At 46.2% G+C, this 288358-nt stretch overlaps 1 protein-coding gene, 2 long non-coding RNA genes and 1 pseudogene across 3 annotated transcripts; 3 read left to right on the top strand and 1 right to left on the bottom strand.

The window, feature by feature from the left end:
- Positions 1-3822: 3822 nt before the first annotated feature.
- On the top strand, positions 3823-7181 carry LOC123064957 (uncharacterized). Its single transcript, XR_006430854.1, has 5 exons — positions 3823-3984; positions 4065-5153; positions 5303-5757; positions 5851-6138; positions 6261-7181. It is a non-coding gene; the product is annotated as an uncharacterized lncRNA (long non-coding RNA).
- Positions 7182-69595: 62414 nt separating this feature from the next.
- On the top strand, positions 69596-205688 carry LOC123067368 (uncharacterized; annotated as a pseudogene).
- Positions 147173-148028, bottom strand: LOC123064956 (uncharacterized). The gene is made up of 2 exons (XR_006430853.1): positions 147954-148028; positions 147173-147553 (listed from the first exon to the last, which is right to left on the bottom strand). It is a non-coding gene; the product is annotated as an uncharacterized lncRNA (long non-coding RNA).
- A 132-nt stretch (positions 205689-205820) lies between the features above and the next one.
- LOC123064955 (uncharacterized) lies at positions 205821-206713 on the top strand. Its single transcript, XM_044488341.1, has one exon. It carries the CDS (start codon positions 205861-205863, stop codon positions 206455-206457), a length of 597 nt encoding a protein of 198 aa, XP_044344276.1. The 5' UTR covers positions 205821-205860; the 3' UTR covers positions 206458-206713.
- Positions 206714-288358: the final 81645 nt, after the last annotated feature.

Here is a 288358-nt window from a genome sequence, read left to right as displayed (position 1 = left end):
ACAGGAGAGAGCTGGCCACCTGCGCGATCACAATTCACGTACGGTTTTCTCTCCTCCCGATATTCTGACCCCATCCGATCAGGGGGGGCGCTGCAGTGACGGGAAGACCAAAGCCAGCCGCCGCCGCCGTCCCCGGCCAGTCCCAGTGGCGTCCTGAAGGAATCAGGACGTCGAGGAGAACATCTACTTCGACTACATCACCCCTGCATCACGCCTGCACCGAGCAGGCGATCATGTCCACTCCCGTGACATGTAAAGAAACCCTAAACCCTTCTCTGTTCATGTTGTGAGGTGATCTAGGTGCAATTAGATTCTGCTAATGGCATCTCATAGATGCATAATTAATCCAACACAGGAAGCAAGCCAGGTGAGAGGACGAGTTGATCGCAGCCAGCGATGTCCAGTTCATGGTGGCGGTGTGCTAGCTAGGAAAATGGAAACCCAAAGTCTGCCTTCGTTGGTTGTACTTGGCAATGACCTTGTTGAAGGGACTGTTTTGAAAACTTGGACTTTTTCAGGGTGAAAACTCAGGATCTTCGATCGGCGACGACAACGTTTGTGCATTGTTTCCTTTTTGGAGGCGTTGCTTTTGAAGAATCACTTTTGTAGTCCAGGTGTTGTCTTCGATGGTGGTTAGAATGCTGCTGTTGCGAGTTTTTCATCATCGCGACGGGGTCTTTGTTTTCTTTTTCTTTTTTTTTCTATTTTCTTCTTGGTTGTGTGCATCCTTGATGTCTTTTTCGATATTTTGTTGGTGCAGAGGCTGGGTGTAATTGGTATCTCGCGATATTAATATATTCCCTTTATCGAAAAACCTAGGAAATGGAAGTGAAACTGCATCGGTATTCTTGTACTGGTGCATCAGACTAGTATGAACCATCCATTTTATCCATCCGACGGACTAGATTAACCCATACTAATATGAGCTAAAACTATGTACTCTCTCTGTAAACAAATATAAGAACGTTTAGATCACTATTTTAGTAATCTAAACGCTCTTATATTTCTGTGCAGAGGGAGTAGTATATTAGTAGTACTTTTCATTGGAGGTGTAAAATCGTAATATTGACATCACACAGCAATTCATAGGGGCGAAAGCAGATCCCAACATGGTGGATCCGGTGCAGAATCGACTCAGATCAAAGAAAGGAAAAAGGGAAAAGATAGAAGTGACACGGTCCTTCAGCCTGTGTTCGCATGCATGCGTGTGTGCGTACTTATGTGTTTTGTCACTAGAATTTAAACTAAAACCACGACAAGAATTATGGAAATAAAGTAGTAATCATCATGGTATACTTGCGTCTGCCAGTGGAACAGATCTAATTGCTAATTTTGTACGTGAGTTTGTCGTCAAATCAATCATGCTATGAGCTGATTGTTTGGAAGTGACCTTGGACGTGTGCGTGTGAGTCTCGGCCAAAAGTATCAAAAAGTTACCTATTGGACCACATTCCATCAAACTAATGTTTACTTTATGGTGGCTTTAAATATGTTTCCATTGGCGACCTTTGAAGAGCCAAGAGCAAGAAGCAAGTTAAATAATCCCTCTATCCATATATACTAGACCATGAAGACGCGCGTTGTTGCGCCCGTTCATCTTAAACGAAAAGCTATGATATATTTGAAACAGTTGAATAATATAAATATTTGATGAAATTTGAATCCCTTGAAGCTAGAATGACATGGCAGCAATAACTGGGCATATTTATTTGAAGTTTGAACCAATCCGTTAGCATATTTTTTTGATCTGGTATTCCACATATTTGAAATAGTTAGCATATTTGAACTTAAAACCGATCCATTGGCATATCAGGATTGGCAGTTGTATTTGCTTAGAACCTAGTAGTAGTCACAACAGGTGTGTCTCCTCCTAAATTAATCATCAATGGAGCTAGTGCTTTTCTACTTATGCTAAACAGGAGCACCAAATATGTGTCTAAATATGCATCTCCATGCGGCATCGAGATCAAGATGGTTCTGCTATTATTCCTATATAAAGTTATTAACGGGAACATTGAGAAAACACAAACATGAACAATAACTGATCTCAATTTAGAAATTAACTACTAAATTTATATAGATTGTGAGAGGGCGAGCCAAAAATGGGAGTACATGCAAGGGAAGAGGAAGAAGTCTATGGTACTTGATGAGAAATGTTCCCGTTGCTGGATTCAAGTACAGCCTTGTACTATGACTTTACAGGCAGTAAGAAAAGAAAAAAAGCATTACTGACGAACGGCCGGAGGTCTGAGAGCACAAAGAAGGGAGAAAGAAAAATATCCTGCACATCATAACATAATCTGTGGGCAATGCGAGGATGTAGTAAGGCATCAAGAAATGGTAGGACGTAGTATGATGGCGGAAATTGTTTCTCCATAGAGAGACGTCAACCTTTATGGCTTTATCTATATGATTTTGATGGTGGATGCGAAAGCCCACAACAAACAGTGGATGATGAAGAAATCAACTTCCTAAACGTATGAACTGATGAACATACTTGGGCGAACCTGGATCTGGATACAGACTAAAGGTGCAGAACCGGAAGGTACTACCTCGACAGCACGTGCCGCTGGCGCTAAAGCGAACTACCGCATCTTCGCACATTGTGGGTACTGGGGAAAAAAATTGACGGCCAGGTACTGGGAAAGATGGGCAAAGAGAAAAAAAATCTAGCGGTTGGAGGAAGATCGGGATGGACTGGGGACACACACGGAACGGGTGGAAAAACAATCACGTTGTTGGGCCTATATGGGCTTTTGGCCAGCGATCAGGGGGTTCCTAGCTCGACCTGTGGAGCAGCAGCCCGAGTACGTGCGCTAGTTGACCTTTCGGTGCTGGGTGAGATGACCGAACGATCTGGGTCGTTCCAGTGCCTGATCCGACGGTTGATGACGTTAAAACGCTGTGGTGGCTCGTAGGTAGCTAAGTCTTACTTTTTAGTAATATATAGAGCCTAATGAATTTTCCGAGACTAATTTTGATTACATGTTAAAGCAATAATATATGACATGCAAGTTACACTCAAATTCATACCTAAAAAGCGCTTTCCATGATATAATTTTCACATTATATATTGCCTATACTATTAATGTTATCAATAGTCATAGGTAGTTTCAAAAAACTCATTAGGCCCTATATATATTTTTCATCCGAGGTAATCTTACGATCGTTTCAGATATAAATTACATTTGGAATACATATAGTTACATTCACATTTATTCACTACGTAAAATCTGGCGTAAGAAAACAAATATATAGGTCATAAGAATAGAAAATTTGCATTTTATGTCTGTTTTATACTCTGTTTTTATGTTTGTAAATTTACGTAACATAAAATAATTTTACGGCGATTATACATTTTTTTACGTTCTCTTTTTACGTATAAAATAAGACAAAATTTACGGAACGTAAAATTACGATGCATTGATGTTAAAATAAAGGTGAAGAATAACTATTCCTCGTCTAGGGTGACAAATAGTCAATCCCTATATATATGGATGGAGGGTGTAGAGAGTGGATGTCCTGCAAACAGCGGCATCTGCACGCAGTTATCCGGCCGCCCGCGCGTCGCGTGGTGTTGCGTGCAGTTTGATGTGCAAAAGGGGTAAAGCGGAGATACATCGTGTAATACAGACAGATGCACTGCCTCACATCCGTCCAGTTGGCTCGGTCCGTGGTACTTGTCTGATGCGGAGAAGGGACGTGCCACGCGTGGCGTGTAGAGTGGGACATTGTTTTTCTACTCCGCTGGCCCGGTGGTCTGCCCGTTAAGCTTTGTACGGACTGGACCTGGTGGTTAGTCGCATTTGGTGCCTGGTGGGTAGTCGCATTGGGTGCGTCTCGCACGAATTCCTTTCCCGTCTTGGTGGGCGAAGAGTAAGCCGAGCCGCGAGAATAGCACCGATGCCCGGGCTGCTTCCTCTTCCGTCTGGCTCTGCTCATGCCGATTCCCGGAGCGACGACGAGGGCGGCGTTGGACTCTGGGTGAGTGAACCCCCTTCTCTTCAGTTGGTCTTGGTTGAAATATAGATCTAACAAGATCGCTCCGGTCGCCGGTGCTGCAGATCGATCTCAGCGGCAAGGGATCCAGAGGCGTGTGAGGCGCTGTCCGTTTTGGGCGAGGGCGGTAACGCTTTGCCTGATTAGGCCGTAGGCTCGCCGGATTCGACCGTCGGAGCGGCCTCGCCGGACATTCGTCGGTTGGATCAAGGGGGGGCCTTGACTGATGTCTAGTCCTCCGAGGCTTCCTGCAAGACCTTCAGTTCTGGGGGTGGAGATGTGTCATCCGCAAACCCCGGGTGCGCGACTCCTGCCATAGTCTCGCACAACTCCGTCAAGTCCAGCCGCCGCAGTGCCGCGTCGGATTCCTGCATGACATTCAGTTCTGGGGGCGTGGTCCTGCCGTCGGCGCGAGTCTGCGATGAGACGTCAGCCATAGTCTCGAGCTGCGCCGTGTAGTCCTTATGCCAAAACGGGTCGGCTTTGGGAAACACCATCATCCGCGTTGGCTGGAAGCGCAAGTAGCTACTGATTTTCTGTCGCTTAGGCCAATGGTGGGTGGTATGTACCTGAAAATCGTGCCTCCAACAACCATGAAATGCTCCGGACCTATGCTGAGAAGCTGCACTAGCCATCACACCGGCACATTGACACGTACACAAGGGATCTCGTGAAATAGTTGCGCCAGAACAACGTTAACCTGGGGAAGGTCTACAACATCATTGGAAGCCTATTTGGTCGGATGGAGAACGTCTCGTTCACAAAGAGGTGCCTTAGAACTTTCTGTGGAAAGCTTATTAAGGAGCAGGCGGATGATGATGTGCGGAAGACTATGAATGCCTTCTCTGAGCTGGGATCAAATGATCCCGAGTTTCCGTATGTTAAAGAAACCAAGATAAAGACCCTGTTGTGGACTAATGGTAGAAGTAAGATGCAATACCACTATTTCGGGAATGTGATAACGTTCGACACTACTTACAAGACAAATCTGTACGACATGCCTTTCGGGCTATTCATGGGGGTGAACAATCACTTCCAGAGTATAATCATGGGCGGAGTCATGATGAGAGAAGAAACGATTGAGAGTTTCAAATGGGTATTTACCGAGTTCATTAGGATGATGCGGGGCTAGCCTCCGAAAACAATACTTACAGGTTGTTTGTTGCCCTCCGATGTCCTATTTTTGCCACCTCTGTATCACACCTGATACCAAGAATGAATGCACATCGCGACTGTGTGTGTGGAGCGGGTTCTCCTATTTTGATTACAAGTTACATCCCTGATTATCGTTTTCTGCCTACAGATCATGCGCGCGCAATGGAGGTGGCTATACAACAAATGATGCCGGATACCACACACCGGTGGTGCAAGTGGCATGTGCTATGAAGGTGAAGGAGCACCTCCGCCGCATTACACAAAACGGAATGATTTTAGGGCTGCATTGCACAAGGTGGTCAAGGAAATGCTCACTATGGACGAGTTTGAAGCAGCTTGGCTGAAATGCTGGACAAATACAAACTTCACAACAACACGTTCCTCATCCAAATTTTTGAGGTTCGGCACAAGTGAGCGAAGCCTTATTTTAGTGGCAAGTTCTGTGCGAAGCTAACCAGTACGCAAAAAAGCGAGAGTGCAAACCATTTGTTGAAGGGCTACATCCCGCCTGCATGCCCCATGAACCTTTTTGTGAAGCAATATAGCTAATTGCAGTTCGACTGGGAAGCTGAAGAAGGATTCCAAGAGAAGAGAACAAGGCTGGTGGGTGTTAAACAAAAACTTTCTGCAACCAGATAAATCATCTATTTTCTGTTTTTCATCCTTGCTAACAAATTTGTTTGTGTATTTTAACAGGGCGGGATAGTTCTCCGATACAATTACCCTTTGGAGGAGCATGCAAGTAAAGTGTATACCTGGACAATGTATGAGACGTTTGGGCTGGCTTTGTATCGCTCTGGTAAGTATGAGGTTGAGGGTGTTGAGTGGGGCATCAGCTACCACGTGCGGCACGTTGAAGCTGAGAAGCGAGAGAAGTGGTACGGCAAAATGCATGTGGTCAGTGTCCATGATGGCGGTGCTAGGTACACATGCGAATGTGGGCTCTTCGAGCACATGGGGATGCTTTGTTGCCATGCTATCAAGGTTATTACTAACCAACCCCTACCTACTAGAGCGCCTTCGCTAGAAACAATTTCTTCACAAAGGTTTATCCAGTTTTCCATCTTCAGGTTGTAATGTTCTTTCTCCCCCTTCCTTACAAGCAGGTTTTAATTCATTTGGGAGTGAGAAAGATACCCAGATTCCATGTCCTGAAGAGGTGGACAGTAGATGCCCGCGACTGTTTGCTACTTCACCTTCTCCATTACCAAAAAGATCAAGGGCCTCCGCGGTTATCCTCCTAAAGGCATACATCACTACACCTGACCACGCTCGAGTTTGTGCAGCTTGGTGATAGCAATGTCGATGCCCTCGATAGAGCAATGGACATCTTGATTGCAGGCAAGGCAGAGCTGACTGTTTTGGCAGCGGTAAGGATGGCAAAAGTTTGGTGGACTAAACTCAAATTGGGGAGCCAGCCAATCCCACTCAGGATATGGGCGCAGGTTCCTCGCAACTATATGACATGTGTTCTCAGATGTTCATCTCCACCGAGTGTGGACTTAGTTCTATTTCAGGGGAAGCTGGCTCCAGTCTCTCACTGTCGACGTTCCTGCCGCCTGATAGGAAGAAGCAGAAAGGTAGGCCAACCAAAGCGAGGGATAAACCTGGATATGAGGTCAAGGACACGCGATCAAGGTTTTGTACGGTTTGTAGGGAGAAAGGGCACAAGAGCACGACATGCCCCCGCAGGCTGACCTTCCGAAGAAACCTCAGAAAATCCCTACATGCGGCAATTGCGGTGTAGCTGGGCACAAAAAAACAAGTTGTTTCAACCTAGTCTTGCCGTTTGTGAATCGGCCTTGCGACGGGCCAGTCGAGTGATGTTCGGTTCAGCGCTTGAAGCAGGTTGTTGAATCCAAAAACCAATCCAGAGTTTGAGTAGTTCGATTTCCTGCAGTTAGGCTTAATTTGGGACTGTGATTTATTTTTCCAATAAGCTTTGTGCCTGGCTGGATGGTACTGTAATTTGATTTCATGCTGTTAGGCTTCGTTTTGGCATGTGATTTTGATTTTCCAATAAGGGATGTCGCAACTTGATTGGACTGTAAAAATGACTTAGTGCTGTTATGCTTAGATTTCCTTCTTTGACGTGCCTCATGTGGTTTTGAAAACAAGTTGATATGTCGGCTCGCTATGTGGTGGCATCTCTTTTATATTGGTGGAACCTTTTCTGTCAGTCAAAATTATGATACGTGCCTACTTTCCTGAGCAAGTGGCATTGGGAGCAGGTCGTATGTCGTATGGGCCTATCAGACTAATTGATGAGTCCGTGATGTGCAACTCCTGTACTATGAGTTTGGATTGGATTGCCTTCCGGTTTTTCAACATTTGAATTATTGTGGTCCTATGGTGGTTGGGGGAGGGGGAAATATCCCATGGGCTATTTAAACACTTGCTTGCTGATGCTTGTAGGCAACACGCTGGACGACCTCTCCCTCTCGTTTCATCGTTGCCAGACCAGCCCTGCATGGCGTTGATGTCTACTACACAACCTTCTTCTTATAGACGTTGTTGGGCCTTCAAGTGCAGAGGTTTGTTGGACAGTAGCAAATTTCCCTCAAGTGGATGACCTAAGGTTTATCAATCTGTGGGAGGCGTAGGATGAAGATGATCTCTCTCAAACAACCCTGCAACCAAATAACAAAAAGTCTCTTGTGTCCCCAACACACCCAATACAATGGTAAATTGTATAGGTGCACTAGTTCGGCGAAGAGATGGTGATACAAGTGAAATATGGATGGTAGATATAGGTATTCGTAATCTGAAAATATAAAAACAACAAGGTAGCAAGCGATAAAAGTGAGCGTAAACGGTATTGAAATGGTAGGAAACAAGGCCTAGGGTTCATACTTTCACTGGTGCAAGTTCTCTCAACAATAATAACATAATTGGATCATATAACTATCCCTCAACATGCAACAAAGAGTCACTCCAAAGTCACTAATAGCGGAGAACAAACGAAGAGATTATTGTAGGGTACAAAACCACCTCAAAGTTATTCTTTCCGATCAATCTATTGGGCTATTCCTATAAGTGTCACAAACAGCCCTAAAGTTCGTAGTAAAATAACACCTTAAGACACAAATCAACCAAAACCCTAATGTCACTTAGATACTCCAATGTCACCACAAGTATCCGTGGGTTTGACTATACGATATGCATCACACAATCTTAGATCATCTATTCAAACCAACACAAAGAACTTCAAAGACTGCCCCAAAGTTTCTACCGGAAAGTTAAGACGAAAACTTGTGCCAACCCCTATGCATAAGTTCACAAGGTCACTGAACCCGCAAGTTGTTCACCAAAACATACATCAAGTAGATCACGTGATTATCCCATTGTCACCACAGATAAGCACATGGAAGACATACATCAAGTGTTCTCAAATACTTAAAGACTCAATCCGATACGATAACTACAAAGGGAAAACTCAATTCATTACAAGAGAGTAGAGGGGGAGAAACATCATAAGATCCAACTATAATAGCAAAGCTCGCGATACATCAAGATCGGCCATATCAAGAACACGAGAGACAGAGAGAGATCGAACACATTGCTACTGGTACATACGCTCAGCCCCGAGGGTCAACTACTCCCTCCATGGAGAGTGCCGCGATGATGAAGATGGCCATCGGTGATGGATTACCCCTATGGCAGGGTGCCGGAACGGGCTCCCGAGAGTTTTTTAGTGACTACAAAGGCTGAACTCCCGATCTAGGTTATGTTTCGGGGGTTTCTGTATTTATAGGAGAGATTAGGCGTTGAGAACAAGTCAGGAGGACCCACGGGGTGTCCACGAGGCACAGGGGCGCGCCCTAGGGGGGCGCCCTCCACCCTCGTGGGCCCCACGGGACTCCTCTCCAATAACTATTTGTTCCAGTATTTTTAATATTTTCCTAAAAAATCTCTGTTAATTTTCAGTGCATTCCGAGAACTTTTATTTCTGCACAAAAACAACACAACGGTAGTTCTGCTGAAAACAACATCAGTCCGGGTTAGTTCTACTCAAATCATACCAAAATCATGTAGAAATATTATAAACATGGCAAGGATACATAAAAAATTATAGATACGTTGGAGACGTATCAAACATCCCCAAGCTTAATTCCTTCTCGTCCTCGAGTAGGTAAATGACAAAAACAGAATTTTTGATGTGGAATGCTACCTAGCATATTTCTCAATGTAATCTTCTTTATTGTGGGAAGAATATTCAGATCCATAAGATTTAAAACAAATGTTTAATATTGACATAAAAATAAAAATACTTCAAGCATACTAACAAAGCAATTATGTCTTCTCAAAATAACATTACCAAAGAAAGTTATCCCTACAAAATCATATAGCCTGACTATGCTCTATCTTCATCACACAAAGTATTTAATCATGCACAACCCCGGTTTCAGCCAAGCAATTGTTTCATACTTTAGTATTTTCAAACTTTCTCAATCTTGACGCAATGTATGAGCGTGAGCCATGGACATAGCACTATAGGTGGAATAGAATGGTGGTTGTGGAGAAGACAAAAAGGAGAAGATAGTCTCACATCAACTAGGCGTATCAACGGGCTATGAAGCTTCCCATCAATAGATATCAATGTGAGTGAGTAGGGATTGCCATGCAACGGATGCACTAGAGCTATAAGTGTATGAAAGCTCAAAAAGAAACTAAGTGGGTGTGCATCCAACTAGCTTGCTCACAAAGACCTAGGACATTTTGAGGAAGCCCATCATTGGAATATATAAGCCAAGTTCTATAATGAAAATTTCCACTAGTATATGAAAGTGACAACATAGGTGACTCTCTATCATGAAGATCATAGTGCTACTTTGAAGCACAAGTGTGGTAAAAGGATTGTAGCATGGCCCCTTATCTCTTTTTCTCTCATTTTTTTGTTTTTTTTGGCCTTCTCTTTTTTTGGCCTCTTTTTTTTTCGTCCGGAGTCTCATCCCGACTTGTGGGCGAATCATAGTCTCCATCGTCCTTTCCTCACCAAGACAATGCTATAATAATGATGATCATCACACTTTTATTTACTTACAACTAATGAATTAAAACTCGATACTTAGAACAAGATATGACTCTATATGAATGCCTCCAGCGGTATACCGGGATGTGCAATGAATCAAGAGTGACATGTATGAAAAAATTATGAACGGTGGCTTTGCCACAAATACGATGTCAACTACAAGATCATGCAAAGTAATATTACAATGATGAAGCGTGTCATTATAAATGGAACAATGGAAAGTTGCATGAAAATATATCTCGGAATGGCTATGGAAATGCCATAATAGGTAGGTATGTTGGCTGTTTTGAGGAAGGTAATGGTGGGTGTTATGGTATAGGCAAAAGTTGCGCGGCACTAGAGAGGCTAGCAATGGTGGTAGGGTGAGAGTGCGTATAATCCATGGACTCAACATTAGTCATAAAGAACTCACATACTTATTGCAAAAATCTATAAGTCAGCAAAACCAAGTACTACACGCATGCTCCTAGGGGTAGGGTTGGTAGGAGTTAACCATCGCGCGATCCCGACCTCCACTCATAAGGAAGACAATCAATAAATAAATCATGTTCCAACTTCATCACATAACCGTTCACCATACGTGCCTGCTACGGAAATCACAAACCTCAACACAAGCATTTCTCAAATTAACAATAAGTCCACTAGTATGACTCTAATATCACTATCCTCATATCTCAAAACAATCATAAAGAATCAAACTTCTCATAGTATTCAATGCACTTCATATGAAAGTTTTTATTATATCCCTCTTGGATGCCCATCATATTAGGACTAGTTTTATAACCCAAGCATATTACCATACTGTTCTAAGAGTATCAAAATAATATAAGTGAAGCATGAGAGTTCATATATTTCTTAAAAATAAAACCGCCGTCATGCTCTAAAAGATTTAAGTGAGACACTAGAGCAAACGACAAACTACTCCAAAAGATATAAGTGAAGATCAATGAGTAGTCAAATAATTATGCAACTATGTGAAGACTGTCTAACATTTAAGAATTTCAGATCTTGGAATATTATTCAAACAACTAGCAAAAAAAATGACGCTCCATGCAAAACACATATCATGTGGAGAATAAAAATATAGCTCCAAGTAAAGTTACCCCTGAACGAAGACGAAAGAGGGGATGCCTATTGGGGCATCCCCAAGCTTAGGCTTTTGGTTTTCCTTGAATATTACCTTGGGGTGCCTTGGTCCTCCCCAAGCTTAGGCTCTTGCCACTCCTTATTTCGTAGTCTATCGAATCTTTACCCAAAACTTGAAAACTTCACAACACAAAATAAGCTAAACAACACATAGAAACCAGAATCTGTCAAAAACAGAACAGTCAGTAGTAATCTATAACTCTCGAATACATCTGTAACTCCAAAAATTCATAAATAAATTGGTGGACGTGAGGAATTTGTCTATTAATCTTCTGAAAAAATAATAAACTTAAAAGCACTCTTCTGTTAAAAAATGACAGCTAATCTCGTGAGCGCAAAGGTTTTGTTTTTAAAGCAAGATCACATTAACTTTCACCCAAGTCTTCTCAAAGGTTCTACTTGGCACTTTATTGAAACAAAAACTATAAAATATTATTACTACAGTAGCATAATCATGTGAACACACAAAAATAGTAGGGGTAAATATTAGGTTGCCTCCCAACAAGCGCTTTTATTTAATGCCTTTTTAGCTAGGCATGATGATGACAATGATACTCATATAAAAGATAAGAATGGAAACATAATGGGAGCATCATGAAGAATATGACTAACACACTTATGTCTAACCCACTTCCTATGCATAGGGATTTTGTGAGCAAACAACTTATGGGAACAAGAATCAACTAGCATAGGAAAGCAAAACAAGCATAACTTCAAGATTTTAAGCACATAGAGAGGAAACTTGATATTATTGCAATTCCTACAAGCATATATTCCTCCCTCATAATAATTTTCAGTAGCATCATGAGTGAATTCAACAATATAACCATCACATAAAGCATTCTTTTCATGATCCCCGAGCATAAATTTTTTATTACTCTCCACATAAGCAAATTTCCTCTCATGAATAGTAGTGGGAGCAAACTCAAAGAAATAACTATCATGTGATACTTTATTCACATAATCAATTTGAGCATTAAAACATTGATGACAAGTTTCATTTTTATCATTCTTCTTTATAGCATACATGTCATCACAATAATCATCATAGATAGGAGGCATGCTTTCATCAAAATAAATTACCGCATTCCCCAACAGTAGTATTAGAGCCAGGTCTATGCGTAGATGTTATATGCACGAGTAGAACACAAAGTGTTGTGGGTGATAATAGTCATACTGCTTACCAGCATGTCATACTTTGATTCGGCGGTATTGTTGGATGAAGCGGCTCAGACCGACATTACGCGTACGCTTACGCGAGACTAGTTCTACCAACGTGCTTTGCACAAAGGTGGCTGGTGAGTGTCTATTTCTCCAACTTTGGTTGGATCGAGTGTGGCTACGCCCGGTCCTTGTTGAAGGTTAAAACAACACAATTGATGAAAAATCGTTGTGGCTTTGATGCGTAGGTAAAAACGGTTCTTTCTAGAAGCCAGTAGCAGCGACGTAAAGCTTGCAACAACACAGTAGAGGACATCTAACTTGTTTTTGCAGGGCTTGCTGTGATGTGATATGGTCAAGCATGATGTGATATAAATTGTTCTATGAGATGATCATGTTTTGTAACAAAGTTATCGGCAACTGGCAGGAGCCATATGGTTGTCGCTTTATTGTATGCAATGTAATCGCCATGTAATTGTTTTACTTTATCACTAAGCGGTAGCGATAGTCGTAGTAACAATAGGTGGCGAAACGACAACCATGCTATGATGGAGATCAAGGTGTCGCGCCGGTGGCGTTGGAGATCATGACGATGCTTCGGTGATGGAGATCATGAGCACAAGATGATGATGGCCATATCATGTGTCACATCCCTAGTTCTGGTATGCTCAAGGCTAGCTAGTCATTTGTGCATCATGTTTAAATTCCATTTAATTTTGAAATGGGGATTTGTGAAACCCTCAGAATCATTTTTGGAAATGACCCAAATAAAAATTGCTCCAAAAGGGTCCAAGAAAATGTTCATGTTGCTCTCTGAAAATATTGGTCAGAGGTAAAATTCAAACAAATATTTTAGGAGCTCATGGATATTTATTTTGGCCATTTGGTTTAATCCGATAATTATTTGCATTGGATATATATATGTCATATATATATTATATGTCCAAAAATTATGCCATTTGCTTAGGAGCTCTCGAATAATATAGTTAGCTCATGCAAAAATTGGCATAAGGTAATAAAATGATTTAATATTTTAATTAAATCAAAACAAATGTCAGAAAAATAGAAACAGAATGGAAAAACCTTACCTGGGCTTCTTACCTGGCGCCTCTGGCCGGCCCGTTATTGTTCTGGCCCAGCCCACCAGGGGCATAGCCGTCTTCCTCCTCTTGCCACTAGGCAGAGGGGAAGCAGTGCCCGACGCCGCGCGCGCCGGCACGCAGCTGCTTGCCTGGCCGCTCCAGGCCCTTCTCCTCACGCTTCGACGCCACGCGCCCCCCCGGACCCTCTCACTCTCCCCAGTCCTCTCCTCTCCTCTCCCTCGCTCTCTCTCTCTCGCGACCGAGCGCCACCGCCGCCACCGGCCACTACTGTCGCGCCCTCGACCACTGCCGCACCTCCCCGACACGCTTCCCAGCTCCGCCGCGACCCCCTCTACCTCCTCGTCGAGCCACGCACCTCCGGACGACCTCCATCATTGTCACCGTCGTCTTCTTCACCGCCGGCCGCCGTGGATCTCCACCGCCCGCACATTGCCGTCTGGTCGTCCCCGAGCCCGCTTCGACGCCCGCTGCAACCGCTGTGAGCTGCCGCTCCTCCTCCCTCTCTCCGTTCTCTCCCCCGCACACCGCAGCCGCATCCCCGCTCGAGCCCGAGCTCCAGCCGCCGCCATGAGCTTCGCTCCGGCGAGCTCCGGCCCCCCAGCTCCACCCACCTGCTCCACCAGATGCGCGAGAGCCCGGGCTACGCCCCGGTGCTCTCAGACGCCGTCCCCGTGGCCTGTAACGCGGACACCGCCGTGTCCCGTGGTCGCCGGCGATGACCTCGCCGGCCTAACAGGTGTACCCCGCCATCAGGTGATTAGCTTAAGCTAATCACCACCTAATCTAACCCCCTGACACTGACATGTGGGCCCCAGTGCCCCTAATCTTTAATTAAACTAAACTAACCCTCCTGTCTAACCCTTGTCACTGACGTGTGGACCCCACACGTCAGGTTTGACCCTAGCCAGCCGCAGTTGACCTACTGACGTCATGCTTACTCAATGCTGACGCAATATTGATTTCTGGATTTAAATTAAATCAGGAAATTCCAGAAATTGATTTAAACTTCAAAAATTCATAGAAATTCAAAAGTAGCTCAGATTGAAATAAATTATATACGAAAAATTATCAGAAAAATGCAATCTTTCCATATGTACCAGTTTCATGCATGACAAACCAACTTATACCTACTGTATAAGTGAAACACTAAAATGGCTTATATAAAGAGCTTATTTGGAGATGCATTTGAACCTTTGGTTCAAATGGACTTCAAACCAAATGAATACTAGTTGCATTAGCTCAAACAGCATCACATCTTCATGCCGTGTTCATGCATCATATTGTTGCATATGCTTGTTTATTGATTGTTGGCACCGTTCCTTCTCGATAGGTCCTGCTCCGGAGACCGTTCCAGAGTACCTGTCTGAGGAGCAGTGCCCCCTTGTTGATCTACCAGGCAAGCAAACCCCCTTGTTCATTCTGATACAATCCTACTCTCTCACTCCTGCTCTCAGTTATTGCATGAGGACAACAACGATTCATCTGCTACTTTGTGCTGCGGTAGTTGAACCCATTCCTCTGCATGACCTGTCATTGCCACAGTAAATAGTTGAAACCCACTAGCATGTGTAGGAGTTGATTGAGCCATGTTGTGCTCCTACCATACTATGCCTGCTATTGCTTAGAGTTGTGTCAGGTCTGGTTCATTGGGAATGAATTGGAGTGTTACGATATGTTCTGATGCTGAGAGTTAAGTGTGTCAACACGATTTGGTAAAGGTAGTGGTGAGAGGCCATGTAGGAGTACATGGTGGGTTGTCTCACTGGAACCATCCTTAAGCACTGAGTTCTATGTATGTTGTCCAATGACTCGATACTACCACACATTGGGCTCCGGGCGCTCCAAGCCCTCTCGACTTATTAACCAACTTGTTCTCTGTCCAGGAGTCGCAACTAGTTTCTGGTGTTTGTAGGTAGTGTTAGTAGTCTACCAAGTGGCACCCGGCCAGCTGGGCTTGGGACAGACTAGGCACAAGTGGCACGGTGTACCAAGCGTAGATCCATCCGGCGAGGTGGGCTTGGGAACCCTGCACGCATCGTTTGGGGCCGTGAGTGAAACCCCGGCCGGATCTCCTTGCGGATGGAACCCGAATAGGCGATAAACCTGGATTAGAGTCTTGTGTGGTTAGTCAGGTCGTGGCCGACACCCTCACCAGGCTTCCGCTTGAAGGTTGCCGAGATACATGACGTGTACATGGCGGTAAGTGGCGAGAGCGTGTGTGAAGAAGTACACCCCTGCAGGGTTAACATGATCTATTCGAATAGCCGGGTCCGTGGTTATGGACTTCTTGGATGCTTACATGGTACATAGAAAACTTGAAGTGGATACTATAAAATGCTCAAGACAAGTGTGAGTGTTATGGATGGCTTTCCCGTAGGGAGACGGGGATGAATCCATAGTAGTGTATTGTGTGGTGATTAGTGGACTCATGTACGTTGTCTCACCTCAAGAAGTTCTGGTAGTCGTAGAACAGGATAGCCACAGAGTCAAAGCTGGCTTGCTGCAACTAAACCCCACATTACCCTCTTGATACAAATGCATGTATGATAGGATCTGATGTAAGTCTTGCTGAGTACCTTTGTACTCATGTTGCTTTATTTATGTTTTTGCAGCGGAGACTTCGGTCTTACTAGTGTCTTGTGGACTTCGACGAGTAGCTTGTACCTCAGCTATGATCTTGATCGGATATTGTAGTTAGTCAGGCTCTTCAGCCTTTTTCATTTGTAGATGTCTGTACCCAAACATGTAATGCTTCCGCTTGTTGCTTGTATGCTCTGTATGATGGGTCTTGTGACCCCTGTTTGCAATAAATGCTATGATGGCTCTTCTGAGCTTTTATCTATATGAGTTGTTGAGTTATGCTGTGATGCCATGTTGTACAGCACATACTTGCATGTTATGCGTACGTGTAATGTGTATTGCTATGTGTAGGATCTGACTATCTAGTTGTTTATTCTTAGTAGCCTCTCTTACCGGGAAATGTCTCCTAGTGTTTCCACTGAGCCTTGGTAGCTTGCTACTGCTCCGGAACACTTAGGCTGGCTGGCATGTGTCCTTCTTTGTTCCTGTGTCTGTCCTTGCGGGGAAATGTCACGCGATGGATACCGGAGCCCTATTAGCCCGCTACAGCCCGGTTTACCGAAGTCCTGCTAGCCCAGTGCTACAGCCCGGATTCACTTGCTGATGACCGACACATTCGATGCTGGGTCATGGATGCCTGTCCCTGTAAGTCTGTGCCACTTTGGGTTTACGACTAGCCATGTCAGCCCGGGCTCTTTACCATATGGATGCTAGCGACACTATCATATACGTGTGCCAAAAGGCGCAAACGGTCCCGGGCAAAGGTAAGACGACACCCGTGGGAATACCGTGCGTGAGACCGCAAAGTGATATGAGGTGTTACATGCTAGATCGATGTGGCATCGAGTCGGGGTCCTGACAGCATTGGTATCAGAGCCTGACTGCCTGTAGGATTACCTAGCCAAACTGGTCGAAGTTGAGTCTAGAAATTCTTTAGTTATGTAAGGGAATTGATTGTGGGAAGGAACGTAAGGATCTTTTTACTCCTTTTACCTCATGGCCTTCTGATCTGAGTCATCCTACCTTTCCTACGGGGTTAAGGAACTAGGCTTCTCTTCCGTCTATCAGGATCACGTGTTACTACTCCGTAGTCCCATAGGATTGGTTGATCACAGTCATATCCCAGTTTCGAGTACTTCCGATGTAGTCTGTTTAGTACTATCCCAGAACCTTGAGTGGTGATGTTGAGTTGTTGCACTGCCCCATCGTTGGCAGGATGTCTCATTCTGAGCATTTTACTGCCGTTATTCTACCGGAATTGCCCTAGGAGTTTGAGAGTTACTAATTTCCTTATCCTACATTCTATAGCCTATAATTAATGTTGATTCCGTCCCTGGTTTTCGTTCCTCGGGATGTCATCAAGTTTTGTTGCTCTTAGCCAGAACCACAGAGATGGTAGGGATGAGGATCCTCCCGACCAGCCTTCGTTGGCAGAGTTCATGTTAGAAATGGAGAGGAGCAAGTGTGAGTCCAACCGCTTATTGGCACGTATCGAGGAGAATACCGCACATCGGTTCAAAGGGTCTGCAACCATTCATGACTTCATTCGCTTGCACCCACCCACCTTTCATCATTCCATCTAGCCACTCGATGCAGATGACTGGCTCCGTAGCATCACTCATAAGCTGCGTTCCGCGAACGTAGTTGAAGATGACAAGGTCACCTATGCCACATACCACCCGGAAGGTCCTGCTAGTCTTTGGTGGCAGAACTATGAGGCTATGCTTCCAGCTGGCCAGATTCCTACCTGGAGGGATTTCACTAAGGCTTTTCGCGAGCATCACATTCCTGAGGCCCTCATCGATCGCAAGAGAGAAGAGTTTTGTAGTTTCACCCAGAGTAAGATGGCTGTTGATGCTTATAGTAGAGAGTTTGAGAACCTCGCCCGTTATGCCATAGAAGAGGTGTCCACGGACGCCAAGAAGCAGGCGAGGTTCCGGAAGGGTCTCAACCCCAAGTTGCGTCGTGATCTCCACTTGCACCATTGCAATACATTCCAAGCTCTTGTGAACAAGGCCATCAATGCAGAGACAGCTCAGCTCACTTACGAGGAGTCCCGTAAGCACACCCGAGATTTGGGATCTTCCTCCGGTTCTAGTTCTCATAAGCGCCGGATTTGGGTTCCAAACTCCGCTCTTCCACCCGGATATACCCCGAGGCCATCTTATGTGGCACCTCATCCAGTTCAGCAGTATGCTCCACCCAGGCCTATTGGTGGACCGCCTTCCAATGCGGGTCCACATCCTACCTCAAGATTTGTTACAAGTGCGGAGAGCCAGGCCACATTGCCCGTATTTGCACTCAGACCAGAGTTGCTCCACCCCAGCCCGAGAAGTCTATTGGCCATGGTAAGCCATCACGCAAGATGATCAGTGCCAAGTCAGCTCCCACTGAACATGGACGTGTGCATCACGTCTCAGCTAAAGACGCTCATGATGATCTAGATGTCGTTCTTGGTACACTCCTTGTCAACTGTCATCCAGCATCAGTTTTGTTCGATACTGGAGCATCTCATTCCTTCATTTCTGAAAGCTATGCCCGCTTGCACGACATGTCATTTTGTGATATGCCCTCCCCATTACTTATTCAAACTCCTGGATCCAAATGGCAAACTTCTAGGATAAGTTATGGCAATGAAATCCATGTTGACAGACTTGTATTCCTTGCTTCCTTGATATCTCTCAAGTCTTCGGATATTAACATCATCTTGGGTATGGACTGGATGACAGCTCATCATGCCAAGATTGATTGTTTCACCAGGTCTGTTCAGCTCACACACCCATCTGGCAAGATAGTCACTGTCTCCACTAGAGTTGCAAAGCGTCAGCTCTATTTTCTTAATGCCAGCCCTCTTCCAGACCTTGAAGATATCCCGGTAGTCCGTGACTTTCTGGATGTCTTTCCAGAGGAACTGCCAGGTGTTCCACCTGACCGAGATGTAGAGTTCGTCATAGATCTTATCCCTGGAACCGCTCCAATCTCTAGGAGACCCTACAAGATGGCACCCTTAGAACTAGTCGAGCTTAAGAAACAACTTGATGAGTCCTTGCAAAAGGGTTTCATCCGTCCTAGTTCTTCTCCTTGGGCTTTCCCCATCCTCTTTGTCAAGAAGAAAGACGTTACGGACCGGATGGTTGTAGATTATCGTCCCGTTAATTTGGTCACGATAAAGAACAAGTATCCGCTCCCCAGGATGAACGACCTGTATGATCAGCTCGCTGGATCCTCAGTCTTCTCCAAGTTGGATTTGAGGTTAGGCTACCACCAAATCAAGATCAGAAACGGGGACATCCCCAAGACAGCCTTTGTCACTCGTTATGGCCAGTACGAGTACACCGTCATGTCCTTCGGTCTAACCAACGCCCCAGCCACTTTCTCCTGCTTGATTAACTCGATCGTCATGGAGTACCTAGATAAATTTGTCGTGGTTTACCTCGATGATATTCTTATTTACTCTAAGAACGAGGAAGAGCATGCCGAACATCTTAGACTTGTGTTAGAAAAACTCAGAGAGCACCGTCTTTATGCCAAGTTCTCCAAGTGCGAATTTTGGTTGCCAGAAGTGACCTACCTAGGCCACGTAATCTCTGGTAAGGGCATTGTTGTTAATCCCGAGAGAGTTAAGGCCGTTCTTGATTGGACTCCACCTGAATCCGTTAAACAAGTTAGGAGTTTCCTTGGTCTAGCCAGCTATTGTCGCCGCTTTGTTGAAAACTTCTCCAAAGTAGCCAAACCCCTCACGGAACTTCTCAAGAAAGATAAAAAGTTTGAGTGGTCCTTACAGTGTGAGTACAGTTTTCAGGAACTGAAAAGGTGACTGACCTCTGCTCCCATACTTGTGCCACCGGATTTCACAAAGGACTTTGTTATCTACTGCGGTGCCTCACGACAGGGACTAGGTTGCATTCTTATGCAGGATCGTCATGTGATTGCCTATGCATCTCGACAGTTGCATCCACATGAGGAGAATTATCCTACACATGATCTAGAGCTTGCAGCCGTAGTCTATGCACTCTAGACCTTGCGACATTACCTTCTTGGTAAACGTTGCGAGATCTACACCGATCACCAGAGTCTCAAGTATATCTTCACCCAACCAGATTTGAACCTTAGGCAAAGACGTTGGTTGGAGTTGATCACAGATTATGATCTAGGGATTACCTACACCCCAGGCAAAGCCAATGTCATGGCTGATGCGCTAAGTCGTAAATCCTATTGCAATAATCTCATGTTGCAGCAAGGCCAACCACTTCTCCATGAGGAATTCTGTAAGCTTAACCTTCACATAGCTCCTCGCGGATTCCTTTCTACCCTGGTGGCGAAACCTGATGTTGAGGATCAGATTATCGCAGCTCAAAAGCAGGACACGGGAATTTCCCGAATCAAGAGAAACAGTAAGAAGGGAGTTGGTGGATGTTTCTCTATGGATGATCGTGGTGTTGTTTTCTTTGAGAATCGCTTGGTGATTCCCAAGAATCAACATCTTCGACAACTGATTCTTAAGGAGGCGCATGAATCTCGTCTCACGATTCATCCCTGTAGCACTAAGATGTATCAGGACCTACGCCAGAGGTTCTGGTGGACTAGGATGAAGAGAGAGATTGCTCAGTTCATTGCTAACTGTGACGTTTGTCGTCGCGTTAAGGCAGAGCATCAGAGACCTGCTGGAACCCTTCAGCCTTTAGCTATTCCTGAATGGAAATGGGATAAAGTTGGTATGGACTTCATCACCGGCTTTCCCAGGACCAAGAAAGGGAATAACGCTATCTTCGTAGTCGTTGATCGTCTTTCCAAAGTGGCTCACTTCCTTCCTGTTCGAGAGAGTATCACTGCTAGTCAGCTCGCTGACTTATATATTTCTTGAATAGTGTCACTCCACGGTGTTCCACTAGAGAACAATTCAGACCGTGGCAGTCTTTTCACTTCTCATTTCTGGGAGAGTTTTCAAATTGCCATGGGAACCCATCTTTCCTTCAGTACCGCTTTCCACCCTCAGTCAAGTGGTCAGGTGGAAAGGGTCAACCAAATTCTCGAAGACATGCTTAGAGCTTGCGTTATCTCATTCGGTATGGATTGGGAGAAATGTCTTCCTTTCGCCGAGTTTGCTTATAACAATAGCTATCAATCCAGTCTCAAGAAAGCTCCTTTTGAGATTCTCTATGGACGAAGATGTCGAACACCTTTGAACTGGTCAGAAACCAGTGAAAGACAATTCTTTGGACCGGACATGATCCAGGAGGCAGAAGAGCAAGTTCGCATCATTTGTGAGAATTTGAAAATAGCCCAATCTTGTCAAAAGAGCCAGTATGACCGTCGTCATAAGGAAGTGGCTTATGAAGTTGGCGACAAGGCTTACCTTCGGGTTACTCCCATGAAGGGTACCCATCGTTTTGGTATCAAGGGCAAGTTGGCTCCTCATTACATTGGTCCTTTTCGCATTCTCGCTAAACGAGGAGAGGTTGCCTACCAATTGGAACTACCCCCACATCTTTCCAGAGTTCATGATGTCTTCCACGTCTCTCAACTCAGGTGTTGCTTCTCGGATCCCACCCGCGGAGTGGACCACGAAACGCTTGATCTCCAAGATAACCTCACATACCGAGAGTACCCGGTTCGCATTCTTGATCAAGCAGAGCGTGTCACTCGACGTCAGAACATCAAGTTTCTCAAGGTTCAGTGGTCTCATCATTCTGAGAGAGAAGCTACTTGGGAGCGAGAACATCGTCTTCGACTGGAGTACCCTGCTTTCTTTCCGTCGACCCCTGAATCTTGGGACGAGATTCTTTCAAGTGGGGGCGAGTTGTCACATCCCTAGTTCTAGTATGCTCAGGGCTAGCTAGTCATTTGTGCATCATGTTTAAATTCCATTTAATTTTGAAATGGGGATTTGTGAAACCCTCAGAATCATTTTTGGAAATGACCGAAATAAAAATTGCTCCAAAAGGGTCCAAGAAAATGTTCATGTTGCTCTCTGAAAATATTGGTCAGAGGTAAAATTCAAACAAATATTTTAGGAGCTCATGGATATTTATTTTGGCCATTTGGCTTAATTCGATAATTATTTGCATTGGATATATATATGTCATATATATATTATATGTCCAAAAATTATGCCATTTGCTTAGGAGCTCTGGAATAATATAGTTAGCTCCTGCAAAAATTGGCAAAAGGTAATAAAATGATTTAATATTTTAATTAAATCAAAACAAATGTCAGAAAAATAGAAAAAGAATGGAAAAACCTTACCTGGGCTTCTTACCTGGCGCCTCTGGCCGGCCCGTTCCTGTTCTGGCCCAGCCCACCAGGGGCATAGCCGTCTTCCTCCTCTTGCCAGTAGGCAGAGGGGAAGCGGTGCCCGACGCCGCGCGCGCCGGCACGCAGCTGCTTGCCTGGCCGCTCCAGGCCCTTCTCCTCACGCTTCGACGCCACGCGCCCCCCCGGACCCTCTCACTCTCCCCAGTCCTCTCCTCTCGTCTCCCTCGCTCTCTCTCTCTCACGGCCGAGCGCCACCGCCGCCACCGGCCACTGCTACCGCACCCTCGACCACTGACGCACCTCCCCGACACGCTCCCCAGCTCCGCCGCGACACCCTCTACCTTCTCGTCGAGCCACGCACCTCCGGACGGCCTCCATCATCGTCACCGTCGTCTTCTTCACCGCCGGCCGTCGTGGATCTCCACCGCCCGCACGTCGCCGTCCGGTCGTCCCCGAGCCCGCTTCGACGCCCGCTGCAACCGCTGTGAGCTGCCGCTCCTCCTCCCCCTCTCCGTTCTCTCCCCCGCACACCGCAGCCGCATCCCCGCTCGAGCCCGAGCTCCGGCCGCCGCCGTGAGCTTCGCTCCGGGCCCCCCAGCTCCTCCCACCTGCTCCACCAGATGCGCGAGTGCCCGGGCTACGCCCCGGTGCTCTCAGACGCCGTCCCCGTGGCCTGTAACGCGGACACCGCCGTGTCCCGTGGTCGCCGCCGACGACCTCGTCGGCCTGACAGGTGGACCCCGCCATCAGGTGATTAGCTTAAGCTAATCACCACCTAATCTAACCCCCTGACACTGACATGTGGGCCCCAGTGCCCCTAATCTTTAATTAAACTAAACTAACCCCCCTGTCTAACCCGTGTCACTGACGTGTGAACCCCACACATCAGGTTTGACCCTAGCCAGCCGCAGTTGACCTGCTGACGTCATGCTTACTCAATGCTGATGCAATAATGATTTCTGGATTTAAATTAAGTCAGGAAATTCCAGAAATTGATTTAAACTTCAAAAATTCATAGAAATTCAACCGTAGCTCAGATTGAAATAAATTATATATGAAAAATTATCAGAAAAATGCAATCTTTCCATCTGTACCAGTTTCATGCATGACAAACCAACTTATACCTACTGTATAAGTGAAACACTAAAATGGCTTATATAAAGAGCTTATTTGGAGATGCATTTGAACCTTTGGTTCAAATGGACTTCAAACCAAATGAATACTAGTTGCATTAGCTCAAACAGCATCACATCTTCATGCCATGTTCATGCATCATATTGTTGCATATGCTTGTGTATTGATTGTTGGCACCGTTCCTTCTCGATAGGTCCTGCTCCGGAGACCGTTCCAGAGTACCTGTCTGAGGAGCAGTGCCCCCTTGTTGATCTACCAGGCAAGCAAACCCCCTTGTTCATTCCGATACAATCCTACTCTCTCGCTCCTGCTCTTAGTTATTGCATTAGGACAACAACGATTCATCTGCTACTTTGTGCTGCGGTAGTTGAACCCATTCCTCTGCATGACCTGTCCTTGCCACAGTAAATAGTTGAAACCCACTAGCATGTGTAGGAGTTGATTGAGCCATGTTGTGTTCCTACCATACTATGCCTGCTATTGCATAGAGTTGTGTCAGGTCTGGTTCATTGGGAATGAATTGGAGTGTTACGATATGTTCTGATGCTGAGAGTTAAGTGTGTCAACACGATTTGGTAAAGGTAGCGGTGAGAGGCCATGTAGGAGTACATGGTGGGTTGTCTCACTGGAACCGTCCTTAAGCACTGAGTTCTATGTATGTTGTCCAATGACTCGATACTACCACACATTGGGCTCCGGGCGCTCCAAGCCCTCTCGACTTATTAACCAACTTGATCTCTGTCCAGGAGTCGCAACTAGTTTCTGGTGTTTGTAGGTAGTGTTAGTAGTCTACCAAGTGGCACCCAGCCAGGTGGGCTTGGGACAAACTAGGCACAAGTGGCACGGTGTACCAAGCGTAGATCCATCCGGCGAGGTGGGCTTGGGAACCCTGCACGCATCGTTTGGGGCCGTGAGTGAAACCCCGGCCGGATCTCCTTGCGGATGGAACCCGAATAGGCGATAAACCTGGATTAGAATCTTGTGTGGTTAGTCAGGTCGTGGCCGACACCCTCGCCAGGCTTCCGCTTGAAGGTTGCCGAGATACATGACGTGTACATGGCGTAAGTGGCGAGAGCGTGTGTGAAGAAGTACACCCCTGCAGGGTTAACATGATCTATTCGAATAGCCGGGTCCGCGGTTATGGACTTCTTGGATGCTTACATGGTACATAGACAACTTGAAGTGGATACTATAAAATGCTCAAGACAAGTGTGAGTGCTATGGATGGCCTTCTCGTAAGGAGACGGGGATGAATCCATAGTAGTGTATTGTGTGGTGATTAGTGGACTCGTGTGCGCCATCTCACCTCAAGAAGTTCTGGTAGTCGTAGAACAGGATAGCCACAGAGTCAAAGCTGGCTTGCTGCAACTAAACCCCACATTACCCTCTTGATACAAATGCATGTATGATAGGATCTGATGTAAGTCTTGCTGAGTACCTTTGTACTCATGTTGCTTTATTTATGTTTTTGTAGCGGAGACTTCGGTCTTACTAGTGTCTTGTGGACTTCGACGAGTAGCTTGTACCTCAGCTACGATCTTGATCGGATATTGTAGGTAGTCAGGCTCTTCAGCCTTTTTCATTTGTAGATGTCTGTACCCAGACATGTAATGCTTCCGCTTGTTGCTTGTATGCTCTGTATGATGGGTCTTGTGACCCCTGTTTGCAATAAATGCTATGATGGCTCTTCTGAGCCTTTATCTATATGAGTTGTTGAGTTATGCTGTGATGCCATGTTGTACAGCACATACTTGCATGTTATGCGTACGTGTAATGTGTATTGCTATGTGTGGGATCTGACTATCTAGTTGTTTATCCTTAGTAGCCTCTCTTACCGGGAAATGTATCCTAGTGCTTCCACTGAGCCCTGGTAGCTTGCTACTGCTCCGGAACACTTAGGCTGGCCGGCATGTGTCCTTCTTCGTTCCTGTGTCTGTCCCTTCGGGGAAATGTCACGCGGTGTCTACCGGAGTCCTGTTAGCCTGCTACAGCCCGGTTTACCGGAGTCCTGCTAGCCCAGTTGCTACAGCCCGGATTCACTCGCTGATGACCGACACGTTCGATGCTGGGTCATGGATGCCTGTCCCTGTAAGTTAGTGCCACTTTGGGTTTACGACTAGCCATGTCAGCCCGGGCTCTTTACCATATGGATGCTAGCGACACTATAATATACGTGTACCAAAAGGCGCAAAGGGTCCCGGGCAAAGGTAAGATGACACCCGTGGGAATACCATGCGTGAGGCCGCAAAGTGATATGAGGTGTTACATGCTAGATCGATGTGGCATCGAGTCGGGGTCCTGACATCATGTCACATATTTTGATTGCATTTGATGTTTATCTTTTATGCATCTTATTTGGCTTAGAATGTCGGTAGCATTATAAGATGATCCCTTACTAAATTTGAAGGTATAAGTGTTCTCCCTGAGCATGCACCGTTGTTACAATTCTTCGTGCTGAGACACCACGTGATGATCGGGTGTGATAATCTCTACGTTCACATACAACGGGCGCAAGCCAGTTTTGCACACACAGAATACTCGGGCTAAACTTGACGAAAGGTCAAGCGTGAATCATATAGTAGATATGATCAACATAGTGATGTTCACCATTGAAAACTACTCCATCTCACGTGATGATCGGACATGGTTTAGTTGATTTGGATTATGTGGTCACTTAGATGATTAGAGGGATATCTATCTAAGTGGGAATTCTTAAGTAATATGATTAATTCAACTTTAATTTATCATGAATTTAGTCCTAATAGAATTTTGCAAATTATGTTGTAGATCAATAGCTCGCATTGTAGCTTCCCTATGTTTTTATATGTTCCTAGAGAAAACTAAGTTGAAAGATGATACTAGCAATGATGCGGACTGGGTCCGTGATCTGAAGTTTATCCTCATTGCTCCACAGAAGAATTATGTCGTTGATGCACCGCTAGGTGACAGACGTGTTGCAGGAGCAGATGCAGACGTTATGAACGTTTGGCTAGCTCAATATGATGACTACTTGATAGATTAGTGCACCATGCTTTACGGCTTAGAATCGGGACTTCAAAGACGTTTTGAACGTCATGGACCATATGAGATGTTCCAGGAGTTGAAGTTAATATTTCAAGCAAATACCCGAGTTGAGAGATATTAAGTCTCCAACAAGTTCTATAGCTAAAAGATGGAGGAGAATAGCTCAAGCAGTGTGCATGTGCTCAGATTGTCTGGGTACTACAACCACTTGAATGACGTGGTAGTTAATCTTCCAGATAAGATAGTGATTGATAGAGTTCTCTAGTCACCATCACCAAGTTACCGGAACTTTGTGATGAACTATAGTATGCAAGGGATGACGAAAATAATTCCTGAGCTCTTCGTGATGCTGAAATTGATGAAGGTAGAAATCAAGAAAGAACATCAAGTGTTGATGATTGATAAGACCACTAGTTTCAAGAAAAGGGCAAAGGGAAAGGGAACTTCAAATAGAATGGCAAGCAAGTTGTCACTCCCGTGAAGAAGCCCAAAGCTGGACCAAAGCCTGAAACTGAGTGCTTCTACTGCAAAGGAAATGGTCACTGGAAACGGAAATGCCTTGAATATTTGGTGGATAAGAAGGATGGCAAAGTGAAAAAGGGTATATTTGATATAAAGGTTATCGATGTGTACCTTACTAGTGTTTATAGTAGCCCCTGGGTATTTGATACTTGTTCGGTTGCTAAGGTTAGTAACTCGAAACAGGAGTTACAGAATAAACAGAGACTAGTTGAGGGTGAAGTCATGATGTGTGTTGGAAGTGGTGCCAAGATTGATATGATCATCATCGCACACTCCCTATACTTTCGAGATTAGTGTTGAACCTAAATAAATGTTATTTGGTGTTTGTGTTGAGCATAAATATGATTAGATCATGTTTATTGCGATACGATTATTCATCTACGACAAGGAATAAATTGTTATTCTGTTTAGATGAATAAAACCTTCCATGGTCATACACCCAATGTTGATGGTTTATTGAATCTTGATCGTAGTGATACACATATTGATAATATTGCCAAAAGATGCAATGATAATGATAGTGCAACATATTTGTGGCACTACCGTTTGGGTCATATCGGTGTAAAGCGCATGAAGAAACTCCATAAAGATGGACTTTTGGTATCACTTGATTATGAATCATTTGATGCTTGAGAACCGTGCCTTATGGGAAAGATGACTAAAACTCCATTCTCTGGAACAATGGAACGAGCTACTAAATTATTGGAAATAATACATACCGATGTGTGCGGTCCAATGAGTATTGATGCTCGTGGCATGTATAGTTATTTTCTTACCTTCATAGATGATTTGAGCAGATATGTTTATATCTACTTAATGAAGCATAAGTCTGAAACATTTGAAAATTTCAAAGAATTTCAGAGTGAAGTGGAAAATCACCATAACAAGAAAATTAAGTTTCTACGATCTGATCATGGAGGAGAATACTTGAATTACGAGTTTGGTCTTCAATTGAAATAACATGGGATAGTTTCACAATTAACGCCACCTAGAACACCACAGCGAAATGGTGTGTCCGAACGTCGTAACCGCACTTTATTCGATATGGTGCAATCTAGGATGTCTCTTACCCGGTTACCACTATCGTTTTGGGGTTATGCATTAGATACAACTGCATTCACTTTAAATAGGACGCCTTATGAACTGTGGTTTGGCAAGAAACCAAAGTTGTCGTTTCTTAAAGTTTGGGGCCGCGATGCTTATGTGAAAAAACTTCAACCTGATAAGCTCGAACCCAAATCGGAAAATTGCGTCTTCATAGGATACCCAAAGGAAACTGTTGGGTACACCTTCTATCACAGATTCGAAGGAAAAATCTTTGTTGCTAAGAATGAATCCTTTCTAGAGAAGGAGTTTCTCTCGAAAGAAGTGAATGGGAGGAAAGTAGAACTTGATGAGATAACTGTACTTGCTCTTTTATTGGAAAGTAGTTCATCGCCGAAATTAGTTCCTGTGATTCCTACACCAATTAGTGAGGAAGCTAATGATGATGATCATGAAGCTTCAGATCAATTTACTACCGAACCTTGTCGGTCTTCCAGAGTAAGACCCGCACCAAAGTGGTACGGTAATCCTATTCTAGAAGTCATGTTACTAGACCATGATGAACCTACGAACTATGAAGAAGCGATGATGAACCAGATTCCGCGAAATGGCCCGAGGCCATGAAATCTGAGATGGGATCCATGTATGAGAACAAAGTCTGGACTTTGGTGGACTTGCCCGATGATCGATAAGCCATAGAAAATAAATGGATCTTTAAGAAGAAGACCGACGCAGATGGTAATGTTACTGTTTACAAAGCTCGACTTGTTGCAAAAGGTTTTCCACAAGTTCAAGGAGTTAACTACGATGAGACTTTCTCACCCGTAGCTATGTTGAAGTCTGTCTGAATCATGTTAGCAATTGCTGCATTTTATGATTATGAAATTTGGCAAATGGATGTCAAAACTGGATTCCTGAATGGATTTCTGGAAGAAGAGTTGTATACACTACAAAAAATACACCTCCGTGATCATACGAGTTTGTCACAGTAGGTCGTGTTTTTTGTCATGCATGTACATCCATGATGATTTTATGACAGAATCAAGATAGTCATACCTGTGCTATCGTAGAAGTGTTCCATGACATTACCAAAATTATCATCACAGAAGTGTCCACTTCCATGACAATAAATCGCGCGTCACAGAAATGCTTTCGTCAAGGGTGACCGACACGTGGCATCCACCGTAACGGAACGCAGTTAAGCTATCGGGTCCGGTTTTGGATCCGATAACCCGTTAACAGCCTCGACCAATGGGGATTTTCCACGTGTAAAATTATCATTGCACTACTAGGAAAAGACCTATAGATATTATGGACATTAATGGCGCACCACATATGTGGTGTGCCACTGCTATATTGCAGTGGCGCACCATGTGTTGGTGCGCCATTAGTGTCCAAATACTAATGGCGCACCACATCCATGGTGCGCCACTACTAACAAATTTTTTATTTTTTTTTCAAAACAAGTATTGGCGCACCAGGGTAACTAGTAATGGCGCACCACATCCTCGGTGCGCCACTACTAACAATTTTTTATATTTTTTTTCAAAACTAGTAATGGCGCACCAGGGGATAGTGCGCCATTACTAGTCACCCTCGGTGCGCCACTACTCATTTTTTTATTTTTTTTCAAAACTAGTAATGGCGCACCGTGGGTGTGGTGCGCCATTACTAACTTTGCCCAAAAATTCCACCGAATGCACCCCCTGTGTGGACCGCCTTTTCAGTTTTAAAAAATAATAGAAAATGATGGAAATGTAAAAAAAGTAAAATAAAATAAGTTTCCCATGTGATATGTAGTCTAGTTGTTGGGAAAATTTACAAATATGATTTTCGTTGTTATTTGCAAAATCTCTCTGGAATTTGTAAAATGGGCATAACTTTTGGATACGAACTCGGACTAAAAAGTTTTTTATATGAAAAATCATCTACTCGAAAAGTTACATCCGAATTCGGGGGAAAAACTAACAGAATCCCCAAACACCTAACAGAAAAAAGATACGGGGCTTTTAAGATCCAGAGGGGGAAGAATGGAAAAAATTTCAAACTTAGTAGAGGTGCGCCACTAGTAACAGAAAAAAAATAGTTTCAATTATTTTTTGAAGAAATGTTCAAAATATGATACATAATATGAACAGAAGTTTGAAATATTTTTTCAAAATGCATCACACTCATGAACATGAACAAAGTCCTAGACATCAACAAGGTTTAATAGGATTGATATGCTAGATATATCAACAAGTGCCTGTTAAGTGAGCTGGTGCTGGGCTTGGATAGAACTCTGAAGTTAAGCGTGCTTGGGCTGGAGTAGTGTGAGGATGGGTGAACTTTCGGGAAGTTTGACCACGGAGTGTGATTTGACTTGAGATTAAGCATATTACCTGAGATTAAGCCATTGTGACCCGAGATTAAGAAAAAAACCACCACTTGACATACTAATGGCGCACTCCCTAGTGCACACTCCCTGGTGCGCCACTATTGTTTAGTATTAATTACTAATGGCATGATGCTAGTGGCGCACCTGTAGTGCACCATTAATGGCCAAAATATGTGTGCCACTAGCAAGCCTTTTTCCTAGTAGTGTTGGCTGGAGGAAACACATGTCGGCTCACCGTTGGGACAGATGTCATCCACTCATTGGACCCAAGGCGCCTATGATACGTCGACATGTGGCACGACCCAATAGAGGCCCATTCGTGTGAAAAGGCTGGCCCGTTTGACTTCGTCAAAAGGTGGTGGGCCGACCCACAGAAAGCCTGTTAACGGCATGTTTGCATATAGCCCATTTACAGCCCGCTAACTCACGACCTGTTATGGCCTACCGGAATTAGGCCTAGTAGCGTCATCTGGGCCGTCCAATATGATTCCAGCCCATTGTAACTTCCGGACCATGTATGGCCCATGACGTCTTTCGGCCCATATGAGTCCCTTTGTAACTCTTGGCCCATTAACGGCCCGTGGTGAAACCGGCCCATAATGAACAGTGTATCGCTTTATACCCATTAGCGGCCCATTATTCCATTGAGTCGTTTCCAGCCCATGTTACCTTTCAGCCTTCTCAGGGCCCATTTATTCTTGGGCTCATTTCCAGCATTCGGTTACTTACGGCCCATTACTGGTCTTTTCTGCTTGTGGGCCAAATTCAGCCCAAGGATATAGTTGGCCCGTTTGTGGCCCGTTAATCTGTTGGGCCATTTTCATAGCATCATCAAATATGGCCTATTAACGTCCCGTTATGGTCAGCCCATAAACCGTACGATTTCCACTCTAGCCCATTTATGGCCCATTATACGGCTCGTACAAGGCCCATAGATGAGACGGCCCGTAGAAGGCTCATGGATCCTACGGGACGTAGAAGGCCCATTGATCTGACAACCCATAGAAGGCCCATGGATCCGACAGCCCATAGAATGCCCATGGATCTGACGGCCCATAGAAGACCCATGGATCCGACGACCCATAGAAGGCCCACAGATCCGACGGCCATAAAAGGCCATGGATCGTCTGTCTCGTAGATGGCCCATGGACTGTATGGCCCGTGGAGGGCCATGTTCACTACAACGTTTGGGCGAGTTGGCCCCCGTTTGAATGATATAGCATATTCAAAGAATTATCCTACTCTATACTATCACCTCTAAAAAACATACACTATACAATAAAGAGACTAAGGCATAGAAACATACAATAATCCTACACTATACAATAAATAAATTACAGCCGATTATACCCACTGGGCATTATGGTTCGGCACCAGTGATAATAAAGCATACACAAACAGAAAATTACATACACTGGGCAAATACAACTCATACATCATGGACGTGCATCAACATAACTTACCATTTGAACTATAATCTCTTCAGAAAATAGGATTGGCCGGATTCAGATAGCACAAATTTCGGTATGCAAAATCTCTAATTGCTTCGTGGTTACCTCAGTGTCTTGTTTCATTTTTTTGACTCCTGCATCTAATACCTGCATGTCCAGTCACAACTTGTTGATTGTACGTTGAGAATCATGTACACGCTGTCTTGCCACCTCCAGTTGATGCTCGAGAACATCAGCGCATTCCAATTCTAATACATAATCATTCGGTAACGGCCATGCCGCACTGCTCGCAGATCTTTGTGTTGATGTCACTTCGTCCTGAAATGTTTCTATAAGTACACATGACTAGGTCAAAAATATAGTTACAACAGTGAAGAAAGCAATACAGACTATTTTGTACATGGCAAAATAGGACTAACAATAATGTGACACGTCATGAAACATAAGCAGGTGATATTTTAAAAATTATAAAAAAGGTAGTCTGTGCAGCCTGCATACAGAAATCTCTCTTAGCTCACTAGAGGAGCATGATGTTGGGGCCCAATCCAAAACACAGACAAGTTACAAATTTAGACAACATGTTGCGTACAAGTAAGCAAGCAGTTGGACATTCTATAGCTCAATTAAAGTCTTAGGGATGATAATGAACAACAGAGGGTTTCAGACAAACATACTACATCAAGCAAAACTATGAAATCATCAGCCTGGTATAAACTAGATTGTGAGCCTCATGCAATAATAGTTGGTTAATAGACTTCAAAGCTTCAGGCACACTTCGACAGAGTAATTAAATGGTAAGGCCTTTAATTATGTCAACTAATAGTTATACAAGTACCCAACATCAGGCATCATTCTTTGGGCATCTCATTAACTAAGGACAAATAAAACAATTGAAAAGAGCAAATTAACTATGCCTGAAACAAACAAAGAGTTGAACTATTGAGTTGGAAATAGTGACTTACCTTAACAGGTTGAAGAGGCTCAGCGCAACTCCTACTTCTCTTGCAAGGCTCCTTTCTAACATCTTGTACTTGGAAATCCTCAATCTTATCTTCATTGCACCCCCTCTACAAGGTGAAACAAACTAGTTACTCGTCTCCTTGGAACATAAATATGCATACTTTCCAGTCTGTGAACACAAAAGGATGAGATTATAACAAAACAACACCACATAATGAAACATGCCGCATCTGTTGCACTTGCACATAATGAAATGAGCATTTACTATGTCTGCACTATGTAAAACTAGGTATACCTTCGAACTGGATCTCTAGGTACTCTTGGAGAGCCTACTTTAGTGTACAACCAAACCTTTATGTCACCTATGAGTTAGACAAGGCCCCACTACAGCAGCCCTTAGTGTTTAAATTGTTGACAAGATCTGTTAGAGTGTTAGGTCAAGAACAACAAGTAATCAAAGCGAACAGTCCTAGTATGGTTGGCTGATGCAAACAAGCAATTGAACAATTGTGTGAGCAAATCTTACATATCAAGAAAAGAAGCAAAGAAGGAGGCTGAAAGACCATCACTTGACTGACCAGATTTAAGGGGCATTTAAACATCATGTGCAACGTATGAAATAACATAAACATTGCATATTCCAGATTCTACAATGGAATGCACATGTATTAGGTTATGCGATGTATGATGATGCCTAAATGTACACTATAGCATGCAAGAGTGATTCATCATTGCATGCTGATGACCCACAAGTGTAGGGGATCTATCGTAGTCCTTTCGATAAGTAAGAGTGTCGAACCCAACGAGGAGCAGAAGGAAATGATAAGCGGTTTTCAGTAAGGTTTCCTCTGCAAGCACTGAAATTGTAGGTTATAGATACTTTTGTGATAAGATAAATAGTAACAAGCAACAAGTAAGTAAAGGAAGTAAAGTGCAGCAAGGTGGCCAAATCCTTTGTGTAGCAAAGGATAAGCCTGGAAAATTTCTAATAATGAGGAAGGAGCTCCCAAGGACACATTGGGAATTATCGTCTAGCTAGTTTTCATCATGTTCATATGATTCGCGTTCGGTACTTTGATAATTTGATATGTGGGTGGACCGGTACTAGGGTACTGCCCTAACTTGGACAAGCATCCCACTTATGATTAACCCCTATTGCAAGCATCCGCAACTACAAAAAGGAGTATTAAGGTAAACCTAACCACAAGATTAAGCGTATGGATCCATATCAGCCCCTAACGAAGCAACGTATAAACTAGGGTTTAAGCTTTTGACACTCTAGCAACCCATCATCTACTTATTACTTCCACATGCCTTCCTCTAGGCCCAAATAATGGTGAAGTGTCATGTAGTCGACGTTCGCATAACACCACTAGAGGAAAAGACAACATAGATCTCATCAAAATATCAAACGAATACCAAATTCACATGAATACTAATAGCAAGACTTCACCCATGTGCTCAGGAACAAACGTAACTACTCACAAAGCATATTCATGTTCATAATCAGAGGAGTAATAATATGCATAAAGGATCTGAACATATGATCTTCCACCAAGTAAACCAAATAACATCAACCACAAGGAGTAATCAACACTACTAGCAACCCACACGTACCAATTTGTGGTTTTGATACAAGATTGGATACAGGAGATGAACTAGGGTTTTGAGTGGAGATGGTGCTGGTGAAGATGTTGATGGAGATTGACACCCTCCCGATGAGAGGATCGTTGGTGATGACGTTGGTGATGATTTCCCCCTCCCGGAGGGAAGTGTCCCCGGCAGAACAGCTTCGCTAGAGCCCTAGATTGATTCCGCCAAGGTTCCGCCTCGTGGCGGCGGAGTTTCGTCCCGTAAGCTTGCCCATGATTTTTTCCAGGGTAAAAGTGATGATATAGCAGAAGATGGACACTGAAGGCCCACCAGGGGGCCCAGGAGATAGGGGGCGCCCTATAGGGGGGGGGGGTGCCCCCTGTCTCCTGGACAGGGTGTGAGCCCCCTGGCCTATTTCTTTCACTCATAAATTCTTATTAAATCCAAAAAGTTGTTTCGTGGAGTCTCAGGACTTTTGGAGATGTGCAGAATAGGTTTCCAACGTTTGCTCCTTTTCCAGCCAGAATTGTAGCTGCCGGCATTCCCCCACTTCATGGTAAACCTTGTAAAAATAAGAGAGAATAGCCATAAGTATTGAGATATAATGTTTAATAACAGCCCATAATGCAATAAATATTGATATAAAAGCTTGATGCAAAATGGATGTATCAACTCCCCCAAGCTTAGACCTCACTTGTCCTCAAGCGGAAGCCGAAATCAAAAAAAATGTCCACATGTTTAGAGATGGAGGTGTTGATAAAAATAAAATACGGACATGAGCGCATCATGATCATTCTAATAACAACAACATATATAGATTTTGTCTTATGATTTCCTATGCTCAAGTAACATGCAATTCACAATGTCAAGTATGGTTCAAAACCTTCATTGGGAACTAACAAACTATAATCTCAGTCATTGAAGCAATTGCAATTTATCGTAACATCAGAAAGAGTCAATAATAGAGCTTTTCAACAAGCTCACATACTCAATTATCTCGTAGTCTCCTATAATTGCTAACACTCACGCAATACTTGTGGTTATAGAGTTTCAGCCGGACACTGAGAAAGATAGGGGCTTATTGTGTTGCCTCCCAACGTGCTCACCTTTAGGTGATGTCAACAATAATAGCCTATGCCAACTTACATCCAATTGGATATATATATCATGATCTTTCAAACACGAGGAGCTTGCCAAAGGATAAAAATAAAAAGGGAAAGGTGAGGATCACCTTGACTCAACCATAAAGTAAAAAACATAAAGTAAAAGATAGGCCCTTTGCAGAGGGAAGCAGAGGCTGTCATGCGCATTTAGGGTTGATGCACGAAATCTTAATGCGAAAGAAAGTCACTTTATATTGCCCCTTGTATGTGGACCTTTATTATGCAGTCCGTCGCTTTTATTACTTCGACAACAAGTTCGTACAAAGCTTATTTTCTCTGCACTAATAAGTCATACATATTTAGAGAGCAATTTTTATTTCTTGCACCGATGACAACTTACTTGAAGGATCTTACTCAATCCATAGGTAGGTATGGTGGACTCTCATGGCAAAACTGGGTTTAAGGATATTTGGAAGCACAAGTAGTATCCCTACTTAGTGCAAGGAATTTGGCTAGCATGAGGGGAAAGGCAAGCTCAACATGTTTGGAAGGTCAATGATAGTATACTTTAACTGAGATGTTGGAAAACATAAACCATTACGTTTTCTTCCTTGTCCAACATCAACTCTTTTAGCATGTCATACTTAATGAGCGCTTCACAATCATAACAGATGTCCAAGATAATATATTTATATGTGAACCCCTCTTTCCTTATCACTTCCTATTAATTGCAACGATGACCAGGGCTACGTTCATCAACTCGCAACAATTTTTATGCCTCATACTTTCTATGTGTGAAGTTATCACTATCCTAAGATCAATATGAACTCTTTTATTCTTTCTACTTTCTCAAGATCATAGCAACATAGCTAAGCCCTTGACTCAACACTAATCCTTATTATAGATAGCACACAGACTCGATTACATAAAGAGATCACAAAGCAAAACTCAAAACTACTTGATATCTAAGTTTCAATCTACTAGAAAAGGATCGAACTAAATAAAGCGGTAAAGATAGGAGTGTGATGGCGATACGATACCGGGGCACCTCCCCCAAGATTGGGAGTTGCCAAGGGGAGTTCCCATACCCATGTGATTATGTCCTCCGAGCTGGTGAAGTAGGAGTTGTTGATGATGTAGGCTTGTCGTCTGTCTTCCAAGGCATATGCTCTCCATCATAGAAGGATGATCGAGTCTCTGGGATCCTTAAATCTACAGCCAAACTCATTCGCTTGAATCTATATATTCATACTCACAGTTCTGGTTTTGTAGGTCATAGATCTGGGTTTGGAGGTGCTCGATTTTCTCTTAAAGCTTGGAGATGGTCTCCCCAATGACGTTAGCATCTAGCTTGTGGTTGTTGGTGAACTCCGTGATCATCATCTGGTTGGCGTTGTGTCCACGCTCCACCATCCCTTGGCACTTGAAAATTCCTGTTCCACGGCTTCAAGCTTTGTCTCCATGCTCCCGGTATGCCTTGGTCCCTCCACATCGCGGATGTGCAGCACCCCCTCACGCATATCAATGGTTTGAGGATGATGCAGCACCTCCGCGAGATAGGGGTGGATAACCCTCTCGAAAAACTTGTCCTTGGGAGCGCTTGGAGATGCCATGATGCTCTAGATCTGAAACAGGAACACCTCGAAACGAAAACAGAGGATATTTGCGTGATACGGTGGTCAAAACCTTCGGGAGTATATATAATGAATTTTTAACGACCAAAATATGTAACGTGCAAGAAAACGGAGTCCGGGAGGCACATGAGGTGCCCACGAGACAGGGGGGCGCGCCCTACGGGGGGGGGGGGGGGGCGCCCTCCTCTCTCGTGGGAGCCTCGTGTCCCTTTCGGACTACTTCTTTCTTCCTAAAATTCTTAAATAATCCAAAACTGATAAAAATTGCCATTGGAGTTGTTTTGGAGTCGGTTTACTTACCGTACCACGTACCCATGCATTTTCGGAGCCTGGAACGTTCTGGAAAGTGTCCCTTATGTATTCCTCAGGGGTTATGGTTTCAATAATATTAGTTTCAACATAGATAGGATTACCTGAAATATAATGTTTAATTCTTTGACCGTTTACCACCCTCGGATTTGTGCCTTCGAAGTTGTTGACTTTTATAGCACCAGAACGATAGACCTCCTCGATAATGTAGGGACCTTCCCATTTTGAGAGAAGTTTTCCTGCAAAAAATCTTCAACGAGAGTTGAATAATAACACATAATCTCCTACGTTAGACTCACGCTTCTGTATCCTCTTATCGTGCCAGCGTTTGACTTTTTCTGTGAAAAGCTTGGCATTCTCATAGGCTTGGGTTCTCCATTCATCAAGTGAGCTAATATCAAACAACCTCTTCTCACCGGCAAGTTTGAAGTCATAATTGAGCTCTTTAATAGCCCAATATGCTTTATGTTCAAGTTCAAGAGGTAAATGACACGCTTTTCCATAAACCATCTTCTATGGAGACATACCCATAGGATTTTTGTATGCAGTTCTATAGGCCCATAATGCATCATCAAGTTTTTTGGACCAATTCTTTCTAGATCTATTCGCAGTGTTTTGCAAAATTAATTTGAGCTCTCTATTTCTCAACTCTACATGACCACTAGACTTTGGGTGATAAGTAGATGCTATTCTATGATTGACATCATACTTAGCAAGCATCTTACGGAAAGCACCATGAATAAAATGTGAACCACCATCAGTCATAAGATATCTAGGGACTCCAAACCTCGGAAAAATAACTTCTTTAAGCATTTTAATAGAAGTGTTATGATCAGCACTACTAGTCGGAATAGCTTCTACCCACTTAGTAACGTAATCAACAGCAACTAAAATATGTGTATAACCATTAGAGGAAGGAAAAGGTCCCATATAATCAAAGCCCCAAACATCAACCGGTTCAACAACAAGAGAATAATTCATAGGCATTTCTTGACGTCTACTAATGTTACCTACTCTTTGACATTCATCACAGGATAAGATAAACTTACGAGCATCTTTGAAGAGAGTAGGCGAATAAAAAGAAGATTGTAGTACCTTGTGTGCAGTTCTATCTCCAGCGTGGTTTCCTCCATAGGATTCAGAGTGACACTTGCGTAGGATCTGTTCCTGTTCATGCTCAGGCACACAACGTCTAATAACACCATCTACTCCTTCTTTATAAAGATGTGGATCATCCCAGAAGTAATGTCTTAAATCATAAAAGAACTTTTTCTTTTGCTGGTATGTGAAACTAGGCGGTATATATTTAGCAACAATTTAATTAGCATAATCAGTATACCAAGGAGCAATACGAGAAGCATTGACGAACGCTAATTGTTCATCAGGAAAGCTATCATTAATAGGCAGTGGGTCATCAAGAACATTCTCTAACCTAGACAACTTATCTGCAACGGGGTTCTCAGCTCCCTTTCTATCAATAATATGCAAGTCAAATTCTTGGAGCAAGAGAACTTAGCATCTTTCTTTTCCATAAGATATTTAATAGCAGCATGATTAGTGTGAATAGTAACTTTGGAATCAACAATATAAGGTTTAAACTTATCACATGCAAACACAACTGCTAAGAACTCTTTTTCAGTAGTAGCATAATTTCTCTGGGCAGTATCAAGAGTCTTACTAGCATACTAGATAACATTCAATTTCTTATCGACTCTTTGCCCTAAAACAACACCTACAGCATAATCACTAGCATCGCACATAATTTCAAAAGTTAAATTCCAATCAGGCGTCTGATGAATATGTGCAGTGATCAAAGCTTTCTTAAGTGTTTCAAGCGCTTCTACACAATCATCATCAAAGACAAAAGGAATATCTTTTTGCAATAAATTATTCAGAGGCCTAGAGATTTTAGAAAAGTACTTAATTAACCTCCTATAAAAACCGGCGTGACCAAGGAAACTTCTTATACCTTTTATGTCCTTGGGACATGGCATCTTTTCAATAGCATCAACTTTGGCTTTATCAACTTCAATACCTCTGTCGAGATCTTGTGCCCCAAGACAATGCCTTCATTAACCATAAAGTGACACTTTTCCCAATTTAGGATGAGATTAGTGTCTTCGCATCTCTTCAAAACTCGATCAAGGTTGCTCAAACAATCATCAATATAGGATCCATAGACGGAGAAGTCATCCATGAATACCTCACAAATCTTTTCACAAAAATCAGAAAATATAGCCATCATGCATCTTTGAAAGGTAGCAGGTGCATTACATAAACAAAAAGGCATACGTCTATAAGCAAAAGTACCAAAAGGGCAAGTAAAAGTAGTTTTAGATTGATCCTTCGCTGACACAGGTATCTAAGAGAAGCCAGAATAACCATCTAGAAAGGAAAAATGTGTGTGTTTGGATAGCCTTTCTAGCATTTGATCAATAAAAGGTAAATGGTAATGATCTTTCTTAGTAGCTTTATTTAACTTACGGAAATCAATTACCATCCTATAACATGTAATAATTCTTTCCGGGATCAATTCATCTTTATTATTAGGATCAACGGTAATACCTCCCTTTTTAGGAACACAATGAACAGGGCTTACCGATTCACTATCAGCAACGTGATAAATAATACCTACCTCGAGGAGCTTTAGTATCTCCTTTCTTACCACTTCCTTCATCTTGGAATTTAATCGTCTTTGAGGATCTCTAACTGGTTTGGCATCTTTCTCCACTGAAATTTTGTGTTAACATAATGTGGGGCTAATGCCCTTAAGATCATCCAGAGTATATCCAATAGCAGCTCGGTGCTTCTTTAGAGTTTTCAATAATCTTTCTTCTCCTTTCTCTGAAAGGTTAGCACTAATAATAACAGGATATATTTCTTTTTCATCAAGATGAGCATACTTAAGATTATAAGGTAATGGTTTGAGTTCAAACACGGGATCACCCTTGGGTGGAGGGGGATCCTCAAGAATTTCAATGGGAAGGTTATGTTCCAGCATAGGTTCCTGTTTAAAGAACACTTCATCTATTTCTTCCCTTTCCTTCATAAACATATTGTTTTCATGGTCTAGCAAATATTGTTCTAACGAATCAGTTGGAGGAACAGCAATGGAAGCAAGACCAATAATCTCATCCTTACTAGGTGGTTCCCTTTCACGAGGTTGTCTACTAAACTTAGCAAAATTAAACTCATGAGACATACCATCTATGCCAACGGTAACAATATTCTTTTCACAATTAATTTTAGCACTAGCAGTATTCAAGAAGGGTGTACCAAAAATAATGGGACAAAAATCATCTTGTGGGGAACCAAGAACAAGAAAATCAGCAGGGTATTTAACCTTCCCACACAAAACATCAACATATCTAACAAACCCAATAGGTTTAATGCTATCCCTATTAGCAAGCTTAATAGTAACATCAATGTATTCTAATTCAACGGGTGCAATGTCGTGCATAATTTCTTTATAAAGATCATAAGGTATCGCACTAGCACTACTACAACATGTCTACGTGTCTTAGTATCAGGTCTAGCAATATTAGCAGTTTCACCCTAGAAAGAAATAACATGCCCATCTAAGTCCTCATCCAAGAGATCTTTAACCATAGCAATACTAGGTTCAACATTAATTTGCTCAGGAGGTATATAAGTCCTAGTATTACTCTTACGAACAACAGTCGAAGCTTTAGCATGATCTTTTATCCTAACAGGAAAAGGAGGTTTTTCAACATAAGCAGTAGGAACAATAGGATCACTATAGGTAATAGTCTTTTCTTTGACTGTAATAGGTGCAACTACTTTTACTTCAATAGGAGGATTATATTTAAACCACTTCTCTTTAGGGAGATCAACGTGAGTAGCAAAATATTCACAAAAAGTAGCTACTATCTCAGAGTCAAGTCCATACTTAGAGCTAAATCCATGGAAAGCATCGGTATCCATAAAAGATTTAACACAATCGAACTTAGGTGTCATACCTGACTCCTTACCATCGTCGGAACCCCAATCTTTAGAGTTGCGTTTAACTCTTTCCAATAAGTCCCATTTGAAATCAATAATCTTCAGCATATAAGAACCAGCACAGGAAGTATCGAGCTGGTTGCGATTATCAAGAGAAAGCCGAGCATAAAAATTCTAAATAATCACTTCTCGATAGAGCTCATGATTGGGGCATGAATATAACATTCACTGAAGCCTCCCCCAAGCTTGAGCGATGCTTTATCCTTCGCGAGGCCAAAAATTATATATACGATCACGGTGAACAAGATGCATAGGATAGAACTTCTGGTGAAATTCCAACTTCAATCGCTTATAATTCCAAGATCCCGTATCATCACATAGCCTATACCATATCAATGCATCTCCCTTCAAAAATAAAGGGAAGACCTTCCTTTTGACAACATTATCGGGAATACCTGCAAGCTTAAGTAATCCACAAACTTCATCCATAAAGATAAGGTGTAAATCGGGATGCAATGTTCCATCTCCTGCAAATGGATTAGCTAGCAGTTTTTCTATCATACCCGAACAAATATCAAAGTGAATATTCTCATATAGTTCAGTAGGTTGAGGAGCAACTCTTTGCTCTTCTGGTTGGGGTGAAGATACCCCAAACAAGCCCCTCAAAGGATTAGTTTCCATAGTGACACGTAACAGAAAATTTCAGCACACTATATAAATGTTTCCTTACCAAGTTCCACTCACCAAAAGCGCTACACTCCTCGGCAACGGCACCAGAAAAGAGTCTTGATGACCCACAAGTGTAGGGGATCTATCATAGTCCTTTCGATAAGTAAGAGTGTCGAACCCAATGAGGAGAAGAAGGAAATGATAAGTGGTTTTTAGTAAGGTTTTCTCTGCAAGCACTGAAATTGTAGGTTATAGATACTTTTGTGATAAGATAAATAGTAACGAGCAACAAGTAAGTAATGTAAGTAAAGTTCAGCAAGGTGGCCCAATCCTTTATGTAGCAAAGGATAAGCCTGGACAATTTCTAATAATGAGGAAGGAGCTCCCGAGGACACATTGGGAATTATCGTCAAGCTAGTTTTCATCACGTTCATATGATTCACGTTCGGTACTTTCATAATTTGATATGTGGGTGGACCGGTACTAGGGTACTGCACTAACTTGGACGAGCATCCCACTTATGATTAACCCCTATTGCAAGCATCCGCAACTACAAAAAAGAGTATTAAGGTAAACCTAACCACAAGATTAAGCGTATGGATACATATCAGCCCCTAACGAAGCAACACATAAACTAGGGTTTAAGCTTCTGACACTCTAGAAACCCATCATCTACTTATTACTTCCACATGCCTTCCTCTAGGCCCAAATAATGGTGAAGTGTCATGTAGTCGACGTTCGCATAACACCACTAGAGGAAAAGACAACATAGATCTCATCAAAATATCGAACGAATACCAAATTCATATGAATACTAATAGCAAGACTTCACCCATGTGCTCAAGAACAAACGTAACTACTCACATAGCATATTCATGTTCATAATCAGAGGAGTAATAATATGCATAAAGGATCTGAACATATGATCTTCCACCATGTAAACCAAATAGCATCAACTACAAGGATTAATCAACACTACTAGCAACCCACACGTACCAATTTGTGGTTTTGATACAAGATTGGATACAGGAGATGAACTAGGGTTTTGAGAGGAGATGGTGCTGGTGAAGATGTTGATGGAGATTGACACCCTCCCGATGAGAGGATCATTGGTGATGACGTTGGTGATGATTTCCCCCTCCCGGAGGGAAGTGTCCCCGGCAGAACAGCTTCACCAGAGCCCTAGATTGATTCCGCCAAGGTTCCACCTCGTGGCGGCGGAGTTTCGTCCCGTAAGCTTGCCCACGATTGTTTCTAGGGTAAAAGTGATGATATAGAAGAAGATGGATGCCGGAGGCCCACCAGGGGGCCCAGGAGATTGGGGGCGCACCCTATAGGGGGTGGGGCGCCCCCTGTCTCCTGGACAGTGTGCAGGGTGTGGGCCCCCTGGCCTATTTCTTTCACTCATAAATTCTTATTAAATCCAAAAAGTTGTTTCGTAGAGTCTCAGGACTTTTGGAGATGTGCAGAATAGGTTCCCAATGTTTGCTCCTTTTCCAGCCAGAATTGTAGCTGCCGGCATTCCCCCACTTCATGGTAAACCTTGTAAAATAAGAGAGAATAGCCATAAGTATTGAGATATAATGTGTCGTAACAGCCCATAATGCAATAAATATTGATATAAAAGCATGATGCAAAATGGACGTATCACACGCACTATTGAATTGCAGGTTAAGGGCGAGTTCGATTCCGCCTTTTCAGGGATTATTGTCAAAATAAGCCATAAAAGATGTAAAGAAGTCGTTTTTGAGTTATGGGCTTGGGCTTAACTAATTTTGCTTTAGAGGGGGGTGTTTCGGGTAGAACCTCACTAAAAATTGAAGGGAAGGGGAATAGTGAAATTACTCTGTTGTCTGCATATATTACACTCAAAATGCAACTACTGACACCCGCGTCACACCTGACCCTCAAGTAAAAACAAATATGCAAGCGTTCATTGCCCTGCCCGCTTGCATCTATTCTCCTCTTTCCCTCTACCTCGATCCCCTGCCTGCAGCACTAGGGTTCCTCCAGCGAGCCGTCGCCACTGGTCCCATCTGGCCTGGTCCTCGACGATGCTCTGTCCAGCTAGCCTACATGGATGACGGGTAGGGGGAAATCTCCTTGGCTGCTCCTCCCTCTGGAGACGCCCCTCATTCTCATGGTCTCCAGCAGCTGCTCCACTGTGGTTCGTCCAATGCACTACTCCGGCGGACGCTGCACAACTAAGGCTGGTGCCACACTGCGGCAGAAGGCACCTTATCCCCCCTCCCCTCCTCCTAGGCCGTGGCCTTAAGGTGCTGTTGAATGATGAGCTCATCCAACAAGGTGAGGATCTCCTTTGATTTATTGCCAAATTTTCATTCTGACACTACTAGGAAAAGGCCTTCTAGTGGTGCACCAGTTTTGCCTACTAATGGCGCACTACTGGTGCACCGCTAGCACCAAGCCACTAGTATTAAATACTAATGGCGCACCACTAGTGCGCCATTACTATAGCCCAACATGCGCCATTAGTATGCCTCCTAGGGGGCCATATTTACCTATGTGCTTTGGCATACTAATTGCACCCTTTTGGGTGATGCGCCATTAGTATCCTTTCTACAGTGCGCCATTAGAGTGCTGAGTGGTGGCCATTAGTATGAATATTAGGGATTTTTTTTTCTTTTCTGATTTTTGCACAGGTTACAAAATATATTATTGGACAGAATATAGACAGCACCACACAGCAACAATAGATTCATCGAATACAATAGAAGATTAGTCTCTGAATACAATTCATCATATTAGTCTTCGAATTCAAAAGACCGACCAAAGATAGAACATTACAAGTCTCGAGACTGCGAGTAGCGAGTTTGTCTTCACATTACATGTTCCTCCAATGATCATCTAAACTACCATCACATAGAAGAGAGCTGCGGTCATCACGATGAGCATCATCGCGATGAAACTGGTCTTCATCCGATTCCTCCAACGCTCCCTCCCCTCTCCCGCTAGATAGTGCGCATATCTAGATTCCCCCTCCTCCCTAGTGGTGTACCCTTTGTACCTGTTACCGCTGAAACGGTGAACCTGTCTCTGACACTCCTCCCAGTCGTCGTAGACTCCGGGAACCTTACCCTTGTACACGACATACGACGGCATCTCTATGCACAAGCTAAACAACAGACAATACATAAGCAATATATAAGTATGCAACAAAAGGATCGGAAGAGAAAAACAAGACATTAATAGCACGATTCATGGTCCTACTAATAAATAGCATCCATTACATCTAAGTTGAACGACTGTCCAAACCAAAGAGACATACAAGTTCATTAAAGTTTAATTACAACATGAGCTAATTGATGTTTCAGAACTACAAATAGCATCACTACTTTTGACTCGACTCATGGGACCGGAGTGTGGATGAAGCCGCCGTCTTTCGTGATGGTCATGAAGTCGCGGTCGTTGTTAGCCTGCATTTGTAGCGTTGTGTCCATCTCATTGTTGGATAGTTGATATCTGAGGTAGAACTGCCCCGAGGTATGAAGGACATCTTGATGGATGATTTCTACAAACTCCGACTGGATGCAAAAGAATTCTTATCGGAGGTCCGCGTCCTGGATTGCCGCCAAGCTTGTGGCCCAATCTTTGAGATTATTTGGTAGCAGAAGGTGATTATGGTCCCGTACGATCGCCCGCATGTGATGGAGGGCGTAGTAGGCATCCTTCTGACCGCCAGGCGGCTGCTTGACGTAGGGGAACATCGTATTGTGGGTGAACACGTGCCTACTGTACCTACGAACTAGCCTCTTAAAGGTGCCTCCAGATGTGGCGTAGCCGGGGAGAGCATCATCAAGAACTTTCTTGATATTTGTGTAGTCTATCTTGGAGTCACGGTCCGGGTCGAAATATGTGGCCATGGAATATTTCAGACTTAAGAGGATGAGTGTGCAATGTGTGTCACTGCACAGAACACGGAATGATAGAAAAAAAGAACGATCAAAATATAAGAAATCATATGTTACTGGGCGGTTAGGGGATGACTTACTCGAGAAAGTAAGGCACAAGGAAGTTATCCTTATCTGGGTTTGCCAGAATGACACCTTCGAGGTGTGAACTCGCGACTTGCCGGTCCCCAGCGCTGCCAGAGATCTTCGCACGCATGTAGAAGGGGTCGACTATCCCGATGTCCGGGGTTGTGTCTCTAATGATTTGGATCTCCATGCTCAGCGAAAACAGACAAACGAAGGTGTAGTGCAGCAGATGAAGGTTAAACATAGCAAAGATGTCATCAAACCACAGGACGATCATACCCCCGATGGCGCTATCCACAAAGTCCTTGCCCTTTGGCACCTTGGCCATGAAAACCAGGTATGCCACATCATTCTAGGAGACACGCCACTTCTCCAAAGAAAGAACACTGTCATGCAGACTCCGGATAGCACTGGTTGCAGCATTGAGCATATTTGTCGGTAGCATCACCCTACCCGCCACATGCACCCTCCTCGAGATATCCTTAGGTGAAGGTGGCCCGTCCTAAGCACGGATCATACTCGGTGCCGGCTGGCTCGCACCGGCGCCCTTGTTAGTATTTCTTTTCCGTCCCTGCTTCTTGATCTGCTGTAATGGGATCGAGTTCTGCTCACAGACCGCCTTCTTGAGCGTGTTGGGGCTGATAATATTTCGCACCTCAGCTATCTGAGGCTCGGTGAAGGCGGCAGATGGAGGCGTCTCCTGAGAATTGAATGCAAGATGACGCCTGTTGCAATTGGGTTTCTCCGTCGTACCAACTAGATCGCGGTCATCTTGGTTGGGTTTTTGAGAAGGAGGCCCGCAGAACTCGTCACCGTACCCATGTTCGGCAAACTACTTATCGACGTTGGTAAATGTACCGTTGTCATTGTCGTCGTCGTCCGGATCCTGTGCCATATGCATGTCCGGATCCTATGCCATAGGGATGTCCGGCATGTCCGGTAGCATTGCGGCGTTCTCGCCTTGGCTTGGCGCCGGCATGACTGGCGGTCTTATCTGTGGGGTAGTGTCCCCCGCCCCCAAACGAATTTGGCTTTTCGGACAAAGCAGGGGCCAGCTTACGCAGGCGGTGAGGGTCATCACATCATCTTCATCGGGCCCAGCGGGTCGAATCGGAGGTAACAACTCGTCGCAGCCTGGCAACACCCAAACCAGTTCAACCCTATACAAGGTGGGTGGCATCAGATTACTGTGGAACACGCAGTTGCCCGGTTGAACAATTATGCCCTTGGCAACATCGACCAACTCGCCGCCCACGAAGTGCAGGAGAGTGCAAGGGACGTCGGCGGCGCCCTGCGAAAACATGTAGGGCGTCAGGGATGCCCGGTCAAAGGCAAGGAGATGAAGTCATCAGACGAGAGGCTTAGTTACCGTGATGCCGTCGAGCTCGGCTAATGTCGAGGCACCGCCAACAGCGGGCGTGCAACTAACGGGAGGGGGGGCGCTTGCTAGCGAGGTGCCGGCCGGCGTACAACCGGGTGCATTAAGCTCCAATGCCCGTGCCGGCGCCGGAGACACGAATACCGCCTCCTCCGGAGACACCAATGGTGCCGCCTACACATTTTGCGAGTTGCTGGCTGTGGAGCTGGGAACCAGGGGAGGCCCCTGTTGGCCGCCTGCAATCCACGTCATCATCCCACGAATCAACGTAGAAACCATGGCGGTGAACGTCGTTCCCAGTTATTGTTGCACTTGCTCTTGGACAATCTCCGGAATCTGCGCCACTTGTGCCTTGAGTGCTTCAACCTCGCGCAACTGGCTTTCTGAGCTGGTCTTTTTCTACTTTCGCCCACCAGTGGTATAGTATGACGATCATTTTGTGGACAAGCCTTTGCCGGCCACACGACCAGCTAACGACGGCTTACTGAGCTTATCCTTGTTTTTCATTATGTTCAATGCCCTATTTAAAGGGGTGTCGAAAGGGAAGCTCTGAGACGACCCTGCGCTACTGCTTTCAGTGTACTGCGGAAGGAACGTGAACCATTTAGAAATATTGGGGATTAATTAGAATGCAACCATATGGAGCTAATTACGCGGGGATGTATTCCTTACCAGAACAAGCTCAAGCGCCCTGGTCTTCGGATCCGTGGTAAGCTCCTTTGTTACCGGGTCCTCCTTGTACTGGGCCCTGACAAAGTTAAGGTTTGCTTGTCATGGTATTTCTTGAAGCGGGGCGGTAGGCCTTGCTCGGCACGCTCCGCGTCCTCCTTGTCCCATATAGCTCCGCCACTCTGTAACCGCTGGGATGAGTTGGTGGACCCCTAAGTTCAACTTCCGCATTTCTTTCCCCCACTGACTTGATTCTGAGGTTGCACTGCTCTCGCACTTGATCTTGAACTCCTTGTAGTCATCTTCGCTGATCAAAGTATATTTCGCCTTGATCTTCTCATAACTATCACCTTTTTCAATCATTGCCTTCACCGTGCTTCTCCAAGTAGACAAGGTCGTGCTCATCCTCGTGAGGGCGGCACTGTTCACTTTATTCCCTTAGAGGTGTGTGTTTGCAAAGTCAGCGGGGAACTTGTATCATTCGTGCAGCTTCGTGAAGAGGAGGCTGCGCAAATTCCCTCGGTCCTTATGCCTTAGGTTCTCGGTGTTGATCGAGATGGTGCTCCGCAGAATGCACCTGAGCTGAACAGAGTACCCCTTGACTAATTCTTTGGGCACCATTGGATGCCCGTCGGAGTTCACTTCAGTAAATTACTCCTTGACGGTGCTGAGCACGTTCGGGCGCCGGTCCTTCCGTTGCCTCTTTGGTTGGCTGCCATCTGTGCGTACGCCGCCATCATCAGTGGCGGCATCCTCGGCGGCACCATTAGTGGTGTCATCCCCGACGCCACTAGGGGTTGTGTAGTCAGGATCGGTGTCTTCCGCGGCATCCTCATAGCGGTGAGGTTCTTCCTCCATCTCCTGGGACAGCTCCCAGAATTGCTTGCCACCCGAACCGCTGGCCTCATCGTTGTGTGCCATGTTTCGCTCTAAATAGGAAAAAAGTTTGGTCAAAAAGTTGGTTACTGTTAAGGAACAAGATCATGATCTCATCATTTAGGGTTTGTCGACACCGAGGCATCCTAAAAGCTAAGCTTTTATCATTTAGGGTTTCTTGACACCGAGGCACCATAAAAGCCTAAGCGTACATCATTTAGGTTCTCATCGACACCGAGGCACCCTAAAAGCCAAGGTTTTATCATTTAGGGTTTGTCGACGCTGAGGCACCCTAAATGCTAAGTTAAGTTTTCATCATTTAGGGTTTATCGATGCCAAGGCACCCTAGGTTGACTGATATATATGGGTATCTTCTAATAATATACCCTATCAAGAAAAGGGAAGGAGAATTCTAAGTTGGGCCTAATCACTTGGCTCTATTGCCACATATGGTTTAAAGCAACAAGAATGGTGGGGCAGTTGATCCTACTTAATGAAGAATTAAGATACCCCAGCCCATGCATTAGTCGCAAGTACCCCATATGTCCTATTTTTAGCAAATCATGTTAAAATTCACAGAAAATTTCAGCATGACCTTTGCTAAAAATAGGACATATGGAGTACCCGAATTTGCTAGAACGGAAGTTAATCGACATTCTGGCAATCTCAAGGGCCTCTCGGGGTACCTGCAAAATCATTATCCCTGCGTAATGAAGTCGCCAATGGGTCATTTCAGAAGATCACAAGTAGCATCATCATAAGTACAACATCATCTATAGCTTTATATTAACAAAGCATCAGCACATATACAAAAGACCACTTATGCCAACAGTATGGTTTATATCAGATTCAGAGTTAGAAACAGGAAAAATTGGTGCTTCAAAGCCAACTGGACACAATTTACATCTATCAGTACATGATGTCCTGACTAATTTCATGTGTTCACAGGTGAACTGGTACCATGGATGAGCCTAGTGCTTCATTAGTCAACTGAACAGAGATAACAGGGCATAACACCAGACTTTAAAGTGATGAGCATACATACTATTGTCCAAGCAATATTGCCACTGATATAAACATTTTATTGTTCAAAACTTCAACTGAAAGCAGCTAACAAGGTAACAGATGCAATATTGCCACTGATATAAACACTTAATTGTTCAAGACTTCACACAACTTAATAGGACAACCCAGAAGCATTGTTTTGATTCCTACAGCTGTTGTAAAATACATCTAGCAAAGGTGCTCCAAAATCAGAAATACTACCCCCCAAATCTTTAGCTCAATTCTGAAAATACATGGTCTTCTAGTTACAATACTACCCCCCAACAGTTAAGATCCCAGGTGAGTAAGACACTTTGGTGTTCTAGTTACAAAACAAAACTGACATAATTCTAGATGCCACTTTGGTCTTCTAGCTAAACAAGTGAAGTTTCACCCACATAAGAACAAGTGAATTCTAGTCACATTGACACTCCTGGTTTTCTACAAACACCAAGTACTAGGGCACACAAAAGTTCTGAAATTTGTGTGCCTAACTGAATTAACTGAATTTTCAGTAACCGAATAAACTGAATTTTCAAAACTGCAAGAAGCCATTTCTATAACCAGTAAGAACAAGGGGATGATTTTAGCAAGCTAAGCGCAGCTCTAGCACCCTGTGCATGAAATGTAACATGTATCAAACCATCAAATAGCTGCTGAAAAACAAAAACCTTCAGGACAGAGTGAAAATAGTTACCGAACTCAAGGACTAAAGATATGTAAAATGTATGACACAGAAAATAAAGAAATCATGTTGATGAACAAATTTATAGAGTATATAACCACAATTACTAAAACCCATCAAAATAGTATTGTGTCAAGTTTAGTTTGAAAATTCAGTTACTGCTTGAGTGATTTGACACCAAAAATTACTCCCAAAAATTACAATGTCTGTATATTGACTGCATATATTCACTGTACAGGACTGAATTCAGTCAAGAAAACCTGTCAATTTCTATTCACTGCATATATTCACTGTACAGGCTGTCAAGTTCTATTTCAGCTCAAGTTCCATTTCTTTTGTTTTGAAACTGCTTGGTAAATTAACAAGGAGTACATGAGTATACATGATCAAGCTAAACGAAAATCCTTGATATTCCCCTTCCGTAACTTGCAATGATTATTTTGTTTCTCTTCTCTTAAGATGTACTAGATGGATGACCCTGTGATGATTTCCTCTACTGTTTCTTTGTGCATACTTCTGTTAGTTATCATCACCGTTGTGAACATGATTGATCAACTTCATATGCTTGTTTTGATTGTAACTTGGTGAAGAAGTCACTACTGTACTAGTTGTAACTTGGTGCACTTGCATTCAGTCACCACCACCAAATCATAGTGCAGCTGTGGTTCTAACATGGTGCACTTGCTGTGAGGACAACATACGATCTGCAGGGGAGAGCAGAGCAGGGGAGGGAACAGAGGCATACCTGCCCACGCCATGAGGATGGAGGCGATGGAGGTGCCGACGGTGAAGACGACGCCGTGGCTCTTAAACACTTCCTGCACGAACCATGTCGGGGGATCAAAACCAGATCACGAGAGGCATGCTGGTCGGGGGCGCATCCGGGATGGGGCGCGGCGGGGGGAGCTGACCTTGGTGGAGAAGAAGGTGTCGCGGACGGCGGCCCAGGAGTTGGTCGCCCGCCGCAGCATGCTGGGCCTCCTCCTCCTCGTCCCTCTCCTGGTCCTCCTCCTCCGGCTCGGGGCGCGTGGCACGGGGGCTGTGGCACAGGGGAGCTCCAGTGGTGGAGGCGCGGGGGCGGCGGCGCCGTGGGTCGGGGCAGCGGGTGGATCTGGTGAGGGAGAGGGACGAAGGTATCTGGCAAGGGAGAGGGAGGAATTAGCTAGGGGGGGGGGGGAGATTACTAATGGCGCACCCCGCAGCGGTGCGCAGTTAGTATGTTTTTTTAGATAGCAATGGCACACCCCCGATCAGTACACCATTAGTAATCTTTTTTTAGATAGCAATGGCGCACCAGCCAGAGGTGCAACATAAGTAATTTTTTTAGATAGCAATGGCGCACCAGCCAAAGGTGCGCCATAAGTGATTTTTTTATTATTTTTTGTTGCATCTAATATTTTTTTAGAAAATGAATATGAATATGAAACAATAATATTTTTTTATAAAAACAATAATATTTTTTTATAAATATCATCAAATTTGTTATTTGAAAATATTTATGAATATGAAAAAATATCATCAAATTTATTATTTGAAAATATCATCAAATTTTTTATTTGAAAATATAATCAAATTTGTTTTTTTGGAATTTTAGTTGCATTCATTTGTGACGGTGGAGCGGGCCAGGGAGGGTGCGGGGGGTCGGCGGCGATGGTGGAGCGGGGGAGGGTGCGGTGGGTAGTCGGCGGCGGGTGAGCGGGGGAGGGTGCGGTGGGTCGTCGGCGGCGGTGGAGCGGGGGAGGGTGCCGGGGGTCGGCGGCGGCGGTGGAGCGGGGGAGGGTGCGGTGGGTCGTCGGTGGTGGTGGAGCGGGGAAGGGTGCGGGGGTCGGCGGCGGCGGCGGAGCGGGGGAGGGTCCGGGGGGTCATCGGCGGTGGTGGAGCGGGGGAGGGTGCGGTGGGTCGGCGGTGGCAGTGGAGCGGGGGAGGGTGCGGGGGGTCGGCGGCGGCGGCCGGTGGAGCGGGGGAGAGGGTGTAGGGGGTGCTCGGCGGCGAGGGGCACCGGATCTGGCGAGGTGGGATAGCGATCGAGATGGAGGGGGATCGAGATCGAGTGTCCATGAAATTTAAAAATATTCATGAGTTCAAAAAGTGCCCATGAAATACAATCGAGAAATGAAGGCTACAATTTAAATACAATCAATCTTAGCTAGCTATCTGTTCAAAATCTTTCTGCCCTTATTTTTCGTAAATGGAGTTCTTCTCTTGAACGTACGTCCTTTAGGTAGGGTGGTCCTGCTTCTTCTTGTGGTGTATGCTGATACTTCATCGTCGTCGTCATGTTCCATCTTCGGGTCGCCGTACTTGTCGAAGTCTTGCTCATTGGCGACTCCATCCATTCCGGTGATCTTCCTTTTGCCTCTCCTCACGACAACATGACTGGGCTTTGGCGGGTCGGTAATGAAGAAGCATTGGTCCACTTGGGAAGCTGGTACCCATGGCTCATTTTTCGCAGTGACGTTTTCACCCGCGGTCTTGGATTTGGCTTCGGGTATAACCATGGTGGTGAAATACCGGTCTTCTTTTATGACACTCTTGGCCCATCTGACACGGAACATCGGGACCTTCTCTCCAGCGTAGCTCAGCTCTCAAATCTCCTTGATCCTTCCGTAGTATCTGTCCTTGTCGTTACCGGTGTAGGATTCCATCGTTACCCTGGAGTTCTAATAACCATTGCTCTTCATATCCTTTCCCTCAGTGTAGAATGTGTAGCCGTTGATATCATACGCCTCATACGTCATCAGGTAGTGCTCGGCGCCCTGTGACAAGGCGAATATGAGTTGTTCTTCCACGGAAGAATCCTCATGTAAAGGGTACAACATAAGCTTCTTCTTGAACCAACGCGTGAAACATGAGTTGTGCTCTTTGATTATATCTCCGTCCGTCCTCTGTTGGCCTCGGTCATTGTACGTCTTCTCAATAAAGGTTTTGTGCTCTACCACCCAAGGATCGACCACATCTATGTGTTGTAGCGCGACTAGGTTTGCTCTTTCAAAGTCGGCGAGTCGACCCTCGAAGTCGACATGCATTTCGCGGCGACCCTCACGGTTACCCCATCCAGCGAGCCTCCCGAGGTGCCTGTTGACGGGCAGACCAATGGGGTTCTCGATGCCTAGATAATTCGTGCAGTAGGAGATGCACTCTTCGGTCAGAAAGCCCCTGGCTATGCTTCCCTCTGGACGTGACATGTTGCAAACGTAACCTTTGATGACACCATTCATCCTTTCGAACGGCATCATGCTGTGCAGGAACGTCGGCCCGAGTTGGATGATATCCTCCACGATATGGACCAGCAAATGCACCATAACATTGAAGAATGCGGGCAGGAAGTACATCTCAAGCTCGCATAGTATCACCACGATCTCTTCATGTAGCCTTCTAAGTTGCCTCACGCCAACAGACTTCCGAGAGATGACGTCGAAAAAGTTGCATAGGCCAAATAGCGTTTCACGGATGTGCGCATCCATGATCCCACAGATTGCAACTCAAAGTATCTGCGTCATCAGCACGTGACAGTCGTGAGACTTCATCCTGCTGAACTTTTGCTTTGCTGGGTCTAGGTATCTGCTTATCTTTTTTTTGAAACCTGTGACAGTGGGAGAGTCTCCCACTGTGATATATTACTTTCAAAAACTTACACTGTACAATGTACAAGAGCTGCACATAGAGCACCCCTTACCACTTTGTGGTTTTGGGGGGAGGCAAGACTAGAAAGTAAAACTAGTCAGAAGGTAGGGAGTGTAAGAGAAGGAAGATAAAATCTTTCATGCTATCTTTCACCCTATATTGTAGTAAGGCAAAGTCTGTTTCAAATCTAGCTAGCCAAGAATTGTAGGAGGGGCTGATATTCCTGAAAAGCTTGTCATTCCTCTCCTTCCAAATACTCCAAGATGCTTCCAGAAAGGCCTCCATGAACATAGGTTTGTTCCAATTGCGCTTGGCCGTTTCCAACCAAGTCAACCGCGTAGTATGATGTTCAGGGTTCATCCCAAGTTTTGACCAACAGTACTTGCTGAATGGGCAGTTCAGGATCATGTGGTCCACATCTTCTTGTGTTTGACCACAAAGGAGGCAGTTTAGGTCATCTCCCACATTATAGTGCCTTCTCTTGAGCATTTCTCTTGTATTTAGGCGATTAGAAAGGAGGAGCCAACCAAAAACTTTTATCTTGATTGTAACCTTGGACTTCCATAGCCATTGGTATGTTTTATGAGCTTTGACATCCCTGAAGCAGAATTTATAAAATCTTCGCACAGTGTATTATGTGGATCCCCATGAGTAAGACCACAAGTCTTTAGTGATCAAATCGTCGTGTAAAACAATATGGGCTACAAGGTGTTGTATGTCCCAAACTTCTGCATGTGCCTCAATGGAGAGGGGTAGATGGAACTCCTCATCTAAGTAAGAGACATGAAGAAAACTTTGGACTGAGACATCTTCATTCTTGGCAAATGAAAAGGCCCTTCGGTGTGAGTCAGCTAGAGTCTGATCATGCCAGAGGTCTTTCCACATGAGCACGTTATCACCACGTTTAACTTCAACTTTGGAGATGCCACGATAGGTTGGAGTTAGTTTGAGAACCTCTCTCCACCAGAACGAGCCACATGGATCAAAAGCATGTGGTATCTTGTCTGTGTAGTATGTAGACCAGATGAGATCAACCCAAGGGAGGTCGTGATGGTTATAGAATTTGTGCAAATATTTGAGGAGAAGAGCATCACTTTGAATTTTTAAATTGATGATCCCGAGGCCTCCACTTTCCTTTGGGCGAAAAATCCTATACCAGGCAACCAAACAATTGCATTTCTCCCCCTCCTCAGTCTTTTTTGTCCAGAGACATTTCCGACGAATCTTGTCCAATAATTCCAATATTTTTGGTGGGAATTTGAGTGTGCATAGAGCAAAAATTATGAGTGAAGTGATGACAGTGTTTAGCAAGGAGAGCTTGGCCCCATATGACATCATAGACAGAGTAGAAGATAATCTTTGTTCCACAGAGCATACCATCGGCATAAGGTCTTGGATAGATGGTTTACCAGTCCCCAGGGGAAGGCCTAGGTAAGTGAACAACATATTTCCAACTTTGCATTCAAAGATGTTGGCAAGCTCATTTATAAGGTCATCATCACAATTCATCGGAATGAGTGTGGACTTATGAAAATTTATCTTGAGACCAATGGACATGGCAAAATCATTAAGGATTCCTTTCATAGTATGTGCTTGAGCTGGACATGCTAGCATGATGATTATTGTGTCATCCGCATATTGAATAGCATGGTATTCAAGTTGTTGCTGTCTTTCAAATGGCAGGTGGATCTTCCCCTGTCGGAAAGCGTCATTACTGGCAGCTTGGAGGAGATCAGTTGCAATAACAAAGAGGAGTGGGACACCGTTGAGAAGCACTGAAGATTTACCACAAGAAAAAATGGATTTGATCCAGGAAAGCCACTTGTCATTGAAGCCCATATGTTGCATAATCTCAAGCATAGCACCATGTTCAATTGTGTCGAAAGCTTTGGCGAAGTCATGTTTTAGAAGAACTATTTTCTTTTTGGAAACTTGGCGCTGATGGATGTACTCGAAGGACCAAGCAAGGAAGTCTTGTATAGTTCTTCGTTTAATGAAACCGTATTGATTTCGGTGAACCAGCTTGAGAATGATCTTTTGGAGACGGTTGGCCAAAAGCTTAGTGATTATTTTGAGGCAGCAATTTAGTAATGTGATAGGGAGAAAATCGTTAACTGTCTCAGGCGAAGGGACTTTTGGAATTAGTGTGATGAATCCCTCATTGATGCTTTCTAGGTTTAGGGTCCCGTCATGAAACTGTTCACAAAGTCTGTATAAGTCTTCTTTGATTGTGTGCCAGCAAGATTTAATGAAGTGACCCGTAAAACCATCGGGGCCTGGAGCCCTATCAGCCGGCATTTCTTTGACAACATCATCGATTTCTTGTTTGGAGAAAGGGGCAGTAAGTAGGTCCAAGTCATCTCTTTTTTGATGATATTAGGAAGATCAAATTTCATATTATGACCACGAGAAGAACCCAGCCTGTCCTTGTAGGTATGGTAGATGAGAGCCTCTTTTCCAGCATGGTCTTCCATAGATGTGCCATTATCATGCCGAAGATTGGTTATGTTGTTTCTTCTGTATCTTTCTGAAGCAAGGGCTTTAAGAAATTTTGGGTCTTCATCTCCAAACTAAACCCAACGAATTGTGCATCTTTTTTTCCAGTATTGCTTTTGATAGTTTAACAGGCAAAGAATGTGCTTTTTTAGGATTGCCCTAAAGTTGTGTTCTGGGATTGACAAAACCCTCTTATTTCCACGAGCATCAAGATCTGCCAGAGTGGAGTTTGAATTTTCAATTGCAATGCTAAGTTTAGATATCCTTTTACTCCAGTGCTTGAGTTCATATCTTAACATTTTAAACTTGCGGCATAGCACAGTGGTAGCATTACTAGAATTGACTGATCTATTCCAAACCTCTGAGACAAGCTCCATAAACCCTGGATGCTGCACCTAGAAGGATTCAAACCTGAATATGTTACTTTTTGGAATTGTGGTTTCAATGGTAACAACACAAGGAATGTGATCAAAGACTGGCTTCCCAAGGGGTTTTACCAAAGTATTTGGATATGTGACAGTCCAATTAGTGGTGGTTAGAAACCAATCCAGTTGTTCCAGCAAAGGTTGTTGTTGCATGTTACTCCATGTATATGCCCTGCCTTTAACTGGAAGCTCAATGAGCCACTGAGATCAGATAAAATCATTAAATGTGATCATGTCATTAATGTTACCACCTGGTTTATTGCGATTAGAGGAACTTCGATTGTAGTTAAAATCACCCATTATTAACCAATCTTCAGTAGTAGGGATGTTTAAGTTGAGGAGCCAATTTGTGTAATCCACTCTGAGATCACCTTGACAGGGTCCATATATGTTTATAAGCATCCATTCTTGAGCCGATTGTGTGGATTTGAATTTTATTACAAGCGCGAATTCTTTTCCCATAAGAATCGTACCAGTGAAAATAGAGCTATTCCAAATTGTTGCAATGCCTCCAGAGGCTCCTTGAGAGGGAATATAAGCATATTTATCAAATCTTTTAGGACAGCAAGACCTAATGAAAATATTATCAAAAGAGGGCTTTTTGGTTTCTTGCAGGAAAATCACAGCACAACCACTAGAGGAAATAGCATTCGATAGAGCCAAAAGCTTAGGGTCTGAGTTCAGGCCCAGGATGTTCCAACAAAGTACATTCCAGTTCGAAAGAAGTACCATTTAAAAGCCAAGTAAAGAACAAACAAAATTAAGCATTTGATGAGCCCCCCTCCTGATCAGCAAGAAGCACATCTTCAGTGAGTTCTTCAGGAGGAATGGCACACATGGTGGATCCAATCTGCTGTATCTCAGTGATTGACAGTGGTGGGGGCACTGTAGCAGCTTGTTCTTCAGATAAATCAGTTATGACAACTGCAAATGCCATATTTGGGATTACTCTTGGTTTAACTTTGGAGGTTTTGGCCTTGCTGTCAGTGATGAGAGGCACTTTGCAGCCATCATACTTGTTGGAGCGATTGCTGCGGCGAACCTGCATGACAGAGATTGGAGCTTTGTTTTTACCACGTTTGCCCTGAGACACTCCAACCGAGGAGTCCCCAAGCACAGAATCTGGACCAGTCATTGTTACACCATCAGAAGGTGCCACAAGATCGTCATTGAGCTCAGTTATAGTGACAGTGCTGGCCTGAACAGTGGGTGATTCACTAGCAACAATAGTCCAAAGCTGCTTGGAAGAGTTGTAAGTACCTGTAGCATCAAGAGAGGTGACAGTAGCAGAAGCATCCAACTGTCCATCGTCAGTATTGGTCACAACTAACTGTATATTCATACTTGCATGTTTAATACCATAAGCATGTGCCCAGGGCCCAAAGGTGGCCAAAGTAGGCATGATCTTGCTAGACAAAAAGTTGGTAACATGCACATATGACAGAGGCTCATTCAAAAGCATGGAGCTAATCATCTCGGAATCTGCAGAGAAGCTGATGTTTATACCAGCATTTGAAACCTGAATATTGAATTGGCATTGCTGCAAAGTCATAGGAGGGCCAGAGACAGACTCAGCAGAGTTGTTACTGATCACCAATTCTTGAGAGGGAGCAGGACTAAAGACCAAAGAACTGCCACGCTGCAAGGCTTGTAAAATGTTAACTGGGACAAGAACCAAAGCCTCAGAATCAGAGCTAGTGGCAGAGCTGCTCTGAAGGGAAATGGAGTCATTCCATGCTGCAGCAGGGCTGTCCTGAAGATTGTTAGGTGGATGGATACCATCATGAACCAGTAGTCCTTCATTGGCTAGCAACTCTTGGAAGTTGTACAAAGCCGGAGGTGTCTGTGGAGGAGAAGGTGGCCATTCACCCCAGTTTGGTTGGAATTCCACTTCAACATTCTGCAAACCCTCAGCATTGTTTGCAGCAGTAGCATTGTTGGCACCCCCCTGCTGAGCCATCCAGTTATTAAGTTGCAGCTGATAGAGCTGCTCAGCAGTAAGCTCATCACCGTACAGAGGATGTGGAATACCATTGTAAGGTGGATGATCTTCTCCCGCAGGTGGAACTTCAGGCAGATGCGCGTTCCAGTTAGAACTACGCAACATGGTGACACAAACAGTCCAACAGTGCCTATCTCCACCGAGCTGTCGGATCAAAAGACTCTTTGGAACAAGGCGGAGACTGATGACTTTTACAGGATCAAAACAAGTTTTCTGTCACCCCTTGGATTATGCCAATGCATGAGACTACCAAAGCTGTCCACAGATCTATGCAAGTAATGGTAAGTCTGATAATCATACGGGAAGCCCACATATAGGATCCAAACCGCAGGGCCGTAGGTGGTGAGCCTCATATTCAGAGCTTCATCGTGCGTCACAAAAGAGATAATAGCATTCATATCCCCTTCAACCTCGACACGAATCTCAAAGGTTGTTCCCACAACATTATCACGCACTAAAGGATTGGCAAACCCAAAGATAGCAATTCCCAGGGGATGATCATCAACTTCAGACGGGAAAAAATGGGATTCATGCAGCAAGCCAGTGATTATCTCCCTTAGAGCAGCTTTCTAATGATGTGGAACGTGTCTGTTAACCTCAGCAATGGCGAGAAAATCATGGTTGAGGGGGGGGGGGGATAGGATGCACCGCCATGTCACCACGAACCAATCTGTTCTCCGGCCCCAGCTCGATCATCATCCCCGTGGGGTTGTAGGGGACGACATTCACAGGGTAGTTGGCCATTGTAGCAGGTGGAGGAGAGCTCGAGGAGGAAGAAACAGGGGAGATGGAATGCGGAGCGGCAGGCTGGGTCGATTTGGGTTGCCAAACTAGTAGCCCCGCCCCCCTCTTCCTCCAACAGGAAATTGCCAGGTGTCCAGTCAGACCGCAGGCGGCACAATTAAGGGAGTGTGTTGATTTTCTTACTAGTTTTTGGTGCATCCTCGGTTGGTCATTGAACGTAGCAGGGCAAGTGGGGATATGATTCCAACTGACCGGCGATTTGACATGGCCTTGGGGAGCAGCATCAGTAATGACCAAAGCGGAATTTAGAATATGAGTAGCCTGGGCGGATATGTTGGGAATATTTGCCTGGCAGGAATGAACAGTAGAGGGGCCCATCTTAGGCTACCACCAAAGATATGCACAATCTAAATTGCCACAATCAGAGAAAGAGTGGCCCAACAGGTTGCAGTGCGTGCAAAATAGCTTCGAGGGACACAAAGAGGGCACATGCCCATCAGAGAGGCACACTACACATGATGGGCCAAAAGAAGCTGGGGGCCCAAATCCTTTTGAAATCTTGTCGGCGGGCTCCTAAAGTTGTCCATGATCCATGTTGCCAAAAGACTCAGGACATTCCCATCCCAGATGGCCCATAGAATTGCATTTAAAGCAAATATTCAATTTGTCGCAGATAAATGTGGAAGGTGGGACCGAGTCAATATCCCAAGTTTTGGCAATCTCCAAGTCATTATAGCCAGCCTGTCTATAGTCCAAAATATACAGCAGAATGAAATTTGGGATAGAATTCCAGCATTCATTTTTGTAATTAGAACCAATAAATGTTGTTTCCTTGCGCGGCTTGTCGAAAATAATGACAGATTCAAATTTACCAAAACGAATGCCACTGACTAAGGCCGGATCACTTACAGGTCTTGAATGAAAAATTCCAAAAATAATATTGGGTTGCGATTGGGGAATGTGTGATGTGTTGGGAATGATCATAGTATCATCAAGAACATCACCATGACTAGGTTTGTTGAGATCAATAGTGGGTTGAAAACCGAATTTCACTAACTCATTTGAAGAACAGTCATCCTCCGAAAGATTAGCTTGCAAAAAAGCAAGATTAGATTTGATAGCCATAGGGGAGCGTAAAGATATCTCATTGAGCTCCTAGTCTGAATGCCATGTAGAGTTCTCCAAAGAGAAATGCCAAGAGTTGTGACAATAAAGATTGAAATGACAAATGAAATCTGGCCAAATGCGATCCTTAAGCCCATATATGAAATGCCCCACTTTATTGGAAGCGAGAGAGAATCGAAAGTGTCTGCCAGCCAAATGTTTAACACGAAAACCAATGAATGATCCACCAATACAACATTGTAGAGCAAGTTCCACTGATTCTTCAGAGAGAGAAAATGAGGCAGAAGAGAAAGCCACAACCAGAAAGAATTCCTTGGCCGAAGCAGAGGGTGAAAAATGGACTGTGGATCCAAACCTTGCACGCACCTGCGTTTCCACCGCTTGCCCGGGAGAGAAATCCCAGTGTAGAAGTCCCTCCATGGATCCCAGTTAGAGATCGCCATACGTGTGGGTGGAGGTGGTGGGAGGAGAGGTGGGAGGAGAGGTGGGAGGAGCCCCCGCGTAACCGTAAGGAAGTTTTACTCCTACGAGGCAGGTGAAAAACTGATCGATCTCCTCCTGACTTAGAGTGAAGCACGCAGGAGGGAAGTCATTTCCGGTCTTCTTGTCCTTTTTTCCTTTGCGACGACTTTCCGTGTCCTGCTCCACCTCATCATAATCATCATTAGTGTGAAGCTCCTCCCTAATGCCCATTGATGTCATGTCTGCCCTTGCTTTCGGCCCATCTTTGGTCCTCTCTGGCATGTTGAGCATGGTACGAAGCAGACTCTCGCACACGTTCTTCGTGATATGCATGACATCAAGGCTGTGATGCACACGGTGGATCTTCCAATATGGCAAGTCCCAGAAAATAGACCTCGTTTTCCATACCTTTAGCAGCGGCTCTGGCGCCTTTCGCTTCTTTCACGGCTCTGGTGCCTTTTGCTTCTTTCCCGGCAGTGGGCAATCTTTCCAATTTTTCAACAGCTCAAATATTTCCTCGCCGCTCCTTGTACGTGGGCGTCTTCGGGGTTCAGTTTCACCATCGAATAGATCCTTGCGTTTCCTCCACGGGTCATCGTCGCGAAGCCACCTTCTATGTCCCATGAACATGGTTTTTGAAGACCCGGGATCTCTATCTAGCTAGCAATACGTTGTGTCATCCATGCACCTGACGCATCCAGAAAATCCGTGGACCACCTGCCCCGTGAGATATCCGTAACCGAGATAGTTGTGCACTGTCGTGAGCAGTGCGACTCTCATAGGGAAATATTCTTTCTCTGTGGCGTCCCACATATTGGCTGGCGTTTTCCACAGTGTGTCTAGCTCCTCTTTCAGCAGCCCTAGATACAGATTGATGTCGTTCCCTGGTTGTTTCGGCCCTTCAATTAGCATACTCATGTGAATGTACTTCCTCTTCATGCACAACAAGGGGGGAAGGTTGTACATCCACACAAACACAGGCCAGGTGCTATGTGTGCTTTTATGGCTGCCAAACGGATTGACTTCATCGGTGCTCGCGCCCAGCATGATGTTCCTTGGATCCTTCCCAAATTATGGGTGTTCGAAGTTCAACGCTTGCCACTACCTCCCATCCTTAGGGTGACTCAGCATCTTGTCTTTTTTATTAATCTCCAGATCATTTGCGTCATCTTCTCGCTTCTTCTCCTCCCTATCCGCGTGCCATTGCAGGAGCTTTGCTACCTTAGGGTCCGCAAAATACTGCTGCAGACGAGGAGTGATCGGAAAGAACCACACCACTTTTTGAGGAGCTTTCTTCCTCTTCTTGTATCGAGTGACGCTGCGCACCGGATATATGGTAGACTCTGCATGCTCGTCCCGATAAATGATGCAATTGTTCATGCACACATGGTATTTCATGTGCGGTAAATCTAGAGGAAACATGATTTTCTTCGCCTCCTCTAAACTGGTCGGGCACTTGTTCCCCTTGGGAAGACGTTCGTGCCAGAATGACAAGTTCTCGTCGAAGCATGTGTTTGTCATTTTGTGTTTTACCTTCATCTCAAGAGCCATGAGCGTTACTTTCTGGCGGGTATCCTCGGGCCTACATCCTTCATACAATGGAGTAACCGCGTCTATCTCCAGTTGATCCAGCTTGGCTTTCTCTCGGACGGAAGCTCTTGCGTTATCCGTCTTCTTGAGAAGCAACTCTTGAATATGAGGATCGTGCACCCAGCCCATCGATGGTCCATCACCGTCTGCTCCGCCGGCATCTTCATCTTCATGATCATGCCCTTCGTCTGCTCCAGCATCTTCCTCATCATCATGTCCTGCATCTTCTACATGATGACTATGTACAGCATCACCGTCGTGATCATGTCCTGGAGATTCTTCGTCTTCTCGCCCGCCCTAGACACAGTGGTTGTCTTGCTTCCCTTCCTCATTTCTTGTCTGTCCCCCATGGACGACTTCATAATCATCTTCATCACCTTGCCACCGATAGCCATCCATGAAACCATGCAAGAGCAGGTGGTCCCGCACCTGCCCGGAATCCGGGTCCGCAATAAGGCTCTTCAGCTTGCATCTTTGACACGGACATCTTATCTCCGTCTCGTTCTTTTGAAGCATCTCGGCCTTCGCGGAGCTCAAAAACCTATTCACGATGCCTTCGGTCATCGTGCGGATCATGGTCGCCTGCGGGGTAGAGCAAAATGATATTTTAGAACCAATAAAAAATTTGGCATGACTTTCCGTAAAAATAGGACCAAAAAGAATGCATAGTGCTAAAATTCTCGCGGAAACGTAAATCAATCAAAATTGCGGCAAAATATTGGCAACTATCGCATTTCAAATACCAGTACCTGCAAACACAAACATATATGCAACACCACAAACATATGGAACACCACAAACATACATAGATCTTGCTAGGCCATAAAAAGTGCATGTGCACGTTGTTGGAGGGAGAACAACATAAAGATAGCTTCCCCCTTACTTACCTATCAAAAATGAGGAAATTTAACCACTTAATTTGGATGAATCTATGGTGCAAACGAGGTGAGGAGGAGGAGGCAGCCGAGACAAGCTTGGAGGAGGAGGTGGAGAGAATGAAGTGGGCAAAGTGAGTGGGTAGGTGTGGCTGTCCAAAATATCTAGTTGGTACCAGGTTACTAATGGCGCACCACCTACAAATGCGCCATTAATTAGTAACCCTGGTTACTAATGGCGCACCTGCCGCTGATGCGCCATTAGTAGTTTTGCAAATACACACACACACACACACACACACTAATGGTGCACCAGGGCACAGTGCGCCATTACTAGTTTAAACTAGTAATGGCACACTATTCCCCGGTGCGCCATTAGTAGTTTTGCAAAAAAAAAGAACTAAAAAATAATATAGTAGTGGCACACTCTGTGGCTGGTGCACCACTACTAGTTAGAACAAGTAAGGGCGCACTGTGCCCTGGTGCGCCATTAGTACGTTTCGAAAAATAAAAAAAATGTTACAAGTGGCGCACCATGTGTCTGGTGCGCCATTAGTGTCTTTCACACTAATGGCGCACCAGCACATGGTACGCCACTGCTATATAGTAGTGGCGCACCACATGTCTGGTGCGCCATTAGTGGCCATTTCATCTATAGCCCTTTTCCACTATACGATGAATTGCTATGAGCTACTTCTGCTGCAGCTATATGATGGATTGCTATGAGCTGCTCCTGCTGCTGCTATATGATGAATTGCTATGAGCTCCTGCTGCTATATGATGAATTGCTATGAGCTGCTGCTACTGCTATATGATGAGTTGCTATAAGCTGCTCCTGCTGCTGCTGTATGATGAATTTCTATGAGCTGCTCCTGCTAACGCTATATGATGAATTGCTATGAGCTGCTCCTGCTGCTGATATATGATGAATTGCTATGAGCTGCTCCAGCTGCTGCTATATGATGAATTGCTATGAGCTGCTCCTGTTGCTGCTATATGATGAATTGCTATGAGCTGTTGCTGATATATGATGAATTGCACACTGTTGCTGCTGTATGATGAGTTGCTATGAGCTGCAGCTGCTGCTATATGATGCTTTCAGGTGGTGCTGCAATATGATACTAACCAACCACTTGGACCATCGAATTTCAATAAATAATTGTTCTTCATTTAAACGTGGGTCATGCATTCTTCGTTTAAATTAGGCAACGGGATCTCTATGGAAAAAATTGACCAAAGTAGATTGTGCCAAGTAGATGGTATCTTTGTATTTGCATTTTGAGAAAATAGTGATGGTCTATTTTCCTATCATATTAATTACTGCCCTGGGTTCAATTTGTGAAGTTTGCAAGTCAAATTAATTTTCATATGGCCAACAAAATGACAAAAATATAATGCAATCTAGACTTTTCACTGATCATACCAAAGATAAGATGAAAATGCAATGAAAAGAACTGGTTGGCTTATTACATGGAGCTTATATTCACATGTGCTAATTTTCTTAGGATAACTCGTAATAACTGTCCCTAAGAAACTTGGCCAATAGAACTGACATACATATAGCATGTCACGATGATTGCAATGGAGGAGTGACGTACCATAGCACACTGTATAAGCTCACTGTTGCCTCTCCTTTTTTGCGATGTTCCACGAAATTGCCACATACATCTTGTACTTTTTCATTCTGTAACCCTATCTACAAGTTGACACGGCTAATTTCAGACATCTCTACATGATAATACATTGCATATCCCTTGCGCATATTTAAACCACCAATTAATGATTGTGTGCGTAGCATAAACTAGCCATGACTCTGTGTGCTGGACTAGCAGGCACTCTAAGGGATCCTAATGTAGTGCACTAGAATTCCTACATGCCACCTACGATTTTGTGTAATGTACTGCCTCTGTTCCTAAATATATGTCTTTGTAGAGAGTCAAGTATGGACCACATACAGATGTATATAGATGCATTTTCGAGTGTAAATTCACTCATCTTTTTCCGTATGTAGTCTATAGTGGAATCTCTAGAAAGACTTATATTTAGGAACGAAGGTACGAAGTAGTATCATGTATGACATATACATATCTAATTTAGTAGCCAGTAGTAGAAATCATTGTCTGCACAAAGGGATTACTGGTCGAAAATCCTAGGAAAGCACGCTGGCAGGCACAGAACAATACAAGAGAGAGAGACACACTTACAAGGTCATAGCAATGCCTCAGTCCAGGATCTTGGTTGGCCAAGCTATTAGATGCAGATGGAACATCGTCCTTGTAGTTTTTGCCAGCTGCATAACAGGTAACATTGACCTGTTAGTATATTTGGAGTACATCAGGCAAGTGATGCTTGACGGGTTTAATGGTGACAAGTACCTGGGCCGTGGCGGGTGCTTGGCATCTTGCCAGACGGTGGGAATCAGGTTAGAAACATCAAGGGTGATGATGCTACGCTGGCTATCAGGGTCCGGTAAGGAGATCTAGAACCATCGAGTAGGGTGTTTGTGGAGCGGCTTCGGTAGGGTGGAATATGGTGTGGGCGAAGCGGTTCTATGACCGTGGACGAGGGCATAGGTGAAGCTGCTCTGGTGGTTGGGTTAAGGATGGTGTCGATGATGCGGATATGCGGCCGTGGACGGGGCATCATAAGCTGCTCCGGTAGGTTGGATTAGGGTGTGAGGAAGTGGATCTGAGGCCATGGACTGGTGAGTTGGCAAAGCATCCCCGGTAGGATTGAGAATGGTATAGGCGAAGCTACTCTAGTAGGGTTGACGATGCTGTCGGTGAAGCGCCTTCGGTAGGGTTGAGGAAGGTGTCGGGGAATAGGATCAGAGGCCGTTTACCGGGGCGTCGATGGGCCGGCTCCGGGGGGGGGGGGTGCATGAAACGTCTCCGGTGGGGAGTACGAATGAGCCGCTGCAGATGCGCTACGGTTGACGAGAGTACCGATGAAGTAGATCCGGCGCCGTGGATAAGGCCGACACTTAATGGGCTGTGGTACAGTGGTGGATGAGGAGTCTACTTGTTTCTAGGGAAGGTGGGAGGGGTAGATGCGTTCGCAGAAGCAGATCCGGCGAGGTGGAAGCCACTGGTCATGAATGGGCTCTGGTACGCCGAGGGGAGAAAGCCCGATGAAGTATGGACGGCATGCTGTAAGATGCTTTGGTGCTGTGGAGTTAGTCATTTTTGTGGGAGGTGGAGAGGAAATGGGGGTGCCGTGTAGTGGGGTGAACCGGAAGTTACCAAAGCAGCCCCGACCTATTATGTAGATGAGGGCAGTATTGTTACTGTTGGTCTCTGTGCACCAAGGACAAAAGGGGAATTTCGCATGCTAAAGACTAAGGTGGCGGAAATTTTAGACGGAGGCGGGAGATTTTGCCGCCCGCGGGATCATTCGTATCCAGTTTCAACTAATTTTGGACCGTCCTAGCGGGAAGGTCATACGAGACTGTGTACACGGGGCACGCGTCAGCAGTTAATAACTGGTGTGAAGTCCACCCCAGAAAAAAAATACAATAACTCGGGATGATGCGTCGATAACTTGGATGTTCACATGGGCGCGGCCAGTTGTACGGGTGTAGTGGCGCGTTCACAAAAAAAGGGATCAAATGCTCAGCCTATGTATTTCTCGTGTACATAGATAATTTAGTGACATTGGTTATTTACTTTAAACATAATGCATTGACGTGTTAGTGTAGAGGCGCACAAAAAGAAATGGATATTGTAGTCCTCTACTTAAAAGTGTTACCTTATATGATTACATAGCCTCCATTTCATAAATTTCGTACCCGTTGAATTCATATATGAATATTACATATAATACTTCATAATAGAACCTTAAATCATCCAAGATTAATGAATTTTAATGCAAGAGTAAGAATGGTGCATGTACATGATAGCTACATTGGTTGTTTGAAGAAACATCACTGTAACTTTGGCATGCACCACTGAAAAGGTTTATTTAAATATAAAAAAATGTGATATGTGAATGTCCAATCTTTATAGTGTTGAATCGATATTGTACATTTTCCCAAGATACGAAGTAGATATTTATTTATGTTCAAGCGATGCACGTCCATGATCGCTAGATAGTGATACGTGAATGAATTGTGCAACGTCTCTCACACACATACATATCTCATTTCCCTGTGGGCATCGGAATCACACACGCGCACTTCGTGTATTTCTCTCCCTCCGTTAAGGTTAAAATTCGTCTTTTTACCCCGTCCTACAAGTCTCTCACACAGAAACACACACGCTCTCTGTGTCGAACACGCCCACCCCTTTAATTCCTCCCACCCACCCACACACACATATTTCTCAAAGTATAATAATGTCTCGGACACATATGCCTAAGGTTAACTCGAGTTCCCGAACCATATGAATACATACAATGGGATTCCAGTAGAGCACCTTTTGTTTTGAGATTTCGCTCTCTCTGTGTGTGTATATCTATCTCTCTCTCTCTCTCTCTCACACACACACACACAAACACACACACATGCGTGCGCGCGCGCACATTGTTCCTTGATTCATTTTTTCCGGCACTTGCATGCACACCGTTTGTTTATCTTCGTGATGCTTTAAGTATGCCTCGCACAAATGCTATCTACCTATCGATTCCTCTCTGACATTTGCGACCGTCGGTGATGGTAGCTCCTCCTTTCGTTCCCGAGTGCATTACACCAAATTGTGTCTAGCACATGGGAACGAAGGAGAAGCTACCCCCACGACAATAGTCGGGATTCTTCATCCTCTCATATATGGTGGAGACTCGACAGACTTAAAGTCAACCCGAGGACTCATATTCTAGGACTCATATTGATATGGAGACTTAAATTCAACATGACGACTCATATTAAAGTCAACCCCTGTCCCGGACATGGCCCCTCTGATCAAGTCGGCCTCCTCCGCCGAGTCGATGACGAGGATGCGGGATAGGCATTGTCGACGTCGATGCGGGGAATAATTGCTTGAACTAAAAAAATAAAGTAGTTCTATTAATTTTCTTGCTAAAAATAAACTACTTCTATACATAGTAAAATAAAGTAGTATTATTAAATCAACTAGTTCAACTACTAAGCACTTACAATAAATAAAATAAAGTAGTACTTACGAAAAATAAACTACTTCTACATATAGTAAAATAAAGTAGTTTTATTAAATCAACTAGTTCAACTACTAAGCACTTACTATAAATAAAATAAAGTAGTACTTACTAAAAATACATGGAAAAACATCTAATTCAACTAATCTAAAATACATGGAAAAACATATAATTCAACTAATCTAACTAATTTTATTAAACACTTACTAGTATATATACATGGAAAAAATACATATACGAAAAAAAAGGAAAAAAAGAGAGCCGGGGCGGCGGCGGCTCACAATGGGGCCGGCCGGCGAGGGCGGTGGCGGGGGCAGCAACAGCGTCGACGACGGCGACGGTGGGGGTGGCGGACGGTGTCGGCGTGCAGAGGATCCGGGCGGGCGCACGGAGCAAGGCACGGGCGATGGCGACGGCGTTGGCGGCGGACGGCGACAGCGTGGGCGGCGGACGGCGTGGGCGGCGGACAGCGTTGGCATGGGATACGGGCGCACGGCAACGGCGTGGGCGGCGGAAGGCGACTACGTCGGCGGGGGCTCCAGGGCGGGGGCGAAGGCGACGACGTCCGGCAGCCTGGTGGCCTCCTCTCCGCGCGTGTCGTCGGGGGCGAATTGCAAGATGCAAACCAAAATTTTCACAAGTGTGCCTTATATACATGAAGCTTTAGTCCCAGTTCTTCTCTCGGACCGGGACCAATGCCCCTCTTTGGTCCCGGTTGGTTCCACCAACCGGAACCAAATGCCTCTTTTCAGCAGCCCAAAGGGCGGGAAACAGAGACCTTTGGTCCCGGTTGGTGGCAACAACCGGGAAAAAGAGGGGCATTGGTCCTGGTTGGTGCAAATAACCGGTACCAATTCCGCCCATTAGTCCTGGTTGGTGGCACCAACCGGGACCAAAGGTCGTGTGCTGGAACTGGCGCGGTGCGGTGCCATGTTTAGTCCGACCTCGCTAGCCGAGAGGGGCTCGGAATGGTTTATAAGCCCTGCCGAACCAACCACTTCGAGCTCCTCCCTACTGCAGGCTTACGGGCCTAAATTCACTCTCTATGCTTGTGGGCCTATTGGATCTACCACGGGCCATCATCCTGGCCCTAGTAGTGGGTTTCTAGTCGTATGCAGGCCATGGTGGCCCTATAGGTGGCACTTTTTAAAAAAAAATCTAGTTTTTTTTGAGTTTTTTGTTTCTAATTACTTATTTATTTTCTTTTATGATAATTCTTTTTGCTATTAAAGTTTGTAACAAAATTCTAATTAGTTATTTATTTTCTTTCATGATAATTCTTTTTGCTATTAAAGTTTGTAACAAAAAAGTTCTTTATGAAAATTCTTTTTGCATTTAATGATTTTGAATAGAAAATGAACTCTGAAAAGGTTTAAAGTTGGCATGGTATCATCATTTCATCCACATAGCATGTGCAGGAAAGTTGAGAGGGTTACGGCAAAAACTGGATGCACTTCGTGTACAAAATGGACAATCTCTTTCGAAGTATCAGGATTTCATACGGAAACTTGTCTGTTACAATAGGCATTTGAAATGAACTACGAAAAGGTTGAAAGTTGGCATGGTATCATCATATTAGTTGTGGAGAAAGTCTTTTCTTTTTCTTCGCTTGTGTCCATTCCTTATTGCGCCGTAACCATGGATAATCTTCATGATCTATGAGGATGCTTGGGTCAGCCTTGACTTTGAAGGGAGGAATTTCATGAAACTTTTCATAATCTTCGGACATGTCTGTCTTGCCCTCCACTCCCATGATGTCCCTTTTTCCTGAAAGAACTATGTGGAGCTTTGGCTCATTGTATGATGTATTCGCTTCCTTATCTTTTCTTTTTCTAGGTTTGGTAGACATGTCCTTCACATAGATAACCTGTGCCACATCATTGGCTAGGACGAACGGTTCGTCAGTGTACCCAAGATTGTTCAGATCCACTGTTGTCATTCCGTACTGTGGTTCTACCGGTACCCCTCCTCCTGACAGATTGACCCATTTGCATGTAAACAAAGGGACCTTAAAATATACTCCATAGTCAAGTTCCCATATGTCCCCTATGTAACCATAATATGTGTCCTTTCCCCTCTCGGTTGCTGCATCAAAGCGGACACCGCTGTTTTTGCTTGGTGCTCTTTTGATATTGGTCGATCGTGTAATATGTATTCCCATTTATCTCGTATCCTTTGTAAGTCAATATAGTCGAAGATGGTCCCCTGGACAACGAGTACATCTCATCACAAATAGTGTTGTCACCTCTAAGACGTGTTTCCAACCAACTGCTGAAAGTCCTGATGTGTTCACATGTGATCCAGTCGTCGCACTGCTCCGAGTGTTTGGAGCGCAGACTGTTCTTGTGTTCATCGACATACGACGTCACCAAGTAGAGTTCTGTAGAACTGTGTAGTGTGCTTGAGACCAAGAATATCCGTCCCTGCATATTATTGATTCCCCTCCAAGCGTGCCTTTTCCAGTCAGTCTCCCCTCATACCACGATTCAGGGAGACCTATCTTCTTAAGGCCAGGAATGAAGTCAACACAAAACCAATGACATCCTATGTTTCATAGCCCATGGAGATGCTTCCTTCTGGCCTAGCACGGTTACGGACATATTTCTTTAGGACTCCCACGAACCTCTCAAAGGGGTACATATTGTATAGAAATACGGGGCCTAGAATTACAATCTCGTCAACTAGATGAACTAGGACGTGCATCATGATATTGAAGAAGGATGGTGGGAACACTAGCTTGAAACTGACAAGACATTGCACCACATCACTCAGCCTTGGTATGATTTCTGGATTGATCTCCTTTTGAGAGATTGCATTGAGGAATGCACATAGCTTCACAATGGCTAATCAAACATTTTTCGGTAGAAGCCCCCTCAATGCAACCGGAAGCAGTTGCGCCATAATCATGTGGCAGTCATGAGACTTTAGGTTTTGGAACTTTTTCTTTGGCATATTTATTATTCCCTTTATATTCGACGAGAAGCTAGTCGGGATCTTCATACTAAGCAGGCATTCAAAGAAGATTTCCTTCTCTTCTTTGGTAAGAGTGTAGCTGGCAGGACCTTCATACTACTTTGGAGGCATATCGTCTTTTTCGTGCAAAAGTTGCAGGTCCTCCCATGCCTCAGCTATATCTTTTGTCTTCCCAGACACGCGCAAGAAGCCTAGCAGGTTCACGTAAAGGTTCTTCGTCATGTACATCACGTCGATCGAAGAGCAGAGCTCTAGTTCTTTCCAGTAGGGTAGGTCCCAAAATATAGATTACTTCTTCCACATGGGTGCGTGTCCCTTAGCGTCCCTCGGAACAGCTAGTCCTCCGGAACCCTTTCCAAAGATTACGTGTAAATCATTGACCATAGCAAGTACGTGATCACTGGCACGCATGGCGGGCTTCTTCCGATGATCTGTGTCGCCTTTGAAATGCTTGCCTTTCTTTCGACATTGATGGTTGGTCGGAAGAAATCGATGATGGCCCAGGTACACATTCTTCCTGCATTTTTCCAGGTATATACTTTCGGTGTCAGCTAAACAATGCGTGCATGCGTGGTATCCCTTGTTTGTCTGTCCTGAAAGGTTACTGAGAGCAGGCCAATCGTTGATGGTTACAAACAGCAACACGTGCAGGTTAAATTCCTCCTGTCTGTGCTCATCCCACGCATGTACACCGCTTCCATTCCACAGTTGTAAAATTTCTTCAACTAATGGCCTTAGGTACACATCAATGTCGTTGCAGGGTTGCTTAGGGCCTTGGATGAGAACTGGCATCATAATGAACTTCTGCTTCATGCACATCCAAGGAGGAAGGTTATACATACATAGAGCACGGGCCAGGTGCTGTGATTGATGCTCTGCTCCCCTAAAGGATGAATGCCATCCGTGCTTAAACCAAACCATACATTCCTTGGGTCATGTGCAAACTCAGCCCACTACTTTCTCTCGATTTTTCTCCACTCTGACCCGTTAGTGGGTGCTCACAACTTCCCGTCTTTCTTACGGTCCTCACTGTGCCATCACATCAACTTGGCATGCTCTTTGTTTCTGAAAAGTCATTTCAACCGTGGTATTATAGGAGCATACCACATCATCTTCGCAGGAACCCTCTTGCTGCGGGGCTCGCCGTCAACATCACCAGGGTCATATCGTCTGATCTTATACCGCAATGCACTGCATACCAGGCATGCGTTCAAATCCTCGTATGCACCGCGGTAGAGGATGCAGTCATGAGGGCATGCATGTATCTTCTGCACCTCCAATCCTAGAGGGCATATGACCTTCTTTGCTGCGTACGTACTGTCGGGAAATTCGTTATCCTTGGGAAGCTTCTTCTTCAATATTTTCAGTAGCTTCTCAAATCCTTTGTCAGGCACAACATTATCTGCCTTCCACTGCAGCAATTCCAGTATGGTACCCAGCTTTGTGTTTCCATCTTCGCAATTGGGGCATAACCCTTTTTTCTAATCCTCTAACATGCAATCGAACTTCAGCTTCTCCTTTTGACTTTCACATTGCATCCTTGCATCGACAATGACCCGGCGGAGATCTTCATCATCAGGCACATCGTTTGGTTCCTCTTGATCTTTAGCAGCTTCCCCCGTTGCAGCATCATCGGGCACATCGTCTGGTTCCTCTTGATCTTCAGCATCTCCCCCCGTTGCAGCATCACCGTATTCAGGGGGCACATAGTTGTCATTGTCCTCTTCTTCTTCGTCGTCTTCCATCATAACCCCTATTTCTCCGTGCCTCGTCCAAACATTATAGTGTGGCATGAAACCCTTGTAAAGCAGGTGGGTGTTAAGGATTTTCCGGTCAGAGTAAGACTTTGTATTCCCACATTTAGGGCATGGACAACACATAAAACCATTCTGCTTGTTTGCCTCAGCCACTTCGAGAAAATTTTGCGTGGCCTTAATGTACTCGGAGGTGTGTCTGTCACCATACATCCATTGTCGGTTCATCTGCGTGCATTATATATAAATATGTGTGTCGAAAGTAAGAAACTCAGACAAGTATCTATCTAAAGTAAGAAAATCAGACAAGTATATATCTAAAGTAAGAAAATTAGATAGAAGATAAGAACAAGAGGCTCACCACGATGCTGCCGGCGACGAGATCGGCGCGGGCGATCAACGGTGGTGAAAACGGGGACGGGGCGTGACGGACCGCTAAATCTAGACAAATCTCGGGAAAAATGGAGCTCCGAGGTTGACCTTCGAGAGGAGAAAGCTTAACTAGTGTGGCTCGGACATTTCATCGAATACCTCATGTGCATAGGAGGTGAGCTAGAGCACCCAAATGCCCTCCCCTCGCCAGCCAGAAAAAACATAGCACTGTGGAGTGCTCTGCCGCGGTGATGGGTATATATAGGCAAATTATTTGTCCCGGTTCGTGGCATGAACCAGGACTAAATTCACCCTTCTATACCAGTTCAAGGCACGAACCGGTACCAACGGCTGTGGGCCAGGAGCGCTGCCCATTGGTCCCGGTTTGTTCCTAGAACCGGGACAAATGGATCCAGATGAACCGGGACCAATGCCCACGAGGCCCCGGCCAGCCCCCTAGGCTCATTAAATGGGTCTAATGCCCCCATGGGTCCTGGCTCGTGAAGAACCGGGACTAATGGGCTGGCCAGGCCCGAATGAAAGCCCTGTTTTCTACTAGTGTCCTCTTTCAAACACACACACATACACACAGACTCGCTAGTTGTGCCTATGTGCCTACCGCGCACACTCTCGATACGTCTTTCTCTCCCTCCCCCTCCCCAACTCGATCTGATCGTAATCTGTCAATTGGTTTCTCTCTCAAACATTGTGTCTCTGTGCCTCCTCAGTAGCCCCCTCGATATGTAGACTTCTCATGTGCGCACAACTGTATTGACGATGACGTTGAACCCAGTGTGCCTCGTTTTTACCGGCCTCATGTCATTGTTTTCACACTGTTTTCTGTTAATTAACAAGGCAACCTTTTCTTTGTTACTACTAGTGAATTTGAAATCATTCGGGGCAGACATGAAATATATCACTTCAACCCAATTATCGCAGTAACTATTTTAAAAGAAACTAGCTAGATGCCCTTGTGTTGCACGGAACATCAAGATGAATTTGTATGAGTAGTTTATCTTGTCAGAGAAAAGGATGAACGAGGGAAGGCCTTATTTGCGAACGTGGAGAGGGGTGTGGGTATATTTTTGCACAATTGCCATAGTTTCCTTCCTCTCCGTTAGATATAAATCCGATGGCCTATATTGCAGGATGGCACACACACCATCATCACCAACTCTATTTTCTAGTCCCTCCGTTCCTAAATATTTGTCTTTTTAGAGATTTCAACAAGTGACTACATACGGAGCAAAATGAGTGAATCTACACTCTAAAATATGTCTACATACACATCCGTATGTGGTAGTTCATTTGAAATGTGAAAAAGACAAATATTTAGTAATGGATGGAGTATAAGAGTAGACATGGAGATATATCTCCATCATGGTCTACAACAAAAATGTGCTGGACTGGTTAGTGTTGGATGCTTGCAACGCAATGACATGAGTTCGAATTCTGTCTTTAACTTTAGATTTTTATATTATATATTACTTATTTAATATATACATCTTTTGCTACTGTACTGACAGTGGAACCCACAGAGTACTTAGAATACATGATTAAGGATGGACTTGTTTCTTTTTAACTTTCTGTACGAAGCTGTAGCCACCCTGCATGTCACGTGTACACTGTACATGCAATTAACTTTTTATAGAGGGACAATCATACACGCAATTAACTCAATTGGATTGGATGTCACTCTATTCTTTCCAGCATAAGAGCATGTCCAACGGCAGCCGGCAAATTTCCTCCCGCTTCCTTCCACGGAGGACGACATCAAACACCGGCGGCATACATCTTCACAACTCCAACCAACCAGATGAAATTCGTGCAAACACAGACTGATTTCATGTAAGCATCAAGGATTTCGTATAAAAAAGCCGGATCTTCATATAAACATGATGGATTTCATTACATTTACATGAACTAAGCGGTGCCAATCCGGCTCTCTTGGTACAATTAATACTCCCTCCATCGGAAATTATTGTTGTAGAAATGGATGTATTTGGACTTATTTTAGTTATAGATACATACAATTTATCCATTCATAGAACAAATATTTCCCGCCAGCTGGAGAGGGAGTACATACTCTAAATGGCCGCCCGTGGATCCTTTTGTCCTTCTTATGTCCGGTAGACACTTGCGGGGTCGACGAAGGTCCTCTGAAGATACGAAGCAGCAAAGAAACCACCTAAATGCGCAGTCGTCGCCTTGGCGGTGGCCTTCTTGCGACCCAAGTGGTGGCGACCTCCTGTGTTCTACTTCTCCTCGATGATGGTGGCAGACACGGAGAAGCTGGCCACTGACTCGTCGCTCTCCATGCACCCGGCTTCTGTCTCTGCCTGCATGGCTCTGCCGCAGGCACGGGAGGTGCGCCCAAAGGTACGGGAGGCGCGGCCACCACAGACACTGGTGGCGCGGTATGACGTGGTAGCGACGATGCCCATATCAGCGTGCTCGCCGTCGTGCTGGTGTGGAGCAACTCGCCACTCCTCATCGAGCCGAACTAGAGCGGCGAGTTGCTGAACAACGCGCCTGCTTGGGGCGGCAACTGGCTCCATCGGGCCAAGCAAGGTTGGTGAAGCACCGAGCGACCTCCTTTGCATCCGAGGGGCTCGGTGGGCCACCCAGCCGGGTAATATGTCAGACAACGGCTTCTCGGAAGCCATCCAAAGAGTGGAGAAAATGGTGAAGGATGAGATGGGGGAGCGGTGGAGGGGTGTGATTCTTGCCTGCTGTCTGTCTGGCCTTGTGTAAATAGAGGGTGGACGGTAGGAGCTTGGCCGGTGTCTGGCCTCATTTAAACTGAGGACAGATGGGAGGAGCTCGTCCGGTGTTGCATTTAATTCCGGCCCACTCATGAACGGACGTGTGGCCGGAGTAGGTTTCTCGGTTTTCAAGCGGGTTTAATGGAGGGGTTTGATGGAGGTGAGGAGCCGTGTTCAGTCGGGCGTGCAGTGGGCGGCGCAGTACTATTCGATTTGACAGCGGGCGGCGCAGTTCCCGATACGACTTTAATGCAGACGAGGCAGGGAGTAGCGGTTACCAAAATGTTGAACGGCCAATGCATCCTCGTTCAATTAATGCATGAGGGAAGTAATGGGAGTAGGACCGGGAAAAGAGGCTGCACGATGTGAATGCAACACAATTTTCCCTCATATAAAGGTGCCTGAGGGAGTCCCGGATTAGGGGGTGTCCGTATAGCCGAACTATCATCTTTGGTCAGACTCCTAGACTATGAAGATACAAGATTGAAGACTTCGTCTCGTGTCCGGATGGGACTTTCCTTGGCGTGGAAGGCAAGCTTGGTGATATGGATATGTAGATCTCCTACCATTGTAACCGACTTTATGTAACCCTAACCCTCTTCGGTGCCTATATAAACCGGAGGGTTTTAGTCCGTAGGACGAACAACAATCATACCATAGGCTAGCTTCAAGGGTTTAGCCTCTCTGATCTCGTGGTAGATCTAATCTTGTACTACCCATATCATCAATATAAATCAAGCAGGAGTAGGGTTTTACCTCCATCAAGAGGGCCTGAACCTGGGTAAAAACATAGTGTCCCTTGTCTCCTGTTACCCCGCCTAGACGCACAGTTTGGGACCCCCTACCCGAGATCCGCTGGTTTTGACACCGACAGTGCCCCTCCATTCCAATGCATCTAGCACATCGTACGCACCTAAGCATTTCCCTAAGCACGTACACTAAGTGCAAAAGAGCTCATTCAAGACCCAAGGCAGTGATGCACGCGTGCGGCCAGCGGCTGTGCTAGATGGTCCACGACGCCGGCCTGCGGCATAGCGCCGAGGATCGTCTCCAGACGGTGTTGGCGACCGGCTAGTGGATGGCCACTATCGACGCCAACTACGACTCTCAGTTGGACCAGATGATCGTTGCCACAACCAACATGTTCACCGTCCTCAAGAAGCTCACGGACGACATCGTCGTACTCCTCTAGCCCGCGCGCCTGGGCTCCTCATTGCCTGCCACCCTAATCGACCTCCATAGCCGGAATCCCTTTCAAGCACTTGTGGCCCTGCGAGTGCTCGCTGACGCCATGAAGAATGTCCACCTGGAGGTCGCGCTCGCTGCGAGGCGCCTCACCCTGCAAGAATTCATCGACCTACAAATCCACATGTACGAGCAAATCGTGTACATAGGTATTTACAAGGCCAGTGAGGACGCTACGATGTTGGCCTTCCTCAACCGTCTAGAAGCCTTGGATGCCTTTGCTGAGAAGCACCTCGACCTCGCCACAAAAGCCGCCGCTCCTTAGCCGCCGGTCGGTGGCCCAACACACTAAGTTGAGGAGGAGGAGGTCGTACGTTGATGGATGCATCTTTCTTCTTGCCTTCTGTAACCACCACCGCGATTGCATCATCGTGGCTTAATTCTCATTGTGTTGTTGCATTCTCGTTCCAGTCAATACCGACATGTGTGATCCCTTTGCTTAATTATATGCATCACTATAACTAGTACTCCATCCGTCAATTTATAAGTTGTGCTTACCTTTTCCATCAACTTCGTGCAATACGCGGGCATCTTGCTCGAAACACTAGAACATGTCGGACCGCTTTGTGACCAAACCGATGATGCGCCAACCTAGCTACTACGTACCCTGCTTATCTGGTGGAAATAGCCCCACCCTAGCATTTCCAATCGTTATTTCTATTTATCGATCGTGCCAAGGAGAAGAACCAAATGTTACAATTTATACATGTTTCTATACTCCTACTCCTATAAAAGATTCAATTGGTGATGGTGGTGTGTCTGCCATCCGTCGTTTCTGACCATTAGATCTGCATCTAACGGTTGTGAGGTAAGTTATGGCAGTTTTGCAACAATAGCCCACTTGTCTGCTCCAATTTGCAGAACCCCCCTTATTATCTTGAAAGCAACCACATCCCTCCCTCACCTTGTCAAAACAGTCTGAGAAATATATTTTCAGTGAAAAGTACTCCCTCCATTCCTAAATATTTGTCTTTCTAGAGATTTTAATAAGTAACTACATACGAAGTAAAATGAGTGAATCTACACTTCAAAATTTGTTTATAAAATCCGTATGTGGCAGTCCATTTGAAATCTCTAAAAAGACAAATATTTAGGAACATAGGGAGTAATATATTAGGAGTATATCAAAACAAGAGTGATTTCTTTCAAGTTTGTGATCAAGTACTACTATTCTACTACTTTGGATCCAGCGCAACGCATAGGCACATTCCTAGTAAAAGGAAAAAGCCTGCCACGTTCGCGTCGCACCCCCACACGCCCGGAATCGGGAGAACTCCATGGCCCGTCTAACACGACACATAGCTTAGGGAAGGCGTGTTGCCTAGCATTTTCACTTTCATGTGGGACCGCCGTTGAGCAAACCTACTATTGGCAAACCGCACCCCGCCCGCTGCCGGGTTGGAAAACAAAAACGAGGGGAAGCCAAGAAATTTGGTGTCAGATGGGGCTCGTTGATAGAGTAGGAGCATTCCGTACTAGTACTACTCCTACTAGTACCAAGTTTGTACTATACAACTAGTACTACCACTATACAACTAGTAGGTACGTGCACGACACAACATCGTAGCAACTAAAATGGGAAGATCTTGTTTTGGGTGATTTATCTTTTTTTCAGTCGACGTAGTATGAATAGTATGATGTGGGTGGCACCCATGAAGCTTATGTGGCTTGGTTGCATGGCTATGAAAGGTTAGAGAAAAGTAAATAGATAATATGTTTAGAGTGCACTCCACTAAATAGATATGCTTTGGATCCATTGCAACCGGACGACACATCTATATCTATACCCCCTATATAGTGTGTGAATAACTTTGAAAGTTGTTCATTGGATGAAGCCAATCCGATGGTACAAAGATGGAAATCCGAGCACTACTGGCCGTTGGATATCATCTACATTCCACCGGATTCTGCCACATGTAGAATTTAGAAGGCTCCATGGTTGAACTTAATTCATGACTAACTTTGCCACAACTTCTTCTTCTTCTTCTTCTTCTTCTTCTTCCAAAATGACATAAGTTAGCTCTAATATGCTTAGTTCACTCAAAGATGGCATAATTAGCTAGGTTGGCTCCATTTTACCTAAGTTGGCTCTAATATGCTAAGTCATCTCTAATATGCTTAGTTTCCTATAGGTTAGCTCCAAAATTACTTATGTTAGCACAAAATGACCAAGTTTACATATTAAGCTTATAGTCTTTTTCTTCTTCTTCTTCTTCTTCTTCTTCTTCTTATTATTATTATTATTATTATTATTATTATTATTATTATTACTATTATTATTATTATTATTATTATTATTATTATTATTATTATTATTATTATTATTATTATTCTCCAAAATGACATAAGTTAGCTCTAAGTTAGCTCTAATATACTGAGTTTCCTATAGGTTAGCTCCAAAATTACTGATGTTAGCACAAAATGACCAAGTTTACATAATAAGCTTATAGTCTTCTTCTTCTTCTTCTTCTTCTTCTTCTTCTTCTTCTTCTTCTTATTCTTGTCCAAAATGACATAACTTAGCTCTAAGTTAGCTATAATATACTTAGTTTCCTATAGGTTAACTCCAAAATTACTTATGTTAGCACAAAATGACCAAGTTTACATAATAAGCTTATAGTCTTCTTCTTCTTCTTCTTCTTCTTCTTCTTCTTCTTCTTTTCTTCCTTTTATTCTTCTAGTATTCTTCTAGTCTTCTTCTTCTTATTCTTCATTTTGTTCTAGGTTAGCTCCATTTTACTTAAGTATGCTTAATTCTTATAGTCTTTTTCTTGTTGTTCTTCATTTTCTTCTTCTTCTTCTAACATCTTGTTTATCATTTTGCAGATTTGATTTAATTCACGGAAGCTTGCATGGATGGAGTGCTTCTTTTCCATTTGTTCTTTTATTTTGTACTAATGAACTTGCATGGTTGGAACTTGTTATATATGGATGGATGGATAACGGTGTTGGATGAACAATGTGAAACTTTTGTAATATGTAAGGATGCATGGAACTATATATGTGTTGGTTATGTATGTATACATATGATGAAACTTGTGTGTTGGATATGCTTGTTGTGTATATATGTATATCTGTATATATCTGCGAATTGCTGTCAAATTGAATGAATTAAATTAAAAATGGGGCTGCACTAGTAGAAAAGGGGGCAATGGTCCATGCCGGTCCAGCCCATTAGTCCCGGTTCAATCCAGAACCGGGACCAATGGGGGCATTGGACCCGGTTCTTGAGCCCCGGGGGCCGGCCGGGCCACGTGGGCCATTGGTCCCGGTTCGGCTGGACCTATTGGTCTTGGTTCGTGGGACGAACCGGGACCAATGCGCCCCGCTCCTGGACGACCATCATTGGTCCCGGTTGGTGGGACGAACCTTGACCAAAGGGTTGGTCCTCGTTGCGGCCAGAGTTTAGTCCCACCTCGCCAACCGAAGGGGAATCGGACCGGTTTATAAGCCCCTCCCTCTCTGCCATATTGAGCTCCTCTGAAAATGAAAATAGATGCCCTTATATAGGCAAATTCGCCTAAATTCATACGGATTTCGTTTGAAATTCGTTATGAATTTAAGTTAATTTTCCTCTATAAGCGCATCTATGCTCATTTCTGAGTAGTTTTTTATATTTTTTTTCTTTTCTGCTATATTTATTTTTTTCTTTTTATTTCTGAGTTGTAATAAGCCATTAAAAATAAGGATATACGCTCCTTTTTTAGTATAGTTAACCACAACTATTTTTGCTTCTATTCATTTCTGAGTAGTTTTCTATATAGTCTCTTTTTTCTTTTCTGTTATATTTATTCTTTTGTTTTTATTTCTGAGTTGTAATAAGTCATTAGAAATAAGCATCTATCCTATTTTTTAGTAAAGTTAATCAAAATTATTTTTTCTTCTATTTATTTCTGAGTGGTTTTTATATACTTTTTTTCTTTTCTGCTACATTTATTTTTTTCTTTTTATTTCTGAGTTGTAATAAGTCATTAAAAATAAAAAAGAGGCGCAATGCTCGTTAAGACGAAGCCGCTCCCCCGGAGCAATACGAGTGGGTCAACGGTAGTCACACGACGATGCCTTCATCATGGTAACGACATGGAACGCCGCCATCGCCCGCCGTCAGCTCGGTTTTCACCGGCAACTACGTCTCCCCGACTTGCAGCTGGTGCCAGATGACGGATCCCGAGATCCGAACACCCAGCCTCAGGCCGACCACCTCTGACTGAAGAGATGACCACCATCTATGCTCATTTTTTAGTAAAGTTAATCATAACTATTTTTTCTTCTATTTATTTTTGAATTGTAATAAGTCATTAAAAATAAGCATCTACGCTCATATTTTAGTAAAGTTAATCACAACTACTTTCTTTTCTTTTTATTTCTGAGTTGTAATAAGTCATTACAAATAAGCATCTATGCTCCTTTTTTAGTACAGTTAATCACAACTATTTTTTGCTTCAATTCATTTCTGAGTAACTTTTTATATAGTTTTTTCTTTTTATTTCTGAGTTGTAATAAGTCATTAAAAATAAGCATCTATGCTCATTTTTTAGTACAGTTAATCACAACTATTTTTTGGTTCAATTCATTTATGAGTAGTTTTCTATATAGTTTTTTTTCTTTTTAGTTATTTTTTTCTTTTTATTTCTCAGTTGTAATAAGTCATTAAAAATAAAAAAGAGGCGCAATGCTTATTAATTTGCTTCAAGCCTTTCGGAATAGTGTCAACTGCACTTCACATAGCTCTGTGCAGTCTACCGTATTCCTCAAGGCTTGAAGCTAACCAACGTGCAGGAGCATTGAGCCTCTTCGTCATCGTCTCTGCACTCAGGGCTTATAAACAGCTGCGAGTGCCTCTCGCTTGGCGAGGTGGGACTAAAAAAACAGCTGCAGGAAGAATCAAAATGAAATAAATAAAATAAAAAAAGTGCCACCTAAAGGGCTACCACGGCCTGAATACGACTAGAAACCCAACAATGGTCCAGGATTCAGGCCCGCAATAGGCTCAATAGGCCCACAGGCACATATAGTGCGTTTAGGCCCATAAGCCTGCATTTGAGAGGAGCTCGAGAGGGCAACGGGACTGGTGCTTATAAACCACTCTCGAGCTCCCTCAGGTTGCGAGGTGGGACTAAACTTTCGTGCCGCAACACGGGCAGCACATGGCCTTTAGTCCCGGTTGGTACCACCAACCGGAACTAAAGGGGTGCATTGGTACCGGTTCGTGGCACCAACCGGTACCAATGCCTCCCCTTTAGTCCCAGTTGGTGCCAACAACCGGGACCAAAGGTCTTCGTTTCCCGCCCTTTAGGCTGCTGAAAAGAGGCCTTTGGTCCCGGTTGGTGGCTCCAACCGGGACTAAAGGGTGCATTAGTCCCGGTTGGAGCCTCCAACCGGGACCAATGCTCTTGCTATATATACTGGACTTAGCAGTTTTCGCCAAATCCCATCTCTTTCTCGCCCCTGCCCCGAGCCTCTGCTCCTCGTCGCCGTTGCCGCCGAGCCCGCCCCACGCCGCCCCGAGCCCGCCGTCCCCGTCGCCGCCCCGAGCCCGCCGTCGTCCCCGCCCCCATCGCGGCCCGCGTCCCGCGCCACCCCGTCATTGCCGCCCGCGTCCCGCACCACCGCGCCCCGACGTCGCCAGTCATCGCCCCTGCCCCGAGCCCGCCGCCCCCGAGCCTGCTGTCCTCATCGCCCCTGCCCCGCGCCGCCCCGAGCCCGTCGTCGCCCCTGCACCACGCCGCCTCGACGCCGACGTGAGCGTTTTTTTATTTTTGTTAGATTTTTTTAGATTCTTTTTGTAGTTCATAGATTTTTTTGTTAGGTTAGATGTGTAGTAATTTAGATATGTAGTTCATAGATTTTTTTTGTTAGATTAGATTTTTTTATTAGATTACATGTGTAGTATAATTAATTTGTTCATATTATGTTAGATTTTTTTGTTAGATTAATTAGATTTTTTTTGTTAGACTAGATATGTGTAGTAATTAATTTGTTCATATTATGTTAGATTTTTTTCCTGTTAATAGATTTTTTTGGTGATATTATTATTGAATATGCATGTTTGGTGATATTATTGTTAATAGATTTTTTTTGGTGATATTTAGATTGTGTAATTAATTTTGTTCATAGAATTTTAATTATTTTACTAGATATAGAAGTAGTTTGTTTTAGTAAGTACTACTAATTTATTTATAGTAAGTGCTTAGTAGTTGAACTACATAGTTGATTTTATTAATAAAACTACTTTTATTTAACTATATATAGAAGTAGATCCCGCGTTGACGTCGGCGATGCCTATCCCGCATCCTCATCGTCGTCGACTCGGCGGTGGAGGCCTGCTTGATCAGGGCCATGTTCGGGACTGGGCTCCGCCGGGTTGGTATTGGGAGGTGCTACCTTCCGGGGGACGTAGGTTGGTGAGGAGGCAGCCCGTTGTTGACCCGATCCTTGTTTGGTGGCGGTCGCGTGGGCCAGTGACGCTGGTGAGGCATCCGGACACCGCGGAGGTGGTACGTCACCGTGTCAGCGAGGAGGACGAGCACGTCCATCGCTACATGGTTTCATTGGAGGGGAGGTTCGACAATACCTGGCAGGTTCTTCAGGGATCTCACTGGAGCTATGATCCTGTGATGGTTCCTTATCTTTGGGTGTCCACCGCTCGCGTCGATACCCGTCGGGAGCTACGGTTCTAGTTGTATTAGTGATAATATTCGACGATGTACGGACAACAAGAGATGATGTACTTTTGCTTATAATTATTGAATGCATGCTAATTTGAATACTATACTTTATTTTATGATTTGGTTTTGCTTATTTTATGATTTGGTTTTGCTTATTGAATGCTCATGTTGGATAATTTCTCCTTCATTCCCGTGTGCTAGACAATTTGATACAATTAATAATGCATTCGGGAATAAAAAGGAGGAGCTACGTACATCGATCATCGATACTCAATCCGTGATTAATAATAATGATCTAGTTTAATATTTGAATTATGAACGTATAGGGCGGAAATGTCGTACTCATCGGACGACGAAAACCGCCCGGGGGAGTGCGACTGGTGCCACGACGATTGAGGTATCTGCGACAGGTTCATTGTGCTGGACGAAGATCGGCGCTTCAGCATTAAGCTCGAGGAGACCTTTGATGTTCATACGGTACGCAACCGACGATAATAGTTTTTTATCGTAATTACTCATGACTTCAACTATTTTAATCATGATAATATTTTTCATCTTTTCCAATTCGACTAGCTTATCCCATGCTTTGCAAGACGCTATGTCTTGGAGAGGATGGGTTTTGAAGACCATGAAAGTTTCGAAACCAAAAAAATTATCCTAAGTACTTTGGTGGCAAAAAAGTTGGGAAGCACTTTGCAAGATGTATGGTTTTGATGAGGGTATGCTTGTTACCATGGATCTTGGTGATCCTACAATCGAGCAAGAGAGACCTACGATTTTCGTCCTTGTGGATACACCTCCAATTCTTCCCCCATGTGAGCTTAACATAGTTATTAAGTAATTTATATTTTTTATTTGAAAATAGTTGACAACTTATTCTCCATTGACAGCTTATTTTCATTCTTCAAAGAATGTGCGGAAGATGGTAGACAGAACCTACTACACCGAAGGCTCCGAACTAACTTATCAGGAGAAAAATCATCTGGTCGGATTTTGTACTGATCTTGAGAATTACAATGTCTACAATCGAACTCCTCAACATTATGGTCAATACGTGCCACTAGTGCACGTGTTGAACTACGGTAACTACCATGGAGATACCCTGGTATGATTTTTTACTATTACAACATTCGTGCATCTTTTTGCACACTTCTAAAACTAGTACATCATATCATTGCTAACTACGAAGTTATTACTATGTTTTTCAACAGATAATCCCAAATGATTGTGTGCCTCATCTGATGTATACACGGGGTAGCCTTCGTGTTTTGAACATACACCCAGGTCGTCCTACGAATCTCAACTTTCCATACCGGGTTTCTAAAAGAAGTGGAGACATGATAATCAAAGAATGGAAAAAATGGATGGACAGTCGTACGGAGCTTCTTGGAAGCAACATTCAGTGAAGGGCAAACATTGGAGATAGGATGATCGCCATTCTTCATAATGGAGAGTCAGGGTCTATATTGTTTTATGCTATTTTACCTTAAGGGTGTTTAGGTCCTACCTGATACTGATGATCATGTGCTAAGAACAATTATGTAGGGTTGGGTTCGATGACTATGAAGATGATGATCGTATGACTTATTATTAATAATGAGTAGAAGTTGTATATGATGATGCATGATTAGTAGGACTTGTTATTATATATATATATATATATATATATATATATATATATATATATATATATATATGATGTATGATGCAAGCATGCATGAGCATTTTATATCTGTGGGGGTGCAATTAACATAGCAGCAGCGTTGATAAACCAAGGACAAGGATATAAGAGAGGACACTTCTCTCTGTTAGCTAGCTATAATAACAACCTAAAAATAACCCCTAAAGCAGCCACTTTTTAAAAAAAAATTGACTTTTGGTCCCGGTTGGAGCCACCAACCGGGACCAAAGGCCCCCTGACTGGGGTGGGTGCACAGGGCCACGTGGAGGCACATTGGTCCCGGTTCTGGTTTGAACCGGGACTAATGGGTGGAGGTATTAGTAACGACCCATTAGTCCCGGTTCATGAACCGGGACTAAAGGCCCTTACGAACCGGGACTAATGGATGGTTTTCTACTAGTGCTGTACAGGCTCTTTGCCGTCAGCTAGCTGACGGCAAACATGCCATGTGGCAGATACCTGTGATTCCTGGGGCTGGCCTGTTTGAGCACTTTGCCGTCCGCAAGCGGACGACAAAGACCTTAGCCTCTTTGCCCTCTGCTGGGTGACAGCAAAGCACGCCGTTAACCCCTAACGGCTCTCACCCCACCTCACTGCCATCCACGATCATTGCCGTCTGCTAGTCACCAACGGCAGACGGCACAATCCTTTGCCGTCCGTTTCCAAGAAGCGGAAGACAAAGAAGGCCCACTACTAGGAAAAGGGCTATAGATGATATGGACGCTAATGGCGCACCAGACATGTGGTGGCGCACCACATGTTTGGTGCGCCATTAGTGTCCAAATAGTAATGGCGCACCACATCCCCGGTGCGCCACTAGTAAGAATTTTTTTTATTTCTTTTTCAAACCTAGTAATGGCGCACCAGGGGATAGTGCGCCATTACTAGTTAAAGTAGCAATGGCGCACCACATCCACGGTGCGCCACTAGTATTTTTTTTCGAAGTTTTTTCAATATTTTTATTTTCTTTTTCAAAACTAGTAATGGCGCACCAGGGGATAGTGCGCCATTACTAGTTAAACTAGTAATGGCGCACCATATTCACGGTGCGCCACTAGTAATTTTTTTTCAAAACTAGTAATGGCGCACCGTGTGTGTGGTGCGGGCGCACCACTCCCACGGTGCGTCACTAGTACATGTTTTTAATTTTTTTTCAATTTTTTTTTCAAAACTAGTAATGGCGCACCGTGCGTGTGGTGCACCATTACTAGTTGAACTAGTAATGGTGCACCACTCCCATGGTGCGCCATTACTAACTTGGCCCAAAAATTCCACCGAATGCACCCCCGCTAGTGGACCGCACTTTTAGTTTTTTTTTTAAAAATGATGCAAATGTCAAAAAAATAAAAGAAAATAAGTTTCCCATGTGATATGTGGTCTAGTTGTTGGGAAAGTTTACAAATATGAATTTCGACTTTATTTGCAAAATCTCTCTGGAATTTGTAAAACGGGCATAACTTTTGCATATGAACTCGGATTAAAAAGTTTTTTATATGAAAAATCATCTACTCGAAAAGTTATATCCGAATTTAACGGGGGGAACCCCGATAAACATTTTCAAAATCCTCAAACACCTAACAGAAAAAAGTTACGGGGCTTTCAAGATCTAGAGGCAAAAAAATTCAAAAAATTTCAAACTTACTAGTGGCGCACCATTTGCTAGGTGTGCCACTAGTAACAGAAAAAAAATTGGTTTCGAATTTTTTTTGGAATTTTTCTTTCAAAAAATGATACGTAATATGACCGGGAAGTTTGAAATATTTTTCAAAATTTCATCATACTCATGAACATGAACAAAGTCCTAGACATGAACAAGGTATAATAGGATTGATATGATAGATATATCAACAAATGCCTATTAAGTGAGGTGGTGCTGGGGTTGGATAGAACTGCGAAGTTAAGCGTGCTCGGGCTGGAGTAGTGTGAGGATGGGTGACCTTCCGGGGCATTTGACCACTTAGTGCGATTTGACTTGAGATTAAGCATATTGACCCGAGATTAAGCCATAGTGACCCGAGATTAAGAAAAAAACGAAAAAAAATTGAATTTTTTTTGAAAAAATATTTGAAACAAAATTATTAGTAATGGCACACTGCTATGTGGTGCGCCATTACTAAGTCAGATAGTAATGGCGCATCGTGGGCTATACTAATGGTGCACTGCTGGTGCGCCATTAGTATCTGGTATACTAATGGCGCACTTGTGGTGCGCCATTAGTAAAAAAAAATAATGGCGTGGTGCTATTGGCGCACCTGTAGTGCGCCCTTAGTAGACAAAACAGGTGCGCCACTAGAAGGCCTTTTCCTAGTAGTGGCCTTTGGTGGCACGTGTTCAGACGGACGGTTTGCCGTCTGCTGGCGGACAGCAAAGGAGTTTGCCGTTCATGATCCATGCCTTTGCCGTTCGCCATGGAGGACGCCGAAGAAGTGGATTCCAGTAGTGCTAGAGCAATTCCATGGCTCTAAAAATTAAGTGAAGCATAGGAGCAAGCATGCCATAAATTTTGGCTCTCTCAAAAAGGTGTGTGCAGAAAGGCTTCAAGACTTAAAACACAAAGCAAAACAAGCAAAGACTCATATCATACAAGACGCTCCAAGCAAAACATGTAATATGTGACGAATAAAAATATAGCTCCAAGTAAAATACCGATGGTCGTTAGAAGAAAGAGGGGATGCCACTCGGTGTATCTTGGGGGGCCTCGGGATCCCCAAGCTTAGCCTTTCCATAATCCTTATTCCTTCATCCATCGTAATATGACCCAAAAGTTGAAAGCTTCAATCACACAAAACTCAACAAAACCTTCGTGAGATCCGTTAGTATAAGAGAGCAAACCACTACTGTAAGTATTTTTGCAAACCCATTCACATTTTATTTTTGCATTATATCTTCTGTATTCCAACTTTTCTATGGCAAAAAATCTTCAAATAAAACCATCGATTCATCAAAACAATCACACAACGCAAAGAAAACAGAATCTGTCAAAAACAGAACTATCTGTAGCAATCTGACTACTTCTAATACTTTTGTAACTACATAAATTATGCAAAATTAGGATGACGTGAATAATTTATTTATTAATCTTACTCAAAAAGAATAAACTCAAAATCACTCTTCTCTTAAAAACTAAAAATATTTTCATGAGCGCAAAAGTTTCTGTTTTTCAGCAAGATCAAATCAACCCTCACCCAAATCATCCCAAAGGCCTTGCTTGGTAAAAACACTAATTTATACACCACAAAAACACATCTAATCAGAGGCATAATTGGGTATTTTATTGAAAAAAGCAAGAAAACAAAAAGCAAAAAGATACAAGTTGGGTTTCCTCCCAATGAGCGCTATGGTTTTACGCCCTAACTAGGCATAACGCGAAGGATGTACGTATTGGCATTCTTATCTCTGCATCCATACGATGCCCTCATAATTGATTCATATGCTGGCCTAATTCTTGTTCTAGGGAAGCGTTCCATACCCTTCTGTCGGGGAAACTGATCCACGAACACCTATGGGACCAGCGGACCGAGCCCCTTTCGGTTCGGCGAGGGGCGGAGATCGCACGAAGAGCAGATCGAGGCGAAGCACATGAGCGGTTTACCCAGCTTCGGAGCTCTCCGGAGAGATAATACTCCTACTGCTGCTTGTCTGATTGTATTGAGTTCTTGCTCGGGAGCGCTGAGTGCTACAGTACACTCTAGCTGCTAACGAGACCGAGCGTGAGTATTTTCTGGCTTCGAACCTTCCCAACCCCCCTCTTCGTTGCGCATGGGCCTCCTTTTATATGCTCAAGGGGTCACCGACAGGTGGCAACGTAGACAAGGGTAAAAAAGGAAAAGGACTTGCGGTTGGTATAGCTACTTGTACAGTGTATCATACCTAACCCTGACGGCAGGGGACAAGGACATTAAATGCCCGTCTACGTCGCCCAAACAGTGCAAACAGGCACCGTCAGGGACGACACCGCTCGCCACGATGGCAATCTTGTCAGCGCCACTTGCCACCGCGCATCGCTGGCTGCACAGCCTCTCGCCACGCGCGCCTGGAAAGGCCCTAGGGCGACACGTTGATGGATGCACTGGAGCGTAGGTACAACAGGGTGGTAGCATGCCGTGGCAAGTGCCTTGCCGCGGTCGTTGTCTTGTCGCGTCCGGAGACTTGTCGCTCCCCGGGCCTTGCCGGGACGCGTGGCGCGTCGCGGCAAACTCCTTGAGATGCCTTGGTGGGCCTTCCCGGCAAGCTCCTCTTGCCAGGGCCTTGTCTCCTTGGCTTGGATACTTTGCTCTTATGCCTTGGTTGGCCTTCCCGGCAAGCTCCTCTTGCCGGGCCTTGTCTCCTTGGCTCCACAGGAACCGCGGAGGACCTTGGCGGTCACCTGGCAAGCCCTGCCGCGTGTGGCTGCAATTTCCCATGCACAAGTTCGGGATACTAGGGTACCCCTACTCTAGTACACCGACAGGAGCCCCCGGGCCTGGGCCACATACGGTGCCGAGCGCTGTTGGGCCAGGCCCAAAACAAGGCATGGGCACGCGCAGCCTGGGTTACGCCATATCTTTCTCCGTATCCACCGCGCCCTCCCCCAACGGCATGCGTCGAATGCGGCGTCGTGGGAGAGATCGTGGGTGGTTTCTGTACTCGGAAGGGCGAAACGTCCGCCCCCTCCCTCTTTATAAGCAGGGGAAACAGGGACAGTTCGCCCATCCTGCCGATTGTTACTCCATTTCCCAAATCTCTGCTGCTCCCCCCTTCTTCCTGAAGCTGAGAGAGAGAGCAGCGCTCCGCCCCCCGTTGCCAGCAGCACCACCAACACCGTCGATCTCCCCCACCGCCTCCGCCATGGCTCCGAAAGCCGACAAGGGGAAGGGCGTGAAGTCGGTCGAGGCGCAGTGGCTCGCGGCGCTATGAAAGGAGCGGGCCCTCTTCCCCCCTCAGCTTGTCGCGAAGGAGCTGAGGGAGTACTACTACCTCTTCTGGTCGACGGAGACGCGAGCGCATCCGCGTACGAGGGTACTCCCGGCTGCCGCATCGGAACTGGCTCCAAACGGGTACCCCTTCTTCGCGCTGTTCTTCTACTGTGGGCTCTGCCCGCCCTTATCGGAATTCTTCTGTGACATCATGAACACCTACGGGTACCGCCTCCTTGATTTCACCCCCAACGCCGTTCTGACCATGCCAGTTTTCGCACACCTCTGCGAAAACTTTGTCGGAGTCCATCCAAATGTAGCCCTCTTCCGCCACTTCTTTATGCCCCGGGTTGAGAGAGGAGAGGCTCTTGCCGGCGGGATCGCTTGGATCTCAAGAGTCGGCAAGAAGGAAGCTTATCTGGAGGGAGAGCTCCGCAGAAAGTGGGAGGAATGGAGAGCAGAGTGGTGCTGGATCGTCGAGGAGAACCCGCAGCCATTTACTACCGTGCGCCAAGCCCCAATAGTGCGCGGCAATGATTGGAGCAACCTGGCCCCGGAAGACGACAGGCTGAAGATTGTCGTCACCCGGATCCTTCGCCTCATGCTTGCCAGGCTCACCGTGGGCGCCATTGGCGCAGACTTTCTCCGCCGCCGCATCGCCCCTTGCAGGAGAGGAGGAGACCCGCCTGGGAGTTCCAGAACTCGACGGATATCATGAGGCTGCGCCCGGGCCTCAACTTCAACTTCACCGTCCTGGAGCTGTTCAAGCGCGATCCTCAACATCCATTCGTGTTGCCGAGGGGTGTGGTTCCACTGTGCAACAACTCTTCGCTCCACCGCATCCGCGCAATGATGCCGCTGTGCGACTCGCACGGAATCGTCCCGACTTGGCAAGAGCCTGCAGACGCTGTCGTGCAGGAGTTCTTCGACAGCCTGGTAGAAGTGGCCGTCCGCTCCGATGAACAGAAAAGCCTCACCCACGACACCACCGATAATGAGATGCAGCGCATCGCCACCAGGCTAGAAGAGGTGGCAGCAGCCGTTGCCGCGGGTGAGTTCGGATTCACCATGGAGGAGGCAGAGGCAGCAGAGGCGGCAAGCCTTGCCGAGCGCGAGGAGTTTGTCGGCGAGGAAGAGCTTGCCGGGCCCGAAGATGAGCCGAGCGAGCCCGGCGAAGGAGAGCTTGTCGGGCTCGAGCCTTCAGGCAGCTCGTCGCAAGTAGAGCCCCCAGCTCCACCAAGAAGGCATCTCCGCAAGGCCCGGGACGTAGCGGAGCGGCAGACGAGCCAACAGCCGCCGAGCCGTGTGACACGCTCTACCACGGCAAGCAGTGTTGCCGCGGGAGCGCCTCACGCCGCTGCGGCAACTGAGGCGGGGTCTTCCCGGTCCACCGCTACTGCCCCTGCCAAGCGGGCAAGGGAACCTACTCCTCCGCCTCCGGACTTCGATCTCTCCGCGCTCAGCTCCGACGAGGAAGAAGAAGAGTAAGATTCTTTGCTGTTCTTGCAACTCTTCAATTTTGTTGATTTGTCTTGTATCTTACTTGCTTTTACTCTGAACCTATTCCTTTTCAGGACGCTGGCCCAGAGAGCGGCGAAGAGAGCCAAGGCCCCGGTGATTGTCATCGAGGACGATCCCACCGCGACGGCAGAGGACATGTCCGAGACCACCTTGTCGGACCCGACAGCCATTCCCCAAAGCAGCCCCCAGCGCAGCCCCCAGCGTAAGTGTATTGTTGATTTCCTGCTTTCGGACGCGCATGGGTGCTCCTTCTTTGCTGATATCTGATTGCTGGTTTGTGCAGGAGCAGAGTAGCCTCACCAGGAGGGCCCGGAGGCCGCTCCCGAAATGCCATCTGCTTCCACTACACCACCAAGGGAGGACTCCCTGGCAAGGGAGCGTTCTCCGGCAAGGGAAAACTCTCCGGCAAGGGGTAGTTCTCCGGCAAGGGACTGCACCAACGATCCTCCGGTGATTGAGACCACGACCGCAGATCCTAGCACAGGTAATCCTTTTGCCTGAGAACTTCCCTTGGGTTCTTCTTCTGATTTCCTTTTTTGAATGTTCGCTGGATTTCTCTCCCTTTTTCCGTTCGCCAGATCCATCTGCCACGGAGCCGATGGAAACCGAGGTCGCCGGCGAGGAGAACGCGCGCAGCAGCGTTGACGAAGCCGTCACCACCGAAGGAGAGGCCGGCGCTGATGATCTTGCCGGCAAAGAGGCCGCCAAGGCTGCCGCCGCAGAAGCCGGCGAGGGATCTGGCGATCGCACTTACGGCCCTGAGGCCGCAGGAGCGCCAGGCGCTACGCCGACCGCCGATCCCTCCGCCGCTGCTGCAGCGCCAGGCTCCGAAGAGCCCCAGCCCGGCGCCTATCTAAAGGCCGGCGATGGCATCTTCATCAAGCTCCCCTGGGCTTCGAGCTCCAGGGCACCGGTCGAAGGAGAGATGCTGGACGGAGAAGTACTTGCCTCTGCTGGGCTGAAGCTGGTTGACGCGCCAAGCAGCAGCAGCGACCAGCCTGAGGAGGAGCGGCTGCTGCGGAAGCTACTGTCACTCTACCGCGCCCGACAAGCCAAGCTGGTGTCCCGCGAAGCACTTGTCGCGAGGGCGGGAGTTGACATTGAGAAGCGCACGGAGGAGCTTCGGGGCCTCAGGCAGGAAGCTCTCCGGTCCTTGGCGGAGGAGCGGGAGCAACTTCTCGAGGAGCGGAAAGCCTTCCTCCTCGAGAAGGCTGAAGCTGAAGAGAAGCAACGGCTTGTCGCCGAAAACCTATTTGCGTAGGAAGGAGAGTTGGCGCAGCGCAAGGTCAATCTTGACAGCCACGAGGAGGAGCTTGCCGCGCGCGAGCAAGCAATTGGCGGGGCTCTCAAGGAGGCAAAGGATGCTGCCGCAGCTGCCGAGGCCGCCAAGAAGGAGCTGGAGACGAAGGTGGCGCAGCTGGAAGCCGATCTCAGGGCGAGCGGCGAGGAGCTTGCCGCGCTCAAGCGTGAGCGCGAGAAGGACGCTGCCGCTCATGGTGAGCTGCAGGGTCTTCTCGCTGAGAGGAGCAAGGAGCTCAGCGCCGCCAAGGATTCCAATGCAGATCTCGAGTTGAAGCTGGCCACGTTGACTCAGACGCTGGACGGCACCAGGGAGCGGGAAGCGGCCTTGTCGGAGAAAATCAAGGCCAACGAGGTGCTGTTGGCGAATGCTGCTGCCGCCCAGGACACTCTCAGGGAGACCATGGAGCATTGGACCGAGGGTCTTGTGGATGCTGCTGCAGCCATCGACAAGGAGCTGGCGCAGCTGGGGATGGAGGATTTCGGGTACTCCTCCGATGAGCACCTCCAACCCAGCGCCAAGCTCAGCTTGTTCTTCGAAGGCGTGGCGACGGCCCTCCAGCGACTCCGGGAGAAGATACCAAAGCAGCTGGCCGACGAGTCACACAAGATCTGCGCAGGGGCTCTTCAGAAGGTGTTGGTGAAGGTGGCCTTTCGCAATCCAGGCCTCAACCTCACCAACGTCCTCAGGTCCTTGCCGCCGGACGCCGATCTGGAAGCGCTCAAGGCCCTTGTCGCACCCATTGTGGACAAGGTGAGCGGGATCAAGAGGGTTGAGGGCGATCGCGTATATTAGGCTGCCCATTTTCTCTTTTCCTTGTCGCTGCTGGTCATGTTACGAGACAAAACTGTTAGAGCTGCGACAAGCTATCTTGTAATATGACTCTATTTTGGATTGCAATTTTCTATGTTATCTCCTTTACTTGATTCCTTCCTTTGTATGTTTTTTCCCTATGCTTTTAGGGAACTTGTCGGCGCAGGCACCTTAGCCGCGAGCGCTGAGTGCGGAACATCAGCAGCCTGCTGGCGGTGCCGCTGCCGACAAGAAACCTTATCGCAACTAGTCGCAGCTCACTTAAGTTGTTGAGTGGACTCGAAACAAAGTAAGGGCGCAACTAGCTACGAGTTGGTTCCTCCGCGCACAGGTTTTCCATACAAAGCAAGGTCGTTCGAGGAAGATAACTTAATTTTTTTTAAATAATTGCTCAAACTTTGGCAACTTAGCTTTTGTGTCGTTTTCTTTCCGGTAAGGCGAACACTTCCTTGAACGACGCCTGGTCCACACCATTATCTCCTTTCCCCCCCGGCAAACTTGTGCGCGAGGGAACTTCCTTCCTTTGAGAAAGAGAAAGCAGAGAAAATAATGATATGAAGCCTTACGGCTCGTTATTGCTTACCGGGGGTATGTGCTGCACAAAGTGTCAGATACATGCATGCAAAGAATTATAGAAAGCATGAAATTGACAAGATGTGCAGAGCACATGCGCTTTACTTATGCACGGGATCTGCGCCCGGCTTTGTACAAAGGATTACATGCAACATCGGCAAGACTTGTACAAAAGGTGGTTGCCGGAACAGGTTCCGGCAACCGCGCCTTACGGGTAAAACTTACGAAGATGCTCAATGTTCCAGGAGTTGCTCACCGGATTGCCATCTTCGGTCTCAAGGCGGACAGCGCCAGGCCTAGTGACTCGTTTCACCCGGTAAGGGCCTTCCCACTTCGGCGTCAACTTGTTGGAATTCTTGGCGGACTGAACGCGCCGAAGAACAAGGTCGCCTTCCTCGAGACTTCTGGCATTAACTTTGCGGCTATGGTAGCGGCGCAAAGCTTGCTGGTATCGAGCAGCTCGTACAGCAGCCTGAAGACGGTCCTCCTCAAGGAGCAGCGCGTCGTCTTGTCGCAGCTGCTCTTGCTCAAGCTCATCATAAGCGAGCACTCGAGGTGACCCGTATACGAGTTCCGTGGGGAGAACTGCCTCTGCTCCATAGACTAGAGCGAAAGGTGTCTGGCCAGTGGCTCGATTTGGCGTCGTTCTGACCGACCAAAGAACCACCGGCAGCTCGTCAATCCAGTTCTTTCCGCACTTGCGCAGCCTGTCGAAAGTCCTGGTCTTGAGCCCGCGCAGCACTTCAGCATTTGCCCTCTCCGCTTGACCGTTGCTTCTCGGATGAGCAACAGAAGCGAAGCAGACCTTGGCGCCAAGATCTTGGACGTACTGCATGAAGGTGCGACTCGTGAATTGTGTGCCGTTGTCGGTAATGATCCTGTTAGGGATCCCGAAACGGCAAACAATCGACCTGAAGAACTTGACTGCTGACTGTGCTGTCACCTTCCTCACTGGTTCCACTTCCGGCCACTTTGTGAACTTGTCGATTGCAACATACAAGTACTCAAAGCCCCCGACAGCTCGGGGAAAGGGGCCGAGGATATCGAGCCCCCAGACCGAAAATGGCCAGGATAAAGGGATCGTCTGGAGAGCTTGAGCTGGCTGGTGTATCTGCTTGGAATGGAACTGGCACGCTTCACACTTGGTTACTTGTGCAGTTGCATCCTGGAGGGCTGTCGGCCAAAAGAAACCTTGCCGGAACGCTTTGCCGGCAAGTGCTCTTGCGCCAATGTGGTGACCACATATGCCTCCATGTATCTCTGCCAACAGCTTTTGTCCATCTTCCCGGTGAATACACTTCAATTTCACACCGTTGAGTCTTCTTCTGTACAGTGTGCTGTCGACAAACTGGTACATACTTGACTGCCGGGCTACTTTTTCCGCTTCTTCTTGCTCTTCGGGAAGTTCTCCTGTCTGAAGGAAATGGACAATCTGCTGTGCCCATGCTGGAGCTTGCGGCTCGACAACAAGGACTAAAGGCACATCTGCTGCTGCGGGAACATCCGCTTCTACGGCGAGAACCTGCGGCTCAGCCGGAGCTTGACGTTCCCCGGCAAGCTTGCCGGAGCAAAACTTGTCGGAAGCGTCTGCTTCAACGGAACAAACCCTAGGGCTCACCGGAGCAGACTGCTTCTCAGCATACTTGGCGTCGATCTTGGTGACTTTCTTGACGGTGGCTTCGGGGAGCTCTGCCGGAAGATAGTCGCCAAAAATCATCTTCCTCTTCTTGCTCTGTCCAGTTGACGGTGTTACAGATGGTTGAGTCAGCTTGAGCACAAAGATCCCTGGTTCCACAGGTAATTTAAGTGTGGCGCACTTCGACAGACCATCAGCAATGTCATTCTGAGCTCTTGGAACATGTTCCATCTGTAGGCCGTCAAAGTGTTCTTCTAGCTTTTTCACTTAATTAACGTAAGCTTCCATCAACGGACTCTGATAATTCTTGTTCACTTGGCGGACGACAAGCTGTGAGTCACCCCTGACAATGAGCTTCTTAATCCCAAGGTCTGCCGCGATCCTGAGACCGGCAAGCAAGCCTTCATACTCTGCAGTATTGTTCGTTGCTTGCTCCTTGGGAAAGTGCATCTGGACTACGTACTTGAGCTGCTCTCCGGTGGGTGCGACAAGCAGCACACCCGCACCGGTGCCTTGCAGCGAGAAGGCACCATCAAAGTACATCAGCCACTCTTTGTTTGCTTCCTTGACGGGGATGCTCGTTTCTGGAATTTCTTCATCTTGTGTTGGCGTCCATTTTGCTATGAACTCTGCCAATGCCCTGCTTTGGATAGTTGAAGTGCTCTCAAACTTGAGGCCAAAGCTTGACAGTTCCAGTGCCCACTCGACAATCCTTCCTGTTGCTTCTGGATTTTGCAGTATCCTCTTCAGCAGAAAACAAGTGACGACTGTCATCTCATGTGCTTGGAAGTAATGGCACAGCTTTCTCGAGGTCATGAGAAGGCCGAAAAGCAATTTCTGCACAATAGAGTACCTTGACCTAGCCCCCTGCAAAAGGGAACTGACAAAGTAAACTGGGCGCTGCACCATCCTTTTCTGCATCTTCCCATGCGCCTGCGCAGATCCATCTTTGTCGGGATCAGAGCTTGCCGGTGAAGCCCCCTGCTTGTCGCTGGATGCATCTGCCGTGGTTGCTGGATCATCATCTGCCTCCCTCTCCGCTACTAACGCAGCACTAACCACTTGATTGGTTGCCGCTATATATAGCAGCAACTTCTCTTGTGGTTTAGGTGCGACAAGTGTTGGAGTGGAGGACAGGTATCTCTTTAAGTCCTGCAGCGCAGCCTCCACTTCCGGAGTCCATTTCATTGGGCCTGCCTTTTTCAATATTTTGAAAAATGGCAGGGCGCGCTCAGCAGACCTAGAGATTAACCTGCTGAGAGTAGCTATGCAACCTGCAAGTCTTCGTACATCTTTGACGCGCTTTGGTGCTTCTATCTGCTCAATGGCCTTGATCTTGTCGGGATTGGCTTCAATTCCCCGCTGAGACACGAACAACCTGAGAAGCTTGCCGGAGGGGACCCCAAACACACACTTCTCAGGGTTAAGCTTGAGGTTGATCTTGCGCAGATTTGCAAAGGTTTCATCTAAATCTTGAATCAGAGTCGCCTTGTCCTTGCTCTTGACCACTATGTCATCCATGTAGGCTTCCACATTTCTGTGCATTTACAAAACAGTATGTGCCACATGGGGTGATGAATGCGGTTTTCTCCTCATCCCCTTCTGCCATGAAGATCTGATGGTATCCTGAGTATGCATCAAGAAATGAAAGCAAGTCACATCCGGCCGTGGAGTCAACAATCTGGTCGATGCACGGCAAGGGAAATGGGTCTTTGGGACAAGCTTTATTGACATCGGTAAAGTCGATACAAAGCCTCCATTTCCCGTTTGCCTTGCGCACGACTACAAGATTGGCCAACCATGTAGGATGGAGCACTCCTCTGACAAGGCCTGCTGCTTGCAATTTCTTGATTTCTTCTGCGATGAATTCTTGGCGCTCCACTGCCTGTTTCCTGACTTTCTGCTTGATGGGCCGCGCATGCGGACAGACGGCCAGGTTGTGCTCAATTACTTTCCTAGGAACACCGGGGATGTCAGACGGTTGCCACGCAAACACGTCGACGTTCGCCCGCAGGAAAGCAACGAGCGCGCTTTCCTATTTAGGGTCGAGAGTGGCACAGATGGTGAAGGTACCACCAGTGCCGTCCTCCTTGGCAGACACCTTCTTGGTCTCCGGTGGAGCTGCCATTGCCTTCTTACACTTGCTGGTGGAGCTCGATGGTGCGTCCTCGACGGTAGCGCAGCACCCCGAAGAGGTGCGCTTGTCGGAGTGGGCATCAGAACTCTTATCGGACTTGGTTTTGTTTGCCCCGGGAGCTTCAGCGGCAAGTGACTTGCGATCTGTTGTGGCTGCCGCTTCCCGGTAGATCTTGTCGGCGCAGATAAGGGCATCCTTCTTGTTGCCAGGGACAGAGATGACACTTATCGGGCCTGGCATCTTCAGCTTGTTGTATGCATAGTGAGAGGCTGCCATGAACTTGGCGAGTGCTAGATGGCCGAGTATCCCATTGTAAGGCAATGGAAAGTCAGCGACGTCAAAAGTGACCCTCTCAGTTCTGAAGTTCAACTCGCTGCCAAATGTCACCGGCAATGTGATATTCCCCTTCGGCTTGCTCCTTCCCGGATTGATTCCTTGGAACGTGCCGGTCTCTTCGAGCTCGCTATCAGGGACCTGGAGTTTCTGGAGTACCGCGGAGGAGATCAAGTTCAAGCCGGCCCCGCCGTCAACTAGCATCTTAGTGACCTTGAGGTTGCGGATAGTTGGTGAAACCAACATCAGCAAGCACCCGACCGCAGTTATGCGATCAGGGTGGTCCTCAATATCAAAGATGATAGGCGTGCTGGACCATTTCAGAGGCTTGCGTGACTCGACGGGTGGTTCCACCGCATTGACTTCCCGCATCCACTGCTTGAGCTGACGGTGGGAAGTATGCAGAAAAGCACCGCCATCAACGCACAGGACCTCCGTGGCTTTCTGGAACTCCTGGTCATCGGTCTAGTCATCATCCATATCTTCATCGTCGTCGTCATCTTCATCCTTGTCGCGGCCGCGGGGAGGTCTGTCTCCTTGCCGCTGCTTGGCCTTGCCGCGGCGTCCCCCTCGGCCGGGACGCTTCTGGCTGGCTCCTCCAGCACCTTCCTGGGCTTTCTCCTTGTCGCGCCGCTCGTATTCAGCCTTTTGTTGTTCCACAAGCTGCTCGACCTTCTTGCAGCTCTGGAGGTCATGGCTCTTGGTGCGGTGGATCTTGCAGTACTGCTTGTTGGTGCCGTCCTGCTTGTCGGCGACCGCCATAGCCTGGCAGTTGTTACTGCCAGAGCTACCAGCTTTGGCTTTCTTGGTGCCACCTCCGTTGCCGAACTGCTCAACGACTAGCACATCTTTGCCTTTCTTCTTCCTGTTGTTCCGCCGCCGGTTTTTCTTTGCCGGAGCGGTCCCCTCACTATCTGATCCTGCTGCTTCTGTATTCTCTCCGGGGAGTTTCCTCCCCTCCTCAGCACGCGCACACTTGTCTGCCAGGGCATATAGCTCGCTGACGTCTCTGATCTTGCACATCGCCATCTCCTCCTACATCCTGCGGTTCCGCATGTTCTGATGAAACGCGTTGATTACTGCGGCAGGGTGGACATCTGGGATGTTGTGCTGTACGCGGCTGAATCTTTGAATGTACTTGCGCAGGGGCTCTCCTTCCTTCTGGGCGAGCAGATGAAGGTCGCTTTCTTGGCCAGGAGGCTTGTGGCCGCTTATAAAGGCGCCGACAAACTGATGGCATAGATCGGCCCAAGAGGATATGGAGTTGTCCGGCAAATGCATGAGCCAGGATCTGTCATTGGGCTTGAGCACCAGTGGGAAGTAGTTGGCAAGGAACTTGTCGTCCCGTCCCCCGGCAGCTTGCACCGCGATGCTGTAGATGCTGAGGAACTCCGACGGATGCGTCTTGCCGTCATACTTCTCTGGTACGTCTGGCTTGAAATTCTTCTTGCTGGGCCACTGGACTTGCCGCAGCTCACGAGTGAACGCAGGGCAACCTACGGCGTACGGCAAGTCGCCTGGTTCCACTGGCGCATGCATATCGACAGAGGGCCCAGCGCACTGGTCAGATTGACGCCGTGCTTCTCTTTGGCGCTCGATGCGAGTACGAGCGTCTTCTTGCTGTCGTTCGCGAAGAACTTGGCGTTGATCGCGACGAGCTCGTGGATCCGATGATGCGGTGGAGTCGCTATCGAGGTGGACCCGGCGAGTCGGCGATCTTGGCCTTCTGGGTGGAGAGTGCACGGTGGTTGCACCCCCACCGGTTCCGTCCCCATCGGCTCGTGCCTGGCGGTCCTGCCGCTGCAGCGACGTACTCGGCGGTCGCGGAGTGTCGCCGTTGGCGAAGCCAATGATACTCTGAATGGTGGCCCTCCATTGATCGGTCTTGTCCGCCGTTGGAGGGTAATCCAGGAGCAGTTGAGCTCACGCCAAAGCTTCTGCTGGAGTGGTGGGCGGTAGTGGCGAACGGTGCGAGGAGAGGGATGTGCTCGGACTTCTAACTATGTTAGAAGGAGCAGTATCCTGTCCAGGCGACCGTGTCTCGCTCGTGCCAGCACGTTGGCGTGCATGCTGATCTTGAGCACCCAGAGATCCACCAGCTCGATCTTGGTCCAACAAACGTATGGTACTGCGAATACCATGATGCTGTCGGTCATGCGCCTCCTGAGATGGGCGCGAAACATGTACGGACGTCGAGGTCTGCGCAGCCTTGTCCTTGGACCTGGCATCACCGTGCGCTCCCTCGTCGGCGTCCGTTCTTCCGCCGGTGTCTACCCCACCACCCGCTTGCTCCGGTGGCGGTGGGATCGACACGGATGGAACAGCTGCCTCCGAAGCCTTCTTCTTCGGTGGCATGTCGATGAAGAAGATGAAGATCTAGCTCGCGTGAACGCCGGATCAGGTTCACACAATCTCGACGCCCCCTACCTGGCGCACCAAAGATGTCGGGGAAACTGATCCACGAACACCTATGGGACCGGCGGACCGAGCCCCTTTTGGTTCGGCGGGGGTCGGAGATCGCACGAAGAGCAGATCGAGGCGAAGCACGCGAGCGGTTTACCCAGCTTCGGAGCTCTCCAGAGAGATAATACTCCTACTACTGCTTGTCTAATTGTATTGAGTTCTTGCTCGGGAGCGCTGAGTGCTACAGTACACTCTAGCTGCTAACGAGACCGAGCGTGAGTGTTTTCTGGCTTCAAACCTTCCCAACCCCCCTCTTCGTTGCGCATGGGCCTCCTTTTATATGCTCAAGGGGTCACCGACAGGTGGCAACATAGACAAGGGTAAAAATGGAAAAGGACTTGCGGTTGGTACAGCTACCTGTACAGTGTATCATACCTAACCCTGATGGCAGGGGACAAGGACATTAAATGCCCGTCTACGTCGCCCAAATAGTGCAAACAGGGACCGTCAGGCACGCCACCGCTCGCCACGATGGCAATCTTGTCAGCGCCGCTTGCCACCGTGCACCGATGGCTGCACAGCCTCTCGCCACGCGCGCCTGGAAAGGCCCTAGGGCGACATGTTGGTGGATGCGCTGGAGCGTAGGTACAGGGTGGTAGCATGCCGCGGCAAGTGCCTTGCCGCGGTCGTTGTCTTGTCGCGTTCGGAGGCTTGTCGCTCCCCGGGCCTTGCCGGGACGCGTGGCGCGTCGCGGCAAACTCCTTGAGATGCCTTGGTAGGCCTTCCCGGCAAGCTCCTCTTGCCGGGGCCTTGTCTCCTTGGCTTGGATACTTTGCTCTTATGCCTTGGTTGGCCTTCCCGGCAAGCTCCTCTTGCCGGGGCCTTGTCTCCTTGGCTCCACAGGAACCGTGGAGGACCTTGGCGGTCACCCGGCAAGCCCTGCCACGGGTGGCTGCAACTGCCCGTGCACAAGTTCGGGATACTAGGGTACCCCTACTCTAGTACACTGACACCTTCCTTAGTGGAAATTTGTCGGTGTACTAGAGTAGGGGTACCCTAGTATCCCGAACTTGTGCACGGGCAGTTGCAGCACCCCGCGGCAAGGCTTGCCGCGGTAACCGCCAAGGTCCTCCGTGGTTCCTGTGGAGCCATTCAAGAACAAAGTTTTCACGACAAGGAGACAAGGCCCCGGCAAGAAGAGCTTGCCGGGAAGGCCGACCAAGGCACAAGGAGCTTGCCGGGAAGGCAAACCAAGGCATCTCAAGGAACTTGCCGCGACACGCCACGCGTCCCGGCAAGGCCCGGTGAGCGACAAGCTTCCGGATGCGACAAGACAACAACCACGGCAAGGCACTTGCCACGGCACGCTACCACCCTGTACCTACGCTCCAGCGCATCTAACAACGTGTCGCCCTGGGGCCTTTCCACGCGCGCGTGGCGAGAGGCTGTGCAGCCAGCGGTACGCGGTGGCAAGCGGCGATGACAAGATTGCCATCGTGGCGAGCGGTGGCGCCCCTGACGGTCCTTTTCTACACTGTTTTGGGCGACATAGACGGGCATTTAATGCCTTTGTCCCTTGCCGTCAGGGTTAGGTAGGATACACTGTACAGGTTGTTGTACCAACCGCAATCTCCTTTTCCATTTTTACCCTTGTCTACGTTACCACCTATCGGTGACCCCTTTAGCATATAAAAGGAGGCCCATGCGCAACGTAGTGGGGGGTTCGGAAGGTTCGAAGCCAGAAAACACTCACACTCGGTCTCGTTAGCAGCTAGAGTGTACTATCGCACTCAGCGCTCCCGAGCAAGAACTCAATACAATCAGACAAGCAGCAGTAGGAGTATTATCTCTCCGAAGAGCTCCGAAGCTGGGTAAAACCGCTCGTGCGCTTCGCCTTCTTCTTCGGTGGCATGTCGCCAAAGTCTATCTGCTTCGGTGGTGGTGGGATTGACGTGGATGGAACAGCAGCCGCCAAAGTCTTCTTCTTCGGTGGCATGTCGATGGAGAAGATGAAGATCTAGCTCGTGTGAACGCCGGATCAGGTTCACACAACCTCGACGCCCCCTACCTGGCACGCCAAAGATGTCGGGGAAGGCTGATCCACGGACACCTATGGGGACCGGCGGGCCGGGCCCCTTTCGGTTCGGTGGGGGGCGGAGATCGAGGTGAAGCATACGAGCGGTTTTACCTAGCTTCGGAGCTCTCCGGAGAGATAATACTCCTACTGCTGCTTGTCTGATTGTATTGAGTTCTTGCTCGGGAGCGCTGACTGCTATAGTACACTCTAGCTGCTAACGAGACCGAATGTGAGTGTTTTCTGGCTTCGAACCTTCCGAACCCCCCACTACGTTGTGCACGGGACTCCTTTTATATGCTAAAGGGGTCACCGACAGGTGGCAACGTAGACAAGGGTAAAAATGGAAAAGGAGATTGCGGTTGGTACAACAACCTGTACAGCGTATCCTACCTAACCCTGACGGCAGGGGACAAAGGCATTAAATGCCCGTCTATGTCGCCCAAAACAGTGCAGAAAGGGACCGTCAGGGGCGCCACCGCTCGCCACGATGGCAATCTTGTCAGCGCTGCTTGCCACCGCGAACCGCTGGCTGCACAGCCTCTCGCCACGCGCGCGTGGAAAGGCCCCAGGGCGACACGTTGGTAGATGCGCTGGAGCGTAGGTACAGGGTGGTAGCGTGCCACGGCAAGTGCCTTGCCGCGGTTGTTGTCTTGTCGCATCCGGAAGCTTGTCACTCACCAGGCCTTGCCGGGACGCGTGGCGCGTCACGGCAAGTTCCTTGAGATGCCTTGGTTTGCCTTCCCGGCAAGCTCCTTGTGCCTTGGTCGGCCTTCCCGGCAAGCTCTTCTTGCCGGGGCCTTGTCTCCTTGTCGTGAATACTTTGTTCTTGAATGGCTCCACAGGTACCACGGAGGACCTTGGCGGCTACCGCGGCAAGCCTTGCCGTGGGGTGCTGCAACTGCCCGTGCACAAGTTCGGGATACTAGGGTACCCCTACTCTAGTACACCGATAGGAGCCCTCGGGCCTGGGCCACACACGGTGCCGTGCGCTGTTGGGTCAGGCCCAAAACAGGGCACGGGCACGCGCGGCCTGGGTTACGCCGTATCTTACTCCGTATCCACCGCGCCCACCCCGAACGGCACGCGTTGAATGCGGCGTCGTGGGAGAGATCGTGGGTGGTTTCTTTATTCGGAAAGACGGAACGTTCGCCCCCTCCCCCTTTATAAGCAGGGGAAACAGGGGCAGTTCGCCCATCTCGCCGGTTGCTACTCAGAATTCTCCACCGCTCCTCCCTCCTTCCCAAAGCTGAAAGAGAGAGCAGCGCTCCGCCCCCCATCGCCACCAGCATCACCAACACCGCCGATCTCCCTCACCACCTCCGCCATGGCTCCGAAAGCCGACAAGGGGAAGGTCGTGAAGTCGGCCGAGGCGCAGCGGCTCACGGCGCCGCGGAAGGAGCGGGCAATCTTCCCCCCTTAGCTCGGCGCGAAGGAGCTGAGGGAATATTACTACCTCTTCTAGTCGACGGAGATGCGAGCGCATCCGCGCACGAAGGTACTCCCCGCTGCCGCTTCGGAACTGGCTCCGAATGGGTACCCCTTCTTCGCGCTGTTCTTCTACTGCGGGCTCTGCCCGCCCTTTTCTGAATTCTTCTGCGACATCATGAACACCTACGGGTTCCGCCTCCTTGACTTCACCCCCAACGCTCTACTGCGGCAAGCAGTGTTACCGCGGGAGCGCCTCACACTGCTGCGGCAACTGGAGCGGGGTCTTCCCGGTCCGCCGCCACTGCCCCCGGCAAGAGGACAAGGGAACCTACTCCTCCGCCTCGTCGCACTGGAGGCGAGCCGGACTTCGATCTCTCCGCGCTCAGCTCCTACTACTACGAGGAAGAAGAAGAGTAAGATTCTTTGCTGTACTTGTAGTTCTTCAATTTTGTTGCTTTGTCTTGTATCTAATTTGCTTCACGCTGAATCCATTCCTTTTCAGGACGCTGGCCCAGAGAGCATCGAAGAGAGCCAAGGCCCCAGTGATCGTCATCGAGGACGATCCCGCTGTGACGGTAGGGGACATGTCCGAGACCACCTTGCCGGACCCGGCAACCCTTCCTCCTAGCAGCCCCCAGCGCAGCCCCCAAAGTAAGTATATGTTTTACTTCCTGCTGTTAGGCGCGCATGGGTGCTTTTTCTTTGCTAATATTTGACTTGGGTTTGTGTAGGAGCATAGCAGCCTCTCCAGGAGTGCTCGGAAGCCGCTCCCAAAGTGCCATCTGCTTCAACTACACCGCCAAGGGAGAATTCCCCGGCACGGGAGCGTTCTCCGGCAAGGGAGAATTCTCCGGCAAAGGACCATTCTTCGGCAAGGGAGAATTCTCCGGCAAGGGGCAGTTCTCCGGCAAGGGACAGGACCAGCGGCCCTCCAGCGGTTGAGACCACGACTGCAGGCCCTAGTATAGGTAATCCTCTTGCCTGAAAACTTCCCTTGGGTTCTACTTCTTCTGGTTTTCTTTTTGGATGTTTTCTTGACTTCTCTCCCTCTTTCCGTTCGTCAGATCCATCTGCCACGGAGCCGATGGAAACCGAGGCCGCCTGCGAGGAGAACGCGTGCAGCAATGCCGACGACGCCGTTGCCAACGAAGGAGGAGCCGGCGCTGATGATCCTGCCGGCGTAGAGGCTGCCAAGGCTGCCGCCGCAGAAGCCGGCGAGGGATTTGGCGATCGCACTGACGACCCCGAGGCCGCAGGAGCGCCAGGCGCTACGCCAACCACCGATCCCTCCGCCGCTGCTACAGAGCCAGGCTCTGAAGAGCCCCAGCCCGGCGCCTACTTGAAGGCCGGCGACGGCATCTTGATCAGGCTCCCCTGGGCGTCAATCTCCAGGGCGCCGGTTGAAGGAGAGATGCTGGATGGAGAGGTGCTTGCCTCCGCTGGGCTGACGCTGGTCGACGCGCCAAGCAGCAGCAGCGACGAGCCTGAGGAGGAGCGGCTGTTGTGGAAGCTTCTGTCACTCTACCGCGCCCGACAAGCCAAGCTGGTGTCCCGAGAAGCACTTGTCACGAAGGTGGGAGTGGACATCGAGAAGCGCGCGGAGGAGCTCCGGGTTTTCAGGCAGGAAGCTCTCCGGGCTCTGGCGGAGGAGCGGGAACAAGTTGACGAGGAGCGGAAGGCCTTCCTCCTCGAGAAGGCTGAAACTGAAGAGCGACATCGGCTAGTTGCTGAGAAGCTGTCTGCGCAGGAAGGTGAGCTGGCGCAGCGCAAGGTCAACCTTGACAGCCACGAGGAGGAGCTTGCCACGCGCGAGCAGACACTCGGCGGGGCCCTCAAGGAGGCAAAAGACGCTGCCGCAGCTGCCGAGGCCGCCAAGAAGGAGCAGGAGATGAAGATGGCGCAGCTGGAAGCCGATCTCAAGGCGAGCGGCGAGGAGCTTGTTGCGCTCAAGCGCGAGCGCAAGAAGGACGCCGCTGCTCATGGCGAGCTGCGAGGTTGTCTCGCTGAGAGGAGCAAGGAACTCATTGTTGCCAAGGACTCCAACGCAGATCTCGAGTTGAAGCTGGCCACTTTGACTCACACGCTGGACGGCGCCAGGGAGCGTGAAGCGGCCTTGTCGGAGAAGATCAAGGCCGACGAGGCGCTGCTGGCGAATGCTGCTGCCGCCCAGGACACTTTTAGGGAGACCGTGGAGCATTGGACCGAGGGTCTTGTGGATGCTGCCACGGCCATCGACAAGGAGCTGACGCAGCTGGGGATGGAGGATTTCGGGTACTCCTCCGATGAGCACCTCCAGCCCAGCGCCAAGCTCAGCTTGTTCTTCGAAGGCGTGGCGACGGCCCTCCAGCGACTCCGGGAGAAGATCCCAAAGCAGCTGGCCGACGAGTCACGCAAGATCTGCGCAGGGGCTCTCCAGAAGGTGCTGGTGAAGGTGGCCTTCCGCAACCCAGGCCTCAACCTCACCAACGTCCTCAGGTCCTTGCCGCCGGATGCTGACCTGGAAGCGCTCAAGGCCCTTGTCGCACCCATTGTGGACAAGGTGAGCGGGATCAAGAGGGTTGAGGGCGATCACGTAGATTAGGCCGCCCATTTTCTCTTTTCCTTGTCGCTGCTGGTCATGTTACGAGACAAACTGTTAGAGCTGCGACAAGCTATCTTGTGATACGACTCTATTTTGGATAGCAATTTTCTATGTTATCTCCTTTACTTGATTCCTTCCTTTGTATGTTTTTGCCCTAAGCTTTTAGGGAACTTGTCGGCGCAGGCACCTTAGCCGCGAGCGCTGAGTGCAGAACGTCAGCAGCCTGCTGGCGGTGCCGCTGCCGACAAGAAACCTTGTCGCAACTAGTCGCAGCTCACTTAAGTTGTTGAGCGGACTCGAAACAAAGTAAGGGCGCAACTAGCTACGAGTTGGTTCCTCCGCGCACAGGTTTTCCATACAAAGCAGGGTCATTCGAGGAAGATAACTCAAAAATCAAAAATGATTGCTCAAACTTTGGCAGCTTAGCTTTTCTGTCGTTTTATTTCCGGTAAGGCGAACACTTCCTTGAACGACGCCTGGTCCACACCATTATCTCCTTTCCCCCCGGCAAACTTGTGCGCGAGGGGACTTCCTTCCTTTGAGAAAGAGAAAGCAGAGAAAATAATGATATGAAGCCTTACGGCTCGTTATTGCTTAGTGGGGGTATGTGCTGCACAATGTGTCAGATACATGCATGCAAAGAAATATAGAAAGCATGAAATTGACAAGATGTGCAGAGCACATGAGCTATACTTATGCACGGGATCTGCACCCGGCTTTGTACAAAGGATTACATGCAACAACGGCAAGACTTGTACAAAAGGTGGTTGCCGGAACAGGTTCTGGCAACCGCGCCTTACGGGTAAAACTTACGAAGATGCTCAATGTTCCAGGAGTTGCTCACCGGAATGCCATCTTTGGTCTCAAGGCGGACAGTGCCAGGCCCGATAAGTGTCATCTCTGTCCCTGGCGACAAGAAGATGCCCTTATCTGCACCGACAAGATCTACCGGGAAGCAGCAGCCGCAACAGATCGCAAATCACTTGCCGCTGAAGCTCCCGGGGCGAAGAAGAAGACCGAGTCCGGCAAGAGTTCTGATGCCCACTCCGGCAAGCGCACCTCTTCGGAGTGCTGCGCTACCATCGAGGATGCACCATCAAGCTCCACCGGCAAGTGTAAGAAGACAATGGCAGCTCCACCAGAGACCAATAAGGTGTCCGCCAAGGAGGATGGCACTGGTGGTACCTACACCATCAGTGCCATTCTCGACCCTAAATAGGAAAGCGCGCTCGTTGCTTTCCTGCGGGCGAACGTCGACGTGTTTGCGTGGCAACCGTCTGACATCCCCGGTGTTCCCAGGAAAGTAATCGAGCACCATCTTGCCGTCTGCCCTCATGCGCGGCCCGTCAAGCAGAAAGTTAGGAAGCAGGCAGTGGAGCGCGAAGAATTCATCGCAGAAGAAATCAAGAAATTGGAGGCAGCAGGCCCTGTCAGAGGAGTGCTCCATCCTACGTGGTTGGCCAATCCTGTAGTCGTGCGCAAAGCCAACGGGAAATGGAGGCTTTGTATCGACTTTACCGATGTCAATAAAGCTTGTCCCAAAGACCCATTTCCCTTGCTGCGCATCGACCAGATTGTTGACTCCACGGCCGGATGTGACTTGCTGTCATTTCTTGATGCATACTCAGGGTACCATCAGATCTTCATGGTAGAAGAGGATGAGGAGAAGACCGCATTCATCACCCCATGTGGCACATACTGTTTCGTACGGATGCCTTTCATTTCAAAGAATGCTGGTTCAACATTTGCAAGGGTAGTCCATTATGCTTTTGAGCCGCAAATGCACAGAAATGTGGAAGCCTACATGGATGATATAGTGGTCAAGAGCAAGGACAAGGCGACTCTGATTCAAGATTTAGACGAAACCTTTGCAAATCTGCGCAAGATCAACCTCAAGCTTAACCCTGAGAAGTGTGTGTTTGGAGTCCCCTCCGGCAATCTTCTCGGGTTCTTCGTATCTCAGCGGGGAATTGAAGCCAATCCCGACAAGATCAAGGCCATTGAGCAGATTGAAGCCCCAAAGCGCGTCAAGGATGTACGAAGACTTGCCGGCTGCGTAGCTGCTCTCAGCAGGTTTATCTCTAGGTCTGCTGAGCGTGCCCTGCCATTTTTCAAAATATTGAAAAAGGCAGGTCCAATGAAATGGACTCCGGAAGCGGAGGCAGCGCTGCAGGACTTAAAGAGATACATGTCCTCCACTCCAATACTTGTCGCACCTAAGCCACAAGAGAAGTTGCTGCTATATATAGCGGCAACCAATCAACTGGTTAGTGCTGCGTTAGTAGCGGAGAGGGAGGTAGATGATGAGCTAGCAACCACGGCAGATGCATCCAGCGACAAGCAGAGGACTTCACCGGCAAGCTCTGGTACCGACAAAGATGGATCTGCGTAGCCGCTTGAGAAGATGCAGAAAAGAATGGTGCAGCGCCCAGTTTACTTTGTCAGTTCCCTTCTGCAGGGGGCTAGGTCAAGGTACTCTGGTGTGCAGAAATTGCTTTTCAGCCTTCTCATGGCCTCGAGAAAGCTGCGCCATTACTTTCAAGCACATGAGATCAGAGTCGTCACTCATTTTCCGCTGAAGAGGATACTCCAAAATCCAGAAGCGACAGGCAGGATTGTCGAGTGGGCACTGGAACTGTCAAGCTTTGGCCTCAAGTTTGAGAGCACCTCAACTATCCAAAGCAGAGCCTTGGCAGAGTTCATAGCAGAATGGACGCCAACACAAGATGAAGAAATTCCGGAGACAAGCATCCCCGTCAAGGAAGTAAGCAAAGAGTGGCTGATGTACTTCGGCGGTGCCTTTTCGCTGCAAGGCACCGGTGCGGGCGTGCTACTTGTCGCACCCACCGGAGAGCACCTCAAGTACGTAGTCCAGATGCACTTTCCCAAGGAGCAAGCAACGAACAATACCGCAGAGTATGAAGGTTTGCTTGCCGGTCTCAGGATCGCAGCAGACCTTGGGATCAAGAAGCTCATTGTCAGGGGTGACTCACAGCTTGTCGTCCGCCAAGTGAACAAGAATTATCAGAGTCCGTTGATGGAAGCTTATGTTGATGAAGTGAGAAAGCTAGAAGAGCACTTTGACGGCCTACAAATGGAACATGTTCCAAGAGCTCAGAATGACATTGCCGATGGCCTGTCAAAGTGCGCCGCACTTAAGTTACCTGTGGAACCAGGGGTCTTTGTGCTCAAGCTGACTCAACCGTCTGTGACGCCATCAACTGGACAGAGCAAGAAGAGGAAGTTGATTTCTGGTGACTATTTGCCGGCAGAGCTCCCCGAAGCTGCCGCCAAGAAGGTCCCCAAGATCAACGCCAAGGGTGCTGAGGAGCAGTCTGCTCCGGCAAGCCTTAAGGTTTGCTCCGTCGAAGCGGACGCTCCAGACAAGCTTTGCTCCGGCAAGCTTGCCGGGGAACATCAAGCTCCGGCTGAGCCTCAGGTTCTCGCCGTAGAAGCGGATGTTCCCGTAGCAGCAGATGTGCCTTTAGTCCTTGTTGTCGAGCCACAAGCTCCAGCATGGGCACAGCAGATTGTCCGTTTCCTTCAGATAGGAGAACTTCCCGAAGAACAAGAAGAAGCGGAAAGAGTAGCCCGGCAGTCAAGTATGTAGCAGTTGTCGACAACACACTGTACAGAAGAAGACTCAACGGCGTGAAATTGAAGTGTATTCACCGGGAAGACGGACAAAAGCTGTTGGCAGAGATACATGGAGGCATATGTGGTCACCACATTGGCGCAAGAGCACTTGCCGGCAAAGCGTTCCGGCAAGGTTTCTTTTGGCCAATAGCCCTCCAGGATGCAACTGCACAAGTAACCATGTGTGAAGCGTGCCAGTTCCATTCCAAGAAGATACACCAGCCAGCTCAAGCTCTCCAAAGTCCAAACGATCCCTTTATCCTAGCCATTTTCGGTCTGGGGGCTCGACAACCTCGGCCCCTTTCCCCGAGCTGTCAGGGGATTTGAGTACTTGTACGTTGCAATCGACAAGTTCACAAAGTGGCCGGAAGTGGAAGCAGTGAGGAAGGTGAGAGCACAGTCAGCAGTCAAGTTCTTTAGGTCGATTGTTTGCCGCTTCGGGATCCCTAACAGGATCATCACCGACAACGGCACACAATTCACGAGTCACACCTTCATGCAGTATGTCCAAGATCTTGGCGCCAAGGTCTGCTTCACTTTTGTTGCTCATCCAAGAAGCAACGGTCAAGCGGAGAGGGCAAATGCTGAAGTGCTGCGCGGGCTCAAGACCAGGACTTTCGACAGGCTGCGCAAGTGCGGAAAGAACTGGATTGAGGAGCTGCCGGTGGTTCTTTGGTCGGTCAGGACGACGCCAAATTGAGCCACCGGGCAGACGCCTTTTGCTCTAGTCTATGGAGTAGAGGCAGTTCTCCCCACGGAACTCGTATACGGGTCACCTCGAGTGCTCGCTTATGATGAGCTTGAGCAAGAGCAGCTGCGACAAGATGACGCGCTGCTCCTTGAGGAGGACCGTCTTCAGGCTGCTGTACGAGCTGCTCGATACTAGCAAGCTTTGCGCCGCTACCATAGCCGCAAAGTTAATGCCAGAAGCCTCGAGGAAGGCGACCTTGTTCTTCGGCGCGTTCAGTCCGCCAAGAATTCCAACAAGTTGACGCCTAAGTGGGAAGGCCCTTACCGGGTGAAACGAGTCACTAGGCCTGGCGTTGTCCGCCTTGAGAACGAAGATGGCATTCCGGTGAGCAACTCCTGGAACATTGAGCATCTTCGTAAGTTTTACCCGTAAGGCGCGGTTGCCGGAACCTGTTCCGGCAACCACCTTTTGTACAAGTCTTGCCGATGTTGCATGTAATCCTTTGTACATAGCCGGGCGCAGATCCCGTGCATAAGTAAAGCTCATGTGCTCTGCACATCTTGTCAATTTCATGCTTTCTATATTTCTTTGCATGCATGTATCTGACACTTTGTGCAGCACATACCCCCGGTAAGCAATAACGAGCCGTAAGGCTTCATATCATTATTTTCTCTGCTTTCTCTTTCTCAAAGGAAGGAAGTCCCCTCGCGCACAAGTTTGCCGGGGGGAAAGGAGATAATGGTGTGGACCAGGTGTCGTTCAAGGAAGTGTTCGCCTTACCGGAAAGAAAACGACAGAAAAGCTAAGTTGCCAAAGTTTGAGCAATCAGTTTTAATTTTTGAATTATCTTCCTCGAACGACCCTGCTTTGTATGGAAAACCTGTGCACGGAGGAACCAACTCGTAGCTAGTTCCGCCATTACTTTGTTTCGAGTCCGCTCAACAACTTAAGTGAGCTGCGACTAGTTGCGACAAGGTTTCTTGTCGGCAGCGGCACCGCCAGCAGGCTGCTGACGTTCCGCACTCAGCGCTCGTGGCTAAGGTGCCTGCGCCGACAAGTTCCCTAAAAATGCAGGGCAAAAACATACAAAGGAAGGAATCAAGTAAAGGAGATAACATAGAAAATTGCTATCCAAAATAGAGTCGTATTACAAGATAGCTTGTCGCAGCTCTAATAGTTTGTCTTGTAACATGACCAGCAGCGACAAGGAAAAGAGAAAATGGGCGGCCTAATCTACGCGATCACCCTCAACCCTCTTGATCCCGCTCACCTTGTCCACAATGGGTGCGACAAGGGCCTTGAGCGCTTCCAGGTCAGCATCCGGCGGCAAGGACCTGAGGACGTTGGTGAGGTTGAGGCCTGGGTTGTGGAAGGACACCTTCACCAGCACCTTCTGGAGAGCCCCTACGCAGATCTTGCGCGACTCGTCGGCCAGCTGCTTTGGGATCTTCTCCCGGAGTCGCTAGAGGGCCGTCGCCACGCCTTCGAAGAACAAGCTGAGCTTGGCGCTGGGTTGGAGGTGCTCATCGGAGGAGTACCCGAAATCCTCCATCCCCAGCCGCGCCAGCTCCTTGTCGATGGCCGCGACAGCATCCACAAGACCCTCGATCCAATGCTCCACGGTCTCCCTAAAAGTGTCCCGGGCGGTAGCAGCATTCGCCAGCAGCGCCTCGTCAGCCTTGATCTTCTCCGACAAGGCCGCTTCCCGCTCCCTGGCGCCGTCCAGCGTCTGAGTCAAAGTGGCCAGCTTCAACTCGAGATCTACGTTGGAGTCCTTGGCAGCGCTGAGTTCCTTGCTCCTCTTAGCGAGACGACCTTGCAGCTCGCCATGAGCAGCGGCGTCCTTCTCGCACTCGCGCTTGAGCGCAACAAGCTCCTCGCCGCTCGCCTTGAGATCGGCTTCCAGTTGCGCCATCTTCGTCTCCACCTCCTTCTTGGTGGCCTCGGCAGCTGCGGCAGCGTCTTTTGCCTCCTTGAGGGCCCCGCCGAGTGTCTGCTCGCGCGCGGCAAGCTCCTCCTCGTGGCTGTCAAGGTTGACCTTGCGCTGCGCCAGCTCACCTTCCTGCGCAGACAGCTTCTCGGCAACAAGCCGATGTTGCTCTTCAATTTCAGCCTTCTCGAGGAGGAAGGCCTTCCGCTCCTCGTCAACTTGTTCCCGCTCCTCCGCCAGAGCCCGGAGAGCTTCCTGCCTGAAAATCTGGAGCTCCTCCGCGCGCTTCTCGATGTCCACTCCTGCCTTCGCGACAAGTGCTTCTCGGGACACCAGTTGGCTTGTCGGGCGCGGTAGATCGACAGCAGCTTCCGCAGCAGCCGCTCCTCCTTAGGCTCGTCGCTGCTGCTGCTTGGCGCGTCGACCAGCGTCAGCCCAGCGGAGGCAAGCACCTCTCCATCCAGCATCTCTCCTTCAACCGACGCCCTGGAGCTTGACGCCCAGGGGAGCCTGATGAAGATGCCGTCGCCGGCCTTCAAGTAGGCGTCGGGCTGGGGCTCTTCGGAGCCTGGCGCTGTAGCAGTGGCGGAGGGATCGGCCGTCGGCGTAGCGCCTGGCGCTCCTGCGGCCTCGGGGTCGTCAGTGCGATCGCCGGATCCCTCGCCGGCTTCTGCGGCGGCAGCCTTGGCATCCTCTTCGCCGGCAGGATCATCAGTGTCGGCTCCTCCTTCGTTGGCAACAGCGTCGTCGGCATTGCTGCACGCGTTCTCCTTGCCGGCGGCCTCGGTTTCCATCGGCTCCGTGGCAGATGGTTCTGACGAACGGAAAGAGGGAGAGAAGTCAAGCAAACATCCAAAAATAAAACTAGAAGAAGAAGAACCCAAGGGAAGTTTTTAGGCAAGAGGATTACATGTACTAGGGCCTCCAGTCGTGGTCTCAACCGCTGGAGGGCCGCTGGTGCTGTCCCTTGCTGGAGAATTGCCCCTTGCCGGAGAATTCTGCCTTGCCGGAGAATGGTCCTTTGCCGGAGAATTCTCCCTTGCCGGAGAACGCTCCTGTGCCGGAGAATTCTCCCTTGCCGGAGAACGCTCCCTTGGCGGTGTAGTTGAAGCAGATGGCACTTCGGGAGCGGCTTCCGAGCAATCCTAGAGAGGCTGCTCTGCTCCTACACAAACCCAAGTCAGATATCAGCAAAGAAAAAGCACCCATGCGCTCCTAACAGCAGGAAGTAAAACATATACTTACTTTGGGGGCTGCAGCTGGGGGCTGCCTGGAGGAAGGGTTGCCGGGTCCGGCAAGGTGGTCTCGGACATGTCCCCTGCCATCGCAGCGAGATCGTCCTCGATGACGATCACCGGGGCCTTGGCTCTCTTCGCCGCTCTCTGGGCCAGCGTCCTGAAAAGGAATGGATTCAGGGTGAAGCAAATCAGATACAAGACAAAGCAACAAAATTGCAGAACTACAAGTACAACAAAGAATCTTACTCTTCTTCTTCCTCGTTGGAGCTGAGCGCGGAGAGATCGAAGTCCGGCTCGCCTCCGGTGCGACGAGGCGGAGGAGTAGGTTCCCTTGTCCGCTTGGCGGGGGCTGTGGCGGCGGACCGGGAAGACCCCGCTCCAGTTGCCGCAGCAGCGTGAGGCACTCCCGCGGCAACACTGCTTGCTGCAGTAGAGCGTGTCGCATGGCTCGGCGGCTGTTGGCTCGTCTGCCGCTCCGCTACGTCCCCGGCCCTGCGGAGATGCCTTCTCGGTGGAGCTGGGGGCTCCGCTTCGACGAGCTGCCCGAAGGTTCGAGCCCGACAAGCTCTCCCTCGCAGGGCTCGCTCGACTCAGCTTCAGGCCCGACAAGTTCTTCCTCGCCGGCAAACTCCTCTCGCTCGGCAAGGCTTGCCGCCTCTACTGCCTCTGCCTCCTCCAAAGTAAATCCAAACTCGCCCGCGGCAGCTGCTGCCGCCGCCTCTTCCAGCCTGGTGGCGATGCGCTGCATCTCCACGTCAGTGGTGTCGCGAGTAAGGCTCTTCTGTTCGTCGGAGCGGATCGCCACTTCTACCAGGCTGTCGAAGAACTCCTGCACGATAGCGTCTGCCGGCTCTTGCCAAGTTGGGACAATTCCATGCGAGTCGCACAGAGGCAGCATTTCATGGATGCGGTCGAGCGAGGAGTTGTTGCACAGCGGAATCACACCCCTCGGCAACATGAATGGATGTTGAGGATCGCGCTTGAACAGTTCTAGGAGCATCGCGTCCAGCTTCAGGACAGTGAAGTTGAAGTTGAGGCCCAGGCGCAGCCTCATGATATCTGCCGAGTTCTGGAACTCCCAGGCGGGTCTCCTCCTCTCCTGCAGGGGGGCGATGCAGCGACGAAGGAAATCTGCGCCAACGGCGCCTACGGTGAGCCCGGCAAGCCTAAGGCGTAGGATCCGGGTGACGGCAATCCTCAGCCTATCGTCTTCCGGGGCCACGTTGCTCCAATCGTTGCCGTGCATTATTGGGACTTGGCGCTGGGCGGTGAAGGGCTGCGGGTTCTCCTCGACGATCCAACACCATTCTGCCCTCCATTCCGGCCACTTGCTGCGGAGCTCTCCCTCCAGATAGGCCTCCTTCTTGCCGGTCCTCGAGATCCAGGCGATTCCGCCGGATAAGGGCTCTCCTCTCTCTACTCGGGGCATGAAGAAATGGCGAAAAAGAGCTACGTTGGGATGGACTCCGACAAAGTTTTCACAGAGATGTGCGAAAACTGCCATGGTTAGGACAGCATTGGGGGTGAAGTCAAGGAGGCGGAACCCGTAGGTGTTCATGATGTCGCAGAAGAATTCAGAAAAGGGCGGCCAGAGCCCGCAGTAGAAGAACAGCACGAAGAAGGGGTACCCATTCGGAGCCAGTTCCGAAGCGGCAGCGGGGAGTACCTTCGTGCGCGGATGCGCTCGCGTCTCCGTCGACCAGAAGAGGTAGTAATATTCCCTCAGCTCCTTCGCGTCGAGCTGAGGGGGGAAGATTGCCCGCTCCTTCCGCAGCGCCGCGAGCCGCTGCGCCTCGGCCGACTTCACGACCTTCCCCTTGTCGGCTCTCGGAGCCATGGAGGAGGTGGTGAGGGAGATCGACGGCGTTGGTGATGCTGGTGGTGATGGGGGGCGGAGTGCTGCTCTCTCTTTCAGCTTTGGGAAGGATGGAGGAGCGGCAGAGATTTCTGAGTAGGAACCGGCGAGATGGGCGAACTGCCCCTGTTTACCCTGCTTATAAAGGGGGAGGGGCGGACGTTCCGTATTTCCGAATAAAGAAACCACCCACGATCTCTCCCACGACACCGCATTCAACGCATGCCGTTCGGGGAGGGCGCGGTGGATACGGAGTAACATATGGCGTAACCCAGGCCGCGCGTGCCCGTGCCCTGTTTTGGGCCTGACCCAACAGCGCTCGGCACCGTGTGTGGCCCAGTCCTGGGGGCTCCTGTCGGTGTACTAGAGTAGGGGTACCCTAGTATCCCGAACTTGTGCACGGGCAGTTGCAGCACCCCGCGGCAAGGCTTGCCGCGATAACCGCCAAGGTCCTCCGTGGTTCCTGTGGAGCCATTCAAGAACAAAGTATTCACGACAAGGTGACAAGGCCCCGGCAAGAAGAGCTTGCCAGGAAGGCTGACCAAGGCACAAGGAGCTTGCCGAGAAGGCAAACCAAGGCATCTCAAGGAACTTACCGCGACGCGCCACGCATCCCGGCAAGGCCCGGTGAGCGACAAGCTTCCGGATGCGACAAGACAAACAACCGTGGCAAGGCACTTGCCGCGGCACGCTACCACCCTGTACCTATGCTCCAGCGCATCTACCAACGTGTCGCCCTGGGGCCTTTCCAGGCGCGCGTGGCGAGAGGCTGTGCAGCCAGCGGTACGCGGTGGCAAGCGGCGCTGACAAGATTGCCATCGTGGCGAGCGGTGGCGCCCCTGACGGTTCCTTTCTACACTGTTTTGGGCGACATAGATGGGCATTTAATGCCTTTGTCCCCTGCCGTCAGGGTTAGGTAGGGTACACTGTACAGGTTGTTGTACCAACCGCAATCTCCTTTTCCATTTTTACCCTTGTCTACATTGCCACCTGTCGGTGACCCCTTTAGCATATAAAAGGAGGCCCATGCGCAACGTAGTGGGGGGTTCGGAAGATTCGAAGCCAGAAAACACTCACACTCGGTCTCGTTAGCAGCTAGAGTGTACTATAGCACTCAGCGCTCCCGAGCAAGAACTCAATACAATCAGACAAGCAGCAGTAGGAGTATTATCTCTCCGGAGAGCTCCGAAGCTGGGTAAAACCGCTCGTGTGCTTCGCCTTGATCTCCTCTTCGTGCGATCTCCGCCCCCCGCCGAACCGAAAGGGGCTCGGCCCGCCGCTCCCCATAGGTGTCCGTGGATCAGCCTTCCCCGACAAAATTGAAATTTAATATTGCTATATTTCATATCAATCACGACACCAATAGTACGTAAAAATGGTCTACCAAGTATAATTGGACAAGACGGACTACAATCAATATCAAGAACAATAAAATCTATGGGAATATAATTCCTATTTTGCAAGAATAAGAACATCATTAATTCTTCCCATCGGTTTTTTAATAGTAGAATCTGCCAACTACAAATTTAAAGAGCATTCTTCAATATCGGTAACCAAGCACATCACATAAAGATTTTGGAATTGTGGAAACACTAGCACCCAAGTCACATAAAGGAAAACACTCATAATTTTTAATCTTGACTTGGATGGTAGGTTCCCATTCATCATGTAATTTCTAGGAATTGAAACTTCTTATTCCAACTTTTCTTCAAAGGCTTTCATCATAGCATCAACAATATGTTTACTAAAAGCTTTATTTTGTTCATAAGCACGGGGTGAATTTATCATGGATTGCAACAAGGAAATACAATCAACCAAAGAGAAACTATCATTATTACAGTCTTTTTCATCCAAAATAGTGGGCAGATCACTAGTTAAAGTCTTGACCTCTTCAAACCCACTTTTATCAATTTTCTCAACAAGATTTTCACCCTTCGAATTATCGGGACGCCTTCTAGATAAATTGACTCTTCTCCAGTCCCTTTTTCATCAATCTTAATTTTACTAAACAAAGAATCAATAGAAGAAATACCAATCATTTTAAGATCTTCATCACTTTTATGAAATTAATCACTAGAAAACACTTTTTCCAAAAATTATCTTTTAGCTCTAAGCATAGCGGTTCTTTTCTTACCTTCATCCATAGAAACATAAAGAGATTTACTCAAGTCTTCAACTTTAGGAAAAAAATCATCTTGAGAGTTTCTACATCATGAGAAATTCTATCAATACTTCTAGACATATCATCAACTTTATTCAGCTTTTCCTCTATCGTAGCAATGAAAACTTTTTGAGTAATGATGAATTCTTTAATATTATTCTCAAGATCATAGGTGTTCCTATTATTATTATAAGAAAGATTACCATAGGAATTAGCATAATTATTAGAGGAATTACTAGGAAAAGGCCTAGAATTAAAATTACCTCTATATGCATTGTTATTGAAATGGTTTCGCGAGATAAAATTCACATCTATGGCATCACTATTTTGCTAAATCAAAGTAGACAAAGGATCATCATTAAAATCAACAGCAACACTTTTATTAGCAACCAACTTCATAAGAGCATCAACTTTTTCACTCAAAGAATTTATTTCCTCTACCGAATTGACCTTTTTACTAGTAGGCGCTCTTTCGGTATGCCATTGTGAATAATTTTCCATAATATTCTCTAGCAATTTAGTAGCTTCACCCAAAGTAATTTCTATGAAAGTACCCCTAGCGGTGGAATCTAAAAGATTACGAGAAACAAAATTCAACCCCGCATAAAAATTTTGTATGAACATCCAAAGATTTAACCGATGAGTTGGGCAATTCCTTAGCATCAATTCCATCCTTTCCCAAGATTGTGCAACATGCTCATGTTCAAGTTGCTTGAAATTCATGATCTGGTTTCTAAGGGAAATAATTTTTGCGGGTATAAAATACTTAGTAATAAAAGCATCCTTGCACTTGTTCCAAGAATCGATACTATTTCAAGGCAAAGAAGAAAGCCAATTTTTTGCGCGATCTCGCAAAGAAAACGGAAATAATTTCAACTTCACAACATCATTGTCCACATCTTTTTTGTTTTGCATATCGCATAATTCCACAAATGTGTTAAGATGGGACACGGCATCCTCATTAGGAGTACCGAAAAATTGATCTTTCATAGCATGATTCAGCAAAGAAGTATTAATATCACAACACTCCACACTAGTGGCGAGAGGAGCAATTGGAGTGCTAATAAAATCATTGTTGTTGGTATCTGAGGAATCACACAGCTTGGTGTTCTTTTGAGTCATGGTGACTTCACCACAAGATTGCAGTCAAAAACGGGTCGGACGAGAAAATGGCAAACGAAAAAGAGGGCGAATAAAATGGCAAATTTTTGTGAAGTGGGGGAGAGGAAAATGAGAGGCAAATGGCAAATAATGTAAATTGCAAGGAGATGAGATCTGTGATTAGGAACCTGGTTGACGTTGATGATGTATCCCCAGAAATGGCACCAGAAAGTCCTTTTGATGTTTGCTTGAACTACGTCGGTATTTCCCCGAAGAGGAAGGGATGATGCAGCCCAACAACGGTAGGTATTTCCCTCGGTAATGAGACCAAGGTTATCGAACCAGTAGGAGAAACACGCAACACAATGTAAACAACCCCTACACACAAATAACAAATACTCGCAACCCACGTGTTAAAGGGGTTGTCAATCCCTTTCGGGCAACGGCGCCAGAAATTGGCACGGAGACGAGATAAAGTTGCAACGACGCTAGAAATTGGCACGGAGACGGGGTAAAGTTACAATAGATTGGATAAATAGATCGCAAATAAAATAAAGTGCAGCAAGGTATTTTTTATTTTTGGTATAATAGAACTGAAAATAAAAGAAAAGGAAAATAGACCGCAAAGGCAAAATATGATAAAGAAGAGACCCGGGGGCCGTAGGTTTCACTAGTGGCTTCTCTCAAAAAAATAGCAAATGGTGGGAAAACAATTACTGTTGGGCAATTGATAGAACTTCAAATAATCATGATGATATCCAGGCAATGATCATTATATAGGCATCACGTCCAAGATTAGTAGACCGGCTCCTGCCTGCATCTACTACTATTACTCCACACATCGACCACTATCCAGCATGCATCTAGTGTATTAAGTTCAAGAAAAAATGGAGTAATGCAATAAGAATGATGGCATGATGTAGAAAAGATCTATTTATATAGAAATAGACCCCATCTTGTTATCCGGGATCAGGCACCATAAGATCGAACCATCACAAAGCACCTCTTTCCATTGCAAGATAAATAGATCAAGTTGGCCAAACAAAACTCAAATATAGGGGAAGAAATACGAGGTTGTAATCAATCATTCATATAAGAGATCAAAGAAGACTCAAATAGCTTTTATGGATAGAAAGATAGATCTCATCATAAACTCAAAGTTCATCGGGTCCCAACAAACACAACGCAAAAAGACTTACATCATATGGATCTCCACGAGACCATTGTATTGAGAATCAATAGAGAGAGAGAGAGGAAACCATCTAACTACTAACTATGGACCAGTAGGTCTAGAAAGAACTACTCACGCATCATTGGAGAGGCACCAATGGACATGATGAACCCCTCTGTGATGGTGTCTAGATTGGATCTGGTGTTTCTGGAACTTGTGGAGGCTGGAATAGATTTTCGTCGACTCCGCTAGTGTTTCTAGAATATTGGGGTATTTATACAGCATAGAGGCGGTTCGGGAGGCCACCGAGGTGGGCACAACCCACATGGGCGCGCCTGGGCCCCCAGGCGCACCCTGGTTGGTTGTGCTCCCCTCGAAGCACCCCTCTGGTACTTCTTTGCTCCAATAGGTGTCTTTTGGTCCAGAAAAAGTTTCGTTGTGTTTGGACTCCATTTGGTATTGATTTCCTACGATTGAAAAAACAAGCAGAAAACAGCAACTGGCACTAGGCACTATGTCAATACGTTAGTACCAAAAAATGATATAAAATGACTATAAAATGATTGTAAAACATCGAAAAATGATAATATAACAACATGGAATAATCAAAAATTATAAATACAATTGAGACGTATCAGTCATCTTGTCGAGCAAGTGTTCTGTGAGCAGCCCACTGGTTTTGTCGACGCCGAGCACCCGGACTTCGTGTGCTTGCTCTCCCGTTCTCTTTACGGGTTGAAGCAGGCGCCACGGGCTTGGTACCAATGTATCGCAGCCTTCCTGCAATCTCTAGGCATTTGGTCCACTCTCTCCAATGTCTCACTCTTTTTGTATCATCAGGGAGCTGACACTGCATATCTGCTGCTCTATGTCGATGACATCATCCTCACGGCGTTCGCACCCGAGCTCCTTCAGCGGCTGACGGCTCGTCTATCATGATAAGTTCGCCCTCAAGGACTTGGGGCCTCTGTACTACTTCCTCGGCATCGAGGTGGTCCTACGGGCTGACGACTTCTTTATGCATCAGCAGAAGTACACCCACGAGCTTCTGGAGCGCGCGAGTATGCTTAACTGCAAGCCGGTGCCCACCCACCTCGACATGAAGGTGAAGATCTCTGATATGGAGGGGTCTCTCATGTCCGATGTAGCATTCTATCACTCCATTGTTGATGCTTTATAGTACGTGACGCTGACCCGACCAGACCTGCAGTACGCTGTTCAGTACGTGTTTCTCCACATGCACTCACCGTGTGACTCTCATTGGACCTTGGTGAAGCGCATTCTCCATTACATACGTGGCACTATGTCCTTCGGACTCACCTTGACGGCCTCCGCCTCCACCGAACTCGTCGCCTACTTGGACGCCGACTGCGCAGGCTTCCCCAACACCCGGCGCTCTACATCCAGCTATTGCATCGACATTGAGCCCTTGTTGATCTCTTGGTCATCGAAGCGACAACCCATGGTCTCCCGCTCCAGCGCCGAGGATGAGTATGGGGCCGTGGCTAACGCCATGGCTGAATACTCTTGGATCCGTCAGCTACTCCAGGAGTGATCTTCACAAGGCCACTCTTGTCTACTGTGATAATGTCAGCGTGGTCTACCTCTCCGCCAATCGGGTGCACCATTGATGTACAAAGCATATTGAGCTCGATATTCACTTCGTGCGTGAGGAGGTTACCCTTGGCCGTGTTCGATTTCTCCTTGTTCCGATGATGCAACAATTTGCTAATGTGATGACTAAGGGATTTCCTGCTCCCGTCTTCGAGGAGATTCGGTCCAGTCTCTATGTCTCCAGCAATGCTTCGACTGCGAGGGGGGTGTTGAGTATATATGTGTTGCATGTATTACGTATATTGTGGCCCACCTCCTAGTTGTGTATAGTTGAGCTCAAGGACTACCTGTACTTATATATACGTGCACCAGCACCCAATCAATAGAACGAATATTGTATTGCCAAACCATCTTTATACATTAACGCACTATTAGATTTGCAGGAAGGACTAAAGCTATCATCAAGGCCATTAAAGAGTAGCAAGATGCAGTTCACACTAGTAGAAAAAGGCCATTTGTCCCAGTTCGTAAGGGCCTTCTGTCCTGGTTTAAGAACCGGGACTAAAAGGTCGGTACTAATTCCCTTGGCCTTTAGTCCCGGTTCTTGCACGAACCGGGACAGATGGGCCTCCACATGGCCACAGCGGCCAGCCCAGGCAGGGGGGCCTTTGGTCCCGGTTGGTGACATAAACCGGGACCAAAAGGCATCCACGGGTCAGCAGCTGGTTGGAGCTGAGGTTTTTTTAAAGGGGCTGGTTTAGGGGTTTTGGGGGTTAATTTAGGTTGTTATTAGCTAGCTAATAGAGGGAAGTGTCCTCTCTTATATCTTCGTGCTTGGTTTACCAACGCTACTGCTATGTTCATTTCACCCACTGATATATAATAACTCTTCCTGCTCGCGTCATACATCATCATATATAATAACAAATCCTACTAAGCACGCATCATCATACAACTTCTACTTGTTATTAATAACAAGTCATACGATCATCATCCTCATAGTCATCGAACCAACCCTACTTAATTGTTCTTAGCACATGATCATCAATATCAGGTAGGACCTAAATACCCTTAAGGTAAAATAGCATAAAATAATATAGACCCTGACTCTCCATTATGATGAATGGAGATCATCCTGTCTCCAATTCTTGCGCTTCGCTTCCTTTTGCTTCCAAGAACCTCGTTACGACTGTCCATACATTTTTTCCATTCCTTGATTGTCATGTCTCTACTTCTTTTAGAAATCCGTTATGGACAATGGAGATTAGTAGGATGACCTGGTTGTATGTTCAAAACATCAAGGCGACCATGCGTATACATCAAATGAGGCACACAATCATTCGGGATTATCTGTTGAAAAACATAGTAATAACTTCGTAGTTAGCAATGATGTACTAGTTTTACAAGTATGCAAAAGATGCACGGATGTCGTAATAGTAAAAAAAACTTACCAGGGTATCTCCATGGTAGTTACCATAGCTCAACACGTGCACTAGTGGCACTTATTGACCATAATGTTGAGGACATGGATTGTAGATATTGTAATTCTCAAGATCAGTACGAAATGTGATCAGATGATTTTTCTCCTTATAAGTTAATTCAGAGCCATCGGTGTAGTGGGTTTTGTCTACCATCTTCCGCATATTCTTTGAAGAATGAAAATAAGCTGTCAATGGAAATAGGCTGTCAACTATTTTGAAATAAACAATATAAATTACTTAATAACTATGTTTGAGAAGCTCACATAGGGGAGAATTGGAAGTGTATCAACAAGGACCCAAATGTCCATATTGTCCTGCTCGATTTTAGGATCACCAAGATCCATGGTGACAAGCATACCCTCATCAAAACCATACATCTTGCAAAGTGCTTCCCAATTTTTGCAACCAAACTGGGTTACACTCTCAGAATTGTACAACTTTACTTCAAAATCCACACCATGATGGGTCCTTAGGTGATTTTTTTTGTTTTCATACTTTCATGGTCTTCAAAACCCATCCTCTCCAAGACATAGCGTCTTGCATAGCATGGAATAAGCTAGTCGAATTGGAAAAGATGAAAAATACACGTTAAAATAGTTGAACTCATGCTTAATTACGGAAAAAACTATTGTCGTCGTTGCGTACCATTTCAACATCGAAGGTCTCCTTGAGCTTAATGCTGAAGTGCCGATCTTCGTCCAGCTCAAGGAACTTGACGCACATATATCGGTCGTCGTGGCACCAGTCGCACTCCCCCGGGCAGTTTTCGTCGTTCGAGTACGACATTTCCTATGTTCATAATTCAAATATTAAACTTGTATAATTAAATATATGTACTAAAAACGTAAGTTAGATCATTATTATTCATCACGGGTTGACTATCGGTCTGTCGAGCCTTTTCTTGAAAACTCTCTGCTCATGTGGTGTACATATTTGACCGTCGGTGATGGTAGCTCCTCCTTTCATTCCCGAGTGCATTATTACACCAAATTGTCTAGCACACGGGAATGAAGGAGAAGCTACCCCCACGACAACAGTCGGGATTCTTTGTCCTCTCACAATATATGGTTGGAGACTCTCCCTCACTGATTCCTCTCTAACATTTGCAACCGTCGGTGATGGTAGCTCCTCCTTTCGTTCCCGAGTGCATTACACCAAATTGTGTCTAGCACACGGGAACGAAGGAGAAGCTACCCCCACGACAACTGTCGGGATTCTTTGTCCTCTCATATAGGTGGAGACTCGGCAAACTTAAAGTCCAACCGAGGACTCATATTATAGGACTCATATTGACATGGAGATTTGGCCGGTCTCACCTCGAGGTCGGAGGGGGGTCGGTGACGGGGACGACGGCGTGGATGATGGAGGGGGCTCCTAGATTTCTGCATAGTGCTCTCCAATTTTAGCATTCAAGGTAGGAGTACTTTTCCAATATGAGCGTTCAATAAGCAAAACCAAATCGTAAAATAAAGTAGTATTCAAATTAGCATGCATTCAATTATAAGAAAAAGTACATCATCTCTTGTGTCCGTACATCGTCAAATATTATCACTAATACTCCTCGAATACTATCATACATATAGCATCGCTAATAGAGCTAGAACCGTAGCACCCGATGGGTATCGTCACGGGCGGTGGACACCCAAAGAGAAGGAACCATCACATGATCATATCTCTAGTGAGATCCCTGAAGAACCTGCTAGGTATTGTCGAACTTGCCCTCCAACGCAACCATGTAGCGACGGACGTGCTCATCCTCCTCGCTGACACAGTGACGTACCACCTCCGTGGTGTCCGGAAGACTCAGCATCGTCACTGTCACACGCGACCGACACCAAACAAGGATCGGGTCAACAACGGGCTGGCTCCTCACCAACCTACGCCCCCCCCGGAAGGTAGCACCTCCCAATACCAGCCCGGTGGAGCCCAGTCCTGGACATGGCCCCTCTGCTCAAGAAGGCCTCCTCCGCTGAGTCGACGACGAGGATGCAGGATAGGCATCGTCAACATTGATGCAGGATTAATTGCTTGAACTAAAAAAATAAAGTAGTTCTATTAAATTTTTTTGCTAAAAATAAACTACTTCTATATATAGTAAAATAAAGTAGTTTCATTAAATCAACTAGTTCAACTACTAAGCACTTACTATAAATAAATAAAGTAGTACTTACTAAAAATAAACTACTTCTATAGTAAAATAAAGTAGTTTTATTAAATCAACTAGTCAACTATTTATTAAGCACTTACTATAAATAAAATAAAGTAGTACTTACTAAAAATAAACTTGTTTAACTAGTTCTATTATTTTTCTAACTAAATATGAATATATACATAAATGAATTTGATCATACACAATTTTCCTACACATACACAATATGAACATACACATAAATTGACAAAGAAAATTCTATGAACAAAAAAATCATTAAAATTCTATGAACAAAATTACAATAGAAAAAAATCATAAAAATTCTATGAACGGAAAAAAATCATAAAAAATTGACATATTCGATCTTTGCATATATATGAACATACAAGCATGCATATTCAACAATAATATCACCAAAAAAATATAGGACAGAAAAAAATCTAACACAATATGAACAAATTACAACAACTAAGTTAACTACACATCTAAATTAACTACACATCTAATTAAGTCAGAAAAATTCATATATATGAGCTCACGGGGATGGAGACGGTGAGGGGCGCGGCGAGGGCGACGGGCAGGGGACGGCGACGGCGATGGTGAGGGGCGGCGCAGCAACGGGAGACGGTGAGGGGTGGCACGGCGACGGGCAACGAGGAGGCAAGGCTAGCGGCGTCGCGGGGCACGGGGCACGGGGCGGCAACGGCGTCGGGGCGGTGCGGGACGGTGTCGGGGCGGCGCGGGACAGCGTGGGAGCCAGGGGCGACGACGGCGACGGTGAGGCGCAGAGGGGCAGCCTGGTGGCGTCATCGGGGCGGGGAAGGACGAACTGAATGAATATTTCATGAGTGCTAGTTATATAGACAAAGCATTGGTCCCGGTTCGTGACACAAACCGGGACGAATGCCACCTTTAGTCCCGGTTGGTGCCACCAACCGGCACCAAAGCCCTGACACCAACCGGGACTAAAGGGGGATCATAGGTCCCTGTTGGTGCCACCAACCGGTACCAATGCACCCCTTTAGTCCCTGTTGGTGGCACCAACCAGGACTAAACGCCTTGTGCTAGCGCGTTGCGGTGTGAAGTTTAGTCCCACCTCGCTAGCTGAGAGAGCTTGGCACCTGTTTATAAGCTGCGTTGCAGCTCAGGTGCTGAGCTCCTCTCTAATATGAAGGCATTACTTGCCTACCCTTGTCACTACCATGTTGGGCCTATTGGGCCTGCGGGCCTGCATCCTGGCCCATGTACAGATGGGTTTCTAGTCGTACGCAGGCCATGTGGCCCATTAGGCAACATTTTTTTCCAGTATTTTTTTGTTTTTGAAATATTTATTTTCTTTTGATTTTTGCTTTATTTTTTTATTCTTTTTGCTTTTAGCTCAGAATAGTTATAAACTTTCTGTTACTCCATTAGTTTCCAAATTTGAATACTTTAAATTTTAATTCTTTGAAATTTGTGTGGATCACTAGTTATTGAATAACTTCACTATAAAAATATTTTTTGAGTGATTCTTTTTCCTGCTATTTAATATTATTGCGTTTTATCATTATATACAAAAACAGATTTTGTTATTTAGTTTCTATCAAAAAAATCTTTATGAAAATTCTTTTTGCTACTAAAGTTTCTAACAAAACATTCTTTATGATAATTCTTTCTGCTTTTCATGTTTTGAAAACAAAAAACTTTGATAATTTTAGTTGCACAAATTTTGTATAATTTTAGTTTAAAAAATACTAGAGGTTTATAAAAGCTTTTTAGTTGATTCCTTTTGCTATTAGAGTTTTATAAAAGCATTTACTTGTTTTTTTGAGCTATAAGACCATGAAATTGAAAAGCCTTTCAAATGAACTCTGAAAAGGTTGAAAGTTGGCATGGTATCATCATTGCACCCACATAACATGTGCTAAAAAGTTGAGTGGGTTATGGGAAAAACTGGATACACTTCGTGTACAAAATGGACAATCTCTTTTGAAGTATCATGGTTTCATACGGAAACTCATCTGTTACACAGGGATTTCATTTTTTAAAACTTATTTGAACTCCTGAATTTTTATGTGTTCAAAATGCACCATTCAAAGCAACATCATCAATTTTCAACCCTTTCTGACTTCATTTGTTATTTTTCATGCATTTACTGATTAGTTTGAGCTATAAGACCCTGAAATTGAAAAGCATTTCAAATGAACTCTGAAAAGGTTGGAAGTTGGCATGGTATCATCATTTCATCCACATAGAATATGCAAGAAAGTTGAGAGGGTTATGGCAAAAACTGGATGCACCTCATGTACACAACGGACAATCTCTTTCCAAGTATCAGGATTTCATACGGAAACTTGTCTGTTACAACAGGCATTTCAAATGAACTACGAAAAGGTTGAAAGTTGGCATGGTATCATCGTAATAGTTGTGGACAAAGTCTTCACTTTTTCTTCACTTGTGTCCTTTATAATCTTCATCATTTATCAGGATGCTTGGGTCAGCCTTGACTTTGAAGGGAGGAATTTCATGAAACTTTTCATAATCTTCGGACATGTCTGTCTTGCCCTCCACTCTTGATGTCCCTTTTTCCTGAAAGAACTATGTGGCGCTTTGGCTCATCATATGATGTATTCGCTTCCTTATTTTTTCTTTTTCTCAGTTTGGTAGACATTTCCTTCACATAGATAACCTATGCCACATCATTGGCTAGGACAAACGGTTCGTCGGTGTACTCAAGATTGTTCAGATCCACTATTGTCATTCCGTACTGTGGGTATACCTGTACCCCGCCTCCTGGCAGATTGACCAATTTGCATTTAAACAAAGGGACCTTAAAATCTACTCCGTAGTCAAGTTCGCATATGTCCACTATGTAACCATAATATGTGTCCTTTCCCCTCTCGGTTGCTGCATCAAAGTGGACACTCCTCTTTTGGTTGGTGCTCTTTTGATCTTGGGCGATCATGTAAAATGTATTCCCGTTTATCTCGTATCCTTTCCAAATCATTACAGTCGAAGATGTTCCCCTGGACAACGAGTACAACTAATCACAAATAGTGTTTTCACCTCTGAGACGTGTTTCCAACCAACTGCTGAAAGTCCTGATGTGTTCACATGTAATCCAGTCGTCGCACTGCTCCGGGTGTTTGGAGCGCAGACTGTTCTTGTGTTCATTGACATACGGGGTCACCAAGGTAGAGTTCTGTAGAACTATGTAGTCTCCTTGAGACCAAGAATATCCGTCCCTGCATATTATTGAGTCCCCTCCAAGCGTGCCTTTTCCGGTCAGTCACCCCTCATACCGCGATTTAGGAGACCTGTCTTCTTAAGGCCAGGAATGAAGTCAACACAAAACCCAATGACATCCTCTGTTTGATGGCCCATGGAGATGCTTCCTTCTGGCCTAGCACGGTTACAGACATATTTCTTTAGGACTCCCATGAACCTCTCAAAGGGGTACATATTGTGTGGAAATACGGGGCCCAGAATGACAATCTCGTCAACTAGATGAACTAGGACGTGCGTCATGATATTGAAGAAGGATGGCGGGAACACCAGCTCGAAACTGACAAGACATTGCACCACATCACTCCTTAGCCTTGGTATGATTTCTGGATCGATCACCTTCGAGAGATTGCATTGAGGATTGCACATCGCTTCGCAATGGCTAATCGGACGTTTTTGGGTAGAAGCCCCCTCAATGCAACCGGAAGCAGTTGTGTCATAATCACGTGGCAGTCATGAGACTTTAGGTTCGGAAACTTTTTATCTGCCATATTTATTATTCCCTTTATATTCGACAAGAAGCCAGTCAGGACCTTCATACTAAGCAGGCATTCAAAGAAGATCTCCTTCTCTTCTTTGGTAAGAGCGTAGCTGGCAGGACCTTCATACTGCTTTGGAGGCATGCCGTTTTTTTCGTGCAAACGTTGCAGGTCATCTCGTGCCTCAGCTCTATCTTTTGTCTTCCCATACAAGCCCAAGAAGCCTAGCAGGTTCACGCAAAGGTCCTTCGTCACGTGCATCACATCGATCGGAGAGCGGACCTCTAGGTCTTCCCAGTAGGGTAGGTCCCAAAATATAGATTTCTTATTCCACATGGGTGCGTGTCCCTCAGCATCACTCGGAATAGCTAGTCCGCCGGGACCCTTTCCAAAGATTACGTGTAAATCATTGACCATAGCAAGTACGCGATCACCAGTAAGCATGGCGGGCTTCTTCCGGTGATCTGCCACGCCTTCGAAATGCTTGACTTTCTTTCGACATTGATGGTTGGTCGGAAGAAATCGACGATGCCCCAGGTACCCATTCTTCATGCAGCTTGCCAGGTATATACTTTCGGCGTCAGCTAAATAGTGCGTGCATGCGTGGTATCCCTTGTTTGTTTGTCCTGAAAGGTTACTAAGAGCGGGCCAGTCGTTGATGGTTACAAACAGCAAGGCGTGTAGGTTAAATTCCTCTTGTCTGTGCTCGTCCCACGCACGTACACCGTTTCCAATCCACAGCTTTAAAAGTTCTTCAACTAATGGCCTTAGGTACACATCAATGTCCTTGCCGGGTTGCTTAGGGCCTTGGATGAGAACTGGCATCATAATGAACTTCCGCTTCATGCACATCCAAGGAGGAAGGTTATACATACATAGAGTCACGAGCCAGGTGCTGTTATTGCTGCTCTGCTCCCCGAAAGGATTAATACCATCGTGCTTAAACCAAATCATATGTTCCTAGGGTCACGTGCAAACTCAGCCAAGTACTCTCTCTCGATTTTTCTCCACTTCGACCCCTCAACGGGTTCTCTCAACTTTCCGTATTTCTTATGGTCCTCACTGTGCCATCACATCAACTTGGCATGCTCTTTGTTTCTGAATAGTCGTTTCAACCGTGGTATTATAGGAGCATACCACATCACCATCATAGGAACTCTCTTCCTGCGGGGCTCACCGTCAACATCACCATGGTCATCTTGTCTGATCTTATACTGCAATGCACCGCATACCTGGCATGCGTTCAAGTCCTCGTACGCACCGCGGTAGAGGATGCAGTCATTAGGTCATGCATGTATCTTCTGCACCTCCAATCCTAGAGGGCATACGACCTTCTTTGCTGCGTACGTACTGTCGGGCAATTCGTTATCCTTTGGAAGCTTCTTCTTCAATATTTCAGTAGCTTCTCAAATCCTTTGTCAGGCACAGCATTCTCTGCCTTCCACTGTAGCAATTCCAGTACGGTACCCAGCTTTGTGTTGCCCTCTTCGCAATTGGGGTACAATCCTTTTTTTGATCCTCTAACATGCGATCGAACTTCATCTTCTCTTTTTGACTTTCGCATTGCGTCCTTGCATCTACAATGACCCGACGGAGATCATCATCATCGGGCACATCGTCTGGTTCCTCTTGATCTTCAGCAGCTTACCTATTACAGCATCATCGGGCACATCGTCTGGTTCCTCTTGATCTTCAGCAGCCCCGCCCCCCCCCCCGCCCCGTCGCAGCATCACCGTATTCAGGGGGCACATAGTTGTCATCGTCCTCTTCTTCTTCGTAGTCTTCCATCATAACCCCTATTTCTCCGTGCCTCGTCCAAACATTATAGTGTGGCATGAAACCCTTGTAAAGCAGGTGGGTGTGAAGGATTTTCCGGTCAGAGTAAGACTTCATATTCCCACATTTAGTGCATGGACAACACATAAAACCATTCTGCTTGTTTGCCTCAGCCACTTCGAGAAAATTATGAACGCCCTTAATATACTCAGAGGTGTGTCTGTCACCATACATCCATTGCCGGTTCATCTGCGTGCATTATATATAATTATGTGTGTCAAAAGTAAGCAAACCAGACAAATATCTATCTAAAGTAAGAAAATCAGAAAAAGTATCGGAACGAAGATAAAAACAAGGAGCTCACGACGGTGGTGCCCACGACGTGATCAGCGTGGGCGATCAACGGCGGTGAAAACGGGGACGGGGCGTGACGGACCGCTAAATCTAGACAAATCTCAGGAAAATAGGAGCTCTGAGGTCGAGCTTCGAGAGGAGAAAACTTAACTAGTGTGGCTCGGGCATTTCATCAAACACCTCATGTGCATAAGATGTGAACTGGAGCACCCAACTGCCCTCCCCTCGCCGGCTTGAAAAAACAGAGCACTTTGGAGTGCTCTGTCGCAGCGATGGGTATATATAGGCAATTTATTTGTCCCGGTTCGTGGCACGTACCGGGACTAAAGCCCCCCCTTCTACGCCGGTTCAAGGAATGAACCGGTACCAATGGCTATGGGCCAGGAGCAAGGTCTATTGGTCCTAGTCCGTGCCTAGAACCGAGACAAATGGGTCCAGACGAACTAGGACCAATGCCCACGAGGCTCCGGGCCGGCCCCCTGGGCTCATGAACCGGGTCTAATCCCCCCATGGGTCCCAGTTCACGAAGAACCGGGACTAATTGGCTGGCCAGGCCCGAACAATAGCCATGTTTTCTACTAGTGTGAAGCTGACAAGTGACCTATTTTGTTGTGCAATAACTTGTCTCGTGGTTTTTAATTGTAATGTCGCCAATTATGAATCAAAATTGTGAGAGAAAATAGTGAAATTTATTCTAATTTGCTGCAAGTATATTTTATTTATTTATTCTGAATTTACAATTGTTGCTACATATGTGAGTACAGACCTGAGCTTGAATTTACTAGGTCAATTTGGCAAGATACACCTAAAATCAATTTGAACTGAATTGTGTGATCAAAAATAGGGGGAAATGAGGGGCAACATCTATTATTGACTATATAAATTAGACGGCACTGGTTCAAACATTGGAGTAACAAGTAAGAATAAGTTCATTTTTATAGAAAGTGGAAGGTTCCAGAATCCGAAAAGGAGAAAAAGACCTCACTCATCCGATTCCATGGTGGACCATTGCCGTCGGCTCAACTGACAAGAGGACGACGGTGACGTACGTCGTGGAGCACCGTATAGGGTTTGGTCCCCATGCATGGCCGTGCATCACGACCTCTTCATGCCCTTTCCTCATGTGTCCTCACGTGTAGTGTTTGGATCAGCTAATAACAAACAACATTACTTCATACATTTCATGAATAATCACATACGGATTCACCAAGAAACACATCACAACATCTTTACTAGATGTGTCACCTGTCCCAGTCATCTTCGACATGCCGCTGCTGGAGGCCCGACAAGATCCTCCTCAGTCCTCACAGCATCCGAGTCGTCCGAGGTCATCCTCACCGCCGCGACAGCTCATGCTCTCACCGCCGGATCAATTAATATCGCAATCACCCATGATGAGGTTGACTTCACCGTAGTCCCTCGCTACCCCGTTCCGTCAATGTGTTTCCCAACACTCTTACGGAACAGCGTGGTGGGCTGTCCTCGAGGCGCCGCCTCCCAAGGAAAAAATCCAGCAGCCCAGCTATGTCACCGACCTCAGGATCTGGCGCCCACCATGGCCTCGTTCACCAGTGTCCACCGGGGTCTTCGTTCGGGCGGCGCGAATGCCCCACACTCATGGGTGCTAGACGATCTTGACCTCAGTAACATTCCCGTACTCTCTCTCATGAGTTGAACGGTACAATCTACAGCGCCGTGGTAAACCGGTGAGTGAAGGTAATTTTGCATTTGACAAAACCAGACACCGTAGCGGGAGGGCGCACAAAGAAGTGGTAACCATTTACGACGGCAGACTAGACAGAGAGAGATGGCTCAGCCACCGCAATGACGACTGCGCCCGCATCGAGGAAAGTGTCACCGCTGCGCGTAGGGTGGTGGCGTCCCCATTGGTACTGGATACCCGCAACGCTGCGGGGCGGTACACCATATAATGTTGTTTGGGAACATGGTTCGGTCACACCTATACTCTCACTAGTAGAAAAAGCCCCATTTGTCCAAGTTCATGTGGCCCATTTGTCCCGGTTGCCGAACCGGGACCAAAGGGTCAGTACTAAAGCCCAATACCTTTAGTACCGGTTCGCCCAGGAACTGGGACAGATGGGGCTCCACCTGGCCGCTGTCATTTGCCTAGGCAAGCGGGCCTTTTGTCCCGGTTCGTGCCACAAACCGGAACCAAAAGGCTTCCATGCGTCAGCAGTTCAGGGGCTGGGGCTTTTGTTTTTTTTCTGAAGGGGGGAGGGTGATACGTCTCCAACGTATCTACTTTTCCAAACACTTTTGTCCTTGTTTTGGACTCTAACTTGCATGATTTGAATGAAACTAACCCGGACTGACGTTGTTTTTAGCAGAACTGCCATGGTGTTATTTATTATGCAGAAAACAAAAGTTCTCGGAATGACCTGAAAATCCACGGAGATGACTTTTGGAAAATATAAAAAATACTGGCGAAGGAATCAAGGCCAGGGGGCCCACACCTTGTCCAGGAGGGCGGAGGGCGCGCCCCCTCCCCCTGGGCGTGCCCCCTGTCTCGTGGCCCCCTGGAGCTCCACCGACCTCAACTCCAACTCTATTTATTCTGTTTCATGGAGAAAAAAACCAGAGAGAAAGTTTCATCGTGTTTTACGATACGGAGCCGCCGCCAAGCCCTAATCTCTCTCGGGAGGGCTGATCTGGAGTCCGTTTGGGGCTCCGAAGAGGGGGATTCGTCACCGTCGTCATCAGCAACCATCCTCCATCACCAATTCCATGATGCTCACCGTCGTGCGTGAGTAATTCCATCGTAGGCTTGCTGGACGGTGATGGGTTGGATGAGATTTACCATGTAATCAAGTTAGTTTTGCTAGGGTTTGATCCCTAGTATCCACTATGTTCTGAGATTGATGTTGCTATGACTTTGCTATGCTTAATGCTTGTCACTAGGGCCCGAGTGCCATGACTTCAGATCTGAACCTAATATGTTTTCATGAATATATGTGAGTTCTTGATCCTATCTTGCAAGTCTATAGTCGCCTATTATGTGTTATGATCCGACAACCCTGAAGTGACAATAATCGGGATACTTCTCGGTGATGACCGTAGTTTGAGGAGTTCATGTATTCACTAAGTGCTAGTGCTTTGGTCTGGTTCTCTATTAAAAGGAGGCCTTAATATCCCTTAGTTTCCTCTAGGACCCCGCTGCCACGGGAGGGTAGGACAAAAGATGTCATGCAAGTTCTTTTCTATAAGCACGTATGACTATATTCGGAATACATGCCTACATTACGTTGATGAATTTGAGCTAGTTCTGTGTCACCCTATGTTATAGCTATTACATGAGGAATCGCATCCGACATATTTATCCATCACTGATCCAATGCCTACGAGCTTTTCACATATTGCGCTTCGCTTATTTACTTTTTCGTTGCTACTGTTACAACTACTACAAAACTGTTATCTTTACTTTTTGCCACTATTACCATTACTATCATACTACTTTGCTACTAAATACTTTGCTGCAGATACTAAGTTATCCAAGTATGGTTGAATTGACAACTCAACTGCTAATACTTGAGAATATTCTTTGGCTCCCCTTGTGTCGAATCAATAAATTTGAGTTGAATACTCTACCCTCGAAAGTTGTTGCGATCCCCTACACTTGTGGGTTATCAATACTAATTTCTGGCACTGTTGCCGGGGAGCATAGCTTTACTCTTTGAGTTACTTGCGATTTATATCTGCTGATCACTATGAAGAACTTGAAAGACACAAGAACTAAGATTTTCCCCTCAACTACGAGAGGAGGTAAGGAACTGCCATCTAGCTCTGCACTAGATTCTCCTTCTGTTTTGAGTAAGCTTGCGACACCTAAACCTGCTACTACTATGAATTCTGATATCTCGCATGTTATTGATGATGCCACTTCTGCTATGCATGATACTTATGATGAAACTACTTCTATGCTTGATACTACTGTGCCATTAGGTGAATATCTTGATGAACAACTTGCTAGGGTTAGAGAGAATGAAATTATTGATGATAGTGATGATGAAGGTTCTCCCCCTAATTATGAATTGCATGTTGTTCCTGAGGGTTATGTTATGAATGAAGAAGTGCTAGAGCTATTTTTGCTTGCAATGATAGATATGATCTTAAGAAGTTATTAGCTAAATGGAAGCAACAATCTCTTAATGCTAGAATGAAACGTGCCCCGCTTTTGCTACTTCACCTATCTGTGTTACTGATAAGGATTATGAATTAAATGTTGATCCTGAGATAATTACTTTGGTTGAATCTGATCCTTTTTATGGCTATGAATCTAAAACTGTTGTGGCGCATCTTACCAAGTTGAATGATATAACCATCCTATTTACTAATGATGAGAAGTCTCGCTATTATTATATCCTTAAGATATTTCCATTCTCATTAAAGGGTGATGCTAAAACTTGGTTTAATTCTCTTGATCTTGGTTGTGTGCGTAGTCCCCAGGATATGATTTATTACTTTGCTGCCAAATATTTCCCTGCTCATAAGAAACAAGCTGCCTTGCGGGAAATATATAATTTTGTGCAAATCGAAGAAGAGAGTCTCCCAAAAGCTTGGGAGAGGCTTCTTCGATTACTTAATGCTTTGCCTGATCATCCTCTTAAGAAAAATGAAATACTTGATATCTTTTATAATGGACTAACCGATGCTTCCAAGAACTACTTGGATAGTTGTGCTGGTTGTGTTTTCAGGGAAAGAACAGTCGACCAAGCTGAACTACTATTGAATAATATGTTGACTAATGAAAATAATTGCACTCTTCCTGAGCCAATTCCTGAGCCAATTGAGCCAACGCCTGAGCCTACTCCTAAACCAACTCCGAAGAAGAGGAGTTTTCTATTTCTCAGTCCTGAAGATATGCAAGAGGCAAAGAAATCAATGAAAGAAAAAGGTATAAAAGCTAAAGATGTTAGGAATTTACCTCCAGTTGAATAAACACATTGTCTTGATAACCCAACACACGTAGTAAAGGTAAATTCTCTCTATAGATATCATAAAGTTGAAATCCCGTCTACTAAATTTCATAGACAATGTTTAGATGAATTTGATGATTTTATGGCTAGACAAGAAAGTTTTAATGCTTATGTTGGTAGAGAATTAAAGAATAATGCTTTCGAGATAGGACGCTTGAGTGATTATATAGCTAGAGTTAAAGGTGAACTTAAACTCATTAGCAAATATGCTTCTATGGTTACCACTCAAGCAGAACAAGTACTTAAATCTCAAAGTGATTTGCTCGGTGAATTAAATAATAAACATGATTTTGTTGTTAGAGTGGCTACTAGAACTGGTAGAATGACTCAGGAACCTTTGTGTCCTGACGGCCACCCTAAGAGAATCGAGCAGGATTCTCAGAGAAATAATTTAGATGCACCTAGTCCTTCTAAAAAGAAGAAAAGGAAAAATGATAGGACTTTGCATGCTTCTAGTGAACCAGTTGTAGACACACCTGAGAATCCCAATGATATTTATATTTCTGATGCAGAAACACAATCAGGTGATGAACATGAACCTAATGATAATGTTCATGTTGATGCTCAACCTAGCAATAATAATGACGTAGAGATTGAACCTGTTGTTGATCTTGATAACCCACAATCAAAGAATCAATGTTATGATAAAAAAGATTTTGTTGCTAGGAAGCACTGTAAAGAAAGAGAACCATGGGCTCAGAAACCCATGACTTTTCCTCCTAAACCATCCAAGACAAAGGATGATGATGATTTTGAGCGCTTTGCTGAAATGATTAGACCTATCTTCTTACGTATGCGCCTAACTGATATGCTTAAATTAAATCCTTATGCTAAATATATGAAGAATATCATTACAAATAAAAGAAAGATATCGGAAGCTGAAATTTCCACCATGCTTGCTAATTACACTTTTAAGGGTGGAATACCAAAGAAACTTGGAGATCCAGGGGTAACAACTATACCATGCTCCATTAAAAGAAACTATGTTAAAACTGCTTTATGTGATCTTGGAGTCGGTGTTAGTGTTATGCCTCTCTCTTTTATATTTTAGACTTGAATTGAATAAGTTGACACATACTGAAATATCTTTGCAAATGGCTGATAAATCAACTGCTATACTTGTCGGTACTTGTGAGGATGTGCCTGTTGTGGTTGCAAATGTCACTATCTTAACAGACTTTGTTATTCTTGATATTCTTGAGGACGATAGTATGTCGATTATCCTTGGTAGAACCTTTTTGAATACTGCAGGGGCTGTTATTGATTGCAACAAAGGCAATTTCACTTTTCATGTTAATGGTAATGAGCATACGGCACACTTTCCGAGGAAACAACCTCAAGTTCATAGAATCAATTCTATTGGAAAAGTTCCAACTATCAATATTGGAGGTTTTGAATTTCCTCTTCCTACTGTCAAGAAAAAATATGATATTCTTATTGTTGGGGATGTTCATATCCCCGTTGAGGTAACCTAGTGTTATTCGGAATTTCTCCGGTTCCGTGTTATTCGGAATGAGTTTGTTAACAAGACTTGATCAACCTTGTTAGTGGATTCATTTTGATCATCATGGGATGGATGAAACTAGAAGGCACAACCTTTTGTACCCTCTTTTTATTTTCTGTTATTTAGAATAAATAAAGCAAAAATAGTATTATCTGTCTGTTTTCTGAATTATCCGTGCAATAAAAAAATATCTCGAAAATAAAAGTTCTCCAAATACCCTGCAAATTTAGTATGATTTTTTATGGAATATTTGAGGATTTTAGGCACTTAGAACACAGCAGGGGGGGCAAGAACCTGGCCACGAGGGCGGAGGGCGCGCCCACACCCCCTGGGCGCGCCCCCTGTCTCGTGGGCCCACGGTGGCCCCCCTACACTTATTCCTGCACCCACACACTCCATCTTCCTCCCAAAAAAAATCCCCATCCAGGTCAAGCATGAGTTCTAGCTCATTTTGCTGCGATTTTTTATCTCCTTGCCCAAAGCTCCCTTCACAAAACTTCTTTGGGAGAATGTTTCTTGGTATGTGACTCCTCCATTGGTCCAATTAGTTTTTCTTCTAGTGCTTTATTCATTGTAAATTTTTGCTGCATAGGTGACCCTATTCTTGAGCTTGCATGTCAAATTTATGAGGTCCCAAGTAATTCTAGTGCATGATATAGGCTCTAGGCACTTGTGGGAGCAGTTGCTATCAATGTTGTTTAGTTTGATTCACTTTTATTTTGAAGTTACTAAAAATTGCAGAAATTTTTCACAGGAGAGAAATATGTCCAGGAGAATGTACCAAGGAGGTTCCTCAACTCAAAGAGGACCTAGGCGTGCTATGCGTGAGCAAGACAATGACCCACCAAGGGAAGCCGAAGTGCGGGCTTGTGAGTGGCCATCAGAAGAGTTTTTGGTTAATGCAGGCATCAAGAATGAATTTGACGCATATGTGCATAATGCCGATCTTGAGGACTTCAAACAAGATAAGTGTCCTCAATACTACCTATTGACTGATTCATTCATGGGAAGATTTAAATTTACATCTTCGCGTAATTCTCAGAATGTCCTGTTTGATGTTGATGATGAATCTTACACCATGGACCTAGAAGATTTTACTACTGCTTGCAAACTCCCGCAGTGGGGCATTGTTCATGAACCCCACAAATCTGAATATAAAGACTTCCTTGCTAATATCACTGCGGGAGAATCTAGGGATATAGCACAAGCTACCAAAGGGAGCATCATTTTCCTGCTATACATTATTTTGCTCTCTTCATTGGTAGATGCATTAATGGTAAAGATGAAGCATGTCACATGTGTGTCCCTGATCTTTGCGTCCTCAAGAGTGCTGTATTAGGTAATAAAGATTACAACTTGGGGGAATAGTTGCACGTAGGTTGCATAATAATGGTATGTCTAGAGATTTATTTGGAAGAATTTATGCGACCCGTGTTGCTAATTTTCTTGTTATATCTCCACATGACGGTGATATTGAGTTGCCTCCCACTTATTTAGATTATGACGCGATGGTCAGACATCGTTTTCTTTTGAGGAATGAACAATTCCTCCAGTATCGACTAATCTTTGATAGACGTCGCGCTGTCCATGTTACTCTCCCTGCTCCTTCCCTTTTTTAGTACCAGGCAAAATGAAGATATGTTGTTACCAGGGAGGAGGCAGCTGAACACGAGGGGAGAGCGGGGGCGGCTCGCCAACATGCCCATCTCAGGATGCATTGGCTGCTGCATCTCAGTATGACCCCAGTTATAACTTCGGATATCAGCCAGGCTATCCTTGGCATTAGACCAACTTAGGCCAAAAGCCTAAGTTTGGGGGAGTACGTATTTCTCACTGACTTTACATTCATGTTCACACACTATTCTAGTTGTCGGCGCTCATACTCTTTCATTGTATTATCCATGTTAGTTTAATTTATTTTTTTCTAGATTTCTTCTTGTGTGTTTGTTAAACATTAAGAAAAACCAAAAAAATTAGTTAGTTTAATTTACATGCTTGTAGTAGTAATTAAAATGAAAACCCAAAAAGATTTCTCGTTCTTCTTTTACTTGTTGGGAGCCTTCCCCTGTAAATAGTTTTCTTTTCTTTTCTTTCCTTTGGGGGTCAAGAGTAGAAGACCTTATTGAAAATGCTTAGTCACTACTAGGGAAAAGGCTACTAGCAGTGCGGGTAAAATGGATACTAGTAGCACGGGTACTCGCGCTACTAGTATCGCGCTACAGCTAAAAGTTAGTAGTACCGTGGGTCGAACCTGCACTACTACTAACTTTGTTAGTAACAGTGAGGGTTCAATCCGTGCTACTGCTATTATGAACCGCGCTACTACTAATGAAATAGTAGTAGCGTGTATATAGTCCCAACGCTACTAGTATCATAAATACTAGTAGCGCGCCATTTTATCCCCACGCCACTACTAACTTATTAGGAATTAAAAAAAATAAAATCAACCAAATTCATTCTATCACACAGTTATCGTGTCTTCTCCAGTTCCTCATTGTAGCGGCAACTCATGTATAATTTCATTCTATCGCACAGTTACATAAGCAACTACGTTCCTCCTTATAGCAGCAACTCATGTATAATTCCATTCTATCACACAGTTACATAAGCAACTACCTACGTAAGTTGTTATGGCCCGATCCGAAAATTGGACCACTCGTCAATGTGCGGCGCCTGCCCGGCCTAATCTCGCGGCTTGCATCTGCGAAGAAACACATTGGATAGCCTCGAAGAGCCACACCTGACTGACGGAAGCCGCCGCCTTGAGTTGCGATGCAGTCACGTCCCTCGCTCTGGCCCTTAGCTCCAACTGGAGCGGTCGATGTCGTCCTTGTGCCTCGCCACCATCGGACAGAGGTAGAGAATGAGAAGCAGCTTCGCTTCTCTGTACATCGGCAGCCACGACACTGTCCAGTCCACGAACCTCTCGACGGCCGTCATCGTCGCTACGAGAACCCTGCAGCATTACAAACAAAGGTACAGAAACTTTAGATTCTTTAGAAGAATGGCACGAAAAAAATGCGGTACATGTAGATGCGAGTGTGCAACATTTTTTTCCAGAGATTCTTATTTAAGCCGTAATGCACAATTGAAGCTATAAGCTATTTCCTAGTAGTGAAAAGTGCAGAGAATAGTTATATAAGAACGCATATAGATTTGACAAGTGCACAGAAAAACATAGGGCCCAAAGAAACACACAATCAGGCAAATAATGCAACCACATAATCACACTACTAGGGAAAAGGCTAGCAACAGTGCGTGTTTTTAGGCTAGCAGCAGCGCGGGTGGCCGCACTACTAATAAGGCGCTACAGCTAAATCATAGTAGTAGCGCGGCCCTAACCCGCTACTACTGTTGACGATATCAGCAGCACTTTTTGTGAACGTGCTACTATTAACTAGCTGTAGCGATTTCGCCATCCCTCGCTACTGCTATATCTTCCATCATTTTCCCATTACCCCTTTCCCTTCCAGTTCTCCTTTCAGATACTAGATACTAGGTACTGCTAGTAGATATCAAATTCATAAACCATTACTAGGTACGGTAGTACTCCCTTCGTTCCAAATTACTCGTAGTGGTTTTAGTTCAAACCACGACGAGTAATTTGGAACGAGGGGAGTACTAGATAACAATTTCATGCATAGCCAACATATATGCATCCTCAAGCAGTACAAGGTCATATCAACGGCCATCATCATATGTAGTTCTAGATGACATCAACGACGATCATCATATGTAGTTCTAGATGATATAGCCACACACACATGTAGTTCTAGATGATATAGCCACACACACATATGTAGTTCTAGATGATATAGCCACACGCACATATGTAGTTCTAGATGATATCGAAGACAATCATCATCCTCAAGCCTGGGCGGTTGGTGTTCCTGATAGTAATTAGGATGGCCTGTCCAACACGAAGATTCTTGCCATCGAGGAATTTCTTCCACCCAACCGAGTTTAAGTGTGTGCGACCGTCCGTGTCCACGCAGTAAGTACAGGTTGTGACGGAGCCCCTTGCAGTAAGGTGTAGTCCAGCTGAGCCTTCTTCATCAGGCTCGATACCATAACTCACAGATATGCTCTTTGCCAATTTCTGAATAAGAAAAACATATCAATTAATAAGCATGTGATCGAACTCTACACAAAAACATATCATCGACTAGATTCCACACAACATACCTTATCATTGGACTATACACTAAGTAATTCACACTATTAATTTGCATTTGTAAGTATAACATACCATATCATGTCGATCAACCATGGTATTTGTCAAGCGGGTCACGAATGGCACCCCGACAAAGTCAGCACGTGGCGGAATTATGTCCCACAGGTTGGACACCTCCTCCTCACTCAGCCTTGTTCTTTGAGCTACGATGGCTTCATGAAGTGGGTCCTCATCATCTTCATCGAGTGGGTCCTCATTATCTTCATCATCTTCATCATCTTCGTCATCTTCATCATCTTCCACCAGGTTGAGATAAATGACAGCTAGCTTGGGTCTTTCTGCTCGGAAGTTGAAGCTGATCAACTCACCACCAGTAAGATGCATGCGAGCGATGAAACAGGCCCATACATCTCCTCCAGTCTGCGACATATTGCGTCCTTTCTCGACCTCCATAGTGTACGCCCCCCAGGAGCCTCAAATGTCACCGTGTCTCCTGTCAGCTTGTTGAATTTCAACCTCACATTGCATGGAACGATCTGTGTAAAATAAGCAAAATGACACAATGCAGTAATGCCAACACTAAAAATAAAATAGTTATTACATTTCATCTAATTTCTTACGCCGCATGACGAAAACTCGGCTGGAAGTAGATGCCGAACAGCTTGCCAGTTGCAAGGCTGCTGGCGCATCTTGACTTGCACAGTCAACATAGTGGTGGTGGTGGTGGCGCCATTCTTCTAAAGCAATATGAGCAAAGGATTAACAATCAACTAAATCAAAATGTTCTAAGTGAACTAAATCAACTATCCTACTAAATCAACTAAATCATATCAACTAAATCAAAATGTTGCATATGAACTAGCCTACTAAATCAACTAAATCAAAATGTTCTAAGTCAACTAAATTAACTAAATCATATCAACTAAATCAAAATGTTCTAAGTGAACTAAATCAACTAGCCTACTAAATCAACTAAATCATATAAACTAAATCAAAATGTTGCATATGAACTAGCCTACTAAATCAACTAAATCAAAATGTTCCAAGTCAACTAAATTAACTAAATGAATTAGCCTACTAAATCAACTAAATCAAAATGTTCTAAGTCAACTAAATCAACTAGTCTACTAAATCAACAAATTATATCAACTAAATCAAAATGTTGCATATGAGTAGGAGGGAGGAGGAAGGCGGAGAGAGGAGGGGCCGGCCGGCGCGGCCAGTTGAGGGAGGACGGAGGAGGAAGGCAGAGCGAGGAGGGGCTGGCCGGCGCGGCCAGTTGAGCGATCACGGAGGAGGAAGGCGGAGCGAGGAGGGGCCGGCCAGCGGCGAGTGGAGAGGGAGGACAGAGGAGGAGGCCGGTACCGAGCCCAGCAAGGAGGAGGAGGTGACGACGCGCGGCGCAGACGGAGGAGGGGCGACGGGGGCGCGCGGCGCAGACAGAGGAGGGGCGACGGGGGCGCGCGGCGCAGACGGATCGGAGAGGATTGAGTGGCTGTGTGTGTGAGTGGATCTGAATGGAGGAGATGGGGAGGATGAATGGCTTAGCAGTAGCGCTCTTTAGGAAAAGACGCTACTGCTAACCTATCTAGCAGCAGCGCCTTTCAAAATAAAGCGCTACTGCTACGTGTCAGCATGTAAAAATAGACTTTGTTCAATATATCAAAAATACATTGATCATCAATGATCTTTTTGTGTACAATCTGATTTGTCAATATGAGTCCTCACCTGTTTAGGAACAGGTGAAGACTCATATTGCAGCCACAAATTCTACACATAGAGTTTCTTGTCAAAGTTTGAGAAGTAACATATTTAAGGTGGTAGAAACTCTCTTCACGGAGCGAGGTGGGACTAAATCTTTTAGGAAACTTAGCAGTAGCGCTTATCTAAGAAATGCGCTGCTACTATGCTACATAGCAGTAGCGCGCGTCGCTATAACGCGTTGCTGCTATAACTAGCCTCACGGCGGCCTCGTAGGAATTATAGCAGCAGCGCGTCTTTGGGAGGACGCGCTACTGCTATATTTGTCTTAGCAGCGAGTTTTGTCTGTGCGCGCTACTACTAGTTAGCAGCAGCGAGTTATTTTGAAGCGCGCTGCTGATAAGATTCTATGTATAGGCTTTTCCCTAGTAGTGTCAGGTTAACTTATATTTACTCACAAATCAAATGACATCAAAATCAACATACTGGCATTATTCCTCGACACAATGGGTGCGAAAGAGGCTGACTGAGATCATAAGAATATAATATAAGGAGGACCAAGACACTCATATTTCAGTCCAGACATATACGAGGACATATCATAAGGCACATACAAAGTAGCAATGAATAGATAAGACATGCTGGATCGGTTTTCCTCAGTTAAATATAGTAACTGTTATGGAAGCAGTCGTAGTGTACATTTTACACTAAGAAATCATTTCTTTCAGCTTGAAACATAGGCACCAAAAAGGAGGAAGTATCAGGCACACATTTACCTTGTCAGAAATCAGATACTCGGCATGCAAGCAATCTGAACAATTTCCTTATAAATGCCAAGTTCTTGCCCACCAAACTGGTTGCATGGGAAAGCAAAGATCTCAAAACCGCGAAGTGCCGGCTCCAGCGGGTCCACCTCTGCGAAGCTCTCGGCCTGGTCCACCAAAGGGTCACTACTAGGGAAAACCCTAGCAGTAGCGCTGGTTTTGTGCTCACTAGTAGCGCGGGTAGGCGCGCAACTAATAAGGCGCTACAGCTATTGCTTAGCAGTAACGCGTGCCCGCACGCGCTACTACTAGGACAAATAGCTACAGCATTTGTTCGGTACCACGCTACTGCTAAGGTAACTACTTGCAGCGTGTTTTGTGTCCATCGCTACTAGTATTCTTTTTTATTTTTAGTGTATTTATGCGCCATCGTACAAATATTGGTACAATACCAGTTATGAGGTTTATATAATTATGTCCATAACATTGTGTCAAATGAAGGTGGATTAGGTTCAAGTGGAGGCAATATGTGGTGCATGTCAAAAGTATACTACTAATCCAAACTTGATCTAGTTTGGACTAGTAGTACTTTCGATGTGCACCACATGTTACCTCCACTTGAATCTAATCCACCAGCACAAGCTATTTAATCATCATCATAGTCATTACCACCAACAGTATTTATTTAATCACCACTAACACTAGCTAATAATAATCATCATAGGCATTACCACCAACACTAGCTATTTTATCATCATAGTAATAGTGTAGCACATCCTCATCCTCAAACTCATTTCTAGCTAGCTAATCACTCCTGCTTCTCTCTATTAGGTAAAATAACATAAAACATGTATAGCTCTCCTCCTTGATCAAGCCGGAGCATGCAGATGAACCTGTCTCCTAATCGTGAGTAGCACATCTGTTTGCTGCCCCTTAGTACTTCTCTGTGCTCCCTCATCACATATTTGGTCCAGTCTTGCACTATTAAGCATCTGTCGCTAATCTTGAATGCACTAAAGTAATCTGTAAGATATCTTGCCCGTAAGCTGATAATACTCATGGTACCTTTAGTGTCGATCCCATAAGGCACAACATTCATCGGGAGTCCCTGTTGAAGAACATCGTATGGTAACATACTTAGCAATGAACTTTAGCTTCAAAAATAATGTATAGAAAAGATGCACTGAGGACAAATAGTAAAAATCTTATCATCCTTCCTGAATAGAGGTGACCGTAGTTCATTACGAACACTATTGGTCGCACATTTTCAGTACTAACATTTCTAAATGCAGGAAGGAAATTTGTCTTGACAGTATCAAGATCCTCAAGCCATGAAACATAATGATTGAGCTCCCCGCAGTTGAGTTCAGCCCCAGGACAGTATACGGTCCTGCCTACCAAGCGCTGGACATGTTTGCTTGCACCGAAATAAGCTAACAATACAAATTAGTTGTCAACTACTTTTGAATAAACAATATCAAAGACATAAATATGGTTGAGAAACTTACATAATGGTATAACTGGAGGCGTCTGCCATCGACCCAGATGTCGGTATTACCTTCAATATCATCTTCCGGACGAATATCAAAGGTGATAACCATATCAGGTTCAAATGCATAAGTCTTGCATAGTGCTTGCCATGTTTTGCATCCAAAATAGGTGTAGTCGTCTAAATTGTAAAATTTTGCATGGAAAATATAACCATGTTCGATCTTCAAGTAAACTTTCTTTTCCTCCGTATTATGACTGAAACCTATCTTATCCAATACAAAAACTCTTGCATGGCAGGGGATACACTAGTAGAATAGTAAAAAAATATAAGTTGAAGCAAATGAAGCAGATGTCATGCTTATTTACGAAAAAAGACTTGTCATTGTGACTTACTTTATCCACTTCGAAGTTCTCATCTAGCTTGATGCTGAAGCGCCTATCATCATCTAGGAAGATTCCGTCGCACAGGCCGCGCTCGTCTTCGCAATATTTGCAAATACCGAAATCATTTTCGTCGTCAGACATTTCCTATGTTCATAGTTAAAACATTAATTGAAAATTGATCAAAGACAACTACCAGGATACTCAACACACAAATCCGGGGCACTCGATATTTCCTACATATTCTGGCTCAAGTCATGCCAAAATTCACAGAAAAATCTGGCATGACCTTTGCTAAAATAGGACATATCGAGCGCCTGAAATTTGCTGGGAATGGAAATGAATCAACACTCCGGCAAAACATAGGCCACTCGGAGGTGTAACCTGCAAACATGACCGGCCACTTGGATATTGAGCAACACAAGATATACATTTCAAAATATCTTATAGGACTCAAATTAGCATGCATTCAATAAGCAAAAGTAAATCATCTCATGCGTTCGTACATCGTAGAATATTATCACTAATACATCACAAATAGTGTCATACATATAACATCACTAATACAACTAAAACCCTAGCACACGATGGGTATCGGCGCGGGTGGTGGACACCCATAGAGAAGGAACCATCACGGGATCATAGCTCCAGTGAGATCCCCGGAGAACCTGCCAGGTATTGGATAACGACCTATGCTCCAACGCAAACAAGTAGCGACGGACGTGTGCGTCCTCCTCACTGACACGGTGACGCACCACCTCCGCGGAGTCCTCGAGCCTTTGGATCATCACTGGCCCACGCGACCGCCACCAAAGAAGGTTCGGGTCAACGACAGGCTGGCTCCTCACCAACCTGCGCCCCCCGGTAGGTAGCGCCTCCCAGTACCACCCCGGCGGAGCCCAGTCCCAGACATGGACGATATGGTCAAGCAGGTGTCGTCCTCCGCCGACTCGACGACGAGGATGCGGGATAGGCATCGTCCACGTCGAGGCAGGAAAAATTGCTTTAACTAAGAAATAGCAACAAGTTCTTACTAACTAGTTCTATTAATTCAACTAGTTCTTACTAAAAATAAACTTACTATAAATAAAAATATTCTAGTACCTAATTAGTACCTAGTTCTTACTAACTAATTAGTACCTAGGAACTACTGCCCTAATTACCATCTAATTTGATGAACATATAGGGGTGGAAAGTGGTAGCGGATATTTCAATTATCCAACTATAAAGTGAAATAAGTGGTCAAATTTTACTCGTTTTATGATTCATCTTAGAAATTTAAATCTTTTTCACCCTTACATGAACCCTAACTCATTTGAGCCGCATCCGCATCCAATTTTTTTCCACTCTTACATGAACCCTAGCTAATTTGATGCAACTAAAATATAAAGAAACCCAAGACAGAGGTAGGGGAGAGGGAGGAGCGGTCGTGCTCACCTCGGGTGGCTGCGACGAGGGAGGGGCAGGGCGGCGTCGAGGTCAGGGTCGGGGCTCGGGCACGCGGCGGATGGCGGCCGACGTCGAGGTCGGGGTCGGGGGCGGCGTTCGGGGTGGCGTTGAGGTCGGGGGCGGGGGCGGCGTTGAATCTGGGGTTGGGGCGGCGTAGAGGGTGCGGAGAGCGCGTGGCGGCCGACTGGCGACGGCGGCGGCCGATGGGCGACGGCGGCGGCGAGAGTGAAGAGAGTTGGATTTAGGGGAAGTGGCCGCATGGGGAAGGACAAACCCCGTGGTTAAGTCAGAAGTAGCAGTAGCGCATTCCAGGAAAAGCGCTGCTGCTATCTTAGCTACAACGCGTTCTGTGATACACGCTACTGCTACTCCTTTCTCTTTTTTCCCCTTTTTCATTTAGTTTTCTTCACATTTTATTTTTTTTCCATTCACCTTATTCTATTTCTTTCATTTTAAATTACCTTTCTATTTTCTTTACATTTAATTTTATAACCTTTAGCAGTAGTGAGTTTATATAAAAACACGCTGCTACAAATAAAGTAGCGGTAGCGCGGTTCGTCATAGGTCGCTACTACTATGTGTAGCCTATCGGCCAAGCCGTGGGAATTTTAGTAGTAACATGTTTACACCCAGACGCGCTACTGGTAGATCTTTATCTGCAACGCGGTTTCCTCAGGCGCGCTACTGCTACTTAGCACCAGCGTGCTTTTTTGACCCACGCTACTGCTAAAGTTCTGTGTATAAGGTTTTCCCTAGCAGTGGGTGACCAGATTATTATCCACAATCTGCTAATCACTGCATTTGAGTCCAGTAGTCCACTATATGTATATATACTGCTTGTAGCTGAGTTTGTATGTAGCCGATCACTGGCCATGCTACTTACTTGTTGAGGTCATCAAAACCTCGGTAAAAATCAATTCTGGCCTAATTCATAGGTTCGGATGAGAGACACAGATGTTGAAGTGCTACTCACAACATAACCATCTGGAGTCCACGACATAATATCCCATTTTATGGTGATGTTCCCGTTCGGATCTAGCGAATTGTACGCCTCTGCGAGAACAAGAACGAAGTAAGAAGGTTAATTGGCACGCCAGATGCACAACAAACACATACTTGTTCCAATCTGCAGGATGTATCCTGCAAATTAGGTTCTTTTACCAGCATAACAGACACAGTTGACTGAGACGTTCTAGCTAACTAACTGTAATTCACTTCAGTTGTGAACAGATCGGCACGAGGATGTTTCAACTAACTAATTCGCTTAAGAATCAGCTTGAAGATCAAGATAGTAGCAGGAACAGCACAGCAAACACACTTGACTGAGATGTTTTCACTAACTACAGTACTGTATTTCGCTTCAGTTGTGACAGAGCAGATCAGAGCTCGGCGCAAGGATGTTTTAGCTAACTATAACTAATCCGCTTGAGAATCAGCTCAAAGCTTGAAGCTCAAGAGAGCAGCAGCGTGGAAGGACGCTTGAAGCTGAAGAAAGCAGCAGCGTGGAGGAAACGAGCTGAACTAGTAACCCAGCGGGACAGACACCGACAGGACCAACGAGACGGGAGCGGCAGGCATACACCCGCCCGCACACGCGCGAGCAGAACCGAATCAGAGGACAGAGGAGGGGAGCCACACCTGTGGCGGCCGGCGCGGAGAGGAGCAGCGCCGCCGCGAGCAGCAGGGCGCAGACATCGACTGCCGCCATTTCGTCCCCGGCCGACACTCTCTCTGCTCCACAGGCAGCTACACCTACCAGGGGACCTCTGCTCCAGTCGGGACGGACAGAGGTGGGGGGAGCTGGAGATCTAGGGCGGGAGGCGGACAGCGGGCAGAGGACAGTTGGTGGACTGGGATGAGACACGGAGGCGCGCCGGCTCCAGCGGGTCCAGTCCCACGCCGACGCCGATGCCGCGGGGCCGGATCATTGAAGACGCCGATGCCGCGGGGCACAGAGTGGCGCCGGATCGTTGAAGACGGCAGGATTTATTACACATATTTGGCTATTATTTTGGCAGATTACATTATATCAAAATATACAAATAAGATCAACCTGGGCAGTTTACTTACATACTGGTTGATCACTCCCTTTTGTAGGACTCCTTAAGTTGATAGTGAAAAGACAAAGATTTATGGCTCATCAAGCATATACAATCCATGTGAAGAAACAATAGATATGCATATTATTATCATTTTCAGGCCATGAAAAATGGTACACCTGCATGATCATCCAAACCCAAAATTTATTTATACTAAAATCTTATGAGATAGAAATTCTGACTCCCGTAAAAACGAATAGTTGCACCACACTAATTAAATTAAAGTCAGATTCAGGCTTTGTTTACGACCACGTACAAGCTTGTAATACGAACCCTTGCACTTGCTACGTAGTACAGATTTGTTTTACTGAAGATTTTTTTTTCTGATCCCCAATTTTGGTCAAGTGCATAGATCAGCTAGCTATCAAGAGCAGACGCTAGCTACAGATTAATTAATATGCACATGGCCTAAGCAGTTCATGCAAAGCAAGTGATCCTAACCATGGGTCATCACGCGTCACAGCCGCCGGCATGGACGAACGTACCTAGCAACAGAGCAACTCCCAGGACCCCGGCGACAATCCAGGCACAAACAGATGAACTTGTGACCCAGCGATTATGGCGAGCAAGATGAAGTGCAGGCGGCGTGCTAAGGGAACGACGACGGTGGACCAAGATCCACGGACAACCGGACATGATTGGGATCCCGTGCTGCAGGCCACGGAGGCAAAGGAGGATTGGGAAGCAGCTCGTGAAGGGGATGTGGGGCGCCCGTCCTTGTTACCGCCCTGAATCTGTGCCACCTCCATCCGCACGCCCTTGGCGCCCGCCCGCCCTGAATGTGCAGCGGCATGCTGTAGCGGAGGAGGAGCTGGTGCCGCGGCAGGCGGGCACGTGCGCAGCGGAGGGGGGCTGGGTGGGCAGCAGCGCGAGACGGGGAGCGGCGGGCGCGCGGCCGCCGGCGTGGTGCACGTGACGGGGGGCATGGGGGCGGGCGGACGAAGGAGAGGAGGTGGAAGGGAGGCCGGCGGCGAGTGGGTTGGGAGAGGAGAGGAGGTTGGGGATCTGGATCGGCTGCGTGGTCTTCTTTTAATGGACGGGGGGTGGGTGGTGTGGCACGGTTGGTGGGGTGGTGGAGTGTGGATCGGGCTGGGGTGGAGACGCTTAGTAGTAGTGTGGGGGTGAGGGAGTCCTGGATTAGGGGGTGTCCGGATGGACGGACTATAGCCTTTGGCCGGACTCCAGGACTATCAAGATACAAGATTGAAGACTTCGTCCCGTCTCCGGATGGGACTTTCCTTGGCGTGGAAGGCAAGCTTGGTGATACGGATATGTAGATCTCCTACCATTGTAACCGACACTGTGTAACCTTAACCCTCTTCAGTGCCTATATAAACCGGAGGGTTTTAGTTAGTAGGACAGAACAACAATCGTACCATAGGCTAGCTTCTAGGATTTAGCCTCTCTGATCTCGTGGTAGATCTACTCTTTTACTACCCATATCATGAATATCAATCAAGTAGGAGTAGGGTTTTACCTCCATCCAGAGGGCCTGAACCTGGGTAAAAACATCGTGTCCCTTGTCTCCTGTTACCATCCGCCTAGACGCACAGTTTGGGACCCCCTACCCGAGATCCGCCGGTTTTGACACCGACATTGGTGCTTTCATTGAGAGTTCCTCTGTGTCGTCATGTTTAGGTCCGATGGCTCCTCCGATCATCAACAACGATGCGGTCCAGGGTGAGACTTTTCTCCCCGGACAGATCTTCGTATTCGGCGGCTTTGCACTGCGGGCCAATTCACTTGGCCACCTGAGCAGATTGAAAGCTACGGCCCTGACCATCAGGTCAGGTTTGGAAGTTTGAACTACATGGCTGACGTCCGCGGAGACTTGATCTTCGACGGGTTCGAGCCATAGCCAAGCGCGCCGCACAGTCACGATGGGCATGATCTAGCTCTGTCGCCGAACAGTGCCCTAGAGGCTGCACCAGTGTCCGCTCCGACCCTTAGCTTGGAGCCGACTGCGCCGATCGAGGACGGGTGGCTGGACACCGCCTCGGGGGCTGCGATCTCTACGGCGATTGAGCCAAACATCATCCCTGTCCTTTGCAAGGCTCGTAACTCCAAGGTGCCGGACTCCTCTCTGGACTCCGAACCTTCCGCACCCCTGCCAATAGAATCCGATTGGGCGTCGGTCATGGAATTCACCGCCGCGGACATCTTTTAGCACTCGCCCTTTGGCGACATCCTGAATTCAGTAAAGTCTCTCTCTTTATCAGGAGAGCCCTGGCCGGACTATGGTCAGGAAGGTTGGTGAGGGAGTCCTGGATTAGGGGGTCTCCGGATGGCCAGACTATCACCGTTGGCCGGACTCCTAGACTATGAAGATACAAGATTGAAGACTTCGTCCCGTGTCCGGATGGGACTTTCCTTGGCGTGGAAGGCAAGCTTGGCGATACGGATATGTAGATCTCCTACCATTGTAACCGACTCTGTGTAACCCTAGCCCTCTCAGATGTCTATATAAACCGTAGGGTTTTAGTCCATAGGACGACCAACAATCATACCATAGGCTAGCTTCTAGGGTTTAGCCTCTTTGATCTCGTGGTAGATCTACTCTTGTACTACCCATATCATCAATATTAATCAAGCAGGAGTAGGGTTTTACCTCCACCGAGACGGCCCGAACCTGGGTAAAAACATCGTGTCCCTTGTCTCCTGTTACCATCCGCCTAGACGCACAGTTCGGGACCCCTACCCGAGATCCCCCGGTTTTGACACCGACATTGGTGCTTTCATTGAGAGTTCCTCTGTGTCGTCACCTTTAGGCCCGATGGCTCCTTCGATCAACAACAACGACGCGGTCCAGGGTGAGACTTTTCTCCCCGGACAGATCTTTGTATTCGGCGGCTTTGCACTGCGGGCCAATTCGCTAGGCCATCTGGAGCAGATCGAAAGCTACGCCCCTGGCCATCAGGTCAGATTTGGGAGTTTGAACTACACGGTCGATATCCACGGAGATTTGATCTTCGACGGATTCGAGCCGCAGCCAAGCGCGTCGCACTGTCTCAATGGGCACGATCTAGCTCTGCCGCCGAACAGTGCCCTGGAGGCTGCATTAGTGTCTGCTCCGACCCTTAGCTCGGAGCCGACTTTGCCGATCGAGGACGAGTGGCTAGACGCCGCCTTGAGGGCTGCGATCTCTACGGTGATGGAGCTGAACACCATCCCTGTCCTTTGCGAAGCTCGTGACTCCAAAGTGCCGGACTCCTCTCCGGACTCCGAACCTTCCGCGCCCCTGCCAATCGAATCCGATTGGGCACCGGTTATGGAGTTCACCGCCGCGGACATCTTTCAGCACTCGCCCCCTGGCGACGTCCTGAACTCGCTGAAGTCTCTCTCCTTATCAGGAGAGCCCTGGCCGGACTATGGTCAGGAAGGTTGGGACACGGATGAGGAAGAAATTCAATGCCCACCCACCACCCACTTTGTAGCCACTGTCGATGATCTAACCGACATGCTCGACTTTGACTCCGAAGACATCGACGGTATAGACGACGATGTCGGAGACGACCAAGAACCAGTGCCTACAGGGCATTGGAAGGCCACCTCAACTCACGATGTATTTATGGTGGATACACCTAAAGGAAGCGATAACGAGGAACAACGGGACGCTGCGAAGGATAATTCCCTCGAAAAGCAACCAAAACGGCGACGTAAGCGCCGCTCAAAGTCCCACCTCGACAAAGACGGCGGCCATACAGACCCAGCCATAGAGCAAGTCACACCAGTGCACGACGAACATGCCATCGAACAACCGTCCAAACAGGACAACTTGGATAAACAACCCGCCCCCGGCGAAGATGATAGTCCGGACGATCTCACACCGGACAAGTTGTTGGAGCAGAAGAACCTCCACAAAAGGCTCGTCACAACTGCGCGTAGCCTGAAAAGGTAGAAGCAGAAGCTCAAAACAGCAGAAGATGCACTCAGAATCAGATGGAGCAAAGTATTCAACACCGCAGACATATACGGCGATAGTCGCCAAACAAAGAGCTACCCGAAGCGCAAACTACTGCCCAAATTCGACGAGGCCGTAGAGCCCCCACAATCAAAGAACAAATAGGCCGCCCGGTTGGATAGACGACCACATGGCAAACATAGAGTGGAAAGCAGCGCCGCACACAAGCCGGCACGCGATCCGCATAAGGATTCGTACCAAAAGGATGGCCCAGTCAAGTCTATCTATGGGCCAAGAAAGCAAGCTCTAGAAAGCAATGCAACACGTCGAGTATTCGAACATCACTGCACACCCAAATACAGGGGCGCCGCACACCCCCTATGTTTCACCGATGAGGTGCTAGATCATGAATTTCGAGCGGGATTTAAACCCATAAACATAGAGGCACACGACGGAACAACAGACCCGGGACTCTGGGTTGAGGATTACATCCTTCACATACACATGGCTAGAGGAGATGATCTCCACGCCATAAAATACTTACCCCTCAAGCTCAAAGGGCCAGCATGACACTGGCTTAAAAGCCTCCCTGAAAACACCGTTGGAAGTTGGGAAGAGTTCGAGGATGCTTTTTGGGCAAATTTTCAACGGACTTATGTCCGCCCTCCGGAAAGAGACGATTTAAGTCACATAACTCAACAACCCGGAGAGTCAGCCCGCAAATTCTGGAATAGGTTCCTCACCAAAAAGAACCAAATAGTCGACTGTCCGGACGCCGAAGCCTTAGCAGCTTTCAAACACAACGTCCGGGACGAATGGCTCGCCAGGCACCTTGGCCAGGAAAAGCCAAGAACAATGGCTGCACTAACAAGCCTCATGACCCGCTTTTGCGCGGGAGAGGATAGTTGGCTAGCAAGATGTAGTACCGGTGACCCAAGTACATCCGAAGTCAGAGATGGAAACGGGAAAACACGATGTAGCAAGGACCAGTGCCGGACAAGGGGAAACAGCCCGAAGAGCACGGCGGTCAACGCCGGATTCAAAAGCTCTCGGCAGAATCATAAAAAACTACCCCTGAGGGATAACAGCCACGAGCTATCCAACCTAAACAAAATCTTTGAAAAAATATGCCAAATCCATAATACCCCCGGGAAGCTTGGAAACCATACCCACAGAGATTCTTTGGTCTTCAAGCAGTCCGGCAAACTCAATGCCGAACACAAGGGGCTCGACACACCAAGCGAGGACGATGATGAACCCCACAAGCAGAGCACCGAAAAACAAAAGAATTTCCCACAAGAAGTCAAAACAGTAAACTCACTTCAAGTGACAAAAGGGAAAATCAGAGCGACGCCCATTGAAATACGCACCGCACGGCCTATCCCGGTGGAGTCCCAACATTGGTTGTCAAAACCAATCACCTTTGATCATCATGATTACTCCGGAAGTATCCGGAACGCAGGATGGACTGCCCTGATATTAGATCCTATAATCGACGGACTCCAATTCAGAGAAGTCCTAATGGACGGCGGTAGTGATCTAAACCTGCTATATCAGGACACAATCCGCAAAATGGGAATAGACCCAACCAAAATTCGCCACAGCAACACCTCCTTCAAGGGGGTAATGCTAGGCCTATATGCCCATTGTACGGGCTCCCTACTTCTTGAAGTTGTGTTCGGCTCATCCTACAACTTCCGCCATGAAAAGTTAACATTCCACATTGCCCCATTCAAAAGTAGCTATCAAGCACTATTGGGATGTGAAGCTTTCGCCCGCTTTAACGCAATACCGCATTATGCATCTCTTACACTCAAAATGCCCAGTCCACGCGGCATCATCTCATTAAAGGGAAATATCAAGTGTTACTCAAGCACAGAAGAACGTGAGACTACCTGGACAGTCACACACTAATCCGGCTCCGCTAAACCAAGCACCCGAACAGGTCATTCAAACCCCGGACACGGCTAGACGAGTCTGGCGTAAACATATAAAGGCCTGCTAGCCGCACACCCTCGTACAAGGGGCTGAATGCATGTACAACAAGAGACAATAAAGCTCAATTTTATTCGCTTTTCGAATTGTACTCTGCTTATTTAATATAAAGTACATTTTTCGCACGATCTTTCTTCAACCAAGTTCTTCTCTTTTACCGATGAACACCGTGCTACACCCGTCCAGGATACGGCACAATGGAGACACGGGCGCAGACGTGCAGCAGGGACCCGTTGCAAGGATTCTTTTTAGATTAAGACCCTGTGTAAACCTTTTTTACTGTCTCTTGTTGATACACATCCCCCGGTTTCTTGCTATAACCGAGGAGGAGGCTGGCGTTTTGGCATCGACCGCGTCAGAAATTTTGGCGCATACCTGGACACCAGGGGCTTAGGGCATTGTTCTACCCGTTTTCATAAAGACCGAATACCTTAGGGAGTGTTCGGCATCTCGAGTTAGGACTTATATGCATCAGCTCCGAATCATGTCTTTGGTCAAATGTTGGGTTTGCCCGGCTCCTGTGTTTTGCTGCCTTACGTTCCGCTCCATCGGTTAACGCGGCACCAGGAGAACTACTGCGATTGTGTCCCGGTTTGGCCTGGTGATCACCTTAGTAGAGAAAGCCGAAAACTGACTGTCATGATATAGCGTGAGACTGGGCAACCACTTGTGTTGGGGAACGTTGCAGAAAATTAAAATTTTTCCTACGGTTTCACCAAGATCCATCTATGAGTTCATCTAAGCAACGAGTCATGGGAGAGAGAATGCATCTACATACCACTTTGTAGATCGCGCGGAAGCGTTCAAAAGAATGGGGTTGAAGTAGTCGTTCTCGTCGTGATCCTATCACCGGAGATCCTAGCGCCGAACGGATGGCACCTCCGCATTCAACACACGTACGGTCAGCGTAACGTCTCCTCCGTCTTGATCCAGCAAGGGGGAAGGAGAGGATGATGATGATGGCTCCAGCAGCAGCACAACGGCGTTGTGGTGGTGGAACAGCAGCACTCCGGCAGGGCTTCGCCAAGCACGTGACGGAGGAGGAAGAGGTGTAGCAGGGGGAGGGGGCGCCAGGACTTCAGGGTGCGGCTGCCCCCCTCCCCCTCCCCCCTCCCCCCTCCCTTTATATAGGCCCCCAGGGGGGGCGCCGGCCCTGGGAGATCCAATCTCCCAAGGGGGCGGCGGCCAAGGGGGGTGGAGTACCCCACAAGGCAAGTGGGGCGCCCCCCCCCCCACCCTAGGGTTTCAACCCTAGGCGCAGAGGGTGGGCCTAGGGGGGAGCACCAGCCCACTAAGGGCTGGTTCCCCTCCCCACTTCGGCCCTTGGGACCCTCCGGGATGGGTGGCCCCACCCGGTGGACCCCCGGGACCCATCCGGTGGTCCCGGTACAATACCGGGTGACCCCGAAACTTTCCCGATGGCCGAAATACCACTTCCTATATAGTTTTCTTTACCTCCGGACCATTCCGGAACTCCTCGTGACGTCCGGGATCTCATCCGGGACTCCGAACAACATTCGGTATGCTGCATACTCATATTCATACAACCCTAGCGTTACCGAACCTTAAGTGTGTAGACCCTACGGGTTCGGGAGACACGTAGACATGACCGAGACGGCTCTCGGGCAATAACCAACAGCGGGATCTGGATACCCATGTTGGTTCCCACATGCTCCTTGATGATATCATCGGATGAACCACGATGTCGAGGATTCTAACAACCCCGTATACAATTCCCTTTGTCAATCGGTACGTTACTTGCCCGAGACTCGATCGTCGGTATCCCAATACCTCGTTTAGTCCCGTTACCGGCAAGTCACTTTACTCTTACCGTAATGCATGATCCCGTGACCAAACACTTGGTCACTTTGAGCTCATTATGATGATGCATTACCGAGTGGGCCTAGAGATACCTCTCCATCATACAGAGTGACAAATCCCAGTCTAGATCCGTGTCAACCCAACAGACACTTTCGGAGATACCTGTAGTGCACCTTTATAGTCACCCAGTTACGTTGTGACGTTTGGTACACCCAAAGCACTCTTATAGTATCCGGGAGTTACACGATCTCATGGTCTAAGGAAGAGATACTTGACATTGAAAAAGCTCTAGCAAAACGAACTACATGATCTTGTGCTATGCTTAGGATTGGGTCTTGTCCATCACATCATTCTCCTAATGACGTGATCCTGTTGTCAATGACATCTAATGTCCATAGTCAGGAAACCATGACTATCTGTTGACCAACAATCTAGTCAACTAGAGGCTCACTAGGGACATGTTATGGTCTATGTATTCACACGTGTATTACGATTTCCGGACAATACAGTTATAGCATGAATAAAAGACAATTATCATGAATAAGGAAATATAATAATAACCCTTTTATTATTCCCTCTAGGGCATATTTCCAACAGTCTCCCACTTGCACTAGAGTCAATAATCTAGTTACATTGTGATGAATCGAACGCCCATAGAGTTCTGGTGATGATCATGTTTTGCTCGCGAGAGAGGTTTAGTCAACGGATCTGCGACATTCAGATCCGTATGTACTTTGCAAATATCTATGTCTCCATCTTGAACATTTTCACGGATGGAGTTGAAGCGACGCTTGATGTGCCTGGTCTTCTTGTGAAACCTGGGCTCCTTGGCAAGGGCAATAGCTCCAGTGTTGTCACAGAAGAGTTTGATCGGCCCCGACGCATTGGGTATGACTCCTAGGTCGGTGATGAACTCCTTCACCCATATTGCTTCATGCGCTGCCTCTGAGGCTGCCATGTACTCTGCTTCACATGTAGATCCCGCCACGACGCTCTGCTTGCAGCTGCACCAGCTTACTGCTCCACCATTCAACATATACACGTATCCGGTTTGTGACTTAGAGTCATCCAGATCTGTGTTGAAGCTAGCGTCGACGTAACCCTTTACGACAAGCTCTTCGTCACCTCCATAAACGAGAAACATGTCCTTTGTCCTTTTCAGGTACTTCAGGATATTCTTGACCGCTGTCCAGTGTTCCTTGCCGGGATTACTTTGGTACCTTCCTACCAAACTTACGGCAAGGTTTACATCAGGTCTGGTACACAGCATGGCATACATAATAGATCCTATGGTTGAGGCATAGGGGATGACGCTCATCTCTTCTTTATCTTTTGCCGTGGTCGGGCATTGAGCCGAGCTCAATCTCACACCTTGCAGTATAGGCAAGAACCCTTTTTGGACTGATCCATTTTGAACTTCTTCAAAATCTTATCAAGGTATGTGCTTTGTGAAAGACCTATGAGGCGTCTCGATCTATCCCTATAGATCTTGATGCCTAATATATAAGCAGCTTCTCCAAGGTCCTTCATTGAAAAACACTTATTCAAGTAGGCCTTAATGCTGTCCAAGAATTCTATATCATTTCCCATCAAAAGTATGTCATCTACATATAATATGAGAAATGCTACAGAGCTCCCACTCACTTTCTTGTAAACGCAGGCTTCTCCATAAGTCTGCGTAAACCCAAACGCTTTGATCATCTCATCAAAGCGAATGTTCCAACTCCGAGATGCTTGCACCAGCCCATAAATGGATCGCTGGAGCTTGCATACTTTGTTAGCATTCTTAGGATCGACAAAACCCTCCGGCTGCAGCATATACAGTTCTTCCTTAAGATGCCCGTTAAGGAATGCCGTTTTGACGTCCATCTGCCATATCTCATAATCATAGTATGCGGCAATTGCTAACATGATTCGTACGGACTTAAGCTTTGCTACGAGAGAGAAAGTCTCATCATAGTCAATCCCTTGAACTTGCCGATAACCCTTAGCGACAAGTCAAGCTTTATAGAGGGTGACATTACCATCCGCGTCCGTGTTCTTCTTAAAGATCCATTTGTTTTCTATCGCTCGCCGATCATCGGGCAAGTCAGCCAAAGTCCATACTTTGTTTTCATACATGGATTCTATCTCGGATTTCATGGCTTCTAGAGAGTTGTTGGAATCTGGGCCTGCCATTGCTTCTTCATAGTTCGAAGGTTCACCGTTGTCTAACAACATGATTTCTAGGACAGGGTTGCCGTACCACTCTGGTGCGGAACGTGTCCTTGTGGACCTACGAAGTTCAGTAGCAACTTGATCCGATGTACCTTGATCATCATCATTGTTTTCCTCTTTAGTTGGTGTAGGCATCACAGGAACATTTTCCTGAGCTGCACTACTATCCCGTTCAAGAGGTAGTACTTCATCGAGTTCTACTTTCCTCCCACTTACTTCTTTCGAGAGAAACTCTTTTTCCAGAAAGGATCCGTTCTTGGCAACAAAGATCTTGCCCTCGGATCTTAAGTAGAAGGTATACCCAATGGTTTCTTTAGGGTATCCTATGAAGACGCATTTTTCCGACTTGGGTTCGAGCTTTTCAGGTTGAAGTTTCTTGACATAAGCATCGCATCCCCAAACTTTTAGAAACGACAGCTTAGGTTTCTTCCCAAACCATAATTCATACGGTGTCGTCTCAATGGATTTAGACGGTGCCCAATTTAAAGTGAATGTAGCTGTCTCTAGAGCGTATTCCCAAAATGATAGCGGTAAATTGGTAAGAGACATCATAGATCGCACCATATCCAATAGAGTGTGATTACGACGTTCAGACACACCGTTACGCTGAGGTGTTCCAGGCGGCATGAGTTGTGAAACGATTCCACATTTTCTTAAGTGTGTACCAAATTCGTGACTTAAATATTCTCCTCCACGATCCGATCGTAAGAACTTTATCTTTCGGTCACGTTGATTCTCTACTTCATTCTGAAATTCCTTGAACTTTTCAAAGGTCTCAGACTTGTGTTTCATCAAGTAGACATATCCATATCTACTCAAGTCATCAGTGAGAGTGAGAACATAACGATATCCTCCGCGAGCCTCAACGCTCATTGGACCGCACACATTGGTATGTATGATTTCCAACAAGTTGGTTGCTCGCTCCATTGTTCCGGAGAACGGGGTCTTGGTCATTTTTCCCATGAAGCATGGTTCGCATGAGTCAAATGATTCATAATCGAGAGACTCTAAAAGTCCATCAGCATGGAGCTTCTTCATGCGCTTGACACCAATGTGACCAAGGCGGCAGTGCCACAAGTATGTGGGACTATCGTTATCAACTTTACATCTTTTGGTATTCACGCTATGAATATGTGTAATATTACGTTCGAGATTCATTAAGAATAAACCATTGACCATTGGGGCATGAACATAAAACATATGTCTCATATAAATAGAACAACCATTATTCTCGAATTTAAATGAGTAGCCATCTCGTATTAAACGAGATCCTGATACAATGTTCATGCTCAAACTTGGCACAAAATAACAATTATTGAGGTTTAAAACTAATCCCGTGGGTAAATGTAGAGGTAGCGTGCCGACGGCGATCACATCGACCTTGGAACCATTCCCGACACGCATCGTCACCTCGTCCTTCGCCAGTCTCCGCTTATTCCGCAGCTCTTGTTGTGAGTTACAAATGTGAGCAACGGCACCGGTATCAAATATCCAGGAGTTACTACGAGTACTATTAAGGTACACATCAATTACATGTATATCAAATATAACTTTAGTGTTGCCGGCCTTCTTATCCGCTAAGTATTTGGGGCAGTTCCGCTTCCAGTGACCCTTCCCCTTGCAATAAAAGCACTCAGTTTCAGGCTTGGGTCCATTCTTTGACTTCTTCCCGGCAACTGGCTTACCGGGCGCGGCAACATCTTTGCCGTCCTTCTTGAAGTTCTTCTTACCCTTGCCCTTCTTGAACTTAGTGGTCTTATTGACCATCAACACTTGATGTTCTTTCTTGATTTCAACCTCTGCTGACTTCAGCATTGAAAATACTTTGGTCTTTACCATCCCCTGCATATTGTAGTTCATCACAAAGCTCTTGTAGCTTGGTGGGAGCGACTGAAGGATTCTGTCAATGACCGCCTCATCCGGGAGGTTAATGTCCACCTGGGACAGGCGGTTGTGCAACCCAGACATTTTAAGTATGTGCTCACTGACAGAACTATTTTCCTCCATCTTACAACTATAGAACTTGTCAGAGACTTCATATCTCTCGACCCGGGCATGAGCTTGGAAAACTAGTTTCAGCTCCTCGAACATCTCATATGCTCCGTGTTGCTCAAAACGCTTTTGGAGCCCCGGTTCTAAGCTGTAAAGTATGCCGCACTAAACGAGGGAGTAACCATCAGCGCGAGACTGCCAAGCATTCATAATGTCTTGGTTCTCTGGAACGGGTGCATCATGTAGCGGTCCTTCTAGGACATATTGTTTCCTGGCTGCTATGAGGATGAGCCTCAGGTTCCGGACCCAGTCCGTATAGTTGCTACCATCATCTTTCAGTTTTGTTTTCTCTAGGAACGCGTTGAAGTTCATGTTGACATGAGCGTTGGCCATTTGATCTACAAGAAATATTTTGCAAAAGTTTTAGACTAAGTTCATGATAATTAAGTTCATCTAATCAAATTATTTAATGAACTCCCACTCAGATTAGACATCCCTCTAGTCATCTAAGTGTTACACGATCCGAGTCGACTAGGCCGTGTCCGATCATCACGTGAGACGGACTAGTCATCATCGATGAACATCTCCATGTTGATCGTATCTTCTATACGACTCATGTTCGACCTTTCGGTCTCTTGTGTCCCGAGGCCATGTCTGTACATGCTAGGCTCGTCAAGTTAACCCTAAGTGTTCTGCATGTGTAAATCTGTCTTACACCCGTTGTATGTGAACGTAAGGATCTATCACACCCGATCATCACGTGGTGCTTCGAAACGACGAACTTTAGCAACGGTGCATAGTTAGGGGGAACACTTTCTTGAAATTATTTTAAGGGATCATCTTATTTACTACCGTCGTTCTAAGTAAACAAGATGCATAAAACATAATAAACATCACATGCAATTATATAGTAGTGACATGATATGGCCAATATCATATAGCTCCTTCGATCTCCATCTTCGGGGCTCAATGATCATCTTCGTCACCGGCATGACACCATGATCTCCATCATTGTGTCTTCATGAAGTTGTCACGCCAACGACTACTTCTACTTATATGGCTAACGCATTTAGCAATAAAGTAAAGTAATTTACATGGCGTTCTTCAATGACACGCAGGTCATACAAAAAATAAAGACAACTCCTATGGCTCCTGCCGGTTGTCATACTCATCGACATGCAAGTCGTGATTCCTATTACAAAAACATGATCTCATACATCACAATATATCATTCATCATTCATCACAACTTCTGGCCATATCACATCACATGATAATTGCTGCAAAAACAAGTTAGACGTCCTCTGATTGTTGTTGCATCTTTTACGTGGCTACAATTGGGTTCTAGCAAGAACGTTTTCTTACCTACGAATAACCACAACGTGATCTTGTCAACTTCTATTTGCCCTTCATAAGGACCCTTTTGATCGAATCCGCTCCAACTAAAGTGGGAGAGATAGACACCCGCCAGCCACCTTATGCAACTAGTGCATGTCAGTCGGTGGAACCGGTCTCACGTAAGCGTACGTGTAAGGTTGGTCTGGGCCGCTTCATCCCACAATACCGCTGAAGCAAGATAAGACTAGTAGCAGCAAGCAAGTTGATAAGATCTACGCGCACAACAAAATTGTGTTCTACTCGTGCAATAGAGAACTGCGCATAGACCTAGCTCATGATGCCACTGTTGGGGAACGTTGCAGAAAATTAAATTTTTTCCTACGGTTTCACCAAGATCCATCTATGAGTTCATCTAAGCAACGAGTCATGGGAGAGAGATTGCATCTACATACCACTTTGTAGATCGCGCGGAAGCGTTCAAAAGAATGGGGTTGAAGTAGTCGTTCTCGCCGTGATCCTATCACCGGAGATCCTAGTGCCGAACGGACGGCACCTCCGCGTTCAACACACGTACGGTCAGCGTAACGTCTCCTCCGTCTTGATCCAGCAAGGGGGAAGGAGAGGTTGATGATGATGGCTCCAGCAACAGCACAACGGCGTGGTGGTGGTGGAACACCAGCACTCCGGCAGGGCTTCGCCAAGCACGTGACGGAGGAGGAAGAGGTGTAGCAGGGGGAGGGGGCGCCAGGACTTCAGGGTGCGGCTGCCCCCCTCGCCCCTACCTTTATATAGGCCCCCAGGGGGGGCGCCGGCCCTGGGAGATCCAGTCTCCCAAGGGGGCGGCGGCCAAGGGGGGTGGAGTACCCCCCAAGGCAAGTGGGGCGCCCCCCCCCCACCCTAGGGTTTCAACCCTAGGCGCAGGGGGTGGGCCTAGGGGGGCGCACCAGCCCACTAAGGGCTGGTTCCCCTCCCCACTTCGGCCCTTGGGGCCCTCCGGGTTGGGTGGCCCCACCCGATGGACCCCCGGGACCCTTCCGGTGGTCCCTGTACAATACCGGGTGACCCCGAAACTTTCCCGATGGCCGAAATACCACTTCCTATATAGTTTTCTTTACCTCCGGACCATTCCGAAACTCCTCGTGACGTCCGGGATCTCATCCGAGACTCCGAACAACATTCGGTATGCTGCATACTCATATTCATACAACCCTAGCGTTACCGAACCTTAAGTGTGTAGACCCTACGGGTTCGGGAGACACGTAGACATGACCGAGACGGCTCTCGGGCAATAACCAACAGCAGGATCTGGATACCCATGTTGGTTCCCACATGCTCCTCGATGATCTCATTGGATGAACCATGATGTCGAGGATTCGAACAACCCCGTATACAATTCCCTTTGTCAATAGGTACGTTACTTGCCCGAGACTCGATCGTCGGTATCCCAATACCTCGTTCAGTCCCGTTACCGGCAAGTCACTTTACTCGTACCATAATGCATGATCCCATGACCAAACACTTGGTCACTTTGAGTTCATTATGATGATGCATTACCGAGTGGGCCCAGAGATACCTCTCCGTCATACGGAGTGACAAATCCCAGTCTCGATCCGTGTCAACCCAACAGACACTTTCGGAGATACCTGTAGTGCACCTTTTAGTCACCCAGTTACGTTGTGACGTTTGGTACACCCAAACCACTCTTACGGTATCCGGGAGTTACATGATCTCATGGTCTAAGGAAGAGATACTTGACATTGAAAAAGCTCTAGCAAAACGAACTACACGATCTTGTGCTATGCTTAGGATTGGGTCTTGTCCATCACATCATTCTCCTAATGATGTGATCCTGTTGTCAATGACATCTAATGTCCATAGTCAGGAAACCATGACTATCTGTTGACCAACGAGCTAGTCAACTAGAGGCTCACTAGGGACATGTTATGGTCTATGTATTCACACGTGTATTACGATTTCCATACAATACAGTTATAGCATGAATAGAAGACTATTATCATGAATAAGGAAATACAATAATAACCCTTTTATTATTGCCTCTAGGGCATATTTCCAACAACTTGATGACCCACCGGAATGTTTAGAATTCCTCCGCATTAACGAAGGACCGATTCCTGGTCAGGCACATATGCGCCCCGAGTTCGGGAGAGCGTGGTGCCCCTAGGGGCTATATAGTAGCCCCACCATCGAACCCCTATGGCTAAGTGAAAGTGATAAAGCATTATAGTCCGGTTTCCTAGTTTGCTACGCTATCACCTCCTTCACAGGACCAAGACGTTCGATTAAGTGTGAAAATGCGCCTTTTTGCAAACACCCCCGCACTATGTGCGTGGGGGCTGAAGCCAAAGACTGCCATCTTTCAGGTTATATACACATATACATTAACGGCCGCACATGAGGCGTTTTAATACTTGAACGCACAAGTATAAAAAGCCCTTATATTATATTGAAACATTGTTTCACAAATCATACATGTCATTAGAACATAATATCCTTTGAGCATTGCGTCTCTATTAAATGAGCGCCCTGCAGGACTTCCTCAAAATAGTGCTCGGCAGGTACTCGGCTTCTGTCCAAATACTGGGATGCAACGTCAGTGGCCTTCATCTCCGCCCAGTATGTCTTGACACGGGCAAGATCCATCCGCGCACCCTCTATGCATGCTGACCGCTTTATTGCAGCAATATGCGGCACCGCACCAAGGAACTGCTGCACCAATCCAAAATAACTCTTCGGCTCGGGCCTGCTCGGCCACAAATGAGTCACGACATCCTTCAAGGCAAGTCCAGACAACCTATTTAGCTCAGCCCATTCGGCCAAACGATCGGTTAATGAAAGCGGACGCCCTGGACTATGGAACTGCGACCAAAAAAGCTCTTCCATTCCGTGATCCTTTTGGCCTGGGAAGTGTGCGACCGCGTCTGCGGCACTCGCCGCCAAATCCAGATAAGCATCCTCCGCACCCCACAGCTGGCCCAACTGAGCATACTTAGGATCCGTAAATTTCCTCCGCAGCAGAAAAGGCTTTCCAGCCGTAATATCTTCGGCCTGACGCAGCTCCTCTTTCATAGCTCTCATTGCAGAGCGAGCATCCTTGGCCTCAATAGTGGCGTTTTTCAGGTCCTCTTGTTCTGCTTGCCCTTCTTTTTCAAGAAGATCGCAATGGTCGTTACCATTCTTCAACTTTACGGCCATCTCGGCCATTTCTTTCTTGCTTCGGCAGTGAGCAGCCTGTTCGGCTCTCAGCTCTTCGTCCGCTTTTAAGGTAGCCACATCACTTTTTCGGGCTTGCTCCTTGGCTCGGGCGAGCTTCGCCCGAAGGTTCTCCATGGCAGCGACACCATCTGCATCAAGCATACATGTTGTAAGGCACAGACATTAAGCTACCTTACCGGGTGTCCGCATAGAAGTTGCATACCTTGTGACTCGTCAAGCCGCTTATTGACAAGCGCGATGTCAGAATCTGCCATGTCAAGTTGCCGCTTTAATTCGGCAAATTCATCAGTCCGGCTTGCCACCGGATGCTTCGCCACCTACATAGGAAGAGCGCATATTATACCTGGGATTATGATCCTTGGCGCGTTGTCATTTTTGACAGCACACCGAGTCTCAGGGGCTACTATCTATACAGGGCGCATTCTATATGCAAAACTGTCAGAAGGTGCATCATTTTGCGTACCTCAAAACCCGTCAGTAAACTTATGACGGCTTCATGCAATCCAATTTCAGCGGATAAAATCCTTTCAATCACCGTACCCATTAGCGCACGGTGATCTTCCGAGATAAATGCTCGCCCGAGCAGATCTTTCAACTCCTCCGACCGTACACCGGTCGGAGCCGGACTCGTCCGATGGCCTTTTTTGAAGGCCGGACGCGGAAGGCTTTGAGGGGACCTACGACTGCCTTCGGGCCCCACTGGATTCGGAGAAACCCTCCGCGTCGACACCTCAGGGTCGTCCGCCTCGCATGACAGTTCGGCAGGCGGAGGCGTTTCGCTCTCCATCATCTCCAGATCAAGATCCCCCGAAGACGAGCTCTGCTGAGAAGGGCTGAGATACGAACTACAAGAAAAAAATTTGGTTATCTTCAGAAATAAAACTGGGATGTCTCTCATTCTAGGAAAACGCCCCTCTTTACTTACGGCTCGCTGGAGGGCTAATCTCCTTGGGGAAATTGTGCAGCCGGGGCATCTCCCGGCGCAGGACCCTCTGGCGAAGATTTCTTCCCCTACTTCAAGGCCTTGGTCTCCGGATCTTCAGAACCGATCCTCTTCTCCCCTTGGAGGGAGGGATTATCGATCCCTCCTTTCTTGATAAACTCCTTCGCATAGGTAGTAGCTCCCTTGTTCCCCCCTTCGCCTTCTTCAAAAGGTGCAACCTCTAGCATCCTGGTTAACACAGGATCCGGCGTGGTCTCTGGGAGGGGGGCCGGACACCGGATCAGTTTTGCTTTCGCTGTCCACTCCTGTTCAAGGGATGGCTCTTTTAAAGGCAAGCTTATGATAGATATACGGATGGCATGTTCGGGTACAGGACTACTTACTTGAGTATCCGGGCGATTGCAGCTCAGACCTGCGTCCTCGGTCAAGTCTGGACACTTCTCTTGTGACCCGAAGAACAATTTATACATCTCCACGGGTGTCGCACCCATAAAATGTTTGAGAGCTCGTGGTCCCTCCGGATTAAATTCCCATAGGCGGAGCAGGCGACGTTTGCAGGGCAGAAGGCGCCGAATCAGGATGACCTGCGCCACTACGACCAGATTGATCTCCCTCTCTTGGAGGTCTCGAATACGGCCCTGCAACAGAGGTACGTCCTTGGACGGCCCCCAGTCAAGCCCTTTGTTGACCCATGACGCCAGCCGTGGTGGAGGACCCAGGCAGAATGCAGGTGGCGCCACCCATTTGGTGCCTCTGGGAGTGGTGATGTAAAACCACTTCTGTTGCCATAAACCGAGCTCCTCTTGAAAAGAGCCCTCGGGCCATGGAGCGTCAACACTTTTGCTTATAACCGCCCCTCCGCACTCTGCCTGCTGCCCCTCGGTCATCTTTGTCTCCACTTTGAAGGTCTTGAGCCACAATCCGAACTGAGGGGTAATGCGGAGGAAGGCCTCGCATACGACAATGAACGATGAGATGTGGAGGGTCGATTCCGGATCCAAGTCGTGGAATTCCAGCCCATAATAAAACATGAGCTCCCTCATGAAGGGGTCCGTCGGGAAGCCTAAACCCCGAAGGAAGTGAGACACGAACACCACACTCTCACCAGGATCGGGAGTAGGAATAACCTGCCCTGGGGCAGGCAACCTATGCGAAATTTCGCAGGTTAGATACCTGGCATCGCGCAGCTTTAGCACATATTCTTCTGTGACGGAGGAAGGCATCCACCGGCCATGCAGGTCAGAGCCGTACATCGTCGAAGGTCCCAAGCGCCTGAATCTGGAGCTTTGGGTGTTGGAACTCGAGGCGAGAGGCGGATCCGATTGAGATTGAAAGAAAGGAGCGGGCCTTAGTCTCGTTATAAAGAGGTTGAATACCAAGAGCCCTCCCCGTGACCGTTTGGGACATGCCTTCGATAGAGGCGGCGTGCCAACGGGCACGACCGGGTTACCCACGCTCGTATTGATGAGAATCCCGGAATAAGGGGGCACGATCTCCGCTTTGATAAGACGTGCAAAGGAAACCGCCTCGCTAAACGCGCTGAGGTGGGACGGTAAAAAGTGATTCGAATAAAGGCCTGGCCGTGGTGTGATGTCACGCCGCGGAATACGTCAGAAGATTTGTAAAAAGATTATTCTCTCTATGGTGGTATGTGGAACTTATTTTGCAGAGCCGGACACTATCCTTGTGTTCAAAATCTTCTATGAAGTATTCGGAGGAGGAACCCGCCTTGCAATGCGGAAGACAATATGCGCGCCGGACTCGTCGTCATTGAAGCCTGGTTCAGGGGCTACTAAGGGAGTCCTGGATTAGGGGGTGTCCGGATGGCCGGACTATCACCGTTGGCCGGACTCCTAGACTATGAAGATACAAGATTGAAGACTTTGTCCCGTGTCCGGATGGGACTTTCCTTGGCGTGGAAGGCAAGCTTGGCGATACGGATATGTAGATCTCCTACCATTGTAACCAACTCTGTGTAACCCTAGCCCTCTCCGGTGTCGATATAAACCGGACGGTTTTAGTCCGTAGGACGAACAACAATCATACCATAGGCTAGCTTCTAGGGTTTAGCCTCTTTGATCTCGTGGTAGATCTACTCTTGTACTACCCATATCATCAATATAAATCAAGCAAGAGTAGGGTTATACCTCCACCGAGAGGGCACGAACCTTGGTAAAAACATCGTGTCCGTTGTCTCGTGTTACCATCCGCCTAGACGCACAGTTTGGGACCCCCTACCCGAGATCTGCCGGTTTTGACACCGACAGTTGGGATGCGGACGACGAAGAAATTCAAAGCCAACCCACCACCCGCTTCATAGCCATTGTCGATGATTTAACCGACATGGTCGACTTCGACTCCGAAGACATCGACGGTATGGACGACGATGCAGGAGACGACCAATAACCAGCACCTACAGGGCACTGGAAGGCCACCTCGTCATACGACATTCACATGGTGGACATCCCAAAAGATGGGAATGGCGATGGAACAATGGAGGATGACCCCTCCAAGAAACAGCCTAAGCGCCGGCATCAGCAGTGCCGCTTTAAATACCGCCATAGCAAAAATGGTGATTCCGGCACGGGAGACAATAACACCCCGGACAGTGCCGAAGACAACCCCCTCCAGAAAGATTCAGTGCAGGAGGATGGAGATGCCAGCCGTCATAAGAGAGCGGCAGGCAGAGAGGTAGAGGACGATAATTACATGCCTCCCTCCGAAGACAAGGCAAGCCTCGAAGATGACGAATTTGTCATGCCTGAGGATCCCGTCGAACAAGAGCGTTTCAAACACAGGCTTATGGCCACAGCAAGCAGCCTCAAGAAAAAGCAGCAACAGCTTAGAGCTGACCAAGACTTGCTAGCCGACAGATGGACTGAAGTCATTCCGGCCGAAGAGTATGAACTCGAACGTCCCTCCAAGAGCTACCCAAAATGCAGGCTACTACCCCGATTAGGGGAGGAAGCACCTAAACCTACATCACCAGTGCATGATACGACCGACCGGCCACCTCGTGGCCGCGACAGAGAGGCCTCTCGGCCCTCCACTCAAGCCGCACCCCGGCGCCGCTCCAAAAATACCAAGGCACGGGAAAATGCGCCAGACCTGCGGGATATACTGGAGGAGAAGGAAAGGCAAACAAAATCGATCTACGGATCGCGTGGGCGCCCCACGATACATGATGATAACCGTCATGCCAGATATGGCAATTCCGGCTGGACCGAACACAATAGACAAAGCTCATTTGAGCTGCGTCATGATATAGCCCAATACAGAGGCGCCGCACACCCACTATGCTTCACAGACGAAGTGATGGATCATCAAATCCCTGAGGGTTTCAAACCCGTAAACATTGAATCATACGATGGCACAACAGATCCTACGGTCTGGATCGAGGACTATCTCCTTCATATCCACATGGCCCGCGGTGATGATCTACACGCCATCAAATACCTCCCACTCAAGCTTAAAGTACCAGCTCGGCATTGGCTTAACAGCTTGCCAGCGGAGTCAATTGGTTGTTGGGAAGACCTGGAAGCCGCATTCCTCGACAACTTCCAGGGCACCTATGTGCGACCACTAGACGCCGATGACCTAAGCCACATAATTCAGCACCCAGAGGAATCAGCCAGACAATTCTGGACACGGTTCGTAACCAAGAAAAATCAAATCGTCGACTGTTCGGATGCAGAGGCCCTTGTAGCCTTCTAACATAACACCTGCGACGAGTGGCTTGCCCAGCACCTAGGGCAGGAAAAGCCGAAATCCATGGCAGCCCTCACAGCACTCATGACCCACTTTTGCGCGGGAGAGGACAACTGGCTAGCTCGTAGTAACAACATGACCAAGAGCCTTGGTAATTCGGATACCAAGGACAGCAACGGCGGGTCGCGTCGCAACAAGCACAAGCACCGCATTAATGGCGATAATGCTGAGGATACGGATGTCAATGCTGAATTCAGAGGCTCTAAACCCGGTCATCCCTTGCCATTCAAAAAGCCATTCAAAAGAAATACTCCGGGCCCGTCCAATTTGGACCGAATAGTCGACCGCTCGTGCCAGATACACGACACCCTTGGAAAACCAGCCAACCACACCAACAGGGATTGTTGGGTGTTCAAGCAGGCAGGCAAGTTAAATGCCGAAAACAATGACAAGGGGTTGTATAGTGACGACGAGGAGGAGCCCCGGCCGCCGAACAATAGAGGGACAGAAGGGCTTCCCCCTACAAGTGCGGACGGTGAACATGATATACGCAACCCATATACCCAAAAGGGAGCGGAAGCGTGCACTAAGGGACGTACATGCGATGGAGCCAGTCGCCCCAAAGTTCAATCCGTTGACGGATTTCAGCTCACTAGAGTCCTGATGGACGGCGGCAGCAGCCTGAACCTGCTTTATCAGGATACATGCACAAAATGGGCATAGACCCCTCAAGGATTAAACCCAGAAAGACGACCTATAAAGGCGTCATACCAGGTGTAGAGGCCAACTATACAGGCTTAGTTATACTTGTAGAGGAGTTAATCTTCGACATAGTCCCGTTCCGCAGCGGCTATCACGCATTGCTCGGACGAACCGCATTTGCAAAGTTCGATGCGTTGCCGCACTACGCATACCTCAAACTCAAGATGCCAGGCCCTCGAGGAGTCATTACAGTCAACAGAAACACCGAACGCTCTCTCCGAACGGAGGAGCATACGGCGGCTCTCGCAGCGGAAGTACAAAGCAGCCTCTCAAGGAAATTCTCAAGTCCGGCTATTAAACGGCCGGACACCGTTAAGCGCGCCCGGAGTAATCTACAACAAGACCGCCTGGCACGTCCCGAGCACGCATAGCAATGCGGCCCCAACCCCAACCCTCGTGAAATTGCGAAACCAGTACTACGCATACATAATTACGCTCTGGAAATACCATGGGCATAGGGGGAGGGGCACGACCACGGCAGGCCGAGAATGCGACTCAACCGCACCAGGGGCTCCCGATTGTGCAATTCCTTTTTCTTATTTTCAGGACTCCTTTATCAAGAAGCCCTGTCCAGCAGTAGAATCGCCGAACATATGATGCAACAGCCAGGGAAGCAGAAAGCTACGTCGAGTATCCAGGTTGTCTCTATAACGAGCAGTATACTTGTTTTACATATCATCCCGCAGCTCGCTGCTGGAGGGGGACATGTCAAATAGTCCCGTCCCTTGCTTATCGCACTATTTGTATCGTTCTGCTTTTACCGCAGCTTTTTTAATAAACAATGCACAACCTTTTCCTATTATTGCATTCCTTTTTCTTATCTATATATGTTCACTTATGACATGTTGCATCCGTACGCTTTGGTACGACCAAATACACCAGGGGCTTAAGTACCCCAAAATATGGTGTGATAAGTCCGAACACTTCCACAAGTGCGGCACCCTGAACTTATAGCATTATATGCATCAGATCCGAATCATGTCTTGGGTCAATAGTTGGGTTTGCCCGGCTCCCATGTTTTGGTACCTTACGTTCCATTATATCGGCTAAGGTAGCGCTGGGAGAACCACTGCGATTGTGCCCTGGTTGAGCTGGGTTAAGCACCTCAGTGGAGAAAGGTAAAAATGACCGTCATGATAGGGTGAGAGCCGGTCGCTGTTCGAGTGGTTTTCATGTCCCTAAAGACTTATGCCGCTTAGAGCGAGGAGTCGGCTTTGTCCGGCCTAGGCGTGGATAGCGCCCCGAACTCGGTCTTCCGAATACTAGGGGCTTCGCCGAAATTTAAAATTATAGAATTCTATGGCTAAGTAAGAGTGTTCAAGCATTATAGTCCGGTTGCCTCGTTCGTTGCGTTGAGCGCCTCCCTCGAAGGACCCAAGAATGGGAAAAAGAGCGCTCAAGTTTATCCCGAACACCCCAGCACTCGAGGCATGTGGGCAGAAGCCGACGACTCGCCATCTCTCAAATTTAATAAACGGCCGCACAGAAGGTAATATTTTAAATCCACAAGCGTTGCTTAGTGCATATGAACAAGTTTTCAGCGTACAGGATAACAAAGGCGAGTTTACTCAAAAATTACATCTTTGGAGCATTCAGCCGCTATAAGGCGGGCACCCTTCAGAACGCTCTCATAATACATCTCGGGCTTGCGATACTCCCTGCCCGGCGATGGTCTATCCGTCACAAGCTTCTCAGCGTCCATCTTGCCCCAGTGCACTTTAGCACGGGCAAGAGCCCTACGGGCACCTTCGATGCAGACGGAGCGCTTGACGACTTCAATCCATGGACAGGCGTCCACCAGCCGCCTCACCAGCCCGAAGTAGCTCCCAGGTATGGCTTCCTCAGGCCACAGCCGAACTATGAGGCCCTTCATGGCCTGTTCGGCCACCTTATGGAGCTCGACCAACTGTTTCGGCTGGTCGCTCAAGGGCACCGGGTGTCCGGCCTCAGCATACTGAGACCAGAACACCCTCTCCGTCGAGCTCCCCTCCTCGGCCCGGTAGAACGCGGCAGCATCGGACACACTGCGGGGCAAATCTGCGAATGCTCCTGGAGAGCTCCGGATTCGGGTAAGTAACAAGTAATTCACTTTCACGTGCCTGCTTTGCATAAAGAATGCCTTACCCGCCGCTATCTTCTTCATCGCTTCAATCTCCTGGAGGGATTTTTGGGCTTCGGCCTTAGCGGCTTTGGCGCTCTCAAGGGCCGAGGCAAGCTCGGACTCTCGAGTCTTTGAGTCACGCTCCAAACCCTCGTGTTTTTCCACGAGAGCCTGGAGCTCTTGCCGCACCTCCGCCACCCGTGCCTCCTGTTTGTCTCACTCGGTGCGCTCCGCGGCCGCATTGCTTTCGACCTTGGACACCACTTCCTTCAGGGTCGCCACCTCGTTTGTGGCCCCTGCAATACTCACGTTATTCTTTTCATGTTTGCAACCACATCTTTTATATACTTCCATAAGGTATTACTTACCTTCCTCGTCCTCGAGCTGCTTCTTGGCAAGGCCGAGCTTGTTCTCGGACCGCTCGAGGCTCTGCTTCAATGCATTGACCTTTGCAGTCAGTGCGGCAGAGGTCAGCAACGCAGCCTGCATTCCCCATATTGACATACTTATGTTAGACTCATGCGTACATCTTATTAGATCCTCAGTTCGGTTTTTCTTTCGAACACCAAACTGAGCATCAGGGGCTACTGTCTATGCGGTAATATTTTTACATATCTTAAATACATACCTCGAAGCCTGTTAGAAGGTTGGCACATGCTTCAGTCAGCCCGCTCTTGGCGGACTGAACTTTTTGAATCACCACACTCATAACAGTGCGGTGCTCCTCGTCGATGGAGGCGCTGTTAAGCGCCTCCAGCAAATTATCCGGTGCCTCCGGTTGGACGGAGGTCACCAGTGTCGCAGTCTCGCCCTTCTTACGAAGGGGCCGCCTGCCGGACTCTGAAACCACTGAAGGTTCCGGTGCGGAGTTCGGCCCAGGGCCGGACTTAGAGCCCTTTGGGGTTTATCCCCCTAGCGCCTGGAGTCCGGGAGGTCGCCTTGCGGCGCCTCCTGGACCACCTCCTCCTGGCTGGGCCCCTTTTGGGACCCCACCTCGGCATCATCCGCAGTGTGAGGAGAGGAAGCAGCCAGAAGTGAGGTGTTGCTCACGTCTGACGAATCCAGGGAGCCGCTCGTTGCAGCGTCGAGCTCGTCCTTGGGCGGGCTGCAGGGTTATATTCGGCGTTAGGAGATAGTGTGCGGCAAATGAAACGCCATGAGTTATTTTGGTATCCGGACACTTACGATTTCGCCAGGGGCTTAGCCCTCGGTGGCCACTCCTCTTCGCCGTCGTCGGCGTTGGTGGAGTAGTCTGGAGGAAGGGTCATTCCCTTTTTGGACCCTCCGGCCTCCCCAGTTGGGCGGCCTTCCTTTTCTTCTCATCCCCCGCTAGGGGAGAGGCCTCTTTTTCCTCCTCCTCATCTTCACGGGAGGAATCCGCCTCGGAGTCATTGGACGATGAGTCCGATAACACCTGGCGCCGGGAACTCTTTCGGGTTCCCGTGGCCTTCTTCTTGGCCTTCTTCTTGGCCTTCTTCTCCGGCACCACATGAGGTGCCCGAACCAGCAGCCCTATCAATCGGGCATCCGCTGGGTCTTCTGGCAAGGGAGCCAGACAGTCAACCTTCTCGGACGTCTTTTGCCAGGCCTGTCAAAGGTAAGGGAGTTTAGATCCCGCATAGAGTCAAACTATGGAAAACAAGTGTCCTGTAAAGGGTAAAACAGCTTACCTCGCTGGCTTGACGCTGCGAGCTGAATCCGCGATCTTCGGTAGCGGATGCAGGAGCCTCAGTGCCCTTGAACAGCACCTTCCAGGCATCTTTGTACATAGTGTCAAAGAGCCTGCTCAAAGTTTGGTGCTGCGCCGGATCAAACTCCCACAAACCGAAGGCCCGTTGTTGGCACGGGAGGATCCGGCGGATGAGCATGACGTGGACTACGTTGACGAGCTTGAGCTTCTTGCTCACCAGGTTTTTGACGAGGATTGGAGTCCGGTCAGCTCTTCCGAATTACCCCATGTTAGGCCCGTCTCTTTCCAAGAGGTGAGCCGTGTAGGGAAGCCATATCAGAATTCGGGGGCCGCTGCCCATTTAGGGTCATGCGGCTCGGTGATGTAAAACCAGCCCAATTGCCACCCCTTTATGGACTCCACGAAGGAGCCCTCGAGCCATAGGACGTTGGGCATCTTGCCCACCATGGCTCCTCCGCACTCCGCTTGGCGGCCGCCCACTACCTTCGGCTTGACATTAAAGGTCTTCAGCCATAAGCGGAAGTGGGGCTGGATGCAGAGGAAGGCCTCGCACACGACGATGAACGCCGAGATGTTGAGGATAAAATTCGGGGCCAGATCGTGGAAATCCAGGCCATAGTAGAACATGAGCCCCCAGACAAATGGGTGAAGTGGAAAACCTAGTCCGTGGAGGAAGTGGGTGAGGAACACCACCCTCTCATGGGTCCCGGGGCTGGGGATGAGCTGCCCCTTGTCGGGGAGCCAATGCGCGATGTCGCTGGACAAGTATCCGGCCTTCCGCAGCCTCTTGATGTGCCCCTCCATGCCGAAGGAGGCCATCCACTTGCCTCCCGCTCCAGACATGGCTGGGGAAGGTTGAGGCGAGATGTGCGGACTTGGGCGCTGGAGCTCGAGTGCGCGGAGATGGATAAGCAAAGGAGGAAGAAGGCATAGGTAAAAAGGTGGATCCTTATCCCCTTATATGGACGGACGAAGCTATGCGTCCCCACCAGCCTGGTAAAACTCGCTTATCTCCCAAGCGTCGTAATCAATGGCGCGGTTGGGTTACCCACGCCGTATTGATGAGAATCCCGGAATAAGGAGACACGATCTCTGCTTTGACAAGACGTGTCAAGGAAACCGCCTCACTAAACGCGCTGAGGTGGGACAGTAAAAACGATTCGAATAAAGGCTTGGCCGTGGTGTGATGTCACGCCACAGAATACGTCAGCAGATTGAATTTGTGTAAATATTATTCTCTCTACGGTGGTATGTGGAACTTATTTTGCAGAGCCGGACACTATCCTTGTGTTCAAAATCTTCTATGAAATATTCGGAGGAGGAACCCGCCTTGCAATGCCGAAGAAAATATGCGCACCGGACTCGTGGTCATTGAAGCCTGGTTCAGGGGCTACTGAGGGAGTCCTGGATTAGGGGGTGTCCGGATGGCCGGACTATAGCCTTTGGCCGGACTCCTGGACCATGAAGATACAAGATTGAAGACTTCGTCCCATGTCCGGATGGGACTTTCCTTGGCGTGGAAGGCAAGCTTGGTGATACGGATATGTAGATCTCCTACCATTGTAACCAACTCTGTGTAACCCTAACCCTCTTCGGTGCCTATATAAACCGGAGGGTTTTAGTCCGTAGGATAGAACAACAATCATACCATAGGCTAGCTTCTAGGGTTTAGCCTCTCTGATCTCGTGGTAGATCTACTCTTGTACTACCCATATCATCAATATCAATCAAGCAGGAGTAGGGTTTTACCTCCATCGAGAGGTCCCAAACCTGGGTAAAAATATCGTGTCCCTTGTCTCCTTTTACGATCCGCCTAGACGCACAGTTCGGGACCCCCTACCCGAGATCCGCCGGTTTTGACACTAACAGGGGGTCTTACCTGCGCTACAACTACTTACTTAGTACTAGCGCCGGTTTTACACCACTCGCTACTACTATGGCCTATCCCGGGGGCATTGTTGGGGACCATTTAGTAGCAGCACGAGTTTATACCCCTCGCTACTACTATCAACTTAGTAGTAGCGCGGTTTTTATACCCCTCGCAACTACTAATTAGCAGTAGCGCCCATTTTTAAACCGCGCTACTGATAAACTTCTGTGTATAAGGTTTTTCCTAGTAGTGAGTGGCTCTCATATGCATGATTGTTGATTTAACTTAGAGCCCATATTACTTTGTCTTCTCTCTTTAATTGAATGCTTGCAGATTCCAGCTTAGTCCAATGCACGTGCACTATTATTATTATACACACCGTTCATTCGTGCAAGTGAAAGGCAATAATGACGATATATGATGGACTGATTGAGATGAGAGAAGATGGTATGAACTCGACCTTTCTTGTTTTTGTCAATATGATGAGTTCATTGTTCCTGATTCAGCCTATTATGAAGTAAACATATTTGCAATGACATTTAGAGATTATTGTTGTGTATGCCATGCTTAATTAGCTATGAGTTTATAATGATTTACCTTGCTTGCCAACATGCTATTAAAATGATTATGATGTGGTATGATGGGATGGTATCCTCCTTTGAATGAATTGAGTCACTCGACTGGGCACATGTTCACGCATGTAGTTGAAAACAAATCAACATAGCCTTGACGATATTTATGTTCATGGTGGATTATATCCTACTCATGCTTGCACTCGGTACAAATTAATTTTAATGCATGTTCATGACTGTTGTCGCTCTCTCAGTTGGTCGCTTCCCAGTCTTTTGCTAGCCTTCACCTGTACTAAGCGGGAATACTGCTTGTGCATCCAAACTCCATAAACCCCAAAGGTATTCCATATGAGTCAACCATACCTTCCTATATGCGGTATCTACCTGCCGTTCCAAGTAAATTTGTATGTGCCAAACTCAAAACCTTCAAATGAAATTCTGTTTTGTATGCTCGAACAACTCGTGTTTCAACTAGGGTTGTCTGTATCTTCCATGCTAGGTGGGTTATTCTCAAGGGGAGTGGACTCTGCTCCTCATTCACTAGAAAATGGCTGGTAACCGGGATGCCCAGTCCCATGATCAAAAAGATCAAAGCAAATCAAAATAATTAAACAAAACTCCCCAAGGGCTTTTGCTAGTTGGAGGCATTCATTGTTTTGAGCAAGCCATGGATTGATGCTTGTTGGTGGTGGGGGAGTATAAACTTTTACCAATCTGTTTGGGAACCGCCTATAATGTATGTAGCATGGAAGATATCGCCATCTCATAGTTGTTGCACTGACAATGAAAGTATACCACTCAAAATGCTATTCATCTCTATTTTAAAATCGAGCTCTGGCACCTCTACAAATCCCTGCTTCCCTCTGTGAAGGGACTATCTATTTACTTTTATGTTGAGTCATTTGCATCCATTACTTTTAGTTTATATTGGGTATGACTTGACTGGATCTCTTTTACCATGAATTACAATGTTTAGTCGGTCCTTGATCTTTAAAGGTCCTCTGCATTTATGTTTTACGGTCTCAGAAAGGGCTAGCGAGCTACCATCTTCTTATATCATATTATGATTGTTTTGAGAAAGTGCTGTCATCTGAGTTTTATTATTATTGCTGGCTAGCTGATTATGCCATTGACACGAGTAAATATGAGACGTAAGTGTTATTGTGAATATGGTTAGTGCATAATCTTTGCTGAAAACTTGAATGCTGGCTTTACATATTTACAACAACAAGAGCAAACAAAGTTTGTAAAAGTTTTTCTTTATAACTTTCAGTTTATCAACTGAATTGCTTGAGGACAAGCAAAGGTTTAAGCTTGGGGGAGTAGATACGTCTGCAACATATCTACTTTTCCAGACACTTTTGCCCTTATTTTGGACTCTAATTTGCATGATTTGAATGAAACTAACCCAGACTGACGTTGTTTTCAACAGAACTACCATGGTGTTATTTATTGTGCAGAAAACAAAAGTTCTCGGAATGAACTGAAAATCCACGGAGATAACTTTTGGAAAATATAAAAAATACTGGCGGAAGAATCAAGGCCAGGGGGCCCACACCCTGTCCACAAGGGTGGGGGGCGCGCCCCCTCCCCCTGGGCGCGCCCCTGTCTCGTGGGCCCCCTGGAGCTCCACCGACCACAACTCCAACTCTATATATTCCATTTCGCGCAGAAAAAAACCAGATAGAAAGTTTCATCACGTTTTACGATACGGAGCCGCCGGCAAGCCCTAATCTCTCTCGGGAGGGCTGATCTAGAGTCCGTTCGGGGCTCCGAAGAGGGGTATTCGTCGCTGTCATCATCATCAACCATCCTCCATCACGAATTTCATGATGCTCACCGCGTGAGTAATTCCATCGTAGGCTTGCTGGACGGTGATGGGTTGGATGAGATTTACCATGTAATCAAGTTAGTTTTGCTAGTGTTTGATCCCTAGTATCCACTATGTTCTGAGATTGATGTTGCTATGACTTTGCTCTGCTTAATGCTTGTCACTAGGGCCCGAGTGCCATGATTTCAGATCTGAACCTATTATGTTTTCATGAATATATGTGAGTTCTTGATCCTATCTTGCAAGTCTATAGTCACCTATTATGTGTTATGATCCGACAATCCCAAAGTGACAATAATCGGGATACTTCTCAGTGATGACCATAGTTTGAGGAGTTGATGTATTCACTAAGTGCTAATGCTTTGGTCCGGTTCTATATTAAAAGGAGGCCTTAATATCCCTTAGTTTCCTCTAGGACCCCGCTGCCACGGGAGGGTAGGACAGAAGATTTCATGCAAGTTCTTTTCCATAAGCACGTATGACTATATTCGGAATACATGACTACATTACATTGATGAATTGGAGCTAGTTCTGTGTCACCCTATATTATAGCTATTACATGAGGAATCGCATCCGACATAATTATCCATCACTGATCCAATGCCTACGAGCTTTTCACATATTGCGCTTCGCTTATTTACTTTTCCGTTGCTACTGTTACAACTACTACAAAACTGCTATCTTTACTTTTCGCCACTGTTACCATTACTATCATTCTACTTTGCTACTAAATACTTTGCTGCAGATACTATGTTATCCAGGTGTGGTTGAATTGACAACTCAACTGCTGATACTTGAAAATATTCTTTGGCTCCCCTTGTGTCGAATCAATAAATTTGGGTTGAATACTCTACCCTCGAAAGCTCTTGTGATCCCCTACACTTGTGGGTTATCAGGGGGTTGGGGGTTTTGTAGGGTTAATTTAGGAGTTTCATATATTGTGTTAGCCAGCTAATAAAGAGCATTCTCCTCTCTTATCTCAGTGCTTGGTCGATGCTACGTACTATACATATAGAGAGGACTCGACACGCTAGGTAGCTAGTAAGCAAATTAAGGAAACCATTAAGTATAGAAGATCGTCATGAACATATACACAAATAGAAGTGATTGACCTCTCCTTCTTTGATAGATTGGTCGAACAACAAGTTTTCGTATATCTATCCGATGCTATTGGCTTCATATATATATACATATATATATATATATATATACAAGATCTCTTACAAAATCCCCTAACATCTGAACTCAATTTCCACATGGTATTCTCCGTGTTTGTCGATGACGTGGTCAAGAAAGAATCCCTCCAATTTCTCTTGAATTGCACATATGCGATCTTGTGGTAGGAGTTCATCCCGCATCTGAAACATATAATTTGAAGAAGGGGGTCAATACATATATATGAATGAAACTCAACACAAATGATGGTAATAAAATAAAATTGTGAATATTATTGCTTATGCACTTCATATTGTTGTTTAGAGTAGCCCCACTCACAGGTCGTGTGGTGGATGAACTCGCAAATGTAGTATCCAAAGAAATCATTCTCGGGTTCATGCCACAACTACTTTACAAGAAATAGAGGTCAATCAAACTGATAAGCAAACATGCTAAATGGTATTGATGAAACTAGCTAGAATCAATCGGAGATGCGCGGAACTAGCTAGTAGCTAGTACTTACTTTCGGGTGGTTAAATCACAGCTGCGCCGGCAGTCCCGGAGCTTGTGTGCTGAACTTTTTCCAAACCCTGCCAGACAAAGACAACAATTACTTGATATCAGGAAATGAACAAAATTGCCGATATGGTGCGATAATGATTGATTGAACTTACTTCTCGAGCATTTTAGTCATGGTCGCATACTCCTCCGAATTTTTTCGTTGGAGTCTATGATGGTTACTAGTCCCTGCTCAATCTTAATCTCTAGCAGAATAAAGTGGAAGCTGTGCACGCATGCATAACTCATCAATTACATTTTACTATAACCTCGAGTAATAAGGGAAACCGAATACGCACAAGATATTAACACTCACTTGTATTCATAAGGAAAGTGTATCGTATCTTTGTTTTGATTTTGAAGTAACGGTCGTAGCAAGTTGGCCTCGGTATCTTTGGGATCATGTTTAACATTCCATTCATCCATGAGATTTGTGTTAATGAACCCAATAGCACCTACTTGTCTTTTTTTCAACTCTACGATCTTCAATCTATGTATACATGCAATGAAAGAGCTGAGAGATAGATATATTAATAGTGGAAAATATAGACCCCTCGGCAACCCTCGACCCTCTACCCTAGTTCCTGACACACTAGTTCCCGACACCCACTTTCCCAATAAAAAATAAGAAGAGGAAGAGAATAAAAAATAGAAGAAAAAAAGAAGAAAAAAAGAGGAGAAGAAGAAGGAATAGAGGAGAAGAAGAAAAAATATTTTTTTTCTAGTTCTTCTTTTTCCTCTATTCCTTCTTCTTCTAATCTTTTTTCTTCTTCTTCGTCTTCTTATATTTTTTCTCCTCTTCTTCCTCTCCACTTCTTCTCCTTCTTCTACTCCTCATGCGAAGTTATTGAGGAGGGGGTATATCGACAACGACGACAAATACATAGAAAAAAATGTTATAGGGGAGGGGGTATATTGACCACCCCCTCATGTCGAAGTTATCGGGGAGGGGGTATATCGACAACGACGACATATATATAGAAAAAATGTTATTTGGGAGGGGGTATATCGACCCCCCCCCCCATGTCGAAGTTATCGAGGAGGGGGTATATCGACAACGACGACATATACATAGAAAAAAAGTTACCAGGGAGGAGGTATATCGACCCCCCCTCATGTCAAAGTTATCGGAGAGGGGGTATATCGACAACAACGACATATACATAGAAAAAAATGTTATCGGGGAGGGGGTATATCGACCCCCCCTCATGTCGAAGTTATCGGGGAGGGGGTATATCGACCCCCCTCATGTCGAAGTTACCGAGGAGGGGGTATATATATCGACAAAATTACATCATCATATATCATCGAACAAAATTACATTATCATCATCATATATATACATCTAAAAAAGTTTTCATATATCATCATATATATATATCATCATCATCATCAACTAGTACAAAAAATTGACAAAGCTAGTTTTCATAAATCATCATCATTATCATCATCATCTAATACAGAAATAAATTGACAAAGTTTTCATATATATACGAAAGCATCTAACAACATCTACATATAATATAAAAATAACATCTATATATAACAGAAAAATAATGGAAAAATAACAGAAAAATAACATCTATAGCAGGGGCACAGCGGAGGGGCACGGCGGAGTGGCACGGCGGCGGTGCTGGCGCCGGCGGCGGCGGGGCAGGGAAGGGTTGCAGGGCGCACGGGGGATAGGGGAGGGGCGCGGGAGCAAGCTTGCTCACAGTGGGCGGTGGGGCACGGTGGGCATTGCGTCGGGGCGGGAAGGGGCGTCGGTGGCTGCGGCGACGGCGACAGCGAGCAGGCTGGCGGCATCGGTGGTGGCGGCGAGCAGCTTGAAGGTGTCGGTGGCGGCGGCGATGGCAAGGTGGAGCAGGGGCGTCGGGTGGCGACGGCGACGAGGATGAGAAGGGGGTAGTCGCGTCAGTGGTGGCGGCAACGACGACGGCGAGTAGCCTGACGGCGTCGTTGGCAACGGCGACGGCAAGGTGGAGCAAGGGCGTCGGGCAGCGGCGGTGACGAGGAGGAGCAGGGGGCGTTGGGGGATAAGGAGTGGGGAATTTCGTCGAAACTGCTAACTGCTGCTTATATACCCAGGGCATTGGTACTGGTTCATGGCACCTACCGGTACCAATGCCCACCTTTGGTACCGGTTGGTGCCACCAACCGGTACCAAAGGTCTCTTTTCAGCTGCCCAAATGGCCGGAAACCGAGGCCTTTGGTATCGGTTGGTGGCATCAACCGGTACCAAAGGGGGCACTGTTACCGGTTGGTGGCACGAACCGGTACCAATGCCCCCCTTTGGTACCGGTTGGTGCCACCAACCGGGACCAAAGGCCTCGTGCTGCCTGTGGCCAAAACTTTAGTCCCACGTCGCTAGTTGAGAGGGGCGCGTAGTGGTTTATAAGCCCCACAGTCGCACCCCTCTCGAGCTCCTCTCCATTGCAGGCTTACGAGCCTAATTGTCAATGCTATGCCTGATGGGCCTACTGGGCCTTCTGCGGGCCTGAATCCTGGCCCATGGTAGGGTTTCTAGTCGTATCCAGGCCATGGTGGCCCAGTAGGTGGAGTTTTTTTATTTTTCCCAGTTTTTTTTCTGTTTTTTGCATTATTTATTTTCTTTTGTTTTTTGCTTTATTTTTTAGTTCTTTTGCTTTTAGGTAATAAAAATTATAAACTTTCTGTTAGTGTCATTTGTTTTCCAATTTGAATAGTTTAAATTTATTTTTTTTTGATTTTTTGTGAATCACTAGTTTTTGAATAACTTTACTGTAAAAATAAATTTTTTGAGTGATTCTTTTTCCTGCTATTTAATATTACTGTGTTTTATCATTATATTCAAAAACGAATTTTGTTATTTTAGTTTCTAACACAATTTTTTTTATGATAATTCTTTTTGCTATTAAAGTTTCTAACAAAAATTTTCTTTATGAAAATTCTTTTTGCTTTGAATGTTTTGAACAGAAAATACTTTGATAATTTTGGTTACATAAAATTTATATAATTTTAGTTTCAATAATACTCGAGGTTTATAAAATCTTTTTGAGTTGATTCATTTTGCTATTGGAGTTTTATAAAAGCTTTTTAGTTGATTCTTTTCGCTATTGAAGGATATTATAGTTTTGTTTTAGTTGATCATAACAGAATATTTTAATTCATTATTTCACCCACATAGTATGTGCTAAAAAGTTGAGAGGGTTACGGCAAAAACTCGATGCACTTCGTGTGCAAAATGGACAATCTCTTTCGAAGTACCACGGTTTTGGACTCCAGACTTTTTGTGTGTTCAAAATGCACCATTCAAAGGGATTCCATTTTTTTGAACTTATTTGAACTCCAGACTTTTTGTGTGTTCAAAATGTAGCATTCAAAGCCACATCATCAATTTTCAACCCTCTCTGACTTCATTTGGTATTTGTCATGCCTGTACTGATTTTTTATAGCTAAATGACCCTTAAATTGAAAAGCACTACAAATTAACTATGAAAAGGTTTTAAGTTGGCATGGTATCATCATTTCACCCACATAGCATGTGCTAAAAAGTTGAGAGGGTTAGAACAAAAATTGGATGCACACTAGTAGAAAACAAGGCTATCGTTTGGGCCTGGCCAGCCCATTAGTCCCGGTTCTTCATGAACCGGGACCCATGGGGGGTATTAGACCCGGCTCATGAGCCCAGGGGGCCAGCCCGGGACTCGTGGGCATTGGTCCCGGTTCGTCTAGACCCATTTGTCCCGGTTCTAGCCACGAACCGGGACTAATGGACCTTGCTCCTGGCCCATAGCCATTCGTACCGGTTCATGCCTTGAACCGGCTTAGAAGGGGGGGCTTTAGTCCCGGTTCATGCCACGAACCAGGAAAAACAATTTGCCTGTATATACCCATCGTCGTGGCAGAGCACTCCACAGTGCTCTGTTTTTTCAATCTAGCAAGGAGAGGGCATTTGAGTGCTCTAGTTCACCTCCAATGCACATGAGGTGTTCGATGAAATGCCCGAGCCACACTAGTTAAGCTTTCTCCTCTCGAAGCATGACCTCGGAGCTCCATTTTTTCTGATATTTGTCTAGATTTAGCGGTCCGTCACGCCCCGTCCCCGTTTTCACCGCCGTTGATCGCCCACGCCGATCTCGTCGCCGGCACCACCGTGGTGAGCCTCTTCTTCTTATCTTCTTTCTGATACTTGTCTGATTTTCTTACTTTAGATAGATATTTGTCTAATTTTCTTACTTTTGACACACATAATTATATATAATGCACACAGATGAACCGGCAATGGATGTATGGTGACAGACACACCTCCGAGTACATTAAGGGCGTGCATAATTTTCTCAAAGTGGCTGAGGCAAACAAGCAGAATGGTTTTATGTGTTGTCCATGCACTAAATGTGGGAATACAAAGTCTTACTCTAATCGGAAAATCCTTCACACCAACCTGCTTTACAAGGGTTTCATGCCACACTATAATGTTTGGACGAGGCACGAAGAAATAGGGTTTATGATGGAAGATGGCAAAGAAGAAGAGGACGATGACAACTATGTACCCCCTGAATACAGTGATGCTGCAACGGGGGAGCTGCTGAAGATCAAGAGGAACCAGACGATGTGCCCGATGATGCTGCTACGGGGGAAGCTGTTGAAGATCAAGAGGAACCAGATGATGTGCCCCATGATCATCTCCGCCGGGTCATTGTCGATGCAAGGACGCAATGCGAAAGTTAAAAGGAGAAGCTGAAGTTCGATCGCATGTTAGAGGATCACAAAAAAGGATTGTACCCCAAATGCGAAGATGGCAACAGAAAGCTGGGTACCGTACTGGAATTGCTGCAGTGGAAGGCAGAGAATGTTGTGCCTGACAAAGGATTTGAGAAGCTACTGAAAATATTGAAGAAGAAGCTTCCAAAGGATAATGAATTAACCGACAGTACATACGCAGCAAAGAAGGTCGTATGCCCTCTAGGATTGGAGGTGCAGAAGATACATGCATGCCTAAATGATTGCATCCTCTACCGCGGTGCGTACGAGGATTTGAATGCATGCCCGGTATGCGGCGCATTACGATATAAGATCAGATGAGATGACCCTGGTGATGTTGACGGTGAGCCCCGCAGGAAGAGAGTTCCTACGAAGGTGATGTGGTATGCTTCTATAATACCACGGTTGAAAAGACTGTTCAGAAACAAAGAGCATGCCAAGTTGATGCGATGGCACAGTGAGGACGGTAAGAAATACGGGAAGTTGAGAGCACCCGCTGACGGGTCGCAATGGAGAAAAATTGAGAGAGAGTACTGAGTTTGCACGTGACCCAAGGAACGTATGGTTTGGTTTAAGCACGGATGGCATTGATCCTTTCGGGGAGTAGAGCAGCAATCATAGCACCTGTCCCATTACTCTATGTATGTATAACCTTCCTCCTTGGATGTGCATGAAGCGGAACTTTATTATGATGCCAGTTCTCATCCAAGGCCCTAAGCAACCCGGCAACGACATTGATGTGTACCTAAGGCCATTAGTTGAAGAACTTTCACAACTGTGGAATGGAAATGGTGTACGTGCGTGGGATAAGCACAGACAGGAGGAATTTAACCTGCACGCGTTGCTGTTTATAACCATCAACGATTGGCCCGCTCTCAGTAACCTTTCAGGACAAACAAACAAGGGATACCACGCATGCACGCACTGTTTAGCTGACACCAAAAGTATATACCTGGGAAGCTGCAGGAAGAATGTGTACCTGGGCCATCGTCGATTTCTTCTGACCAACCATCAATGTCGCAAGAAAGGCAAGCATTTCAAAGGCGAGGCAGATCACTGGAAGAATCCCGCCATGTGTACCAGTGATCACGTACTTGCTATGGTCAATGATTTACACGTAATCTTTGGAAAGGATCCCGGCGGACTAGCTGTTTTGAGTGACGCCGAGGGACACGCACCCATGTGGAAGAAGAAATCTATATTTTGGGACCTACCCTACTGGAAAGACCTGGAGGTCCGCTCTTCGATCGATGTGATGCACGTCACGAAGAACCTTTGCGTGAACCTGCTAGGCTTCTTGGGCTTGTATGGGACGACAAAAGATACAGCTGAGGCACGGGAGGACCTGCAACGTTTGCACGAAAAAGACGGCATGCCTCCAAAGCAGTATGAAGGTCCTGCCAGCTACGCTCTTACCAAAGAAGAGAAGGAAATCTTCTTTGAATGCCTACTTAGTATGAAGGTCCTGACTGGCTTCTCGTCGAATATAAAGGGAATAATAAATATGGCAGAGAAAAATTTTCAGAACCTAAAGTCTCATGACTACCACGTGATTATGAAGCAACTGCTTCCGGTTGCATTGAGGGGGCTTCTACTGGAAAACGGCCGATTAGCCATTGTGAAGCTATGTGCATTCCTCAATGCAATCTCTCAGATGGTGATCGATCCAGAAATCATACCAAGGCTAAGGAGTGATGTGGTGCAATGCCTTGTCAGTTTCGAGTTGGTGTTCCCACCATCCTTCTTCAATATCATGACCCACGTCCTAGTTCATCTAGTTGATGAGATTGTCATTCTGGGTGCCGTATTTCTACACATTATGTACCCCTTTGAGAGGTTCACAGGAGTCCTATATAAATATGTCCGTAACCGCGCTAGGCCAGAAGGAAGCATGTCCATGGGCCATCAAACAGAGAATGTCATTGGGTTTTGTGTTGACCTCATTCCTGGCCTTAAGAAGATAGGTCTCCCTAAATCGCGGTATGAGGGGAGACTGACTGGAAAAGGCACGCTTGGAGGGGAGACAATAATATGCAAAGACAGATATTCTTGGTCTCAAGCACACTACACAGTTCTACAGAACTCTACCTTGGTGACCACTTATGTCGATCAACACGAGAACAGTCTGCGCTCCAAACACCCGGAGTAGTGCGACGACAGGATTACATGTGAACACATCAAGACTTTCAGCAGTTGGTTGGAAACATGTCTCAGAGGTGAAAACACTGTTTGTGATGAGTTGTACTCATTTTCCAGGGGACCATCTTCGACTGTAATGATTTGGAAGGGATACGAGATAAATGGGAATAAATTTTACGCGATCGCCCAAGATCAAAAGAGCACCAACCAAAACAACAGTGTCTTCTTTGATGCAGCAACCGAGAGGGGAAAGGACACATATTATGGTTACATAGTGGACATATGGGAATTTGAATACGGAGTAGATTTTAAGGTCCCTTTGTTTAAATGCAAACGGGTCAATCTGTCAGGAGGCGGGGTACAGGTAGACTCACAGTATGGAATGACAACAGTGGATCTGAACAACCTTGGGTACACTGACGAACCGTTCGTCCTAGCCAATGATGTGGCACGGGTTATCTATGTGAAGGATGTGTCTACCAAACCGAGAAAAAGAAAAAATAAGGAAGCAAATACATCATACGATGAGCCAAAGTGCCACATAGTTCTTTCAGGAAAAACGGACATCGTGGGAGTGGAGGGCAAGACAGACATGTCCGAAGATTATGAAAAGTTTCATGAAATTGCTCCCTTCAAAGTCAAGGCTAACCCAAGCATCCTGATAAATGATGGAGATTATCCATGGTTACGGCGCAATAAGGAAAGGACACAAGCGAAGAAAAAGTGAAGACTTTGTCCACGACTATTATGATGATACCATGCCAACTTTCAACCTTTTCGTAGTTCATTTGAAATGCCTATTGTAACAGACAAGTTTCCGTATGAAATCCTGATACTTCGAAAGATATTGTCCGTTTTGTACATGAACTGCATCCAGTTTTTCCCGTAACCCACTCAACTTTCTTGCACATGCTATGTGGATGAAATGATGATACCATGCCAACTTCCAACCTTTTCAGAGTTCATTTGAAATGCTTTTCAATTTTAGGGTCTTATAGCTCAAAATAATCAGTAAATGCATGAAAAATAACAAATGAAGTCAGAAAGGGTTGAAAATTGATGATGTGTCTTTGAATGGTGCATTTTGAACACACAAAAAGTCAGGAGTTCAAATAAGTTTTAAAAAAATGAAATCCCTGTGTAACAAACGAGTTTCCGTATGAAACCCCGATACTTCGAAAGAGATTGTCCATTTTGTACAAGAAGTGTATCCAGTTTTCCCATAACCCTCTCAACTTTTTAGCGCATGCTATGTGCGTGAAATGATGATACCATGCAAACTTTCAACCTTTTCAGAGTTCATTTGAAATGCTTTTCAATTTCAAGGTCTAATAGCTAAAAAAACCCAGTAAATGCTTTTATAAAACTCTAATAGCAAAAGTAATCAACTAAAAAGCTTTTATAAACCTCTAGTATTTTTTAAACTAAAATTATAGAAAACTTATGCAACTGAAATGATCAAAGTATTTTCTGTTCAAAACATGAAAAGCAGAAAGAATTATCATAAAGAATTTTTTGTTAGAAACTTTAGTAGAAAAAAGAATTTTCATAAAGATTTTTTTGATAGAAACTAAAATAACAAAATCTGTTTTTGAATATAATGATAAAATGCAGTAATATTAAATAGCAGGAAAAAGAATCACTCAAAATATATATTTATAGTGAAGTTATTCACAAACTAGTGATTCACAAAAATTTCAAAGAATTAAAATTTAAACTATTTAAATTTGGAAACTAATGGAGTAACAGAAAGATTATAATTATTCTGAGCTAAAAGCAAAAATAATAAAAAAATAAAGCAAAAATCAAAAGAAAATAAATAATTCAAAAAACAAAAAAAAATACTAAAAAAAAATAAAAAAAATGCCGCCTAATGTGCCACACGGCCTGCATACGACTAGAAACCCATGTGTACATGGGCCAGGATGCAGGCCCGTAGGCCCAATAGGCCCAACACAATAGGGACAAGGGTAGGCAACTAATGCCTGCATATTAGAGAGGAGCTCAGCACTTGAGCTGCACTGCAGCTTATAAACAGGTGGTGAGCTCTCTCAGCTAGCAAGGTGGGACTAAACTTCTCACTACACAGTGCCAGCACAAGGCCTTTGGTCCCGGTTCACTAGTAGAAAACGGAGCTTTAAAACCGGTTTGTAAGGGCCTTTAGTGCCGGTTATGGAACCGGCACTAAAGTGTGGGCACTAAGGCCCCCCCTAGTACCGGTTCGGCACGAACCGACGCTAAAGTGCCACCACATGGCGTGAGCTCGCGCCCTAGTATGGGGGACCTTTAGTACCGGTTGGTGTTACCAACCGGTACTAAAGGTTTTTTTCTGAATATTTTTTTGAAAATTTTTGAAAAAAAATTTGATTTTTTTTCGATTTTTATTTTTTCTGAATTATTTGATGATTTAGTCTCTAATCACCTCTCTTAACTGCTCAAGTGTGGATCACTCATTCCAAATCATCTAACTTCCCGACCGGTCACCCATCCCTCTCACTACTCCAGCCCGAGCACACTTAACTTTTGGGTTCTATTCTCCTCCGTTTCCTAGTCTGCACTTGTTGTTTTCCTGACAATAGTAAGATGTCAATCCTATTAACCCTCAGGAGTTTAGCTTGAGCATGAAGTCACACATTTCACCGTTTGAGTTTGAAAAATATTATTCTAAAAAAACAGTAATTATTTAGTAACGCTAATATTTCTTGAATAAGTTTGACCATAGTTTGACCATAGTTTGACCAAAATTCAAAAAATTGAAATAATTATTTAGTAACACTAATATTCTTGAATAATTATGTAGTAACATTAATACTTCTTGAATAACTAGTTTGACCAAATTTAACCAAATTTTTCTAAAAAAACTGAAATTTGACCATATCTTTTTTTCCTTTTCGAATTTGAGGATTCTAAAAAATTCTAAACAGACCGTAGGCGGTCTCCATCGGATGCGGATTTTCGTGCTGAATTTTTTGATATATTATACGTTTTTTTCCGACATCTTATGCAAAAGTTATAGCCGTTTTACATTTTTCCCTACACTTTTTGCAAAACATGTCCAAATTGAAGTTTTCAAATTTTCCTAACTAGTAGATATAGTAATATAACTACCTCTCGAAGGATTTTATTTTTTGAAGTTTTTATCATTTTCTTTTGATTTTTTCAAAACTGAAATGGCGATACACGGGGGGGGGGGGGGGTAGAGTTTGAAAATTGGCCCCTTTAGTACCGGTTCGTGGCACGAACTGGTACTATAGGTTAGACCTTTAGTACCGGTTGGTAACACAAACCGGTACTAAAGGGGCTCGTGGGGACCCGGCCTGACGCCAGCCTGCCACTACCCCTTTAGTACCGGTTCGTGGCACGAACCGGTACTAAAGGCTCAACACGAACCGGTACTATTGATCGCAGCCACGAATCGGCACTATTGATCACATTAGTGCCGGTTTTTTTACAAACCGGCACTAATGTGCTTCACATTTGACCCTTTTTCTACTAGTGGTTGGTGCCACCAACCGGGACTAAAGGGGTGCATTGGTCCCGGTTCATGGCACCAACCGGTACCAATGCCCCCCTTTAGTCCCGGTTGGTGCCACCAACCGGGACCAAAGCCCTCTGCTTCCTGCCCTTTGGGCTGCTGAAAAGAGGCCTTTGGTCCCGGTTGGTGGCACCAACCGGGACTAAAGGTCGCATTCGTCCCGGTTTGTCTCACGAACCGGGACTAATGCTTCGTCTATTTAACTAGCCCTCATGAAAATTTCATTCAGTTCATTCTTCCCCGCCCCGACGCCGCCAGGCTGCCCCTCTCCGCCTCGCCGTCGCCATCATCGCCTCGCGCCGTCCCGCGCCGCCCCGATGTCGTTCGGCGCCACCCCGACCCCGTCGCCGCCCCGCGCCCCGTGCCTCGCGACGCCGCCGGCCCTGCCTCGCTCGTCGCCTATTGCCGCGCCGCCCCTCACCGTCGCCCGTCGCCGCGCCGCCCCTCACGTACCATCGTCGTCGCCGTCCCCTGCCCGTCTCCCTTGCCGCGCCCCTCACGCTGTCGCCATCCCCCTGAGCTTATATGAATTTTGCTAATTTAATTAGATGTGTAGTTAATTTAGATGTGTAGTTAATTGAGTTAGATTTTCTTCATATATTGTTTTTCTTAGATTTTTTTTTCATATTGTATAATTTGTTCATATTATGTTAGATTTTTTTCTATTCATAGATTTTTTGGGTGATATTATTGTTGAATATGCATGTTTGTATGTTCATATATATGCAAAGATCGAATATGTCAATATTTTATGATTTTTTTCTATTCATAGAATTTTTATGATTTTTTTCTGTTGTAATTTTGTTCTTAGAATTTTAATGATTTTTTTGTTCATAGAATTTTCTTTGTCAATTTATGTGTATGTATAGGAAAATTGTGTATGATCAAAGTCATTAATGTATATGTTCATATTTAGAAGAAAAAGCAGGAGAGGAAAAAGAAAAATAAGAAGAGAAAGTGTTTAATATAATTAGTTAGAAAAATAATAGAACTAGTTAAACTAGTTTATTTTTAGTAAGTACTACTTTATTTTATTTATACTAAGTGCTTAATATATAGTTGAACTAGTTGATTTAATAAACTACTTTATTTTACTATAGAAGTAATTTATTTTTAGTAAGTACTAATTTATTTATTTATAGTAAGTGGTTAGTAGTTGAACTAGTTGATTTAATAAAACTACTTTATTTTACTATATATAGAAGTCGTTTATTTTTAGCAAGAAAATTAATAGAACTAGTTTATTTTTTTAGTTCAAGCAATTAATCCCGCATCGACGTCGACGATGCCTATCCCGCATCCTCATCGTCGACTCGGCGGTGGAGGCCTGCTTGATCAAGGCCATGTCCGGGACTGGGCTCCGCCGGGCTGGCATTGGGAGGTGCTACCTTCCGGGGGGCGTAGGTTGGTGAGGAGCCAACCCGTTGTTGACCCGATCCTTGTTTGGTGGCGGTAATGTGGGCCAGTGAAAGTGCCGAGGCTTTCGGACACCACGGAGGTGGTACGTCACCGTGCCACCGAGGAGGACGAGCACGTCCATCGCTACATGGTTGCGTTGGAGGGCAGGTTCGACAATACCTGGCAGGTTCTTCAGGGATCTCACTCTAGCTATGATCCTGTGATGGTTCCTTATCTTTGGGTGTCCACCGCCCGCTACGATACCCGTCGGGCGCTACGGTTCTAGCTGTATTAGCGATGCTATATGTATGATAGTATTCGAGGAGTATTAGTGATAATATTCGACGATGTACGGACACAAGAGATGATGTACTTTTGCTTATAATTGAATGCATGCTAATTTGAATACTACTTTATTTTACGATTTGGTTTTGCTTATTGAATGCTCATATTGGAAAAGTACTCCTACTTTGAATGCTAAAATTGGAGAGCACTATGCAGAAATCTAGGAGCCCCCTCCATGATCCACGTCGTCATCCACGTCACCGACCCCCCTCCGACCTCGAGGTGAGACCAGCCAAATCTCCATGTCAATATGAGTCCTATAATATGAGTCCTCGGTTTGACTTTAAGTTTGCCGAGTCTCCACCTATATGAGAGGACGAAGAATCCCGAAAGTTGTCGTGGGGGTAGCTTCTCCTTCGTTCCCGTGTGCTAGACACAATTTGGTGTAATGCACTCGGGAACGAAAGGAGGAGCTACCATCACCAACGATCGCAAATGTCAGAGAGGAATCAGTGAGGGAGAGTCTCCAACCATGTATATATGAGAGGACGAAGAATCCCGACTGTTGTCGTGGGGGTAGCTTGTCCTTCATTCCCGTGTGCTAGAAAATTTGGTGTAATAATGTACTCGTTAATGAAAGGAGGAGCTACCATCACCGACGGTCGAATATGTACACCACATGAGCAGAGAGTTTTCAGGAAAAGGCTCGACAGACCGATAGTCAACCCGTGATGAATAATAATGATCTAATTTAGGTTTTTTAGTACATATATTTAATTGTACAAGTTTAATATTTGAATTATGAACATAAGCCAGAAATGTCGTACTCGGACGACAAAAATCGCCCGGGGGAATGCGACTGGTGCCAAGACGACCGAGGTATGTGCGACATGTTCCTTGAGCTGGACGAAGAGCTATGTCTTGGAGATGATGGGTTTTGAAGACCATGAAAGTATGGAAACCAAAAAAATTCACCTAAGGACCCATCATGGTGTGGATTTTGAAGTAAAGCTGTACAATTCCGAGAGTGTAACACATTTTGGTTGCAAAAATTGGGAAGCACTTTGCAAGATGTATGGTTTTGATGAGGGTATGCTTGTGACCATGGATCTTGGTGATCCTAAAATCGAGCAAGACAATATGGACATTTGGGTCCTTGTTGATACACTTCCTATTCTTCCCCCATGTGAGCTTCTCAAACATAGTTATTAAGTAATTTATATTGTTTATTTCAAAATAGTTGACAACTTATTTCCATTGACATCTTATTTTCATTCTTCAAAGAATGTGCGAAAGATGGTAGACAAAACCCACTACACCGATGGCTCCGAATTAACTTATAAGGAGAAAAATCATCTGATCGCATTTTGTACTGATCTTGAGAATTACAATATCTACAATCGAACTCCTCAACATTATGGTCAATACGTGCCACTAGTTCACGTGTTGAACTACGGTAACTACCATGGAGATACCCTGGTAAGATTTTTTTACTATTATGACATCAATGCATCTTTTGCATACTTCTAAAACTAATACATCATTGCTAACTATGAAGTTATTACTATGTTTCTCAACAGATAATCCCGAATGATTGTGTGCCTCATTTGATGTATACGCATGGTCACCTTGATGTTTTGAACATACAACCAGGTTATCCTACGAATCTCAACTGTCCATACCGGATTTCTAAAAGAAGTGGAGACATGACAATCAAAGAATGGAAAAAATTTATGGACAGTCGTAAGGAGGTTCTTGGAAGCAAAATGAAGCGAAGCGCAAGAATTGGAGACAGGATGATCTCCATTCTTCATAATGGAGAGTCAGGGTCTATATTGTTTTACGCTATTTTACCTTAAGGGTGTTTAGGTCCTACCTGATACTGATGATCATGTGCTAAGAACAATTAAGTAGGGTTGGGTTCGATGACTATGAGGATGATGATCGTATGACTTGTTATTAATAACGTGTAGAAGTTGTATGATGATGCATGATTAGTAGGACTTGTTATTATATATGATGATGTATGATGCGAGCATGAAGAGTTATTATATATCAGTGGGTGAAATGAACATAGCAGTAGCATTGGTAACCAAGCACGAAGATATAAGAGAGGCCACTTCTCTCTATTATCTAGCTAATAACAACCTAAATTAACCCCCAAACCCCCTAAACCAGCCCCTTTCAAAAAAAACCTCAGCTCCAGCCAGCTGCTGATGCGTGGATGCCTTTTGGTCCCGGTTTATGTCACCAACCGGGACCAACGGCCCACCTGCCTAGGCTGCCCGCGGTGGCCACGTGGAGGCCCATCTGTCCCGGTTCGTGTAAGAACTGGTACTAAAGGCCAAGGGCATTAGTACCGACCTTTTAGTCCCGGTTCTTAAACCGAGACAAAAGGCCCTTACGAAACGGACAAATGGTCCTTTTTCTACTAGTGGCACTTCGTGTGCAAAATGGGCAATCTCTTTCGAAATATCAAGGTTTTGGACGAAAACTCATCTATTACAAAGGGATTCCTTTTTTTGAACTTATTTGAACTCCAGACTTTTTGTGTGTTCAAAATGCACCATTCAAAACCACATCATCAATTTTCAATCCTCTCTGACTTCATTTGGTATTTTTCATGCATGTACTGATTATTTTTGAGCTAAATGACCCTTAAATTGAAAAGCACTACAAATGAACTCTGAAAATGTTGAAAGTTGGCAAGGTATCATCATTTCACCCACATAGCATGTGCTAAACAGTTGAGAGGGTTACGACAAAAACTAGATGCACTTCGTGTAGAAAACAGACAATCTCTTTGGAAGTATCAGGGTTTCGGACGAAAACTCATGTGTTACAAAGGCATTTCATTTGTTCACATGTAACTGCAGTGATATTCAAGATCAAAGGCATCATCATAATAGTTGTTGATAGAAAATCTTAACTTTTTCTTTGCTTGTGCCTGTGCTTATTGCGCCGTAACCATGAATAATCTTCATCGTTTAACAAGGTGCTTGGGTCAGCCTTGGCTTTGAAGGAGGAATTTCATGAAACTTTTCATAATCTTCAGACATGTCTGTCTTGCCCTCCAATCCCATGATGTCTCTTTTTCCTGAAAGAACTATGTGGCGGTTTGGCCCATCGTATGATGTATCCGCTTCCTTATCTTTTCTTTTTCTCCGTTTGGTAGACATGTCCTTCACATAGAAAACCTGCGCCACATCATTGGCTAGGACGAATGGTTCATCTGTGTACCCCAGATTGTTCAGATCCACTGTTGTCATTCCGTACTATGGGTCTACCTGTAACCCGCCTCCTGACAGATTGACCCATTTGCATTTAAACAAAGGGACCTTAAAATCTACTCCGTAGTCAAGTTCCCATATGTCCACTATGTAACCATAACATGTGTCCTTTCCCCTCTCGGTTTCTGCATCAAAGTAGACACTTCTGTTTTGGTTGGTGCTCTTTTGATATTGGGTGATCGTGTAAATTGTATTCCCATTTATCTCGTACCCTTTGTAAGTCATTACGGTCGAAGATCGTTCCCTCGCCAACGAGTACAAGTCATTAGAAACAGTGTTGTCACACCTGAGACGTGTTTGAAACCAACTGCCAAAACTCCTGATGTGTTCACATGTAATCCAGTCTTCACACTGGTCTGGGTGTTTGGAGCGCAGAATGTTCTTGTGTTCATCGACATACGGGGTCACCAAGGTAGAATTCAGTAGAACCGTGTAGTGTGCTTGAGACCAAGAATGCCCGTCCCTACATATTATTGAGTCCCCTCCTAGCGTGCCTTTTCCAACCAGTCTCCCCTCATACCGCGATTGAGGGAGACCTATCTTCTTCGGGTCAGGAATGAAGTCAACACAAAACCCAGTGACATCCTTTGTTTGATGGCCCATGGAGACGCTTCCTTCTGGCCTAGCGCGGTTATGGACATATTTCTTTAGGACTCCCATGAACCTCTCAAAGGGGAACATATTGTGTAGAAATACAGGGCCCAGAACGACAATCTCGTTGAGTAGATGAACTAGGACGTGCGTCATGATATTGAAGAAGGATGGTGGGAACACCAGCTCGAAATTGACAAGACATTGCGCCACATAACTCCTTAACCTTGGTAGGATTTCTGGATTGATCACCTTCTTAGAGATTGCATTGAGGAATGAACATAGATTCACAATGGCTAATCGAATGTTTTCTGGTAGAAGCCCCCTCAATGCAACCGGAAGCAGTTGCATCATAATCACGTGGCAGTCATGAGACTTTAGGTTCTGGAACTTTTTCTCTACCATATTTATTATTCCCTTTATATTCGACGAGTAGCCAAACGGGACCTTCATATTGAGCATGCATTTAAAGAAGATTTCTTTCTCTTATTTGGTAAGAGCGTAGCTGGCAGGACCTTCATACTGCTTTGGAGGCATGCCGTCTTTTTTGTGCAAAAGTTGCAGGTCTTCTCGTGCCTCCGGTGTATCTTTTGTCTTCCCATACATGCCCAAGAATCTTAGCAGGTTCACGCAAAGGTTCCTCGTCACGTGCATCACGTCGATTGAAGAGGGGACCTCTAGGACTTTCCAGTAGGGTAGATCCCAAAATATAGATTTCTTCTTACATGGGTGCGCGTCCCTCAACGTCATTCGGAACAGATAGTCCGCCGGGACCCTTCCCGAAGATTACTTTTAAATCATTGACCATAGAAAGTACATGATCACCGGTACGCATGGCGGGCTTCTTCCGGTGATCTGCCTCGCCTTTGAAATGCTTACCTTTCTTTCGACATTGATGGTTGGTCGGAAGGAATCGACGATGCCACAGGTACACATTCTTCCTGCATTTGGCCAGGTATATACTTTCGATGCCATCTAAATAGTGCGCGCATGCGTGGTATCCCTTGTTTGTCTGTCCTGAAAGGTTACTGAGAGTAGGCCAATCATTGATGGTGACAAATAGCAATGCATGCAGGTCAAATTTCTCATGTTTGTGCTCATCCCACACACGTACACCGTTTCCAATCCATGGTTGTAGAAGTTCTTCAACTAATGGCCTTAGGTACACATCAATGTCGTTACGGGGTTGCTTAGGGACTTGGATGAGAACTGGCATCATAATGAACTTCTGCTTCATGCACAGCCAAGAAGGAAGGTTATAGATACATCGAGTCACGGGCCAGGTGCTGCGTTTGCTACTCTGCTCCCCAAAAGGATTAATGCCATCCGCGCTTAAACAAAACCATACGTTCCTTGTGTCACCTCAAACTCCTCCCAGTACTTTCTCTTGATTTTTCGCCACTTTGACCCGTCAACGGGTGCTCTCAACTTCCCATCTTTCTCATGGTCCTCTCTATGCCATCGCATCAACTTGGCATGCTCTTTGTTTGTGAACAGGCGTTTCAACCGTGGTATTATAGGAGCATACCACATCACCTTGGCAGGAACCCTCTTCCCGGGGCGCTCGCCGTCAACATCACCAGGGTCATCTCGTCTGATTATATACTGGAATGCACCACATACCGGGCGTGCATTCAAATCCTCGTACACACCATGGTACAAGATGCAATCATTAGGGCATGCATGTATCTTCTGCACCTCCAATCCTAGAGGGCATACAACCTTCTTTGTTGCATACGTACTGTCGGGAAATTCATTAACCTTTGGAAGCTTCTTCTTCGATATTTTCAGTAGCTTCTCAAATCCTTTGTCAGGTACACCATTCTCTCCCTTCCACTGCATCAATTCTAGTAGGGTACCGAGATTTGTGTTGCCATCTTCGCAATTGGGGTACAACCCTTTTTTGTGATCCTCTAACATGTGATCGAATTTCAGCTTCTCCTTTTGACTTTCGCACTGTCTCCTTGCATCAACAATGGCCCGGCGAAGATCATCATCGGGCACATCGTGTGGTTCCTCTTGATCTTCAACAGCTTCCCATGTTGCAGCATAACTGTATTCAGGGGGCACATAGTTGTCATCGTCCTCTTCTTCTTTGTTGTCTTCCATCATAACCCCTGTTTCTCCGTGCTTGGTCCAAACATTATAGTGTGGCATGAAACCCTTATAAAGAAGGTGGGTATGAATGGTTTTCGAGTCAGAGTAAGACTTCGTATTGCCACATATAGGGCATGGACAACACATAAAACCATTCTTCTTGTTTGCCTCAGCCACTTCGAGAAAATTATGCACGCCCTTAATGTACTCGGAGATGTGTCTGTCACCGTACATCCATTGTCGGTTCATCTGCGTGCATTATATATAATTAAGTGTGTCAAAAACCATTACAGAACATCATGAATAGATAATCAAGTGACCAAATTAATAGAAGTTCATCATCACATTAAAACCAAAGTAGATACATCATTCTCATTGCACAACATATAGCTCTTCAGAGCATCTAATTAATTAAACCATACATTGAAACTATGTAAAACTTTTCAATGCAAAAACAAATGCGATCATAATCGCAACCAAGGTAACAATTGATCCAACGGCATAATGATACCAAGCCTCGGTATGAATGGCATATTTTCTAACCATTCTAATCATCAAGCGCAATGCATCCATCTTGATCTTGTGATCATCGACGACATCCGCAACATGCAACTCCAATATCATCTTCTCCTCCTTATTTTTTTATTATTTCCTTCAAGAAATTGTTTTCTTCTTCAACTAAATTTAACCTCTCGACAATAGGGTCGGTTGGAATTTCTGGTTCACATACCTCCTAGATGAATAAAATCTATGTCATGTTGGTTGGCATAATTGTCATAAACAATAAATGAACCAAATAGTTATAAAAGATAATATATACCACATCCGAATCATAGACAGGACGAGGGCCGATGGGGGCGGATACCAAAACCATCGCACTATATAATAGGAAGCAATAATAAAAGTAAGAAAGTTATACAAGTATCTATCTAAACATACAAGCAAGATTTTTTTCCCTTTCAGTAAGAAGATAAGAACAAGAGGCTCACCACGGTGGTGCCGGCGATGAGATCGGCGCGGGCGATCGACGACGGTGAAGACGGGGACGGGACGCGACGGACCGCTAAACCTAGACAAATATTGAGGAGAATGGAGCTTGGAGGTCGAGCTTGGAGAGGAGAAGGCTTAAGTAATGTGGCTCGGGCATTAAATCGAACACCTCATGTGCATAGGAGGTGAGCTAGAGCACCACAGAGCCCTCCCCTCGCCGGCCAGAAAAAACAGAGCAATGTGGAGTGCTCTGCTCGCCGGCGAGGGGGTATATATAGGATCACCATTGATCCCGGTCATGGCTTGAACCGGGACTAAAGGTCACCCTTTGGTCCCGGTTCAAGCCACCAACCGGGACCAATGGTGGTGTGCCAGGAGTGAGGCCCATTGGTTCCGGTTCGTCACACCAACCGGGACCAAAGGGGCCAGACGAACAGGGACCAATGCCCCCACGAGGCCCGGCAGGCCCCCTGGCCTCACAAACCGGGACCAATGCCCCCATGGGTCCCGGTTCGTGACAGAACCGGGACTAATGGGCTTATCTGGCCTGAACGAAAGGCCCTGTTTTCTACTAGTGTCTGGTGTCGTACATCATCTAACATCATATTTGGGGATTTGAGCCTAATGTCTATCATATTTGTATGGCAAGAATAGTCAACCACGGTTTAACAGCCCTAGTGTTGCTAATAAACCTACTGCATGGCAAGTGCCATAGGGAATAAAATAGGAACTTGCATCGGTGCATGTACTAGTTTTTTCACTGTTCAAGATTTTGTATTGCCTCGTTATGCGCAATAGCATTGTTATTCATTTTTTAGGTGTTTATACATCAACATGGTTATTTGGGTCATCTATATCTTTTGAGTAATTTCTTGAAAAATAAAATCATAGCAACAACAGGATAGAGATAGTTATGTGAAAGCGCGTGAAATCTTTCTTTTTTTTAGAGCACAAGAGTTTTTTCTTCTAAGAATACAAAGTATCCTTTTTGCATGAAAAAAATAACATGAACACACATACAAAACATCGATGTACTATGCATGCAATGTAGCCATTATATAAATAAATATCCAAAAATAAACTAATTGGTTTATTTGCTTGGGACAACCAGGAGGGGAATTAGCATTGGGGCGCTGCTTGGGCCCATGTAGATTCAGAAAAGAAAAGGCATAGCCCTGTTCCCCGATACCATTCTAGAATTAGCTTAATCTTTGAAGTTTGAGTGATAAGCTGGCTCGTATCCCCATGGGAGTAGTATTAATCGGATGGCACCGAGCGTGGGTGCGGGTGGACCATATCCAGAATCACACGTCTCGCGGTACACCTTGTTGCATTCCACGATGATCCACGTCGAGCACGCATCCGTCTACCTCTCCGGTGTCATATTCAGCACGGTGGTGGCCGAGCTCCTGGCGCTCCATGGCTGCGGGCCCGTCCGTCGAGGCCGGTAGCTGGCATTGGTGACGTCCGCCGTGGCCGGGCGACCACGACGATTGGCTCACTCTGAGCAGGCTCGAGGCCGCAAGGGAGCATGCCTAGGACGTGCTCCGCGGGGTGGAGAGTGCCTTCACCCTCCTAGCCACTGTCTGGTTCATGCTTCACGGCCGGAACCCCGACGCTGTCGATCGGGCCGGCAAGCCATGGAAGAGCAACTCCACGCCGCCGCCGTCGAACTCCAGGTCGTGGTGGGCAGCGTGGCAAACATGTCCGCGCTGGCCTTCTTGGCCACCCAACTTGCCATCCGCACCCGCATCCACTTCATAATTATTTTTTCAGAGTATAGAAGAGTGCAAATTTTGTATATTTTGTGTACAAGTTTGCAATAAATTCTAATTCCCGCATGAAAGGGAAGACTTTAATACATGTCTTTATGGTTTGATCATGTTAGGTACAGTTGTACAATATTTAAAAAATTATTTGTTGTTGTTTATTTAAGGGGTAAACTATTTCCACAATTCATTCTTGATGAGAAGAAAGCTTTCCTTTGTTTATGTTGTTTTGTAACATGGCTTCTTTGTTTATGTTGTTTTGTAACATGGCATTTTACTGTCAATTTTTAAACCATTTTATGTTTAATATTTAAAAAATAGTTTCCTTAGAAAGAACGCTGCAGACAAATTCTCCCCGGACAACAGAAAATATATTACGTGCTTACATATATATTCCAGATGATTTCTATTGGAATTATAAAAACATGTTATTTTCTGGTAGGGGACAGAAAATACTGTTATACTCCCGCCGTTCCTAAATACTTGTCTTTCTAGACATTTCAAATGACTACTACATACGGATGTATGTAGACATATTTTAAAGTGTAGATTCACTCATTTTGCTTCGTATGTAGTCATTTGTTGAAATGCTTAGAAAGACAAGTATTTAGGAACGGAGGAAGAGGAAGTACATTTTATGTTAGGTCGAAAAGGGAGACGGAGATTTTGTACCGGCAGCCAGTGTCAATATTTGTGATTATCTATCGCGTTTACAAATTCATTACTAATTAAGTCGAAGTAGTACAATTATGAAGTCAGGGCAAAATAGGTGTAGGCTTGCACATGAATGTAATCACCACCGAGCGTGCGGGTGCATGGCTTCTGCCAAGTGGTGGGCCAGTCACGAGGCTTTGTCAGTGGATGGGTCACACGAGCCCTATCAGTCAGCCCAGTACAGCGGGGCCCTGGTGTTGGGTTGAATTTTCTATGCACTTGAGCAGCACATGTACGAGGAAAATAATTTAGGCAAACTGACCTATAGACGCCCCCTTGTTTCCACTCTCCGTCCTGGAGGCCCTTCTCGCTGAAATAGCCAGCCTGGTTAGACAGGCCCCTAACTTGGCAACCTACCAGGGCCATGACACAATATGTTCACAGACAAGCGGGTCCGTTGTAGATGGGACCAGAGGTTCAGTCGGTCAGAAGCTACTTTAGCTCGCTATATACCCGCGATGGATTCTGCGTGACAACGACAGTTTCACTTGCACGCGTGCTCCATCCTGCAGGGGCCACCACACCGTAAACCCCACCGTCTCCAGAAACTACCTCGCCGGCCGGCGGGTGGTGCTGTACAAATAGCCTCAGCTGACCACGAGAAGCACAAGTAACAAATAGCTCCACGTCTCCTCCTATTAACGGCGTCAGAGAGAGAGAGAGAGAGAGAGAGAGGGAGGGAGAGAGAGAGAGAGAGAGAGAGAGAGAGAGAGAGAGAGAGAGAGAGAGAAGGAGAGAGAGAGAGCCGACGCCGGCAATGGAACAGTGGAGGAACACGGCGGCGCAGGTGTCGGCTCGCAGCATCACCTACATCAACGGGACGAATGCAGTAGTCGAGGCAATCATTCGCGCCCGCCAGCAGTACCGCCTGGCCTTAGTGGACTGCCGCAGATTCCGCCCGGGCGTGCATCCCCTGCCCAACGCCGGCCAGGGCGCTTCAGCAGGCGGCCCCATCATCGACCTCGCCATCGGCCGGATCAAGCGCATCAGCAGGTTCCACGCCGTACTGGGCAACGTCTTCTCCCTCTGCGTTGCGCACATCGGGCTCCAGGTCAACACGCCATGGTGGCGGGACAGGTCGCAACTCCACCACGCCGACGCTGCCCGCCACGCGGAGACAGCGCTGCTGTGCCTACACTCCGCCAAGTCGCACGGCCATGCGGCCCTCGGCGTCTTCCACGTCATGCTCAGGCCGCCATCGCCGCGAGCAGTCGCCCACGTCTGGGCACCTGCGGCCGAGCAGCTCCTGCGCTGCGCGATCGACGATCTGGCCATGGCGGAGGCCGCGGTGGAGCGGATGCGCCCGGCCATTGTCGCCCAGTTCTTCGACGCCTCGATGCTTCTGCATGGCTGATCGCGCGTGCGGCATCGCAATCACCAATCTCTCTTGTGTTTTGTTCATCGATACATGCATGCACGAATGTACTTCTTTCCAGCCTCGGCTTTCCGTGGATCAAGAGGTTCAGGTGCTATATTTGTCGATCTGTGATTACGGTGTGGACGAATGTGATCAAAGATTCGGCGATGGCAGAACCGCACTGCACGTACGTACATCGGTCTGTAGCTTGTAGCTACTAGCCACTTATTTTTACAACCTTCTTTAAACCCAATCCCCTATGTCAGTTGAATGCATGATCGATAAATCATGATTGGCGTGCCCTGAGCTTCAGAACTTTTTTGATTCACAGTCACAGAAGATGGCAAAACTTGTTTGCAGTTGCATGCATGCACATGCACTACTGCAAAACGTACTAGACTACTAGAGGTATAGTAAGTAGTGCGAGTGCAACGCATGAAGTAGCTATATTTTGATGTAAAGAGGCATACAGCCAACAATCAAGGACGAACACGCACGAATTATGGCCTGGCGCTATATTTTGATGTAAAGGGGCTACAGCCAACAATCAAGGACGAAGACGCACGAATTATGGCCTGACTGGGTTGTCTTTTCCAAGTAGCCGAGTAACTTGCACGAAGCCATCACTTTGAAGGCTAGGTTTGCAAAAAACACTATGTTACAATTCTATTGCAGAAAACACCACGTCTTGTGTAATCATTTTGCAAAAGCCATTGATCGGCGGATTAGACTCGTTTGAGCGTGTTTATGACAGGTGAGTCCCACTTTTTGCTGACGTGGCATAATGGTTTGAGGATGACGGCGTTAAATGAGTTTTAAATCAAAAAAGCCCCCAACCTTCTTCCTGGTGCCCCCCAGACCCCCCACTTCGTGAGTTGGCCGGAGACACCGTCCCCGCCGCGGAACTTCGCGCCGGTGGCCGGAGACACCATCCCTGCTGCATAATTGGGCAAACCAGCTGCTCCCATCCGAGGAGCAGCCTTCCGCCATGCTGGAGCTCCCCTTCCGCCCATAGCCGGCCGTGGGCGGTGTGGCATCTCGAGCGCCGGCCGCTGCCGCACCTTCTGCCATGATGGAGCTCCCTGATGGAGTCCTGGACTAAGGGGTCCTCGGACAGCTGAACTATATACATTGGCCGGATTGTTGGGTTATGAAGATGCAAAGATAGAAGACTTGGTCCCGTGTCCGGATGGGACTCTCCTTAGCATGGAAGGCAAGCTTGGCGATTCGGATATGTATATTCCTTTCTATGTAACCGACTTTGTACAACCCTAGCCCCTTCTGGTGTCTATATAAACCGGAGTGTTTAGACTTCTAGGGTTAGAGTCACAACAATCATAATCTCATAGGCTAGACTTCTAGGGTTTAGCCATTACAATCTCATGGTAGATCAACTCTTGTAATACTCATATTCATCAAAATCAATCAAGCGGGAAGTAGAGTATTACCACCATAGAGGGGCCCGAACCTGGGTAAACATTGTGTCCCCCGCCTCCTGTTACCATTAACCTTAGACGCACAGTTCAGGACCCCCTACCCGAGATCCGCCGGTTTTGACACCGACATTGGTGCTTTCATTGAGAGTTCCGATGTGTCGTCGAAGATAGGCTTGATGGCTCCATCAATCATCAACAACAATGTAGTCCAGGGGGAGACCTTCCTCCCCGGACAGATCTTCGTATTCGGTGGCTTCGCACTGCGGGCCAAGTCGCTTGGCCATATAGAGCAGATCGATAGCTAGGCCCCTGGCCATCAGGTCAGATTCAGAAGCCTGAATTTTGTGGATGATGTCCGCGGAGACTTGATCTTCGACGGATTCGAGCCCATGACGGCTGTCCCCGGCCACTACGATGAACGTGACCTATATATGTCATCGGGCCACACACAGGATATAACACCTGTGACCGCCCTGGCCCTAGATCCGGAGCGGACTGTGTCGTCTGAAGATGGGAAACTTAACCCCGCCACGGAGGCCACAGACTCGGCGGCACTCGAGCCGCACACAGACCCAGCATCGACCGGGGCTTGTGTCACCGGAACCCCGGACTCGTCTCCGGCCATGGATTCCGGATTGCGTGCATCCGCGTCCATTGAACCTAATTGGGCACCGGTCTTAGAGTTTAGCTTTGCGGACATCTTTCAGAACTCGCCTTTTGGCGACGTGTTAAATTCATTGAAATCTCTCTCCCTATCAGGGGATTCTCGGCCGAACTATGTCCGGTTCAAATGGGAAGCGGACGACGAAGGACTCTGTTTCCCACCCACCACCCACTTTATAGCCACTGTCAACGACTTAACCGACATGCTTGACTACGAATCCGAAGACATCGATGGTATGGACGACGATGCTGGAGAGGATTAGGAACCACTGCCTACAGGGCGTTCGAGAGCCACCTCCTCGTACGACATATACATGGTGGATACACCCAAAGTAAACATCGTCGATGATTAAAATCCAGTCGAGGATAAACCTCCTGAGATACAGTCGAAACACCGACGTCAGCGGCGCCGCTCCAAGGCACTCCGCGGTAAAAACAGCAATACCGTCACAGAAGAGGACAACACTCCGGACGGTGTCGAAAACAATGAAGACCCCATTGAGCCAACCTCTGAACAGGACGAACGGGATGACGGGCGAGTCAGCCCAGGCAAACAGGCCATGAACGAAGACTCGAAGGATAGCAACTACCTTCTGCTCTCCATGGACAAGGTTAGCCTTGGTGACAAAGATTTCATCGTGCCTGAAGAGCCCGCCGAACTGGAACGCTTTAAGCGTCACCTAATTGCCACTGCAAGAAGCCTGAAAAAGAAGCAGAAGCAGCTTCAAGCTGATCAAGATCTGCTTAATGAAAGACGGACTGACGTCCTGGCAGCCGAGGAATATGGCCTCGAGTGCCCAACCAAAAGCTACCCAAAGCGCAAACTGTTACCACAGTTGAACAATGAGGCACTGGAGCCCGTCCTACCAAGGTACAATACGGCTGACCGACCACCACGTGGCCAGGACAAAGCGGCACCTCAAGCCGAATACCATCCCGCACTACCTCGCCGAACAAACAGAAATACAACAGCTCGGGGATATACACATGACCTGTGACGCGATTTGGAGAAGAGAACAGGTCAGACAAGATCAATCTATGGATCACGGGGGCGCACCTCGATGCACAACGATGGCCATCTGGCGGAGCGTGAGCAACATAACCACGTCCGGGCCGAAAACCGCAGACGAGCTCTGTCAATGTCAAAACCGGCGGATCTCAGGTAGGGGGTCCCGAACTGTGCATCTAGGCGGATGGCAATAGGAGACAAGGGACACGATGTTTTTACCCAGGTTCGGGCCCTCTCGATGGAGGTAAAACCCTACTCCTGCTTGATTGATATTGATGATATGGATAGTACAAGAGTAGATCTACCACGAGATCAGAGAGGCTAAACCCTAGAAGCTAGCCTATGGTATGATTGTTGTTCTTCCTACGGACTAAAACCCTCTGGTTTATATAGGCACCGAAGAGGGTTAGGGTTACACAGAGTCGGTTACAATGGTAGGAGATCTACATATCCTTATCGCCAAGCTTGCCTTCCACACCAAGGAAAGTCCCATCCGGACACGGGACGAAGTCTTCAATCTTGTATCTTCATAGTCCAGGAGTCCGGCCGAAGATGATAGTTCGGCTCTCCGGACACCCCCTAGTCCGGGACTCCCTCAGTAGCCCCTGAACCAGGCTTCAATGATGACAAGTCCGGCGCGCATATTGTCTTCGGCATTGCAAGGCGGGTTCCTCCTCCGGATACTTCATAGAAGATTTTGAACACAAGGATAGTGTTCGGCTCTGCAAAATAAGTTCCACATACCACCGTAGAGAGAATAATATTTACACAAGTTCAATCTGCTGACGTATATTGTGGCGTGACATCACACCATGGCCAAGCCTTTATTCGAATCGTTTTCACTGTCCCACCTCAGCGCGTTTAGCGAGGCGGTTTCCTTGACACGTCTTGTCAAAGCAGAGATCGTGTCCCCTTATTCCGGGATTCTCATCAATACGGGCGTGGGTAACCCAACCGCGCCATTGATTACGGCACTTGGGAGATAAGCGAGTTTTACCAGGCTGGTGGGGACACGTAGCTTCGTCTGTCCATATAAGGGGATAAGGATCCACCTTTTTACCTATGCCTTCCTCCTCCTTTGCTTATCCATTTCCGCGCACCCGAGCTCCAGCGCCCAAGTCCGCACATCTCGCCTCAACCTTCCCCAGCCATGACTGGAGCGGGCACTACTAGGAAAAGGGCTATAGATGGGATGGACACTAATGGCGCACTGTACATGTGGTGCGCCATTACTAAATACTAATGGCGCACCATGTGTTGGTGCGCCATTAGTGTGCAAATACTAATGGCGCACCACATCCCACGGTGCGCCATTAGTAAAATTTTTTTTATAATTTTTTCAAAACTACTAATGGCGCACCGTGGGAGTGGTGCGCCATTACTAATTTCAACTACTAATGGCGCACCACTTTCACGGTGCGCCATTAGTATTTTGGCCCTAAAATTCCCCCGAATGCACCCCCCCCCCTTGTGGATCGCCTTTTCAGTTTTAGAAAAATAAAAGAAAATGATGGAAATGTCAAAAAAATAAAAGAAAATAAGTTTCCCATGTGATATGTGGTCTAGTTGTTGGGAAAATTTGCAAATGTGAATTTCGACTTTATTTGCAAAATCTCTCTGGAATTTGTAAATATGAGCATAACTTTTGCATACTAACTCGAATGAAAAAGTTTTTTATATGAAAAATCATCAACTCGAAAAGTTGCATCCAAATTTAAGGGGGGGGGGACCCCTTTTAACATTTTCAAAATCCTCAAAAACTAAACAGAAAAAAAGTTACGGGCCTTTTAAGATCTGGAGAGGCAAAAAAATTCAAAAAAATTCAAAGTTACGGGCCTTTTAAGATCTGGTGCGCCATTAGTATCTTCCCGCCTTCAGAATTCAAAATAAGTCAAATAAATAAAAAAAAGTTACTGATGGCGCACCTGCCCATGGTGCACCATTAGTATTTTCCCGCCGTCAAAATTCAAAATAAATCAAAAAAATAAAATAAAGTTACTAATGGCGCACCTGCCCGCGGTGCGCCATTAGTATGCCGTATATATGGCTGGGCGTGTCCTCTCCTCCTTACCTCTTCATTCTTCTCCTCCACTCCACCTCTCCTCCACTCCACCTCTCCTCCACTCCTCCACTCCATCTTCCCTTCTCTCCTCCACCATACTACCCTTCTCCTCTCCGGTGACCTCCTCCTCCTCCTCTCCGGTGACCTCCTCCTCCTCTCCGGCGACCTCCTCCTCCCTCCTCTCCTCTCCTCCCCTCCCCTCCCCTCACGGTTTCTCCTCCCTCCTCTCCGGTGAGATCCTCCTCCCTCATCGCCGGTGAGCTCCTCCTCCCTCCTCTCATGTGAGCTCCTCCTCCCTCCTCTCCGGTGAGCTCCTCCTCCCTCCTCTCCTCCCATCCCCTCATGGTTTCTCCTTCCTCCTCTCCGATGCTCCGGTGAACTCCTCTCCGGCGACCTCATCCTCCTCTCCGGCGATGCTGCGGTCACCTCCTCCTCCTCCTCTCCGGCAAACTCCTCTCCGGCAAAAGAACACGGCAAAAGAACGTACAAGATCCAAAAACGGGAACAAAATTTGAAATAATATCGTGCAAAAAATCGAGCAAAAAAAACAAGCAAAAAATGGGCAAAAAAATCGCGATCCAGATCCAAATTGAAAATTCAAAAATAGCAATGGCGCACGGTGGGGGTTAGACGGTGCGCCACTACTATTTTCCCGCCTTCAAAATTCAAAAATACTAATAGCGCACCGTGGCCTATACTAATGGCGCACTACATGGTGCGCCATTAGAACACCAAATACTAATGGCGCACCAGTGGTGCGCCATTAGAATTTAATTCTAATGGCGTGATGTTAGTGGCGCACCAGTAGTGCGCCATTATAAGGCAAAACTGATGCGCCACTAGCATGCCTTTTCCTAGTAGTGGGGAGGCAAGTGGATGGCCTCATCGTCATGGAGGGGCACATCAAGAGGCTGCGGAAGGCCGGATACTTGTCCTGCGACATCGCGCACCGGCTACCCAGCAAGGGGCAGCTCATCCCCACCCCCGGGCCCCATGAGAGGGTGGTGTTCCTCACCCACTTCCTCCGCGGACTAGGTTTTCCACTTCACCCATTTGTCCGGGGGCTCATTTTCTACTACGGCCTGGATTTCCATGATCTGGCCCCGAATTTCGTCCTCAACATATCGGCGTTCATCGTCGTATGCGAGGCCTTCCTCCGCATCAAGCCCCACTTCGGCTTATGGCTGAAGACCTTCAATGTCAAGCCGAAGGTACTGGGGGGCCAGCAGGCGGAGTGTGGAGGCGCCATGGTGGGCAAGATGCCCAACGTTATATGGCTCGAGGGCTCCTTCGTGGAAACCATCAAAGGGCGGCAATCGGGGTGGTTCTACATCACAAAGTCGCGTGACCCTGAATGGGCAGCGGCCCCCGAGTTCCGATCTAGCATCCCCACACGGCTCACCTCCTGGAAAGAGAAGGGCCTGACATGGGGTAATTCGGAAGAGCTGACCGGACTCCAAACCTGCGTCCAAAACCTTGTGAACAAGATCAAGCTTGTCAACGTAGTCCAGGTCATGCTCATCCGCCGGATCCTCCCATGCCAACAACGGGCCTTCAGCTTGTGGGAGTTTGATCCGGCACAGCACCAAGCCTTGAGCAGGCTCTTCGACACTACGTACGAAGATGCCTGGAAGGTGTTGTTTAAGGGCGCCCAGGCTCCCGCATCCGCGACCGAAGATCACGGATTCAGCTCGCAGCATCAAGCCGGCGAGGTAAGCTATTATACCCTTTACAGGACACTTATTTTCCATAGTTTGACTCTATGCCGGATCTAAACTCCCTCACCTTTGACAGGCCTGGCAGAAGAAGTCCTGGCAGGTTAACTGTCCGGCTCCGCTACCAGAAGACCCATCGGACGCCCGATTGACTGGGCTGCTAGTTCCGGCACCTCACATGGTGCCGGAGAAGAAGGCCAAGAAGAAGGCCACGAGAACTCGAAAGAGTTCCCGGCGCCAGGTGTTGTCAGACTCATCGTCCAACGACTCCGAGGCGGACTCCTCCGTGAAGACGAGGAGGAGGAAAAAGAGGCCTCTCCCCCAGCGGGGGGAGAGAAGAAAAGGAAGGCCGCCCCAATGGGGGAGGCCGAAGGGTACAAGAAGGGAAGGACCCTCCCTCCGGACTACTCCACCAACGCCAACGACGATGAAGAGGAGTGGCCGCCGAGGACTAAGCCCCTGGTGACTTCGTAAGTGTCCGGATACCAGAATAACTCATGGCATTTCGTTTGCCGCATAGAATCTCCTAACACCGAACATAACCCTGCAGCCCGCCCAAGGACGGGCTCGACACTTCAACGAGCGACTCCCTGGCTTCATCGGACGTGAATAACACTTCAATTCCGGCCGTCTCCTCTCCTCACGCTGCGGATGACGCCGAGGTGGGGTCCCAAAAGGGGCCCAGCCAGGAGGAGGGGGTCTCGGAGGTGCCGCAAGGCAACCTCCCGGACTATGGGCTCAGGGGGGATCAAACCCGAAAGGGCTCTAAGTCCGGCCCTGGAACCTTCAGTGGTTCCGGAGTCCGGCGGGCGGCCCCTTCATAAGAAGGGCGAGACCGGTGACCTCCGTCCAACCGGAAGCACCAGATAATTTGCTGGAGGCGCTTAACGGCACCTCCATTGACGAGGAGCACTGCACTGTTATGAGTGTGGTGATCCGGAAAGTTCAGTCCGCCAAGAGCGGGCTGACTGAAGCCTGTGCCAGCCTTCTAACAGGCTTTGAGGTATGTAGTTAAGATATGTAATAATATTACTGCATAGACAGTAGCCCCAGATGCTCAGTTTGGTGTTCGGAAAGAAAAGCTGAACTGAGGACCGAAAAAGATATATACAGGAGTCTAACATAAGCATGTCAATATGGGAATGCAGGCTGCGCTGCTGACCTCTGCCGCATTGACTGCAGAGGTCGATATATTGAAGTAGAGCCTCAAGCGGTCCGAGAACGAGCTCGGCCTTGCCAAGAAGCAGCTCGAGGACAAGGAAGGTAAGTAATACCTTATGGAAGTATGTAAAAGATGCGGCTGCAAAAAATAACAGGAATAACGTGAGAATTGCAGGGGCCACGAACGAGGTGGCGACCCTGAAGGAAGCGATGTCCAAGGCCGAAAGCAATGCGGCCGCGGAACACACCGAGCGAGAGAAGGAGGAGGCGCGGGTGGCGGAGGTGCGACAAGAGCTCCCGGCTCTCGTGGAAAAACACGAGAGTTTGGAGCGTGACTCAATGACTCGAGAGTCCAAGCTCTCCTCGGCTCTTGAGAGCACCAAAGCCGCTAAGGCCGAAGCCCAAAAAGCCCTCCAAGAAATTGAGGCAATAAAGAAGATAGCGGCGGGTAAGGCATTCTTCATGCAAAGCAAGCACGTGGAAGTGAATTACTTGTTACTTACCCGAATCCGGAGCTCTCCTGGAGCATTCGCAGATCTGCCCCGCAGTGTGTCCGACGCTGCCACATTCTACCGGGCCGAGCAGGGGAGCTTGACGGAGAAGGTGTTTGGTCTCGGTATGCTGAGGTCGGACACCCGGTGCCCTTGAGCGACCAGCTGAAGCAGCTGGTCGATCTCCATAAGGTGGCCGAATAGGCCATGAAGGGCCTCATAGTTCGGCTGTGGCCGAAGGAGGCCATGCCTGGGAGCTACTTCGGGCTGGTGAGGCGGCTGGTGGACGCTTGTCTGTGGATTAAAGTCGTCAAGCACTCCATCTGTATCGAAGGTGCCCGTAGGGCCCTTGCCCGTGCTAAAGTGCACTGGGGCAAGATGGACACTGAGAAGCTTGTGACGGACGCTCCACTGCCGGGCAGGGAGTATCGCAAGCCCGAGATGTATTATACGGGCGTCCTGAAGGGTGCCCGCCTTATAGTGGGTGAATGCTCCAAAGATGTAATTTTTGAGTAAACTCGCATTTGTTATCATGTACGCTTGAAAACTTGTTCATATGCGCTAAGCAACGCTTGTGAATTTAAAATATTACCTTCTGTGTGGCCGTTTATTAAATTTGAGAGATGGCGAGTCGTCGACTTCTGCCCCCATGCCACGAGTGCTGGGGTGTTCGGGATAAACTTGAGCGGTCTTTTTCCCATTCTTGGGTCCTTCGAGGGAGGCGCTCAATGCAATGAACAAGGCAACCAGACTATAATGCTTGAACATTCTCACTTAGCCATAGAATTCTATAATTTTAAATTTTGGCGAAGCCCCTAGTATTCGGAAGACCGAGGTCGGGGCGCTATCCACACCTGGGCCGGACAAAGACGACTCTTCGCTCTAAGCGGCATAAGTCTTTAGGGACTCAAAAACCTCTCGAACAGTGACCGGCTCTCGCCCTATCATGACAGTCAATTTTAGCTTTCTCCACTGAGGTGCTCAACCCAGCTCAACTGGAGCACAATCGCAGTGGTTCTCCCAGTGCTACCTTAGCCGATATAATGGAACGTAAGGTACCAAAACATGGGAGCTGGGCAAACCCAACTATTGACCCAAGACATGATTCGAAGCCGATGCATATAATGCTATAAGTCCGAGGTGCCGCACTTGTGAAAATGTTTGGACTTATCACGCCATATTTTGGGGTACTTAAGCCCCTGGTGTATTTGGACATACCAAAGCGTACGGATGCAACATGTCATAAGTGAACATATATAAATAAAAAAAGGAATGCCATAATAGGCAAAATATGCATTTTTTATTCAAGAAAGCTGCGGTAAAAGCTGAACAATACAAATAGTGCGATAAGCAAGGGACGGGACTATATGACATGTCCCCCTCCAGAAGCGAGCTGCGGGATTATATGTAAAACAAGTATATTGCTCGTTATAGAGACCACCTGTACACTCGACGTAGCTTTCTGCTTCCCTGGCTCTTGCATCGTGTGTTCGGTGGTTCTACTGCCGGATAGGGCTTCTCGAGAAAGGAGTCCTGAAAGTAAAAAAAGAAGAAGAATGACACAATTGGGAGCCCCTGGTGCGGTTGAGCCGCATTCTGGGCCACTAGTTTCGCAATTTCGCGAGGGCTGGGGTTGGGGCCGCATTGCTACGCATGCTCGGAACGTGTCAGGCGGTCTTGTTGTAGGTTACTCCGGGCGCGCTTGACGGTGTCCGGCCGTTTAATAGCCGGACTCGAGAATTGCCTTAAGAGGCTTCTTTGTACTTCTGCCGCGAGGGCCGCCGTATGCTCCTCCGTTCGGAGAGAGCGTTCGGTGTTTCCATTGACTGTAATGACTCCTCGAGGCCTGGCATCTTGAGCTTGAGGTATGCGTAGTGCAGCACCGCATCGAACTATGCAAATGCGGTTCGTCCGAGCAGTGCGTGATATCCGTTGCGGAACGGGACTATGTCGAAGATTAACTCCTCGCTTCGGAAGTTATCCGGGGATCCGAAGACCACTTCAAGTGTAACTGAGCCTGTACAGTTGGCCTCTACACCTGGTAAGACACCTTTGAAGGTCGTCTTTGTGGGTTTAATCCTTGAGGGGTCTATGCCCATCTTTTGCACTGTATCCCGATAAAGCAGGTTCAGGCTGCTACCGCCGTCCATCAGGACTCTAGTGAGATGAAATCCGTCAACAATTGGGTCTAGAAGCAATGCAGCGAATCCGCCATGGCAGATGCTAGTGGGGTGGTCCCTTCGATCAAAAGTGATCGGGCAAGAGGACCACGGGTTGAACTTCGGGGCGACTGGCTCCATCGCATATACGTCCCTTAGTGCACGCTTCCGCTCCCTTTTGGGTATGTGGGTTGCGTATATCATGTTCACCGCCCGCACTTGTGGGGGAAATCCCTTATGTCCTCTATTGTTCGGTGGCCGGGGCTCCTCCTCGTCATCTCTATACAGCCCCTTGTCATTGTTTTCGGCAGTTAGCTTGCCTGCCTGCTTGAACACCCAACAATCCATGTTGGTGTGATTGGTTGGCTTTTTGGGGGTGCCATGTATCTGGCACGAGCGATCGAGTACTCGGTCCAAATTGGACGGGCCCGGAGTATTTCTTTTGAACGGCTTTTTCCGCTAACCGGGTTTAGAGCCTATGAATCCCTTATGTTCCTAAACCTGTCGTATCTTCAGCATTATCGCCATTCATGCGGCGCTTGTGTTGCTACGTGACCTGCCGTTGCTGTCCTTGGTATCCGAATTACCAGGGCTCTTGGTCATATTGTTACTACGAGCTAGCCAGCTATCCTCTCCCGCGCAGAAGCGGGTCATGAGTGTTTTGAGGGCTGCCATGGTTTTCGGCTTTTCCTGTCATAGGTGCCGGGAAAGCCACTCGTCGTGGATGTTATGTTTGAAGGCTGCAAGGGCCTCTGCATCCGGACAGTCGACGATTTGATTTTTCTTGGTTAGGAACCGTGTCCAGAATTGTCTGGCCGATTCTTCTGGCTGCTGAATTATGTGGCTTAGGTCATCGGCGTATGGTGGTCGCACGTAGGTGCCCTGGAAGTTGTCGAGGAATGCGGCTTCCAGGTCTTCCAAAACAACCAATTGACTCTACTGGCAAGCTGTTAAGCCAATGCCGAGCTGGTCCTTTAATCTTGAGTGGGAGGTATTTGATGGCGTGTAGATCGTCACCGCAGGCCATGTGGATATGTAGGAGATAGTCCTCGATCCAAACCGCATGATGTATTGTGCCATCGTATGATTCAATGTTAAGGGTTTGAAACCCTCAGGGATTTGATGATCCATCACTTTGTCTGTGAAGATAGTGGGTGTACGGCGCCCCTGTATTGGGCTATATCACGACGTAGCTCAAACGAGGTTTGTCTACTATGTTCGGCCCGGCCGGAATTGCCATATCCGGCGTGACCATTATCATCACGCATCGTGGGGCGCCCACACGATCCGTAGATTGACCTTGTTTGTCTTGCCTTGTCCTCCAATATATCCCGCAACTCTGGCACATTTCCCCGCGCCTTGGTATTTTTTGAGCAGCACCGGGGTGCAGCTTGAGTGGAGTGCCGAGAAGACTCTCTGTCGCAGCCACGAGGTGGCCGGTCGGCTGTATCATGCGCTGGTGATGTAGGTTTAGGTGCTTCCTCCTCTAATCAGGGTAGCAGCCTGCGTTTTGGGTAGTTCTTGGAGGGGCGTTCAAGTTCATACTCTTCGGCCACGAGGACTTCAGTCCATCTGTCGGCTAGCAGGTCTTGGTCAGCTCTAAGCTGTTGCTGCTTTTTCTTGAGGCTGCTTGCCGTGGCCATAAGCCTGCGTTTGAAACGCTCTTGTTCGACGGGATCCTCAGGCACAACAAATTCATCGTCGTCGAGGCTTGCCTCGTCTTCGGAGGGAGGCATGTAATTATCGTCCTCTACCTCTCTGTCCACCACTCTCTCATGAGGGCTTGCTTCTCCATCCTCCTGCGCTGAATCCTGCTGGAGGGGGTTGTCTTCGGCACTGTCCGGGGTGTTATTGTCTCCTATGCCGGAATCTCCATTTTTGCTGTGGCGGGATTTAGAGTGGCGCCGCTGACGCCGGCGCTTAGGCTGTTTCTTGGAGGGGTCATCCTCCGTTGTTCCATCGCCATTCCCATCATTTGGGATGTCCACCATGTATATGTCGTATGACGAGGTGGCCTTCCAGTGCCCTATAGGCGCTGGTTCTTGGTCGTCTCCTGCAGCGTCATCCATACCGTTGAAGTCTTCGGAGTCGAAGTCGAGCATGTCGGTTAAGTCATCGACAGTGGCTACGAAGTGGGTGGTGGGTGGGCTTTGAATTTCTTCGTCGTCCGCATCCCAACCTTCCTAACCATAATCCGGCCAGGGCTCTCCTGATAAGAGAGAAACTTTAGCGAATTCAGGATGTCGCCAAAGGGCGAGTGCTGAAAGATGTCCACAGCAGTGAACTCCATGATCGGCGCCCAATCGGATTCGATTGGCAGGGGCGCGGAAGGTTCGGAGTCCGGAGAGGAGTCCGGCACCTTGGAGTCACGAGCTTCATAAAGGACATGGTTGGTGTTCGGCTCAATCGCCATAGAGATAGCAGCCCCCGAGGCAGTGTACATCCACCCATACTCGATCGGCGCAGTCGGCTCCGAGCAAAGGGTCAGAGCAGACACTTGTGCGGCCTCCAGGGCACTGTCCGGCAGCAGAGCAAGATCATGCCCATCGTGATAGTGCGGCGCGCTTGGCTGCGGCTCGAACCCATCGAAGATCAAGTCTCTGCGGACGTCAGCCGTATAGTTCAAACTTCCAAATCCGACCTGATGGCCAGGGACGTAGCTTTCAATCTGCTCCAGATGGCCAAGCGAATTGGCCCATAGTGCAAAGCCGCCGAATACGAAGATCTGTCCAGGGAGAAAAGTCTCGCCCTGGACCGCATCATTGTTGATGATCGGAGGAGCCATCGGGCCTAAAGATGACGACACAGAGGAACTCTCAATGAAAGCACCAATGTCGGTGTCAAAACCGGCGGATCTCGGGTATGGGGTCCCGAAGTGTGCATCTAGGCGGATGGTAACAGGAGACAAGGGACACGATGTTTTTACCCAGGTTCGAGCCCTCTCGATGGAGGTAAAACCCTACTCCTGCTTGATTGATATTTATGATATGGGTAGTACAAGAGTAGATCTACCACAAGATCAGAGAGGCTAAACCCTAGAAGGTAGCTTATGGTATGATTGTTGTTTGTCCTACGGACTAAAACCCTCTAGTTTATATACGCACCGAAGAGGGTTAGGGTTACACAGAGTCGGTTACAATGGTAGGAGATCAACATATCCTTATCGCCAAGCTTGCCTTCCATGCCAAGGAAAGTCCCATCCGGCACGGGACGAAGTCTTCAATCTTGTATCTTCATAGTCCAGGAGTCCGGCCAAAGATGATAGTTCGGCTATCCGGACACCCCCTAGTCCGTGACTCCCTCAAGCTCCATCCGAACTACATCACGACATTGAATCATATGATGGCACAACACACCCCGTGGTGAGGATTGAGGATTTTCTTCTCCACATTCATATGGCCCGCGGTGATGATCTTCACGCCATCAAATACCTCCCGCTCAAACTCAAGGGACCAGCTAGATACTGGTTAAACAGTCTGCCCGAAAACTCCATTGGCAGCTGGGAGGATTTGGAGGGCGCCTTCCTCGACAACTTCCAAGGCACATATGTCCGACCTCCGGATGCCGATGACTTAAGTCATATAATCCAACAGCCCGAAGAGTCACCCAGGAAATTCTGGACTCGGTTCCTAACTAAAAGAACCAGATCGTCGATTGTCCGGACACCGAAGCCCTAGCGGCCTTTAAGCACAGCATCCGCGATGAATGGTTGGCCAGACACCTTGGCCAGGAAGAACCGAAGTCCATGGCAGCCCTTACGACACTCATGACCCACTTCTGTGTGGGCGAAGACACCTGGCTAGCCCGTAGCAACAACAACACAAGCGAACCTGGCACTTCTGAAGCCAGAAACAGCAATGGCAAGCACCAACACAATAGACATAAGCGTTGGAACAACAGTGATAGTACCAAATACACGGCGGTCAAAGCCGGATTCAGCGGCTCTATGTTCGGTCAGCGGAAGAAGCCATTTAAAAGGGGCAATCCGGGCCCATCCAGTCTGGACCGCATACTAGATCGACCATGCCAAATCCATGGCACTCCGGATAAACCAGCCAATCATACCAATAGGGAATGTTGGGTTTTCAAAGAGGCCGGCAAGTTAAATGCCGAGAATAAGGAGAAAGGGTCGCAAAGCAAGGACGATGACGAGGATTCCCGACCACCGAACACAGGGCGACAGAAGAAATGCCCCCCCCCCTCCAAGTTAAAACGGTGAACATGATATATGCCACCCATATCCCTAAGAAGGAGCGCAAGCGTGCACTCAAGGATGTCTACACAATGGAGCCAGTCACCCCAAAATTTAACCAATGGTCCTCCTGTCCGATCATCTTGGACCGCAGGGACCATACGACTAGTATCCATCATGACGGTTCAGCCGCACTGGTCCTTGACCCAATTATTGACGGATTCCATCTCACACGAGTCCTCATGGATGGTGGCAGCAGCGTGAACCTGTTCTATCAGGATGCAGCGCGTAAAATGGGTATCGATCCCTCAAGGATCAAGCCCACAAATACCACCTTTAAATGTGTCATACCAGGTGTAGAGGCCTATTGTATGGGCTCAATCACACTTGAAGTGGTCTTCGGATCCCCAGATAATTTCCGAAGCGAGGAGTTAATCTTCAATATTGTCCCCTTCCGCGGTGGCTATCATGCACTGCTCGGACGAACCGCATTTGCTCGATTCAATGCGGTAACGCACTATGCCTACCTCAACTCAAGATGCCCGGACCTCACGGTGTTATAACAGTCAATAGAAATACGGAGCGCTCCCTCCGTACCGAGGAGCACACCGCGGCCCTTGCAGCAGAAGTACAGAGTAGCCTTCTTAGGAAGAACCTCAGTTCGGAAGTAAAGCCCCCAGACACCGTCAAGCGAGTCTGAACTACTCTGCAACAGGACCCGTCCAACTTGTCCAGAGCTCAGCTAGCAATTCGGCCTCCGTCAAAGTCCCAATCAAGCGGTGAAATTTGGGCCGCCACTACAAGAAATATGTCAACTAGTGACCTTCTGTCAGTGACCCTGGAAGAATTGGTCATAGATCTATGACCATTTCAGACCAATTGGTCAAAAGCTATTCGGGGGGCTCCAAACCCTAAACTATAACGACCATTTTGGTCAGAAAGGTCGTAATTTCCTTACATGAAATGGTCATAAAGCAGGTAGCACTGGTCCGCTACCTTATTTCTAGCTGATCATGACCAATATAGATGGTCATAACCTTGTAAATTGTGGAGGGTTGCTATGACTAGGCGCCACCTCATCAGTTTTGCCTATGTGTTATGTCCATGTGGCAGTTTTTGCCCTAGGTTGTGAAGCAACCTATATTTCTGTCATTCCCAAAATTCCCAAAAAATCTCATAAATTCTTTGGGTCATATCTTCATCAAATATGTAAAAAACCTTCCTTGCCTAGTTCAAAAATAATTCAAAAATATTAATTTTCCTATTCTGTTTGAAAAAACACTTTGTGAAGGAAGTACCACTTTGGCATCTCCAAATGGTATCCATTTTCTACAGTGCTTTCCTATGCCCAAATAACCATCCTCCACCAAATGCCAGCTCAATCCATTCATTATTTTGAGCCCAGCTTCAACATTCGTACATATGTCCAATGTGGTAGTTTGCAAAGCAAGTACCATGTAGGCTCCTCCTTTTGAGCTGAAAATTTGTGAAGACGGTCTTCTTAGTAACTGATCATCCTCAACCAAAACTCACGCCCATTAGCCATGTGCATTTACCGTACCGCTAATCAAACACTTGGCTGCTTATTCATGTTTGAGCATCGATCGGTCTCCTCGTCAGAATCTTATGTTGTGATTTTCTTCCTGGCACCTACCTGGGGAGTGCCCAACCCACTAGACATGCCTAGGATGCCCAGAACACATGGCAACACCACGGTCACGCGGTGACCACGCGGTGGGCATGCGAGTTTACGCGCTTTAGAGTTGGGGCCCTCGGCCACCGTCCAAACCTCAACGTATCGCCACCAAACCATGTATTTATGATTAAATAGGTACTTATGTAACTAGAAATGAATTTTGGAAAAAATAAATAGCAAACTATGAGGCAGGTGCAGTTCAAATTTGACCCGCTTCCAACTGAATCGGCGGGAATTTGTCTTTTTCACCAGAGGGGGATCAAAACTTTTGACACCCAACCATTTTGTCAATTGTGCATGAAATATGGCCTAGTATTTTAGAAAATTGATTTGGTCCAATTTTGCAAGAAATATTTGGTAGGTCCTTCACAAAGAAAACTCATTTCAGGCACTCAAAAAACGGAAAATGAATTTTCCGTGCACAGAAAATGAAAACCCACTTAGGCAACATTGTTTGGAATTCCAAGATGCACCCTTGTGAACAATATGAGATCATTCAAACAAACTATGCCATGAATGTGGCCATAGGATTGATCATTTGGCTTGAAAGCCATGAAACTTCACGCATGATAGCGCATATTTTAGAACACTTTTTAAAAATAATTTCAGTATTACAAGTTTATTATTTTTCCTGGAAACTTGGTCACATATAATGACACAATGCGAAGGTTTTCCAATTTTTTGAATTTTTTTTGAATTTTGTATGCCCGTTTCAAAATGTGGTCAAGACGGCGGGCTTGACAGTTCCTAGCTAGTGGATGAATCTTGAAAAACTTTTGATGTTTCTCTGATTGTATAGATACTTATGTACCTATAAATGACTTTCGGAAAAATAAAGATCAAACTATGAGGCAGCTGCAGTTCAAATTTGACCTGCTTCCTACTGAATCCGTGGGAATTTATCTGTTTCACCAGAGGTGGATCAAAACTTTTGACACCCAACCATTTGGTTAATTGTGCATTAAATATGGGCTAGTATTTTAGAAAATTGATTTGGTCCAATTTTGCAACAATTAGTTGGTAGGTCCTTCACAAAAAAAACTCATTTCGGGCACTCTAAAAATGGAAAATGAATTTTCCGTGTGCAGAAAATGAAAACTCCCTTAGAAAACATCGTTTGGAATTCCAAGATGCACCCTTGTGCACAATATGAGATCATTTGAACAAACTATGCCATGAATGTGGCCATAAGATTGATCATTTGGCTTGAAAGCCCTGAATCTTCATGCATGACAACTCATTTCTGAGAACACTTTTTAAAATAATTGTTGTATTACAAGTTTATTATTTTTCCTGAAAACTTGGTCACATATAATGACACAATGCGAAGGTTTTCCAATTTTTTGTTTTTTTGTGAATTTGTCATGCCCGTTTCAAAATGCGGTCAAAACGGCGGGCTTGACCGTTCCTAGCTAGTGGTTGAATCTTGGATAACTATGGTTGTTTCTCTGATTAAATAGATACTTATGTGCCTAGAAATGATTTTTGGAAAACATAAATAGGAAACTATGATGCAGCCACAGTTGAAATTTGACCCGCTTCGTGCAGAATCAGCGGGAATTTGTCTTTTTCACCAGAGGTGGATCAAAACTTTTAACACCCAACCATTTGGTTAATTGTGCATTAAATATGGCCTAGTATTTGAGAAAATTGATTTGGCCCAATTTTGCAACAATTATTTGGTAGGTCCTTCACAAAAAAAAAAACTCATTTCAGGCACTCGAAAGATGGAAAATGAATTTTTCATGCACAGAAAATGAAAACTCCCTTAGGCAACATTGTTTGGAATTCCAAGATGCACCCTTGTGCACAATATGATATCATTTGAACAAACTATGCCATGAATGTGGCCATAAGATTGATCATTTGGCTTGAAAGCCCTGAATCTTCACGCATGACAGCTCATTTCTCAGAACCCTTTTTTAAAATAATTGTTGTATTACAAGTTTATTATTTTTCCTGAAAACTTGGTCACATATAATGACACAATGTGAAGGTTTTCCAATTTTTTGTTTTTTTTGAATTTTTTATGCCCGTTTCAAAATGCGGTCAAAACGGCAGGCTTGACCGTTCCTAGCTAGTGGTTGAATCTTGGATAACTATGGTTGTTTATCTGATTAAATAGATACTTATGTACCTAGAAATGATTTTTGGAAAAAATAAATAGGAAACTATGATGCAGCCACAGTTCAAATTTGACCCGCTTCGATTTTGCAACAATTATTTGGTAGGTCCTTCACAAAAAAAACTCATTTCAGGCACTCAAAAAATGAAAAATGAATTTTCCGTGTACAGAAAATGAAAACTCCCTTAGGCAACATTGTTTGGAATTCCAAGATGCACCCTTGTGCACAATATGATATCATTTGAACAAACTATGCCATGAATGTGGCCATAAGATTTATCATTTGGCTTGAAAGCCCTGAATCTTCACGCATGACAGCTCATTTCGGAGTACACCTTTTTAAAATAATTGGTGTATTACAAGTTTATTATTTTTCCTGGAAACTTGGTCACATATAATGAGACAATGCGAAGGTTTTCCAATTTTTTGATTTTTTTGAATTTTTTATGGCCGTTTCAAAATGCTGTCAAAACGACGGGCTTGACCGTTCCTAGCTACTGGTTGAATCTTGGAAAACTTTTGATGTTTCTCTGATTAAATAGATACTTATGTACCTAGAAATGATTTTTGGAAAAAATAAAGAGGAAACTATGTGGCAGCCATAGTTCAAATTGGACCCGCTTCCTACTGAATCGGCGGTAATTTGTCTTTTTCACCAGAGGTGGATAAAAGCTTTTGAAACCCAACCATTTGGTCAATTGTGCATTAAATATGGCCTAGCATTTTATAAAATTGACTTGGTCTGATTTTGCAACAAATATTTGGTAGGCCGTTCACAATTAATCCCATTTTGGGCACTCGAAAAATGGAAAATTGAGTTTTCATCTAAAGAAAATGAAAACTTTCTTAGGCAACATTGTTTGGCATTTGAACATGCACTCTTGTGCACAATATGAGATCAATATTTTTTTTTCATGTGAAAAAGTAGAATAAAAACAAAAGAAAAAAACACAATCATATGTGCTCTATTCCCATTGGTGGAATTCGTTGTCACACGGATCGATGACATGGCGCCCATCCATCCATCCATCTCTCCATACCACATCCATCCATCCATTTATGTTAGAAAATAAAGAAAATGAAAAAGAAAACCCCACCCGCATCCACCTACCCAAACCCTACCCAGATCCCATCGATCCCCTCCTCCCATCGCACCCCTCCTCCCCCCATCTCCTCGCCACCGGCATCGACGACGCTCCCCTCGATCCCTCCCACTGCCGTCTCCCTCCCTCAGATCGAGCTCCCCCTCCCCTCTCCCTCCCACCTCTCGAAGCTCCCGCGTCCCACTGCCGCGCACCATGCTCCTCTGCAGCTTCTGCGGCGACGCAGCCGCCGCTGACTACAGATACGTCTCCGTCGTATCTATAATTTTTGATTGTTCCATGACAATATTATTCAACTTTCATATACTTTTGGCAACTTTTAATACTATTTTTTGGGACTAACATATTGATCCAGTGCCCAGTGCCAGTTCCTGTCTGTTGCATGTTTTTTGTTTCGCAGAAACCCAATATCAAACGGAGTCCAAACGGGATAAAAACGGACGGAGAATTATTTTGGAACATTTGTGATTTTTGGGAGGAAGAATCAATGCGAAACGGTGTCTGGGGTGGCCACGAGACAGGGGGGTGCGGCCCCCCCCCTAGGCGCGCCCTGGACTCTCGTGGGCCACCCGTAAGGCCGTTGATGCCCATCTTTGGCCGCAAGAAAGCTAATTTTTGGAAAACGATGGGCGAAGGTTTCAATCCAATCGGAGTTATAGATCTCCAGATATAAAGGAAACTGTGCCAGGGCAGAATTCCAGAAGGTAGAAACAGAGAGATAGATCCAATCTCGGAGGGGCTCTCGCCCCTCCCGCGCCATGGGAGCCAAGGACCAGTGGGGAAACCCTTCTTCCATCTAGGGAGAAGGTCAAGGAAGAAGAATAAGAAGGGGGGCTGTCGGTGTCAAAACCGGCGGATCTCGGGTAGGTGGTCCCGAACTGTGCGTCTAGGCAGATGGTAACAGGAGACAAGGGACACAATGTTTTACCCAGGTTCGGGCTCTCTTGATGGAGGTAAAACTCTACGTCCTGCTTGATTAATATTGATGATGTGTGTTACAAGAGTGGATCTACCACAGGATCAAGGAGGCTAAACCCTAGAAGCTAGCCTATGGTATGATTATTGTTCGTCCTATGGACTAAAGCCATCCGGTTTATATAGACACCGGAGAGGGCTAGGGTTACACAGAGTCGGTTACAATGGTAGGAGATGTTCATATCCGTATCACCAAGCTTGCCTTCCACGCCAAGGAAAGTCCCATCCGGACAGTGGACGAAGTCTTCAATCTTGTATCTTCATAGTCTTGGAGTCCGGCCGATCATGATAGTTCGGCTATCCGGACACCCCCTAGTCCGAAACTCCCTCAGTAGCCCCTGAACCAGGCTTCAATGACGACGAGTCCGGCGCGCATGTGTTCTTCGGCATTGCAAGGCGGGTTCTTCCTCCGAATAATTTATAGAAGATTGTGAACACCAGGATAGTGTCCGGCTCTTCAAAACTAAATTCCATGTACCACCGTCGAGAGAATAATATTACACAAGTTCAATCTGCTGACGTTTTTTGTGGCGTGACGTCACACCACTACCAAGCCTTTACTCAAATTGTTTTCATTGTTCCACCTCAGCGCGTTTAGCGAAGCGGTTTCCTTGGCACGTCTTGTCGAAGCAGAGATCATGTTCCCCTTATTCCGGGATTCCCATCAATGCGTACGTGGGTAACCCAACCGCGCCTGTTGCCACGCCCCCTCCATCGAAGGCGGGTTCTAAACGGTCACGGGGATGACTCTTGGTATTCTTCCTCTTTATAATGAGACCAAGGCCCGTTCTTTTTATTCAATCCTCTATCGAATCCGCCCCTCGCCCCGAGTTCCAACACCCAGGGCTCCAGATTCGGGTACTTTCGATCTTCGACAAAGTCCGGCCCTGACCTACGAGGCCGGTGGATGCCCTCCTTTCGATCTTCGACAAAGCTGAGAGACGCCAGGTACTTAACCAACGAGATTTCATATAGGCTGCCTGCCCGAGGGCAAGTTATCCCTACTCCCGAGCCTGGCGAGAGCGTTGTGTTCATGTCTCACCTCCATCGGGGTTTAGGCGTCCCGACGGATCCCTTCGTGAGGGGGATCATGTTTTACTATGGGCTGGAATTCCACGACTTGGCTCTGGAGACCATCCTCCACATCTCATCATTCATTGTCGTCTGCGAGGACTTCTTCCGCACTACCCCTCACTTCGGCTTGTGGCTCAAAACCTTCAACGTGGAGCCGAAGATGATCGAGGGGCATCAGGCAGAGTGCGGCGGGGCGGTTATAAGCAAGAGGGCCGAAGCTCCATGGCCCGAGGGCTCTTTTCAGGAGGAGCTCGGCTTGTGGCAACAGGAGTGGTTCTATATCACCGCTCCCAGGGGCAGCAGGCAGAGGCCGCCGCCTGTCTTTCGCTCGGGCCCTCCACAATAGCTGACGTAATGGGTCAACAAGGGGCGTGACTCGGGGCCGTCCAAAGATGTACCCCTGTTGCAGGACCGGATTCGAGGCCTCCAAGAAAGGGAGATCAATCTGGACGCAGTGGTACAGGTTATGTTGATCCGGCGCCTACTGCCCTGCAAACGTCGCCCCCTCGTCCTGTGGGAATTTAATCTGGAGGGGCCACGAGCTCTTCAACACTTCATGGGTTTGACACCCGCGGAGATGTACAAACTGTTCTTCAAATCGCAAGAGATGCGTCCGGAATTGACCGAGGACGCTGGCCTAAGCTGCAATCGCCCGGATACTCAAGTAATTAGCCCCATGTCTGGACACACCATCCATTTATTTATCGTGTGTTTGCCTTTTAACCAGCTATCCCTGGACAGGAGTGGATAGCGCAAGCAAAACTGATACGGTGTCCGGCCCCCCTCCCTGAGACTACGCAGGATCCTGTGTTAATCAAAATGTTGGAGGTTGCACCTTCGGAGGAGGGCGAAGGGGGGCACAGGGAAACTACCACCTCTGCCATGGAGGCTTTCAGTAAGGGAGGAATCGAGAGTCCTTCCCTCTAGGTGGAGAAGAGGACCGCTTCCGAAGACCCGGAGGCCAAGGCCTTAAAGCGGGGAAAGAAATCTGTACCGGAAGGTCCTGCGCCGGGAAGAGCCCCGGCCGTACTGTCTCCTCGGAGGAATCAGCCCTCTAGCGAGCCGTAAGTAAAAAGGGGGGATTTTGTAATAGTGGACACCCCTGCTTAATTTCTAAGGGTAACCGAAGTTTTCACCTTGTAGTTCGGATCTCAGCCCATCTCAGTACAGCTCATCTTCGGGAGACCTTCGTCCGGAGATGATGGAGAGCGAAACGCCTTCATCTACCGCCCCGTCATGCGGGGCGGGCGACCCTAAGGTTTCGTCACGGAGGGTCTCCCCGAGTCCGGCGGGGCCGGAGAGTTCGGCACCCGTTGGAGTACGGCCGGTGGAGCTGCAGGATTTGCTCAAGAGGGCGTCTATCTCAGAAGATCACCGCACGTTAATGAGTAGGGTGATTGAGAGGATCTCGTCCGCCGAAAGCGGGTTGTGTGAGGCCATCAGAAGTTTGCTGACGGGGTTTGAGGTACACAAAAAATGACATACCTTTTGACAGTTTTGCACATAGAGTGCGCCCTGTATAGATAGTAGCCCCTGAAACTTGGTATGCTGTCGAAAGCGACAACATGTCGAGGATCATAATCTCAGTTATAGATCGTCGCCTTTCCTATGCAGGTGGCGGAACGTTCGGTGGCCAGCCGGACTGATGGATTTGCCGAGCTAAAGAGGCAACTCGACGTTGTGGATGCGGACATCTCGCTGGTTAATAAATGACTTGATGAGTCACAAGGTACGTGGTTGCTCCGCGGTCGCCTAGTAAGGGAGCTGACGCCCATTCCTTACAATTTGTATGCTTGATGCAGATGGTGCTGCTGCTGTGGAAAACCTTCGAGCAGAACTTGCTCGGGCCAAGGAGCAAGCCAGAAAAAGCGAGGCGGCTGCCCCGAAGGCACCGGAAGAGCTAGAAGCCGAGAAGGCTGCTCATTGCCGAAGCAGGGAGGAGATGGCCGGAATGGCCGCGAAATTAAAAGTTGCTACCGACCGCCAGGAGGTTCTTGAAAGAGAACGCCGAGCGGAGCAAGAGGACCTGAAGAAGGCCGACGCCGAAGGCAAGGATGCCCGTAGTGCGATGCGGGCTATGAAGGAGGAACTGCGTCAGGTTGGAGACATTGTGGCTGGAAATCCCTTTATGCTCCGTAGGATCCTTATCTGGACTTGGCAGCGAGTGAGGGAGACGCAGTCGTGCACTTCCGAAGCCAGAAGGATCACGAAATGGAATAGGTTTTCTGGTCTCAATTCCATAGTCCGGAGCGTCCACTTCCGTTGAGTGATCGGCTGGTTGAGTGGGCTGAGCTGAATAGATTGTCCGGACTTGCCATGACGGATGAGGTCACTCATCTGTGGCCGGAAAGGCCCAAGCCGAAGAGTTATTTTGGCTTGTTGCAGCAATTCCTTGGGGCGGTGCCGCGTATTCGGGCGATGAAGCGGTCGGCGTGCATAGAAGGTGCACGGGTGGCTCTCGCCCGTGGTAAGACATACTAGGAGAAGATGGAGTGCCACCGCTGTTGCATCCCGTGGTTCGGACAAAAGCCGATTCCCCACCGAGCACTATTTTGAGGAAGTCCTGCAGGGCGCTCGTTTAATAGAGTCGTAGTGCTCAAAAGATGTTATGTTTGAATGACATTTATGATTTCCGAGATCATGTTTATAATGCAATAGCTTTTTATACTTGTGCGTTCAAGTATTGAACTATCTCCTGTGCGGCCGTATATGTATGTATAATCTGAAAGATGGCCGTCTTTGGCTTCAGCCCCCACGCACATGGTGCGGGGGTGTTTGCAAAAAGAAAAGCGCTTTTTCACACTTAATCCAACGTCTTGGTCCTTTTAAGGAGGTGATAGCGTAGCAAACTAGGCAACCAGACTATAATGCTTTATCACTTTCACTTAGCCATAGGAGCTCAAATGTGGGGCTACTATATAGCCCCTGGTGGCACCGCTCTTCTCTGAACTCGGGGCGCGTATGTGCCTGACCGAGAAGCGGTCCTTCGTCAAAGCGGAGGAATTCTAAACATTCCAATGGTCGATCGAGTGGTTGACCAGTCTCTCGCTATATCATGACAGTCAATTTTTGGCTTTCTCTACTGAGGTGCTCGCCCGGCTGAACTGGGGCACAATCGCAGTAGTTCTCCTGGTGCCGCGTTAGCAGATGATACGGAATGTAAGGCAGCAAAACACAGGAGCCGGGCAAACCCAACATTTGACCAAAGACATGATTCGGAGCTGATGCATATAAGGCCTAACTCGAGACGCTGAACACTCCCTGAGGTGTTTGGTCTTTATGATACCGGGCAGAACAATGCCCTCAGCCCCTAATGTCCAGGTACAGGCGGGAACTTCTGACGCGGCCGATGCCAAAATGCCAGCCTCCTCCTCGGCTATGGTAGGAAACCGGGGGATGTGTATCAACAAGAGACAGTAAGAAAGGTTTATGCAGGGTCTTAATCTGAAAAGAATCCTTGCAACGGCTCCCTGCTTCACGTCTGCGCCTGTGTGTCCGTTGTGCTGTATCCTGGACGGGTGTAGCACATGCTTCATCTGTAAAAGAGAAGGACTTAGTTTCTAAGAAATATCGTGCAAAAGTTGTATTAAAATAAAGTATAATTTTGAAGATGAAGAAAGTTGAGCTTTATTGGCTCTCATCATTTATACGCGCGGCCCCTTATAAAAGGGGGTATGCGGCTGGGAAGCCCCTTGTTAAGTTACGCCGGACTCGTCTAACCATGTCCGAGGTCTAAATGACCTGTTTTTAGGGGCTTTGACCTGCAAGGTGTAATTAGTGTGTGGCTATCGAGGCAGTCGCACATTCTCCATGGTCGAAGGACACTCGGAGTTTTGAGATTATGCCACGTGGACCGGGCATTTTTAAGCGTAAGAGACGCGTAATTTGGTATTGCATTAAAGCAGGCGAAAGCTTCGCGCCCCAGTAGTGCTTAAGGGCTACTGCTAAATGGGGTGATGGAGAGTGAGCTTTTCGCGACGGAGGATGTCGGATGAACCGAACACAACCTCTAGTGGTACAGAGCATGTATAATTGGCTTAAAGGCCTGGCGTCACTCCTTTGAAGGAAGTGCTGCTATAGAAAATTTTGGTGGGTTATATCCCCTGTCTGCGGACGGTGTCCTAGTATGGCAGGTGCCGTGCTGTGTGTTATCACATGAAGTAAGTTCACTGTTTTGACTTCTAGTGGGAAAGTCTTCTGTTTTCCGGAGTGCTGCTTTTGGGGTTCGTCACTTTAGCTTGGTGTGTCGAGCCCCTTGTGTTCGGCGGTAAGTCGGCCGGACTGCTTGAAGACCCAACAATCTCTATGGGTATGGTTTGCAGGCTTCCTGGAGGTACCATGTATTTGACACAGTCTATCCAGAATCTTGTTTAGGTTGGATAGCTCGTCACTGTTGTCCTTGAGGGGCAGTGTTTTTTTGTTCGGCCGAGAGCTTTTGAATCCAGCGTTGACCGTCGTACTATTTGGGCCATTTTCCTTATTCCGGCGCTGATCTTTTCTGCATCGTGATTTCCCATTTCCATCCCTGATTTCGGATGTACTCGGGTCGCTGGTGCTGCATCAAGCCAGCCAGCTGTCTTCCCCCGCGCAAAAGCGGGCCATGAGGCTTGTTAGTGCGGCCATTGTTCTTGGTTTTTCCTGGCCGAGGTGTCTGGTGAGCCATTCGTCTCGTACGTTGTGTTTAAAGGCTGCTAAGGCTTCAGCGTCCAGACAGTCGACTATTTGGTTCTTTTTAGTGAGGAACATGTTCCAGAATTTGCATGCTGACTCTCCAGGCTGTTGAGTTATGTGACTTAAATCGTCTGCATCCGGAGGCCGGACATAAGTCCCCTGAAAATTTGCTCGAAACGCATCCTCAAGCTCTTCCCAACTTCCAATCGTATTTTCTGGGAGGCTTTTAAGCCAATGCCGAGATGGCCCTTTGAGCTTGAGGGGTAGGTATTTTATGGCATGGAGATCGTCTCCTCTGGCCATATGTATGTGTAGGATATAATCCTCAGTCCAGACTCCGGGGTCTGTTGTTCCGTCATATGCCTCTATGTTTACGAGTTTGAATCCCGCTGGAAATCCATGATCCAGTACCTCGTCGGTGAAACATAGTGGGTGTGCGGCGCCCCTGTATTTGGGTGTGCCGTTGTCTTCAAATGCTCGGCGGGTTATGTTGCTTCCTGGAGTCTTCTTTTTTGGCCCATAGACAGACCTGGCTGCGTCATCCTTTTTCCAAGGATCTTTATGCTGATCGTGTGTCGGCTTGTGTGCGGCCCCCCTTGTTGCTCTTGGCCTGTCATCTGGTCCTCTATCCGGCCAGGCGACTTCTTTCTTTTTTGACTGTGGGGGCTCTAAGGCCTCCTCGTCAAATTCAGGCAATAGCTTGCGCTTCGGGTAGCTCTTTGTCTGGTGACTAGCGCCATATTTATCTGCGGTGTTGAGTACTTTGCTCCATCTCATTCTGAGTGCATCCTCCGCTGTTCTGAGCTTCCGCTTTTGCTTCTTCAAACTTCTTGCAGTGGCAACGAGCCTTTTATGAAGGTTCATATGCTCTGGTGATGTGAGATCGTCTTCGCGGGGGATGGGTTGCTTGTCCAGTTCATCATGTCCGGCTGGCTGCGTGGTGGCATGTTCGTCGTCCACTGCTTCGCCCTACTCTCGGGCCGGGTCCGTATGGGTGCAGTTTTTACCGAGGCCCGTCTTCGAGCGGTGCTTGCGTCGCCATTTTGGTTGTTTGTTGGGGGATTTGTCCTTCGCCACGTCCCGTTTTTCCTCATTATCACTTCCTTTTGGTGTATCCACCATGTATACATCATGAGTTGGGGTGGCTTTCCAGTGTCCGGTAGGCGCTGGTTCTTGGTCGTCTCCGGCATCGTCGTCCATACCGTCGATGTCTTCAGAGTCGTAGTCTAGCATGTCGATTAGATCGTCGACAGCGGCTATCAAGTGGGTGGTGGGTGGGCTTTGAATTTCTTCATCATCCGCATCCCAACCGTCCTGACCGCAGTCCGGCCAGGGCTCTCCTGATAATGAGAGATACTTTAGCGAACTCAAGATGTCGCCAAAAGGTGAGTGTTGAAAGATGTCCGCTGCGGTGAACTCCATGATCGGCGCCCAATCGGATTCGATCGGAGGGGGCGCGGGAGGTTTGGAGTCCGGCAAGGAGTCCGGCACCTCGGAGTCACGAGCTTCATGAGGGACAAGGTCATTGTTCGGCTCTATCGCCGTAGAGGTTGCAGCCCCCGAGGCGGTGTCTAGCCATCCGTCCTCGACCTGCATTGCTGGCTCCGAATTGAAGATCGGAGCGGGTTCAAGTGCGGCCTCCAGGGTACTATCCGGCTGCACAGATAAATCATGTTCGCCGTGACAGTGTGGCACGCTCGGCTGTGGCTCGAATCCATCGAGGATCAAGTCCCCGCTGATGTCAGCCGTGAAGTTCAATCTTCCAAATCTGATCTGACGGCCAGGGGCGTAGCTTTCGATCTGCTCCAGACGGCCAAGAGAATTGGCCCGCAGTGCGAAGCCGCCAAATACGAAGATCTGTCCGGGGAGGAAGGTCTCACCCTGGACTGCATCGTTGATGGTGATCGAAGAAGCCATTGAGCCTATCAGTGACGACACAGAGGAACTCTCAATGAAAGCACCAATGTCGGTGTCAAAACCGGCGGATCTCGGGTAGGGGGTCCCGAACTGTGCGTCTAGGCGGATGGTATCAGGAGACAAGGGACACGATGTTTTACCCAGGTTTGGGCCCTCTTGGTGGAGGTAAAACCCTACGTCCTGCTGGATTAATATTGATGATGTGTGTTACAAGAGTGGATCTACCAAGAGATAAAGGAGGCTAAACCCTAGAAGCTAGCCTATGGTATAATTATTGTTCGTCCTATCGACTAAAGCCATCCGGTTTATATAGACACCGGAGAGGGCTAGGGTTACACAGAGTCGGTTACAATGGTAGGAGATCTTCATATCCGTATCGCCAAGCTTGCCTTCCACGCCAAGGAAATTCCCATCCGAACACGGGACGAAGTCTTCAATCTTGTATCTTCATAGTCTTGGAATCCGGCCGATGATGATAGTTCGGCTATCCAGACACCCCCTAGTCCGGAACTCCCTCAGGGGCTCTCTTCCCCTTCCTTTTGGTGGCGTCGGAATGCCGCCGGGGGCCATCATCATCACCGCGATCTTCACCAACACCGCCATCATCTTCACCAACATCTCCATCACCTTCCCCCATCTATATCCAGCCGTCCACTCTCCGGAACCCGCTGTACCCTCTACCATAACATGGTGCTTTATGCTTCATATTATTATCCAATGATGTGTTGCCATCCTATGATGTCTGAGTAGATTTCCATTGTCCTATCGGTGATTGATGAATTGCTATGATTGGTTTGAGTTGCATGTTTTATTATTGGTGCTGTCCTATGGTGCCCTCCATGTCGCGCAAGCGTGAGGGATTCCCGTTGTAGGGTGTTGCAATGCGTTCATGATTCGCTTATAGTGGGTTGCGTGAGTGACTGAAACACAAACCCGAGTAAGGGATTGTTGCGTATGGGATAAAGGGGACTTGATGCTTTAATGCTATGGTTGGGTTTTACCTTAATGAATCTTTAGTAGTTGTGGATGCTTGCTAGAGTTCCAATCATAAGTGCATATGATCCAAGTATAGAAAGTATGTTAGCTTATGCCTCTCCCTCAAATAGAATTGCAATAGTGATTACCAGTCTAGAAACGTAGTCAATTGCTTAGGGACAATTTCACAAGTCCTACCACCACTTTTCCACACTCGCTATATTTATTTTATTGCATCTTTATCTAAACAGCCCCTAGTATATATTTACTTGTTCTTCTAGTTTCATACTTGTTCTAGGTAAAGCGAATGTCAAGAGTGCGTAGAGTTGTATCGGTGGTCGATAGAACTTGAGGGAATATTTGTTCTACCTTTAGCTCCTCGTTGGGTTCGACACTCTTACTTATCAAAAGAGGCTACAACTATCCCGTATACTTGCGGGTTATCTAGACCTTTTTCTGGCGCCGTTGCTGGGGAGTCATAGCGTGGGGTGAATATTCTCGTAAGTGCTTGTTTGCTTTATCACTAAGTAGTTTTTATTTGCTGTTCTTAGTTGTTTTCTATCTTTAGTTATGGGTAGGAAATGCAAAATACCAAAAAAAATAGTTGTACTTACTGAACCAGTGGTTGAAGAACCACTCAAAATCTATCACACTCCTGAAGCTTTTTACTTGGATCATCTTCGATCCCTTTGTGCTCGTGCTGAAACCCCCACTAGTTTAGTTGAGGGCAAATCTTTAGATGAGCATGCTTGTTTGTGCGACACAGTATATCTGAAAAAGGGAAACTATTATGGGATCAAATTCAATGTTTGCAATGCTATGCTTGGAATTTATGTGAAATATATGAGTTTACTTGCTGTTCTGAAGACCCTAAGAAACACCTACCCTATCAATCCTTGTTTAGTGATAATGGAATCGTATGTTCGTATGCTAAGGGTGTTTACAATTACTATGATGTTCAACAAATTGAAGAATTTGTTGCTTTTAAAGGTGCTTATGAGATTGCCTCTTTGATTGAAAAGTATGATGCTACTCTTTACAAATCTGAAAATTTTGCCATATTTCAATATTGTTATGATAATTATGCTTCTAATGCCTATGTTAAACCATATATTGAGGACTTCTCCGCTGTCCAAGAAGAGACTAATGTTTTGCCGGAAGCTATGGAAGAAGAAATTGATAAAATAGTGAGCTCATTGGATGAAAAAGATGATGAGGAGAGCGAAGAACAAAAGGAGGAAGAGCAGATTATCTACCTGTGCCCACCTTCTAATGAGAGTAACCCTCCAACTCATACATTATTTAATTCCCCTTCGTGCTTACCGAAGGATGATTGCGATGATCATTGCTATGAACCCTTGAATTTGTTTGAAATATCCCTTTTTGATGATGCTTGTGTTGGAAATATGCCCTAGAGGCAATAATAAATTGATTATTATTATATTTCCTTGTTCATGATAATCGTTCATTATCCATGCTAGAATTGTATTGATAGGAAACTCAGATACATGTGTGGATACATAGACAACACCATGTCCCTAGTAAGCCTCTAGTTGACTAGCTCGTTAATCAATAGATGGTTACGGTTTCCTGACCATGGATATTGGATGTCGTTGATAACGGGATCACATCATTAGGAGAATGATGTGATGGACAAGACCCAATCCTAAGCCTAGCACAAGATCATGTAGTTCGTATGCTAAAGCTTTTCTAATGTCAAGTATCATTTCCTTAGACCATGAGATTGTGCAACTCCCGGATACCGTAGGAGTGCTTTGGGTGTGCCAAACGTCACAACGTAACTGGGTGGCTATAAAGGTACACTACAGGTATCTCCGAAAGTGTCTGTTGGGTTGGCACGAATCGAGACTGGGATTTGTCACTCCGTGTAAACAGAGAGGTATCTCTGGGCCCACTCGGTAGGACATCATCATAATGTGCACAATGTGACCAAGGGGTTGATCACGGGATGATGTGTTACGGAACGAGTAAAGAGACTTGCCGGTAACGAGATTGAAAAAGGTATCGGTATACCGACGATCGAATCTCGGGCAAGTACCATACCGCTAGACAAAGGGAATTGTATACGGGATCGATTGAGTCCTTGACATCGTGGTTCGTCCGATGAGATCATCGTGGAACATGTGGGAGCCAACATGGGTATCCAGATCCCGCTGTTGGTTATTGACCGGAGAACATCTCAGTCATGTTTGCAAGTCTCCCGAACCCGTAGGGTCTACACACTTAAGGTTCGATGACGCTAGGGTTATAAAGGAAGCTTGTATGTGGTTACCGAATGTTGTTCGGAGTCCCGGATGAGATCCCGGACGTCACGAGGAGTTCCGGAATGGTCCGGAGGTAAAGATTTATATATAGGAAGTCCTGTTTCGGCCATCGGGACAAGTTTCGGGGTCATCGGTATTGTACCGGGACCAACGGAAGGGTCCCGGGGGCCCACCGGGTGGGGCCACCTGCCCCGGGGGGCCACATGGGCTCTAGGGGCTGCGCCTTGGCCTACATGGGCCAAGGGCACCAGCCCCTAGAGGCCCATGCGCCAAGATATAGGAAAAAGGGGAGATTCCTAAAGGGGGAAGGCACCTCCGAGGTGCCTTGGGGAGGATGGACTCCTCCCCCCCTCTTAGCCGCACCCCTTTCTTGGAGGAAGGGGCAAGGCTGTGCCTCCCCCCTCTCCCCTGCCCCTATATATAGTGGAGGGGAGGGAGGGCATCCATACCTGAGCCCTTGGCGCCTCCCTCCCTCCCGTGACACCTCCTCCTCTCCCGTAGGTGCTTGGCGAAGCCCTGCAGGATTGCCACGCTCCTCCATCACCACCACGCTGTTGTGCTGCTGCTGGATGGAGTCTTCCTCAACCTCTCCCTCTCTCCTTGCTGGATCAAGGCGTGGGAGACATCGTCGAGCTGTACGTGTGTTGAACGCGGAGGTGCCGTCCGTTCGGCACTAGGATCATCGGTGATCTGAATCACGACGAGTACGACTCCATCAACCCCGTTCACTTGAACGCTTCCACTTAGCGATCTACAAGGGTATGTAGATGCACTCTCTTTCTACTCGTTGCTGGTCTCTCCATAGATAGATCTTGGTGACACGTAGGAAAATTTTGAATTTCTGCTACGTTCCCCAACAGTGGTATTAGAGCCAGGTTTATTGCGTAGATTCTTTGCACGAGTAGAACACAAAGTAGTTGTGTGCGTCGATATTGTTCAATATGCTTGCCGTTACTAGTCTTATCTTGATTCGGCGGCATCGTGGGATGAAGCAGCCCGGACCAACCTTACACGTATGCTTACGTGAGACCGGTTCCACCGACAAACATGCACTAGTTGCATAAGGTGGCTGGCGGGTGTCTGTCTCTCCCACTTTAGTCGGATCAGATTCGATGAAAAGGGTCCTTATGAAGGGTAAATAGCAATTGGCATATCACGTTGTGGTTCATGCGTAGGTAAGAAACGTTCTTGCTAGAAACCCATAGCAGCCACGTAAAATATGCAAACAACAATTAGAGGACGTCTAACTTGTTTTTGCAGGGTATGCTATGTGATGTGATATGGCCAAAGGATGTGATGAATGATATATGTGATGTATGAGATTGATCATGTTCTTGTAATAGGAATCACGACTTGCATGTCGATGAGTATGACAACCGGCAGGAGCCATAGGAGTTGTCTTAATTTATTTGTGACCTGCGTGTCAACTTAAACGTCATGTAATTACTTTACTTTATAGCTAACCATTAGCCATAGTAGTAGAAGTAATAGTTGGCGAGGCAACTTCATGAAGACACGATGATGGAGATCATGATGATGGAGATCATGGTGTCATGCCGGTGACGATGATGATCATGGAGCCCCGAAGATGGAGATCAAAAGGAGCAAAGTGATGATGGCCATATCATGTCACTATTTGATTGCATGTGATGTTTATCATGTTTATACATCTTATTTGCTTAGAACGATGGTAGTAAATAAGATGATCCCTTACAACAATTTCAAGAAGTGTTCTCCCCTAACTGTGCACCGTTGCGACAGTTCGCTGTTTCAAAACATCACGTGATGATCGGGTGTTTTATTCAGACGTTCAAATACAACGGGTGTTGACGAGCCTAGAATGTACAGACATGGCCTCGGAACACACGCGAAACACTTAGGGTTAACTTGACGAGCCTAGCATGTACAGACATGGCCTCGGAACACGGAGACCGAAAGGTCGAACATGAGTCGTATAGAAGATACGATCAACATGAAGATGTTCACCGATGATGACTAGTCCGTCTCACGTGATGATCGGACACGGCCTAGTTTGACTCGGATCATGTAATCACTTAGATGACTAGAGGGATGTCTATCTGAGTGGGAGTTCATAAGATGAACTTAATTATCCTGAACATAGTCAAAAGGTTTTTGCAAATTATGTCGTAGCTCACACTATAGTTCTACTGTTTAGATATGTTCCTAGAGAAAATATAGTTGAAAGTTGATAGTAGCGATTATGCGGACAGTAGAAAGCTTATGTCCTTAATGCACCGCTCAGTATGCTGAACCCCAAACGTCGTCTGTGGATGTTGCGAACATCGGACATACACGTTTTGATAACTACGTGATAGTTCAGTTAAACGGTTTAGAGTTGAGGCACCAAAGACGTTTTTGAAACATCGCGAAACATATGAGATGTTTTGAGGGCTGAAATTGGGATTTCAGGCTCGTGCCCATGTCAAGAGGTATAAGACCTCCGATGACTTCCTTAACCTGCAAACTAAGGAGAAAAGCTCAATTGTTGAGCTTGTGCTCAGATTGTCTGAGTACAACAATCATTTGAATCGAGTGGGAGTTGATCTTCCAGATAAGACAGTGATGGTTCTCCAAAGTCATTGCCACCAAGCTGTTAGAGCTTCGTGATGAACTATAACATATCAGGGATAGATATGATGATCCTTGAGGTATTCGCGATGTTTGACACCGCGAAAGTAGAAATCAAGAAGGAGCATCAATTGTTGATGGTTGGTGAAACCACTAGTTTCAAGAAGGGCAAGGGCAAGAAGGGATACTTCATGAAACGGCAAATCAGCTGCTGCTCTAGTGAAGAAACCCAAGGTAAAACCCAAACCCGAGACTAAGTGCTTCTGTAATAAGGGGAACAACCACTAGAGCAGAATTACCCTAGATACTTGGTAGATAAGAAGGCTGGCAAGCTCGATAGAAGTATATTGGGTATACATTGTGTTAATGTGTACTTTGCTAGTACTCCTAGTAGCACCAGGGTATTAGATACCGGTTCGGTTGCTAAGTGTTAGTAACTCGAAACGAAAGGCTACGGAATAAACGGAGACTAGCTAAAGGTGAGCTGACGATATGTGTTGGAAGTTTTTCCAAGTTTGATGTGATCTAACATCGCACGCTCCCTCTACCATCAAGATTAGTATTAAACCTAAATAAGTGCTCTTGCACCTAAAGGAATGGTTTATTGAATTTTGATCGTAGGGATACACATTTTCATGCCAAAAGATATAAGATAGTAATGATAGTACCACTTACTTGTGGCACTGCCATGCAAGTCATAATGGTATAAAACGCATGAAGAAGCTCCATGTTGATGGATCTTTGGACTCACTCGTTTTTGAAAAGTTTGAGACATGCGAACCATGTCTATTGGTGTATATGCATGAAACTCCATGCAAATGGACCGTTTTGACTCACTTGATTTTGAATCACTTGGGACATGCAAATCATACCACACGGGCAAGATGATTGAAAAGCCTCGTTTTCAGTAAGATGGAACAAGATAGCAACTTGTAGGAAGTAACACATTTTGATGTGTGCAGTCCAATGAGTGCTGAGGCATGCAGTGAATATCGTTATGTTCTTACTTCACAGATGATTCGAGTAGATGTTGAGAATATTTACTTGATGAAACACAAGTCTGAATTATTGAATGGTTCAAGTAATTTCAGAGTGAAGTAGAAGATCATTGTGACAAGAGGATAAAATGTCTATGATATGATCATAGAGATGAATATCCGAGTTACGAGTTTTGGCACACAATTAAGACATTGTGGAAATTGTTTCGCAATTAATACCGCCTGGAACACCATAGTGTGATGGTGTGTCCGAACATCATAACTGCACCCTATTGGATATGATGCATATCATGATGTCTCTTATCGAAGTTACCACTATCGTTCATGGGTTAGGCATTAGAGACAACCACATTCACTTTAAATAGGGCACCACGTAATTCCGATGAGATGACACCGTATGAATTATGGTTTAGAGAAACCTAAGTTGTCGTTTCTTAAAAGTTTGGGGCTGCGACGCTTATATGAAAAAGTTTCAGGTTGATAAGCTCGAACCCAAAGCGGATAAAATGTATCTTCATAGGAAACCCAAACAGTTGGGTATACCTCCTAACTCAGATCCGAAAGCAATATGGATTGTTTCTAGAATCGGGTCCTTTGTCGAGGAAAAGTTTCTCTCGAAAGAATTGAGTGGGAGGACGGTGGAGACTTGATGAGGTTATTGAACCGTCACTTCAACAAGTGTGTAGCAGGGCACATGAAGTTGTTCCTGTGGCACCTACACCAATTGAAGTGGAAGCTTATGATAGTGATCATGAAGTTTCGGATCAAGTCACTACCAAACCTCGTGGGATGACAAGGATGCGTACTACTTCAGAGTGGTACGTAATCCTGTCTTGGAAGTCATGTTGCTAGACAACAATGAACCTAAGAGCTATGGAGAAGCGATGGTGGGCCCGGATTCCGATAAATGGCTCAAGGCCATAAAACCCGAGAGAGGATCCATGTATGAAAACAAAGTGTAGACTTTGGAAGAACTACTTGATGGTCGTAAGGCTGTTAGGTACATATGGATTTTGAAAGGAAGACAGACAATGATGGTAAGTGTCACCATTGAGAAAGCTCGACTTGTCGTTAAGATGTTTTTTCGACAAGTTCAAGGAGTTGACTACGATGAGACTTTCTCACTCGTAGCGATACTAAGAGTCTGTTGGAATTATATTAGCAATTACTGCATTATTTATGAAATCTTGCAGATAGGATGTCAAAACATTGTTTCCTCGACGATTCTTGAGGAAAGGTTGTATGTGATACAACCGGAAGGTTTTGTCTATCCTGAAATATGCTAATAAGTATGCAAAGCTCCAGCAATCCTTCTGAGGACTGGAGTGAGCATCTCGGAGTTGGAATGTATGCTTTGATGATCATTAAAGATTTTGGGTGTATACAAAGTTTATGAGAAACTTGTATTTGCAAAGAAGTGAGTGGGAGCACTATAGAATTTCTGATGAGTATATGTTGTTGACATATTAATGAGCAGAAATGACGTAGAATTTCTGGAAAGCATATAGGGTTATTTGGAAAGTGTTTTCAATGGAAAACCTGGATTAAGCTACTTGAACATTGAGCATCAAGATCTATAAGGATAGATCAAAACTCTTAATAGTACTTTCAAATGAGCACATGCCTTGACGTGATCTTGAAGGTGTTCAAGATGGATCAGTCAAAGAAGGAGTTCTTGCCTGAGTTGTAAGGTATGAAGTTAAGACTTAAAGCTCGACCACGGCAGAATAGAGAGAAAGGACGAAGGTCGTCCCCTATGCTTAAGACGTAGGCTCTATAGTATGCTATGCTGTGTACCGCACCTGAAGTGTGCTTTACCATGAGTCAGTCAAGGGGTACAAGAGTGATCCAAGAATGGATCACAGGACAGCGGTCAAAGTTATCCTTAGTAACTAGTGGACTAAGGAATTTTCTCGATTATGGAGGTGGTAAAGGGGTTCGTCGTAAAGGGTTACGTCGATGCAAGCTTAACACCTATCCGGATAGCTCTGAGTAGAGATACCGGATACGTATAATGGAGCAACAATTTAGAACAGCTCCAAGTAGAACAATTATTTGGAATAGCTCCAAATAAAACGTGGTAGCTGCATCTAGGAGATGACATAGAGATTTGTAAAGCACACACGGATCTGAAAGGTTCAGACCCGTTGACTATAACCTCTCTCACAAGCATAACATGATCAAACCCAGAACTCATCGAGTGTTAATCACATGGTAAATGTGAACTTGATTATTGACTCTAGTAAACTCTTTGGATGTTAGTCACATGGGGATGTGACCTTGAGTGTTAATCACATATCGATGTGAACTAGATTATTGACTCTAGTGCAAGTGGGAGACTGTTGGAAATATGCCCTAGAGGCAATAATAAATTGATTATTATTATATTTCCTTGTTCATGATAATCGTTTATTATCCATGCTAGAATTGTATTGATAGGAAACTCAGATACATGTGCGGATACATAGACAACACCATGTCCCTAGTAAGCCTCTAGTTGACTAGCTCGTTAATCAATAGATGGTTACGGTTTCCTGACCATGGACATTGGAAGTCGTTGATAACGGGATCACATCATTAGGAGAATGATGTGATGGACAAGACCCAATCCTAAGCCTAGCACAAGATCATGTAGTTCGTATGCTAAAGCTTTTCTAATGTCAAGTATCATTTCCTTAGACCATGAGATTGTGCAACTCCCGGATATCGTAGGAGTGCTTTGGGTGTGCCAAATGTCACAACGTAACTGGGTGGCTATAAAGGTACACTACAGGTATCTCCGAAAGTGTCTGTTGGGTTGGCACGAATCGAGACTGGGATTTGTCACTCCGTGTAAACAGAGAGGTATCTCTGGGCCCACTCGGTAGGACATCATCATAATGTGCACAATGTGACCAAGGGGTTGATCACGGGATGATGTGTTACGGAACGAGTAAAGAGACTTGCCGGTAACGAGATTGAAAAAGGTATCGGTATACCGACGATCGAATCTCGGGCAAGTACCATACCGCTAGACAAAGGGAATTGTATACGGGATCGATTGAGTCCTTGACATCGTGGTTCATCCGATGAGATCATCGTGGAACATGTGGGAGCCAACATGGGTATCCAGATCCCGCTGTTGGTTATTGACTGGAGAACATCTCAGTCATGTTTGCATGTCTCCCGAACCCGTAGGGTCTACACACTTAAGGTTCGATGACGCTAGGGTTATAAAGGAAGCTTGTATGTGGTTACCGAATGTTGTTCGGAGTCCCAGATGAGATCCCGGACGTCACGAGGAGTTACGGAATGGTCCGGAGGTAAAGATTTATATATAGGAAGTCCTGTTTCGGCCATCGGGACAAGTTTCGGGGTCATCGGTATTGTACCGGGACCACCGGAAGGGTCCCGGGGGCCCACCGGGTGGGGCCACCTGCCCCGGGGGGCCACATGGGCTCTAGGGGGTGCGCCTTGGCCTACATGGGCCAAGGGCACCGGCCGCTAGAGGCCCATGCGCCAAGATATAGGAAAAAGGGGAGAGTCCTAAAGGGGGAAGGCACCTCCGAGGTGCCTTGGGGAGGATGGACTCCTCCCCCCCCTCTTAGCCGCACCCCTTTCTTGGAGGAAGGGGCAAGGCTGCGCCTCCCCCCTCTCCCCTGCCCCTATATATAGTGGAGGGGAGGGAGGGCATCCATACCTGAGCCCTTGGCGCCTCCCTCCCTCCCGTGACACCTCCTCCTCTCCCGTAGGTGCTTGGCGAAGCCCTGCAGGATTGCCACGCTCCTCCATCACCACCACGCCGTTGTGCTGCTGCTGGATGGAGTCTTCCTCAACCTCTCCCTCTCTCCTTGCTGGATCAAGGCGTGGGAGACATCGTCGAGCTGTACGTGTGTTGAACGCGGAGGTGCCGTCCGTTCGGCACTAGGATCATCGGTGATCTGAATCACGACGAGTACGACTCCATCAACCCCGTTCACTTGAACGCTTCCGCTTAGCGATCTACAAGGGTATGTAGATGCACTCTCTTTCTACTCGTTGCTGGTCTCTCCATAGATAGATCTTGGTGACACGTAGGAAAATTTTGAATTTCTGCTACGTTCCCCAACAGCTTGCTATGCTTGCGGCCAAGATGCCAATATGCATTATGCTTATGGAGATGAACTTGCTATAGTTCCTTATGTTAAACATGAAATTGTTGCTATTGCACCCACGCATGATAGTCCTATTATCTTTTTGAATTCTCCAAACTACACTATATTGGAGAAGTTTGTGCTTATTAAGGATTATATTGATGGGTTGCCTTTTACCATTGCACATGATGATTTCGATGAATATAATATGCATGTGCTTGCTGCTCCTTCTTGCAATTATTACGAGAGGGGAACTACATCTCTGCCTCTTTATGTTTCCAATACGATGAAATTGCAAGAAACTGCTTATACTATGCATTGGCCTTTACTATGTGTGCATGAATTGTTCTTTTATGACATGCTGATGCATAGGAAGAGAGTTAGACTTTGTTGTTGCATGATATATGTTACTTTGTGCTCACTACTAAATTACAAATCATTGTTAATTAAATTGGCTTTGATATACCTTGGGATCCGGGTGGATCCATCACTTGAGCACTCTATGCCTAGCTTAATGGCTTTAAAGAAAGCGCTGCCAGGGAGACAACCCAGAAGTTTTAGAGAGTCATTTATTTCTGTTGAGTTCTTTCATATAGTTTAAAAACAAAAAAAAATAAAGAGGGGAACCTAAAAACTTTTCAAAAAGGAAAGTGAAAGTGAGAGAGAAAAGCATTGTTGAAGTGGGAGAGCTCCTTGAACTTTGTTCATGCTCACGAAAACTTTGTGAATCTTGATTACAGAAACTTTTCAACAAAAATAATTATCCCCTTGTATAATTCCATTGTATTATAAAAATAATGTGCCAAGGTTTGCCTTTAGGATGTTTACAATGCTTGTTGGTTTGTACGGTGCAGGACAGAAACTTTGGCTGTAGTGCGCGATTTTACATTTTTAACTGAAACGTCATTTGGTTCTGATTCCTTTTGAAATGTATTTCTATACAACTTTTTTAGTTTTGCTAATTTTGGTAGAATTTTTGGGGTACAGTAAGTATGGTGGATGTTCAGATTGCTACAGACTGTTCTGTTTTTGACAGATTCTGTTTTTGCTGCATAGTTTGTTTGTTTTGATGAATCTATCAATTTATACCAGTGGATTAAGCCATGAAATAGTTATATTACAGTAGACACAATGCAAAAACAAAATACGAATTGGTTTGCAACAGTACTTAGAGTAGTGATTTGCTTTATTATACTAATGGATCTTACCGAGTTTTCTGTTGAAGTTTTGTGTGGATGAAGTGTCTAAACGAGGAGGTCTCGGTATGAGGAAAAGGAAGAGAGGCAATAGCTCAAGCTTGGGGATGCCCAAGGCACCCCAAGTAAATATTCAAGGAGACTCAAGCGTCTAAGCTTGGGGATGCCCCGGAAGGCATCCCCTCTTTCTTCAACAAGTATCAGTATGTTTTCGTATTCGTTTCGTTCGTGCGATATGTGCAAGTCTTGGAGCGTCTTTTGCATTTAGTTTTCATTTTTCTTTTATGCACCATGCTGGTATGAGATAGTCCTTGGTTGATTTATAGAATGCTCATTGCACTTCACTTATATCTTTTGAGTGTGGCTTTATAGAATGCTTCATGTGCTTCACTTATATCATTTAAAGTTTGGATTGCCTGTTTCAATTCATATAGACAACCGCCATTTGTAGAATGCTATTTTGCTTCACTTATATTTGTTACAGCGTGGGCATATCTTTTGTCGAAAGAATAAACTATCTTGCTTCACTTATATATTTTTAGAGAGATGACAGGAATTGGTCATTCACATGGTTAGTCATAAAATCCTACATAAACTTGTAGATCGCTGAATATGATATGTTTGATTCCTTGCAATAGTTTTGCGATATAAAGAGACACTTGTGTTGAGGTTTGCGATATAAAGAGACACTTGCGATATAAAGAGACACTTGTTTTGCGATATGCTAGTGGGTGGTTGTGGATTGTAGAGACACTTGTGTTGAGGTTTGCAAGTCCCGTAGCATGCACGTATGGTAACCGTTGTGTGACAAATTTGAAGCATGGGGTGTTTCTTTGATTGTCTTCCTTATGAGTGGCGGTCGGGGACAAGCGATGGTCTTTTCCTACCAATATATCCCCCTAGGGGCATGCATAGTAGTACTTTGCTTCGAGGGCTAATAAAATTTTGCAATAAGTATATGAGTTCTTTATGACTAATGTGAGTCTATGGATTATACGCACTTTTACCTTTCCATCATTGCTAGCCTCTTCGGTACCTTGCATTGCCTTTCTCACCTCGAGAGTTGGTGCAAACTTCGCCGGTGCATCCAAACCCCGTGACATGATATGCTCTATCACACATAAACCTCATTATATCTGCCTCAAAACAACCGCCTTACCTACCTATTATGGCATTTCCATAGCCATTCCGAGATATATTAACATGCAACTTCCATCATCATCATATACATGACTTGAGCATTCATTGTCATATTGCTTTGCATGATCATAAGATAGCTAGCATGATGTTTTCATGGCTTGTCCGTTTTTTGATGTCATTGCTATGATAGATCATTGCACATTCCGATACACCGCCGGAAGCATTCATATAGAGTCATATCTTTGTTCTAGTATTGAGTTGTAATATTGAGATGTAAGTAAATAAAAGTGTGATGATCATCATTATAGAGCATTGCCCCATGAAAAAAAAATAAAAAAAAAATAAAAAAAAGGAAAGGCCAAAGAAGCCTAAATAAAAAGGGGGCTAAAGAAGCCCATCAAAAAAAGAAAAAAAGAAAAAAAAAGAAAAGGGGCATTGTTACTATCCTTTTTACGCACTTGTGCTTCAAAGTAGAACCATGTTTTTCATATAGATTGTCTCCTATATTGTCACTTTCATATACTAGTGGGAATTTTCATTATAGAACTTGGCTTGTATATTCCAACGATGGTATTCCTCAAATGCCCTAGGTCTTCATGAGCAAGCAAGTTGGATGCACACCCACTAAGTTTCTTTTGTTGAGATTTCATACACTTATAGCTCTCAGTGCATCCGTTGCATGGCAATCCCTACTCCTCACATTGACATCAATTGATGGGCATCTCCATAGCCCATTGATTAGCCGCGTCGATGTGAGACTTTCTCCTTTTTGTCTTCTCCACATAACCTCCATCATTATATTCTATACCACCTATAGTGCTATATCCATGGCTTGCGCTCATGTATTGCGTGAGGGTTGAAAAAGCTGAAGCGCGTTAAAAAGTATGAACCAATTGCTCGGCTTGTCATCGGGGTTGTGCATGATGGGGGCATTTTGTGTGACGAAAATGAAGCATGGCAAAACTATATGATTTTGTAGGGATAAGCTTTCTTTGGCCTTGTTGTTTTGAAAAGACATGATTGCTTTATTGGTACGCTTGAAGTATTGTCGTTTTTTATGTCAAATGATAGACTATTGCTTTGAATCACTCGTGTCTTAATATTCATGCCATGATTAGACATATGATCAAGATTATGCTAGGTAGCATTCCACATCAAAAATTATCTTTTTTTATCATTTACCTACTCGAGGACGAGTAGGAATTAAGCTTGGGGAGACTACTAGGGAAAACCCTAGTAGTAGCGCGTGTTTTGAGGCTAGCAGCAGCGCGGGTGGCCGCGCTACTAATAAGGCGCTACAGCTAACTCATAGTAGTAGCGCGGCCCTAACCCGCGCTACTACTGTTGACGATATCAGCAGCGCTTTTTAAGAACAGGCTACTATTAACTAGCTGTAGCGATTTCGCCATCCCTCGCTACTGCTATATCTTTCATCATTTTCCCATTACCCCTTTCCCTTTTAGTTTCCCTTTCAGATACTAGATACTAGGTACTGCTAGTAGATATCAAATTCATAAACCATTACTAGGTAGTACTCCCTACATTCCAAATTACTCGTCGTGGTTTTAGTTCAAACCACGACGAGTAATTTGGAACGAAGGGAGTACTAGATAACAATTTCATGCATAGTCAACATGCATCCTCAAGCAGTACAAGGTCATATCAACGACCATCATCATATGTGGTTCTAGATTTTATCGACGACGATCATCATATGTAGTTCTAGATGATATAGCCACACACACATATGTAGTTCGAGATGATATAGCCACACACACACATATGTAGTTCTAGCTAGATGATATCAAAGACAATCATCATCCTCAAGCCTGGGCGGTTGGTGTTCCTGATAGTAATTAGGATGGCCTGTCCAACACGAAGATTCTTGCCATCAAGGAATTTCTTCCACCCAACCTAGTTTAAGCACTACTAGAAAAAGGGCTGCTAGTGGCGCACATGTTTTCGCTACTAATGGCGCACTACAGGTGCGCCACTAGCACCACGCCATTAGATTTTTTTTCTAATGGCGCACCTGTGGTGCGCCATTAGTATCTGGTATACTAATGGCGCACCGCTGGTGCGCCATTAGAATAGCCCACGGTGCGCCATTAGTTTCTGGTATACTAATGACGCACCACATAGAAGTGCGCCATTAGTAACAATATTTTTTCAATATTTTTTTAATTTTGTTTTCAATTTTTTTTTTCGTTTTTTCTTAATCTTAGTTCACTATGGCTCAATCTCAGGTCAAATCGCACTCCATGGTCAAACTTCCCGAAAGGTCACCCATCCTCACACTACTCTAGCCCAAGCACGCTTAACTTCAGAGTTCTATCCAACCCCAGCAACAGCTCACTTCACAGGCACTTGTTGATATATCTGGCATATCAATCCTGTTATACCTTGTTGATGTCTAGGACTTTGTTCATGTTCATGACTATGATGAAATTTTGAAAAATATTTCAAACTTCCCGGTCATATTACGTATCATTTTTTGGAAATTAAAAAAAAATTCAAAACCAATTTTTTTCTGTTACTAGTGGCGCACCACATCCACGGTGCACCACTAGTAAGTTTGAAATTTTTTGAATTTTTTTGCCTCTAGATCTTGAAAGCCCCGTAAATTTTTTTCTGTTATGTTTTTGGGGATTTTGAAAATGTTTAACGGGGTTCCCCCCAGTTAAATTTGGATGTAACTTTTCGAGTAGATGATTTTTCATATAAAAAACTTTTTCATGCGAGTTCGTATGCAAAAGTTATGCCCATTTTACAAATTTCCAGAGAGATTTTGCAAATAAAGTCGAAATTCATATTTGTAAATTTTCCCAACAACTAGAGCACATATCACATGGGAAACTTATGTTCTTTTTTTTTTGACATTTCAATCATTTTATTTTATTTTTTAAAACTAAAAAGGTGATCCACAAGGGGGGTGTGCATTCGGTGTTGGGGCAAGTTAGTAATGGCGCACCGTGGGGTGGTGCGTCATTACTAGTTTAACTAGTAATGGCGCACCACACCCACGGTGCGCCATTACTAGTTTTGAAAAAAAAATTGATATTTTTTTCAATTTTTTTTTGAAAAAACTTAGTAATGGCGCACCAGTGCACAGTGCGCCATTACTAGTTAAAACTAGTAATGGCGCACCGAGACATGGTGCGCCATTAGTAACAAATATTTTTTATTTTATTTTTACTTTTTTTTTCAAAACTACTAATGGCGGACTACGGATGTGGTGCGCCATTACTATGTCAATTAGTAATGGCGCACTATACAACGGTGCACCATTAGTAACAAATTTTTTTATGTTTTTTTTCAAAACTACTAATGACGCACCACACACCAGGTGCGCCATTAGTAATATATTACTAATGGCGCACCGAGACATGGTGCGCCATTAGAATATAGTAATGGCGCACCACATCACAGGTGCGCCATTAGTGGCCATTCCATCTATAGCCCTTTTTCTAGTAGTGAAGTGTGTGCGACCGTCCGTGTCCACGTGGTAAGTACAGGTCGTGACGGAGCCCCTTGCAGTAAGGCGTAGTCCAACTGAGCCTTCTTCATCAGGCTCGATACCATAACTCACAGATATGCTCTTTACCAATTTCTGAATAAGAAAAACATATAAATTAATAAATAGCCTCGCAAATAAGTACATATGGATTATCTACACTGTTAATAGTTTCCTTAGATTCTACACTAATAAGCATGTGATCGAACTCTACACTAAAACATATCATCGACTAGATTCCACACAACATACCATATCATTGGACTGTACACTAAGTAATTCATCGGATAATTTACATTTGTAAGTATAACATACCATATCATGTCGATCAACCATGGTATTTGTCAAGCGGGTCACGAATGGCACCCCGACAAAGTCAGCACGTGGCCGAATGATGTCCCACAGGTTGGACACCTCCTCCTCACTCAGCCTTGTTCTTTGAGCTATGATGGCTTCATGAAGTGGGTCCTCATCATCTTCATCGAGTGGGTCCTCATTGTCTTCATCATCTTCATCATCTTCGTCATCTACATCATCTTCCACCAGATTGAGATAAATGATAGCTAGCTTGGGTCTTTCTACTCGGAAGGAGAAGATGATCAACTCACCACCAGTAAGACGCATGCGAGCGACGAAACGGGCCCATCCATCTCCTCCAATCTACGACATATTGCGTCCTTTCTTGACCTCCATAGTGTACATTCCCCCAGGAGCCTCAAATGTCACAGTGTCTCCTGTCAGCTTGTTTAATTTCAACCTCACATTGCATGGGACGATCTGTGTAAAATAAGCAAAATGACCCAATGCAGTAATGCCAACACTAAAAATGAAATAGTTATTACATTTCATCTAATTTCTTACCGCCGCATGACGAAAACTCGGTTGGAAGTAGATGCCGAACAGCTTGCCAGTTGCAAGGCTGCTGCCGCATCTTGACTTGCACAGTCGACATAGTGGTGGTGGTGGTGGTGGCGCCATTTTTCCTAAAGCAATATGAGCAAAGGACTAACGATCAACTAAATCAAAATGTTCTAAGTGAACTAAATCAACTAGCCTACTAAATCAACTAAATCAAAATATTCTAAATCAACTAAATCAACTAGCCTACTAAATCAACTAAATCAAAATGTTCTAAATCAACTAAATCAACTAGCCTACTAAATCATCTAAATCAAAATGTTCTAAATCAACTAAATAAACTAGCCTACTAAATCAACTAAATCAAAATGTTCTAAGTCAACTAAATCAACTAGCCTACTAAATCAACTAAATCAAAATGTTCTAAATCAACTAAATCAACTAGCCTACTAAATCAACTAAATCAAAATGTTCTCAATCAACTAAATGAACTAGCCTACAAAATCAACTAAATAAAAATGTTCTAAGTCAACTAAATCAACTGAATGAACTAGCCTACTAAATCAACTAAATCAAAATGTTCTAAGTCAACTAAATGAACTATCCTACTAAATCAACTAAATTATATCAACTAAATCAAAATGTTGCATATGAACTAGCCTACTAAATCAAAATGTAGCGGGCAGGAGGGAGAAGGAGGGGCGACTCGAGGAGGGAGAAGAGAGTAGGATGGAGGAGGAAGGCGGAGCGAGGAGGGGCCGGCCGACGTCGCCAGTTGAGGGAGGACGGAGGAGGAAGGCGGAGCGAGGAGGGGCCGGCCAGCGGCGAGTGGAGAGGGAGGACGAAGGAGGAGGCCGGTAACAAGTCCAGCAAGGAGGAGGAGGTGACGGCGCGCGGCACAGACGGAGGAGGGGCGACGGGGGTGGACCGGCGCGCGGCGCAAATGGAGGATTGAGTGTGTGAATGTGTGAGTTGATTGGATAGAGGAGATGGGGGTGGGAGATGAATGGCTTAGCAGTTGCGCGCTGTAGGAAAATACGCTACTCCTAAGCTATCTAGCAGTAGCGCCTTTCATAATAAAGCGCTACTGCTATGTGTCAGCATGTAAAAATAGACTTTGTTCAATATATCAAAAATACATTGATCATCAACGATCTTTTTGTGTACAATCTAATTTGTCAATATGAGTCCTCACCGGTTTAGGAACAGGTGAAGACTCATATTGCAGCCACAAATTCTACACATAGAGTTCAATGAAGACCAAGTGCTTGTCAAAGTTTGAGAAGTAACATATTTGAGGTGGTAGAAACTCTCTTAACGGAGCGAGGTGGGACTAAATTTTTGTAGGAAACTTAGCAGTAGCGCTTATCTGAGAAATGCGCTGCTACTATGCTATGTAGCAGTAGCGCCCGTCGCTATAACGCATTGCTTCTATAACTAGCGTCGCGGTGGCCTCGTGCGAATTATAGCAACAGCGCGTCTTTGAGCGGGCGCGCTACGGCTATATTTGTTTCAGCAGCGAGTTTCGGCTGGGCACGCTACTGCTAATTAGCAGCATCGCCTTATTTTAAAGTGCGCTGCTGATAAGATTCTGTGTATAGGCTTTTCCCTAGTAGTGGGATGCTGATACGTCTCCGTCGTATCTATAATTTTTGATTGTTCCATGCCAATATTATTCAACTTCCATATACTTTTGGCAACTTTTTATACTATTTTCTAGGACTAACATATTGATCCAGTGCCCAGTGTCAGTTCCTGTCTGTTGCATGTTTTTTGTTTCGCAGAAACCCAATATCAAACTGAGTCCAAACGGGATAAAAACGGACGGAGAATTATTTTGGAATATTTGTGATTTTTGGGAGGAAGAATCAACACGAAACGGTGTCCGGGGTGGCCACGAGATAGGGGGCGCGCCCTCCCCCCCTGGGCGCGCCCTGGACTCTCGTGGGCCACCCGGAAGGCGTTTGATGCCCTTCTTTGGCCGCAACAAAGATAATTTTTGGAAAATGATCTGGACGAAGGTTTCAATCCAATAGGAGTTACGGATCTCCAAATATGAAGGAAACGGTGCCAGGGCAGAATTCCAGAAGGCAGAAACAGAGAGATAGATCCAATCTTGGAGGGGCTCTCGCCCCTCCCACGCTATGGGAGCCAAGGACCAGAGGGGAAACCCTTCTCCCATCTAGGGAGAAGGTAAAGGAAGAAGAAGACGAAGAAGGGGGGCTCTTTCCCCCTTACTTTCGGTGGCACCGGAACGCCGCCGGGGGCCATCATCATCACGGCGATCTTCAACAACACCACCATCATCTTCACCGACATCTCCATCACCTTCCCCCATCTATATCCGGCGGTCCACTCTCCTGCAACCTGCTGTACCCTCTACTTGAACATGGTGCTTTATGCTTCATATTTTTATCCAATGATGTGTTGCCATCCTATGATGTCTGAGTAGATATCCATTGTCCTATCGGTGATTGATGAACTGCTATGATTGGTTTGAGTTGCATGTTTTATTATTAGCGCTCTCCTATGGTGCCCTCCGTGTCACGCAAGCGTGAGGGATTCCCTCTGTAGGGTGTTGCAATGCGTTCATGATTCACTTATAGTGGGTTGCGTGAGTGACTGAAACACAAACCCGAGTAAGGGGATTGTTGCGTATGGGATAAAGGGGACTTGATGCTTTAATGCTATGGTTGCGTTTTACCTTAATGAATCTTTAGTAGTTGCGGATGCTTGCTAGAGTTCCAATCATAAGTGCATATGATCCAAGTAGAGAAAGTATGTTAGCTTATGCCTCTCCCTCAAATAGAATTGCAATAGTGATTACCGGTCTAGTAACGTAGTCTATTGCCGAGGGAAAATTTCACTACTCCTGCCACCACTTTTCCACACTCGCTATATTTACTTTATTGCATCTTTATCTAAACAGCGCCTAGTTTATATTTACTTGTTCTTTATTATCTTACAAACCTATCCTATCACACCTACAAAGTACTTCTGATTTCATACTTGTTCTAGGTAAAGCGAACGCCAAGCCTGCGTAGAGTTGTATCGGTGGTTGATAGAACTCGAGGGAATATTTGTTCTACCTTTAGCTCCTCATTGGGTTCGACACTCTTACTTATCGAAAGAGGCTACAACTATCTCGTATACTTGCGAGTTATCAACTACCATGCCACCTCCTCCCTTCTAGATCGCGGCCGCCACCTTCCTCCGGCGGAGCACGCCGCCATCCATGGCATCCCTGACGCCCTACTCCTCTCACCCTTCCCCTTCCCCCATCCAACCAAACCAACCAGCCCACCCGGCACCCTTGCTCCTCCAATAAAGAAAAGACGCACCCTCTCCCCTCGGATCCATGGTGCTGCTCAGCACTGGCGACCGCGGGCTCTCTCCCATCGGCGCACCACTGCTGCCCCCACCCTCTCCCCTTCCCGAGCTGCTCAGGCGGCGCCCAGATCCACCACTGCTGTCCTCTACAACCACGCCCACGCCCATGCCCAGATTCCAAGCAGGAGTCAGGGGTTTGGGGCGGGCGTGTCGGCGGCTGCCTCATTAGGTACATAGTCGCGGCGGCGGTGCTGGCGTTCATGTACACCATGCTGCAGCTGGTGCGGCACGGCGTCTACCTCAGCGGCGGCCAGGACTTGCTCCACGGCGTGCGGCTCAGCAGCTGCTGGCGTTCATCTACACCATGGCGTCGTCAACATCGATGCATCATCATCGTGTCGAGGAAGGTGCCGACGCTGGCGTTCGTCTGCGGGACCGGAGATGCAGCGGCCGCTGTTGTTCCTCCGTACAGCCAGGGGCGATGCACCTGACGCCCGCGTGCTCAACTTCAGCAGTCTTCTTTCTTCCCCATCACGATCTGCAGGTCTTCTTCTTCCATTCCATTCTCTTCTCTGTTCTTCTCTGCTGAAGTGCCTATAGTGGATTAAAATACCTGATTGTATATGGATGGATGGATTGCAGGGTCTCTCGGATTAGGATTGCGATGGGGATCTAATTCTCTATGCATTCAGGTTTCAGCTTACCATCATTTTGTTGTTATGTCTTGCATGTTCCTACCTTATGAGTATACAGAATAGATAAGTATCACTACCAAGGATTGATATCTCACATTTCCATCCTCAAAAGTGTTGAAATAGCAAACCGTAGTTATGCACATGTTGGGTGTATAGTAGGTAAAGTAGCAGAGTACACCGATTACCATTCTGTCTCATGCATACACTTTCAAGGACCTTTTAACATAGAGTTCATATAGTTATACAGTGCTTTTTAGCTTAGATATCACACAGTTATGCAGTGCTCCCTACACTATGTCTGTTTACTATATGTATCGTTCATGTATTCTTTGATAGTACTGACTACATATGCAGTGCTCTGGGTCAGTTAGATTTTTCTAGTACATCTACCATGAATTCAACTTTGATGATAGGCTAGAAGTCTGTGGTACGCATATGTAGTGTCATGTCTCGTTATTTGTAAGTTGAGTACAGTGCTCTCGTTGATGCTAGGTCAACCATGAATTTAACTTTGATGCTGAAACCCAAGGAGCATGAGGTCCTGGTGTTGGAGGATGCACAGGGGAAGGCCCATCTCAAGGGCCTCTCTAAGGTGTAGTACTAGTATCAATACTGCCTACTGTGCTCTCACAATGCAGCCTCTTCCCAAATTACACAGATGATTACAAAAAATGAGCTTGGGTTAGCTTCATTGATGCCAATTTTTTTTACATCCCACCCGACATAACCATCTTAACTGCGTGGTGATCTCTCTCTATTAAGAGGTTTTTATTTGTCTTCCTTTGTAGGTTCATGTCAGGTCCATTGAGGATTTCGTGCAGTTGGGTTGTTTCGATGAGAACCAGGACAAGCAGAAGGCCACCAAGGCTTCTTATACACAACAGCAACCTACTAAACCCTCTTCTCACCTGCAGCCACCACCCCACGCACAAATACCAGCTGGCAAAACAGTTGCCCAATGGGAACCTCCACATTCGTGCCTATGTTCAGCAATATGTTTAGAATTTGGAGCCTCGCACTTTGTAGAAGTTAGGCTTAGTATTCCAAGATTAACTACATTGCTGTTAGATTCCAAATAAGTTTCTTGATTCCAAGATTCACTTGTGTTGATTGTCAGATAGTGTTGGTATATTATTTTGATAACTTTAGGCCTTCATTTTATTATCTTCCATTGACACAAGCACTTTTATCATGTTAGTAACATCTGTAAATAGCATGATTACTGCCTAGCTGCTATGTGCCTATTTTCTCTAAAAAACTGAGACATGTTTGAGCTGACGCTGACTGAGATAATATAGTAATCAGTAAAAACTGAGACCTTCTTGAGTTTTATATAAAACTGTACTACTAATTGTGCGGCAACATCACTGAAGTTAGTCGTTTCTTGAGTTTCATGAACTTGATATGAACAAATTTGATTAAGAAATCCTGATGCATATTCATTTAGCCTGATGGTCTTATATTGTTATGTGTCGCACGCGCCAAACGCGTCCAGAGTCTTCTTTCCTCCAGCAGCCACTGATCTACAGCTAGGCAGTGAAGTTCCCTATAACTAAAATGGTAGGATGCACAAGTTTATAAGTCAGGTTTGTTTAATTTAGGTCTTCTGGATGAAGCATGGCAAGTATATTTTATTAATCTCCAGTAATAATTTAGGATAATCTCAAGTACATTCATTCATGCGACATTTTTCGATTGTGGTGCTGAATTATGTTTTTTCGCATCTTTTGGCTTCATTGATGAATGTTTGATTCTCATCTTCAAGCAGAGTTTGGTCCGAGCCAAGTTTACCTATACTTGGTCAGCTCGGGCGGCTTCGCTAGCCCAACCACAATTGTTTTTGCCCATTTGTGGTGTTGCTTTAGTAGCATCCTCTTCTTTCTTTTACGTAGCACCACTCTTACCCTGCACTTCTCTCTAGATTATGCTACAATTACATATTTACAATGCTTCATGCATGAGAAGTGCATGTGTTGGCATCCATGAGATCAGGAATAGTTTGAACAAATGAGCCGTAGGATCTTTTTGGAACTCATTGATGCATCATAACTCATTTGGAGAGCTACCTACTCATTTTTATGCAATATCATGCTTGCTCTTTTGAAATCGATAATGATGCTCTGATTGTTAGTTCTATTGCCATTGTGGATTAGCGTCTGACCCTCAAATGCTATTGACAAGTTGCACCCCTTGACTCCGTAGATCACTGGAATTATCACGAGTAGTATACAACCTGAGATGTCCAATTGTATACAAACTGCACCTCGAAATTGATATGTTCCAGGCTGTGTCTCTTATTGCAAATGTTTGTTCACTATAAACTCTTCTATCTGTGATAAGTGCAACCAGAAGAATTTGTCCCATCAAAAATTCTATAATCCCTATTAGGTGAAACTTGAGCATTACAAAGTTTCATTTCTAAGTTCAGTTTGTTGATAAGACATCCTCCTCCTATTTCTGGGACTATTTTATGGTGTTGTGGATATACTTTGTGATTTACAGTTACCGATATGTGCTCTGTTTGTCATATTATGGTCTAATATATTTTGTTTTGACTCTTTCTCTGTTGCCAGGAAAGTGGCGAGGAGATGTTGATGATGCCTACTTGCTTGGGTGCTATGGTGATGCATGCACCAGTGAAGCAAGCACACATGTAAGGCTGTCCCATGTATCTTCCTTGGCTGCGAACATCATCTACAGGTATGACAAATGTCCCACCTCTCTTTGTCGGTTTGCTCCTCTTCTCCTTGCATCTGAGAAAATTGGTGCTTAATATGCTATTGATTTGCAGTGTCTGTTGTTTAACATCAAGTCTAAATTGTTGCTTTGAGTTTCCTGTTACTTAGGATAGCAGTATGACAAGGACAAGCTACAAGCTCCCAGCGCGTCTGATCCAGGGTGTGTTAGGGCCAACCTGTTACAGAAGATTGCCATGCTCACGAGCCCCTCTGGATCAAAATCGGTATTCCTTTCTGCCTCTTTTTGGATTCACTCATATTTTGCCTCATGGATTGATGGATTTGTCCTATGGTACTGTAATTGTAAAGTCTGATCTTCCTTTAATTTCTATAATTGATTGCCTACTTGATGAGGCTATACCAACTGTCTAAATTTCGAATGCATGCTTGATAAGGCTTTATTAAGCCCTTGGTCTTGATTGAGCGTTAGCTCCTCTAATGTTCAAGATGTTAATTGTTATATACATCTCATTGTAGAATGGCAAGTTGTGGCAGCTGGAGCATGTCTCACAAGAGAGAGCAATGAAATCCATTGTATTGTTCTGTTGAAAAACAGTACATTGTGCTGTTATGAAATATTCCTCTGTAAGGAAATGTATTCCTGAGATGATTTTTTGTGTTGTGCAAACCTTGGAGATGTGTTATGTGGTGTGATATGATGGTTGACTTGAATTTGACCTGGAGTTTTCCTAGTTTGAATGAAATAATGTTGGATGTATGTGTGATTGGGCTAAAGTCAGCTTGGGCCAAATTGAGCAAATAATTGGGCCGAAAGAGGCCACATCCCAACAAGCATTGAACAATTTAAAAAATGAAGAGATGGCTCCCCTCCCACCTCACCCACCTCACCCACTCTCCTCTCCCACCAACAATGGCGATCTCTAATCTCCACCAATGGAGGGGCTTCTACATTGGGATTTCTCCCCTGGTCAAGCAGTGGAGACACATGTGCGCAAAAGGTTTGGTTCTACCGTTCATTTCTCCCCTATCGGAGGTGCAAGAGAATTCTTCCTAGTGGTGGCTTTTTCTTCTGCCTCCTTTCCTCTCTCAATCGAATCAGTGGGTCTTGCCCTCCAATGTTGCATTGGTGGATCCTCCTCGGGGTTCAATGTCAAGCATCTTGCTGGTCGGCAGTTTCGTTTTTCTGTGGCCTCAAATAAAGTTGGTCATTTTGTGTATGGTCTTAAGGACCGGGTCTGGCCAGATTTTGTTTGTCATTTCAATCTCTATAGGCACAATGCCTGGTTTAATTCTCATTCAGATCAAAGTTGGCATTCTGACCATGATCTCTCTGAGTTGGTTTCACGTTCTCCTGTGGCCATCAAGACAAGGTTTAAGTTCCAGTCTTCTGAGGATCTTCCACATAACTTTTCTGCCATGGAGCTTGCAAAGTTTGGTTTTCTTCCTCCGCAGTCAAGTAGTTTTCAATCGGATATTTCCTTGCATGACAAAGATCATAATTTTATCTGTTTGGGCAACTTCAAATCAGTCATTAAGCCTCACATTCAAAGGCCTGAATCGACATTTATTGCTACTAATTACCGGTCCTCTTATTGGGAGTCTATTCCACAATTTATTCTTCTACACATTATGGATTTTCGGAAGGCGGGATATGATGATGCGCATATTGCTAAAGTTTGGGCCTTGGACTCGGTTCCATCTATGGAGTTTATTCTCAATAAAGTCATCATATGCTCCAGCTGCAACCAACTAGGCCATCTTGGACCGTTTTGTCCCATTCAGGCCGTTGATACTCAGCCCAACCAGGACACACATTTGGAGCCTAACCCGGCCCGGCCTCTTGCGACCAGCTCAACTTTGGTACATCAAGGTTTCTCTTGCATAATTTGCTCCTCTAAAGGACATTCCACGGATTTCTGCCCTTCTAAATTATTTTGCCATCATTGCCATCTATTAGGACACTTACCTAATAACTGTGGAAAGCCTGATAGTACCTATCTTTGGTGGCAACCCAAAGGAATCTCCACCACGATTCCCTCTCACGATGATGCGTTTTTGGGCGAAAATATTGGTCAAGATGGTATTCCTAAGGGTGCACCACTTGCTAAACAAACTGACGCACCCTGTGCTATCAACTCGACGTCACATCAGAAGCAGATATCCACTTGCCATCGTTCATTGATTACCTTCCCTCACCAGAATAAAAAAACAAATGATTTTACAACAATTCGATGCAACATCTGCGGCCGATATGGACACCTGGAACCGTCTTGTTGGAGGGGGAGAGAGGCGCAAAGACTAATATGGAAGCCTTAGACAATCCCAGCTACCGTTCCGCATTCCACCTCCCTGCTTTGCCTGCCTCGAGAGCTTCTCCGCCAGCTCCAATGGTGAACTTTCCTGTCAACGTCGACCCCTACATCCCGACGGGGATGACCATCGAGCTCGGGCCGGCTGACCGGATTGTTCGTAGCGACATGGCGGTCCATCCCGTGCCTCCTCTCAACCACGACTTTCTCGCCATTGCCGAGGTGAACCGCCATGTCCCGTTCCACCATAAGGCTGCTCTGAGGCAAGTAATCACCAGTCTTCTGCATGAATCCAACTTTGTTCCGACTGAAATTGATGATCATCCACTAGGCATTGCTATTTACGGTTTCCCTAGTCCTCTGATGCGGGATAATGTTGTGGGTACTACTTTTGAGCTTGATGCTGAGGAAGAGGGGAGATGAACACTATAGTCTCTTTTGTTCCGCATGATGAGGCACTGAACATGCGGCTCACTACTTATGGTCCTGATGTTTGGCTTCTTTACATTGGATTTCCTCAAGATTACCAAACCTACCATTATCTGCATAGATCTGTTGATGGCTTTGGTAGTCTGACGCACTGGCACAACCCAAGAGGAGAAAGAAAGTTAGTACTTCTCCATGTTAAAGTCATTCATCTCAGGTTGGTGCCCAAGAGCTTGGTTATCCGTCAACTTGGAGGCAATCGTCACTGCTGGACAGTTTGCGTTACAATGTTGCGCAGCTCGGATTGGAATGCTCATCTACCAGAAGTTCCTCCGGCTGGTGAAGATCCACCACCCGCAGATGGGATACCACATCCTCTCTATGGCGAAGGCCTCAGTGTTGAGCAACTCTATCAGATGCAACTTAATAACTGGACGGCTCAACAGGGTACTGGAAACAATGTTGTAGAGGATGTGGGTGAAAATGTTGCAGCTCAAGAAGATATTGAGATACACCCCCAATGGGGAGAATGGCCTGCACCTCCTCCACCTGCTCCACCTGTCTATATAATTACCAGGAGTGGCTGGCTCATGAGGGTCTGCAATTTTAGGATGGAATTCTTCCAGCTAACAATCTGCAAGACAGCCTGTTTGCAGCTTGGAATGACTCAATTTCTCTCAGCAGTTCCTCTACAAACTCTGACTCTGATGCTCTAGTGTTAGTACCGGCCTCTATTGTGCAGGTTCTCCAGAGGAATGGATCTATTTATTCTCCTATTGTGGCACCTCTTGCGATGAATAATGAACTGTTGGCCCCTACATCTGAGGTTCAGGTACCGAGGATTCAGATCCAGGTCTCTGTCACCAATGCTGGTATGAACATTTAGTTTCAAGCTGACAATGAGTTCTTGAATGGTTTGCTAATTGCTGAGCCCCTATCATATGTGCCCATCACTAACTTCCTCTCAAGCTCCATCATGCCCTCCCTTGCCACTATTGGCCCTTGGGCCCATGGTTATGGCATGAGGCCAACCAAACTGGATATCACCCTGTCACTTTCTGAATACAATGGTGCTGTCCAGGTTTCTTCCTGCATTGCTCAGGGTGACGCAGATGGATCAGTGACCACTAGCGTCAATAGTTGGTCCTTGGCTTCTGAGGAGATGTAGACTCTGTCTGAAGACACTCAAGACGTGGGTTTTATTGTTGCCAATCAGGCGGTGGATATCTTTGAAACTCCTACAAACCAGGAAGATTTGCAAGTGGCAATCTCAGAATCTCAGGCTGGATCTTCAAGGGTGGGTGCAAGCAACAAACATGGCAAGAATAAAGCTCCTCTCTCGGTAACCAGTGTGCATAGAAGTGCTCGCTCCAATAAATATGATGGTTTCAAGGTGCCTCCTCTTACTTACAGCAGGACCAAGATTTACAAAGTGAAACCCAGGGTCATTCCCAATGCTCTGTCTGCTGTAGTCATCTCTGAGATCACGGACGATCAGCCTGAAGATGGTGAACTCCCACCCCCCATGACAATTGAGCAAATCCAGCATATTGCTGTACAACAGTGTGCTGTCCCACCTGAAGAAGTTACTGAAGATCTGCTTATGGCAGATATGAGGGCTGGCTCTTCTTCCACTTCTTCTTAGTTTCAGCTTTATTTCCTTTTGTTTTTGCCTATGCTATCAAACTGGAATGTGTTATGTTGGAACATCCGGGGCATGAACTCAGACCCCAAGCTTTTGGCTTTATCCAATGCTATTGCTACTAGTGGCTGCTCTGTTATTTGTCTTCAAGAAACCAAGAAAACTTCTTTTGATAATTCCTATATTAAATCTTGTTGCCCTAAACGCTTTGACAAATATGCTTTCATCCCTTCGAGAGGGGCCTCTGGTGGTATTCTAACATTATGGAATAGTGCTATCTTTACTGGCACGGTTCTAATTGAGGAGGAATTTGCTCTTGTCACTAAATTTCAATCCACCCAATCTGCCCAAATGTGGACTTTGGTAAATATATATGGCCCATGTCAAGGCGATTCTAGGATGGACTATACTAGTTGGTTACTTAATCTTAATATTCCCTCTAATGAAGATTGGCTACTTGTTGGGGACTTCAACTACATCCGTAGCCCTGCTAATTGAAATAAACCTGGTGGAAACATTAATGATATGATTAGTTTCAACGATTTCATCCGCACACAAGGAGTGATTAAACTCCCACTCAAAGGAAGAACTTTTACTTGGAGTAACATGCAGGAAGATCCACTGCTGGAACAATTGGATTGGTTCTTCACCTCAACTAACTGGACTAATACATACCCAAACACCATTGTAAAACCTCTCTCTAAACCAGTTTCTGATCATATACCATGTGTCATATCCATTGAAACAAATATACCTAGAAGCAACCTTTTCAGGTTCGAGTCTTACTGGATCCAACATCCTGGTTTAATGGACTTAATTTCTGCCTCCTGGAACAAACATATACCTTCAGATAACTATGCCACAATAATTTCCACGAAGCTTAAAGCACTTAGATATGCGCTCAAAAATTGGAGTAAAAAAATTTCAAAGCTAGCTTCGGCTATTGATAACTCTAATTCAGCACTGGCGGATCTGGACTCTTTGGAAAACAAAAGAAATCTCACAATCCAGGAGAGAAACTTCCAAAGAATTCTTAAAAATCATCTACTCAGATTACTGGAGTATCAAAAGCAATATTGGAGAAAGAGATGTACTATTAGATGGGCAAAATTTGGTGATGAAGACCCAAAGTTTTTCAAGGCCATGGCTTCTGAGAGGTATAGAAGGAACAATATTGCCTCTCTTCAACTAGATAACGGCACAACAATTGAAGATCATATTGGGAAAGAAGCTTTAATTTACCAAAGTTTCAAACAGAGAATGGGAACCTCAGGAGAATTTCAAATGAAGTTTAATCTCGCAAACATTATAAAAAAGAGGAATGATCTAGACCAACTAACAGTTCCTTTTTCCAGAGAGGAAATTGACAATGTCATTAAAGAAATGCCAGCAGATAGAGCTCCAGGCCCAGATGGCTTCACAGGATTATTTCTCAAGTCATGTTGGCATATCATTAAGGAAGACTTCTACAACCTATGTGATCAATTCCATGCTGGAACCTTGAACCTTGAAAGCATTAATGAAGGATACATCACCTTGATCCCTAAAATTGCCTCCCCAGCTACAGTTAATGACTTTAGACCTATAACTCTACTTAACTGCTGCCTCAAAGTGATCACAAAGTTACTGGCTAATCGTCTACAAAAGCTCATTCTGAAAATTATACATAGGAATCAATATGGATTCATCAAAGGAAGAGCAATCCAGGACTGTCTTGCTTGGGCATTTGAGTACATACACCAGGGCCAAAACTCCAAAAATAAGATTGTGCTCCTTAAACTGGATTTCGCTAAAGCATTTGACACCATTGAGCATGATGCAATGTTGGAAATAATGAAACACATGGGTTTCAATGACAAATGGCTTTTATGGATCAAGTCATTGTTCTCTTCTGGCAAATCCTCGGTCCTACTGAATGGAATTCCGGGCAGACAATTTACCTGCAAAAGTGGGGTCCGACAGGGTGATCCACTTTCTCCCCTTATCTTTGTGCTCGCGGCTGATCTACTACAAGCAGCCATTAATGATGCCTTCAGACATGGTCTACTTCATTTACCTTTCCCTCGGCAAAACCAAATTGATTACCCTGTCATCCAATACGCGGATGACACTATTATCATCATGCCTGCCTGCCATGATCAAGCTCATACAATGAAAAACATTCTCACTGACTATGCAACTTCCATTGGCCTCAAAATTAACTTTTACAAATCAACTTTGATTCCTATCAACTGTGATGAAGCACTAAGTGAAGACCTGGCCGCAATCTTTGGATGCACAATTGGCAGGATGCCATTCACATGCCTTGGATTACCACTTGGTACTTTAAAGCCTTCGGTCCAGGACCTAATGCCCATTGTCTACAATATGGAAAGAAGACTCACTTCTACTTTATCCCTGATGTCATATGGATCCAAACTATCCCTACTAAACATGGTCATCACCTCACTGGTTATTTTTGCACTCTGTACACTAAGATTCCCTCCAAAAATCCTTGAGATCCTTGACAAACTAAGAAGGAGATGCCTATGGACAAAGAAGACAGAACAGGGTGAAAATGTAACTCTTTGGCGGCCTGGGACAGAGTTTGTAGACCAAAACAGAGTGGAGGGCTTGGAATCATTAACCTAAAAATGCAAAGTGATGCTCTGCTTCTAAAGTATTTACATAAGTTTTACAACTGTCTGGACCTACCTTGGGTAGAACTGATCTGGTCCACATACTATACCAACAAAATACCACATGCCTCAGATCCATGTGGTTCATTCTGGTGGAGGGACATTCTCAAGCTTACTCCTATTTTTAGAGGCATCTCCAAAGTTACAGTGAACTGTGGAAGCAATGTTCTCATGTGGAAAGATCTATGGTTGGAGGAAGTTCTTTCTGATACACATCCTCGAGCATTTTCTTATGTAAGGAATGAAGATTGCTCAGTCCAAGAATTCTTATCCATAACATCTTTGGAACAGGCATTCTTTCTACCACTATCCTCACAAGCTTTACAGGAAGTACAAGAGATGCAAGGGTTGGTAGCCCAGATTACTTTGGATAACACCCAAAATGCAAAGGATATATGGTCTTACCCTTGGAAAGGATCTGATTTCTCTGCAAGTAAATACTACAAATTCTGCTTCAGAGATATGAAGGCCCATAAAACTTACCACTGGCTATGGAAATCAAAAGTTTCTGCTAAACTCAAGGTCTTTGGATGGCTTATGTTGTCTGACAGATTAAACACCAGAAACATGTTGAAGAGAAGACACTATAACATTGGTACAAACCTGAACTGCTTACTATGTGGCCAAAAAGAAGAAGACATAGATCACTTGATCCTAACATGCCCATTTAGTAGAAACTGCTGGTCAACCTTTGGGATAGACCCTGTCGATCAGGCCACTCGATTGGCCTGGCTAGAGCAAGCTAAAATTATTTGGGGCAGGCCTTTGTTCATGGAAATCATCCTTCAAGCATCCTGGAGCATTTGGAAGGAAAGGAACAACAAACTTTTCTGAAATATTATCCCCTCCTACCACTCCTGGCTCGCCAGATTCAGAGAAGAGTTTAGTCTCCTCCAATATAGAGTAAAAGACAACAAGAAGGATTTCATCTTCTTGCTTTTAGATTCCCTACCCTCTGATTAATTGTACTCCATAGACCTTTTCTATCCCCACTCCAAAGTGAGATGGGGGGAGACATGTACATGATGTAACTACTCCTTGTAATTTGTTATAAATATTAATATATATGACACTGGGAGCCTCTCCCACTGTCCTGGTTCCTCAAAAGAAAATTCAAAAATGAAATCAAAAGTCTTACAAAAAAAGAAATGGACTACAAAAAGGCCGAGGGCCAAACAATTGCATGAATCCCAAAAACTAAAAAGTCTGAATTGATGGGCTAGGCCCATGTAGCTAGAGAAAATAAACAGAAAAATATACAGTAAATAGGCTGAATTAATGGGCTCGGCCCATGTAAAACACTCAACCGGACCAGACTGACTCTTGTCAACGACCTTTTCAATTGGTTGTAATTTTGGCATGTCAGATTGCCACGTCGGATTCGACGTGGCCTGGGCAGACAACCAGTGACCAAAACAAAAGGTCATGGGTTCAATGACCTTCTGTTTGGTCATAAATGTCTACGACATTCTCACAGAGAAGGTCGTTAATTGCAGTTTACGACTGCCAGCTTTTGTCCTTCTATTTTTCATCACAAAAAGGTCGCAAATGAAAAACAATGACCTTTCAGTGACCAATAGTCAAGGTCACAAGTTGACATATTTCTTGTAGTGCGCGTGTACATAAATACGCACTGAAAGTACCATGGGCAGGGACAGAGGCATAGCTAGACCGTGGTCCATAATGCGCCTCAACCGTGCCTGGATCCACATACCTTCACCTTTTATTTTCTTTATTTCAAGTTTTTTCCCTTCTTGAGGCTTTTCTGATAACCTGATCACCGGACCCACCGCGGGACGGACACACCAAGAAGGCAAGGGGCTTCGACGTACAAGGGAATTCCCTGGTGGTCTCTGCTAATGATCGTTATACCTATTTTAAGTACCCGCACGCAGCTCACCCTTGGTCATGGCATGTTAAATAGCCTTACTTTCTTATCGCATTATTTGTACAAATACGCCCCGACGTATCAATCAAATTACAATGGAAAATAGTTTGCGGCTCAATATTCTTGGTGTCAGCTTATTACTTGATTCTTTCCTTGTCTTTGTATTCATTACTTGTTGCACCCGCACACTCTGGTTCGTATTACTTCGCCAGGGGCTTCATCACGCCCCGCAACACGACAATAAAGTCTAAACACTTTTATAGTATAGTTCAGCACCCCGAACTTATAGCATTATATGCATCGGCTCCGAATAATGTCTTTGGTCAATAGTTGGGTTGCCCGGCTCCTATGCTTACTACCTTACGTTCCGTTATATCGGCTAGGGTAGTAAAGGGGGAACTAGTGCGATTGTGTCCCGGTTCTTCCGGACAAGCACCTTAGTACAGAAAGTCGAAAACTGACTGTCATGATGTGGCGAGAGTTGGTTAGTTGTTCGAGAGGTTTTCGAATCATTAGCGATTTTGTTCGCTTTATGCGAAGAATCGGTTTTAGCCGATTAGGCGTGTATAGCTCCCCAACTTCGGTCTTCCAAATACCAGGGGCTTCGCCAAAATTTTCATTTGTCAAACTCCTATGGCTAAGTGAGGGTGATAAAGCCGTATAGTCCAATTGCCTTGTTCATTGCGTTAAACACCTCCTTTAAGGACCAAAATTTGGAGTAAAGAGTGTTTATATTTATGCCGAACACCCCCGTACTATCTACGTGGGGGCAGAAGCCGACAACTGTACAACTCTTAGATTTCATAAACGGCCATACAGGAGGTAAAATTTGTAAACTAACAGACATTATATTACACAATGGTACTTTTTAAAATTATAGGACAGGATAACATGAATGTTTTCAAGGGAATATGATATCCTTGGCACATTGCTCCGCCACAAGGCGGGATCCCTCTAGGACACTGTCAAAATACATCTCGGGACAGTGGTGCGCCTTGCCCTCAGGCGGCCCCTCGGTCATCAGCTTCTTGGCATCCATTTTCGCCCAATGCACCTTGGCGTGGGCACAGGCCATCCACGCACCTTTGATGCAAACTGATCGCTTGATGGCTTCAAGCCACGGGCAGGCACTCACAAGCCGCTTAACGAGTCCGAAGTAGCTGCTAGGCATGGGCTCGGTAGGCCACAGCCGGACTATTAAGTCCTTCATGGCCAGTTCGGCCGCCTTATGCAGCACGACCAGCTATTTTACCTGGATGCTAAAGGGCACCGGAAGTTCTGGTCTAAGGTATTGAGACGAGAATAGCTTCTCCGTAGACACTACAAAAAAATACACTTCCGTGATGATACGTGTTTGTCACAGTAGGTCGCGTTTTTTGTCATGCATGTACATCCATGACAAATTTATGACAGAATCAAGATATTCATACCTGTGATGTCGTAGAAGTGTTCCATGACATTACCAAAATTATCATCACGGAAGTGTCCACTTCCATGATGATAAATCACGCGTCACAGAAGTGCTTTTGTCAAGGGTGACCAACACATGGCATCCACCGCAACGGAACGCCGTTAAGCTATCGGGTCGGATTTTGGATCCGATAACCCGTTAACAGCCACGACCAATGCCGATTTTCCACGTGTAAAATTCTCATTGGCTGACGGATCCACGTGTCAGCTCCGCATTAGCATAGGTGTCACTCATCCAACGGTTGAGATGGGCCTATGATATGTTGACATGTGGACCGGCCCAAAAGTGGCCCACAAAGTTTAAATTGGTCGGCCCAACCGAAGGCCCATAAGATATAGCGGACCATAATGGGTCGGCCCAGCTAAAGGCCCACAAAATTTAGCGGACCATAATGGGCCGGCCCAGCTAAAGGACCACAAGATTTTGCAGACCACAATGGGCCGGCCCAGCTAAAGGCCCACAAGATTCTATAGACCATAATGGGCCGAAGCAGCTAAAGGCCCAACATTCTCTGTCAAATCGGCCCGTCAACGGCCTGGTCTAAACTTGTCATCAATGCGGCCCATGGTCACTTCTGGCCTGTTAACAGTCCGCTAAGTAATTGGGCCGAATTACGGCCCGGTGTATTTTTGGCCTGTTAAAGGTCCGGCTTCATTTGGGCCCATTTATAGGCCATCAAACTTTCGGCCCATAAACGACCGTGAAGGATTTGGGTCATATTCGGCCATGTCTGTCATTCAGCCTGTTAGAGGCCCACTATAGATTTGGCCCACTTTTGGCCTGTTGTCATTTTCGGCCCGTTAACGCTGGACGTAAACCATGGGCCATATGTGGCCCAACGCCATATTGGGCCCATTAACGGCCCATATAAAAATGACGATAATCTAGCCCGACCAAACTTCCGGCCTGTTAAAGGCCCGTGTATTAGGTCGGCGCATTTACGGCCTGTCAAATATCCGCATCGTAAATGGGCCACCTTTTCGGCCTTCTAAGTCCAGTGGACTATTTGGCACAATCAGGGCCCAATCTCACTTTCGGTCTATTAAAGGCCCATGTTTTTATTGGCTCGACATATTTACACCTGTAAACGGCCTACTTTTACATAGGGCCGAAATTATGTTTAGGCCTGTTAAAGGCCCACTATGGGCACAGGCCTACCAGAAAAATTTGAAAGCTTATGCTAATTTAAGCCCAGATATTTTTAGTGGGCTACATGCGAATTTCGGCCCGTATTCGTTTTTAGCCCAATTGCAATGGGCCCGACGAATGTTGGCATGTTGGGCTCCTACGAAGCTTTCGTCCGAATACATTACTAAGATAAACCTACACTATACAAAAATAGCGTCATAATTACTACAGCCTGTGGCAGCATCATAAATGTTGTATCACAACAAAATAAATTCCAATCATACAACAAAAGGCCTGTTGGCATAAAGTTTACAGTCCTTCTAGATAAAATCACCATTAGATGTATAGAAGTACAAATCATTTGACCTGAGTGCTAATGTTTCAGGCTGTAGAATCTGATGGAGCAGCATGATCTCCACCTTTTTTCCGCCATCGCTCTTCAACAACGAAGCGAATGTCTGATAGTCTGGTTTCAACACCATTCATATCTTGACGGCATTTCTCAACCACTATTCTTGTTTCCAAAACAACGTCCATTAGGGATTGGACTTGTGTCTGGGGCACAGATATATCACTCTGTCTAGCAGGAAGATTTGTTCAGTAGGCGATTTGGACGAGGTTGCCTTGACAACCAACCCAGAATTGTGCAGGAAGGTGCTTTTTGCACTGTTAGTGGAGAGATACTGACGCACTGCAGCAAGAGGTGACATTGTGCCTGTAGTAGCCTCGTCACCTTCAGGTGGTTGTGGCTGTTCAATCATTTGTTCCATAGCTTCCTGAAAGTTTGAACTTGTAGATTAGTGTACCAGTGAGTTACTAATGAGACAAAAGAAACAAAGTAGGTTAAACATTTATACATAACTTATTTTGGTGAACTACTGTAATACATTAGCATGTATTGTAGTGCCAACTACATAATAAAATCACTTTCGGAACATATGTCCATGTAGCGTGCCTACTGTATTGTCTATTTCCTCACATTCGTTAATATCTAAGGATAAAGAGATATGGTTGAAAGTAGGTTGAACACAGGATGACATCATTCATATCATGGGCAAACAGATATAAAACAAATAGGCTATTTTATCATTGTGTGCGCACGTGAACATAACAACTAGATTACAGATCAAGACCAAAAGAATATCCTTCATCTCTCTTAAACCATGTATGGTGAAATGATACGTTAAGACAACTGTGTATAAAAGTGAACAGAGTAACTGACATTGGGTGCAAACCAAGTAGTTAAACTAACACATCACAGTACCAATCAGTTCAAGGCAGGAGGAGTAAGGACTTACAACAGCGGCTTGAACTGGTGTGCTCATGCCCTTCATCTTGCTGGTGTGGCAATCCTTGAAGATTTGCACTGCATTCAGTTCAGGTTCTTTTTGGTCCGCACGGGCTTTCCGCTGTATTTGGAACAAGTCAATATAGATACAATAATATGACACAAAAAAGAAGGAAGTAGCAGCTATTTACAAGAGCCTCGCAATGTGCAATAGAGCTACGAGATCCTGTTGTCTGTTGGAATTTCACTATAGAACGGTTGGTTTTGTTCTTCAAACAGTTAGCCTAGAAGAAGATACACTTGTAAGGCACATTGATACGTCTCCGTCGTATCTATAATTTTTTATTGTTCCATGCCAATATTATTCACTTTCATATACTTTTTGGCAACTTTTTATATTATTTTTGGGACTAACATATTGATCCAGTGCCCAGTGCCAGTTCCTGTCTGTTGCATGTTTTTTGTTCCGCAGAAACCCAATATCAAACGGAGTCCAAACGGAAAAACACGGACAGAAATTTGTTTTGGACTATTTATGATTTTTTGGAAGTAAAATCAACGCGAAACAGTATCCGAGGTGGGCACGAGGTAGGGGGCGCGCCCTACCCCCCAGGCGTGCCCCTGACCCTCGTGGTCCACCCATAAGGCGGTTGATGCTCTTCTTCTCGCGCAAGAAATATAATTTTATGAGAAAGATCTGGGCGAAAGATTCACCTCAATCGGAGTTACTGATCTCCAAATAGAAAGGAAACGGTGAAGGGGTAGAATCAGCCAACCTAGAGAATGCAGAAAAAGAGAGATAGATCCAATCTCGGAGGGGCTCTCGCCCCTCCCATGCCATGGGAGCAAAGGACCAGAGGGGAAACCCTTCTCCCATCTAGGGAGAAGGTCAAGGAAGAAGAAGAAGAAGAAGGGGGGCTCTCTCCCCCTTGCTTCCGGTGGCGCCGGAGCGCCGCCGGGGGCCATCATCATCACCGCGATCTTCACCAACACCTCCATCATCTTCACCAACATCTCCATCACCTTCCCCCTTCTATCTATAGCAGTACACTCTCTCGCAACCCGCTGTACCCTCTACTTGAACATGGTGCCTTATGCTTCATATTATTTTCCAATGATGTGTTGCCATCCTATGATGTCTGAGTAGATTTTCATTGTCCTATCGGTGATTGATGAATTGCTATGATTGGTTTGAGTTGCATGTTTTATTATTCGTGCTGTCCAATTGTGCCCTCCGTGTCGTGCAAGCGTGAGGGATTCCCGCTGTAGGGTTTGCAATATGTTTATGATTTGCTTATGGTGGGTGGCGTGAGTGACAGAAGCACAGACCCGAGTAAGTAGGTTGTTTGCGTATGGGATAAAAGGGGACTTGATGCTTTAATGCTATGGTTGGGTTTTACCTTAATGAATCTTTAGTAGTTGCGGATGCTTGCTAGAGTTCCAATCATAAGTGCATATGATCCAAGTAGAGAAAGTATGTTAGCTTATGCCTCTCCCTCAAATAGAATTGCAATAGTGATTACCGGTCTAGTAACGTAGTCAATTGCTTAGGGACAATTCCACAACTCCTACCACCACTTTTCCACACTCGCTATATTTACTTTATTGTTCTTTATCTAAACAGCCCCTAGTTTATGTTTACACTCTCTTTACTTTCTTGCAAGCTTACCCGAAAACACGTACAAAGTACTTCTAGTTTCATACTTAGGTAAAGTAAACGTCAAGCGTGCGTAGAGTTCTATCAGTGGTCGATAGAACTTGAGGGAATATTTGTTCTACCTTTAGCTCCTCGCTGGGTTCGACACTCTTACTTATCAAAAACTATTGCGATCCCCTATACTTGTGGGTTATCAAGACCTTTTTCTGTCGCCATTGCCGGGGAGTCATAGCGTGGGGTGAATATTCTCGTGTGTGCTTGTTTGCTTTATCACTAAGTAATTTTTATTTGCTTTACTTAGTTGTTTTCTATCTTTAGTCATGGATATGGAATGCAAAATACCAAAAAAATTAGCTGTACTTGCTACTCATGATTATGGGGTAACTCCTAAAACCCTCGATTCTCATTATGCGAGAGATGTTATATACTACTTTGATAATCCTGAGAAAACCCCATTCAACTTTATAATGGGAGTAACGTTGGATCAACGTGAATACTTTAGGAATTATCGCTTAACACAAAAAGGGAAACTATTATGGGATCAAATTCATTTATTGAAGTGGTATGCTTGGCAACTATGCGTGGAATATGATTATACTTGTTGCTCTAGGATGAATTCTCCGCACCTTCCCTTTTCATGAAAATTTAATGACAATAAAACCTTAGCTTCTTATGCTAATGGTATATATGATTACTATGATGTGGAACAAATAGAAGAATTTTTTGCTTTTATGGGTGCTTATGAAATTGAAGCTATGTGTAAAGAGTTTGAGGATTTTGATGATGCTGTTCATAGATCTGAAAATTTAGCTATCCTCAAATATTGCTATGAGAATTATAAATACAATTATGAAATTAATGCACTTATTGAGAAAGTCTCCGTTGTCCAAGAAGAGACTAATATTTTGCAGGAAGCTATGGACGAAGAAATTGATGAAACAGTGAGCTCATTGGATGAAAAAGATGATGAGGAGAGCGAAGAACAAAAGGAGGAAGATCGGATTGATCACCCATGCCCACCTTCTAATGAGAGTAACACTGCAACTCATACATTATTTAATTCTCCTTCGTTCTTACCGAAGGATGATTGCTATGATGATTGTTATGATCTCGTTGATTTTTTTGAAATATCACTTTTTGATGATGCTTGCTATGCTTGTGGCCAAGATGCCAATATGAATTATGCTTATGGAGATGAACTTGCTATAGTTCCTTATGTTATGAATGAAATTGTTGCTATTGCACCCACGCATGATAGTCCTATTATCTTTTTGAATTCTCCAAACTAGACTATATCGGAGAAGTTTGTGCTTATTAAGGATTATATTGATGGGTGTGACACTCCAAAAAATTTTGTGGTTTTTTTGTTTTCAGAAAGAGCCTTGCTTGGTTTGAAGAAGGTCATTTAAACCCTTCTTAAAAACCCTCTTCTAAGTTTGCCCTCTAAAAATCTTTTCTTGGATTTAGTTTCTTCTAAAAAGAAAACCTTTTTGGTTTTGGGTTTTTATTTGGTTTTGATCCATTCTTGTTTTACCATGCCTCTGATGGTAAAACTCCCCCAAAACCCCTCCTTCCACTTTGGAACAACCCAAACATTCTGTCCAAACTAATAAAATCCATTTTTGGATTTCATTTCATTTATTTCTTTTCCCGAAACAATTCTGTCCTTTATTTTGAGCCTAGGTAATTTGCAAAGCAAGTACCTTAATGCCTTTTAGATTTGATCTCAATTTAACTCCTCTGGATGGTCCTTGGTAACCACAACCTAGAACCACCAAGATCCACTCTTCTTCTTTTCAAAATTTTCAAATTTCACCCTCTGCAAGTTTGGACCAGATTTGTCAAATTTGGTGAAATTCATATCTCCACTTCTCCAAAAATTCCACCAAAATTCAGGCAATCTCTAGTTGCAATGAGAGACCACTACACCAAAAATCAGCTCAAGGAAAAATCCCTACATGCCAACATCATTCTGTCGAACACCTGGCATGCACTGTTACTGTTCATATTCAGTAAAATTCAGAATTCAGTGTCGTTTCTTCGTTAGAGTTTCAGTCATAGGTAAACTGTGCACTTGGCACATTGCTCACAGCCCCTCCTCCTTGTCCGGAGCACCACACGCGCACTTGGCTCGTTCCTGGCATCGGTGGCACCCTGGCCCACTTGCGTCGGCGTGTCTTGCGGCGGCAGAACCACCGTAATGGCCGACAAGGGGGCACCCTGCGGCATAACGCCGTACGGCACCGCCCAAACCTCCTGAGACCTCCGCATGGCCATCTCCTTGCCAGCGCACGCATGCAGCACCGTCGCCGTGGCCTGGCATGCGCAGAGCCAACGCCGATGTGTCGTGCGGCCGTTCGGTCGAGGACAGGCCGTAACCACCCCTTCCTTGCTGAGTTAGACACTGGAATGGCACCAGTGCTTCGTCTAGTCGATGCTCAAGCCCCTAATCCAACTGTCCAGCCAGAGCGCCGCCGTAATCGCTCGCCGGACTTATCCGTTCACGGCCAGCGCCTCGGGCCGGCTATAAATAGCACCCCCGAGCTTGCTCTCGCCCGCGCACAACTCCACCACCTCACCAGACCCCGCCTAGCCACTAGAAGAGCCTCGAGGGGCCCTTCTTCCTCAACTCCGGCCACCTCCGTCCGCCTCGGGCTCCGGCAATGTTCTCTTCGGTGAGAACTCCTCCACCGCCCTACTCTTGCCCGTAGCCTCGTACCACCTCTAGGAGGCTAACCCCCACCTCAATTTGTCCTCCGCAGCACTCTCTGACGAGACCCACGACCACCCGAACCGCCGTCCGCCGGAGCAAGGGCCGCAGTTGACGTGGTGCTCGCCGGTGAACTCTACCACCACACACCGACGCGGAAAGGTGCACTGAGCACGGAGGTAACCCCCGATCCCCCTGCCTCGCTGTGGATCGCCGCCGGCGACCACCGCGGCTCTCGGGCACCGTCGAGCGCTGCCGCCTCGTTTGAATAGTCAAACCTGATAGGTGGAGCCCGCCTGTCAGCCTCTCGGTTCTTTTCTTTCAAACGGACCGTTTTTTGGACTTTTCTGCAGAACCCCTTGGAAGTTTTCTGTTTCATTATAGAAAGGTCCTTGAACCAAAACACTTATGTCTTTTAAACAAAATCGTATTTTTGTTTGAGTCTTTTTCTGTTCTCTTTAAAATTTTGTCTAGTTTTTTATCAGGTTTATTTGAAAAATATTTGGTTTACTTTTTGTGCACCTCGCGGTATTTACGTTACCTGCGTATTTTTTTTATACCGTAGATACCGGAGGAGGTGACGGAGCTACGAACTTCACACAATTAAACTCCGACTACTCCGAACCAGGCAAGCATGTTTGAACTCTTGATATGATGAGTGTTTGCTGCAGTTTGCATTTTAGGAGTTTCATGGCATGTTTATGAACATTTCTTGAATGTTATATTTCATGCACAGAAGTGGAAAGTAAGTTTCGGAAAGCCATATGTTGTTGGATACATATTGGCATGGCCATGTGATGGCATGAGGATGGGTAAGATGGCAGTGTTGTGACATGCCAGTCTTATGCCAGATTATTTGACTTCCGTGTCATAGTGAATCAAATCACATTCCCATTCATTTCCTTCATGTACTGCCACTTGTTTTCCGCAAGGAATATGGCTTAGTAAGTTGCAAACCATTTTCCTGGTACATACCAAGTAGAGAGGCCGGGATGAGGGTTCCATGGCTCTGGATTAAATCCCGTCATCCGGTCAGGGGGCATGTGTGTTTCCGGTTGGGACCGAGAGGGGGGCACCCCTTAGAGCGCGCGTATAGAAATTTGATCCCATGCTATTCGAGGTTGTGACCTCCCCGTCTCAAAGTTTTTCTTGGACGTTGCCTAGGGTGATTCCTGGCATCGTGAGGTGAAATGGGTGTGTACCGGTTAAATGTGTTTCTACCAAAATACCGTAAATGGAACTAGTCCTTCGTGACTACGGAAATCCGTTGGCTATGGTCAGTTAGTACAAACTCTACAGAGTCACAAATTCTTTAAATCATCTCGTACTTGTCCAAGTACTATGTTCATCTTATCTTGTCAGATATCAGCCTCATTGACAGAAACTCCGGTGGACTACATGTGTACAAACCCGGTTAAAAGTTTATTCTTGTGGATGGACTAACCTGTTGGTTACTTTTGTTATAAGCCCTTTCTGTGATGTCGCTCAGACATCCGACTGTAGCATACTTGTTATTTACTTTTGTTATCAAGCCCATTCTGTGATGTCGCTCAGACATCCGACTGTGGCATACTCGTTATTTACTTTTGTTATCAAGCCCTGTCTGTGTCGTCGCTCAGATGTCCGACTGTGGTATTTCTTTTATAAGCCCTGTCTGTGACGTCGCTCAGATGTCCGACTGTGGCATTTCTTTTATAAGCCCTTTCTGTGACGTTGCTCAAACGTCTACCTGTGGCATTTCTTTTATAAGCCCCTTCCTGTGACGTCGCTCAGACGTCCGACTGTGGTATTTCTTTTAAAGCCCTTTATGTGGTGTCGCTAAGACGCCCGACTGGGGCATTTCTTTTAAGCCCTTTATGTGGTGTCGCTAAGACGCCCGACTGTGGCATTTCTTTTATAAGCCCTTTATGTGGTGTCGCTTAGACGCCCGACTGCGGCATGATTTTTTTTTGTTTACATTTCGAGGCGTCGCTCCAGACACCCGATCGGTTTTCAGTTATTTATTTTATTTATCAAGTCATGCAACAATATTATTGTTGGGATGAGCATCATTATTTTTGTTCATGATGCATTCATGCATACATTTATTATATCTTTTGTCCGACTGTCTTGCGTGTACTTTCAAAGTACTCACCTGGCTTGTTGATTTGGCCAGATGTTGATGAAGGCGATCTCATGGATGAAGAGTTCGATAGCGAGTCCGACGCCTAGAGGAGTCCCAGTCAGTCCCGTGCGATCCTGCATTTGGTCACTGTATCATATCCGCTTCCGCCACCCCAGAATAAATTTCATCGAGCCTCACCTTGATGCTTGATGAGCTGCCAGTTAGGAGTCAAGTTATCCACCACCACTTTTACCTCGAGCTAGTAGCATGCCACCACACCCCTATGTCATAACCGCCCTTATGTAAGATATTGGCGAGTTTGTAATAATTTGTTGAGCAGCCTCAGCTCAACCCTGTAATATATTTAATTCTACTGGTCCTCTGTTTATCAAGTATTTGTCTACCAGTGAGGATGACTTTTCCTATACTGGGATCTAAAGATCGATTTTCTCAATAATTATTTTATTGAAAAACCGGTCGTGACAATGGGTTGACTTTTACCATTGCACATGATGATTTTGATGAATATAATATGCATGTGCTTGCTTCTCCTACTTGCAATTATTATGAGAGAGGAACTATGTCTCCACCTCTGTATGTCTCCAACACGATACAATTGCAAGAAACTGCTTATACTATGCATTGGCCTTTACTATGTGTGCATGAATTGTTCTTTTATGACATGCCGATGCATAGGAACAGAGTTAGACTTCGTTTTTGCATGATATATGTTACTTTGTGCTCACTACTAAATTACAAATCATTGTTAATTAAAATTGGCTTTGATAAACCTTGGGATCCGGGTGGATTCATTACTTGAGCACTACATGCCTAGCTTAATGGCTTTAAAGAAAGCGCTGCTAGGGAGACAACCCGGAAGTTTTAGAGAGTCATTTATTTCTGTTGAGTGCTTTCATATAGTTTAAAAAAAGAGGGGAACCTAAAAACTTTTCAAAAAAGAAAGTGAAAGTGAGAAAGACAAGCATTGTTGAAGTGGGAGAGCTCCTTGAACTTTGTTCATGCTCACGGAAACTTTGTGAATCTTGATTACAGAAACTTTTCAACAAAAATAATTATCCCCTTGTATAATTCCATTGTATTATAAAAATACTGTGCCAAGGTTTCCTTTAGGATGTTTACAATGCTTGTTGGTTTGTATGGTGCAGGACAGAAACTTTGGCTGTAGTGCGCGATTTTACATTTTTAACTGGAACGTCAGATGGTTCTGATTACTTTTTCACTGTCTTTCTGTACAACTTGTTTATTTTTCCTATTTTTGGTAGAAGTTTTGGGGTACCATAAGTATGGTGGATGTTCAGATTGCTACAGACTGTTCTGTTTTTGACAGATTCTGTTTTTGATGCATAGTTTGCTTGTTTTGATGAATCTATCAATTTATATCAGTGGAATAAGCCATGGAGAAGTTATATTACAGTAGAAACAATGCAAAAACAAAATATGAATTGGTTTGCAACAGTACTTAGAGTGGTGATTTGCTTTATTATACTAACGGATCTTACCGAGTTTTCTGTTGAAGTTTTGTGTGGATGTAGTGTCTAATCGAGGGTGTTTCGATGTGAGAAGAACGAAGAGAGGCAAGAGCTCAAGCTTGGGGATGCCCGAGGTACCCCAAGTAAATATTCAAGGAGACTCAAGCGTCTAAGCTTGGGGATGCTGGGGAGGCATCCCCTCTTTCTTCAACAAGTATCGGTATGTTTTCGAATTCGTTTCGTTCGTGCATTATGTGCAAGTCTTGGAGCGTCTTTTGCATTTAGTTTTCACTTTTCTTTTATGCACCATGCTGGTATGAGATAGTCCTTGGTTGGTTTATAGAATTCTCATTGCACTTCACTTAAATCTTTTGAGCATGGCTTTATAGAATGCTTCATGTGCTTCACTTATATCATTTGAAGTTGGATTGCCTGTTTCTCTTTACATAGAAAACCGCCATTTGTACAATGCTCTTTTAATTCACTTATATTTGTTAGAGCATGGGCATATCTTTTGTAGAAAGAATTAAATTCTCTTGCTTCACTTATATCTATTTAGAGAGATGACAGGAATTGGTCATTCACATGGTTAGTCATAAAATCCTACATAAACTTGTAGATCGCTGAATATGATATGTTTGATTCCTTGCAATAGTTTTGCGATATAAAGATGGTGATATTAGAATTATGCTAGTGGGTGGTTGTCGATTCTATAGACACTTGTGTTGAGGTTTGCAAGTCCCGTAGCATGCACGTATGGTAACCGTTGTGTGACAAATTTGAAGCATGGGGTGTTTCTTTGATTGTCTTCCTTATGAGTGGCAGTCGGGGACGAGCGATGGTCTTTTCCTACCAATCTATCCCCCTAGTGGCATGCGTAGTAGTACTTTTCTTCAAGGGCTAATAAACTTTTGCAATAAGTATATGACTTCTTTATGAGTAATGTGAGTCCATGGATTATACGCACTCTCACCCTTCCATCATTTCTAGCCTCTTCGGTACCGTGCATTGCCGTTTCTCACTTCGAGAGTCGGTGCAAATTTCGCCGGTGCATCCAAACCCCGTGATATGATACGCTCTATCACACATAAGCCTCCTTATATCTTCCTCAAAACAGCCACCATACCTACCTATTATGGCATTTCCATAGCCATTCCGAGATATATTGCCATGCAACTTCCATCATCATCATATACATGACTTGAGCATTCATTGTGATATTGCTTTGCATGATCGTAAGATAGCTAGCATGATGTTTTCGTGGCTTTTCCATTTTTGATGTCATTGCTACGCTAGATCATTGCACATCCCGGTACACCGCCAAAAGCATTCATATAGAGTCATATCTTTGTTCCAGTATCGAGTTGTAATATCGAGTTGTAACTAAATAAAAGTGTGATGATCATCATTATAGAACATTGCCCCATAAAAAAAGAAAAAAAAGGGAAAGGACAAAGAAGCCTAAATAAAAAAGGGGGCCAAAGAAGCCCACATAAAAAAGGGGGGCAATGTTACTATCTCCTTTTCCACACTTGTGCTTCAAAGTAGCACCATGTTCTTCATGTAGTGAGTCTCATATCTTGTGCTTCAAAGTAGCACCATGTTCTTCATATAGATTGTCTCCTATGATTCACTTTCATATACTAGTGGGAATTTTCATTATAGAACTTGGCTTGTATATTCCAATGTTGGGCTTCCTCAAATGCCCTAGGTCTTCATGAGCAAGAAAGTTAGATGCACACCCACTTAGTTTCTTTTGTTGAGCTTTCATACACTTATAGCTCTTGGTGCATCCGTTGCATGGCAATCCCTACTCCTCACATTGATATCTATTAATGGGCATCTCCATAGCCCGTTGATACGCCTAGTTGATGTGAGACGTTCTCCTTTTTTGTCTTCTCCACATAACCTCCATCATTGTATTCTATTCCACCTATAGTGCTATATCCATGGCTTGCGCTCATGTATTGAGTGAGGGTTGAAAAAGCTGAAGCGCATTAAAAAGTATGAACCAATTGCTCGGCTCGTCATCGGGGTTGTGCATGATGGGGGCATTTTGTGTGACAAAAATGAAGCATGGCCAAACTATATGATTTTGTAGGGATAAGCTTGCTTTTGCCTTGTTGTTTTGAAAAGACATGATTGCTTTATTGGTACGCTCAAAGTATTATTGTTTTTATGTCAAATGATAGACTATTACTTTGAATCACTCGTGTCTTAATATTCATGCCATGATTAGACATATGGTCAAGATTATGCTAGGTTGCATTCCGCATCAAAAATTATTCTTTTTTATAATTTACCTACTCGAGGACGAGCAGGAATTAAGCTTGGGGATGCTGATACGTCTCATTCGTATCTACAATTTTTGATTGTTCCATGCCAATATTATTCACTTTCATATACTTTTTGGCAACTTTTTATATTATTTTTGGGACTAACATATTGATCTAGAGCCCAGTGCCAGTTCCTATCTGTTGCATGTTTTTTGTTTCGCAGAAACCAAATATCGAACGGAGTCCAAACGGAAAAAGACGGACGGAGAATTTTTTTGGAATATTTATGATTTTCTGGAAGTAAAATCAATGCGAAACGGTATCCGAGGTAGGCACGAGGTAGGGGGGTGTGCCCTACCCCCCCAGGCGCACCCCTGACCCTCGTGGTCCACCTGTAAGGCGGTTGATGCTCTTCTTCTGGCGCAAGAAATATAATTTTATGAGAAAGATCTGGGAAAAAGATTCACCCCAATCGGAGTTTCGGATCTCCAGATATAAAGGAAACGGTGAAGGGGTAGAATCTGCCAACGCAGAGAACGCAGAAACAGAGAGATAGATCCAATCTCGGAGGGGCTCTCGCCCCTCCCAAGCCATGATATCCAAGGACCAGAGGGGAAACCATTCTCCCATCTAGGGAGAAGGTCAAGGAAGAAGAAGAAGAAGAAGAAGGGGGGGCTCTCTCCCCCTTGCTTCTGGTGGCGCCGGAGCGCCGCCGGGGGCTATCATCATCACCGCGATCTTCACCAACACCTCCATCATATTCACCAACATCTCCATCACCTTACCCCTTCTATCTACAGCGGTCCACTCCCCCGCAACCCGCTGTACCCTCTACTTGCACATGGTGCCTTATGCTTCATATTATTTTCCAATGATGTGTTGCCATCCTATGATGTCTGAGTAGATTTTCATTGTCCTATCGGTGATTGATGAATTGCTATGACTGGTTTGAGTTCCATGTTTTATTATTGGTTTTGTCCTATTGTGCCCTCTGTGTCGCGCAAGCGTGAGGGATTCCCGCTGTAGGGTTTGCAATATGTTTATGATTTGCTTATGGTGGGTGGCGTGAGTGACAGAAGCACAGACCCGAGTAAGTAGGTTGTTTGGGAGATTTCATTGTTAGCCTTGACTTCAAAGTGAGATTTTGTAAGGTGGTACCGATACTGTCGCAGAGCAGACTGAAAAACATGAGTGCATGCTTGTTTAGTTGCATCATCTTTCGGCTCCAACTTGAACCTCATCTGTTGAAAAAAGAATGTGAGTCTTATTAGGAGGAAGCTAGAAAGTATGGGACAGAGCAAGACAATATTACTAATTGCGATGAATAACATTAATTACAGATAAATGGTCAAGGAAGGTGTTAAACTGGGTATTGTCTTTCTCATTCCTGTACTAGATTCACGTTGGGAGGATACGCGCATGACACCTAACGACAACGGCTGCCTCTGATAATAACTTGGCTGACTCTGTAGCATCACGTGGCCTTTTTAAACCTGCTTCAAAATGGATCTCCATTCTTCCTCCTTTAGATTTTGTTAATCTTTCATTCATTATCCCTGATGTCTGTTTCCACTTGCGCCGTGGTGCTAGTTCAACAACGAATATGGAAAGTGTTAGTGTACATCAAAATGTGAGAGTACATATAAAGGAGCATGCAAGGGCAACTTGACTCGGTCAGGTACCGTCTTGGTGTTGATGCTCATGAGGTTCATCTGATCTTGCCAAGTCCTGTTGTGTCAACAGTGCTTCGGAAGTAGTGTTAGATGTGAAGGCAGCTTGGGAACTGGCTAGTTCCGGAGCAAACGAACGAGTAACTGGTTGAGATGCTGGTACAGTTGAAGCGGATGCTGCAGCTGGTGGAGCAGGTGATACTGTGTTTGTAGATTTAGCCACTGGACTTGGACCTTCTACTGTACTATAAGTACCAGCAGAATCTCGACGGCAGAGCCTTTTCCGTTTCACCCGATGAGTAACAGCACTCCCTGCTATATTATTTTCCTTGCTCTTTTTTGACTTTGCCATGTCAAGCTGTACCCACAACACAAAAGAATAAAATCACTCTTCAGAACTCATTGATGCATGATACAGGAAAGCAATACTTTGATGTAAGACAACCATATGAGGATGGAATATGTAAGAAAAACAGGACGGCATGACATATTCACAGCTACGATGTGCAAACTAAGCAAAAGGATTTTCAAGAAAATAGAAGTAATGTAAGCTAGACACCATATGAAAGATGCAACCAATATTACTCTGCCAAGTTAAATGTGTCTTTTCATAAGTGGCAATTCGAAAAATTGGAAGCAGTAAAACAGAAATCAATGCAAGGTGCAACCACTATCAAATTGCCATGTTAAAAGCGTCCAATCATGAGTTACTGATGCAGGATACACAACAGCAGTACTTTGATGTAAGACCATGGTATGATAGATAGATTTAGTGTATTCTAGACACAGAAAGCCATGTCATATGCACATGTATAACGTATAAACTCAGTAGGTGCAATTTAATCAAAATAGAAGAAATACAGGCTAGACAACATATGCAACATGAAACCAATTATCACACTGTCAACTTAGAGCAAGCACCTACGATGGTGGAGTGCGGGAGATGAACTCATCATGTAGACTTGGGACTTCAACTTCATTAGCACTAGTAGAGGCAAATGTAGAGAGTCTCTATTTGCGTCGGTGTGGAGTACCACCAACATCCCCTAACTTACTCTTTTCCATCCTATTTTCTGATATTGCCTTATGAAGTCAAAACCACAAGAAGATGAATAAAATTAGCTCTGCATAACTTGTTGATGCATGATACAGACGAACACAACTTTGATGTAAGGCAAGCGCAGGAACATGCGTCTAAAGCGAGAAAGGCATCCTTTCACTGTCGCGGAAGTACGGGTGTAGATGACGTCGAACTCATCGCCGGTGATGGTTATAACCTTGTACTCACCGCCGATCGGGGAGATTTGGGATGCCATGGATCTGGGAGGAGGGTTAGGATTAGTGGAACTGCCGTAATGTGAATGGACGGGACGACTAGGAGCGAACTGTCGTAGTATTAAAGGATGTGCGGGAAAGAGTAGGAGCGAACTGCCAGCGTGCGAATGACAGGGTAGTGGCTTTCCATTCTCCCATGATACGGGCTTCCGAGAGCCCTTGGATCTAAGATCGAACGGTTGCATGGCATGATTCTAGACCTATGAGTCAATATCCTATCCTAGAGGGTTATTCTTAAAAATTTTAGCAACTTAGCATGCGACCGTTTGATCTCAGATCCAAGGGCTGCCAGCAGCCCATATCATGGTCGTGCCTACCACGACCATCGCGCCACTCGCGTGGTCGCGCCCGTGGAGATTTAACACGGTGCGTTAGGCTATGTGATGTTGGCATGTCATACATAGTGATCACTTAGTCACTCATACTACAACAAGGTTGGCTATAAGGTTGGCTATAAGTGTATTTTTTTACTCCTCTCTATCTCTTTCTTCATACTCCCTCCGTCCCATAATATAAGAACGTTTTTGACACTAGCTAGTGTAGTGTCAAAAACGTTCTTATATAATGGGACACAGGGAGTACTAGTATTTATTGCATTTGCCAAGTAGTGACCTCTTCCAATGAAATGGTGTTGCTAAGTTTGCTTCATTTAATTAGCTATAGACTCAAAATTGTCTTTTCACCTAGGTACACGCGCTTAGCACCGTTTCTTCCTTGGGTCACCAAACTAGTCTCTCTCTTCTTGATTGACTTGCCACATCAGACTTTATGCCTATGTGGCAAGCTTAAGCACCTGTAGGAGCAAGTAAGTACAATAGTGCACTTTACATGGCATATTTGCATATGTGGAGGAAAGAGAGGCAAGGAAAAGTGGAGAAGTGGGCCCTCATGCAAGAGCCAGCCTCTACTACTACATGGTGGAGCATTGGGAGAGGCACCTGTATGGAGGTGGTCAGGAATCGGGAGACTCACGCCGGTCGTAGTGCCGCAGTTAAAATGATAATGGCGAGTCAAATCACGGGGCCCCACCTGTCCAGCAGTAACTCGCTGTCAAATCACACATCCCTACGTTTGCAGCAACCTACTCCCTCGTCTTCTCGCGTCTCTGTCGAACCGACTAGGCGGAACTGCCCTGATAACCCACAAGTATAGGGGATCGCAACAGTTTTCGAGGGTAGAGTATTCAACCCAAATTTATTGATTCGACACAAGGGGAGCTAAAGAATATTCTCAAGTATATGCAGCTGCGTTGTCAATTCAACCACACCTGGAAACTTAGTATCTACAGCAAAGAGTTTAGTAGCAAAGTAATATGATAGTGGTGGTAACGGTAGCAAAAGTAAAGACAACAAAAGTAATATTTTTGGTGTTTTGTAGTGATTGTAACAATATCAACAGAGAAGTAAATAAGCGAGAACCAGTATATGGAAAACTCGTAGGCACCGGATTAGCGATGGATAATTATGCTGGATGTGGTTCGTCATGTAACAGTCATAACATAGGGTGACACAGAACTAGCTCCAGTTCATCAATGTAATTTAGGCATGTATTCCGTATATAGTCATATGTGCTTATGGAAAAGAACTTGCATGACATCTTTTGTCCAACCCTCCCGTGGTAGCGGGGTCCTATTGGAAACTAAGGGATATGAAGGCCTCCTTTTAATAGAGAACCGGAACAAAGCATTAGCACTATGGTCATCACCGGGAGTGGTCCCGATTATTGTCACTTCAGGGTTGCCGGATCGTAACACATAGTAGGTGACTATAGACTTGCAAGATAGGATCTAGAACACACATATATTCATGAAAACATAATAGGTTCAGATCTGAAATCATGGCACTCGGGCCCTACTGACAACCATTAAGCATAGCAAAGTCATAGCAACATCAATCTCAAAACATAATGGATAATAGGGATCAAACCCTAACAAAACAGACTCGATTACATGATAAATCTCATCCAACCCATCACCGTCTAGCAAGCCTATGATGCAATTACTCACGCACGGCGGTGAGCATCATGAAATTGGTGATGGAGGATTGTTGATGATGACGACAACGACGAATCCCCCTCTCCGGAGCCCTGAACAGACTCCATATCAGCCCTCCCAAGAGAGATTAGGGCTTGGCGGCGGCTCCGTATCGTAAAACGCGATGATTTCTTCTCTCTGATTTTTTTCTCCCTGAAAGCCAATATAAGGAGTTGGAGTTGGCGTCGGAGGTCCACCAGGGGGCCCACGAGGTAGGGGGCACCCCCACCCTCGTGAGCAGGGTGTGGCCCCCTGGTCTTCATCTTTTGGGAGGATTTTTCTTTATTTTTTCTAAGGTGTTCCGTGGAGTTTCAGGACATTTCGAGAATTTTTAATTTCTGCACAAAAAACAACACCATGGCTGTTCTGCTGAAAACAACGTCAGTCCGGGTTAGTTCCATATAAATCATACAAGTTAGAGTCCAAAACAAGGGCAAAAGTGTTTGGAAAAGTAGATACGACGGAGACGTATCAACTCCCCCAAGCTTAAACCCTTGCTTGTCCTCAAGCAGTTCAGTTGAAAAACTAAAAGAGAAAAAGAAAAACTTTTACAAACTCTGTTTGCTCTTCTTGTTATAAACATGAAAAGCCAGCATTCAAGTTTCAGCAATTATTATGAACTAACCATACTCACAATGACACGTAGGTCTCACAATTAGTCATATCAATAACATAATCAGCTAGCGAGCTATAATAGCAAAACTCAGATGACAACACTTTCTCAAAATAATCATAATATGATATAACAAAATGGTATCTTGCTAGCCCTTTCTGAGACCGCAAAACATAAATGTTGAGCACCTTTAAAGATCAAGGACTAACTAAACATTGTAATTCATGGTAAAAGAGATCCAGTCAAGTCATACCCAATATAAACCAATAATAATGAATGCAAACGACAGTGTGCTCTCCAGTGGGTGCTTTTTAATAAGAAGGGTAATGACTCAACATAAA

Source organism: Triticum aestivum, chromosome 3B, assembly GCF_018294505.1.
Source record: "Triticum aestivum cultivar Chinese Spring chromosome 3B, IWGSC CS RefSeq v2.1, whole genome shotgun sequence".
In the NCBI taxonomy this organism is placed as follows: Eukaryota; Viridiplantae; Streptophyta; class Magnoliopsida; order Poales; family Poaceae; genus Triticum; species Triticum aestivum.
The sequence above is the reverse complement of the archived record's forward strand: the minus strand, read 5'-3'. Positions and strand labels throughout refer to the sequence as shown.

Bases quoted from the DNA above. Each gene is read 5' to 3' on its own strand.
- LOC123064955 (XM_044488341.1), top strand. From the start codon at position 205,861: ATGGAACAGTGGAGGAACACGGCGGCGCAGGTGTCGGCTCGCAGCATC.